At 40.9% G+C, this 243,793-nt stretch overlaps 1 protein-coding gene and 1 non-coding gene across 3 annotated transcripts; one reads left to right on the top strand and one right to left on the bottom strand.

Moving 5' to 3' along the window:
- The first annotated feature begins 4,080 nt into the window (after positions 1-4,080).
- nfat5b (nuclear factor of activated T cells 5b) lies at positions 4,081-204,119 on the top strand. Of its 2 annotated transcripts, none has more exons than XM_041190961.1 (14): positions 4,081-4,497; positions 74,731-74,853; positions 83,766-84,309; positions 90,355-90,544; positions 95,207-95,397; positions 106,016-106,188; positions 110,915-111,049; positions 114,534-114,589; positions 115,715-115,847; positions 137,103-137,174; positions 155,009-155,160; positions 155,714-158,237; positions 171,092-171,360; positions 199,527-204,119. In XM_041190961.1, the coding sequence occupies exons 1-13, from the start codon at positions 4,425-4,427 to the stop codon at positions 171,358-171,360; spliced, it is 4,635 nt and encodes a 1,544-aa protein (XP_041046895.1). In that variant the 5' UTR covers positions 4,081-4,424; the 3' UTR covers positions 199,527-204,119. The 2 variants fall into 2 exon arrangements, with proteins under 2 accessions (XP_041046895.1, XP_041046896.1); XM_041190962.1 differs by lacking the exon at positions 4,081-4,497 and adding an exon at positions 4,883-4,993.
- LOC121280606 lies at positions 128,972-129,106 on the bottom strand. The gene has a single exon (XR_005943658.1). It is a non-coding gene; the product is annotated as a U11 spliceosomal RNA (small nuclear RNA).
- Positions 204,120-243,793: the final 39,674 nt, after the last annotated feature.

Raw genomic sequence — 243,793 nt, 5'->3', positions numbered from 1 at the left:
AATGCAGTAGACTAAATGGAGGGAAGTGCAAGTGAAATGCTGCTTCACTTGAACGGAGTGTTTGAGCCCTTGGACGGTGAGGAGGGGGGAATATTCCAGACTGAATATTGAGTTCAACAACTTTAGATCATGAACTCTCCCCTTAAACCAACTTATATTTCACCTCTTTTCTACTTTTCCTTAGTTCTGATGAAGAGTCATTCGGACTTGAAACATTAACTGTATTCCTCTCTGCTGTCAGATCTGCTGAGTTTTTCCAGGTATTTTTGTTTCTGTTCTGGATTTCCAGCATCCGTAGTATTTTGCTTTTAAGTTATAGATTACCTTTATAAAATACTGGTTAGGCCCCAGCTGAAGTATTGTGCCCAATTCTGGACACCATATTTTGGGAAAGATGTGAAAGTACGAGAGAGGGTGCGGATAAGATTTACGAGAATGGATCCAGGGTCGCAGTACTTCGGTTACTTGGATAGAATGGTGAAGTTGGGGCTGTTCTCCTTAGAGAAAAAATTGAGAGTAGATTTGATATTTTGCTCTGATTTGTTCAAAATCATGAACAGTCTGGACAAAGTAAATTAGGAGAAACTGTTCCCATTGGCAAAAGGGTCAAGAACCAGAGGAGCTGAATGGCAAAAGAACCAAAGGCAACATGAGGAAAAGCTTTTTATGCAGCAAGTATTGTAACCATTCTATCTGCCCATTTGGCTATCTGATATTATGATGGCATTCATTCAAGATGTTAAGGTGCATGCAGATGTATCTGAATATGCCATTCTAACACTGATCAACATTGTGCAGGTGGCAACTAGCAGTGCATTGCACACATGATAATCTGTAGCCCTCTGTTGTGCCACTGACACAACTCATTTTCCCACCTGGAGAGTTTTAGGATGGTCTTTAGAGTTGGAGATGGAAACAGAGAGTAGGTGGGGCTAGGCTATAATGGCACTTCAGCACAAGTATGAGTACGTTAAATTTGAGGCACTGCTGATGGTAGCCAATGTGGAGCAGCCAGGACAGGAGTGACGGGTGAGTGTGACAGTGCAAAATAGGATACCAGCAGCAGAACTTTGGATGACCTAAATTTTACAGAGGGTGAAGGATGGGAGGCTAAGAGAGTCGAAAGCATTGGAATAGTTGAATTGGGGTATGGAAAAGGCCTAGATGAGGGCTTAGCAGTAGATGGGCTGATGTAGGGGTGGAGACGGACTATGTTATGGAGGTGGAAGCAGGCAGTCTTTGAGATGGAGAGAACGTTAGGAAGTTCAGTTTGCAGTTGAATAAGTGCTTGAAGTTGTAGTTTGTTTCAGCCTGAGACAATGACCAGGGAGGTGTATGAATTGATCAAAAGAGTACAGTTTGTGGTGGGGCTGAGAATGATGACTTTGGTTGTTCCATTATTGAACTAGAGGAAACTAATGTCTGATGAGCAGACCAATAATACAAAGACAGCGGAGAGAGGTGTTGGAAAAATTAGGCTGGGTGTTATCAGCATGCATGTGGAAGTTGACCTTTCATCTATGTATTATGTTGCCAATGGGCAACATCTAGATGAGGAAGGGCGGAAGGTGTCAAGATAAAGCCTTGGGGAAATCTGGAGTTAATGATGCAGGGATGGCAGGGAAAGCTATTGTTGGAGATTTTGTGGTTCACTGTTCCAGTTCCTGGGCTCCAGCCCCCGTTGCTCGCAGCCTCGATTCCTGGGGCTCTGGCTCCTGCTGCTCACAGCCTTGATTCTTAGGCTCTGGCTCCTGCTGCTCCCTGGCCATGGTTCCCAGGTTCTGGGCATCACTGCTCCTCAGCCTTTGTTTCCAGGCTCCTGTTCTCGCTGCTCCCTGCCTTCAGTCATTGGGCTCTGGCTCTCACTGCTCTCCAGCCTAGGTCACTGGGTTCCAGTCTCATATCAATAGCTCTTGATGACAACAGGTGTAAGGATTGGGAATGGGATGGGTATGGCAATGGGGGAGGGAGGGGAATGGCATGAGGAGGGCATGGCCTGGAAGGGGCAGGGGGGATGGCATGGGAGGAGGGGTTAGGATGTAGGGGAGGAATGCCTGGGAAGAAGGGGATGGCATGGGACAGGGAGTGGATCGTATGCAAGAGTCAGGGTATTGCATGGGAGGGTGGGAGAATGGGGAGGATAGAAATATCAGTGTGAGGCCACTGGAAGCTCTGTGTCATGCTTGCGGACTGAACAGAGGTGCAATTGGTGTTTGATCTCCCCAACGTAGAGGAGACCACATTTTGAGACATGACGACAGTACACTAGATTGAAAAAAGTACCAGTTAATCACTGCTTCACCTGTACGGAATGTCTGGAGACTTGGATAGCAAGGAGAAAGGAGGTAAAAGGGCGGGTTTACATCTTTGTGTTTGCATGGAAAGGTACTATGAGAAGGGGACAGGATGTTGGGGGTCACTGAGGAGTGGGCCAATATACCACAGAGGGAATGGTCCCTTCGGAATGCCGAAAGAGGAGGGGAGGGGAAGATGTGTTTGGTGGTGGCATCACACTGGAGGTGGTGAAAATGGCAGAATATAATCTGTTGAACACAGAGTCTGGTGGGGTGGTTCTGGGAAAGAGGGAAAGGGGTGAGAGCAGGATATGTGGCAGACATGGTCAAGGGACCTGTCAAACACAGTGGGGCAGTAATGTTGGGGGGAATCCTTGATTGAGGAAAAAAGACATCTTACGGAATGTTGTATCATCAGAACAGGTGCAACGTAGAGTAACTGCAACAGTGGAATGAAATCCTTACAGGGTGTAGGGTGCAAGGAAGTGTAGTCAAGATAGCTGTGGGAGTCAGTTGGCATTTTAGTTGATAGCCTATTGCCAGTAATGGAGACAGAGAAGTCAAGGGAAGGGAAGATTCAGAGACAGACCATGTGAAACTGAGAAGGTTGGAAATTGGAAACAAAGTTAATCAAGTTTTGCAATTCATGGTGAGAGCAGGACATGGTACCAACACAGTCACCAAAGTACCGGAAAAAGAGTTGAGGGAAGGGACCCCAAGTAAGACTGGAACAAGAAATATTTGACATATCCTACAAAAAGGCAGACTTAACTAGGACTCATGCTGTTAACCATAGCAACACCTTTTATTTGGAGGAAGTAAGACAAGTTCAAGGAGAAGTTCTTTAGTGAGAGAACATGTTCAGTCAGGCGGAGGAAGGCAGTGGTCAATGGAAACTCTTCAAGGAAGCACTGGTGGGGGATGGAGGTGTAGACAAATTAAATGTCCATGCTAAAGGATTGGTTAGGGCCAGGAAATTGGAAACTTTTAAAGTGATGGGGGGAATCAGAAGTGTCACGATGTAGTCAGGGAGAGACTGGACAAGGGAGAAAAAAGTAAGAGTCATGGTAGGAAGAGATCAGTTCAGTGAGGCAGGAACAGGCTGAACTGATAGGTTGACCTATGTAGTTTTGTTTATGAATCTTGCGAAGGAGATCGAATTGAGCTGTATGGGGTTAGAGAACTATGAGGTAGGCATCTGTCCAGGGAAGATCACTAAGACATGAGTTCAGCGATTGTTCTGGAATCAATGGCTTGATGCTTGTTGGTGGGATCATGGTCCAGGGGGAGTTAAGAGTTGTTGGAGATGGCATTCAGCCTCTGCAAGGTCAGTTTACAGACATACAACACCCTATCATGGACCTTCTCTTTGTTATTGTCCCAGCCACCCCTTACTCAAAACCTATTACCTCTTTAACTTTTCCCAGTTCTGATGAAAGGTCACAGACCTGAAACGTAGACTGTTTCTCTCCACAGATGCTGTCAATAGCCTGCTGAGTATTTCCAGCACTTAGTTTTTTTAATAATTGAAAGAAGCACAAAACACACGACTAGAATTAAACTATTCAGAATAAGAAATGAGAAGGATCACCATTCCAACTGCTAACCTACTTCTCCTTCTGGCGCTGCGCAATTACCTTACCCACTCGAGTCCCACCCCCTGAGATCGGTGCGCGTGCGCCAATGGAGGGACATACGTGTGTGATGACGTTTAGGAAGTGGGCGGGGCCTGGCGCGAGGGTGGAGGTTGCGAAACAACGTTCGTTGAATTCAACGATTAAAGCGAGCGGAGCTTGTGATCTGCCAGCAGTTTGTATGGAGAGATTATACAGAGCAGAATTCCACACTCTCACTTCATTGGAGGCCAAATATACCCATTTTAGCTAGAAACACGCCCTTCATTCGCACCTCTGTCTTTTAATTTTTTTCTGTATTTCCATATATATTTCCCCATTCCCGCCCCTTAATAGAAGAAGAAGAGGAGGAGGAGGAGGGGGGCGGCAGCAGGACAATCTGAACGAGGGCGAGGTCTTCTTCACTTAAACCGGAATTAAAAATAATAGCGAAGGATAATTTAAGAAGAATCAATTCCGCTGGAGGGGTCCTGACTCTTCCTCCCCCTTCCAGGTGATGCCCTCTGATTTCATCTCGCTCCTCAGCGCGGATCTGGATCTTAATTCGCCCAAGAGTTTGTATTCCAAAGGTAAGGGAGCGTTCGATCGCCTCTTTTCTTAATTTACTTTCTTTTGTGTGTGTGTTCAGTTGTAAAATAACGCACCACGTTTTCCGTGATAATTTTCGAGGTTTTCCCACCTTTATTGTAGGCCGTAACTGAAAGATAATTGACAGCCTCGCATTGATTGTGTGGTGTAGGATTTTAACAAAATTAAAGAGGAAGGCAAATAATTAATTCTGATTTGGGTTAAGTGTCCCTTTCTGCGGGCAACCTAACTTGATGGGGGATAATGTTTGATTGACGTTCCCGTCCACCTGTCAGGGACGTGTCTTTGACCCAGGGTAAATTGGAAGGTTGTTCTCGCACAGCCATCAACGTAGGCGGTCTTGTTATTTACAAATAACGTTGGGTTGACGAGGGTTGCGTTTATTGAGGAAATAACCCAGAGCTACAAAACTCTCGTATTTCTATTTGGAAATAGTGATTCTGTTGGGTCAAACTTTTAACTCGAACACAGACTTGGGTAATGTTACCTCCTACTGTCGATTCATGTAGGCTAGACAGTAGCTTGGGGTAAAATATGTATGCTTTTTAACTCGATGGTTTAACTGCTATTGTAATACAAAAGCAGAAAATGCTGTAAACTCACAGCAGGCCAGCAACATTAGTGGAGAGAACGACAGACGAGGACCTATCTATCATAAGTCCGCTTGATTAAGGTTGTGGATAATTCTTGCGATTTTGTGTTTATTTGCACTTTTGCAAGCTTTTCAGAATATCACCAACTCAAACACAGGAATTGTGTTTACCAGCATTACGATCATAGAGGACCCTGTACATTAATATTTTCTCACAATTTAGTGGATAATGATGAGAATGACAACTCTGCACTTGTAGGGTTCAGTTATACATTTAATGCTGATTTGTACTGTACTTGAGAATTTTTTCCCCAGGACCGTGTGCGTTCTGAAAATCTGATCAGAATTGAAATGGCAAAGTGCCATGTGAAGCCAGGTGCTTCCTTACAGTGGGTTGTGGGGGCGGGGGGGGGGGGCGGGGGGGGAAGAAATCCAGAGGAAGCCTATTTTGAATCACTGCCACACGTCTCCTGGCATCTGGCTACAGAATGGTATTGTTGATGAGTTTTGAACAGGCTGTTTGTCCTCAACAGGAGTCATGTGGGAGAATAAGAATAGAGAAAAAGCCTTTTTTGATTGTTGTCTTCATTTTTTTCATTACTTTTGAAGACACTGGTCTTTTTGGGACATGATTCCATGATATCTTAAACAGATGGAGCATGATCTTGTCCTCATTTGAAGTCACTTTTCAATGGGTGCTGAAAAGCAACTATGGGTGGAAAACCTAGCTGAATCCTTCCCAAACCAAGGAAGGTGAAAGCCAATTGACCCCACAGTGTAATCCCGTTCCCGTTAACACAGACCCTAAATCAGACCTGTGACCTTCTGGTTTGTATGCCTCTATTGTCCTGTGCCTTTACTAGTACAGCTATCAATTGAGTTTAGATTTTTTTTTTAAATGGGGAGTCTCTACCTCGATAATTCTTGATGGAAAAATGAGAAACATTACTTAAATTAGGGTGGTGATTATTACCTCTTTCACTTACCTTTGTTCTTTTAAACATGTGTCCTGACTATAGCGTCATTGGCAAGTAGCTTTCTTATTGCAAGTGGTCACAGATATTGTGCAACTTTTCATAGATCTTGTCAGTAAGATGATTACTTGCAAATGGTGAGAAAAACTGATTTGTCCTGTTCTTAGTCAAAATTGATTAAATTCCAGTCATAGATTTCAGCAATATGGTAAGCCAATCTGTGTCAATAATGTGCAAAATGATTTGGAATTAGTTGAGTTGAAAATAATTTCTTAAATCTGCAAATGTGTAACAATATTATTTTAAATCAGTTTTGGTCCATCTGCAAGCTGGGAAGGGTGTTGTAGAAAGCGTTCCTATCAACTTATTCCATGTGCCACCTAGGTTTTTGCCTCATGAATGTATTTTTTAATATAAATGTTCCATGCAAAGAAGAGGCTAAAATATTTTGAAAACTTGGCTTTCTGAAAGTCTCAAACACTTAAACTGCGATGGAGCATTGTTCCGTGGAGGGTGATGCTGATCTGAGACCTGGATTTTTCTTCAACCTCAAGTTAGATTTTAAGTCAGTTGTAATGTGGATATAATTAAAATGTAAAAATAGAATCTGCATTATTATCATCATCTGTTAAATGAGAAGTGGCTGGTCATATGAATTGTGTAACATCAATTCAAGCCTCATACTGTGTAATTCTGTATTTTATAGGCTTTGCATCCATTGTCCGTAAATACAGGGAAAATATTTGATTGAACCATTAAGTAGCAAACAGTGACTACCCAGGAGTTATTGAAAGGTAATAATGTCATGAGAGTTCAGATGATGGTTTACAGTGAGTGGAGCCCTTTTCAGTTTACAATAAAGAAATTCCTCTTTGTTCTGTGGAGTTAATTGGGAGTGTGTGCTTATTCTGGTTTGGATAATTTATCACTACTCATGGGAATTATTGTGGACATTGGCCAATGCATATTCAAAATTTAATGCTTGACCAATTCCTACATTGAAGAGTAATTGCAGCATAATCATTGAAAATGTATTCAGCGACAATCCAGTTAATTTATTGGGATGTATTTATGCTATAATTTTTGAAAGAAAAATCTCTATGTTAACATGAAGCCAGTACATATTATGATACTTTTTTTTAAACTTGTTCACCATTTCCCAGAGAAATTATACCATTTATTTTGTCTTTGAAATTGGATGATATGGGATGAAAGTTGGATGAGCAGAATTTATTGATTAAAAACAACACTGAGTTTGGTGCTGTCTTGCAGCAAAGATAGCGTGCATGGGTTGCCAAAATGCTGTAATGCTAAGAAAACTGTGTATAATGCCATCCTTATACTGTGATGTTTAGACATCCCATAATATTGTCACATGAATGATGTCACAAATGACAGTGAGCAATTCAAACAATAGTTTAATTGCAACTTGTTTCCTCACAGCCCATTATAGACCAACTGTCAGTAATGGTCTATACTGCAGTTAACTGTCGGTTTTAGAGGCTTCTTCATGGTCTGTTGAAAATCTGATTGCATGGGAAATTCACAGCATTCTCACTGAGATTTAATTGTAGCTTCTGTTTGAGAGTCTAGTATTCTGATGGTTATTCCATTTTTAAAATATTTCGTATTGATACATAAAATCATTAATTGTTGGTTGCAGCCAGTACAATCCCTATCGTTTAGAGACATGAATGATTGGAATTTATGTAATTGCTATACTGCTTTGTACATCGCATTTCTTTATTCTAGAGAAATTCAGTTTATGACTTTGTAATTTTTACCCTTTAGCATGGTGTCATGGTTCCTCTAAATGGACTGATACTGGAAGTGGCATTGGTCGCAACATTTGAGAGAGAAAATTTACCAGTCACTTGGAATAAAGGGGAAAGGGTTGGTTGCTAGGGAACTAGATTAAGCAAGTGTATTGATCTAGGCTTTAAAAATAGCTACAGTATGAGATTTTGCTAGTTGTCATTTTGCTCATAGTGATGAAACTATAGTATCTAATTTCCAGGATTGTTTTGTAATGTGCTGTACATGGATAGCTGTCCACTTGTCATGCTATCCATTCGTTATATTCTTTTATAATTTGTCCACTTTTTAATAGACAATATTGATATTTACTTTATTTCTAGCTAAGAAGTATACATACTTCAGTAAGCAGTAAGTATGCATGCTCTTTGAATCTAATGTCATATGGAGCACTTGTTATAGTATATGTTTCACATTCCTTCCTTGTAAATGCATTGTGAGTCAAATAGCATTATACAATTCATTACATTAGGGTGAGGTGTGCTCAGTGATGGAGCCAGATCATTCATGGTTGGGGAATGTTGAAGGCTTGCAAGGTTGAGATTCTATCATAGGTTACAGCAACAGGTACCCTGAGGCATTGTGCACTGTAGTGCTTATGTCCTCATCAGGTAGACATATGTAGAAAAATGTCAAATGAAAATTAAAAACAACAATTCATGAATGCATGATTTGGGGTAAACTCTAGGAATGAATAAACAATTGGCTTAAGGTTGGAAAACTCCTTGTTTGAAGAGTTATATTGGAATGGGGGGAAATACTGAGTGGGTGCCTTGGGTCTTGGTGTTGAGATCATTACAATCAATGACCTGGATTCAGAAACTCAATGTTAAGTGGACAAACGTACAAATGTTACCAAATTCGGAGGATGAGGCATAAAAGCAAGCTACACTAGACCTGGTATTGAACAATGAGATAGGATTAATTGATAACCTCATAGTGAAAGTACTCTTGAGTAGCAGCGGTCATAATATGATTGAATTTTGCATTCGTTTTGAGGGAGCAACGAGTGCATCCAAGACTAGCATTTTAAACTTGAATAAAGGCAATTATGAGGGCATGAAAGCAGAGCTTGCTAAAGGGAACTGGTAAATGAGGTTAAGGGATAGATCAATAGAGGTTCAGTGGCAGACATTCAAAGGGATATTTCAGAATACATAGAACAGACACGTTCCAATGAGAGAGAAAATTCCAAGGGGAGCGCCCGCCATCCGTGGTTAACTAAAAAAGTTAAAGACAGTATCAAACTTAAAGAAAAGGCATATAATTACTCAAAGATGGCAGGTCAGAAGATTGGAAAGAATATAAAGGACAGCAGAGAATGACAAAAGGCTGAATAAGTAGGGAAAAATTAGAGTATGAGAGAAAACTAGCTAGTAATATAAAGACGGATAGCAAGAGTTTCTATAGATATTTAAATAAGAAAAGAATTAACAAAGTGAGCATTGGTCCTGTGGAAAGTACGTCTGGGGAATTGATAATGGAAAGTAGGGAGATGGCAGATGAATTAGACAGCTATTTTGCTTCAGCCTTCATTATAGAGGACACAAGTAATATCCCAGAAATAACTGTAAATCAGGAAATGGAAGGGAGGGAGGAACTTGGGAAAATTACAATCACCAGGGAAATGGTATTGAGCAAATTGTTGGGACAGCGGGCTGACAAATCCAGATGGACTTCACCCGAAGGTCTTGAAGGAAGTGGTTAGTGAGATAGTTGATGTAAAGGCGAAATACTGTGGATGCTGGAAACCTGAAACAAAGGCAAAAATGCTGGAAAAGCTCAGCAGGCCTGACAATCCTGTCTTTCTCTCCACAGATGCTAACATTTTGAGTCCGTATGTTTCTATTTCTTCTATAGTTGATGTACCGGTTTTAATTTTAATTCCCTTGAATCAGGGAAGGTTCCGTTTGATTGGAAAATAGCAAATATAACTCCTTTATTCAAAAAGGGAGGGAGACAGAAAGCAGGAAACTACAGGCCAATTAGCCTAACATCTGTTATAGGGAAAATAGTTAGAAGCTACTATTAAAGATGTTATAGCTAGGCACTTAGAAAAATTCAAGGCAATTGGGCAGAGCCAACGTGGTTTTGTGAAAGGGAAATCATGTTTAATCAATTTATTGGAGTTATTTGAAGGAGTCGTGTGCTGTGGATAAAGGGGAGTGGTGTATGTACTGTACTTAGATTTCAATAAGGCATTTGATAAAGTGCTACAAGTGCAATTGCGGAAAATAAAATCTCATGGTATGGGGTAGCATATTGTCATGGATAGAAGATTGACTCGCTAACAGAAAGCAGAGAATTGGCATAAATAGGTCTTTTTCTAATTGGCAGGATGTGATGAGTGGTGTGCCACAGGGATCAGTGCTGGAGCCTCAACTTTTTACAATTTATATAAATGACTTGAATGAAGGGACTGAAGGAGTGGTTGCCAAATTTGCTGATGACACAAAGATAGATAGGAAAGTAAATTGTGAAGAGGATGTAAGGAGGCTACAAAGTGACATAGATAGGTTAAGTGAGTGGGCAAAGATCTGGCAAATGGAGTATAATGTGGGCAAATGTGAAATTGTCCATTTTGGCAGGAAAAATAAAAGAAGCTTATTGTCTAAATGGTGAGAGATTTCAGAGCTCAGATTCAGAGGGATCTGGGTATCCTAGTGCATGAATCACAAAAGGCTTGTTTGTAGGTACAGCAAGTAATTAGGAAAGCTAGTAAACTGTTATCATTTATTGTGAGGGGCTTTGATTACAAAAGTAGAGAGGTAATGCTTCAGTTGTACAGGGCACTGGTGAGACCACATCTGGAGTTCTGTGTACAGTACTGATCTCCTTATTTAAAGAAAGATGTAAATGCATTAGAAGCAGTTCAGAGAAGGTTAACTCGACTAATACCAGGAATAGGTGGGGTGTCTTATGAGGAAAGATTGGACAGGTTAGACTTGTATCCGCTGGAGTTTAGAAGAGTAAGAGGTGACTTGATTGAAACCTTTAAGATCCTGAGGAGTCTTGACAGGGTGGGTATGGAGAAGATGTTTCTTCTTGTAGGAGATTCTAGAACTAGGGGTCATGGTTTAAAAATAAGGGGATGCTTATTTAAAATAGAGATTAGGAGAAATTTTTTCTCTCGGGGCTGAGTCTTTGGAACTCTTCCTCAAAAGGTGGTAGAAGCAGTCTTTGAATATTTTTCAGGCAGTGCTAGGTTAAGTGAAAGGTTATTGGGGTATGCAGGAATGTGGGGTTGATGTTACAATCAGATCAGCCATGATCTTTTTGAATGGTGGAACAGACTTGAGGAGCCTAGTGGCCTGCTCTTGCTCCTAATTCGTATGTTCATATGTAAATACAGAATGAGTTGAGTAAAAATATTGTTGATGAAATTTATGGAACACGTGACATAGATAGGAAAGCAAGTATTTTGTGAGAGATAGCTTAGGATGGTGCTAAAACAGAGATCTCGGCACCTCTGTGCACTCTGATGCTTTCCATTGATTAGCCACGTTGAGCAATCAGCAATGATAGCACAACACTGACCTGCATGGCTGAAGCAGTAGAATGCAAGTTAAACTGTGTATGACTCTGGCCAAACTGCACCTTGAATACTGTGTCCAGCTCTGAGAGGCTGCATGTAGCAGAATGCAGGCAGGTAGCTTGGATTTAGCAGTAATGGAATTTAATGGCAGTTATTTTTTATTCAGTCATGGGATGTGGGTGTTGCTAGCTAGGCCAGCATTTATTGCCTATCCCTAATTGCCTTAAGGATATTTAAGAGTCAACCACATTGCTGTGGGTGTGGAGTCCATGTAGGCCAGATTTCCTTCCTTAAAGGATGTTAGTGAACCAGATGGGTCTTTACGGCAATCAGCAATGGTTTCGTGGTCATCATCAGATTTTAATTCCAGATTTTTATTGGATTCAAACTTCACCATCTGCCATGGTGGGATTCAAACCCAGGTGCTCAGAGCATTACCCTGGGTCTCTGGAATACTAGTCCAGTGACAATATCTATATGTCGTTGCCTCCCCCCCCCATTACTGTGGTTTAGTATTTTGGGTTCTGGACTGTAGCATTTCTCAAGATCCTGCAGCTTGAGTGAGGTAATTGTAGGAGAATATCTTTGGATCTAAGGTTATTGAAGTAGTTGTGGGTATGAGATGACATGAGGGTAGGGGCTGGTGGGGGAGGGAGAGTGCAGAGAATGTCACCTGTTCTGACCTTGGATTCAGACCTCAAGATGAAAACTTTTTTAGGCACAAAATCTATTGTTACCATATTTGCTGGCTGGGTATCAGTGTACAAACAAGGATAATTGGTCTTGATGCTTCAGAGCTGGGGGAGTAGGACATTGCTTGTAGCTACCATGCTTGCTAGATTTGTATGTGGGATAAGAACAGGAGTGACCTTGGCTATGATTTCAAAATGTAATCACTTCATCCTTTTAGTGATAAGTAGTCTTGACAATTAGTTTGGATCCTGATCGGATATCGTTTATTAATCTTGAATTTATATAAAATCTGAGAACGATCAAATGTAAAACCCTACTCTTATGCAACTTGGTTTTATATGGAATGACATTGGTGTTGTGAGCACTATGGCTGCACACAGTGGGGTAGATTCTGAGCAAATCTAGCAGCTCAAAACTGGGCATCCTTGAGGCATTGTAGGCCATTAGCAGCAGAATTGTATTTCACCACAATCTGGAACCATTCTGGCTGGGTTTATCCTTCACTCTACCATTACCATCAAGCAAGGCACCCAACCCTGGATCAATGAAGAGTGTGGGAAATGAGGTAAGATGTAGCTTAACATCAAAGCAGCATTTGACTGAGTGGCATAAGAACACAAGAAATAGGAGCAGGAGTAAGCAATATGGCCCATCAAGCCTGCCCCGCCATTCATTATGACCATGGCTCACATTGGGCTTCAACTCCATTTTCCCACCTGCTTCCCATGTCCCTTAATTCCTTGAGAGACCAAAAATCTGTCTATCCCAGCCTCGAATGTATTCAACAACATAGCATCCACAATCCTCTGGGATAGAGAATTCCAAAGATTCACAACCCTCTGACTGAAGTAATGTCTTTTCACCTCAGTCTGAAATTATTGGCCCTTGTCTTGAGATGGTCAGTCTCCAACCAGCAGAAACAATCTCTCGGCGTCTACCCTATCATGCCCCCTCAGGTTTTAATGAGATCGCCTCTCATTCTTCTAAACTCCACAGAATATAAGCCCAATTTACTTAGCACCTTGTCATAAGATAGCCCCCTCATCTCAGGGACCATCAAGGAGCCCTGGTAAAATTGAAGCCAAGAGGAATTGGCGGACATCTTTCCATTGGCTGGAAGATAGCGCAAAGGAAGATAGTTGAGATTATTTGAGGCCAGTTATCTCAGCCCCAGGACATTGTGCAGGAATTCCTCAGGTCAGTGTCCTAGGCTCAACCATCTTCAGCTGCTTCATCAGTGACCTTCCCTCTGTTAAAAGGTCAGAAGTGTGGATATTTGCTGATGATTGCACAGTGTTCAGTTCCATTTGTAGCTCCTCCAGATAATCAGATAGTCTATGCCTGCAAACAGCAAGACCTGGACAATATTCAGACTTGGGCTGCTAAGTGGCAAATAACATTCATGCCAGGCATCAACCATCTTCAACAAAGACAGTGGTTTCCTGACTGCCAAAATCCTGCTTGCACCAATCTGTGGTGTAATTCTTCTTGCTGTGTTTGGTGAGGGCCTGATGTTAAACCTTGTAGAGGCTGTATTGGTTTTGCCTGTCTCAGCTCCTGACTACACCAAAGCTGGCCTTTAAAATGACCCAACATTCCCTGAACTTCCGTGGCTTCTTGGCATTTAGTTAATTGTGGACGATTATTTTATGTTCATTGGTAACTTCTTATCCGGTACTTCAGCTGGATTATTAAGTTTTTTTTTCCTGAAATGGAGAGTTCTGGTTAAATGTGGAATTAAAAAATGAAATTCAACACTACTAATTAAATATAACAATATTTATAGTTATTGGTCACTTAAAAGTTTTTGCTCAGTTGGGCAAGTTGGGGGCATACCAAATCTGTTTTTGATTTTTGTGGTAAGCTTTGAATACTTGACAGTTTTGAAGCTGCAAAAGTGCCTAGATTTGTTTGCTTTTTCTATGGACTCCTAAAGCTTCCGTTGAAAAGTTTACTTTGTAGAAAGACTCCCAGAATGTTGCACAGACTGTGGTGCCTGAATGCAGATTCCTCAAATGTTTTACAATAAGCCATTGAACTCTGAATGGAAATTGCTGAAGCACAGCCAAAGAGCTGTTTTAGTCTTGGCAGTGTTCCAGAAATAGTATACCACCACTACCACCACCACATGCTGTTGTCAATTGATTTAAATTCCAGTTTCAGGAGGATTAACGTTTACTCATTACCTGAAGGCTTAACTTAGTAACTTTAGTGACTTTGGTTCTTCAAATATGGTTCATAATTACCAAGTATTTACAGCACAAACGGGTCACTGTCATGTTGGGCCACTATTTATACTCCACACAAGCCTCCTCCTCCTTCCTTTCTTCATCTAACCCTATCAGCATATCCTTCTGTTCCTTTCTCATTTATGTGCTTATCTAGCTTCTCCTTAAATGCATCTACATCCTGAAATACAAAACATTGTGTTAGATATATTTAATAAGTTCTTTTAATTAAATTTGCTTTCTGCTGGACATAACAGGCTTGGCACCTAGGTGAATACAATTTTTGTAGGTCCCACTACAGATTTTTTTTTAAGAACAGAATTTAAAAACATGGAGGACAATTTTGTTTTCATGAGACAGTTGCCTCTGTTTATCAAGTGCAGGTTGAAAACAGTGAAATGTTTTTATTGCCCTGCTTCATTATTATCATTATAAATGACAAACTGAGTTTCATTTGAGCATGAATTAGCTTTTGTCTGAAGTTATTTTATAATAAAATCGTTACACTTGGATTTTCCACCAGCATAAGGGAGTCAGGTAACTCAAAATAAACACTGACAAGTGACTTGCATGCTCTGGTCTCTTGGAGTGAGAGCAGCGCCAATACAAAAGCAGCTAACAACTGGTAGTGGAATTTAAATCTTGGTGAAGGCTTGAACATTTATCTCCAGTTGAAGATGACAGAGTTAGTAGAGAATTTCTCTTCAGAAAGAAGCAATTAAGTGGGATTTGATCACAAAAGTGTACCAATAAATGATAGTCATGAGCAGAATCATGACACGTATAAGTTACTTTGGGTGAAAGCTGACATCTTGTCAAATGAGCGTTTGTAAGCAAGCAGGGACTTAAAAATAGAGGATAAGGATCAGTTCACATTAACACTAACAGTTGTGGATCTGGTGCTGATGCTTAAATAGTTGCTGAGGAAAAATCTATGGCATGTGTGTGCACTTGATAGATTTGTGCACATGATACATGAATATTTTCCAAATATTTAAAATAGCATATAAGAGAGAAGGCAATAGGAATTACAATAATAGATTTGGATGAGGAAAGATGGGAGGAGGCTCAATGGAGCATAAATGACAGCAAGGACTGGTTGAGCCAAAAGGCCTGTTCTTTGCTGTATAATTCTATGTAGTATGTATATAAAACTTGTTTAAGTGACACTTGAGATTGACCGTGGCTGAATGGTAAGTAAAAAATCCAGTAAACTGCCAATTGAATTTGTTGTCACAACAATAACAAAAACAACTTGCATTTATATGGTAACTTACAGGACTCTATGGGGCTAGAGTGGGGAAACAGGACTGACTACTTTGCTGTACAGAGAACTGGCATGGACTTAATGTGCCGAAAAGCCTCTTTTTATGCCACAATGACTCCCTGACTTACTTTTAACGTAGTAAAACATCCCAGGGTGCTTTACTGGAGTGCAATCAGAAATCATTGACATTGAGCCACATTAGGTGATATCAGGATAGTTGATCTGAAGCTTGATCAAGGTGTTAGGTTTTTAAGGAGTATCTTCAAGGAGTGGGGGAGAGGATTAAGGAGGGAATCCCAGAGCTTCAAGGCTTTGGCAGCTCAAGGCACAACAGCCAATGCTGGAGTAATGAAATCGGTGATACAAAGAAGAGGCTTGATGTGGAAGTGTGGAGAAATCTTTAGAGAGTTGTAGGACTGGAGGAGGTGACAGATGGGGAAGGGGAAGCCCACGGAGAAATAAGGATGAAAATTTAAAAATTGACTTAAAAGGGTTAATGTGTAAGATTTTTTTTCACTTGGCAAGAGGGCATAGGCTCAGGATTGTCACCAGAAGAACCCATGCCTGTGAATGATGTCACCAAGGTCAGCCTTTTCCTTGCACAAGTTTATTGGAGCATAGAGTGAATTGCCACATGAGACTTAAAGCACCATTAGAAAAGTATCTGAAAAGGAAGAATATAGAAGAGAATGGTCAGTGAAATGGGCCTAAATTAGAGATTCCCAGTTGAATTGTTAGTGTAAATATAATGGACCAAAGACCCTCATTCTGTGCTGTGGATGTTATGTTTCTGCAAAGTTGTGAATGTTAAATATGAATCTGTGCTTAAATAACTTCTTATCTGTACAATTGGAGAAACCATTGTTACGCTTATTAGCTCTTGATGTCTTTACCTTGAGCTCTTTGGTGTTATTTGGTCTGCACCTTAAGTCTAAGCTGCAGGGCTATGGGCTGGGTGCAGGAAGGTGGAATTAGAAAGGGCACCAGGGTGTCCTTGGGCTGGCATGGACAAGATGGGCTGAATGGCCTTCTCTGCTGTAACTTTTCAATGGTTTGTTGAGAGCCGCCTTTATCATTTCATGCACTCTGGAACTATATAAAATATAGTACAAGAAACCTTGTACAAAGGATTAATATAGCTTAAGTAATTGTAGGATTGGATGTTATTTTTAGAAAATATAGCCATTAGTCCTCTTCATTGTTTAGCTTTTATACAAGCCCTATATTCCTTGAGAGAGTGGGATGTACTTATCTGGGGGACATAGTGTGTAAGAATTAATTATAACAATATTTATTAAATATTAACTTAAGTTCATTATTTAATAATAAAAGATGTGTCAGCTTTACAATTGAAGGTTGGATAAAACTGGGGAGGGGGGCAGGGGGGAAAGTCCAGCGTTGGTAGAATTAAGTTTTTATTTAAAAACCTTACCCGGGGCTAAAATTTAGGTGAGTACTTTGTGTTAACATTACAATCTACCGAAACATCAAGATCAGCTCCTTGAAATCTTAATATTCAGTGCATAAATTAGAAAAAATGTTAATCCAGGGAGCAGGTGATTTCCTTGAATCTGCAGGTTATTGATGGGCTACATCTGTGTTGCAAAGATACTTCTCTGTTTTGTGTTGGGAAAGCTGATGTTTAGGAATCTGAGCATGTTGGATTATGTTTCTGTAAATATTCTTGGTTGGAACATTGAACTCTCATTCTTGTAAATCTTGATTTGTATTTTTCACGAGACTTGACTAAGGGTTTTTCTCTCATCAGGTTTCCATTTTTGTATTGGGCAAAGTGTACTGTATATTTTGTATGTTTGACCTGTGCCCATGTAACCTGAAGATCTCCATTTATCTCATTAAATTGAATTAATTAATATGGTTGGTGCCACTTATATGTGATAGTATTAAATTAATTCTCTGTGAAGCTAAATTTACGTCATGGAAGAATATGTGGAATGTTAATTTTTTTAAAATAAAAAAGCACCAAATAAATAGACCAATTTCATTTTTCTGTGCTCGTTTAATAAGATTTAGTATTCACAAAGTTCTCCCAGTCAGTGAACTTCAATGTTGTCTTATATGTGAGATGTTGAACTGAGGCCTTATATGCCTGTGAGGTGAATGTAAAATATATTGTGGCATATTTTCTCAAGAAGTGTAGGGAATTCTCCCAATTTCCTAACAAACATTATTCCTCATTATTGCATTAATTATTGCTCAGCCAAAACCACTTTCACTTTGTGAAAAACTGCTACTTGATTTCACCTTTAAGTGGCCTAGCTTTAATTTTAAGCTTGTACTATCTTGTCCTGGATTCCCATAATTTCTCTATATCAACCCCATTGAAACATTTTAAATTCTTAGATTAGATCACCCCTCTACCATATAAACTCGAGAGAATGGAAGACAAGTTAATGCAACCCATCCTCATAATTTAATCCTTAAAGTCATTGTATCGTTCTCATGAAGCTGTGCTGCACCCCGCCTAAGGCCGATATATCATTCCGGAGGTTTGATGTCCAAAACAGAATGCAACGTTTCAGATTAGGTCTGACCAAAGTTTTGTACAACCGAATTCCATCTGAATTCCAACCCACAAAGGCCATTATTCCATTAGCCTTTTTGATTGATTTTTGTACCTGTACACTAGCCTTTGCTCATTTATGTATGAAATCTAAACCTCTTTGTTTCTCTGTAGCTCCTAATTTCTTTTTATTAAGAAAATATTCTGAATTGTCTTCCTTCAATCCAATGTGGATAATCTTGCACTTCTGCATATAGAACTCCCATCTGCCATAGCTTTTCTCACTCACTGACTGTCCTTTGGAACTTTTGTACTGTGCTTCCTAATGTACTGTCATTTGCAAACGTGGATATTTATCTCTTTATATTATTTGCTTTAATGAAGGAATAAATAGCAAAAAACAGTACAGATCTCTCATTTCTCTGCATAAAACTCCATCTACCACTCAATGTCTGTCCATTTGTAACTCCTTTAATCCACATAATATATAGTGCTTTCTAACTTACTATCATCTGCAAACTTGGAGATACAAATTCTTCATCCAAGTCATTAATATATATGGTGATAGGGAGATGGTTAGATTCTCCCTTGTTGGCAATCGTCATTGCTTGGCACTTGTGTGGTGCAAATGTTACTTACCACAGATCATCCCAAGCCTGAATGTTGTCCAAGTCTTGCTGCATGTAGATACGGACTGCTTCAGTATCTGAAGAGTTGTGAATGATGCAGAATATGTCATCACCAAACATCCCCACTTCTGACCTTATGATGGAGGGAAGATCATTGATGAAGCAGCTGAAGATGGTTGGGCCTGGGACACTGCTGCAGGAGTTCCTCACGGCAATGTCCTGGGGCTGAGATGATTGACCTCCATCAACCACAACCATCTTGTTTTGTGTTAGGTATGATGCCAACCAGTGGTGATGTTTTCCTCCTGATTCCCACTGACTTCAATTTTGCCAGGGTTCCTTGATGCCACAGTCAAATGCTGATTTGGTGTCAAGGGTAGTCACTCTTGCCTCCCCTTGAGTTCAGCTCTTCACTCCATGTTTGGACCAAGGCTGTAATGAGGTCAGGGCCGAATGGCCCTAGCGGAACCTAAAGTGAGTGTCGGTGAGCAGGTTATTGCTGAGTAAGTGCTGCTTGATAGTATTGTAGATGGCATCTTCCATTGCTTTGCTGATGATGGAGAGTAAGCAGAAATGGGCTAGATTGGATTTGTTCAGCTTTTTGTGTTTAGGGCATACTTCCACAGTTTTCCACATTGTTAGGTAGATGCCAGTGTTGTAGTGTTACTTATAGCTTGGCTAGGGGCACGGTTATTTCTGGAGCAACAGTCTTCAGCATTATTGCTGGAATGTTGTCAGGGTCCATTGCCCTTTGCAATATCCAGTGTCTTCAGCTGTTTCTTGATATCACGTGGAGGGAATTGAATTGTCTGAAGATTAGCATTTGTGACCCTGGGGACCTCCAGAGGAGGTCGAGGTGGGTCATCTACTCAGCACTTCCTACTGAACATGGTTGCAAATGCTTCAGCCTTATCTTTTGCACTGTTGTGTCGAATGTGGATATATATCATCGTTGAGGATGGGGATAATGGTGGAGGCCCCCCCCCCCCAAGTTGGCTGATTAATTGTCCACCACCATCCACAACTGGGTGTGGCAGGACTGCAGAGCTTTGATCTGGTAGTTGTGGGATGACTGTTGCATGGTACTTCTGCTGTTTGGCATGCAAGCAGTACTGTGTTGTAGCTTCAGCAGGTTGACGGCTCATTTTTCGGTATGCCTGGTGCTGCTCATGTCATGCCTTCCTGCATTCACTGAGCCAGAGTTGAATTCCTTTGGTTGATAGTAATGGTAGAGTGAGTGATATTCCGGGCCATGATGTTACATTTAAGACAGATGAGAAATTTTTTCACTTGAGGGTCATGAGTCTTTGGAACTCTTCCTCAAATGCCAATGGAAGCAGAATCTTTGAAGGCAGAGATAGATTCTTGATAAGCAAGGGGGTGAAAGGTTATCAGGGGCAGGCAGGTGTGTGGAGTTGAGGTTATTGAAGTGCCGAGTGGCCAACGCTTGCTCCTAACTCATATATTTGTAATTCTGCTGTTGCTAATGGCCTACAGTCCCTAATGGATGCCTAGTTTTGAGCTACAAGACCTCCTCTGGGTCTACCCACATTGGTAGTGCCACACAATACAATGGAGACTATTCTGAGATGGGACTTTGCCTTCACAAGGACTTTGAGTTATCACGTCTACCTATACTATCATTGGCAGTTGTGTCAGATAAGTAGATTGGTGAGGACAAGCAAGCTCCAGCAGATTTTTTTTCCTTTTTTTTTTCCTTTGGTTCCTTCACCACCTGCTGTAGGCTCAGTCTGGCAGATATGACCATTAGGACTCTGCCCAGTCTGACAGTAGTGGTGTCACCAAGCCACTCCTGGTGACAGGTATTGAAGCCCCCCACCCAGAGTACATTCTGTGCCCATGCTACCCTTGGTGGTTCCTCCAAATGTTGCTTAATATGGAATATTGATTCATCAACTGAGGGAGGGTGGTTGGTGGTAATCAGTAGGATGTTTCCTTACCCCTTTTTGGCCTGATACTATGAGACTTTGTGTGGTTCAGATTCAATGCAGAGAACTCCCAGGACAACTCCTTCCTGACTGTATACCACTGTGCTGCTGCCTCTGCTGGATCTTTTTGCCAGTGGGACAGGACAGACCCAAGGATGGTGATGGTGGTGGCTGGAAGGTATGATTCTGAGAGAATGACTGTGTCAGGCTGTTGCTTGACTAGTCTGTGGATTAGCTCTCCCAATTTTGGCACAAATGATACTAAAGAGGATTTTGTAGGGCTGACGGGCTAGGCGTGCCTTTGTTTCCCGTGCTTAAGTTTACGCCGGGGTGATCTGTCCAATTTTATTTCTTTTTGATTTTTTTAATAGTGGGTTGGTACAACTGAGTGGCTTGCTAGGCCATTGTAGAGGGCAGTTAAGAGTCAATGACATTGCTGTGGGTCTGGAGTCCCTTGTTGGCCAGACCAGGTAAGGATAACAGATATCCTTTCTTAAAGGACATTAGTGAACCATTTGGGTTTTTACAACAATCAATAGTTTCATGGCACCATGACTGAGACTAGCTTTCAATTCCAGATTTTTATTAATCAATTAAATTAATGAATTGAATTTCAGTTCCACCAGCCCCTGTGATGGGAATACATGTCCCAGTGGCATTAGCCTGGGCTACTGGATTCTAATCCAGCGACATTACCATTATGTCGTCATCATCTCTTGTTCTAATTAATTTGCTTATGTCTCAAGTTGATAGTACCAACTGATCTGTTCTAAGTGTTGTAATTTAGGACTGATTCACCAGTACTAAATCAGTCCTTACAAAACCTCATGACTTATTAAGTTCAAATATACAAAAGAAACACAAAAAAAAATTGTAAATAGGATTGAGTTGCTGAACTGAGATCGTCAGAGCTTTGAGGTTGCACATTGTTATATACTGTAGTTTGGATATCTCTGCATTGTAATGATTATTTGCTTGTAGCTTTTTGTCTAGCATGTTACCATAGATAACGACCGTCAGCTGAAACTCGTCTCTTAAACCTCAATAAAGGCCATTACAAAGGTATGAGGCTTAGCCTAAATAGCCAAGTGGTTATGGTACTGGGTTTGTAACCCCAAGAACAAGAGTTAAAATCTCACAATGGCAAACTATGTAACTCCATCTGAAACAGATGGAAATGGGTTTGTACTCGAAAGAGTTACAAAGGAAGAAGACATAGTTGGCTAAAGTAGACTGGGAAAATAGGTTAAAAGGTAAGGCAGTACATAAGCATTGGCAGACATTTAGGGAGATATTTCATAACTTTCAATGTAGATATCTTCCATTGAGAAAGAAGGACTCTGAGAAGGATGCACCATCCTTGGCTAACTAAGGAAGTTAAGGATTGTATCAAATTGATAGGAAAGGCATATAATGCTGCCAAGATTATTGGGAGGCCATAAGATTGGGAAAACTTTAGAAACCAGCAAAGGATGACTTTAAAAAAAAAACAAGAAATTAGAATGGGGGTAAACTAGCAAGAAATATAAAAGCAGACAGTCAGAGCTTCTACAAGTATATAAAAAAGGCAGAGAGTAGCTAAAGTAAGCATTGATCCCATTAGAGGATAAGGTTGGGGAATTACTAATAGGAAACGAGTAAATGGCAGACTTTGAGCAAGTATTTCGTATCTGTTTTCACAGTAGGAGACACCAAAAGAAGTAGTGTCCCAAGAATAGTAGAAAATGAAGGGTCAAAAAGGAAGGAAGAACTTAAAGCAGTCACTGTTACTGGGGTGGGGGCGCGAAGAAAACTAATGAGATTAAAGACTGACAGTCCCCTGGATCTGATGGCTTGCATTTATTTCTTATTTATGAACTGTAGCCTAACATCTCTCATTGGGAAAATGCTGGAATCCAGTAAGGTAGTAGTAGCAGGACATGCAGAAAACCATAATACAATCAGGCAGAGATTACATGGTTTTATTTAAGAGAAATATTGCTTGACATCATTATGGTCCTTTGAGGACAAGCAGGGTGGAAAAAAGGGGACCAATAGATGTAGATGTAATAGGTTTTCAAAAGGCATTTGATAAGATGCCACATAAAAGATTATAGCACTAGATAAAAGTTCATAGTGTTAAGAAATAATATGTTATCATGCATTAGAGCATTGGGTAAGTAATAGAAAATGGAGAGTTGGATAAATGGTTTTTCTGGTTGGCAAATTGTAACTAGTCAGGTGCCACAGGCTTCTGTGCTGAGGCCTCACGTTACTTATAATCTATATTAATGACTTGGATGATTTAGCCAAATTTGCTGATGACAGAAAGGTGAGTAGGAAAATAAGTTACGAGGAGGAGATAGAGTCTGCGAAATGATTATGGATAGGTCAATGAGTTGGCTAGAATTTGGCAGATGTGGGGAAAATGTGAGGTTGTCCACTTTGGTAGGAAGAATTGATTGCCAGAGTGGCATAGAAATTAGATGCAGGAGTGGCCCTCGAACCTGCATTGCCATTGAGTAAGATCATGGCTGATCTGATTTATAACCTGCTTACACCCCCCGTCAAAATGTTAGCATGCAGTTAACTGCAAGTAATTAAGAAAGCAAATGGAATATTGACCTTTATTAAAATGGGGGTGGCGTATGAAAGTAGGGAAGTCTTACTCCAACTGTACAGTGCATTGCTGAGACCACACCGAAAATACTGCATACAGTTTAGGTTCCTTATTTAGGGAGGGATATGCTTGCTTTGGAAGCAGTTGAAAGTTCACTAGGTTGATTCTTGAGATGGAGGGATTGTCTCCTGAGGATAGGTTGGGCCTGTGCTCATTGGAGTTTAGAAGAATGAGAGATCATTTTATTGAAGCACATAAGATTCTAAGGGGGCTCAACAGGGTAGATGCTGAGAGGGTGCTTCCCCTCTAGGAGGAATCTAGAACTAGGCACAATTTCAGAATTAGGTCTCTTCTATTTAAGATGGAGATGAGGAGGAATGTTTTCTGAGGGCTGTTAATCTTGGAATTCTCTACCCCAGAGATGGGTGGAGGCTGGGTAACTGAATATATTCAAAGTTGGGTTAGACAGATTTGTGATCTAAAAGGGAGTCAAAGGTTATGTGGGTGTGGGTGTGGGTGTGGGGGGGGGGGGTGGGGGGGGAGGGGGGGTGGTGGTGGGTGGAGGCAGGCAGGCAGGAAGGAAAGTGGAGTTGAAGTTATGAACTTATTAAATGACATAGCAGGTTCATTGGGCTGAATGGCCCATTACTGTTCCTATTTCTTATGCTCTTGTGAGAATTTTCTGATTTGACAAGATTGGGATTTATTTCCCTGAATGATGCGGGGGAGTTTATTATTAGTTCTATGAGTACGTGGTCAAAAACAATCAAAGATGTAAGACCTAGGGATTCAGAATGTGTCCTATGCTGCCAAAGAAAACAAAGTTGAGTGTCTGCCAAAATAGAGAGATGCATTGGAGCACATGGGGTGTAATTTTATATAGAAGAAAAGATTTCTTACCTTTTTAGTTTACTATTTGGTTATGATTTTTGGGGATATTATGGCAGGCAGTGTGGGATGGTTAGTTTCTAATTATGTGCTTTAAAAATCAGGCCAGAAATTGGGTAAAATTACCATGGCTTTTCCATATTGCGAATCAATTATTTTAGAACTTAGCTATCTTGAATCCTTTTTGGTAAATTGCAGTTAGTATAACCCAATGTATCCAGTAGTGGGCAAAGAAGCGTGAGCTTGTGATGTGATGTTGGTTTGCAGCAATGACTTGGTAGTTTTATTTGTAGCATTCAGGAAGACACTTAGTTGAAATTAGGGAAGAAAAATTAGAATTAAATCACCTACAGATACAATGAAGCACCTTCCAGATGACATCCTAACTTTTTCAACATAAAAGCCTAGGGGGTGAAATTCTTCCAGGTAATTTTATAGCAACAGTTTACACTTATATAGTATTACTCATATGCAGGAAAACTTCTTCCATTTCTTTACAATGGGGAGGAAGGAATGGTAGACACCAAGCTTGGGGCAAGTTTAAAGGAAAATAAGACCATTATGGATAATAGTATAATTTGAAAGGGGCCACAAGAGCAGAAGACAGCAGAGATGCTTTAGGAATTACCTCAAAGCATCCCTGCAGAGGTCAAACATCCCCACTGACACATGGGAGTCCCTGGTTTGTGATAGACCAAAATGCAAAAGGTTTATTTGGGAATGCACCAAACACATTCAGAGACTGCTCCAGGGGAGCACATAGGTGAAGTTGAGGCATCAGAGTGAGAACACAAACCTCCAAACATCTCATCTGTCCAACGCTTCAAGTGTGCCTGCCCCATATGTGGCGGGGTCTACAGATCACACTTTGGACTCATTGGCCATCTCAGAACCCCCAAACTGGCGTGGAAGTAAGTCATCCTCGATCCCAAGTACTGCCTAAGAAGAAGAAGACGACAAAAGTGGTGGTATCTGTTGTTATGATCCCAGCTGATGTTACAGCTGGACAAGCCTGATTCCAGGGTGGAACCCAGCTTGATAGATCCTAATTTTTATTGGTTTGTTTAGATACGTGGAGAGTGGTTACTGAACAGAGTCACCGTAGTCAGCTGATGAATTTTTAACAAAAGCATAAAACGTTTATTAAACAAGAAGAGATGAACTATATTATAATACTCCACCCACAGCTATACCTTTACGGATAAATACAGATTTGTAAGGATAACACAAATTACAAAAGTTATCTTATACTCTAATGTCCACAGTAAGTACAGTCCTTATAAACCAATTGGCAACCTGTGGTCAGACGCACCGCACTCTGAAACCAAGTGACAGATGCCACCCCAGACAGATGCTATGGTTTCCTCTTCAACTCCCCTTAGACGCTTGTTACATCGTGAGCCAAATGGTTTCACTGCACTCTGTCTCTCACATAAGGGTTCCAAACTCCGCTCCAAGAACTCGCCTTGGAATTTTCTCCCAAACCAACACTTTCTCTCAGCTGCCTTCCACATGGGTTTACCTACAGAGTTTCGAACTCTCCTTCTGATGTTCCTCTTCCTGGGTCACCACATGCGTTCACACTTTCTTCCACGCACTCACTCTCACTGACTCAGCTGTCAACAGCACACCACTGCTTCACATGCCCATAGCAAAGAGTTACAGACCTTTCGTTGCCTCTATGGATCTTCTGACTTCTTGCAAATCTTCATATCGATTTGACTCTGCCTCCTGCAGCTTTTTAGGGACTTTCTTCTTTAGCTTGGGACTGGTTATTTGTCCCCTTTGCTCCATTCTCTCCCTGGCAGCTACTTTCAACCAACTTTAGCTTGCCACTGGCTATCTGTCCCTTCTAGGCTGCTTCTCCCTGGCAGCTCTCTTCAAAACCAACTGAACTCAAACAGCTTCCAAATCAAACTGCTGTTTCAAGTTTCTTCTGTGTGTGTGGCTGTGGGAGGGGCCTGACTCTCTGGACCCCTGTTGCTTGGCAACAGCCCAGTTTTTCTTACTGTGTTTGCTTAATACATTATAGGAAGGACATAATTATATAATTGCTCTGGAGAGAGTACAGAGGAGATTTACAAGAACGTTGCCAGGGCTTGAAAATTGCAGCTATGAGGAAAGATTGGATAGGCTGGGTTTGTTTTCCTTGTAACTGAGGAAGCTGAGGGGTGTCTGATTGAGGTGTACAAGATTATGAGGGGTCTAGATAGAGTTGACAGGGATACCCTGTTTCCCTTAGCAGAGGGGTCAATTACCAGTGGGCACAGACTTGAGGTAATTGGTAGAAGGATTAGAGGGGACATGAGGAAAAGCTTCTTCACCCAGAGGGTGGTGTGTGTTTGGAACTCACTGCCTGGTTTGGTGGTGGAGGCAGAAACCCTCAACTCATTTAAAAAGCACCTAGATCTGTACCTAAAGTGCTGTAACCTGCAAGGCTACAGGCCAGGTGCAGGAAGGTGGGATTAAAATGGGCAGCTAGTTTTTTTTCTTCCCTTTCAGCTGACAGAGACACGGTGGGCTGAATGGCCTATTTCTGTGCTGTAACATTTCTATGATTCTAACTTCCCCAACGGTCATAAACTCTCATTAGAAATGCAGACACCTTTTTTAGTGAAACTAAAACTCGACCGTTTCTTAACACACAGGTACAGAAATATAAATCAAACTCAAACATTAAAGCTAAACTCATTCCTAACACTCTCAAATACCAATATAACTTACTTAAACGATCTCTATTTCCTAACACTACACAAATGTTTGAAGGTGGCAGACAGGTTAACAAAGCAGGTACTAAAGCACATGGAATCCTGGACTTTATAAATGGAGACATAGGAGCACAAAAGCCAGGAAGTTATACTGAACCTTTATAAAGCACTAATTTGGTCTCAGTTGGTGTACTGTGTTCAATTTTAAGCACCACACTTTATGAAGGATGTGAACGTTTTGGAGAGGGTACAGAGGAGATTTACTAGAATGGACTCAGGAATAGCAATTACACTTATCTGGATAGATTGAGAAACTAGGGTAGTTTTTCTCTTCTGAGCAGAGGAGGATAAAAGGAGATTCGATAAAATCATGATGGTTTAGACAGGATAAATAGAGAAATTGTTTCCAGTGGTCGAAGGGTCAATAACCAGAGGACACAGAATTAAAGCAAAAGAACCAGAGGCAACATGAAAACATTTTTGCTCGAAGAGTGGAAAAGATTTGGACTGCACCGCCTGCTGAGATTCCATAATAGCTTTCAAAAGGGAATTGTAAAAAATACTTGAGTAAAAATTCCTGTAATGTGGGGAAAGAATGGGGTAATGGGACTAACTGGATTGCTCTTAAAGCTAACACATGCTTCTATGCTGTCATATTCCAGGAATCCATGGATAACTGAAAGGCATTGCCCAAGAAGAGAGTTTCAGAATGTTTCTGAAACTGGACAGTGCATTTTGATAGGATTGTGGCTGAATAGACTGTTCCCATTGTTGAGGTGGAGCAAGAAAGGACTAGAGAGAAGCCCAGAATCTGAGGGTACATGTATCAACATGAGACAGCACAAGTCAAAGCTTATGGAGAGATTGACTCGCTGTAAGGTGTTTAAGGAGTGATTCCTTCACAAACTTCAGCCCGGGTTTTAGCAGTGGAAGGGGAAGATTCTGGAATATGTTATATTCCGCCACTTAAGTAGACGAGTTTATTTGATAAAATCTCACTTCTTTTTGACTTTATGAAATTCATACCAGAAACAGCAATGCAGAAAATTGAGTGCGCTAACAAGTTAAGATATAAAATCATAAGTGTAAACAGAACCATGTAATTGGCTTTAATGTAATTAGTAATTTGGCTTGTTTAAAAAAAAAAAGCTCATCTTGAAATCTAATTGTTTGATATTCAATAATACAAATAATATTAGTGTTCTAATTCTGAAGCTAAGCCCTCCGAGAGCAGATTGTTTATGCTGATGCTGTTGATTGAAGTAGCACAGTTTTGACTCGTAATATTTCTTGTCAAAATGAAGTGCAGTCCTTGGCTAATGTTTGTAGTAGGGGTCAGAGGTGAGATTGTGCAAGAGAAAGTTAATTTTTTATTTTTTTTTGTTCTGTGTTTAGCAACAACAGGGCATGCATTTCTGCTACTGTTAACTTAGTGTAGAGAAGGAGTTTGAGCATTGGATTTGTTGGTATCCTGTGGTAAACAAATTAAATTTTGCAGTTTAATCAAAATATTTGAGATGGTAACTTTTAATTTAACAATTGCTTACTTTGTTTTTGAACCAAAGATTTTTTTTTTGGTTTATGTGTCTTTAAACTCATTAATTGTCAAAGTCAGTTTTCCTACCCCTTGGATGTGAAGTGCACTTATGATATTGTGCAACTGAATACAGAATGAAAAGCTCATATTGGAAATAGTGATCATGAAACTATCAAGTTTAAAACCTCAAATGATTTGCTGATACCCTCTAGAGAAGAAAAACTGTCACCCTTACCCAGTCTGGTCTATATATGCCTCCAGATGATGTGGTTGACTCTTAAATGCCCTCAAGCCATTAGATGTAGGAGTAAAAGGAGGCCATTCGGCCCATCCTGTCTGCACTGTCATTCGATGAAATCATGGCTGATCTGGTAATCCTCAATTCCACTTCCCTGCCTTTTCCCTGTAACCCTTGAATCGCCTGCTGATTAAAAATCTGTCTGTATCAGCCTTGTATATGGTTAACAACCCAGCCTCTGCGGTTAAGAATTCCACAGATTCACTACCTTCTGAGAGAAGAAATTCCTCCTCATCTTTGTCTTAACTGGGTGACCTCTTACTCTAGGATTATGCCCTCTGGTCCTCGACTCTCCCACAAGGGGAAACAACTTCTCAGCATCTACCCTGTCAAGTCCCCTAAAAATCTTATATTTCGATAAGGTCACCTCTCATTTTTCTAAACTTCAGTGAGTACTCAACATCATCTCATAAGAAAATCCTTCTGACCTGGGATCAACCTAATGAACTTTCTCTGGACTGCCTCCAATGCCAGTATATCTTTCCTTAGATAAGGGGACCAAAACTGTTCACAGTATTCTAGGTGTGGTCTAACTGGTGTCTTGTATAGTCTTAGCAAGACTTCCCTATTTTTATACTCTATTCCCTTTGGAAATAAAGGCCAACATTCCATTTGCCTTCCCTTTCACCTGCTGAACTTTGTATGCTAGCTTTTTGATATTTATGCATGAGGACCCCCAAATCCCTTTGTGCTGCAGTTTTCTGTAGTCTTTCTCCACTTAAAATATTCAGCTCCTCTATTCTTCCTCCCAATGTACATAACCTTGTGTTTTCCCACATTACGTTCCATCTGCCAAGTTTTTGCCCACTCACTTGTCTTTATCCCTCAGTAGACTCTCTGTCATCTTCACCACTTGTCATCCACAAACTTGGCGATAGTACATTCACTTCCCTCATCCAAGTCATTAATATATATTGTAAATTATTGTGGCCCCAGCACGGATCCCTGTGGCACTCCACTAGTTACAGGTTGCCATCCTGAAAATGCCCCCCTTATCCCTGCTCAGTCTTCTATTAGTTAGCTAATCCTCTATCCATGCTAATATCCTATCCCCAACGCCATGGGCTCTTAGCTTATTAAGTAGCCTTATGTGCGGTGCCTTATCGAACGCCTTTTGTAAATCCAAATATATTACATCTACTGGTTCCCCTTTTATCTATCATGCTTGTTACCTCAAAGAATTCTAATAAATTTTGTCAGGTATGATTTACCCTTCATGAAGCCATGCTGACTCTGCTTGATTATATTATGCATTTCTAAATACTCTGCTATTATCTCCTTTTATAATAGACTCTAACATTTTCCCAGTGACGGATGCTAAGCTAACTGGCCTATAGTTAGCTGTTTTTTTGTTTCCCTCCCTTTTTCAATAAGGGCGTTACATTGGCAGTTTTCCAATCTTCTGGGACTTTTCCAGAATCTAAGGACTTTTGGAAGATTGCTACCAGTGCATGCACTATCTTTGTAGCTACTTCCATTAATATCCTAAGATGCAACCCATCAAGTCCAGTGGACTTATCGGCCTTTAGCCCCATTAGTTTCCCTAGTACTTTTTCTCTAGTGACAGTTATTGTATATATTTCCTACCCATCTTTTGCCCCTTGATTATTTAGTATTTTTGGAATGCTATTCATGCCTTCTATCGTGAAGACTGATGCAAAGTTTTTATCCAACTTCTTTGCCATTTCCTGGTTCCCCATTATTATTTCCCTAGCCTCCATCTCTAAGGGACCAATGTTCATTTTGGCCTCTCTCTTCCTATTTATATATTTAAAGAAGCTCTTACTGTCTGTTTTGATATTATTTGTTAGTGTACCCTCAAAGTTTATTTTCTCCCTCTTTTTATATTTTTTGGTCATTTTTTTAAAACTTTCCCAATCCTCTGGCTTACCACCAACCTTTGCCATATTGTATGATTTTTCTTTTAATTTGGTACTATCTTTAACTTCCTTGCTTAACCATAGTTGGTTTATCCCCTTCCTAGAATCCCCCTCCCTCACTGGGATATATCTTTGTTGTGAGTCATGAACTATTTTCTTAAACGTATGCCATTGTTCATCAACTGTCTTTTCTGCTAACCTCCTTTCCCAGACCACTCCAGCCAGCTCTTCCCTCATTCCTTTGTAATTAACCTTATTTAAGTTTAGCACAGCTGTTTCCGACCCAAGTTTCTCACTCAAACTGACTGCTAAATTCTACCATGTTATGGTCACTGTTTCCTAGGGTATCTTTTACTGAGATCATTTATTAAACCTGCCTCATTACACATTACCAGATCCAAAATAGCCTAATCCCTGATTGGATCTGCAACATATTATTCTAGGACACTGTCCAAATACATTCTGTGAATTCTTGCTCGTGGCTACCTCTGCCAATTTGACATTCTCAATCTACATGAAGATTAAGGTCACCCATCATTTAATGTACTATCTTTTTTACATGTCCTCATTTTCTCCTGATTTATTCCCTGCCCTACAGTATAGCTAGTGTTAAGAGGCCTATAGACTACTCCCACCAGTGTTGTCTTCCTCTTTTTGGTTACCTCCACACATATGGATTCTACATCTTCCGATCCAAGATCATTTCTTGCTATCGCAATTAGTCCATCTTGTACTAAAAAAGCTACCCCACCATTCTTTCCTTCGTCCATCCTTTCAAAAAGTCACATACCCCTGAATATTTAGTTCCCAGTTTTGATCTCCTTATAGCTATGTCTCCGTAATGGCTATAAGATCATACCCATTAACCTCTATTTGTGCCGATAATTGATTTGTTTTGTTCTGAGTAATATTTCAGTAAAGAACCATTAATTTTGCCTTTTTGCCATTTTTCCCCCTTTGACCCTATTTGCTGCTGTTTTTTAATGTTTGTACACTCTCCCTTCCTGTCACACCCTGGGTAACATTGCCTAAATTGCTGCCCTACAATGCTGCCATACCCTTATGCTTTGTAAGCCTACGTATTCCGTCTCCAGAGCCCTCGCCTCCTTTATTTATTTTAAAGCCCTCTCTATAGCTCTAGTCATTCAATTCATCTGGATGCTGGTCCCTGCATGGTTCAACTGAAACCCATCCCACCAGAACAGCTCCCTTCTAACCCAGGACTGGTGCCAGTGTGCCATGAGCTGAAACCCATTCCTCCCACACCACTCTTTGAGCCACGCATTTAACTCCTTGAGTTTATTTACCCTATGTGGTTCAGGTAGTAATCCTGAGATTATTACCTTGGAGGTTCTGCTCTTTACTTTAGCTTCTAACTGTTCAAATTCTTTCAGCAGAACCTGCTTTCTAGTCCTACCAATGTCATTGGTACCAACGTGGACGACGACAACTGGAATCCCCTCCCACTCCCAAGTTTCTCGCCAGCCCTGAGGAAATATCCTTAATCATGGCACCAAGCAGGCAACACAGCTCATGGCTGCAGAGAACAGTATCCCCCTAATTATACTGTCCTCTACCACTACTATGTTCCTATTTCCTCCCCCTACTTGAATGGCTGCCTGTACCACAGTGCCATGGTCAGTTTGCTCATCCACCCTGCAGTCCTTGCTCTTGTGCACACAAGAACGTTATAACTATTGGACACTTGCAAATACCGAGGCTACTCAAATGCTCCCTTGGGTCCCCATCCTTGCCTCACCTGCAGTCACACTCTCCTGTCCCTGATCATGGACCAAATTTGAATTACCTGAACTGAAGGGTGTGACTGCCTCCTGGAGCAAAGTGTCCAGGTAACTTTCCCCCTCCCTGATGTGGCGCAATGTCTGCAGCTCAGATTCCAGCTCCTCAACTTGGATGCGAAGTTCCTGGAGCTGCAAACGCTTGCTATAGATGTGTTAGCTCTAGATCACCTTGGTGTCTAGCAGCTACCACATGCTGCAGCAGCAACACGTCACCCCACCACCCCCCCCCGCCCCAACACCATCACTATCATATTTCATTTAATTTATTAATTAATTACTCTAGTATCCCTGCTCCTTACACTTGAAGAATCCCCAGCTCTTTACGCTTTATTGTAATTAGTATTTTTACACCAGTATCGACCTTTACTTAAGCTATTTTCAAGAAAAAGAGAAAAAAATACTAGAGACCTAAACATGAACAAAAGACCTTACTTTTACTTTAAACACCAGAAATACTCTCCAATCCTACTAACCAATCAGCTGCTTTTCCTGCACTCGCATCACATTGCGGTTCATGACGTCATTCTGCTGCTGGTCTCACTGCAGGTAGGCCTCTCGATCTGTGCATTTTGTTCTCCCTGCTTGCCTCTCGCTCAAAATATACTATTTTGAGCCTGAGGAATAGAATAAACCTTAATCACTTAGCAGATACTCACCAATTAACCAGTTTCTTCTGCAGAGCAAGAATCAATTCCTGGAGGCTGGAAAAATTTAGGTAAAAGGAACCAAACACCTTTTTCCCTTCCTCCGCTTAACTCCCTGAAGCATTCAACTTTGGCACTTTGTTGTAAATCGCACTAAATTGGCTACTTATATATGTTCCTAACACACAAGGCCTATCTGAGTCACGTAATGAGGATCCAGTTTCAGCTGGTTCTTAATCGAGCTGCTATTTCACTGGAACCCCTGAAAAAACCCTGCTTAAGGTTGGTAATTACAAAATTTAAACTGTAAATTTCAGTTTCATGCCAACAACAAACAAAATAAAAATTTAGTCTTTCTTACCCAACAATTGCATGCACTTAGCCCTGGCTACTCAATTATTTCAAACAGCCACAAAAAATTACAAGAAGAATAAAAACGGGCAGAGCATTCAACATTGACCTCGGCATCTGATTTGGAAACATCAAAGACATGCAGCTTAGTCGACTCTGGAAAGTCCTCCTCAATAACTTCGGAGAACTTTTGCCAAAATTGAAATAGCTGTTCCACAGATTAGTAAAGCAGTAGCCTTACATAGGTGTAATCTAACATTGGCTGATTGTCAAAATCACAGAATTACATCTATGTCCCACACCCCCAATCACCACCCCTGGGTATGTCTTGTTGCGCTGGTAGAGATGGTGGCACAAAGGTATACAGTTTCAAATTCCTGAATATTGACTCCAGATCACATGAAGCCTTGTGGTACAAGGTTAAACTTAGGGCAAGGAAACCATCCTTCAGCTGAAGTTTCCTTCAGCTGATGAATGAGTGCTCCTCATGTTGAACACTGCTTGGAAGTAGCAAAGGCAAGGAATGTACTCTGGGTGGGGACTTCAATGTCAATCACCGAGTGGTTTGGTAGCACCACTACTGATCAAACTGGCCAGGTCCTGAAGAATGTAGTTCTAGACTGGACTTCTGGCCAGTGTTGAGGTAACCAGCATGAGAAAAGAATCTATTTGACTTTGTCCTTGCCCATCTGCCTCTCACAGATTATGTCTGTCCATGACAGTATTGGTGGGAGTGACCTTATCAAGAAAAAGACCCATGTTCACACTGAGGCCACCTCCATCATATGATGCATTTCGACCTCCTTGTGAAGTCCCTACCATTGTAGATGGCAACCAATTTGAGTCATTCTTTGATATCAAGAAACAGCTGAACTTGCTGAATACAAAACTAGCCACACCCTTTGGCAAGCTGTGCCAGTACAGCTACAACACTTGCATTTCTTTGACACTGTAGAAAGCTTCATAGCTATGTCCTGTTGATATACCTAATTGGGCCAATTCCTGCCCTGTTCATCATCTATTCTCAATCATCAGAGTGATAGAAAGGATGGATCACGGTGCTATCAAGTATTATTTACTCATCAATAACCTGCTCACTTGATGCTCAGTTTGAGTTTTGCTAAGACCACTCAGCTCCTGACATTATTACAGCCTTGATCCAAACATGAACAAAAGAGCTGAATTCCAGAGCTGAGATAAAAGTGACTGCCCTTGACATGAAGGCAGCATTTGACAGAATGTGGCACCAAGAAACCCTAGTAAAATTGAAGTCTGTGTAGAACAAGAAAGCCCTCCATTGGCTTAAGTTGTTCATGGCACAAAGGAAATAGTTGTGATTGTTAGTGGCCAATCATCTTCCATGGACGTTGCTGAATGAGTTCCTCAGGATAGTGTCCTTGGCCAAACCACCTTTAGCTGCTTCATCAGGGACCTTCCTTCCGTCATAAGCTCAGAAGTGGTGAGGTTTGCTGATGATTCCACAACGGTCAGCACCATTCGTCATTCCTCCGATACTGCAGCAGTAAGTGCCCATATGCAGCAAGACCTGGACGACATTCAGGCTTGGGCTGATATGTGGCAAGGAACATTTGTGCCACACAAGTGCCCAGCAATGACCATCTCCTAACAAGGGAGAGTCTGACTATCTCCAGCGACAGTCATTACCATTGTTCAATTCCCCCCCCACCAACAACATCCTGGAGTTCACCATTGACCACAAACTTAACTAGACCTGCTGTATAAATACTATGGCTTTAAGAGAGGTCAGAGGCTGGATATTGGTGAGTGACTCAATTTCCAACTTCCTACAGCCTTGCCACAACCTACAAGGCACAAGTCAAGAGTGTGATAGAATAATCCACACTTGCCTGGATAAAGGCAGATCCAGCAACACTCGAAGCTCCATACCATCCAAGGAAAAGCAATCTGCTTGATCAACACCCCATCTACTACCTTAAGCATTCATTTCCTTCACCAGTGCACCATGGTTGCAGTGTTCTCTTTATAAGATGCACAGCAGCAACTTGCCAAGGCTTCTTCAGCAGCACCCCTCAACCCGTGACCTCTACCACTTAGAAGAAAAAAGGCAGCAGGCATATGGGAGCACTACACTTGGATACTCCCCTTCAAGGCACCCACCTCCTGACTTGGAATTATTTTGCTGTTCCTTGCTCGCCACTGTGTCAAAATCCTGGAACCCCCTCATTAACAGTGCTTTTAGTGTACCTGCAGCACTTGGACTACAGCGGTTCAAGAAGGCAATTCACTACTGCCTCTTTGAGGACAATTACAGTTGGGGAATTAATGCTGGCCTTGTTAGCAATGCCCAAATTATGTGAATGAACTTAAAAATCTATTCCTGTGAGTTTTCTTCAATTTGTTTCAAGTTTACTTACTTGAATATGGAGTTACTCTTAGTGCTTTGGTTTGTGTCAGTGATTCTGAACTGTGATAATATTTTTGGCTTACACTGTTGAATCATAGAGCTAAATTATTTGACTTGTCTGTGTTTATTGTTTTGGTTAATGCAGTTTGTGAATTGCACTCACTAAGAAAGCTGGTTATGGTGAAATGCTGTACTGAGCTCACGTTCTAATGAATGAACCAGGGAAACCAGTTTACGAGTAACTGGATGGCAGACGTTGTACTTTTGTAATCATTTCGCATAAAAAGATATCAGTTTTAACATTGTCATTTCTTGAGTCAGATGGCCATTGGTTCAAGCCCCACACTGAACTTGAGCAAAAAAATCTAGGCTGACAATTCAGTATAATACTGAGGGAGTATATTACCATTAGTGGTGCTGGGTTTTTTTTTGGGTTGAAAAGTGAAACCTAGGCCTGTCTATTGTCTTCATTGGATGTAAAAGATCCCGTGATACTATTTGAAGAGTGCTATTGATGATCTGACCCAATTTATCCTTCAAACACCACCAACAGGTTATTTGATCAATTTCTCTCATTGCTGTTTGTGAGAGGTTGCTGTGTGCAACTTGGTGTGTACGTTTCCCTACATTACAACAGTGACTAAATTTCAAAAGTACTTAATCATGACATCCTGAAGTTATGAAAGATGCTATTTAAATATAAGATCTTTCTTCCTGAAATTTAAAAACCACAATAAAATGTTCACAAACTTAGTAAGGACCAGACATAAAATATATCGGTTCGTTATGCTACTCATTCTAAAATCTGTAAATCTGTGTCATCCTTTTTGAGAACTGTTTGATCTGGAAAGCTGAAAGAGCTCTATTTATTGCGGTATAAAGTACTCTGTTTCACTCCCTGTTATGATGGTAACTTTCACTTGTATAACACTTCACATAAGACATGTCTATGTGCTTCATAAGGAAGCCAATTGATACCACAGTAGAATTAATACAAAACACTTGTGTTGCAACATTATGACATTTCAATAGATTGTGAACCATTTGAATTACTGAAAGGATTGATCCACTACAATCTCCACTTTCCAAAATAAAACCTATTTGGAATTATAGTTATGTCTTAAGACCAATGACAGATTTAAAAAAAAAAAGACCCATTGGATCACCTAGCCTGTCTCTCACAATTGCAATGCCTCATGCAACACAATATGTACACTCTCCACCCTACATGGAAAGTCCCGTAATTGTGTAGAAGAGGTGGTAAACCCAGGTCAATTAGGGAAAAATTCTGAGAAATTCCTCTCCGATCCCCTTCAGAAATCAGAAACAGTCCAAGAGACCACCCTGGTTCTGATTAATGTTAAACAGTACCTGCCAGAAACGGCTTGTGCTTGAAAGAATTAAGCAAATCAGTATTCAATGCCTCTGTTAGCTGCCTGTTCCATTGGTCGACTGTTGCAGGGGAAAAAAACTGGCTCAAAACATCTAATCTAGTTATACCTTTACATAACTTGAGATGTGAACTCTGGTCCTCCTGAACCTATTTAGTTGAAACAAATTGTCTATTCAATTGCAATCTAATTCCAGCATCATCTTAGAAATTTTGATCAAATCACCCTGAATACATGCTTCTGAAGTCCCTGCCCTTGTTATGTTCGTTCATGGGATATGGGATGTGAGCTTTGTGAGCAATGCCTGCATTTATTGCCCATCCCTAATTGCCCCAGCTGCTGATGAGCTGTCATCTTAAATTGCTGCAGCCCATGCCTACCCATACACCTACAATGCTATTGGGGAACCAGTAACAGTGAAGGAACACCGATTAAAGTTCAAAGTCTAGATAGTGTGTGACTTCGAGGGGAACCAGCAAGTAGTGTGTCTGATGTCCTTATTCTTGGCCATAAAGGCCATGGATTTGAAAACTGCTATAAAAGGAACCTTGGCGAGCTCCAGCATGCATCTTGTAGGTGGTGCGTACTGCTGTCATATTGTGCCAAAGGTGCACGTAGTGAACGTTTAACGTGTTGGCTAGGATGTCAGTCAAGCGCACTGCGTTGTCTTGAATGGTGTCAAGCTTATTGAGCATTGTTGGAGCTGCACTCATCCAGGCAAGTGGAGAATATTCCATCACACTCTGACTTGTGCCTTGTAGATGGTAGGCAGTCTTTCAGCAGGCAGGAGATGAGTTACTTGCTGCCGAATTCCAGCCTTCTGAGCTGCTTTTGTAGCGCAGTATTTATATGGCTGGTCCAGTTTAGTTTCTGGTCACTGGTAACTCCCAGGATACTGAAAATTGGGAAAATTCAGCAATGGTAATGCTGTTGAATGTCAAGTGAAAGTGGTTAGATTCTTTGGGGATGGTCATTGCCTAGAACTTGTGTGGTGTGAATGTTAGTTGCTATTTATCAGTCCAAGCCTCTTGCAGTGTTTTTCACACACCGGCGGTTTTAATATCTGAGGAGTTGAGTGGAACTGAACACTGTAATCATCAGGGAATGTCCCCACTTCTGACCTGATGATGTATAGGGAAGGTTATTAATGAAGCAGATTAAGATGGTTGCATGTAGGACACTGCCCTGAGAATTTGCAGTGATGTACTGGGGATGAGACAATTGGCTTCCAACAACCACAACCATCTTGCTTTATGCTAGGTATGACTCCAACCAGTGCAGAGTTTCTCCTGATTCCCATTGAAGTCAGTTTTGTTAGGGCTCCTTGGTGTTGCACTCTGCTCTTGACTTCAAGGCAGCATTTGACAGTGACTTCCATATCATCCCTGGAATTCAGTTCTTTCATCCATGTTTGGATCAAGCCTGCCACGAGGCCTGGAACAGAGGTGGAACTCAAACTAAGTATTGGTGAGCAGTTGTTGGTGGGCAAGCGCTGTTTCACAGCATTTTTGACAACACCTTCCATCACTTTGTTCATTTGAGTAGACTGATGGGGTGGTAATTGGACAGGTTTATTTCATCCTGATTTTTGTGGGCAGGCCATACCTAGATAATTTTATGTATTGTTGGGTGGATGCCAGTGTTGGAACTGTAATGGAACAACTTGGTTAGGGGCACAACTAGTTCTGGAGCCCAAGTCATCAGCACTGCATTTAGGATGTTGTCTTTGAGCCTATCTGGAATACTGAGATGCTTTAAACTGGGAAATAATCTGGTTGCTTTCATTTGCACCCTTAGTAAAACTGCAATGTCACACACGCCATGTGAGAAGACAAAAACTGGACACCGTATTCTAACCAAGGTCTTGTACAAGGTCAAAATGGTATATTTTGTCCTCTAGTGAATTGTCCTCTAAATATGTCAACACCCTATTCGCTTGAGCTCTTGCTCCACTACGTTGGTCATGTATTTTTAGAGATGTGTGCCCAGATTTCTTTCTCCATCAACTTTAGCATTTTTCCCTGAAAGGTGTGTGAATGTTCAGCATTCAGTCTGCTCACATGCATAACTTGCACTTTTCTAAGTTAAACATCCTTTGCCAGTCATGGGCCCAATTCCCCAGTACATAATTTTGTATCATCTGCAGACTTCTTGGTGTCAGGGAACAATCTACACCTAGCTAAGTATAGTGTTTTACTCTATTGCCAACTAAGGGTTTAAAGTATGTCACGAATTGCAGCCCGGAATATATTCAAATAGCTTCATATTTTTATACAATGGATGAGTTATTTTATGCTCAGTATTTATAGTGTGTTAAAGTCGATTATAGATGTGGAATTCCTTACTGTATCTGTAAATGCTATGACAAAAATGTGTGCAGTTTTTAGGATGTGAGCATCGCAGTCAAGGCCAGCATTTGTTGCCCATACCTAAAAAGGTGATGGTGAGCCACCGCCTTGAATTGCTGCAGTCCCTGTGGAGTGTATGTACATCCACAACATTTTTGGAAGGAAGTCCCCAGGCTTTTGGCCCAGTTGAACAATGTGACTTGATGCTGTTGTTATTTTGTTCTTTGGATTGTGTTAGTGTCTCAGCAGGAAGGACCTTGATGCATTAAGATTTGACTGGTGTGGTATGTAATGAATACTTTGACAACTGCAAAATATTAGTGTATATTTCAAGACATTTTTCATATTTTTGTGCTTTTTTTGGTAGCTTATTGATTTGGGGCAAACAAACTGTTCAGATATTGCTCATCTTCTCCTGGTCTCTTTGTAAGGGCCAAGTCCAAAGATCCTGTGTATGATGTTTTGACTAATGCAGAAATAAAAAGACTGCTCAGCTGTTTTCCTAAACTCTGTAGTTGTACAGATTTTTTTTGAGGCATACCTGCTTGATGGAAATCAAGGTGAAGCATGTTGGTAACATGTAAAAAATAGGAGGAGATTGATAAAAACTGGGCAAAAATGTGAAGAAATTATGAACATCAAGAATGGGGGGGAGCGGGTGTGTGCAAATAACAATGCAGTAAATAGCCTGCCAGAATTGGGAGAAAATGGATGGAAAAGCACAATGAGAAGGACAGAAAAAGATGGCAGAAGGGGAAAATCTCTTCCGATACATAACTGCATGTCTCTTTCAATTATTTCAAATACATGTACAAAAGTTAAAAGTAAAATACTGCGGATGCTGGAAATCTGAAAGGAAAACAGAAAATGCTGGAAAAACTCAGCAGGTCTGACAGCATCTGCGGAGAGAGAAACAGAGTTGACTTTTTGAGTCTGTCTGACCCTTCAGAGCAGAAGGCTCTGAAGAAAAAAATTCCTTCGTTTCTCAGTTTTAAATGAATGTCCCCTTATTCTGTAACTATTTTCCCTAGTTTGAGATTCCCCCACTAGTGGAAACATCTTCTCAACATCTACCCTGTCAAGCCCCTCTAGAAACTTGTACATTTCAATAAGATCACCCCTCACCATTCTTCTAAACTCTAATGAATAAAGGCCTAACATGTTTAGCCATTCTTGATAAGTCGACCCCTTTATCCCAGGAATCAGCCTAGTAAATCTCCTTTTGAACAGCCTCCAGTGCCAGTATATCCTTTCTTAAATACGGTGACCAAAACTGTACACGATACTCCAGGTGCAGCTACACCAACACCCTGTACAGTTTTAAAAAGATTTTCCCATTTTTAAACTCCAACCCCTAGCAATACAGGCCAAAATTCCATTTGCCTTCTTAATTACTTGCTGCACCTGCATGCTAACCTTTTGTGTTTCATGCACAAGAACACCCAGATCCCTCTGTGCTGCACTTTTTGGAGTCTCTCTCCATTTATCAATTCTGCTTGTTATATCCTCAAAGAACTCTTAGCAAATTTGTCAAACATGATTTCCTTTTCACAAAACCATGTTGACTGTTTGATTGCGTTAAGCTCTTCTAAATGTCCTGCTATTTCTTCCTTAATAATGAACTCTAGCGTTTTCCCAATGACAGATGTTGGGCTGACTGGCCTATAGTCTCCTGCTTTTTGTCTCCCTCCCTTCTAGAATAGGGGCGTCACATTAGCGGTTTTCCAATCCGCTGGGACCCTCCCAGAATCCAGTGAGTTCTGGAATATTTCGACCATTGCCTCCACTATCTCTGCAGCCACTTTTTAAAACTCTTGGATGCTGGCCATCAGGTCCTGGTGACTTGTCTGCCTTTAGTCCCATTAGTTTCTCAAATACTTTGCCACTCGTGATAGAGACGGTTACGAGATCTTTCCTCCCATTAGTTCCTTGCTTATCTGATATCTTTGGGATGTTTATAGTAAAGAAGTTCTACACTTCTCTCGGACGGAATTTCTGCACTTGCTTGAAACCTATTACAACTCTGATTTGTTCCAATTCTGATGAAGGGTCGTTGACCTGAAACGTTAACTTTGTTTCTCTGTGCACAGATGCTGTTTGACCTGCTGAGAGCTTCTACGGAGCCTTTTCTGTTTTTATTTCAAACTTGCTGTAGATGGTCCTCGCCAGAGCTCAAATTTAGCTGTAATGCACCTGTGAGGATAAAATTGCAATACAAAAGATTTGAACTTTTGTCTGGAGACTATTCAACTTGACATTGGAATGATGTAGCAAAATAGATTCTTCTACAGTAGGTCCTTGTTTAATGTCCCCCCATTTAGCATTTAAAGTCCCTTTAACTGAGTTGATGAGGCCTATAATCTTGTTGAGCATTTGAACTTGTTGAGATTAATTTTAATGTTGTTCCCATGTGACGCCATTAGCACTATTTTGGAGTGGCTTCTTTTTCCACCCAACCTGCCTGAGTTGTGGCCTCTTCACCCCCACCCCCGACCCTTCCTCTTGTCGCTTTCCTCTCCTGGACCTGTGTTCCCATTCAAGATCCAGATCCGATCTGAATGCAGAGCTCTGTTGTGGTAGAAGTGCGAGTTCCGATGGTTTAGAAGTGCCAAGCTGGGGTTGCTATAATCTGTGTTTTTCTTGTAAATGACTCTCGAAGCTGCTGCTGCCTCGCTGCTCTTCACCCAAGCCCTCGCTCACACCAAGGATTCAGGAGAAGGAAGCAATGAGTGGGAGCAATTGGGAAAAAAAAAACATGGATTGTAGCAGCCTCAGTTTGGCACTTATGCACCATTGGGACTCACGCTGCCACAACATCGGAGCTCCGACTTTGGACTGGATCTGGATCTTGAATGGGAATGCAAGTTCAAGAGATGGAAGTGGGGAGAGGCTGCAAATTGGACAGTCAGGGAGCACAGGATCTGCAGTGACCATGGGGTGGGAGGTTTGGGAACCAGGATCTGCGGTGAGCAGGTAAATAGATACTTTTCTTTCGTACTTTTAAACTGATTGTAAAATTTATTTAGTGAGCCAAGGTGGAATTTAGCAACGTAAAATATTTCAACTTGGAGGGTATCATGTTTTAATATTTTTTTTCTCTCATGCGGATGGTCCTATAGAAGCTAGCTACAGTTTTAACATTGAAACATTGGTCCCCATAGGAATCATTGAAAAGTCATAATTTCAGGACTCAGCTGCAACGTTACGTGAGGTCTTACTATAGTTTATTTCTGTAATGGATGTTACTATCAAGGTGGATAAATGTTTGATATTTCTAACTGACTCAGTGTGCAAATTGCTTTATTCAGTGCAAATGTGACAGTTTCTTTGGTTATGTGGCTGAGAATTCTTGTCAGACTCTTAAGTACATAATATTGGTACAGCACAAATTGATGATGAAGGTGTCACTGTCATCAGCTGACAACTCAAAAAGATGTTGCCATCATACTCTACAGTGAACTTTATTAATGATTTGTGGGATGTATGCATCCTTGAAGGCACTGTGCAAAATACTGAACTATTTTACTTGTAACCCTTGACCTCTTGAACACTTTAGGGCAAGAGGGCACTGTTTCAACAAGAAGTTGATTTTAGGGAGGGCTTTAATTCACTCCAAGTTGTTCTGCTCTCGACCACCCACTCATTTAAAGAGAGTAGATTCAAGACAGTGGAACCTACACAGGTAAAAAGATATAGCTGCCAGTCATGGGATGAAAGTAGAGGATTGAGCAAGAGGCTGGAGTGTAAGGAACAAAGTGTGTGATTGCAGGGATGGAAGGGGTTACAGGTGGGGTGGGGCTTTAAACACAAGAGTGAGAACTTAAATTTTGAGACGTTCAGGAACAGGGAGCTTAAAGGTCAGTGAGAATTGGAGTGACAGTCAAGTAGGATTTGGTGTGGAATAGAATACAGCAGCAAAGTTTTAAATGCACATAAGTTTATGGTGAGGGGTGGTAGGCTGGCCTGTGTAATTAATTTGTGTAATTAAATCTGAAGTTGACAATAGATGGTTTCAGAGCTGAGGGAAAGGTAGAGGTATGCTCCATCAGAGAAAGTAAACAGTCTTTGTGATGAAGAGGAAATGAGGTCTGAAGCACAATGGAAGGCGGGATATGATGTTGAGGTTGCAGATAACCTGTGCAGCCTAAGATGGTGGTCAAGGAATCTGGGTGGAGTTGGTGTGTGTGCAGGGTCCAAAAATGATAACTTTGGTTTTCCCAGTGTTTAGCTGGAGGAAGTTCCAGCTCATCCAAACCAGCACCCTGGCACCACAGAAACAGTGGAAGAAAGATTGAGAGAGGTGAATTGATTGAGACATGGAACATAACAACAACAACTTGCATTTATATAGTGTCTTTAACATAGTAACACAGGCTTGTCCAACCTTTTTTGCATGGGGTCCACATTTCCAATTTTTTTTCACTCAAGGGGCTGAGGAGATGATTTCAGAAAGATGCATCAATTTCAAAGAATGTTGTGTTAAGAAAATAAACCAATTGCTCAGCAAAAATAAAGCAATGCCGAAACAATAAATTGATAACATTTAAAAAAAAAAGTAATTAATAAGAATGACCATTGGAGTGTGTGTATCCAGCTCACTCCCAGACTTATTCACTTGGTCACTTATTCACCCACACCCACTGTGAGAGTGACTGAGAGCATGTGTTGGTTTGTGCGTATGAGGGTGACTGAGAATCCGGAGAATGGGAGAGAGTCCCATACCTTCTCTGTCTTTTTTCTCTCTTTTTCTCTCTCTCTTTTTCTCTCTCTCTTTTTCTCTCTCTCTTTTTCTCTCTCTCTTTTTCTCTCTCTTTTTCTCTCTCTCTTTTTCTCTCTCTCTTTTTCTCTCTCTCTTTTTTCTCTCTCTCTCTCTTTTTTCTCTCTTTTTTCTCTCTCTTTTTTCTCTCTTTCTCTTTTTTTCTCTCTTCTCTCCTTTTTTCTCTCCTTTTTTCTCTCTTTCTCTATGCCCCCCCCATCTGCACCTGTCTGACTTTCTTTGTCACTCTGTCTGCTGGTCGCACTCTCTCACTGGCTGGCACAAGCTCTTGCTCTGTCTGTCTCTCTCTCTTTCCCTCTCCCTCTCTGTTGCTCTGTCCTGCTCACTCGCTCCCTACCTTGCTCTCCCCCCTGCCTTGCCCCCCAGCCTATGTCCTTCTTCCTTTCCCCCTGGCTTCTGTCCATCGCCCCTTCCTGCCTGCCTCTTTCTGCCTTTTTCTCTGCTCCTGTGCCTGGTTGAGTAATGGCCTGTGGTTGGATGAGCAGCCCTTCACAGAACCTTCAACTTGATCTACTCATCTGCACTTTCAGTAGTGCCTCTGTGGACCACATGGAATGGCTTCCCGGGCTGCAACCAGGTCCACAGATTGGACAAACCTGTAGTAACACATCCAAGGTGCTTCAGGAGTGTTATCAAATGAAATTCAGCACTGAGCAACAGGATAGGTGACCAAAACATGGTCAAAAAGATAGGTTTTAAGGAGCATCCTGAAGGAGGAGAGAGAGATAAAGAGGCATTGGGTGGGAATTCTGGAGATTAGATCCAGACAGCTGAAGGTGCTGCTTTAAGTGATGGATGGATTAAAATCGAAGATGTGTAAGGGACCAAAATTGGAGGAGGTCAGATATTGGTGAATTGTAGGGCTGTTGCAGGTTAGAGGTAGGGAGGAATGAGGCCATGGAGGGTCTTGAAAACACGGATGTGAATTTTTAAATCGAGATGTTGAATGTGTAAAAGGTGACCTTATGACTTTAACATGAAAACTAAGTCCTGGAAGTATTCAGATCTGGCAGCCTCTGTGGAGAAAGAAACAAAGTTAACCTTTTGTGTCAAATATGATTCTTCTAAATTGAATGAAGATAGAAATGTGATGTGCTTTATGCCATTGAGGAGTGGGAGAAAGAACAAAAAGGAAGGTCTGAGATGTGTTAGAAGATGGGAGAGATTAAATGACAAAAATGACATGAACAAAAGGCAAAGGGAGTGGTTGTATAAAAGAAACAAGCATTTGTTCAGAGTGAGTGTGAATGGCAGAATAATGAACAGCCCTGCCTGAAAGCAAAAACATGAAAAACAAAATTCAAACTGCAAAAAAAAAATTAAAATGGAGGATAGAGTTCATGGTCTGAAACTGTTGAACTAAATGTTGAGACCCAAAGGCTGTAAAATGCCAAGATGAAAGATGAGGTTCTGTTCCTTGAGCTTGCATTAAGCTTCACTGGAACACTGCATCAGGCCAAGGACAGAAATGTAAGTATGAGAGCAAGGTGGTGAATGAAGATACCAAACACTTGGCAGTTTGGGTCATGCCTGTGGACCGAGTGGAGATGTTCTGCAAAGCAGTCACCAAATCTGCATTTGGTCTCTCCAGCGTAGTGAAGACTGCATTGTTAGCAGCGAATGCAATATACTAAATTGAAAGAAGTACAATAAATCATTGCTTCACTTGCAAGAAATGTTTGGAACCTTGGATGGTGAGGAGAGAGGAGGTAAAAGTGGTAGGTGGTATACCTTTTGCGATTGCATGAGAAGGTACAGTGAGGCGGTGGTGGTGGCGGTGGCTGCGAGGTGTTTTGGGGAGCGGGCCAGGATGTCACAGAGGGAATGATCCCTTTGGAATGCTGACCGGGGAAGGGAGGATATGTTTGGTGGTGGCATCATGCCGGAGGTGGGGTAAATGGTGGAGAATGACCCTTTGAAACTGGAGGCTGGTGGGGTGGTAATTGAGGACAAAGAGAACCTTATTGTGGTTCTTGGAAGTAGGAGAAGGGGTGAGAGAAAATGTGTGGGAAATGGGTAGGACATGGTTGAGAGCCTTGTCAGCCACTGGGGAAAATCCTCACTTTATAAAAGAAACGATATATCAGAAGCACTGTTGTCAAAGGTTGCATAATCAGAACAGATGTGACTGAGACTTAGAAACTGGGAGAATGAAATGGAGTCGTTACAGGAAGCAGAGTGTGAGGAAGTGTGGTTGGGCGTAGCTGTGGGCTTGTAATAAGTATGAGTGGACAATCTATCCCCAGAATTGGAGACAGAGAAATTGAGGAACGGAAGGGAAGTGGTTGGAGATGGACCATGTGAAGGTGAGGGAAGAGTGGAAATTGGAAGCAAAGTTGATGGTTTTCCAGTTCCGGGCAAGAGTAGAAAACTGCACCAATGCAGTCATCAATGTACTGGAAAAAGAGTTGGAGAGCGGGCCTGTGTTGAACTGGGACAAAGAATGTTCCACATAGCGCACAAAAATTCCAGCATAGCCAGGACCCATGCGGATACCCATTGCAGCACCATTTTATTTGGAGGAAGTGAGACAAGTTAAGGAGGAATTGATCAATGAGAGAACATGTTCAGCTGGGCAGAGGAGAGTGATCATGGATGGGGACTGGTTGGGCCTCTGTTCAAGGAAGAAATGGAGAATCCTCAGACCGTCCTGGTGGGGGATGGAGGTGTAGAGAGATCGACGTACACAGCAAAGAGAAGGAAGTTTGGGCCAGGAAACTGTAAATTATTGAAATGACATGAGGTGCCAGAAGCGTAATGGACTTGGTGGGATAAGAGTGGACAAGCCCAGATAAAATGGTGTCAAGGTAAGAAGATATGAGTTCAGGTGGGGCAGGAACAGGCTGAAACGATGGGTCCACCAGGTCTGTCCCCTTTTGTGGATTTTGGGAAGGATGTAGAAGTGGTGTGTTTGGGGTTTGGGGACTCTTAATGTTAGAATCTGTGGAGGGAAGATCTCCAGGGCAGATGAAGTCATTGATCTGGAAACAATGGCTTGATGTTTGATGATGAGGTCATGGTTTGGGGATAGTAGGAAGAAGTGTCTGAGTGGATGCTTGGCCTCCTGCAAGATAGAGGTCAGCACGCCAGATAATAGCACCACCCTTGCCAGCAGGTTTAGTAACAATGTTGGGGTTAGACTTTAGAGAATAGAGTGCAGCAAGGTAAGAGGGATGCAGATTAGAGTGAGCGAGGGGAGCAGAGAAATTAAAACGGCTGATATCAGGGTGACTGTTCCCAGTGAAAAGATCAGGAGTGGCTAAGAGGCTGGCGGATAGGTCCAGGTGGAGGGAGAATACTGGAGGCATGTGATTGGGTGCACTGGTCAGGGGGAGGACTCCTGGCTAAAGAAGTGAACATGGAGGTGAAGATAATGGAAGGAGAGCTGAATGTCGTGCCGTGCTCAATTCATTGAGGTAGAGTGTAAGGAGATAAAGCTGAGTCCTTTGCTAAGTACAGATCCTTCAGTTTCAGAAAGGGAAAGATCAGAAGTCAGTATGTCTGATCAGAAGAAGGGATGGGGTCGGAGGGAAGAGATGGGGAAGAGAGACCTTGAGGGGCATTGATATTCATGAGTTGTTGGAGCTTGAGTTCCTTAGCACTTGAAAGAGAGAGAAAATGACTTTGTTAAAACGAGGATCAGACAAAGGATGAAATTAAACTCTGGACCAGGACAACTTTGAAATCAGGTGAGTCAGTCCTGCTGGAGAGAGGTCGAGTCTATACATGTGGCAGCCACTTTGATGACAAACATGCCTTTGCTGCTAACAGACCAGATCTAGATCAGGAAGGGTCCATCAATGGATATTTTGGAGATGCAAGAGGTAATTGCCTGCGGTTGGAGAGAAACCATTACCAGAAATACTCTGGCTATGATTAGATAAGTAAGAGTGGAATCAATGACAACCACTTGCAACAAAGCTAGTCCCGCAGAACTGAACAACATAAAGGTAGTGAAGGAAAATAGTATGATCAACTGTGCTGAAAGATGTATGGGGGTTAAGTACAAGGAGGGAAACCTAATTAGAGGGGCTCAGGCGGGATGTTCTGCTAGAACAGAACAGAGATGTTATTTCTACGGGTTTCCTGAAGGTGTTGATAAAGTCCATCATAAGACTGTTAGCTAAAATTGAAGCCCATGGAATTGAAAGTAAATTATTGGCTAGGTTGTGAAATTGGTCGAATGGCAAGAGACAGTGGGTAGGAATTATAGACAGGCACTCTAATTGGTAGAATATGACTGCTGATGCCCTGCAAGGATTGATGTTAGGTCTGAATTATTCATTATTTGGAGCTGAAAGTAACAGTCTTTGGCCTGTTCGTGAGTTTGCACGATAAACGGTGTGAAATTATCTGATCAGAGTAACCATTATCCCACAGGATGTCTTTGATGCACCCTATTTCAGCAAGACTTGGGTTTTAAAAAGTGCCCAGTCTATCTCAAATTACCCTGAAAGGGTAAGGTATCTCAAAAATTTGAACAACAGGTGAAGCTAGCTGTTTCATGCTGCTACAATGCAGTAGCAACATGAGTAGTATTCGCTACTTACAGGATGCTGCTGTGAAGCCAAAAAGACATTCTGCCTATCTCAAATAAGTAATCCAGTATAAGAATTTTAGTGCTAGTGTGATGCTAGCTATGTAGGCTGTACAGCTGGCGATCGTATCAAATGGCATGTCTTTTCCGCTGTTCGCAATAGGCAAGGTACAGACCGTACCTAACCAGGTGGTGCTTGCAAAACTCAAAACAGTGTCCAACGTTAGATATGAGTACATGATTGGACAACATTTGTTAAATAACCGTCAGTGCGCTAAGAATTACGCTGACAGCCAATTTAAGATTCAGTTGGGCTTGCAGTGTGGGCACACTTGTGTACTGGAAGCTACATATATTAATACATATGGCCCTGTCCTTTTCAGACAGAAAGAGCATGTACACAAATTGCACCTGATTTATTTTCAGCAAGACACAAAAATATATGCTCTAGTAAGTCAATCTTGACATTCATTGTAAGAATCAATAATTTGCAGAACACCTGCGGTCTGTCCGCAAGAATGACCCAAACCTCCCTGTCGCTTGCCATTTTAACACTCCACCCTGCTCTCTTGCCCACATGTCTGTCCTTGGCTTGCTGCATTGTTCCAGTGAAGCCCAACGCAAACTGGAGGAACAACACCTCATCTTCCGACTAGGGACTTTACAGCCTTCCGGACTGAATATTGAATTCAACAACTTTAGGTCGTGAGTCCCCTCCCCCATCCCCACCCCCTTTCTGTTTCCCCCTTCTCTTTTTTTTTTCCCAATAAATTATAAAGATTTTCCTTTTCCCACCTATTTCCATTATATAAAATAAAAAAAAAAACCCACTAGAGCTATACCTTGAGTGCCCTACCATCCATTCTTAATTAGCACATTCGTTTAGATAATATCACCAACTTTATCTTTAACACCTATGTGTTCTATTGTACTATTGTTGTTGACATCTTTTGATATTCTGCTTCTATCACTGCTTGTTTGTCGCTACAACCACACCAACCCCCTCCACCTCTCTGTCTCTCTATCTCTCCGCCCCCCACACACACACCTTAAACCAGCTTATATTTCAGCTCTTTCCTGGACTCGAACTCAAGTTCTGTCGAAGGGTCATGAGGACTCGAAACGTCAACTCTTTTCTTCTCCGCCGATGCTGCCAGACCTGCTGAGTTTTTCCAGGTAATTCTGTTTTTGTTTTGGATTTCCAGCATCCGCAGTTTTTTTGTTTTTATCTCTGTGTTTAATTGACTGCCACTGCTCTTCAAGAAATGCCTACCTCCTTGAAGAAGTTCTGTTCCTCTCTGCGACAAGATTTCCGGATTTCTCTGTTGCCTTGTTCACCTTCATTGCTTTCCATTTCTCTCCTAGTGTTTGACAAGGTGTTTACTAAAACCCGCTTTCACAGCCATATCTCCTTTCTCAGTGACTGTCTCCGTCTCCGACTTACCCCACATGGATTTCAACTGAAATTCCACCCCTCATGTTTCGAACCCACCCAGGATTACAGGTATCTCCGGGACATAAAACGTTTCTCGGACTGCTGTTCCCGTCACATTCTGAAATCCACTCTCAGTGCCATGCGCCGCCATATGAACACACTCGACCTCTCCCTCCAGCAGCACCGCCGTACCCTTTTTCAAAGCTGCGCGTGCCCCCAGTTTCATTTTATCCTTCGGCTCATCCGACGCCTCAACAAGAAACTTTTTCTCTTTCTCTCAAGTGCTAAGGAACGCAAGCTCCAACAACTCATCGACACCAACACCCATCTAGGACCCTCCACCCCTGCCTGTCCCTCCGTCCCCACCCCATCTTCCAATCCCAACCCCAGCCGTGTATTCACTATACCCCCTGACCTTCCCCTCTCCGATGCTGAACGTTCAGTGCTCAGCAAAGGACTTAGTTTCATACCCTTACGCCCTCACCTCAATGAATTTCGGGCTCGGCATGATACTGAACTCTTCTTCCGCCGTCTTCGTCTCCGGGCTCACTTCTTTGGGCAGGAGTCCTCTCCCAGTTCAACGGATCCTTTTACCCATCTTCAATATTCTCCCTCCACCTGGACCCCTCCCTCTGGATTCTTACCTTCTCTCGATCTTTTCATTGAGAACTGTCGGCGCGACATTAGTCGTCTCAATTTCTCTGCTCCTCTCACCCATTCTAACCTGTCTCTCTCTGAACTTACTGCACTCCATTCTCTCAGGTCCAACCCTGACATTGTCATCAAACCCGCTGACAAGGGTGGTGCTGTTGTTGTCTGGCGCACTGACCTCTACCACGCGGAGGCTGAGCGTCAACTCGCAGACACTTCCTCCTACCTCTCCCTGGACCATGACCCCACCACTGAACATCAAGCCATTGTTTCCAGGACTGTCACTGACCTCATCTCCTCTGGGGATCTCCCTCCCACAGCTTCCAACCTGATAGTTGCCCAACCTCGGACGGCCCGCTTCTATCTCCTACCCAAAATCCACAAACAGAACTGCCCCGGTAGACCGATCGTCTCAGCTTGCTCCTGCCCCACAGAACTCATTTCTCGTTATCTTGACTCCCTTCTCTCTCCCCTTGTCCAGTCCCTTCCCACCTACATCCGTGATTCCTCTGACACCTTACGTCACATCAACAATTTCCAGTTCCCTGGCCCCTACCGCTTCCTCTTCACCATGGACGTCCAATCCCTCTACACCTCCATCCCCCACCAGGATGGTCTGAGGGCCCTTAGCTTCTTCCTCGAACAGAGGCCCGAACAATCCCCATCCACCACTACTCTCCTCCGTCTGGCTGAACTTGTTCTCACGCTGAACAATTTCTCCTTCAACTCCTCTCACTTCCTCCAAATAAAAGGTGTGGCTATGGGTACCCGCATGGGCCCCAGCTATGCCTGTCTCTTTATGGGGTATGTGGAACATTCCTTGTTGCAGTCCTACTCCGGCCCCCTTCCACAACTCTTTCTCCGGTACATCGATGATTATTTCGGTGCTGCTTCATGCTCTCGTCAGGACTTGGAAAAATTTATTAATTTTGCTTCCAATCTCCACCCCTCCATCATTTTCACGTGGTCCATCTCTGACACTTCCCTTCCCTTCCTTGACCTCTCTGTCTCAATCTCTGGTGATAGACTGTCCACCAATATCCATTACAAACCCACCGACACCCACAGCTATCTCGACTACAGCTCCTCACACCCCACTTCCTGTAAGGACTCCATCCCATTCTCTCAGTTCCTTCGCCTCCGTCGCATCTGTTCCGATGATGCTACATTCAAAAACAGTTCCTCTGACATGTCCTCCTTCTTCCTTAACCGAGGTTTTCCACCCACGGTCGTTGACAGGGCCCTCAACCGTGTCCGGCCCATCTCCCGCGCATCCGCCCTCACTCCTTCTCCTCCCTCCCAGAAACATGATAGGGTCCCCCTTGTCCTCACTTATCACCCCACCAGCCTCCGCATTCAAAGGATCATCCTCCGCCATTTCCGCCAACTCCAGCATGATGCCACTACCAAACACATCTTCCCTTCACCCCCCTTATCGGCATTCCGTAGGGATCGCTCCCTCCGGGACACCCTGGTCCACTCCTCCATCACCCCCTACTCCTCAACCCCCTCCTATGGCACAACCCCTTGCCCACGCAAAAGATGCAACACCTGCCCCTTCACTTCCTCTCTCCTCACCGTCCAAGGACCCAAACACTCCTTTCAAGTGAAGCAGCATTTCACTTGCATTTCCCCCAACTTAGTCTACTGCATTCGTTGCTCCCAATGTGGTCTCCTCTACATTGGAGAGACCAAACGTAAACTGGGCGACCGCTTTGCAGAACACCTGCGGTCTGTCCGCAAGAATGACCCAAACCTCCCTGTCGCTTGCCATTTTAACACTCCACCCTGCTCTCTTGCCCACATGTCTGTCCTTGGCTTGCTGCATTGTTCCAGTGAAGCCCAACGCAAACTGGAGGAACAACACCTCATCTTCCGACTAGGGACTTTACAGCCTTCCGGACTGAATATTGAATTCAACAACTTTAGGTCGTGAGTCCCCTCCCCCATCCCCACCCCCTTTCTGTTTCCCCCTTCTCTTTTTTTTTTTCCCAATAAATTATAAAGATTTTCCTTTTCCCACCTATTTCCATTATATAAAATAAAAAAAACCCACTAGAGCTATACCTTGAGTGCCCTACCATCCATTCTTAATTAGCACATTCGTTTAGATAATATCACCAACTTTATCTTTAACACCTATGTGTTCTATTGTACTATTGTTGTTGACATCTTTTGATATTCTGCTTCTATCACTGCTTGTTTGTCGCTACAACCACACCAACCCCCTCCACCTCTCTGTCTCTCTATCTCTCCGCCCCCCACACACACACCTTAAACCAGCTTATATTTCAGCTCTTTCCTGGACTCGAACTCAAGTTCTGTCGAAGGGTCATGAGGACTCGAAACGTCAACTCTTTTCTTCTCCGCCGATGCTGCCAGACCTGCTGAGTTTTTCCAGGTAATTCTGTTTTTGTTTTGGATTTCCAGCATCCGCAGTTTTTTTGTTTTTATAACATTTCAAAGTTTGTTTTATTCTTTGGAATTGAAGTCAGCCCAACAACACAACCTTGTTCCTCCTACTTCAGTTTGTGGCTTTTAACCTTACATATCTGATTCTGATATCTAATTGACGTAAGCAAACGGGTATCAGAGTTCAGATGTTAGTCTATTTATTTTTGTGAAGTGTCCATGTATTAATTCCTAATTATAGTTCAATATTGAACAGATTTCAAGAAGGTTGCATCATGTCAAATTTTGCCATTTTAATAAAATTAGTTTTTAAATAAAGGTTTGTTTGATTTCAGCTTCTACCTTAATCCCAGGTAAATCTCAATCATGTATTTCAGCCTCTGTAAAATGTAATTGAAAATGAAGGATAGTTACAGAATCTTAGTTCTGGTTTGCTGTCTGTGAGAATACTTCATTATGATTGACTGCTTTCTCTGCTTGATGCTATCACGATTGTTGGCCCTTTGCGATCTCATAGGTTTGGCACCAGATTCAAACTGATGTCAGGAAATGGGAAATCTACACCACAAGAGATTTCTGCATCTTTGTGGGAAGCTTTCTTTAAGTTCAGCAGTGAGCACCATTGCACCTCTGACTACAAAACCTGGACCATTGAACTGAAGGCTCTTCAGGCAGGTATAAAAGGTTCCATCGCACTATTCTGAAGAAGAGCAGGGGAGTTCTCTGGTATCCCAGTCAATATTTATCCCTCGCGTAACAGCACTAAAATAGACAATTTGATAATCACATTACTGTTTTTGGGATCTTGGTCTATGCAAATTGGCTACTTCATTTCCAATATTATAACAATTGCTACACTGCAACTGTAGTACTATAGTCCAGAAAGGCACTATATAAATGCAACGTGAAAGATATGTGGCAGAATTTTATGGTCCCCCTCCTGTGGTTTTCCAGGCTGGCCAACTGGCCCACCCATGACCCAATTGAAGCATTTGAGTGGGCAGTTCATGACCACGAGGGCCATTTCATGCCTGGCATCAATTTTGAAGCTGGTGAGAGGAGTTCAGGTGCGGGGGGTATGCCTGGCAGCTCACCCTGCTTGGGCCTTGGATGGAATGGGATGGGATGGAGGAAGGTGTGCCTCCTGCAATGGCCTCCTTTCCACATTGGGCACAAGGTCTGTCCCCTGAGTTTGCTTCTCCCCTGACCTTTCTATCAAGACCCCCACTCCTTGCTCCCCACCTCCCCAGGCCTCACTGCCCCACCCTGCCATGGGACCACACCTACTTCCCTGGTCCTGGATTTTGAATTTGGGGAGGACTTGTAGTACTGGCCACTGCTGCTACTTGCATTGAGGTGCAGGCCAATCAGACTCGTTAAGGCAGAGTTTACTCCTGAGTGAGGGGCAGATGTCCTGTCTCTAGCTCGTTGATGTTTAATTGGTTCTGGGGCAGTCGGTATTGGCAAGGATACATTGCTGTTGACATTTCAGGTGGCGGGGCAGGAAACATTGCCATTCGAAAAATCCTGCCCATGGTGAAATTTACTTGGCTACAAATGCTTAAGTATAAATCATATTTATGCTTGAACAGTTCTGACTCCGGTGGTTAATTGTGACTGATGGTTCACTACATTCTGTATAAAATGGCAATGGTTTGTACCAGCAGCTCCTCTCAATCAGAGGTTCAGAGCAAACTATTGAACAGCCAGTGTTTTTCACAAGGTGTGTGGAAAAGTGATACTGCTTTTATACCAGCAATATTGTGGTTTGGTTTGTTGGAAACTTGTAGCTGTGAGATGAGCAGTTGTGTTTAAGCTACCATCGCCCATGTCTCAGCAGCAATATATAAACCCACAAGTAATTACACCTGGCAATTTGTTGCTGTGACAATGGAGTTGGCTAACCAGTATAAATGCCAGTAGCTGGCTTAGAGACATTGGTCTCCTGGAATCCGACCTAAAACAGCACCTGTAGAAAAATGGCTTTCGAATGAGCAAAGGCTTTTCTTGTATACGTCAGTGTTGTTATCATTTGCAATTTTGGGAGCTCTATTTTAATGCACTTTTTTTAGTGGAATGGAAGTGAGAGGATAATATTTCATCCCTCCTCCTCCTCCAAGGAATTGCTGCATTTAAATCAGTATTTTAAAATCAATATAGTATATTGTTAACTAATCCATGTTATACTTCATCAGGTGCTCATCCAGCTATGCAATATTGCTTGGAATCTCAGAGGAGGTAACATTTTGTCAAAAAGGTGCATACATTAGTCTACAGCAGGCTTGTGCAACCTTTACAGTTGGGTGGCCACAGTTCCGTTTTCATCTCGTTCAAGGGGCCGATGAGCAAATTTCAGAAAGATGAAGTTTGGCACAATGTTAAATATGAATTTAAAAATAAAGTTCAGGTATGAAGAAAAGAAACAACTTGCTGAGCAAAGATAAAGTAATGTCAAAGGAATAAATTGATAATTAAAAAATGAATCAAGTTCACTATTAGGTTGAGTGGGACAGAGTCTGTTTGTCTGGCTTACTCCCAATCCCTTGAGTGGGTGTAGTTGGGTGAGGGTGAGTGGGAATCTTGATACTGCGCCTGAGCCAGATGCACAAACACACCCACACTCAGTCACTACCTCTCCCTCCCCGCGCCTGCGCCCCTCTCCCACCCCTGAGCAGCGAGTTTTTTCATCCTCAAGTTTGAGGTTGTTGATAATTCTTTTCTCGGTTATGAAATACTGAGCTTCCTTTTGAATAGTGCAAAATTTACACACACATTCTTCTACAGTCCCAATGAATTTGCCAAAAGGCAGTGGAACTTAAATAATGTCTTAAGCTGTACCTCATGTATCACGAATGGTATAATCATGCAGAAAGTCACGTGATTTATGTTTATTCAAGCAACTGCTCAAGAACACTAACAGCATTCATTTGCAATCACTGAGAAGTTTTAGGGGTTGTCATTCCTTATTTTTATCTGCATTTTGGAGCTTGATCTTCATAAATATGTATCACTGTATGATTGTAGTGTCTCTAGCAATACGGTAGAATTGGTGATTCTGGTACTGGATGAGCAATGAACTCAAATTCCGCTGTGGCAAGTTGTGAAACTCAATTGAATAAATTACAAATTTGGCAGTTTGTTGCCAGCACCAGTTCAAAAAAGACCTGAAGCTGCTGAATTATTGTAAAACTACAAGTGGTTTACGATTGTCGTTCAGGAATGGAAGCTGCCGCATCTACCTGGCCTGGCTTAAATGTGACTCCAGTTTGATCCTCCATGTCTTCAGAGCAGGAAGGGATGGGCAGTAACTGCTTAATTGCCATTGTTCATCTGATCATCATTGATCAATGACATTCTAAAAATCGAAACCTGCTGTGGCAGTTTCCTACCAACTTCACCTTGGGTTTCTAGCACTGATTGTGGTGAACAGACCAAACAAATGTGTTGAAAAACAAATCCCTGACCACTCAACCAACATAATCCCTCTAACCACTGTACCACCTGCTCATTTTCTTCCTCGTACCTTGGGTGCAGCAAACCTGCTTTCTGCTCATTCAGTCCCTTGCAATTCTATTTTCATTTTGTATTAAGTGACCTGCACTGTCACCTGAAACTCTGGCTGCTGTGTTTTTCAAATTTGGACCAAAGTGAAAGATCCTCTTATTCACATTTAAACCATTTTAATTTAGAATAGAAAATTCTCCAGGCCTGTACCATGCAAAAGAACTTCGGTCATATTGCTTGCTTCAGGTGCTTTCTTACATGAGATTAATAACTGAACTGTGTTTGCCATTATTTGGTTTGAATCCAAAGACTAGAACTCTTGTATTGCTACACCTTAGTACAGTACTCCAGAAAGCTGCATTGCTGTCACCTCTCCAGGCATTGCATTTTAAACCTGCATGTCACAAAATAGGGTTGTAGAGATGGTGGATCTGAGTGGGAATTTGGAACAAATTAGTTTACAGCTTCTGCTCTTCATTTGATCTCAGAAATTGGATATATCTTATCAAATTTTGCAGATGGTGCCAAGTTGGAGAGTATAATTGGATCATAATTCAGGAGGACATTGTTATGATCAAGTGAAGAGGGGTTGAATGGTTCCCTACTTTTCCCTTTACTTGTTTGATTACAGCAGTTTTTTTTTGATTAAAAAGGATACCCTTGCCGATTCGGTGAGTACTTAACTGTCTATGTGCTGTGATCATAAAATAACCAATTGGATAGGTTTTCTTGAATTTAACAAAGGGGTTAACTTTATTATAATTAAACTGATTTAAGTAAAATAATATAAATGTGCACACACAGAGCAATAAGATTACAGAGTGGGAGGTATAAGTTGGTCAAGTTAGAGTCCATAAAAAATAAAAGGAATACATAGTCTGTGGTTTGATGAATTGGCTGACTTCAGGCTGATTTCTGAGGCCCTGTGACTACTTCAGTGATCTTGATACTTCCAATTTAAAGATGTAGATGGCTGATTTGGTTGTTCTTCTGGAGATGGTAGTGCTGGGTTAAATTTTTTTTAGTCTTTATCTGCAACAGGGATGACTCTGGGTGGTCTCAGTCAGCAAACAAGGGTTGGAGATAGAGGTGAGAGGGACCTCCCTTGGGTCTTCTCTCTCTGTCTCAGCTGCTTGTCCTCAGTTTTGCAGAGAAACGAGTACTTAAACATACAAAAGGCTGGTTTGTCACATCTTGCCCAGGGGATCCAAATAAGGTCATTGCCAGTGTATTTCAAAGGTAACTTGATTAGCTCATGTCTGGGAAGCTCCCCTTGCTAGGGCCTCATTCTTCAAGTAATTAGGCTTATTGGTTTGTCTCCAACAGTTGAATACCTCAGGTGATTGCCTTAATCCCTTGTTAATGGGACAAGAAATGTGGGTCCTTCACGTTTCCTTGAAGTCATCATCTTTGGGTTTTGCAGACATGCTGCCTCCATTTGAAGAGATTGGAATGTACAATAATGCAAATTAGGATAGCCATCTTGGTTGTGCACTCAAGTTACCTTTAGTCTCCGTGTTTAAAGAGATCTCTGTTTTTAAAAGTTCAATTCAGGTTTCCAGATAGATTAAAAATTGTTATTTGGAATAAAACACATTTTCATGATAACAAAAATAGACTTGCAAAGTGAACATTAATGGAATATTAACTTTAACAGTGGGACATAGGAGTTGGTTGATGGTAGGAAAAATAAGGCCACTTGTTCTTTGGTAGGTAAAATATTAAATTGGTAAAGTAGCAAAAAGATTTAGGAATACAGGTAAATCACTAAAAGTAGCAGTGCATTGCTAAAGCCATAAAGAGTGCAGACTAATAGAAAAAAGTTAACACCTGAGCCTAGATTTTCTGACTTGCAGGTATTCAGAGACTGGATGTGCTCCCCCACCCCCATCTGCCAAGATGCATTGTGGGACCCCCTCTGAAGTCTCAACATGAAGACTCCTGGAAATTACCTGAAAAGTTTGAATTTCCAATGGGCAATTCCCCTGCTTCCCAGGACCCTCCAAAAAAGTCTGCAACTCTGAGTAAGAGTCAGACATTTCAGACAGTTCCAACTTATTTACCTGGATCGTTACTCAGGAAGTGTTAAACAGAAAAATCCCAGTCTAACTCTGGGCAACTATACAACTGACCTCCCCCTGGACACACTTTCCTTGCACTCTCTCCCTCACCCCCCCCCCCAACCAAACCCCATACCCTGTCTATCCTCCCAAGGTAAGCTACTTGAGACTGTACTTTGTTAAAATCATTACTCTTTCTTTTATTTACAGCTACCATCTACATATTGGGAGCATTGCATGAGGTTGGAACTTCTCCTCCTTCCAGATCCCTGTTGCATCATATGTTTCTGATGTTAACCTCTTTCTCTACATCTACATCTTTATCCCTATCATATTTATATCTCCTATACTGCCCTCACTGCCTACAGCATTGTATAAGTAATGCAACGACTGCAATTGACTTATAAAACATCCCATAGAGCTTCACAGGAGTGTTAATCAACAGAACCTAACAGACAAAGCAACACTAAGCTGTATGAAATTCTATTAGGATGGGTGATCAAAAGCTTAGTCAAACGGATAGATTTTAAGGAGCAACTTGAGGAGAGGGAGGTTTAGGGAAAGAAGTCCAGAGCTTTGTCAGCTGAAGACATGGACACCAATGTTGGACCAAAGAAGATGGAGGATGCACAATAGATCAGCTAAGAGATAAGGAGGTATAAGGCTATGAGGGAAATTTAACAAACCAGGATAAGAATGTTAAATTTGTATTTTGTGGGATTGGAAGAGAACATGTACCACATTTGTCCTTGGTGATGTATATACGTGAATTGTTGTGTAATATGATACGGGAAACCAAGTTGGATGAACTGAAGATGATGGTGGTTGGTAGATGGAATACTAATCAGAACATTGAAGAAATCAAATCTGAAATTGACAGTGAGGTTTTCAATGGCAAATGGGTTGAGAAAGGAATAGAGATGGAACTAAGCAGTCTTCATGATGGAGGGGATGTGAGATGAGAAATGCAGCCTGGTTGCAAACAATCCAACCAGTGGCAAGAGAGGTAACGACTTTGTTCAGAATACTTTGACCAGTACTGTGTACGTCACTGATGGCTTTCTATTTATTACAGTTAATCTAAGAACTTTTTTTTAAAAAAAAGACAAATTAATGTAAAAAAATTTAGTTAGACTTGGCACACGGAAAATTTGTTTTTTAGAGGAAAAACAATTATTTAGCCTCCATTTACGTCAGTGAACTCAACTGCAACTGGGTTTATTAAACTCAACCCCATTATGAAGCAAGCCAGTTAAAATCTAAATTACTTCTGAGTTGGGATAGTTTAATATGAATTTTTTATGAATAGTTAAGAAATTTCTCTCTCAGCTCATAATTTGAAGTATTCCTGGTACACTGTTCATGCATTCTGATGTTATCAGCCCGTTTCAATGTTTCCTCAAGCAGTTAGCAGTAGGTCGTTTTTTGTGTTTGCCTTTGAATGACCTTTGGCTGGATTGGTCTAAGTGTACTTTGAGAGAGCTCCATTTTAGGTGTTTTTAGAAGGGGAGAGGACGAGAGAGAGAGGGGAAGGGGATAACTGCTGAGTTTGTACATCATGAAGGAATGTTTTCAAACAAAAAGCACTGTTATGTGAGCAAAGAATAATTCCTTTCTAAGATAATACTAACCGTGGCATTTATTTATGTTTGCATAGCCTCTGGCAAACTGCCATCCAGTCTTTGCATTCTCTAAATATTTCACTGATCTGAGAGTTGGAGTGACAATGCGAATGATGTTTGTAGGATGTGAATAACTTTAGTTTTCTAAACATCTGCATTTATATTAAAAAATTCAAGTCTTATGGCATTGTTGAGCTCCAAACATGAAGTTGTATGTCAGTTGGCTTAGCACTTAAGATAGAGGAAAATTCTACTTGCTTATGGTTGGGAAAAAGCAAATAACATGATATTGAAGTTGTATTATTGCATTTGGTGGCTTACAAACCACTCCTCCTATTTGCTGTCCTCTCCTGAAGGCACTGATTTGTGCAGGATATGGCACCCCCGGTAACTTCCTCAAGTGGACGTTATTCATGTGAGTCTTGGTATAATGAACATGGCTTGACTACATCTGTCAATAGTATCATGATGAACCCAGTACTGCTAACATTTCATATATGCATGCATGCATGCCTTTTCCAGAAATTATTTGATAATGTTTACATCCATCTGAAACCTTAAATCTTGAATTGTCTTAAAGCACATTGCACAATTTTTGACTTTTGAAATGCAATGACAATTGTTATGGAGGATGGTGATAGAGTTTGTAGAATCTTATTCAATTTTTACTTGCTTAGGTGAAATTGTTTTGGGTAAAACAACTATTTACAATCCACCATGATTCTTCAAACAGCCTTTTTTTTAACCTCTAATATTTTAAGGTAATGTAAAGGTGCTAAATTAATTTTTGATGTACCTTCTATAGTTTAACAGCACTCTACAAATTCAGTGGCATTGAAGAGGACTTTGGATCAAGCCCAGCAGCTGCTGCCTTTAAATGACATGGAATAACAACAACTTAGAATTTATATGGTATCTTTTCACATACGCAGGATATCCCAAAGTGCTTTACAGCCAATTATATTTTTAAGTAGTCTGTGCACACAGTAAATTAGTTGAGGGAGAAAGGTTGACCATTACATATGGAGAATTCCCTGCTTTTATATGAATTGTGCAGTGAAATCTTTTATGTATGCTTGAACAGCCAGAATGAGGCCCTGTTGTAATGCCTTATCCAGAAGGCAGCATATCCTCATTACTGCACTTTTAGTAGAATCCTGTGTATGTACTCAAGTCTTGCAGGAAGGCATGACTTCACAATCTTTTTACTTGGAAATGAAAATGCTCCCAAGTATTAAATTATTTTTTTATATACCTTATTTAGTTTTTATGGTGACATTTGCAATTAACACAAGTATAATAAGTTTACATATAGATTATTATCTTTTTGTAATTGCTTGCAAATTTTCACTTTATTTATGTATTCATGGGATGTAGGCATCACTGTTAAGGCCAGCTTTTATTGCTCATCCCTAATTCATCTTGGAATGGTGAGCTTCCTTCTTGTATACATCCAAGTGGTTTGCTATGGTCCACCATATTCATTGCTGTGGGTCTGGAGTCACATGTAGACCAGACCAGGTAAGGATGGCAGATTTCCTTCACTAAAGGACGTTAGTGAACCACATGTATTTTTTAATAATCCGGTAATTACATGGTTACCTTTACTGATACTAGTTTTTTTATTCCCGATTTATTTAATTAATTGAATTAAAACTTTGCAGCTGCTTTGGTAGAATTTGTACTCCCTTCTCTACATTATTAGGCCAGACATCTGGATTAGTAGTTCAGTAAAATAACCACAATGCTACCGTACCTGTACTTGCCGTGGTTACAACACAGCTGTTTACTCTTTTTTGATAATTCCATTGCTTTAATTATGGGGAGACTCTATTATAGTGGTAATGTCACTGCACTAGTAATCCAGAGGCCCAGGCTAATGCCTGGGTTCAAATCCCACCATGGCAGCTGGTGGAATTTGAATTCAATCATTAAATCTGGAATTGAAAGCTAGTCTCAGTAATGGTGCCCATGACAGCTATCATCAATTGTTATAAAACCTATTTGGTTCACTTATGCCTTTTAGGGAAAGAAAGCTGTCATCCTTACCCGGCCTGGCCTACATGTGACTCCAGATCCACAGTAATGTAGTTGACTCTTAACTGTCCTCAGAAATGGCCAAGCCAGCCGCTCAGTTCAAGGGCAGTTAGGGATGAGCAACAAATGTTGGCGTTGCCCTCAATGCCCGCATCCCGTGAAAGAATCAAGAAACAAACAAAACCAGAATGCTCTGGTTGACAGAACCAACCCATAGTACAACCTAGGTTTCCTACATGCCTAAGCACAGGTTTGTCAATGTCTCCATGATCAGGTGGTTGTAGTGAATTACAAGAACACAGAACAACTCCTCAATGCTAGTAACTATTTGCTTGAACAAACATTTTCTGAAGCATGAAATAACCAATTGTTACATATTTTATCTACAGAGTCAACAAATTGTAAAGATTTCCTGGTAAATTTGTTGTAATCGTTACATTGGGCTGCCTTAGGTAATTTTGAAATGTAGGCATTAAATGTAATGGGGCATTCTAAAATTGCCGAGATATCTAAACACGTATAGTTTATAAACTAAAAAGCAGCTGGATCCCCAAAGATAATTAAAGGTGTGAATTAAATTGTGTGCTGGCATCTTCGCATTTTAAAATAACTAATGTCTTTAGGCCTTGCGTTTTAATTTATTGGAGCAGATAGTGAAACGACAATTTCACTTTGATTTCCACTTGAATCATTTCATTTCACTTTCCCTTGAAACCCGAAATACTCATTTGCAATTAATCTTTGTTCGAAAACATGGCACAATGTGTAAACAATTTTGGGAGCACAAATAGAAAGGAAACTCAGTTTAACAGCAACTCCAAGCAAATTGAACTTACATTGGTCTCTAGGACAGTCCTGCCAATAGGGTCTTGTGACCAAGTATCTTGTGGGAGCTCGTTAGCCTATGTCCGAATGTAAAAACTGGTGTAGAAAGGCAAATGCAGCCAGGTGCTCTGAGACTGACAGCACTTGATGAAAATCACAAACTCCAGAATTCTCAGTTATACAAATTTTATGTTGACTTTGGGCTGTCCTGTGCTAAAATTTTGGATGTAAATTTATGTATGAGCTGGCCTTTTGCATGGGAGGTAAAACTATGGAAAAATGTGGCAGAGGGTTTTGGCAAACATAAATTGAGGAAATGCAAACGTAACCATGTTTTGGGTTGTAAACCAGTTGCCTATGAATTTTCTCTGGCTTGACCAACATTTTTGAATTTTTTGAGAAGGTAATCGAGGGAATAGGCAATGGTAATGCAGTGGATGTAATTTATCTCCATTGTTTAAAATGCTCCGTAATAGACTAATGAATAAGGTCAGAGGATGTGGAGTTGGGGATAAGTGGCAGAATGGATTGCTAACTGGCTTCAACACATAGAGCAAAGAGTGGGAGTAAAGGGTAACTATTCAGAGCGGCAGAAAGTGGGAAGTGCTGTTCCATAAGGATCATTGCAGGGACCATTGCTGTTCGCAATTTACATTAACGATTTGGACCTTGGAATCAAAAACTCATTTTTAAAATTTGTGTTTGACACCAAATTGGGGCGGATAGTCAGCACTGAGAAGGAGCGTAACAGATTACAGGAGAAAATATAAATTTGCAGAATGGGCAAATAATTGGCCAATGAAGTTCAACATAAATAAATGTGATGTAATTCGTTTTGGCAGGAAGAATAGGGACGTCACTTATTACATGGAAGGTACAAGCCTAGGTAGGGTAGAGGAACAAAGGGATCTCTGAGTACAAATATAACAATCATTAAAAGTTGCGCCACAGGTTAGCAAGGCCATTTTAAAAAAAAGTAAACCAATCACGGCTTTTTTTTTTACAAAGAGGATAGAATTGAAAAGTAGGCAAGTTATGCTGGACCTGTATCAAATGTTGGTTAGACCACACTTATTTGAGTACTGATTGCAGTTCTGGTTGCCATGTTATTAAAAGGATATAGAGTTAATGGAGAGGGTGCAGAGATTTACAAAGATGATACCAGAAATGCGTGGGTATACATATCAGGAAAGGATTGACAGGTTGATCTCTTTCTTTCTCCGAAAAGAAGGTGGCAGAAGAATGACCTAATTGAAGTATTTTAAATTTTGAAAGGTTTTGATAGAGTGGATACAGAGCGAATATTTCCTCTTGTAGGGGAAAAGCAAAACTAGAGATCATCAATATAATGGTTACCAAAAAACCCAATAGGGAATTCAGAAGAAACTTCTTCACCCAAAGTGAAAATAATGAACTCACTACCACGAGAGTGATACATTTAACAAGAAGCTAGTCAAGCATTTAAAGAAGGAAATAGAAGGTTACAATGATAGACTTAGATGAGGAAAGATGCAAGGAGCCCCGAGTGGAGCATAAACATCAGCATGGACTGATTGGACCGAATTACTTGTTTCTCTGTGATCCTGTGTAAAAAAAAAGGCTAACTCTTGCGATTTAGTTACTCTAAAATATTCCTGGATATTCTAGGCCAAAAGTTTAAGAATAGAATCCTAAAATATAATATTTTGTGTGTGCAGTGAGGAGCTAACGCAGCCAAAGATCTGGTTGGTATACCAGAGAAAATAAGAGTTTTCTGTTACTGACTTGTCTGGAATAACTCAAAATTGGTTGGCTCTGGTGTTCCTTTTTGTGCAAAGCTCCACTCACTTTCTTTTGAATGCTGCTTATATTTGAATGGTAGGAGTATATCCAGTTTCTCCCCTAGAATTAAAAACTACCAGGTGCTCCAAAGGACAGCCTGGGAACTTTAAACTTGGCTTCAGAATGAATGCAGGGTAGTAAGAAACTCACGCAGTGTGAAGTTACTTTGTAGAGGTGGTCTAATACCTATTGCTTTAGTGTGGTTTGGGTGATTTTGAAGCTGAGTAATACTATGTAATTTGCATTGATGCACAGGCATTGCCACATCAAAAAATGTGTACTATGATGACCTGTAGATGGTTGATCTACTAAAGTATTCTGGCATTTACACTAATAAATTATTTCTCAGCCACATACAAGCAGAATACTTTGTCTCTTGGAAAGTCTAAAGGGATATTTTTTCCTTTCCGAAATGCACCTTGAGCAGTGAGGCAAATTTTCTTCCTAATCTTTTGCAACATTTCCTTCTACTTTGACGTATTATACTTTGTCTGAACCTGAAAGTTAACTACAGCCAGTATTGCTGGGTCATGAAATAGGACTTCAAGCTGATTTCTTAGCGGAGGTCAGGAATTACAAGAGTTGCTGGCGCATGCGCAAATCTGGAATGGGCTGCGTAGATGCAGTTCAATGTTGAAATCTTCAGGTCGGGGACAAGTGCCGAGGGCGCCTGCGTTGGGGGGCTAAAAGGATTGAAAACCCGATCACAGGATCTAAGGTGTGGTGTCATAACACAGAAGTCCTGGGAGAGGGGATAGGGAGAGGTCCCAGAGAGGGGGAGAGAGGGGAATGAGGAAGGAGCCATTGAGAGGAGACCACTGGGGAGAGGAGCAAAGTAGTGAAAGTACTATGGTTGACAGGCTCCAAGTAGTGACCGCTTGGGAAAAGCCCTGGAGAGCTGAAACGGCAGTGGAAGGTTGGTGACTCCATGTTGCATGCTGTTGAGGAAAAGGTAACCCTTGGAGCAGTGGTGTTTTGCTCAGCATAGCTGAAGAGTTGGAGTTGTGCCTGTGAGTTGGTGCTGGAATGCAGACTTGGAAATCCAGGGGAATTCAGTTTAAGTAGTCGCCTTTGAAAGAACTTACATATTTTTAACTACACTTTTAAGCCCACAGTTGTCAAAGCAATCTTTCCATTAACTGCTTGATCTGGAGCCCCCCAAAAAAACTGCAGTATTGCTTTATGTGGAACCTTAATAAATAAAAAATAAGTGTGTACACACTACCTATCAAGCATACTAATCTTCACAACAGAACCAATAATTTTTTTCACACTTAAAGCTTCTTGCTGGAGAGAAATCTCCAAAGCCTAAAGACATTATTCAGCACAGGTGTCAAACATTGATATTATTTCTGTTTGATTGTGGTTCTGTATTGGCACAAAGTGCTTCACAGCCAATTATTTTTAGTTCCTGTCATATAGATAAATCTGGCAGTCAATTTGTGCACAGCAAGTACCTACAAACAAAAATGAGATACGTGACTAGTTAATCTGATTTTTGGTGCTGGTGTTGAAAATAGTGTTTTTGACTACGATAGTGGGACTACGTGTTCTTTCAGTGGTGCCTCAGGATATTTTATGTCCATACAAATAGCTAGATGGGTCCTTGGTTTAATGTGAGATCTGAAACTCTACACCTCTGACAATGCAGCACTCCTGTAATGCTGCACGCTAGTGTTAGAAAATAGACTGAGCTGTGGAAACAACATTAGTAGAAATCGAAAGAAAAAACTGGATGCTGGAAATCTAAAATAAAAATGGGAAATGCAGGAAAATCTCAGGTCTGGCAGCATCTGGGGGGAGAGAAACAGAGTGAATGTTTCAAGCCCATGTGACTCTTCAGAGCCATTTTTTCTTGAGATTTGAATGACAAAAGATGTCATGGACACAAGATATAAAGAGTGGTAATGATCGTATTAAAACCTAAGGCAGGTGCTAATAGTGGCATAAAAGTCAGATAGCAGAATGTGTTAATAGCAGAACAAGGGTCAGCACTTTCTGAAAGCAAAAACATGAGAACAAGTTACAGACTGTCCTTTGAGGGTTGGGCTGGGGGGGATAAAATGAAAATGAGGACTAAGTTCATGGTCTGAAGTTGTTGAACTCGATGTTAAGTTCAGAAAGCTATGAAGTGCCTAATCGGAAGGTGACGTTGTTCCTCCGATTTGCGTTGGGCTTCTCTCGAACAGTGTAACAGGCCGAAGACAAATGTGAGCATGAGAGCAAGATGATGAATTGAAATGGCAAGTGACAGTCTGCGTTTAGTCTCCACAATGTAGAGGAGACTGCGTTGTGAGCAGTGAATGCAGTGGACTAAATTGAAATAAGTACAAGTGAATTGCTGCTTTATCTGGAAGGAGTGTTTGGGACCTTCTACGGTGAGGAGGGAAGAAGTAAAGAGGCAGGTGTTACACCTTCTGTGATTGTATGGGAAGAGGATGAGATGTTGGAGATGATAGAGGAGTAGACCAGGGTGTCACAGAGGGAAAGGTCCCTTTGGAATGCTGAAAAGGGAGGTGATGGGAAGAAGTGTTTGGTAGTGACATCATGCTAGAGTTGACGGAAATGGCGGAGGATGATCCTTTGAATACAGAGGTTGAAAGTGAGGACAGGAGGAACCCTATCCTTCTGGAAAGGAGGAGAAGGATGAGGGCAGAAGTGCAGAAAATGGGTGAGACATGGTTGAGGGCCCGGACAACCACATTGTGGGGGGGAACCAGGACTCAGGAAAAAGGAAGACGTCAGAAGTGCCATTGTGTAAGATAGCATTATTGAAACAGATTTGACGGAGACTGAGAAACTGGGAGAATGGGATGGAATCCTTACAGGAAGCTGGATGTATGGAAAAGTTGTTGGGGTAGCTGTGGGAGTTGGTGGGCTTGTAGTGAATTTTGGTCGACAGTCTATCACCAGAAATGGAGACAAAGAAGTCAAGGGAAGAGAAGTGTTGGAGATGGACCATGTGAAGATGAGAGAGGGGTGGAAGTTGGAAACAAAATTGATGCATTTTTCCAGGTTCAGATGAAAGCACAAAGCAGCACCAATACAGCATCGATGTACTGGAAAAAGAGTTGTGGGAGGGGGACCGCAAAGCACTGGAACAAGGAATTCTCCACATTCCCCAGAAAAAGACGGGCATAACTGGAGCCCCTGCCGGTACCCATAGCCAGCCCTTTTATTTGGAGGACTTGGAGTACTTAACTCTTCCTAGCAACTATTGATTGAAATTTTCAAAGAGCAGAAAAAATACACCCAATATGTAAGACTTTTGTTCGAATATATCTGTAAGGCCTATTTTTTCTAGGTCAGTGTACTTACCTATACACTGATGTCAATTTTCTAGAACAAATTGGCAAGAGCCTTTGGTGAAGAAAAACTGAAGATCTTTAGTTTACTATTAGTGCCTTGCACTGCTGTACCAGAGAATATCATTTTATGGTGCAAATTCACCATTAATCTAAAGAACACACATACTATGGAGAGTTGCTTGCACAGTTTAGAAGCTAAACCAGAAAAAGCACCGTCACGCATTGGACTGGATTTTACAGGGTGCCGTATTCCCTGCAGCACCTGACTAAAATGTCTTGGCGTGGCTGTCCACCAAAATGGTGGCTGTCCTGCAGCGTTAATTGCCTAAGGTCAAGACTTCCACCCCTATCAGAGAGCTGACAGTCAATCCGATTGTCCAGCAGCTTTGTAGTTCCAGCTGTGCCAGGTTCGAGCGGTGGCCGCAGCTGGGACTTCAGGCAGTACCTGAACGAGAGGAAGTGATGGAGCCAGACTTCAAGGTAAGCCTAGGGTATTGGCTGGGCCTGGCTGGTAGACCCTGGTGAGGGGGGAGGGTTAAAGGTGGAGTGAGGTTTAAAATTTGGAAATGCGCAGCTAATCAGGACAGTGGTCCCCCAAAGGAATTCCCCACCCCCCAACTTACTGGACAGCAACCCACGCAGAAAAGTTTCTGGGCTACCCGCCTGGCCTGGGCTTGCCCCTGCTGTGTGTGTAGAATAGCAGTAGAATGAGTCACTTGAGTGGCCATTAAGTGGTCACTTAATATCCTTGGTGGGCCCAAGGGTAAGCAGGCTGCTGTAAAATGGAAGACAGCTCGGGGTCAGGAAGCTGATGGGAAGGCCACACACTGTAATTTTACGAGCCTCCTACCTTCACATACTATGGCAGGGGGTTCCATAAAATCCAGCCCATTGTTTCAATAGCTGGTGATCCCTGCTTTCAGAACTGAACCTTGGTCTGAAAACAGGAGGGGAGATGAGAAATGTATTACATACTAAGCATCCTGAATGAGTTTTAACTGAAGTGAACCAGCAATCAGGTATAAATAAGTAAACTGATCTGGTGGAGAAACCCTACCTATAAATCAGGGGGAAAGCATGTGGATTGAGAGTATTTTATTTCTCTGTTCTCTTTTGCAATCTTCAGTAAGTAGTTTCTAAGAAGAATTAGGTATATGAATCATGAGTAACAATGGTTGCTGTTGCTTTCTTAGCATTTTCCAACTTGGCTTAGATAATTCACTAAGCAGATTCCTCATAATTTTGAATACCTGTTAAACTTCCTCTCAACCTTCCCTTCTCCCAAGAAATCTGTTCCAACTTCTCCAGTCAATTCTTGGTAACTGAAGTTCCTTATCCCTGGAACCATTCTCATGAATCTTTTCACTTGCTGCTCATGCTGCTTTCTTAGAGTAGTATAAGGCACTAATGGTATTCTGAAGACTATCAATTTTTCTTCACCAAAGGCTCATACCAGTTCATTCTAGAAAATTGACATCAGTGTATAGATAAGTACACTGACCTAGGGAAAAAAAGGGCCTTACAGATATATTTAAACAAAAATCTTATAGATTGGGTGTAATTTTTCTGCTCTTTGAAAATTTCAGTCGATAGTAGCTAGGAAGAGTTAAGTAGTGATTGCAGGTAGCAATGGCTTTGTAAATTTATAGAATGGCAAATGGATCTCCTGTGTCATTGCATTTAAGTAGTCTTGTGTCTAGAGCATGGTTGTGGTGATTAGTTGCTAGCCTACATGTGCTTTTAAGGCTACAGGCCAGACATATCCAGGTAATTGTAGCTATATGTAAATTGCTGAGGTGCATGCGAATTCAAGGCTTTTTCTCAGTCACTCGCTTTTTTCTCTAAAGGCTGTTTTGCATCAAAGTGAAGTGTGATGTCTGGTGTATACCTAATACTGGAACAAGACAAAATATATATTTGTTGAGTGTTTCTTTTGTGAGCAAATAATAGATGTGGTACCTGAATTGCCATGTTGCTTGTAAATACATTAGCCATCATACAAACCTAAACCTCCAGACCTGCTGAGTTTTTCCACGTAATTCTGTTTTTGTTTTGGATTTCCAGCATCCGCAGTTTTTTTGTTTTTAAACCTCCAGTAACCTACCCTTGGAGGGAGCATTTCATTGTGGCATTTCTTCTTTTCTCTTTGTTCTGGTTTGCAGTTAAGTCAAGAGGGGACTAGTATCATCCCAATTCCCTGTCAACTTGTGTGCAGTTTGTATCAAATTCATGGATCTTTGCCTTAACAGCATCAATTCCTTTGAATTAAAGCTTCTCGCTAGCATAGTTTGTGACATCAGCCTGACCCAAGACTGTCACAGAATCACACAAAAGGAGGCCCACCATGTCTGCACTGACTCTCCGAATGAGCAGTTCACCTTCTAGCATTCCCCTGCCCCCTCCCTGTAACCCTGCACATTCTTCCTTTTTCAGATAACAATCTAATTCCCGTTTGAATGCCTCAATTGAACCTGCCTCTACAACACTGAGCACTGCATTCCAGATCCTAACCACTCGATGCGTGAAAATGTTTTTCCTCATGTCACCATTGCTTCTTTTGCCAATTACCCTAAATTTGCACCCTCTTTTCACAAGTTGGCATAGTTTTTTCCCTATCTACTCTGCACAGGATTTTGAATACCTTTATCAAACCTCCTTTCAACCTTCTCTACTCCCAGGAAAAGAGTCTCATTTTCTCTGCTCTATCCACGTAACTGAAGTTCCTCATCCCTGGAACCATTCTTGTGGATTTTTTCTGCATGCACTCCATTGCCTTTCCTAAAGTGTGGTTCTTGGAACTGGACACACTATTCAAGCTAAGGCAACTGAGAACTTACACAAGCTCAACATAACTCTTTGCTTAAGTGCTCTATGACCTTATTAAAAAAGCATAGGATATTGTATGCTTTATTAACCACACACAACTTGTCCTGCCACCTTTAATGACTTATGCACAGAAACACCCAGGTTCATTATCTTCAAAATGTAGTAGCAGACTATACTTGCCTCATGTCAAAAGGATTATACAGGGCACAGGGGCAGCTGAAGTTTCTGCAAAGTTGGCATCAACTGTTGTACTGCTGTTTGAATTGGAGCATACGTTCCTCTGTGGTGAAGCACTCTGGTCACCATAGAGAGCCTCAGTGCTCCCATGCTTCATGAGGGTTTACTTTATTTTCTTTCAACCCTCCCCAACTTGAGTAGATCCTACAGCATCCTAGCATACCCTGCACACGTGTTGTTAATTCATTGTCCTGCCCAACTCAGTTCCTTTCTCTCTTAGTTGCTGATGCTACAACTTACTGGTATCCCTTTTTCCTTTTGCTGTCCATTCAGAGAAAACAGGGAATGATATAGTAAATTAGGCTATTCAAAGCTTTGCAGCACAAGTGCATAGATTCTATTAATGCTGTTGTTCCTTTAGAGTGAATAAAACTCATATATTTTTCTACAAGGCTGAGAGTATTTATCTTACCAAATAATGGCACGAATCTTCCAGGCAGCAACAATGATAAGCTGATTGCTACTGTGCTTGAAGATCCCCATCCCCCTCCCCTTTAAACACTGCTGTGTATGTTTTCTGGGATGTTCAGATCCTGGCTGTTAAAGAAATGTGCAAAACAGTGTTCCTCGGGGAGGAGTAGAGTTGGGGAAGACAGGGCAGGTGCCCTTTTTACAGCAGTAGCTGCTGTATGGTAAGTTTGAAGGTCCATTCTTTGAATCTGAATGGATGAGTGAGTGGGTGAATAAGTGAATGGGAGTTGGGTAGGTGGGTGAGTCGGTAGTCATTCTGGGGCAGTAGGCGCGACCAGTTGGGGGATGGTCAGATTGGTTCGGGAGGTAGTTAGAGGGGGTTGGTAGTTGGGTTGGGTCAACGGGGGGATTGGGTTACGGTGTCGGTGAGGGATGATTGGGGGGGGGGATCAGTTGTGGAGTTACCCAGGTGTTCGACTACGTTTTAATTTGTCTAATGTTTTCTGAGTAACTATACAGTAAGTACTGTGGAACTGTCCAAAGTCTCCAACTCTACCTCTGAGTCGGAGACATTCGCAAAGGGTCCCAGGGAGCAGTGGAATTACCCATCAGAAGTTTAAATTTTCTAGGCACTTCTCACTAAGGTCTGTGTGTCAGGACTTCCACAGGGTCCTGGCATGCATCTTCTGTCGTACGTATGGTCTCTGATGATCTGGAGCCTGGAAGATTTGGCCCCCCCCTCATTGGAAGGGGAAGATGGAACACTGAATCCTGGTAGCTATGTAGGCCAAGGAATCATGATTTCCTGCCATTTTCTGACTTATGCTCACAGTTTTGTCATTCTAAATTATTGGCAGATATGAACTGTCCTAATGGCACTGATGTGATTAGCAAAGTTTCTGTCTCATTTGGAGGCAGAACATTGGGTTAAATAAGTAGAAAAGGAAATGAAAGAACTTGCAATTATATAGTCCCTTTCACAACTGTAGGATTTCCTAAAGCAGTTGACATTCAGTACTTTCGAACTGTTGTAATGTAGGGAAGGAAGCTCAACAGCTAATTTGTGCACAGCAAGTTCACACAAATATTAAAGAGATAAATGATCAAATAATCTAGTTTTTAGTGAAGTTCATCGAGGGATAAATATTGGCCAAGATATTAGCCAAGCTCCCCTGTTATTCTTCAAAATAGTGTGATGGGATTGCTTCTGTCCACCTGAGAGGGTAGATGGGGTAGAAACTTCAATCTGAAAGATGGCATTTCTGACCGTGCAGCACTCACTTTGTATTGTACTTATGTGTCATCTTGTATTTTGTGCTGCAGCCTCTGAAGCTGGACCTGAACCCATGAATTTCTGACTCTGAAATGAGAGTGCTGCCACTGACTCAAGGCTAACACTTGATCAAACAATGACTAGCTGCCTGATAAATTATATACGTTGCTATTACTTGTTATGGGATAATTTTTCCAGTACATTTTAAAAGCCATTATGATTGGTTTGTAAGCAGAACATGTGAAACATGGACCTCTTGTGCCATGATGTGAAACGCGCGTAGTAAGTTCATAACACAATGAATATCTTCTTTGAGCTGGGTTATAAATAATGCATGCAGTTGGCAGGGCGGTATTAATCTCTGCTGAAGCTCCTAATCTGCCTCTTTCAGAAGTATCCTATGGGAGGTTGATTCATGGTATGTGAAAGAAAACTAATGAAAAGGTTGACATTTGATTTTGACACTGGGTACCAATAATATTAAAATGTTCTCGTATTTTCTGTCAGCAATATCCCTCTGTGTGTTGAGCACAAAGTTAACCAGATATAACTACTTTTCAAAACATCACTTCTAATTAGAAAATCTCCAAAACCCATTTCCCACTCCGTTATTTTTTTATCTGGACATTTTACATCAAAATGAGGGCTCGATATTATAGTGAAGAAAGTTGCATGTTGAAGCAGTAATTTTTGTGCACCTTTTATGTTTCTGCCCATCTTGCTTTGACATCACTCATTATTTGCTCCCTGTCATTCTTTTTTTGCACATTCTATGCTATATTGTGAATAAAATTAGAATAATTTTGTTGAAGTATGCTGAACTATAAATTTTAAGACTGAAAAAGGCTTAGTATTATTCAATGGTAAGAATGTTATGTGACAAGTGAATGAATTAATGTGTGAACATGAATTAAGCAACCAATGAAAACATTATGCATGTACTGTATTCAGCTTAAAATGTATTTCTCATATTACAGCTAAAAAGATAACCCATGCAAAATCTTGAAACTTAAAACAATTGTAGTACAACACAGGTAGCCAAGCTATACTTTGTGTGCTAATGAAAGATAGTTTGACATAAAACTTTATAAGTCCATAACCATTGTGTTTCCAAAAACAAAAAATGTTGAAAAACTCAGCAGGTCTGACAGCGTCTGAAGAATCAGAGAAGAATCAGAGTCTGAAGAAGAGTCATATGGACTTGAAATGTTAACTCTTTTTCTCTCCACAGATGCTGTCAGACCTGAGTTTTTTCCAGCAGTTTTTGTTTTTGTTTCAGATTTCCAGCAGCCACAGTATTTTGCCTTTACCATTGTGTTTCGGGTTTCTCATTACATGGGTATCATGTGCATCCCTGCTACTGTAGTTATTACATTTAGTAGTGAAGATTGGAAAAACATTAGGTTAACATTTTCAATTAATAGTTTTTTTTCTTTGTAGAATCTGTGTATGACCTCCTGCCAAAAGAGCTGCAGCTTCCAACAAGTGAGACAAGTATTGCATCAATGAGTCAGAAAAGTGGTGGTGAGGCAACATCTCCTCCTTCAGCTGCAGTTGCTCCTGGTATGCAGTTCCATTTAGTTTCCCTCTTTCCTTTTTAAATTCAGATATGATTGCTGACAACTGTGTGTAACTCTTTCGAGTACAAACACGTTTCCATCTGTTCCTATTCAGGTGAAGTTACGTTGTTTCATAGTTTGCCATTGTGAGATTTGAACTCTTGATCTTGGGGTTACAAGCCCAGTACCATAACCACTTGGCTATTTAGGCCAAGCCAACAACTCTGTGTACTGGCAGTAGTTCAAGGCACAATTGAACTGCTCTAATTCTCAGTGAATCACACAATTTAATCAGTGAATGTTCTAATCAGCAACATTACCTGTGTGGGAAAAGAGGAGTGTGGATACAGTGTGCTAGAAGTATGGCTTTAAGTTACCTTGGTCCCTAAAACATGCATTTTTTTTAATGAGTACTTAACTGTGCAGTTATATAATACGTATTTTTCAAACTTGCGAATCTTGTTTATGTGGTATAGCTGTTTTTTAAACTTAATTTGAAATACCAATTAATGTTACATCAGAAATATCCATAAACTATTTGATGGAGGTAAATGACATAAGATACAATTTATAGATATCATTGAGATACTCTTGGGAAATATCTTTGCATTACATATCGATTGTTTTTGTCTTTTTTTTTACTCCATCTTGCAATGACACCATCTTTAAATAACAGAGTGAAACTAAATAATTCACAATTTTAAAAAAAAGTACCATGTTTTTGTATTTCTGGTCCTGAATTCTAATCCATATTTTCAATTTGTAAATCTGCCTTAGTCTGAATTTTGAAGCTATTCTGTCAACTAACCTAATTTATTTTCCCCTCAAATATAGACGCTTTTAATAAACTAAAATTCAAAGCTAAGATTAAGCAACATATTGCTGAATGAACTATCCATTTGTAAGGGAATATGATTTTTTTGGCAAATAAGCAGCAATTTTTATTTATTTTATGGTTTCATCTCTTTTTCTCTCAACATTATACTTTGCTCCTTTCCACTCCTCCTCTTACCTTTGCTAAATCATCCTTCCTTTTTATTCTGCTTTGTCTTGCAGTTTTTCTGTCAGTATCTTTATGAAACCTTGTTACAGTATGTGTTTGTCTTTATCTCTCCTTGTCCTCCTTTCTGTAAGTCTTCTACTGCATGCCTCTCAAAATCCCCCCCTTGCCTTTCTCACTCTTTCTTTGTCTTCCACACCCTTTTCGCTCTTTCATTACATCCTTCAATATATTTCTTCTTTTCCCATCATCGCCCTTGGAGACTTGAAGGCAGATTCATAGTTCTGATCCTAAGGTGCCTGCAGAATTTGTTGCATTTCTCCAATGGAAACCACAGATGATCTCTTCTGCATCATTGTAATCCTAAATTTAATTTCATAAGACCTAACCGCGGATGCACTTGGAGAAAATTGAGAGAATGATTCCACTTTCCAAGGAGGCATCTTCCAGTTCTGCCTCCTTTTACCATCTGCAGGAGATTGATCTGTTTTAAAAACTTTTTTTTCCTGCAAAGCAGGAAAAAACAGGTTAGCGAGAACAAGTATCCATCCTGGTCTGTTGTCTTCTAATTTGAATCATTCCAAGGCATTTTGTAACAACAGACAAACAGTATCAATGTCTTTCACCATCCTGCTGCAACATTTTCAAATTAGTGGAAAAACCTTAGGAAGGTGACACCAGAAAGAAGCAGATGGCTCAGGCTGGCATGCAAAGGTAGGAGGGAATCCCAGGAGACAGATTTCAAGAAGGGATAGTCAGACAGGACCTAGGAGTGGACTGTTATCTTGGAAGTAGAGTGGAGTTGGGTGTTTAGGCAGACTTGGGGCAAGTTGCAAGGTCTGGGGTGACTTGAAGGGGAAAAGGGACCACTCTTGGGAGTGGGCTAAAAGGCAGCCTGTATTTTGTCAGTTGATTCGGTGCTGCTGTTAGGACACCTTGATTTAATGAAGCATTTCTGATGTTTTCTAAGCTTTAATTTCCCCACAAATTCTTGGCGAACAGCCGTCACAGAACTGGTTTTGGCTTCATATTGGCGCAAACTGTTTAACTTGGTTTGAGAGCAAAATCACTTGAATCGAAACTCGGCAAAATTTCATTTCACAAAGCACAGCGCTTGTAACTACTTCCATGTGATTGAAGCTTGACATGAATTGAGCTTTTAAAAGTTCCCAATTTGCTTTGTCGACTGTTTTCCAACTTTCAAATGAAAACAAAGTTGTGGATCTATTGAACAACAGAAGCTGGAAACATAACCCAAGATTGGTAACGCCCATAATACATGTTGCAAGTCTGAGACCAACAGATGTCCTAAATCTTGTTTATTTGATAAAACGTGTTCAAGAACAAATTCTGCAATTCTGTACTTTGAGCTGATGGCAATTGAGGGCAGGAGTGGTATTTCCTATTGATAAGTAAACATTGTTTTTAAAATTGAAATACATAAAAATAATTTGATAACTTCCAGTTCATAGAAGCAATTTTTGAAAACATTGATAGTTAATATCATTTGAAGAAACAAAAATTCTAAACCCATTTTTTGTTAAAATTTAATTTGAGAATTGTTTTCATCATGGCAAAGGACCTGTCAATATTTTCATATTTTAATCTGAAGAGCAAGTTCGTACAGCACTATTGTGGCACTTCATTTAGTTTTCTACCACTAGATGCTGCAAATGAGCCATGGAAATTTTAGGGAAAAATATGCACTCAGTGTTTCCATTATATCTTAATCCCTGTTATTTGAAGAAAGAGAGATCTTCAAAGTTAGCAGTTGGGTTTTGGGGTTTTCATATTCATGAACAAACTGCATGCATCTTAGGATTTAACTGTTAGAATAACTTCATATGACATATATTCAGTTTATGTTTTTGATGTTAAGAAAAGAAGATGTGTATATGTGTGTATGGAGGACCTCTTCTGTGAAAACAGACATTTCCATTTCCCCTTTAGAAAGGTTTTCCACATGGTAACATAAGTACAGTAGTAAACACATTCCTTATGAAGAAGAATTCACTGGAAACTGATAACTTGGTAAGAAGCAAATCAAATAGAATGCTTTCATGTTATTCGTACAACATTGCATTGACGAGTCCAGACGGACTTACCCACTAGCTCGATGGTATAATTTGGGGAGGGGGAAGAAGAGAAGTGAGTTGACAAATGGCTGTATATTTAATGTCATCTGGGAAGTGGAAAGGAAACTGCACCCTTTGAGGGGTGCACATCCTATTCAAGAATGCTTAGAATTCAGACTGAATTGTTTGTTTTTGTTGTTTTCATAAGAACAAGAGGAAAAATTATCTGCAGTGTACATGAGAGTCAAGAACTCTGCAGAACAGCTGAATCAAAATTTAGGCCCTAAATTGTAGATGTCTATGCTTTCCAAGTAACTCTGATCACCAGTTTTGTTTGTATGCCCACCAAAGACAGTAGTATTTGGAGTGTGGTTATGAATTGGTTGCGACTCTACAAATTAATTTTTGTAGTACTGTTACAACAGCAGAGAGAGAAGACTATTATATTATCCACTATGATTTGTATCAATTTAAAATCCATAACCTAGAAATGTAAGTGATGTGTGTTAATCCATTGCACTGACCAGCCTTTGATTAGTTTTTTTTTCTAATTACTATACATGAAAGTGTGGTTGTGCCATTGTCGTAGTTGTATCTGCGTCATAAATAAAAGTCAGTTCTATGTCAGTGATGCTTAACCTAACATTCCTTATCCAGAAAATAAATTGGTTATGCTTTCATTCTTCACATAAATGGTCTTTGTGTTTCTCTGATAACTTCTTTCTGTATTCTATGATTGATTTTGCAAAGGTTTGAGAACAAGTGTTCATTTTGTTAGGATCCTGAAATTTAATATATTCCCATTTTACGCATAAAATGAGGAAGAACAATAGCCTTTATGTTCAAATTTATTTTCTCTTTGCTATTTTTAGTAAAAAAGTAGACGCAAAGCTAACTTTCTACTAAAAAATAGCGAATGGAGAGGAATATACCCCATAATATTGATTTGCAGCCACTTTTTAAAATTTCCTTCCTTGAAAATCTTTAATCAGAACTGGTACTCAATTTTTCTGTTAACCTTAGTTTCCAAGGTTATCTCAGTACTAGTTGGTGTTATCCATAAGCTTAAGTATTAAAAGTAATCTATTCACCTCTAATCACTTTTATTTTGTTTGTCTCGATATCAGTTTGTTTTTCTTCCATGTTTGTTTTGCGATTGAATTTTTACTCAGTGTAACTATACTTTTATGATTTTTTTTCTATGGATCTGTCGTTGCAAAATTACTTTTAATATTTATATTTAACAAGCCGTGCATGTATTTAAAAATTATGGACTTCTTAGCAGCATAAATTGTAATTAAATCCTAAGTTTTTTTAAAGGAATCAACGTCTAATATTTAAAGGGAAAGAGTGAGTGGCAGAGCATAGGTATATGTGTGGCTCAGAGGGAAGGAGGAGGTGACCAGCAAAGTCTGAGGTCGGGTATTAGGAAGCCCAAAGTTGAGAGCAGCAGATCATTTTGAGGGAGAGTGACAGGAGGGTGGAACAGGTATGGGGAGCTGGGGTTTAGTTGTGTAGGTTCAACCATTAAGTATCGGGGAAGGGTGTACCTACAGTCAAAGGTGTTCAGGAGGACTGGTGGATTATGTTACACCAAGTATGGGAGCTCTGAAAGTTAGGGTAGCCCGTGGTGGTGATGAGGAATGCTGCTGAAGTGATTGAAAGATGTTTGAATTTTTTTGAGTCAATGACCATTTTTTATCATAAGTTTAACTATAATTGCTCAGAGGTCTTCAACATCTTAGTGGATAAATGCACTCTGGTATGTCCATAAAGACCAGATGGTATCAGCTTTGATTCCTTGTTTGCATGTTTGATGAACTATAATGAGCTGCAACAGTGCCTTTTGGTTTGGATAGAAAATCAGCCACGGTTTACAGTCCTTACGATTGCAAAAAGATTGACTGAGTAAAATGCACATGTATTGATGTTGGGAAAGGACTGGATCACACTTTGCTACGGTGCCCTCCATTGTCAAGTAGGCTACTGGGACTGGGTGAACCATACCTTGATAAGAGTGAACAATCCATGAGAGGAGGGGAGAAAATTGGAAGAAATACGCACATTGGTATAGAATAATTGCAGTGAGGTCACCTCTTAATTCAAAAGTTTTTTTTCATTCAAATAATTATATAATTCAATATTTTAGTGTTGAAGTTCCATTTTGATATCAACATTATTTAATCCAAATCATGGGTTAATTTAACTTTGGGAAAGGGAAAACTGACTTTGAATTATATTTTCATTGCTCACTGTTGAATTTGTATAAACCAAAAATGCTTTGTTTCATCTCAAAATTAATCATGTTAAAACTGTAATAAAATTACTTAATTTCCCTAAGGGTGGTGTCAAGCTTCTGAAATGAATCAGAGTTCTTGCCAAGTGCTGCTGCTTGTATGCTCAAGTTCTTTTCCTCAGTATATTGCTGTATCCTGAATTTGTTTCTCATGTACAGTATTGCCATGTTACCATTTTATTTTCTGCTTCATTATCAGCATTAGAAAATACAAAAATAAAACACTGTGCATGCTGGAAACCTGAAATTAAAACAGAAAATGTTAGGAATACTCAACAGATTAGGCATATCTGTGGAGAAAGAAGATTTAATGGTTCTGGTCAATCACCTTTTAACAGCTTGGAAAAAGTTAAGAGTTGTTAAAAGTCACAAATTTTAAGCAGAGTTGTTAAAAGTTATAATTTTTAAGCAAGTAGAGGCAAAGAAAGGTGGGGGAAGAACAAAAGGGAAGGTCTGATAGGGTGGAACACAGGAGAGATTAAATGGCTAAAGGTATGATGGTGCACACAAAAGATGGTAATAGGACAAGTAAGGGAACAAAAGATAGTTTTAGAGGAATTGTAAGTGAGAATGGCAGAATCGACACCAGCTGCTGTCTGAGAAAGTAGGGACAGAGGTTGTGATCTGAAATTGTTGAACTCTGTGTTCAGTCCAGAAGGCTGTAAAAGCACCTAACCAAAAAATGAGATGCTGTTCCTCAAGTTTACGTTGAGGTTCATCGGGTAAGTGTAGGAGACCAAGGACTGAATGGGACAGAGAAATAAAATGACAGGCAACTGGAAGCTTGGGAACAAGCTGGCTGACTGCAGGTATTCTGCAAAGCTGTCACCCAATTGGTGTTTGATTTCCCAATTTCAAGAAGGCCACATCATGAGCAGTGAATATAGTATACTAAGTTGAAAGAAATAAAAGTAAGTTGCTGTTTCGCCTGGAAGGAGTGTTTGGAGCCCTGGTCAGTGGGAGTGAAGGAGGTAAAGGGGCATCTTCTGTCCTTCCATGGGAAGGTGCTGTGGGAAAGACAAAGGGTATTGGGGGAGAGTCTTCAGTGTCATGGTGGGTTGGTTCCTTTCAAATGTTGAAAGGGGATGGGAGACAAAGTTTATTGTTTTTAATGATGAGATCATGCTGAAAATGGGAGAAATGCCAAAGGATGACGTGGAATGTGGAGAAAATACATAGTGCAGTTAACTAAATGAAGTTTAATAATTTTAGGAATATGCTCGAGTTTGGCTGATTTTTAAAGAAATTGTGGCAAAGTGGTGCCTGTGCTTCTAATAAATGAGGGAAAAGTATTCCCAAGCTTTTTAACTTGAACTTATATCGAATTCTTTATTTCAAAAAATAATGCAGTGGAATCCAGTTAATTTAGTGGTTTTGAAAAAAGGCAGTGGATACCTTTGTGAAATCTGAAATAACAGTACAATTTGGGTTCAGAAAATATCCTAAAGTACAAGCGCAACTCCAGTGGTTTATCTGTCCACCTTAAGTAGATTATTGTTTTAAATTCATTGAGAGCTGTCTATTTTGGATAATACATATGTAAAAACAATTATTAATCAGCTGCTAAGTCCAGTGTCTTTTGTGGAACTGAGCCATAAATACCAGAAATTTAAAATTTCTGTTGAAAATTAAGTGTGTAGACTTAAATTGATGATGGGAGCAAACCTACGAATTCTCACCACCACCCCATCAGTATAATAGTCTGTCAACATTCACTGTATAGGCTTAGAGGTGAAGAATGACCATTTAAGTGAGGTACCAGCAGAAGATCATTTATTTTTCTCATCATTGTGGTACCAACTTTCCATTGGCATTTTGTAATACTGAAAACATTTATTTTTTAGTTTAGAGCTTACTGCATTTTTTTGCTGTAACAATCAGTTGAACATTTCATTGGTGTTCCAATACCACTCACGTGGTAATTAAATAGATTGCAAGAATATTCTTTACAAATGGAATAAGTGGGGTATTCCATTGTTTTAAATTGTGAATTTTGTCTTTTTAAACTTCCAAAACTACTGTACATTTTGATTGCTTTATATTTTGATTACGTTACTTGGGCTTGTGCTGGGAGAAAGTGGATTTTAGGGGTGAAGTAGTTTGTTCAGTTGGAAAGATGGGGTCCTGCCTTCTACTGATCCTTTTGATTTAGAGTTGCTGGCATGACTGAGTGGCTTCTTTTTCGGTGTCTCTTATTTACCCTTCTGTGCTGAGCCGATGTCTACTCCTGGGAGTATCGAGTGGCTTTCCAAGAACAGGCCACAAACTGCTTAGTATTTTGCCAGTTCCAGTTAGATGTTGAAAATCACTTGTTGGTTTGGTACATCCCATATGCTCTTCAAACATGTGAAGGCTATACCTTGCTGTAATAGTGGAATGCAACTTCTTGCGGTTATTGGTGAGAGTTTGCTAGCCTGTTTGCTAAGAGGAGGTCCTTGTTTAGTAGTTGTCAATGGTGTTAGTACTTCGAGAAGGACCAGAGAGAAAGAGAGGGATGAAAACTAGCAAAAAGAAAGTTTAGAAAATGAACTCTACTTACAACAAAGCATTTAACAGTCTTACCTAATAAAGTGGCTGCAAATAAAAAATTTGTTAAACAAATGCAGAAGTTTGAAAATACTATGTATTGAGAGGGAACTTTTAAGATTATATATGAAAAAATGTAATTGAAGTCATTATTAAAATTTTAAGGAAACTAAGACTTTGTCAGGTTTTAATTTGTTTTCAGGGTCTGTTAAAAGTCTAGCATTTGAGGAGTTTGGAATAGGGTAAGAATAAATTTGGTGTCTGTTTCATGCATCTAATGTCCTTTAGATATTATGCTGTTAACATTAAAACTGTCCATTACCTGTTATGCAACGAATCTGAGGATCCCACCTACATTGCACCTACTTTGGAGTCTACTTCAAATTCAGATGAAATATCGCCTTCCCTTTTCTACTTCTTGTTCAAATCGCTTGTTCAATTAGCTTTTTCCTGACCTGCTGTGCCAAATACTGTTATAGATCAAGAGTATTGAGCGTATCAAAGGAATTTTTTTTTCTCAGAGGACTATGTCTTGAAGGTGAGAAGTGTATGCAACACTGGTCCCATTTTGCTTTTCATATACACATTCATTAGATTAATATTTATGTATATTTCTTGTAATTACTTTTAAGAATGGACAATAGTTATAATTTTAAGTTTAGCTTAATTGTTTTTTCATTAGTTCCAGGAATTTGCCTGTCAAGCAGCAATTCTTTACTCTGTAGGTCAGAAGATTATTTTTTGTTATTTGACTATAAGCAACCCCATCTGATTTATAATGTATCAGCGTTTATCGTTTTTGCCCTGAATATGATTGGTATCCTAGAGAGTACTATACCCTCTCTCCCAGTTTTAAAAAAAATAACCTTCCAGTGTTAATTGATAACTATTCACGTTTTGGAACTTGTATAAATTGTTGAGTTAAAGCTTTGTGAACAATTAAACAGAGCACATTTGGACAATGCTAGCTAACTCACGTTGAAATGTGTATATTTACATTTGGATTGTACATACCACAGATGTCTCCTCCAGCGGTGGTCAAAGCAGCACCTTCACCCCATCTTCCAATCCTAGCATGCATTCTACCTCAATAACTGACAACACATCTATGCAAGTAGATAGCTGCACTCCAGAACAGGGGGTAAGTGGCCATGGGGTAAGTGAATTACTGAGCTATGAAAATCAGTTAAGTAATGCCCCACAGCTGCAGTCCACACCCAAAAGGAGGACAGTACTCAACATCTCTCCACCACCCGAAGACTTGCTCGATGACAGCAGGATGTCTTGTCAGGATGATGCAGGTGACTCGGAACAGAGCAGCAATATTTGGATGGATGAATCAGGCTCCAACTTCAGCATCATGAGTTCCAGTTCATACAATGACAACACAACAGTGCCACGGAAGTCACGGAAACGTTCACCTAAACAACGACCAGGCTTTGTGCGTGTGGATGATGAAGAGTCGAATATGGATGTCTTTGATGCAGACAGTGCAAAAGGACCCCATTATGTACTTTCTCAACTCACCTCAGAAGGCAAAAACAGCTCAAAGGGGAGCAATGGGTTGGTATAGCTTTTTTAAAATTTTACCTGAGCTTTTTAGGTAGTATTCAAATAAACCCACACAGAATATAACTGAAATTTACACTTTTTCCTTTCAAAAATTAAAGGGATAATCTTGATCAGACTTCTTTCTTTTCTATCTCATCTATTATATCATCTGCACTCATGGGCAGCAACATGCCCTCTTAAAGATAGAGACTAAAATTATCTGACATTTAGAAGAATAAAATTGAGGATTTCTCACCTGCATTATGGAAGCTCCCTAGTGTAACAAATGTTTGCAAGTTTTTAAAACAGATTTCCTTAAACAAATGTTCCCCTTATACCTCGTATACAATTATATTAATTATATGGAATTTTCCTCCACATTATTGTGCCTCCTGTTAGCTAGAGGCACACAGCTTCTGTTGATGCAAATGTTATCTTCATAAATAATACACAAGCTTAGATGAGGAATTCCACCCCCCCCCCCCACAAAAAAAAAAGATGGTACCATGTACATTAATGTAGCTTAGGAGACCATACTTTGGGTACGTTTCCATGACAGCTAGCTGCTCTGTGGTACTTCATTTAAGCCAGGATTCTTAAAGTGAGATGATCCGAGATAGTCAGTATTAACAGGCTTTTTGATCGTGTGATGGTCGGGAGGAGATCATAGCTGAGTTCAATTCTTCCTCGCCCTGTGCCTTCCATGCACTTTGCAGCAGGGATCACTGTATAATGTTGAGGAGGTGAAACCCTGACTCATTTTTCACAATTCATTTACCTACTTATTTCCTTTCTCTACCTAAAGGGCAGTAAGGCCAACAGTGACACTCTTACTGCTGCCTAACTAAGATCTCCTATCTCAGTAAAAACTAGGGATTGAATTGCTGATCCACCTGTCTTGTGTGGTTCAGTGTGTTTAGCCACAGAGTAAGATCCAGAGATTTTCTAGTGTTGACTTTGAGTGTACATTAAAAACCACCCATCATGGAGGTGGTAAATTTAGCTTTATAGATAGCCTAAGTAATTGATTTAACAATTGACTAATAGTCAATGTATATTTTTATATCATTCATAAGATTAGCGATGCTATTCATTGGGGGTAAACAGTCTGATACAATTTGTTTATTTAGAATTCCAGGTAATGGATTGTACTGAATTTTAGTTAAATTTCAAAAATAAATTTGCTGTATTATAGAGGAAGTGCCTTCACTCTAATGGTCCTTGAACTTTATGTCCCACATCTGGATTTTTAAAAAATTGCACTCTGTATTTGTCAAATAATCTGAATTGAAAGGCATTAATGTAGCTTGGGAGATCTAGATAAATTGTCCGGGATGATGTATACCAGACTTAAATTCCCTAGATTCATGGCATTATGTTGATATATAAAACGTTGCTATATGTGAAGGGGGTGAAAAACACCATCACACCTAATTCTGATACGATTAGTGCAATCTTAAATAATCATCAACCCCAATCATTAGTAATGATAGACCCTGGGGAAAGGCAAAAAAAAGGGAAAAAAAAATGACGTTTCAGGAAAAACTCCCAAAGTCACTAAATTGCTCTCCAACTTCCTAAGGCGATCAAGTGAACTTCAGGAGACATTGTTTATTTGTGATGTTTTACTCGTTGCACTTGATTAACCTACTTAGCCTCCCCACAACAATGTCCAATTGTGCTGAAAGCTATTAGGACTTGTTAGGACTGGGAAGGACAATTTTCATTCATTGAGCTGGTAGCAAAGCTCACAGACCTCGCTTTTCTTTTTTGACAAAGCTTTTATTCCATCATTAAAATTTAGAATATTTTCCATTTCCACTGCGTCTTAGACACACATCCACCAAGAGCTCTATGAATAAAGTCTGCTTGTCACCTTTTCTGATCTAAGCTTGAATGACCCTTGTTCCCATGGCAGCCTTCCATCTCATAAGATGATTCGTGCCATGGTGATCCTTGTCCCAAGGCTTATGTTCTTCATTTCAAATCTTAAATATTTAAATAATATCACATCTAAGCCACATATTTTTGCCAATTTAAGTATCCAAGTATCCATAGCGTTCTCAAGTGCAGGTACTTAAATTAAGTTTGACTTTAATTCAAGGTTGGGAGAGATCAATACTTGGTGTAATCTAGTTTTAGTGTGCCTTGTGCTTTATCTCCTGAACTTCAAATCCTAAGAACCCATTGCCTTTTGCAGTAGTACTGCACATTTTCACCGAAACTCCAGATTCCTTTACAGTGCAGGAGGAGGCCATTCAGCCCATCAAGTCTGCATTGATTCTCTGAAAGAACATTCCACCTAGTCCCTCTCCCTGCCTTATCCTCATAACCTTGTACATTCTTTCTTTACAGATAGCAATCCAATTCCCTTTTGAATACCTTGATCGAACCTGCCGTCACCACCCTTTCGGGAAGTTTGTTCTAAACTCCAACCGCCCTATGGGTGAAAAAGATTTTCCTCATCACATTTACTCCTTTTGTCATTCCCCTTAGTCTCTTTCCATTTATCTTACATTCACAATTTTTCCTGATGTGCTTCACAAGCTTACACTCCTTGACATTAAATTATGTCCACCAGTGATTGGTTCACCATCCAATCCTGCCTAGATCCCCCTCTAGCAGGTTCACTTGGTCATACAATTTATGAGCCCCTCAATTTGGATGTTGAACTTTGTAACTGTCCCTCCAAATAATGAATATGCATCTGTAATACAAACTGATGGCTACAGAACTCACTAATTTCCTCTTCAGCATTGATGCTGCCCTTCTAAAAACCTCCTTTTGCATCCTCAGACTCAATTAGCTTGTTATTTGCTAGTTATCCACCTTCTTGCTATTTTGTGTCTTTCTACCTTGTAATCTTCTGTGTTGTTGATATGGATAGGCACCTGGAGTAAGACCAGCTACTTCCTAACAATTCAATTATTCTGGTAATAACTTACTTAACGTCACATACCTATTTATATTCCTGTCTCTTTATGTTCCTGTCTCTTAATTTTATATGGTTGTGTTGATCAGTTATATTTTCTTTTATGTATATGCAATAATAAAATTAAACTATTAAGGAATTAGAAAATAACTGATAAGTTTAAATTAAAGAAATGCAGACTTTTAAGACTGCTAATGTGAATATCATCAGAAAGGATTTCTGTGCTGGGTTTATATTTTGACTAAAGTGAAAAGCTTCATTTTTGTAATATATAGCTCGTGCATTGTTTGAATTTGCACTGACCAATTAAATTGAAATCCAAAGAGTAATCTCGTAAACTGAAAATGTATACAAGTCTGAAAAATGCCATGTGCAAAGCTAACAAATCATTTGTGAAAAGTTTAAGGGTACTTCAGTTACATTTATGATGATGGGAATTCCATTACAGCAAGATTTTCGAAAAATGTTAATCGAAACATTTTGGTCTTTAGAAAAGCTGGAGAAAATAGTAATAATGCTTTAGTCTTTGGTCTACCATAAAGACCTTTTAAATGAGAAAGTATTGTTGGAATCTTTACCATTTGCATTCACACAATCCAGTTTTTTCAAAATCTTTTTATTTAAATGCAAGTTGTGATTCTTAAATGGATTTGGCAAAGCTTCTTGAATAACTTTGAATCCAGTTTTAAAGGGGCGGCTATGGCAATACTAAGGAGTGATCAGGTCAGAAAAATAAGCTATTGTGAACATAGATTGTTCAGGCTAAATGATTCAGATCCTCTTTGGTGATTGGACATTGACAGGTGGGCCAAAGAGAGGTTTAAGTGAACAACTACAATTAGAAAAGTATGGATGTTTGGCACTTGCCATGTAATTTTAACTTCATTGTAGGTATGTGGCGGCTGTTGCTTTGAATTTATTGGCATAGATGGAACTGATAAGGATTTGCTCAGCAGCAGTAGGTAATTCAAAAGTGCATTTTCTAATGCGATCTGCAATTTAAATTTTAAGCTAACTTCTTAATAGCAATTTGAAGCTTAGAATTAAATAGATGCCTGGGAGATAATAAATAAGAGAAATTTAATTGGTAATTGTAAAGAAAAAGATGCCATGTTTTGCTATTAGCATGCATAAAATTAGTTCAGAATTTTTATTTCTATTTTCATTTTTGAAGGATCTCAATATTTTTAAAGGTATTTTTGTTGTGTGCTTATACTGCAGCTCTGTGACTTCATAAGTATATGGAAGTAAGATATTTCCCTCTATCGCCAAGTAAATTAATTCCTAATAATATTACCAGCTCAATAATCATGAAGTGCAAATCACTTATTGCTTTATCTTGAGGTCAGCAAGTGGGTTTCAGCTGTCCAATTGTTATTACATTGGGGTGAGGGTGTGAGGAAATTAACTGAGCAAAGTTTGCAAAGTCATTTCAATTTGTATTAAAGTCTTATAATAAATTCCAAACTCTTTGGTCCTGTGTGCAATTTCCCTGTAACATTCAGTGAAATAAACCCAATGGGTGGAGCTTTCACGAAAGGTCGGTGTGGAAAACAAGCGGCCCTTACACACCTCTCCTGACATGAATCACAGAGAAATGCGAGTGATCTCTTATGGTTGGCTAGTCTGCTACCACCCTTTTTGTGCTCTTGTTAAAGTCTTGTTAAACTACTACATTAGTAGGTTATAGAGATTAACACTGGTTGAAATATGTTTCAAGGTCTTGGGTTTCAGACAATGTTATATAACTGTTTGAACTTTGTTGATATCCGTATTATTACATTGCTGCACCCCATAATGTGTTATTACCTAGTATTCCATATTTAACACTTTACAGTCTTTTCAATTTTGTGTTACAAGCAGCATGACATTGGGCTGATTTACTGACGACTGTGTGTACTAGCTAGTAATTTTAGTCATCCTAAATTTGGCTATTACCCCATTTATACTGCCAGCATGATTCCATGCTAAAGCCATATATGTTGTTGCAAATCTAAATGCAAATTCAAAATAATGATCTAAAATTGCCAACTGATTCTTCGATTTTGTAAATGTGTTTTGTAAATAGAGCTGAGGTTGAGTTAATTTCTATTGTGTATATATTAAAATGGGCAGCCTAAATTATTAATGGAGCTAACTGATTTGCATGATTCAAGATGGCCATTTTTTCTACTTTGTATAAATAGATATTTACAATATATTGTAACAATTTTTGCTGTGAAATTACCAAACCAGTCTAGACACACAGCATAAAGAGGTTCACAGAATGGTATGAAACCAGGTAGTGTTTGGTTGTGTAATTGGAATAAGCTATAAAACAAGTGCTCACTACAGAATGATGAAATGCAAGCTACTGCTCAGAAGGCAATTTCCCAATCTTGGCTGTGTTATCAAGAACGGGTATTGAGTCAAGATGAGGGGCTGGATAATAAGGTAAATTGGAGGATGAAACATCCTGATGAAACATTCATCTTTATGAATTTCCTAGTGGATGGATCAGAGGGGGAATTGAGAGAGTTCAAGGAGCAGGTTGATTGTTTCGTGCAAGGGGGAGACAAGGCAGGGACAAAAATAACCTTCAAATTCAATTTCATTTTATAAAATTGATTTATTTTTGCAACTTGCACATGCAAAATAATTGGTTGGATCCATGTTAAAGGGTGGTTAAATTTCTACGCTAAAAGGCAGGAGGAAATGAAATGCTCCCAGGTCTTTTCTCATTCTAAGACCTAACCTCTTAGATGATCAGGCATGAGACCTGCTCCACCGTCTGCCTTCCTGCAGCATAGACGGAATCATAGCTCACTGAAGTGATATTTAAAATTATTTCAATCTGTTCTCTATTGTGCTGCATCACTACTTTTGGTAGATAAATCACTCAGCATTTAAACAACAGAATTGAAAATTAAGAGTAATTGAACATTTTATACTTTCTTTCCTGGAGGGGCATAATGTCAGAAATCAGGTGAGGTATTTTCGGAAAATAAAAGATAATTTAATTAAAGATGAGAAAAAAACAGTTTAAAAGACAGTGCTATGATAATGAAGTATGGCAACTGAAATCAAAAGATGTATTATATATCACTAAAGTAATTTCATTGATAAATATTTTTAACATTTCTCAGAACAACGGAACCACCGAAAACTACTTTAAAAAAGGGCCCAGCACTAACTGGTCACTATCCTGGTAAAAGTGAGGGCAAAGAACTCAAGGTACTGGTTCAACCTGAGACACAGCACAGGGCACGGTACTTGACGGAGGGTAGCCGTGGCTCTGTGAAAGATCGGACGCAACAGGGTTTTCCAACAGTAAAGGTAATTGTTTTCCCTGCTTTTGAAAAGAATTACTGTAAGTAAACTAAAACCTTTGGTTCAGAACAAGAGGCCATCATTTTAGAATTTAAGTTAGACCACATAAAAAGAAAATACAGAAAAAAAATTAACCAGACCAAGTGGGGCTGCGAGCAAGCCAAAGACACAGTCTGAGGCGTTTAGATATTGTGATGTAAGAGTATTGAAATTAATGGAGAAAATGAAGGGAATTCCAAATTGCTATGATTTGTGCTGCCTACCATACTATACACGAGTTATATGTTCAAGTTTACAGATGACACGAAGCTGTGAGATCAAATAAGAGTGTGCATAGGAGTAGAAGTTGCAGTTGGAAAAACTATAGCATATGGAGTTCGAGTGGGGAAGTGTCAGGTTGTCCATTTGGATGAGACACGAATTGGAAATACTTTCTTAATTCTCAGACTAGGAACTCTGGAGGAGCAAAAAGATTTGTGTTCATGCATACAAGTCATTAAAAGCTAGTGCACAGATATCAAAAGTAATTAGAACTGCTAATGGAACGTTGACCTTTATCTCAAGGGGTTGGAATGTAAAAGTGAGGGAATGATGATGCTTCAGTTGCATAGAGCATAGGTCTGATCCCATTTGGAGTGTTTGTTCAGATTAGGCACTGACCTTCAGGAAAGATAAAGGTATTGAAGGGCATAGCACATGTTCATCAGAATAATATCGGGGCTTGAAGAGTTAAATTATGAGATTGCACAAACTTGTACTTTTAAGTGGAGAAGATTGAGAGTTGATCTAATCAAGATACTTAAGATAAAGGAATTTGCTAGGGTAGTTACAAAGCAGCTGTTCTCTGCTGGGAGAATTCAGAATAAGAGAGGTGTAGTTTTAAAATTAGAGCTAAGCCATTAAAATGAGGAAGCACTTTTTCACTCGGGGATGGAAATCTGAAATTCTCCCAAACGGCTGTGGATGCCTGAGTCCATTGAAATTTTCAAGTCTGAGTTTGATAAAACTTTTGTTAGGCAGAGGTAACCAGGGATATGGAGAATGGATGGGCAAATGCAGGTGAGGTACAGATCTGTCATGATCTAATTGAATGACAGAACAGGTTTGAAGGTGGAATGCCTTAAACTCCTGTTCATGTATGCACATGTGCTGAACACAAATATCAACTTCTATCAGCAAAAACATGCTTACCGCACACTGACTTTTTACCTTATGTGCACATTATCTAGAAAATAGTGCACCCAATAAGTGTGATGTTTCACATTAGGCATACACACTGAAAACAATATAACTCCTAACCTATAAATTTAGCAAAATATAACATGCTGACAGATCATATGGTTCAGACTAGATACTACTTTTTAGTGTTCAGTGTTAATAAAGCAGTGGATCAATTAGCAGAGTGAATACAGTGATAGACTGATTCTTCATCAGAACTTGATAAAAATTCCAAAATAACAAGAGTTCTGAATTCCTCCATTTCTCTGCAATGCCTTTCATAACAATGATCAGTTGTATACGATGGGAAACTTAAATGTGGGAGCCCCTAGATAAATTTTAGCTCATACGGGTTATGGCAAAAAATGAATTGAAGATCTATCTCTCTTCCTTTAAACTAGGCTAGTACAAGAAAGAAGTTATTCACAGTTGATCAAAATGATCCAAATGGATGCCAAAGTCGCTAGCGATTGACTGGAGTTGGATAATGTGGTATCAGTGTTAAATAATTCTGTCATTCTAATGTGCTTTGCACTTTCTAATACTTGCTGAACAATATTGCTCCTTGGCACTAAACAAACACATATCTCAAAGCTGAGAGATGAAATATCTGACATAGAAACATAGACTTGTGCAAGTAGCTTATTTTTTAAAAAAATTAAGCTTGTTCTGATATGCTGTTGGAAATCAGGCTTGGGCTGATAAGATACTTGCATCTCACAAACACCAGGCAGACAATTACCATCTCCAACAAGAGTGTGTTCAATCACTTCCTCTTGACATTCAATGGCATTACCATCCTTGAATCTTTCACCAACATTTTGGGGGTCAGCACTGCCCAAAAACTCAACTGGACCAGCCACATAAATGCTGTGACTACTAAAGCAGATCAGAGGCTGGGTATTCTTCCACTGCTGACTTATCTCCTCTCTCCCCAAAGTGTCTTCACCACCAAAAAAACACAAACCATAAATGTGATAGAATATTGTTCAGTTGCCTGATGAGGTACAGCTGTATTCAAGAAGCTCAATAGCATTCAGAACAAAGCAGTCTGTTTGATTGACACCCCATCCACTGGCTTATTCATCCACTCCCTCCACTCTATCTGTTGTGTGTGCTACCCAGAAAATGCACCACCAAATTCCAAGTTTTCTTTTTGCCAAACCTCTGACCTCTGCCTCCGACAAAGATAGTGAGCATATGGGAATGCCATAATTTTCAAGTTGCCCAGCATATCACATGCCTTTCCAAGAATGAATTTATGGAATAAAAATGTGCAGTTTTTGTTTTGATTTTCTGAAAGATTAATTTTCTAAGGAAAACAGTTGATTTCAAATTTATGAGAATGCTTCACAATTCAGAAAAAACCCATTCAGCACATCATGCCTGTGCCAATCTTTGCTATCTCATTAATTCCATCCCCCTGTACTTTCCCCAAAGCCTTGCAGATTTTTTTCCTCCAAATATGAACTCACTTCCCTTTAAGTTATTATTGAATCTGCTTCCACTGTTTTTCAAGCAGTGTATTTCAGATCATAACTTGCCTTGTAAATATTTTCCCCCTCATGCCACCTCTTGTTCTTTTGCCAATCATCTTAAATTTGTCTCCTTTGGTTACTGACCCTTCTGCCACTGGAAACAGTTTTTCCTCATTTATTCTATCAAATTCTCCATGATTTTTAACATCTCTATCAAATCTTCCCTTAAGTTCATAACCACCTTTGCTCTAAGGAGAATGATACCATTTTTCTAAGTCTTTCCGAGTAACTGATTCTGGTAAATCTTCCCAGTCTGGCAACCAGAATTGTCCACAGTACTCCAGCAAGAGCCTAACTTGTGTTTTATAAAGGTTCAGCATAACTTCCTTGCTTTTGAACTCTTGTGTCTCTACATATAAAGCCAAGGATTCTATTTGCCTTCTAAACAACCTTGTTAACTTGTCCTGTCCCCTTCATAGACTTCTTTACGAACACCTGCAGGTGTCCCTGTTTGTACATACTCTTAAAAATTTTTACCATTCATTTTCCATTGCCTCTCCTTGTTCTTCCTTCCAGAATTAATCACATCACACTTCTCTACATTAAATTCCACCTGCCATGTATCTGGCTAATTCAACCTATCTAGCCTTGTATATCCAAATCCATGTCATTAATATATATCAAAAAGAAGTGTATCTTATGTTAATTGTGTAAATTAGGGTTAAGTGTATACGGATAGAGGCACTCATTAGATAATCACTTGTGCAGATGTAAAGACCTTTAAGGAGCTTTCACTTTGTTAATTTGTCCATTTGTTTAATTGTTGTAATCTGATTAGCTCAGTCAGTAGAGCATAAAACTCTTAAACTCAGGATCCTGAGTTTGAGCCCCACGTTGTGAGTGTATTTAAATCAGTCCTGAGAATGACATTTTAATTTAATTTGCTAAGTTTCCATTGAAGTTTTTGTTTTTAGTTACAGTATTTCTTTAAGGGGCTGTTAATTTGTTAATTAGCTTATCTGTTTGCTCAAAAGAGAATAAAGAGACATCAATGACTGGCTATCTCAGTCAGCAGAGCATGAGACTCTTAATCTTAGAGTCCCTGATTCAACCCCCACATTTGGCGAGTTTATTTCAAGTATCAGACCCAGGAATGACATTTTAATTTAATTTGCTAAGTCTCAGTTGAAGTTTTTGCTTTTAGTTACAGTAGTTCTTTAAGGGGCTGTTAATTAGTTTGTTTGCTCCAAAGAGTATAAGGAGACACTAGGTGCCAGTCGTGGCTCAATTGATAGTGTTAGTCAGATTTGTTAGTCAGAAGGTTGAAGGTTTCAGTCCCACTCCAGGGCTTAAGCAAAAAAATCTAGGCTCACAATCCAAGCAATGATGAGCAGGTGCTGCATTGTCAAGAAGTGTTCTTTTTAGGTAGCCATTAACAGATCCAGGCAGTGGACAGTTGAGGGAGTCATTCGACCCAACTGTCTGCTCCTCTTCCGTGGTTATGTCCATGCCTGGGTGTCCCTGGAGAGGGAGCATGCAGCGTCCACTGGTACACTTGAGGCCTTCCATGACTATTAGGTGCCACAGGGGCTGCAGTCCATTATCTGTACCCAAAATGACATTTTAATTTAATTTGCTAAGTTTCCTTCAAAGTTTTATTTTTGTTACAGTGCTGCTTTTAAGGGGGAGTTCATCAGTTGACTAATTTATTTTGTTCATTTGGTATCCTCGAAAGATACTGGTGTAAGTTGTAGAGTTAGGAGTTATACATTAGTAAGGCCTCACTTTGTGAATAAATCTAAAACTGAGTAAAGATTGACTTCTGGTATCCTCTTTCACCAACTGGCCTTCAGAAATTTAACAGCTTGTACTTAAGTAAACATTAATTGTTTGTCAAAACTCTACTTTTAAAGTTTTGCTCGTGCATATCAAAACTTTTAAATAATAAGTTTCCCCAATTATTTTATTTTAGTTGGAAGGTTACAACGAGCCAGTAATCTTACAAGTTTTTGTTGGCAATGACTCTGGCCGAGTCAAACCTCATGGTTTTTACCAAGCTTGCAGAGTCACTGGGCGAAATACTACACCTTGCAAGGAGGTAGATATTGAAGGAACAACTGTGATTGAGGTCAGCCTGGATCCTGGAAATAACATGACACTAGCGTAAGTATTTATTGAGGTCTATTGATACTACAAATGGGTAGAACATATAGAGGGTACTCATTTTGGATGTTAAAATTGAGAGAGTATTGGATTTTAATTTTATATTCCCTCTACTATCTCAGTCGGTAAAGAAAATGCCCAAGTGGAATTGGAACTTCCCTTGTCTCATTGGTTCAAGTTCAATTTCTGATTTGTGCTGACAGCTGATTTCAGCTGCATTAGCAGTACAAACCAACAATGCCCCCAAAAAGGGGAGAGAAAATATTTTCCAGTATTGCTCCTGGTAACAATGTTGGATGAGAATGTAACTGCACTTCATCTTACTGTTAAGTAGTGCTGGCATTTACTGTCTAGGTGCACACATGAAGAATGGTCACTTGGGCAAAGTATTTAAACATAAACAACACTCTTGGAGCTACCATCTTTAAATTGTATAAAAATTGATTGGAATGCAGGACACAAACGACATTTATGATAATTTCAGGAGAGAAAAACTGCAATTCCCTCCATTCCATTTCAATTTCATCACATCACAGCCCTGTACATTTCATTCCAATTTAATCACTATGATTTTTACGTTGAGGCACAATTTTTTTTGCACTTTCTTTAAAATGCCTTAATGCACCTGGTGGCACGATAAGTTTGTTCAATTAGTAAGCATTTAGCAAATTAATTGCATTAATAATTATTTTGAAAAAACTACTTATGTCAATGCAAGCTGGACTGATAGAAAATGTTTGTATAGTGCTGTCTTGATTTGTTAGGCTATGGCAGCAATACTGAACTTGTAATTCAGTGGAGTTTGGTGAACCAGTTTCATATTAGGATCTGATTTTTGCCTGTTCTCTGGAATCTGTCGGATATTTCGCAATCAGAGTTCTCTGTTTTGCATTCTGTATTTAACTTCCAAGATTTAGCTTTCAAATTGCAGCAATGAGACTATTACTTTTGTATGTAAAGTTTCAAACGATTTAATTCCATAACGGAGACTGATGAGGAAATCAGTTCTTCGACTCAGCCACATAAAATTATATTTTAATCTGTAGTGCATATCTTTGTTTGTTTTTGAATTGTGTGATACCAGCAAGCCAAAAAATGACTGCCCATGCGATTGCCCCTGAGGGTATTAAGAGTCAACCACAAAGTGTGGGACTGAAGTCACATTTAAGGCCGACTGGGTGTGTATGGAGGTATCCTTCTCTGAAGAATATTACTGAGCTAGTTGGGTTTCTGTGGCTCATGATCTTTGCGTACTGTCCAGAATAGTCCAGAATAAATCATAACCAACAGTACATTGGCACTGCTGTTACACACACAGCCAACCTGAGATTGAACCATGTGATGAATTACATAAGAGAAAATGCATTCATGTACACAATGGTATCTTCATTAAGGTGAAGACATGTCCTTTTTCAACTCATTCACAGGATGTGGGTGTCTCTGACCAGGCTAGCATTTATTACCCATCCCTCACTGTTTTGCGAAGGTGTTTGTACTGCTGTGGTGTAGGTACACCCACACTGCTGTTTGGTAGGGAATTCAGGATTTTAATCCCACAAAAATGAAGGAACAATGATAGATTTACAATTTAGGATGGTGTATAAGTTGGGGGGATTCTTGAGGTCATGATGGTCCCATGTGCCTGCTGCCCTTAGTTTTCTAGGTGGTACATTTTGTAAAGGAAATATTTTTTCCTAATATTACTGTGGGATACTGTGAAGCAGGCTTGTGGGGGCTACGTGTGTATGACTAATTTAATTAAACTGAAGACAGTCAGACTGTATGGTTTAAATCATCAAAGGGATTAGGTGTAAAAACAGGTATTTTGACATAGAGATGGGTGAGCTAAGCTGAGGTCCCAGTAGATACAGTGTGAAGGGGAATTTGCATTAGGAGATAAGTGAGATGTGAATTGTTTGCTTGTTTGAATTTCAAAGTGACATCACCAGATGTTTTACAACTGGCAAAATCTTAGGTAAATAAGGCAAAGTTATTAAGTTTATTTTTCCCAAAAGTGCTTGCCATAAGGACAATGTGAAAGATGTTTATATTCTGGGAAAAGTAACTTCCAAAGCAAGGTTATGTTATAACCCAGCCCTAGGTGAGGTTTGCCGAAGTTGTTGATCCAGGTGAGATCCCTCAATTTGTCACTGTCTGGCTGGGACACCCCCAAGTTGTTATGCCCTGGGTGAGGAGGGATGAACTAGCTCCCTGTCTTTATTCAGCAGCCCCACCCCCCTACCCTTGTTGGTTGCAACAAGATTTAATCTAAAAAAGATCCCTTTTGTGGAGACCTTTTTTCCAGACCCAATCATTCTGGTTTTGAAGGAGCCAATTTGATCAGACTTTCTTGAGTTAAAAATAAGAGTAAGTTTATTAATTACTAAAGGAAAGAAAGGATAAAACGCATGCATATAAAATCTTGCAGGTTAAAAATAAGAATTTAGCTTTAGGTAGGTGTATATATGTATTAGACCATTTGGCCCCTCGAGCCTGCTCCGCCATTAAATAAGATCATGGCTAATGATCTTGTGTTTTGATTTCCACATTCCCATCTAACCCCGATAACCTTTGATTCCCTTGCCGAAAAAGAATCTACCTACCTCTGCCTCAAAAATATTCAATGACCCCCACCTCCACCACCTTCTGAGGCAGAGAGTTCCAAAGTCACACAACCCTCAGAGAAAATTTCTTCTCATCTCTGTCCTAAAAGGGCGACCCCTAATTTTAAAACAGTGCCCCCTAGTTCAGGACTCGCCCACAAGGAAACATCCTTTCAATTTCTACCTTGTCAATGCCGTTCAGGATCATGTATACTTCAATCAAATCACCCCTCACTCTTCTAAACTCCAGTGGAAACAAGCCCAATCTGTCCAACCTTTCTTCATAAGACAACCCACTCGTTCCAGGTATCAATCTAGTAAACCTCCTTTGAACCACCTCCAATATATTTACATCCTCCCTTAAATAAGGAGACCAAAACTGCACACAGTATTCGAGGTGCAGTCTCACCAATGCCCTGTATGGCTGAAGCATAACATCCTTACTTATGTTCAATCCCACTCATAATAAAGGATAACATTTCATTAGCTGCCTTAATTACTTGCTGTACGTGCATACTAACTTTTTGTGACTCAGATACTAGAACACCTCTGTACCTCAGAATTATGCAACCGTTCATCATTTAAGTAATACTCTGCTTTTTTGTTCTTCCTGCCAAAGTGAACAACTTTACATTTGCCCACATTAAACTCCATTTGCCAGATCTTTGCCCACTCACTCAACCTATCTATATCCATCTGCAATTTCTTCATGTCCTCTTCACAACACACTTTTCTACCTATCTTTGTGTCATCTGCAAATTTAACTACCATGTCTTCACTCCTCTCATCTAAATCACTGATGTAAATCATAAAAAGTTGAGGACCTAGTCCAGACCCCTATGGATTCCACTCGTCACATCCTGCCAATCAGAAAAAGACCCATTTATGCATACTCTCTGCTTTCTGCCGGCCAGCCAATCTTCTATGCGTGCTAATATGCTATCCCCTACACCATGTGCTTTTATTTTCCATAATAATCTTTGATGTGGCACCTGATCAAATGTCTTCTGGAAATCCAAGTACAGTATGTCTACAGGCTTTCCTTTATTCACTGTGCATGGTTATTCCTCCAAAAAATTCCAATAAATTGGTTAAACATGATTTTCCTTTCACAAAACCATGCTGACTCTTCCTAATTGCCTTGAGCTCTTCTAAGTGCCCAGCTATAACCTCCTTAATGATCGATTCTAATAATTTCCCCATGACAAACATCAAGCTAACTGACCTATAGTTTTCAGTTTTCTGCCTCCCTCCCTTCTTGAATAGAGGGATTATATTTGCTGCTTTCCAATTTGATGGAACCTTTCCATTCTGGAAAGTGAATTTTGGAAAATTAACACCAGTGCATCAACTACCTCAGTAGCCACCTCTTCTAGACCCTAGGATGTAGTCCATCGGGATCTGGAGATTGCCAGGCCGCAGCTCCATCAATTTGCTCAGTACCATTTCCCTAGTGATTTCAATTTCACCAAGTTCTTTTCTCCCATTCCCCACCTGATTTGCAGCTATTTCTGGAATGTTTTTTGTATCCTCTTATAGTGAACACAGAAGCAAATATTTGTTCATTTCTTCTGCCATTTCCTCATTATCTACTATTAACTCCCCATTGTCACCTTCTAGAGGATCAACACTCATTTTACTTACTCTTGTCCTTCTTAAATACCTATAGAAACTCTTGCTATCCGTTTTTACATTTCTAGCTAGCTTCCTCGTTTACTCCAATTTCTCTTTCCCGATTAACCTTTTAGCCATTCTCTGCTATTCTTTGTATTCTGTCCAATCATGTGTCCTGCCACTTATCTTTGCGGAGTTGTTTGATGCTTTCCTTAACTTCTTTAATTAAAAACGGATGGTGGATCCTCCCCTTAGAATTTTTCTTTATAGTAGGAATGTAGGTATTCTGAATACTCTAAAATATCCCCTTAAATGTCTACCACTGTTTCTCTATTGATCTATCCTCTAGCCTAGTTTCCCAGTTCACTTCAGCTAGCCCAGCTTTCATCCCCACATAGTTGCCCTTATTTAAGTTTAAGATACTAGTCTTAGACCCACTTTTCCTTTCAAACTGGATGTAAAATTCAATCATATTGTGGTCGCTGCTGCCTAGTGGTGCCTTTACTCTGAGGTCATTAATTAATCCTGTCAAGTTATACAATACCAAGTCTAATACAACCCGCTCTCTGGTTGGTTCCAGAACATGTTGCTCTAAGAAACTATCTCGAAAACATTATCCAGGCCCTACTATTGTCAATTTAATTTTTTCAGTTTGTGTAGATTAAAATCACCCATGATTATTTCTGTCCCTTTATCACAAGCATACAATATTTTCTATTGAATATTTTGTCCTATACTGTGGCTACTGTTAGGGGGCCTGTAGACCACCCACACTAATTACTTTTTCCCCCTACTATTCCTCATCTCCACCCAAACCGATTTTAAATCCTGATCTCCTGAACCAAGGTCATCTCTAACTATTGCTCCAATGCCCTCGTTGATTAACAGTGCTATCCCTCCACCTTTACCTAGCTTCCTGTTCTTCTTGAATGTCATGTAGCCCTCAATATTAATCTTTGTCGTCCTGTAGCCACATCTCCGTAATTGTTATCAGATCATATTTATTTACTTCATTGTGGGCCATCAATTTATTTACTTTGTTGTGGATGCTACGTGCATTTAGATACAACGCCTTCAGTTTTGTCTTTCTGTTACCTTTGTACCATCTAGTCTTGACTGTTGATGTATTCTTAGGTTTTTTTCTCTCTGTCCCTCCCTGCCATTTTCTAATCCTTATTTCTCATATTACTATTTTGTTCTCCTGTCTTGAATCTGCACCTTGAATTACCACATCTGCCCAAGCTTGATCCCTCACCCCTCTTGTTTAGTTTAAAGCCCTCTCTACATCCCTAGTTATGCGATTTGTGAGAACACTCGGTCCTGCGTGATTCAGGTGTAAACTGTCCCAACAGTACAGCCCCCACTTTCCCCAGTCCTGATGCTAGTACCCCACAAACTGGAACCTACTTCTCCTACTCCACTCTTTGAGCCACACGTTCGTCTCTCTAATCTTCTTTGCCCAATGCCAATTTGCACATGGCTCAGGCGATAATCCAGAGGTTATTACCTTTTGAGATCCTGCTTCTTAATTTAGTACCTAGCTCCTCATGTATATAAAAAAAGAGGTATACAGAAGAGTCCTTGACTCGTGGGGAGTAGGCAATTGAGTGCTGCGACTGCTGTGATTCGAGATTCCAGTAGAATTGACTCCGCTAGATGAATAGTCGGTTTCGAGGTTCCAGCAGAGTTGACTCCGGTAGACCAATAGCCTGTTTTGAGGTTCCGGTATCGTTAAGTTTGGCAGAGAGGGAGAGAGATTGGGACGCCTGCAAAATGGCGATTTGCAGGGGTAATGTGTGTGGTTGTTACTTCTGAGTCAAACTTCCAGCACTTGCACTCTCTCAGAACACCCACCAACAGATAGACCCCCACCAACAGATAGACCCCAGGGCAGCTTTTTCAGCTCACTTTTAACCCCTCTTTATATATTCCAAGTGGGAAGCAAATTCACAAACTTGTCTGGGCATTGGTCACAGCATTTCTTGATGAAATTATACTCATCTCCCATTATGTCTGATTGCCTCTACTGGAGGAAGCAATTAGTTTTTGGATGTCTTGGTAGAAGTACCTTGTCTGGCAACAGGGTGGGGTTCCATTACCACTTAGGGAGTCACCCTGAGCATTCCAGCCAGTGGCTTATGTGCATTTTTTAAAAACTCGGGTCTTATTTTTAAAGTCCAATATTTCCAGATGCAATTTGTTGTTTTTCCTTCATTATCATGATAATTAGAACAGTAGTTTTACAGATCAAAAAGGATAACATATTTATGGAAAGGTTGAAAGCTGTATGGTGTGAGTGGCCATGAGAGATCTTGGAGTGTATTGTGAAGTATCAGCTTCTAGCCACCCTAGAGAAGTGTTTGCTTGTTCTGGAAAGCAAAGTTTTGTTATGATCCTTGTCGAGGGAGAGAGAAGCTGTGAAATACCTCCCTTTATAGCAACAGCAGGTGCCTTGCGGTAATATTACTGTACGTTTTATGGATTAAGAATCTATTTGGACTGTTGCCTGGAAAAGGGTATTTACGTTGGGAGCTTAGTTAAGTAGAAATCTTCTAGGAAATGCTATAAGACTAAATTTAACTGTGTAACTGTAATCTTGTGTGTTTAAGTTTTCTTTTATTAATTGTTTTCATTTAATCTTTAAAATCTCAAAGTGGCAGTGGACTCTCCTTCTGACTTAGTACACATACCTTCTCATAATAAAAATACAAATTGCAAATTGTTGTGATAGCTTGGCCAAGTTTCCCTTCGAGATTTGGTCAGCCTGGCAATTATCACCTACCACATCCTAACAATATCATAGGTTTAGAAAGTGTTGTTTAAGCTTTGGTATGTCCTGCAGCGCATCTTGTAAATGGTACACACTGTAGCCACTGTGTGCCAGAGGTGGAAGCATTGAATCTTAAGGTGATGGATGGTGTTCCAATTAAATGGCTGCTTTGTTCTGGATGGTGCTGAGTTCTTGAGTTGTTGCATTCATTCAGGTGTGGCAATTATTCCATTGCACTCCACCCTGTAGATGGTGGAGAGGCTTTGGAGAGTCAGGAGATGAGTTATTCATTGCAGAATATCTAACGCTCTTGTAGCCACAGCATTTAAGTAACAGGCCCCTGGTGACACAGGATAATGATGACCATTGATTTAGCAATGGTCATGCTGTTGAAAGTCAAGGGGAGGTGGTTATACTCTCTCTCTCTGAAGATGCTCATTACCATGGTGCTATGTAGTATGATTGTTACTGGTGAGGAATAAATTACTTGCTGGCTGTTCTTTCACAACTAGTGTTTGAATCAAGTACCTCTGCGTGTAATGAAGGCTGGACTTACCGTAAACAAACAGATTTGCCAAATATACACTTTTGTCAGTAAACATTTTTGGGGTATATTTAAGTGTGTACATATAAATGGAAAGCAGCATTAATTGGATTGTTTTCTCTCCCCACCCCACCTCGCCCATTGCGCTGAGGGAGCTCCGATCCAAGTTTTGTGGCTGCCGTTGCAAGTGATCGTGTGCATAATGTGGTCAAAAATTTTCCTGACATCTGGACATCCCTCCACTATATGCAGCAGACTGAATCACAGCAGCAACTAAAGGACTTTGCAGGAGTTCTCGAGTGGTGATGGGAAAAAGATGGAAGGGAGGACAAATTGTGAGCAACTCTGGCGAGGAATGGGGCAGAAGGCCAGAATGATGTTTCGGGAGGGTGGACATGAGGAAAGGACCAAAGCGTGACTAATGATTAAAAAGGAGAAGTCAGATGCAGTGTATGATGAGAGCGAGAGGAAAGATGTTAGGAGATGCATCTTGGGGTGGGAGAAAGGGGAGAACTTGGGAGTGACATTGAAGGCTTGGAAGGAAGAAGGTTTACGGAGTGCCCCATCTCTAACTTGCCTTTCTTCTTTTAACATCCAAGATAATATTATCTAGTTTAAAATTTCTCTCTTCCGTTTTCCAACCTTATCTCTGCCCTAGCTAAATGGCTGTAACCAAGCTCTAAATTAAGTCCTTTGTGACTGTGGTGCATTTTCCCTTTATGTTTTCCTTGTTCTTTTCATAGCATTCAATATAGTCGACCTTGCCATTCTTCTCTGCTGCAGTGGACAGCACCACATGGCCTCCTTTGCATGGTTTAATTCCTAACTATTTGCAACTAATGCATCTCTAGTAATGGCTCCCCTTCTCTAGGAACATAGGAGTAGGCCATTTGGCCTGTTGAACCTGCTCCGCCATTCAAACAGATCATAGCTCATTATCTACCTCCACACCAATTATCCCCACTATCCCCTATCCCTTGATGTCATTAGTATCCAGAAATCTATTGATTTCCGTCTTGAACATGCTCAATGATTAAGCTTCCACTACCCTCTGGGATAGAGAATTCCAAAGATTCACCACCCTCTGAGTGATGAAATTTCTCCTCATCTCAGTTTTAAATGGCCTTATCCTGAGACAGTGTCTCCTAGTTCTGGACTCACCAGCCAGGGGAAACATCCCATCTACACCTACCCTGTCACGTCCTGTAAGAATCTTGTAAGTTTCAATGAGATCACCTCTCATTCTTTGAAACTCTAGAGAATACAGGCCCAGTTTCCTCAGTCTCTCCTGCTAAGACAATCCGGCCATCCCAGGGATTAGCCTGGTGAACTTCTGTTGCACTCCCTCTATTGGAACTAGATCCTTCCTTAGATAAGGAGACCAAAACTGTACACAATGCTCCAAATGCGGTCTCACTAATACTGTATACAGTTGCAGCAAGACATTTTTACCCCTGTACCTCAAATCCCCTTGCAATGAAGGCCAACATACCATTTGCCTTCCCAGTTGCTTGCTGCACCTGCATGTTAGCTTTTAGTCACTCATGAACAAGGATTCCCAGGTCCCTTTCACCATTTAGGAAATACTCTGCCTTTGTTTTTTCTACCAGAATGGATAACTTAACATTTATTCATATAATATTCCATCTGCCATGTTTTTGCCCTTGCGACATCCTCACAATTTACATTCCTACCTAGTTTTGTGTCATCAGCAAATTTTGAAATATATTTGGTCCCCACATCCAAATCATTGATATAGATTGTGAACAGTTGTTGCTCCAGCAATGATTCTTGTAGTACCCCACTAGTAATGTGTGCCATCCTGAGAATGACCTGTTTTTCCTAATCTGTTTTCTCTTTCCCCATGCTGTCATCCCCAGCAGTGGCTTCTGTTTCCTTCCCTGCAGTGCTATCTTTTGCAGATCCATCCTTCACTCTCTCCTCTTCCTTACCTGAATGCTGCTCCCTGGCGACATGGTCTGCAGCTATGAGGTCAGCTTTCAGGGTTAAGCTGAAGATACCCAGCTCCACCTCTTATGCACTCCTCTCAACCAATTGATTACCTCAATGTTGTCTAACTGTTTGCCAATACCAAGACTTGTATAAACCACAACTTTCAAAACTCAACATTAACAGAAACCATTGTTTTTGGCTCCTGCCACAAACTCCATTTGCATCCTACTTCCCTGCTGGTCTCTGAAGCTTCAATAGACCATTTACATTCTTAGCATTTTGATTCTAATTTGAGTTCCAAAGTCCACATTCTGTTCATTAGCAGGAATTGAATTGTTTTCTCCACTCCCCCCACACTGCATGGATGGGAAGCTATTTCTACTTTTGTACCCATTTTAGCTCCTCTGAAACCATTAAACATGTCTTTGTCATCTCCAGTCTTGACTAATCTAAAATACTTTGTTCTTCACACCGTGGACTGTAACTTCTCAAACTCTACTACATGTACCTTTCTCTGCTCTATTCTTCTTAGCCATCATTTCAATCGTTGCAGGTTTGCACTCGTTCCCCAGACCATAAATCATTAACTTCCTTAGTCTTGTCCATAAATTCCTCTATGGTCTAGTCTCACCTTATCTCCTTCAGCCCCAAATTCCCTCCAAACTGCTCCATCCCTCTCCCTCTGGCCTCTTGTGCTTCACCTCACCTCTTTGTGCCACCATACAAACATATGAATTAGGAGCAGGAGTAGGCCACATGGTCCCTCAAGCCTGCTCCACCATTCAATAAGATTATGGCTGATCTGGCAGAGCCTTCAGGCTCATTGGTCCAAGTCTCTATAACAATCATTCCCAAAACCTCTCATCTTTAACAGCATCTTTATAAACCTAGTACTATAACCAATCTGTCAGCCACCCCTTCTAAGCAGTAAGTGTTTAGTGCACAGTTTGTTTTTCTTACACCCATTTGTGAAGTGACATGGACCATTCTAAGTTAAAGGACCTACGTAACTGAAAGTTGCTGTTTAGAGTCAGGCGAGTAAGAGTGGCAGCTAGAATTGGAAACTGTTCTGTAATTATTCAGTTATAACACAAGTACTGCTTTAAATTATTTGCTGTATTTTTGTATTTGCAGGGTTGATTGTGTGGGAATTTTAAAACTCAGGAATGCTGATGTTGAAGCACGAATTGGAGTTGCAGGATCCAAGAAAAAAAGTACTCGTGCACGTTTGGTGTTCCGAGTGAATATTGTTCGTGCTGATGGGTCTACTTTAACTCTACAGACCCCTTCATCATCCATCCTATGTAGTAAGTAATATTTTCTTTCTTTATAGTTTTTTTTGGTTGGCCTGTTGTCCAGCAGAGGTGGAAACCATCACCATGCTTAAAAATCTCCGTACCAAGCTATTGAGAAATTCACACTCGGGCCGGAATTTAACGTGGGCAGTCGTGGCCTTGCGAGCTGGTGAAAGCCCCACGTCGCCTCCCTTCAAGAAAGCCTGCCAGATTAAGTGCCAATGAGGCACTTCCCTGGGATCAAGGACTCCGGGGGTGGAACTCCCACCAGCCAAGAGCTGCTAGCAAATCGGAGGCTGGCAGGTCTTCATTCCATAGCAGTACCATGGAAGCAGTGGCTGCTGCCAGTAATGCACCCACCCGAGGCCCAGGACCCAAGACCCAGGCCACAGGTGAGTGAGGGAGGGAGGTAGGCTGTCACTGGCATAACCCAAGCAGGGCTTACTTTTAGGACTTGCTGCATGGTGAGTCCCTTGCCTGCTACTGAGTGAAGGCCAGAGGTGGCAAGATGAGGCCCTTAAATGGGCATTAATTGCTCACCTTAAGGGCCTCAATTGGCGCTGGGGGATGAAGGCTGTTCACGAGCCTTCCTGCCATGGACTTAATCAGGGCAGAGGCGGGAAGGTGGTGGGGTCCCCACCTTATACCCTCCCTCAATTAAATGCCACTACCCCGCCTCCCTTCCACACAATTCTCCTCCCACCCCCACTCCCTCCCCCTCCACCAAACTCGGCTCAAGGGAGGGCATTAAATTCCAGCCACAGTTTCTGTTTGCTCACTGAAGTTTGCATGCTCTCGCCTCATGGTTCACCCATTTCCAAAGTTCAGAGAACTTGGATGTTGGTTGATAAGAGAAAAGGAATAGGTCTTCCAAACTTTGTGCAGGAATATTGTTGAATTTCACCAGTTAAAAATTTGCTGCTCACTAATAGACTTGTTCTTAAAATGATTGTACGGTGTTAAAGTTGCCATAGCACAGTTGTTGAATGACAATGGCACTGGAAAGGAGGAGAAAAAACACTCTTGAAATGGACAATTTGGAATCAGTTATTGGATAGCTCTTTAGTAGTGGTTGTAGAGTGAGAAAATCATTTTTCAGAACTTCTTTTCGAAGTAATTTAGCAGCACTCTTATGTTATGTATTTGGAAAGGGTTGCATGCTAGCCCATAATGGGCACAGTCTCTTAACGCCATATTTGTCCTTTTCTTGAGTCTCTACCCCAGAACTGCCATTCTGCATCCATTTTAAATTATTGTGGTTACTTGGAGTAGGGAGGACTGGATAAGGGGACCTGTGATAGTGAGAACTTGGGTCCGTGAATGAGGACAGTGAGTAGTTGTGAAAGTGTTTGGGTGGTGCATATGGGGGCAGTGGATCATTAGGATAGGACTGAGATTTCTGTATTGTTGTTATTGAGTATAGAGTTATTCTGCATACAACTCCTACCGCTGCACCAATCTCTCCTAATTCTTTGCAAATTTTGATTCCAGTTCCACACATTTCTAAACTCCCCTACTGCTGATTTCTCCCAAATCTCCACTGCGTTGCAAATGCCCCCTGGGTCACTACAGCACTTCAAATTCCAGTTCTGATGTCATCACCTGGAACATTAACTCTGCTTCTCTCTCCACAGATGCTGCCAGACCTACTGAGTATCTCCAGCATTTTCTGTCCCTCCAAATTTCTTGCTGCCCCTCACCCTCTCCTGAAATACTAATTAGTCCCTTCCCAACTACTCTCTGTTCCATCCTGCACACATCAAACCATGGCTGCTCACTTCTCCAGTCTCATGAAGTCATCCTATGCCCTTTGTCAATCCCCAAAATCTAGCATCCCCTTCTAAGCAACATTTCTAACCATTGCTACCATATATATCTGAAAAAACACAGTATTCCTTTAAGCAACCATTTTTAAATTTGTATGGGGGAATGGTGTGACGTATTTTGTAACAAAAATCAAAAGAAAATCATTTAAAGCATAGTAAGTAATAAAAACAAAAAAACTGCGGATGCTGGAAATCCAAAACAATAACAGAATTACCTGGAAAAACTCAGCAGGTCAACTCTTCCTAGGTAGGTCCTTCATTATGGCACTCCTGCTTCAATACTAAGTGATGTGCACCAAGTGTTGATTAGTCAACGTGATGATTAACAAATTCAATGGCACATTCAAATTCAAAGCTCTGATCCCCACAGCAAATAGATAAACAATGCTTAATAGTTTGAAAGATCAAACGTATTGTCATAATTGAACTTTTTTAAACTAAAAACAAATTGTTTCATTTATTCATTGACAACTTACCATGGCTATTTCTTTGGTGGATGTTGTCTTTCATGTTATAGAACAAAAAGCATAGACCTAGATTTTGCATCGAAGGTAAAAGTGAAATGGTGTAATGTTGTCTGTTAAATGTTAACTAGACAATAATTGTACTTTTGCATTGTACTTAGGACTAAAACATGCATGCCTGTGCAGGATAGTTAGTATAGTGATGCCTTCAGGCATTACGTTTTACTTTGAGGGGGAAAAAAAGAGCTTGTTTTCACTGTGGCAATTTGTGTTTGCTACTTGCAGCTGGTTATTCAAAATTGATACTGGAAATTGTATTAATCTACCCAAAGATGCAGAGTAACATAGTGTTTTATTTCTGTTAGATTATATGCCAACATGGCTTGTAATGAATCGCTTCTCTTGCGGTTTTTGAAACTGGCAGTACTATTGGGGAACTTAGCAATTTGACCTGTTTATACCTACAATGTTAGTCTGAAAGAAGGGCTTGCAACTACTTGCCTTTTCCTGTATTTATTATGTACTTTAAGGCTTGCATGACATTTCCTGCAGTGCATTATGAAAGTTGCCTAATATATAATATGAAAAGAACAGTAAACAATTTCTCACAAAGTGGAACTCTAGCTCAACAGAAGATACACTATCTGCACTGTTGGCCTAATTACACTATATATACACAGACTTACAACCACTTGTTTACATATTGACTCAATCTCTATTTACACATACCTACACAGAGCTGTACCTGTTAACTGTCAGGAAAATGTTCTTGATCAGTTCACTTAGAAAAAAAACGAGTTCAAAAAACTTGTCCACAATCTTGCTTGGGACATATTTTTGGCTCTTTCTCACCTGTTATTTTCATGTGAGCATGGTATATTATGCATTAATTTTTTTTGCTTAAGTGTGCCTTTTGGGTGAAGTCTAATTCTTCTTGATGTGATTAATCCATAAGCTTTCATTTTGTTTGTTTGTTTGTTCTGTTGGCAAAGTCCCTGGCTTGATTACTTGTAGTCCCGACCTTAAGTCTTATTATTCCCGTGTTCCTGTTTCCCCCATGGATCAGCCTTGAGCTCCACTGATCTATCGCTCTTCAGATTCCTTCCTGGAACCCAACATTAAATTTTGAAAAAAATTTTTACTTCCACCACATTTTTAAAAAATTGCACCTTATTCCAAATGTGTCAAAAGAGAGGTTTGAAAATTTTAGAGCTTTTGCAGATATAAAATAAATGACTGAATAATGACCCAGTATACTATTTTTGAGATCATGTTTGTGAGATAAATATTGGCTAATGCTAGGAGAATTCTTCTGCTCCACTTTGAATCATGTCATATAACTTTTTACGGTCACAGAGCAGATTTCATTTCAGCTTAATGCCTCAACTGAAAAGCTGCATCCCCAACAGTGAAGAACTCCCTCAGTACTGCACTGAAATATAAGTCTAGAGTATGGACTTTGGAGTGGGGCTTGTACCTTAGTTTCATTGAAAGGGATGCTAACACTGAATCGAGACTCGCATTGTCATTGTTAATTCTTAGGATCATGCAGCTAGGCAAGGCCAAATTACTGAAAGGATACAGTTTCCATGGTGGACAAGATTCTGCAGACTGCTGTGAAACCATTCAGATAGGAAAGGCTTTTTAAGAATCCAAAAATTGTAACACTGTTATAAACATCTGCTGTAGTTGATAGGAATATTGCATGGACGATCTGCCCCTAGGCCTTTTCCAGCACTGTAGTTGGCTATCTTCTAAGAGCTGTACAGGACTTCCAGTGAAGTTCCTTATTTCCTTTGGAGAGCTGTCTAGCCTTTATTCCATGTCATCCAGTACAGTGTAATTTAGATTGGGATCTTGGTAGAATAGGGAATCAAACTTGTTTTCATTATTATGTATGTTTCTTTTTTTTGTATTTCTTAACCATAATTTTTTGTCAGTAAAATCACTCTGAAACCTTATAAAGCAGTTTAACCTTTATTTCAACCAATTTAACCTATACATCTCATAAAGCAAATGCACTAACATGAATGCGATGGGCTTAAAATTGAAAGCCATTTTGATTTATACAACTTGATCCTTAATTAAAAACCAATCTCAGGAAGATTACCAAACTAACCATGTTAAAAGAGGTCACTATATATATTTTTAAAGTGATCCATACTGGTAAGATTTCTCTCCTATCATGGATTCCCTAGAACAGATTGTTCAAAGTTCAGCTTGACCTGCTCCGTGTACATGTAAGGTTAAAAATATAGTACAGGGTGGTTTGATTATTTATATCATTAGTTAGATTTCTGATACTGAGATAATGGATGATTTAAAACACCAAAAAAACTTGTTCCCATCCTTTACTGTCATATTGTAAATCCTTCAGGATTTTTGTACCGTAATCTTGAAATTACTGCGTAATTTTGGTGTATTATAAACTTGTTTTTCATTTTGAAGCTCAACCAGCAGGAGCACCAGAGATCTTGAAAAAAAGCTTGCATACTTGCACAGTGAAGGGAGGAGAAGAGTTGTTCCTGATTGGAAAAAACTTTTTGAAAGGCACAAAGGTTATTTTTCAAGAGAATAATTCAGGTGAGTTGATGCTCTGTAATTAAAATTAAACATTTTTAAGTTCTTGATTACTACGAGACTATTGTTATGTAACAGCTATCAACCTCATCTATGTAGTATGATGCACAGATGGGATTAACTGCTAGGTGCACCTCACTTCGATTCAATAACTGAGCAATACTAGCTGTCTCAAAGTCTTTTAGCCTTCATGTCTCCATTGGCTAACTGCAATACTCCCAACAGCTGCAGTTCAACTTATTATAACTTGCACCAATGTGCATTCAGTTTCCACATGAAAAGTGCTGTCACAAAAAATAATTCCAAATAATATCACAAATTATCAAATACAAAGAAGCTCTATAATGGGACATCACAGAAACTTAAATGACCAGTGAACCAAGCCCATATAAATATCTGGAAAAACTCAGCAGGTCTGGCAGCATCGGCGGAGAAGAAAAGAGTTGACGTTTCGAGTCCTCATGACCATTCAACAGAAACGTCAACTCTTTTCTTCTCCGCCGATGCTGCTAGACCTGCTGAGTTTTTCCAGGTAATTCTGTTTTTGTTTTGGATTTCCAGCATCCACAGTTTTTTGTTTTTAACCATATAAATATCTTCTGACTTATGAGCAACATGGTCAGCACTTGGTTTGTTTTGTGGGAAACCATAAATCCTGTTGCATAAACTTTGTCAAAGCTATTTTTTACTTAGAATGGCAAAGCAATAAAGCATACAGCTCTCCAGTTTCACATCTTGGAAGAATTATTCCTGGATAATTTTGTTACATTTTTTAAGATACATTCTTGCTACCTTCTCTCCTTACTGAAGCAACCCATTCCTGCTGTCCACGCCAGTTAAAAAGGTAGACTACCACGTAGCCCATGGTGAGGGTTTAAAAAACAATAAAAAATGCAAAATCAATTGAAAACAAGCCTGGCCATTAGTACTATTACTCTATATTTAGTGTAAGTGAATGAAGATTGGGATTTTTTTTTCACAGGAGTGAGTCACTTATGAATCCAGTCTACAATTTATTGCTCCTTAATCCACATCACTGATGTTACTGGTATATTTTTTCCATGAACTACCAATCCTTAGCAAGTGTTTCACACACTATGGTATGAAGAGGGTTTAATAATTGATTAACTGGGAGAAGAGTTGATCTTCAGTTATATAATACTTTCTATGTATCTGGTCAATCAGGTTAAAGATGTTTCTTGTTTTGAAAAAAAACTTGATTTCTGTTTTCAAAGGCATTTGTGTACCAGCTCCATGTTAAGTAGACAAACTAAAATTGTAACTTTTAAAGTATGGGTAAAAGTATTGAATACTGTAGTTAACTAACTGATCCTTTCCAGAAAAAATGCTTATATTATGCTTTTAATATTTACATAACTTATCACATTGTAACATCTTATTGCATGCAGAACATTGTTTCTAAGGTACAGGGACTGCATGGGCAAACACAGAAACCTGTCATGGCTTGAAACATCTCATGAACAGGAATGAATAGTTAATCTGCTTTTTGTGGTATTGGTTGAAGAAGGAACAATTGGCTAAGAAAACGAAACAACCTTTTTTTTTCCAAATAGTATCATGGTCTAGAAAAACTGGAACAGGGAGACAGAGCCTCAATTTGATGTTTTATTTGAAGGATGGCATCTCTAACAATTTAATACTCATTTGCTACTGAATCACTAGCCTTAAAATATGAACTGCTTTGGGGCTCAAATCCACAACCTCTGAATAAGAAGTGCTATGAATGAAGTCAACCTGATACAGAAGGCAGAATTTTTAAGGGCCTGTGGAGGTGGCCAGGAAGGCAGGTGGACTCAAACAGGAAGGAAATCCCATTGGGCTAGCTCCATGACGCGTTCCTGCTTCCTTAAGATTCTGCAGGAGATGGGTGATGGTGGTTCTCGTTACCCAACTTTGAGGGCTTAATTAAGGTAAATCCAGGTGGCATCAGTGTGTACAGAGTACTCACCGAGTCAGGAGGGCATTCTTGAAATGGTGGTAGTTGCCTAGTGGTTTTTTGGTAACCATCAGGCTCCATTCAATAGGGAAGGTACTGTGCTAATTAATAGCTGCAGCTGTAGAGGTGTTCATTACAGTGGGGCACTTTCCCCCTCCTGTCCAAAGGCCCTTTACCCCTCGTTTGTGGCCGGCAACTGGGAATGGAGACACCCTTGCACTTCACTACACAATTTAGCAACTGCCACCTCTGAAAGTGGGGGTGATGATCTTGCAATAACACAAAAGTAAAATACTGCAGATGCTCGAAATTTGAAATAAAAATCAAGTGCTGGAAATACTCGACAGATGTGGCATCATCTGTGGAGATATGACCTTTCATCAGAACTGGGAAAAGTTAGATATGTGACAACTTTTAAAGAGTTGAAATGGAGAAGGGTGGAAAAACAGCAAAAGGGGAAATATCTATGATAGGATGGACAATGGGAGACATTAAAAGATAAGAGTTGGTGGGAATAGTGGTAATGGGGCAAGTAAAGAAACAAAAGATGGGTCCAGAGAAGGTGTAAATGGCAGAATAATGAACAGTTGATATCAGAAAGCAAAAACAAGACAGACAAAATTAAGACAAATTTGTGAAGAGAATGAGACAAAATAGAGGTAAAGAGATTATAGTCTGGAATTGTTGAACTCTATGATCTGGACTCAAAAGATAATCAAGAGCTAAGCTCACATGGAAACAAATCTGAACATTATTCATGTTAAATTTGAGACTTTTAAAAGTCCTAGTAGTTGAAATAATTGTATTTCTAATGTGTCTTCTCTACTTAAAATTATTTTCTCTCCAATTTTTCTTAAGCAGTTTTATTCTCTCTCTCAAATCTTGGTCGAATCAATATATTCATGTATGAACCTTGACTTGGAACATCAAGAAGCTATTTAAATGTGTGATGCTGAGCTCAGTCCTGTTTGTCATCTGACATCTATACATGCACAATTCCTATAAAGCTCACTGGAGAGCAAACATGAGCAGGAGTAGGCCATTTGGCCCTTCAAGCCTGTTCCACAGTTCAGTGGGATCTAATTGTAACCTCAACTCCGCATTCCTGCCTACCCCCGATAAGCTCATCTAGTTATCCACTCTCTAAACTATTGCTATTCCAACTGAGATAAATTAGCTTGGGGAGACCAGACCTACACAGCCAGTAACGCAAAGCTATTCATTGGGCAGTGAGTAAACTTGCCACAGCCATTAGGGCAGATTGGTATTTCTTATTTTAACTTGAAAATAGTATTGGATATGTTGTATTCTGTGGGCATGGGCAGTAATTCACTTGCCCAAGAATAAGACTGCTGTTAAGCTCTACCTCATTGTGTTTGCATTATAATCCATCTTTAGGCACGGTAATTTTTAAGAAGATTTCTCCGATCTGTTTCTAATGAACACTTATGTCACACAAGCAGCATGTCTGAAAACCTAACCATTGGTAGATTGTTTATTAATTTTTAATTTTTTTTTAATTTTAACTAGATGAGAATAGTCCTTGGAAAGCAGAAGCTGAAATTGACATGGAACTTTTCCACCAGGTGAGTTTAGGCACTCGGAGCATTTTTCATGAAGGCTAAGGAATGTTTATGTTCAACTTTACGCTCTCTCTTCTGTAGTGTCACTCTTTTATTTCCCGTAATACTTTCCTGTCATGCCCATTTCCATCCTGTCTTTTCCATTATGTTGTTTCTCTTATGCCTAACTGTCATGTCACAGTATATCTATATTTATATATATCTTTGATTTATTCCTTCAAGATACCATCTTGGGTTCTCCCAGCAGTCACTTCCAAGGCAGTCACTTCAGTCCAAATAGGACATTGCCTGTAGCTCCCCTGTCATGACTTTCGGTCATGAGGGAGTGTAGGGAATTGTCATTTTTTATTTAACCAACCTAAATGATCACTATTGGAATGTGGAGTTCTCCTGCTAACATGGCAAATGTTTGATTTTTTTTTTTACAGTATACCACCTCTACATGAAGTACAACCACCAAAATCCTCTTCCACTGATAACCCTTGGATCTGGCCAAATTCATTCCCTAAAACTTTGCTTTCTCTTATTGAGCTTGTTAGATACTGAATAAAAATCTTCTCCTGAATGCATTTTAAGAATTCTGCCCCTCTACACTTATGTTGATTTTACCCATGTTAATATTAGGATAATATAAGGATGAAGTTCTCTACTTTTACTATCCTATTGTTTTTGCATATTTCAGAAATTTGTCTACATATTTTCTTTTTTTCAGTGTGCCTCTCTTTCTCTCTCTCTCACTCACGCCCACTTGTTCACACCTGCCCACCCTGCTCTCTCGCACCCTCTCGCAATTTCCCAGCAGTGTGATTGCCTCTTTGCTGTTCTTCAGTTCAACCCATGTGGCCTAATTGGATGACCATTCTAATGTATCACCTTTCCTCACAGCTGTGATGGTTCCTTCAACCAATATTGCGATCCACTTTTTTCATCCCTTTTTGAAACTGTCTGAAAATCCTTTCAACAGGAAGGTTGAGATGTAATTCTTGTCTTTCTTTAAGCCACGTCTTTTGCGTTATTTTATCATTAAACAGGCAAATGCATTTTTTTTTTTACACATTGTTAAAAAGGATGAGATTATTAATAGTATCTGTATTCATGTGATTTTATTTTTCTATTTTCTTTTCACAGAATCATCTTATTGTTAAAGTTCCTCCATATCACAATCCACATATAACGTCACCAGTTTCAGTTGGAATATATGTCGTAACCAATGCTGGAAGGTCACATGAAGTGCAGCCTTTTACTTTCACACCTGATCTAGGTTAGTGAAGCTCAATACAATGTTTTTGCATCATTGCCTATTTAAATTTTTGAACTTGGAGAGCAAAATCCCTGACAAATCTTAACCAGGAGGAATATATTTAATGTTTGTTAATCAAGTAGTTTTGCTGAAAGCTGTTGTTAAGGGCTAGCCTCTGGTCAGTCATTGATACGCTGCCAGTTGGAAAAAAGGTGATAGCAGTTTGTTGGCATCACCAGATCATAGCAACATTTGACTAAGTTAATTTACAAATTTTACATGGGAATCAACATTCTCCTTGATAAACCTTCCTTAGCTATTAAATTAATGTATTCTGGATTTCACCTGTAACCCCATTAGCAATATTTTGCTTTATGTTTTATGCCAGGAATGTCCAAATTTAGCCAGACATTCAACTCATCTGTCATGAAACCCAGGCAATTCAGTTTTACAGGGTAGAGGGAGCCCCCAGCACCTCCCCAATCCAAAAATTGCCTTTTAGGAAAAGGCAGCACACAACAGGAGGGGTATGCCAAGGTCCGCAATTCAGTTTTATTTGGACTAGGACGTTATTATATATTAATTGTGTTTAATTGTATGCAGGTGATGGACATTAACTGGCAGGTCACTTGTGCTGTTATCAATCAACATAGAATGAAACTGTGGTTGTTGGGTTAGGTGGGGCACGCTAAATAAATGCTTATAAAAGTATATAAAGATTGAGGTCATTCTATCCTTCACCAACTGGCTTTCTGGATTATAAAACGGTAGCAGAGAATGGTTGCTTCAAGGTCAAAGTTGGAAAATAAGAGAAAAAAATTCAGACAGGGAACAGCAATCCTCGTGGCCATTGTGGGAAATGGCAGAAAGCCAGTGGATATTTTTGGGGAATGATATCCTCAATATTCTTGAAGAATAAACCATATGACCAATGGGAAGAATTAGTGAAAATGTGGACACTAATTACGTCCCTTCCAAAGAAGAATCAAGATATGGCCTTGGTTTTGCTGTTTTTTACATGAAGTAAAATCAAAATTGAAGTATTTTGTGAGATGGATGCCTCTCAGTTGGATGGTCATGAAGATTTAGACCTTCTATTAGAGTTATTGGATGAAATTTACAAGAATGATGATCTGTTAAATGCCTGTGAGGCTTGGTTGGATTTGTATACATTTTGGAAAACATATGGTCATCCCATGAAAGAATGGACTTTAATAGATTGAATCTTGTCAATATTTCATAAAAATTGAGGATCCCTGGATTACTACCAGCATTTAAATTGCTGGATTTTGTTAAGAATACTCATATGGACAGGCTACTGATTTACTGGCACAGTGATAGGTACCAAAAACTACTGGGCTAATCACTAACTTAGCCGATCTACTTTCTCCATTAGCCTGGCCCCAACCAGCAGAGGCAATAAAAGTAATTCAGCAAGAAAATTAACATCAGTGGCATCAAAAATCCCACCAAGGCAGTCTTTCTCTGTCAGCACCTCAGTGCCAACCTCCAGCCACCAGGAGTTAAATGTGGCCATAGTGCCTGGTCAACCGTAAAATCCACCAAAACAAACATCTGCAATGAGGTCCTTGGTGTCTCTACAAGGCAATGTCATGACTGGCTTGATGAAAGCAACCAAGAAATATAGAACCTGATAAGCACAATTTAATTGACTAGAAATTTTATGACTTGAGAAAAGCAGGAGCCCTATAGGTGGTGGTCGGCAGCAGTACAGCATAAAACCCACGACATAAAGAATAAATTCTGGGTAGAAAAAGTGGCGGGAGATCCAACAACTTGTAATCACCAACAACATGCATAGTTTCTTTGACGTTGTCAAGATGATCTATGGTCCAAGCATTTGAGGGCCTACCCTTCTGAGAGCAAAGCATGAAGGGAAGCTCATCAAGGACAGAGAGGCAGTCTGTGCTTGCTGGCGAGAACATTTTTTGAAGAACTTGTCAACTGCGATTCTTGTCTTTAACTCCAATGTCCTTGACTGTTTGCTCAATACCTTCTCTGACTCGGTCTCAGCGTTCCCCTGGTTCAAAGTGAAGTTGGAAAAAGCCGTTCAACAGCTGAAAAACACCAAAGCCCTTGGGGCAGATGGAATCCCAGGTGAAATTCTGAAACATAGTGGAGATACACCCCTGGCACGGCTGCACAGCCTCCTCCCTCCATCTGGGAAGAGGAGCACATGCTTGGGGAATCTCGACAATATTCAAGAAGGGAGACCAGTCTGATTGCCATAACTACAGAAGAGTGTCTCTGTTGTCTACCACAGGGAAGATCATTGCAAGGATCCTACTCAGCCACCACCTCTCAATGGCCAATAAACTTTTTCCAGAGTCTCAGTGCAGTTTTCACCCATCACAGACATGATCTTCATTGTGCGGCAAATGCAACAGAAGTGCAAGGAACAGCACTGACAGCAAGATATGGCCTTTTTGACCTCAAAAGCCTTTGACACCAATTGCAAAACGTTATGGAGTATCCTCCTCACATTTGGCTACCCTCAGAAATTGTCACCATCCTCCACCCTACTCCATGATGACATGCGTGCCATGATCCTTGCCAGTGAAACCACCACAAAACATATCTCATTGAAAACTGGAGTCAAACAATGCTGTGTCATTGCACTAACCCTCTTCTTCTTTTTCCATGCCCCACACAGCACCTTACCTCCAACAAGTTACCCACAATCTACAAAACATGGGAAACTGTCCAGCCTACGCTGCCTTCAATTCAAAACCAAAACTACTCCAATCTCAGTCGTAAGCATCATCTGTACGCTGAAACTGTGTGCATGCTCATTTAGAAACTGAGCTCCAGGTTTTTGTTGACTCCTTCTCCAGAATATATGAGAAAATGGACCTCTCACTAAACACTTGGAAAACTAAGGACCTCTTCAAAACCAGCTTCCATAACTAATATTGCTCCCCCTCCCACCCCACGCCGATGATTTAGATCAATGACAAGATCCTGGAAAAAGTAGACCATTTTTGTATTTCAGGAGCCTCCTTTTGACGAAGACTGACAGATGATGAAATTCATCATTGCGTCCAGTGTGCCAGATCAGCCTTCAGCCGACTGATGAAAAGGCTATTTGAGGACTAGGATCTCAAACCCAAGACTAGGGTCATGGTTTGCTAGGTAGTACTGATCTCCAAGCTCCTATGTGCTTTGGAGACTTGGATGATCTACTGCAGACACCTCAAAACACTCAAGTAGTACCAGCGGTGTCTTCGCAACGTCATACTCCAAATCCAGTGGCAAGATAAGCTACTGCAAAGACTATGGGCCCTGACACTATTCTGGCAATAATACTGAAGACTTGTGATCTAGAACTTCCACACCCCGAGCCAATCTGTTCCAACAATGGCATCTACCCGCCAATGTGGTAAGTTGCCCAGTTATGTCCTGTCTGCAAAAAACAGGACCCGGCCAATTACCACCCCATCAGTCTATTCTTGACCTTCATGCAAAGTGATGGAAGGTGTCGTCAACAGTGCTGTCAAGTGGCACTTCCACAACAATAACTTGCTCGCTGCACTGTTTGTGTTCCAAGGGCCACTCAGCTCCTGACCTCATTACAGCTTTGGTCCAAACGTGGGGAAAGAGCTGAACTTGTGGGGAGGTGAGAGTGATTGCCCTTGACATGAAGGCAGCATGTGACTGAGTGAGTGTGGCATCAAGGACCCTTAACAAAATTGAAGTCAATGGGGAGAAAAGGAAAACTCTCCACTGGTTGGAGTCATATCTAGCACAAAGGAAGATGGTTTGTAGTTGTTGGAGGTCGGTCATCTGAGTCCTAGGACATGATTGCAAAAGGTCCTCAGGTTAGTGTCCTTGATCCAACCATCTGCAGTTACTTCATCAATGACCTTCCCTCCATCATAAAGTCAGAAGTAGGGATGTTCGTTTGCACAATGTTCACCATTCGCGATGACTCAGATACTGAAACGGTCCATCCCCTTTTGCAGCAAGTCTTGGACAACATTCAGGCTTGACTGATAAGTGGCAAGTAACATTCACACCACACAAGTGCCAGGCAATGACCATCTCCAACAGGAGAGAATCTAACCAACCTCCCACCCCTTGACATTCAATGGCATTACTATCACCGAATCCCCCGCTATCAACATTCCGGGGATTACCACTGACCATCAACTGAACTGGGCTAGCCATATAAATGCTTGGCTACAAGAGCAGGTCAGAAGCTAAGAATTCTGTGCCAAGTAACTCGCCTCCTATCCACCATCTACAAACATTTGACCATACGAACAAGGAGCAGGAGTAGGCCATTCGGCCCTTGAGTATGCTCTGCCATTTAATAAGATCAAGACTGATCTGATAGTAACCTCAAATCTGCACCCCACCTACCCCCGATAGTGCTTCACTCCTTTGCTTACCAAGAATCTATCCACTTCTCCCTTCAAAACATTCAAATAGTCTGCTTCCACCGCCTTTTGAGGAAGAGTGTTCCGGAGACACTCGACCGTCAGAGAACAAATTTCGCCTCAACTCCGCTTTTAAATGGGTGACCCCTTATTTTTAAACAGCAACTCTTAGTTCTAGATTCTCCCACAAGAGAAACATCCTCTCCACATCCACCCTGTCAAGACACCTCAGGATGTTATGTTTCAAACAAATCAAAGGGAGGTAATGGCATAGTGGTATTGTTGCTAGAGTAGTATTCCAGAGACTTAGGGTAATGCTCTGGACAACTGGGTTCTAATCCCACAATGGCAGATGGTGGAATTTGAATTCAATAGCAATCTGGAATTAAACATCTGGTTGTCATACAACCTATCTGGTTCACTAATGTGGAAGGAAACCTGCCATCCGTACCTGGTCTGGCCTACACGTGACTCTTGACACCATCCAGGACAAAGCAGTCCACTTGATTGGCATCCCTTGCATCACATTCAACAGAATCTGTCACAGAATCTCACAGTGCAGAAGAGGCCCTTCGGTGCATCGAGTCTGCATCGACATATGAGAAACACCTGACCTATCTACCCAATCCCATTTACCAGCACTTGGCCCATAGCCTTGACTGTTATGACATGCCAAGTGCTCATCCAGGTACTTTTTAAAGAATGTGAGGCAACCCTCCCAGGCAGTGCATTCCAGGCCGTCACCACCCTCTGGGTAAAAAGGTTTTTCCTCACATCCCCACCAAACCTCCTGCCCCTCATCTTGAACTTATGCCCCCTTGTGACTGACCCTTCAACTGGGGAACAGCTGCTCCCTATCCACCCTGTCCATGCCCCTCATAATCTTATACACCTCGATCAGGTCGCCCATCAGTCGTCTTTGCTCCAACGAAAACAACCCAAGTCTATCCAACCTTTCTTCATGACTTAAAGGTTTCATCCCAGGTATCATCCTGATGAATCTCCTCTGCACCCCCTCCAGTGCAATCACATCCTTCCTATAATGTGGCAACCAGAACTGCACACAGTACTCCAGCTGTGGTCTCACCAAGGTTCTATACAACTCCAACATGACCTCCCTACTTTTATAATCTATGCCTCGATTGATAAAGGTAAGTGTCCCATATGCCTTTTTCACCACCTCGCTAACATGCCCCTCCGCCTTCAGAGATCTATGGACACACATGCCAAGGTCCCTTTGTTCCTCATAACTTCATGGTGTCATACCGGTCATTGAGTATTTCCTTGTCAAATTACTCCTTCCAAGTGTATCACCTCTCACTTTTCAGGGTTAAATTCCATCTGCCCATCCCATCCACATCTTCCTGTAGCCCAAGACACTCAACCTCACTGTTAACCACCCAGCCAATCATTGTGTCATCTGCAAACTTACTAATCCTACCCCCCCACATAGTCATCTATGTCATTTATATAAATAACGAATAATAGGGGAGCCAGCACAGATCCCTGTGATACGCCACTAGACACTGGCTTCCAGTCACTAAAGCAGCTTTCTGTCATCACCCTCTGTCTCCTACAACTAAGCCAATTTTGAATCCACCTTATCAAATTACCCTGTATCCCATGTGGGACCCTGTCAAAGGCTTTGCTGAAATCCATATAAACTACATCAGCTGCACTACCCTCATCTACACACCTGGTCAGCTCCTCAAAAAATTCAATCAAATTTGTTAGGCATGACCTCCCTCTGACAAAGCCATGCTGACTATCCCTGATCAAACTTTGCCTCTCCAAGTAGAGATAGATTCTCTCCTTCAAAATTTTCTCCAATAGTTTCTGTACAATTGATGTGAGACTCACTGGCCTGTAGTTCCCTGGCTTATCTATACAACCCTTCTTAAATAGTGGAACCATATTACTGTCCTTCGGAAATTCTTTGAAGGCAGCAGGCATCTGATAAAACAGGGCCTCCTTCTCTAAGAACCAAATACCTTCTTAGAAGGTTGATGACGGGTGCTTAGGCAGCCCCTCAGGATCGGGGATGACTAGCTTCTAGTCCCGTTCAATGGGTATTCTGCAGACTCTGACACATTCTGGGCAGGTGTTGTTTGAAGCATTGGTCTACACAATGCACTGCAGTAACTCACCATCCTATTACAGCACCTCCCAAACCAGAGGAAATTAAAAGTTCAGTGACCTAAAAGGTCAAGGGCAGTAGACATATGGGAACGCCACCACCTGCAAGTTCGCTTCCAAAGCGCACACCACCCTGACTTGGAACTATATCACTGTTCCTTCAATGTCACTGGGTCAAAATCCTGGAACTTCCTCCAACAGCACTGTGGATGTGCCTACACCACATGGACTGCAGTGGTTCAAGAAGGCAGCTCACCATAACCTTCAAGGGCAATCAGGGTTGGGTAATAAATGCTCTTCTAGCCAGCAATGCCCACATCCCATGAATGAATAAATTTTAAAAAAGGCAGTCCAACATCAGCATCCTCACCCTAGGCAATTTGTCCAGCATCAGGGTATTAATCATTCAAAAGCAATTCCACTGGATGGGACATGTTCGTATGCCTGATACTAGACTCCTGAAGCATTTGCTCTACTTGGAACTCGATCATGCAACAGGACAGCAGAAACACTTCAGGGATGTCCTTGAAGAGGTCAAACATACCTGCTGACCGATGTGAAGCTGCAGCTTGTGACCTACCAAAATGGAGAGGGAAACATTTGGGAATGCACTGAACAAATCAAGAGACTTCATTGGAAGTATTAATGGCAGGCAAAATGAAAATGAAAGCACCTTTATTAGTAAATCTGGCAATTACAAAAGACAGAATTGGAATGGAATAGGTGTATGAATCCCAGGAATGCCAAAGGAACAGTTAGTAGGTGTTTAAATGATTCTTCGAATCGCACCTTAGAGTCATAGAGTTTTACAGCACGGAGAGAAGCCTTTTGGGCCATCGTGTCTATGTCGGTCATCAAGCCCCTATTGACTCTAATCCCATGTTCCAGCACTTGGCCCGTAGCCTTGTATGCTATGGCATTTCACGTGTTCATCTAAATAATTAAATTTTGTGAGGGTTCCTGCCTCTATCACGCTTTCAGGCAGTGAGTTCCTGATACACACACACACATCCACCACCACACCCCAACCTCTGGGTGAAAAAATCTTTTCTCTAAACCTCCTGCCCCTTAACTTAAATTAATGCTCCCTGGTTATTGACCCCTCCACTAAAGGGGGAAAGTTTCTTCCTATCTACCCCATCTATACCTTGCATTTATGCAATGAACTGCCCAAGCAGAGAGGCAGAGTCCTCGATGACACATGAAAAGAATTCTGAGGAAGAAAATGAAGGTAATGATGAATCTGAACAAATTATACTATACACAAGGAGTTTAGTCCTTTGAACATATTAGTCGCTGACTACTTAAACTGTTCCAGATAGCACTTGCACTTCAACAATCTGTTATCTTGATTCACTAAGTACTAAGGATTGACATAAGGTTAAGGAATATAAAAATACTACTTTTGGTTTGGTGATGACAACACATCAAGGTCACTAAAGATTGTTGATATTTTATGTAAAGTAAAGGGAGTAAGTCATCTTATAAGTACTGACAATCTCAAGTGAAATATCTATGCTGCTGAGTAAACCTTCAATGCAAAAGGCACAAATGAAGGGTTAATCTCAAGTGTAGTTTTTGCTTAAGTTTAATAATCAAAAATTACTCTTTGTTAAGAGCTAAGTTTTTTTTCTGGTCTTAAACTGGAATATACAAACTCAGAGCAACGGTAACTAGTTAATTAGGAAGCTAACATAAATGGAGCTTTAGCAGAGCTGACTCATCATTGTTTTTCAGAGAGTATAAAAACGGGTCTGAGTGCTGCTTGAGTACACTGTGTGTGAAGCAGGAAGTTTGGTGAAGAGGGGATCTATAAATTAAGAAAAATAAATTTAATTAACACAAAGATGGCAGGACAGGTGGTGTGTCATGGTTGCAGCATGTGGGAGCTCTTGGATGCCACTGCAATCCATGGCAAATACATCTGTAGTAAGCTTCAGCTCAGTTAATGAGTTGGAGGCTGAGCTGCAGATTTTGCAAAGCATCATTGGGGGGGGGGGGTTGATGGGTACCTGGACACTTTGTGCCAGAAAGCAGTAACACCCCTTAGGTTAGCATCATCTGATTTGGTCAGGGACAGGGGGGTCGAGGAGCCTCCATCCTTGCAATTGAGCAACAAGTTCGAGATTCCTGCAGCCTGTATGGACAAAAGGTATGGCTGTAGTATGGGTGAGCAGACTAATCATGGTATAGGAAGCCATTCAAGTGGGAGGAGTTAAAAGGAACGTAGTGGTCGTAGGCGTCAGTATAGTCAGGGAGATGGGCACTGTTCTCGGCATCCAAGAGCGAGAATCCAGAAGGCTGTGTTGCCTGCCTGCTGCCAGGATTTGATATCTTTTCAGGGCTGGAACTTGCAGTGGGAGGGGCAGGATCCAGTTTTTGTGGTCCATTTAGGTACAGTGACGTAGGTAAGACTGGTAAAGAGGTTCTGCCTGTTGAGTGTGAGGAGCTAGGCACTAAATTAGAAAGCAGAACCTCAAAGCTGCTAATCTCTGGATTATCACCTAAACCATATGTGAATTGGCATGGGGTAAATAAGATTAGAGAGACGAATGCATGGATCAAAGACTGGTGTGGGAGAAGTGGGTTCTGGTTCGTGGGGCACTAGCACGAATACTGAGCAAAGTGGGGCCTGTACCGTTGGGACAGACTTTACCCGAACCTTGCTGGGTCCAGTGTGCTAGCGAGATGTATAATTGGGGAAATAAAGAGCTTTAAACTAAATAGTGGTGGGGAAAGGATTGTGTCGGGGGATTGAATGAATACAAGGGAAATGATCAAGGTAGCAATAAAAGTAATGATCATAAGAGTTATGGCATGAAGCAACAGTGATTGCAAACTGACTGTCGACAGGTAAGACCAGATTTTACAAACAATAGAAAAAAAAAATTAAGGGCCCTGTATCTGAATTCCTGTAGCATTCACAACAAAACAGATGAATTGTCAGCGCAAATAGAAATTCATATGTATGACCTGATGGCCATTGCAGAGAAGTGACTACAAGAAAACCGAAGAAAGCACCTTAATATCCAAGGGTACCTGACCTTCAGGAAGGAAAGGAAGTTGGGAAAAAGGTGGTGGGGTAGCTCTGTTAATTAAAGAGGGCATGAGAACCACGGTGAGAGATGACCTTAGTTCTAAAGATTAAGAAATAGTTCCACCCATACTGATTTTAAGAAACAGCAAGGGGCAGAAAACATTGGTATTTGTTTGTAGACCACCAAACAGTGGTGGTAATGTAAATCACAGTACAAATCAAGAAATTAGAGGTGCATGTAACAAGGGCAATACAGTAATTTCAGGGGGATTTCAATCTACATACAGATTGCGTAAACCTAATTAGTACCAATGTTGTGGAGGACAAATTCTTGGAACGTATGTGAGATGGTTTCCTAGAGCAGTACATTGAGGAACCAACTAGCGAATGGGATATTTTAGATCGAGTGTTGTGCAATGATAAAGGGCTAATTAATAATCCTGTTGTAAAGGAGCCTTTAAGAAAGAATTTTACATTAAGTTCGAAAGTGATGTAGTTCACTCAGAACCTAGGGTCTTAAATCTAAATGAAGGAAACTGTGAAGTATGTAAAACAAATTGGTTGTGGTAGATTGGGGAACTACATTAAAAGGTACAATGGTAGGCAGGCAATTGATAACATTTAAAGAACCAAGACATTGTTTGCAACAAAAATACATTCCTTTAATACACAAAAAACCCAGAAGGAGAGTGTTCCAACCATGGCAAATGAAAGAAATCAAGGATTGTATTAGATCAAAAAAAGTGCATAAAGTTACCAAAAAAAAGATAAGCTTGAGAATCGGGAGCATTTTCAAATTCTGCAAAGGAAAATAGAATATGAGAGTAAACTAGCAAGAAACATAAAAACCAAATGTTTCTATAGGTATGTAAAAAGGAAAAGATTAGCAAAAACAAATGTGGATCATTATAAGCAGAGTCAGGATAATTTATAATGGGGAATAAGGAAATGGCAGAGAAACTGAACAAATACTCTGCCTGTCTTCATGCAGGAAAATATTAACCTCCCAAAAATAATGGAGAAACAAGGGACTAGTGTAAAGGAGGAACTGAAAGCTATTAATAATAGTAAAAAATAGTTCTAAAGAAATTAATGAGACTTGAAGTAAATCAATCCCCTGGACCTAAAGATCTACATCTCAGAGTGTTGAAAAAGGTGGCTGTAGAGATGGTCGATGCATTAATGGTCATCTTTCAAAATTCTGTGGACTTTGGAATGGTGCTTGCAGGTTGGAAGGTGGCAAATGTAACCCCACTATTTAAAAAGGGAGGAAGAGAGAAAACTGGGAACTACAGACCTGTTAGTCTGATGTCAATAGTCGGGAAAATGCTAGATTCTATAATAAAGGATGTGATAACAGGACACTTAGAAAATAGGTAGAATTGTGCAGCATCAGCGTGGATTTATGAAAGAGAAATCGTGTTTAACAAAGCTGTTGGAGTTTTTTGCCGATGGAACTAGCAGAATAGATAAGGGGGAACCAGTGGATGTGGTTTGTTTAGATTTTCAGAAAGCTTATGATAAGATCCCACACAAGAGGTTAGTAAACAAAATTAGAGCACACAGGATTGGGGGGAATATACTGGCATAGATTGAGAACTGGTTAACAGACAGAAAACAGAGTAGGAATAAATGTCATTTTCAGGTTGGCAGGCTGTGTCTCGTGGGGTACCACAAGAATCAGTGCTTGGGCTCCAGCTATTCACAATCTATATCAATAATTTGGACATGGGTATTAAATGTAATATTTCCAATTTTGCAGAGGACACAAAACTAGTGGAAGTGTGAATTATGAAGAGGATGCAAAGACGCTTCAAGGGGATTTGGAGGGGCTAAGTGAGTGATCAAAAATATGACAAATGGAGTACGATGTGGAGAAATGTGAGGTTATCCACTTTTGTAGGAAAAACAGAAATACAGAGTATTCCTTAAATGGTGAGGGGCTGGCAAGTGTTGATCTTTAAGGGACTAGGGTGTCTTTGTTCATGAATCACTGAAAGCTAACATGCAGGTACAGCAAGCAATTAAGAAGGAAAATGATATTTTGGCCTTTATTACAAGAATGTGATTGCATTGGAGGGGGTGCAGATGAGATTCACCAGGATATTGCCTGGGATGAAACATTTAAGTTATGAGCAGAGACTGGATAGACTTGGGTTGTTTTCGTTGGAGCAGAGAAGACTATGGGGTGACCTGATCGAGGTGTACAAGATTGAGGGGCATGGGCAGAATGGATAGGGAGCAGCTGTTCCCCTTAGTTGAAGGGCCAGTCACAAGGGGGCATAAGTTCAAGGTGGGGGGATGTGAAGAAAAACTTTTTTACCCAAAGGGTGGTGACAGACTGGAGTGTGCTGCCTAGGAGGGTGGTGGAGGCAGGTTGCCTCACATCCTTTTTAAAAAGTACCTGGATGAGCACTTGGCACGTCATAACATTCAAGGCTATGAGCCAAGTGCTGGTAAATGTGCTTAGGTAGGTAGGTCAGGTGTTTCTCATGTGTCGGTGCAGACTCGATGGGCTGTGATATGATTTTGAAGACTTGAGTATAGGAGTAAAGATTTCTTGCTACAATTATACAGAGCCTTGGTGAGACCACACCTGGAGTAGTGTTTAGTTTTGGTCTCCTTACTTAATGAAAGATATACTTGTCAAAGAGAGAGAGTGTAATGAAAGTTCACCAAACTAATTCCTGGGATGGAGGGGCTGTCCTATGAGGAAGGACTAAATAGTCTGGGCATTTATTCTCTAGGGTTTATAAGAATGAGAGGTGATCTCAGCCAAACATATAAAATTCTTACAGGATTTGACAGGGTAAATGCAGGAAGGATGTTTCCCCAGCTGAGGAGTCTAGAACCAGTCTCAGATTAAGGGATAAAAACAAAAAAACAAAAAACTGCAGATGCTGGAAATCCAAAACAAAAACAGAATTACCTGGAAAAACTCAGCAGGTCTGGCAGCATCGGCAGAGAAGAAAGGGCAAGCCATTTAGGACTGAGAAGAGGAAGAATTTCTTCACTTGGTGGTGAACCTTGCAATTCTCTATCCCCAGAGGGCTGTGGAGGCACAGCCGTTGAGTATGCCTAAGACCGATACAGGGTTAGTGCAGGAAAATGGTGTTGAAGTAGAAGATCAATCACAATCTCATTGAATGACAGAGTGGGGACTTAAAGGACTGAATAACTTACTCATCCACCTATTTCTTAAGTTCTTATGAAACTTGACGTGGAACATAATTATTTTTGGAAAGTCAGTGAATCTGTAATTTACCCAGTCAGGACATTATTGTATTCCCTTAATAAAACCTGGTTTTTCTTATCAGTGTTAGACAAGTAGCATCAGGTGATAAGTATCAGAGAGAGAAAAAACAAATTATCTTAAAGTTGCATAGATAATTTGTTCATCCTACTTGTCAGAAGTTAAAAGAGTATACAGGGAGAATAGAAGAGATTAGTGAGAAGTCTGAAATCTGTTTAGAAAAAAAGTATTGGAGGAAGCTGCCGTGTCTTTTTGTAATTAGTGACTTTAATGAGGTAGTCACCATGGATCTAAAGGTATGGGGCAAAGAAATATTTTTTGGAGTGCCAAGACAAACGATCAACAGCAGCTTCAAGAAACAAAAATTGTGCTTCCGAAATCTCTTGATATCGATTCCACACAGATAAAGCACAAGCTCCTCGTCCATGTGCTATTCACAGCAGAAACCCTATTGAAAGCTTACTTTTTGTAGCCTTTCTACAATAATGCTTAGTAATGTCAAAAGAGTTATTCTAGACAAAGTAATTGAGCAATGGATAGGGACTGGACTTGGTGCGCCAGCGAAGCTTCTAATTGATAAAGGAGTGGAATTTACCAATAATGAGTTCAGGCATGTGTAAAAACATGAATTTCATGGTCATGAATATTGCAGCTAAAAGTCCTTTCAACTGTGGATTCTGTGAAAAGAATCATGTTGTGATAGATGAAAAGCTGCATAAATTTTTAGCCGACCAACCTGATTGCAGGTTGACAATCACATTGATACAGGCGGTTCATATGACTAATTCACCTCAGATAGTTCAGGGATACAGCCCCTATCGAATTACTCGAGTGAAGTCCCAGCTTGCTTTCTGTCATTTGTGACCAACCTCTTGTTCTAGAAGATACGACATTTTGTTCAACTTTTCCTGCACACCTGAATGATTTACATGCAAGCAGAATAGCTTTCATCAAGGCTGACATCAAGAGAAATTTCAGAGAGCACCGAGGCATCGTATAAGATCATTTGAAACCAGAATTTAATTTGAGAGATTTGACGTATTAAGACATGACTACAGTGCATGATACCCTTGGTAAGGTAATAGATAGTGATGGTAAGACACTACTTATCAAACATTGGAATCACAGAATCTCACAGTGCAGAAGAGGCCCTTCGGCCCATCAAGTCTGCACCAACACGTGAGAAACATCTGACCTACCTACCGAATCCCATTTACCAGCACTTGGCCCATAACCTTGAATGTTATGACGTGCCAAGTGCTCATCCAGGTACTTTTTAAAGGACGTGAGGCAACCTGCCTCCAACACATTCCCAGGCAGTGCATTCCAGACCGTCACCTCCCTCTGGGTAAAAATGTTTTTCTTCACAGCCCCCCTAAACCCCCTGCCCCTCACCTTGAACTTATGTCCACTTGTGACTGACCCTTCAACTAATGGGAACAGCTGCTCCCTGTCCATGCCCCTCATAAACTCGTACACCTCGATCAGGTCGCCCATCAGTCTTCTCTGCTCCAGCGAAAACAACCCAAGTCTATCCAACTTCTCTTCATAACTTAAATGTTTCATCCCAGGCAACATCCTGGTGAATCTCCTCTGCACCTCCTCCAGTGCAATCACATCTTTCCTATAATGTGGCGACCAGAACTGCACACAGTACTCCAGCTGTGGCCTCACCAAGGTTCTATACAACTCCAACATGACCTTCCTACTTTTGTAATCTGTGCCTTGATTGATAAAGGCAAATGTCCCATATGCCTTTTTCACCACCCCACTAACATGCCCCTCCGCCTTCAGAGATTTATGGACACACATGCCAAGGCCCTTTTGTTCCTCATAACTTCTTGGTGTCATACCGTTCATTGAATATTTCCTTGTCAAATTACTTCTTCCAAAGTGTATCACCTCTCACTCTTCAGGGTTAAATTCCATCTGCAACTTATCTGCCCATTTGACCATCAAACTGTTGAGGATCATTCCTCACAATTAATTGAAATTAACTACAAAATGTCAGACTCTGAGCAGCTGACAGAAGTAAACAAGGCACCTTGTACCTCAAATGCTCATGTGTTTTGTGTTGAGGGCCCTGAGGAGCATGATATGGCAGAGCAAGGGCTAGATATTGTCACTAAGTAATGATGTCACACAAGAGACCACAAGCAATCACATCCAAAGATTGAGAATTCAGGTAATATATATTCAAGGGGTCTTGTGAAAAGGGATGAGACAATTGTGGGACATACAGGAAAACAGTTCTATATATTGGTTGAATGTTCAGGATGATGTCCAAGAACTGAGATTGATGAATTGGAAGAATGGAGTGAAAGGGTGGAAAGTAAGAAAGCACAGTGCAGGTACTGGTAGTCTGGAAATTATTCTTGCATCAGAAAATGATCACATACTGGAGAAAGAGCTTTCAATCATGCAAGAGGAGATCTCTCAGTAGTAGTCTGGGCATAGAAGCAAGAGTAGAGGTTGTAACTTGAACAGATTACACAATGAAATAAAGGTTAACAGAATTGTCAGAACATAAGAAGCAGAAGTCCTCTAGTTTTGTTGGCTGCCAATAAACTTAAGGATAAACCAGTAAGAGAAGCAAAACAAAAGGGAATTAGAGAGTTTGAAGTTTATTCTGCGGTACAAGATAAGGGACGACGAGCTTTGTCAAATATGGATTTGTACTGAAAAAAGTCTTTGCAGATGGAATTTAGAAATCTAAAGCAAGGCTAGTTGCTAGAGATTTTGATAACTGTCTGGATGATCCTATTACGAAAATCTAATTTTATGATTCATATGTTTTGGAGTTTAACTTTTAGTTTTGGAATAAATGTAAGATAAATAAAACAAATGGTTTGTGAAGTTGGTAAACAAACCTAGAATAATTGCAAATCAAAATGTGGTCTTTATTTAACAAGGTCAGAGTTGAAAGTGAGAAAACACTAAACAATGGGTCGCCCCTCTTTGGACTGTGTGACGGAGACAGACTCTGCAGTTGCCTCAGTTAGGGGTTTAGATTATTCATATGGGTCCCAAGAACAAAGGGATGGTGTGGAGTTGGGGATAATTAGTTTAAATCTCCATCTGGGACATCCTAGGTCTGCCATGTTTGCATGGGGAAAGATTGGAGGGAGGTATTTTATTTGGGTTTTATCTGAGTGATTTTTGATAGAGGGATTTGAAGTCTGGGTCTGGGGCAGTTTGGAGAAGGCAGAGAGAGAATCTGCCAGGAACTGGAGCCAGGAGCAGAGGGCTAGCAGAAATCAATGGTGTTCTCTGTTCAAAATCACTAAGTAAAAATGCTGTGAGGCTCGTGCTTGAGCTGGGGAGACTGCAATTGTGAGGTGTTGAAAGAAAGTTGGAGGGTTCGCCTTGCCAAATGCTAATGGAAGGACCTCCAAGAAATCTCATACCTCAGAATAACTGGAATACTAAGCAGAATCAAGCTGTGGCACACCTTGGTTTAGTCTCAGGAGAAGTGAATGAGCCCTGAAGATCCTGTAAAGTATTGGGGAACTGTTAGATGGAAGTGAAAGTAGGACGGGGTTCAAAGTGTTTATAAAAGGCTACGTTTGCTGCCAATGCAGTGCATGTTCAATTATACTGCTTTACTCTATGACGTCATTGCAAGTGATGGAGATCAGAACTCTACTTATTCCCCCAGTCTCAGTGTATTACTTATCTTCTCTATTTAGTTTCTCGTTTATTGTTAGGATTTTGGAACCAGAAAGGGCTATTCTGTTCAGAACAAAATGCAATAGCCATTTTCACCTAGGTAATTTCCTTTTAGCTTTATCATTTTCCTTGGCGTGCACCCATTTCAAACAAGCAAGCATGTACATGGCAGCTGGAGACTTCAGACTGCCTTGAAAATGCAATAGAGCATATTTCCATGTTCCTCCTTCTGAAGCTACTGAAACGCCTGGACACAACCACAAATAAGGGTTGGGAAATTGGCTGGCTCCCTTATGGGTATGTGATGATCCTCACCTGATTTTTCTCGCTGCTCTGTACCTGGATAATCCATTTTGCCTAAGTTAGGAAAACAAAAAATCTGCACCAATTTTTTAAAAATTTCCAACATAGTAATATATAGATCATATTTTACCTAACCTCAAATTCGGAGTGGCAATTAAATTTGTGCATCTGCTTTCCATTGTTGGCAAGATTCAGCTTTCGGTTTTCTGCACATGTGCAGATGGGTGTCAGTGATCATCTTGCATTGACAGCAGATGGTGTTTAACTGGGAGTTCAAATTTCTTTTTTTAAAAGTTACTGGTTCCTACCAAGATTATAATAAAATAGATGTTAGAGTGGATTCTCCCACGGCTGAATAAGTAATTTTAAATCATTTTGGCCATATGTTCATGGGAGTGTGGACCAATCAACATAAAGGCTGTGTTTCTGCATGGCGATACTTTTCAGAGAAGTGTTTCTGAAACTGCCCAAGGAGGTAACAGATACAGAAGGAAAACAATGGAAACTAAATAGATGCATCTGTGGCCTGAATGATGCTTCCAGGGTGTGGTATTTTTCAGTGAGATATGTTTTCCTGAAAGTCGTGTTCAACTCAAAATAGATCCTGCTATGTTTTATTAGATCATAATAAAAGGAAATTTTCAGGCACTTTTGCGATGCATGTTGGTGATTTCTTATGGGATGGTGTTGTGGAATTTGAGAAATGTGTTATTAATAAAATTAAAGTAGAATTTCAAATTGGGAAGTCAGATTTGTGAGGCTTTTAAATATATTGGTTTAACAATTAAATGAAGAATTCTGGAATAACTTTAAGTCAACATTCCTATTTAGCCCTGGTTAATAGTTCTAGGACATCACAGAAAGTTGATGTTATGCCTAAAGAATCAACAAAACAGTTGTGAAGCTTGATTGGTCAGTTGAGTGGCTGGGCGCTCAAAATAATAGCTAACATAAAAGAGAATTCCAAAGTCTTCTAAAGGCTAAATAGTAGAAAGATTGAGAATTGCTTGACAGTTTGGGAACAGAGAATGGGAGTAAATGAGTCTTTCTCCAGGTGGTAGGCGGTGACAATTGGTGTACCGCAGGGATCAGTGCTTGGGTCCCAGCTATTCACGATACATATAAATGACTTGGATGAGGGAACCAAAATACAATATTTCCAAGTTTGCTGATGACACAAAACTGGGTGGGATTGTGAGGAGGCTTCAGGGCGATTTAGACAAGTTGTGTGGGCAAACACATGGCAGATGCAGTATAACGTGGATAAATGTGAAGTTATACGCTTCGGTGTGAAAAACAGAAAGGCAGAGTATTATTTAAATGGTGATATTTTGGGAAATGTGGAAGTACAAAGGGATCTGGGTGTCCTTGTACACCAGTCAATGAAAGTAAACAGACAGGTGCAGCAAGCAATTAGGAAGGCAAATGGTATGTTGGCCTTCATTGCAAGAGGATTTGACTTCAGAAGTAGGGATGCCTTACTGCAGTTCTAGGAGGCCTTGGTGAGACCACACCCTGGAGTATTGTGTGCAGTTTTAGTCTCCCTACCTAAGAAAGAATATACTTGCCATAGAGGGAGTGCAGCGAAGGTTCACTAGGCTGATACTGGGGATGGCAGTACTATCATATAAGGAGAGATTGGTTCAACTGGGCCTGTATTCACCAGAGTTTAGAAGAATGAGAGGGGATCTGATTGAAATGTATAAAATTCTAACAGGGCTAGACAGACTAGATGCAGGGAGGATGTTTCCCCTGATTGGGGAGACTAGAACCAGGGGACACACTCTCAGAATATGGGGCAGGCCATTTAGGACTGAGATGAGAAAAAATTTCTTCACTCAGGGTAGTCAACTTGTGGAATGCTCTACCACAGAAGGCTGTGGAGACCAGGTCACTTTGTATATTCAAGAAAGAAATTGATAAATCTTTGGATATTAGGGGCATCAAGGGGTATGGAGAGAAAACAGGAATATGGCGTTAAAGATAGAGGATCAGCCATGATCATATTGAATGGTGGAGCAGGCTCGAATGGCCTATCCTGCTGCTAGTTTCTGTTTAAAAGGAGTAGGGCTGATTAGGGACCAAAAAAGGGATTTATGCATGGAAGCAGGGGGCATAGTTGAAGTATTAAATGAGAATGAAGTTGCTACCCAGGATACATTGCTGAAAAAATTCACAAGAATGGTTCCAGGGATGAAAAATTTCAGTTACGAAGACAGATTGGAGAAGAGAATGCTGAGAGGATGTTTGAATAAGGTATTCAAAATCATGAAAGGCCGAGACAGAGTAGGTAGGGAGACACTTCCCACTCGTGAAACGATTGAGAAAGAAAGGGCATAGTTTTAAAATAATTGGCAAAAGAAGTAAAGCGACATGAGGAAAAAATGTTTTTTATGCAGTGAGTGGTTAAGGTCTGGAATGCACTACCTGAGTGTAGTGGAGGCAGGTTCCACCAACACATTCAAAATGAAATTAGATTGTTATCTGCAAAGAAAGAATGTGCAGGGTTGGGGGGGAGAAAGCAGGGAAATGGCACTTGGTAAATTGCTCATTTGGACAGCTGGTGCAGACGTGGTGGGCCGCATGGCTGCCTCCTGCATTGTAACAATTCTGAGATTCTGTGAAATAGATCAGATTCTAGTTTTGATGTGTTATGATGAAACACCCTAAAGTTAAGAATGTTTTAAGGGCAAATAAATGTTTTTTAAAATTAAGAGCAAAAATCTGCAGATGCTAGAAATCTGAAATAAAGACCGAAAATGTTACATTTTCTGGATAAATGTGTACTTAAATTCTCATCCTTAGGTGAACCATAGAGAATGAAATTCATAATTTTTAGCAATGCTTTACAAGCTAATCTTCCCAATGAACAATTAATGCAGCTAGTTTCACAGTATTCCTTATGGTGAAAATGAGAAATGTTGACCTTTAGCTTGGGAAGCTAAGATCATTTTTTACAAAGTTGTTAAAAGTACTTTGGCTGTTGAAACAATGGGTGTCTTGGAGGCAGTGATATCGTTCTATTTGTCAAAAATTTAAGGTGGGCACACTGAAGATGGTATACCCATGAAATGTCAAGTAGATAATTGTTCCTTGTGGGATAATATACATGATATGAAAAGTGAGTGAGAGGGGTTACGGATTGACCTTAATGCTGGAGAGAATGTAAATGTTTAAACTCAAATTGGTAGATGCAAGTTATCAATTACCTGATTTCTGTGCACATGCGTTTCTTTTTGTTAAGCACTTTTTTTCTTTATTCTGTCCTGGAACGTGGGCATCATGGGCAAGGCTAGCATTTGTTGCCTATCCCTAATTGCCCTTGAATAGCTTGCTAGGCCATGTCAGAGGGTAGTTAAAAGGCAACAACGTTGCTGTGGTCTGGAGTCACATGTAGGCCAGACTGGTAAGAAGGGCAGATTTCCTTCCCTAAAGGACATTAGTGAACCAGATGGATTTTGATAATTGATGGTTTCAAGGTCACCATTACTGAGACTAGCATTCAGTTCCAGATTTGTTTAAAAATTGAATTTATATTCCACCAGCTGCCGTGGTGGTATATGAACCTATGTCTCCAGGGCATTAGCCTGGGTTCTCTGCATTACTAGTCCTGTGACCACTATGCCACCATCTCCTCCTATTGTTACTGGCTCTGGAGGAGGGGCACCTTGCATTCCAAATATTTTGTATAGAATTCGAAGGTTCTGGGTTTATTTGTTCTAATATTTTAGTTGTACATCCAAATTCTATTTATTTAAAGAGAAGGAATCTGTTACTTGTATATTAATTGTGTTTAATTGTATGTGGGTGGTGAACTTTAAGTTGGGATCCACTTCATACTCCTATTAATATATACAGACTGAAACTGTGGTTGTTGGGTTAGGAGATGCATGCTTATAACATGTAACTCTGTAAATAAATGTTTTGAGAAGTGCGTAAAGATTGTCTCCAGTTATATCCTTCACCAACTGGCTTTCTGGATTGTAAGAGACGATTCTTATTTTTTGGTTTGTCTTATTATTTTTTGGACCTTGGAATTTTTACAAAGGCCTATTTTTAGTGTTATTGCCTCATTGGTGAATAAGCCCTAAATCAGGAAACTAGGATCCATTAAAAGCCAGAGCTTAAGATATATGCAAATTAAAGGGAGTATTGACTTTATATGTCACCTGTGAGGTTCCATGAATCTTACCAAGCCACAAGCCAAAAAGCTTCGACTCTCCCATGGTATTAGATACAATTTATAATCTTGGAAAACATTATTTTAGTTTTAAGGGCCACATCTGAATACAAATATTTTTTGAAAAGTTTTTTTTAATAATGCCTTACTGGATTATCATGATTCTTGCTTCTGCTGTTTTCCCAGAGAACTAAATGAGGAATGTATATAGATGAATGGTTAAAATGTTTGACAGAGGGGAAACTGGACAAAATGTTGCGTTTTGAAAATTTTAGTGTGTATTCTATTTGTGCTTCAGCAAACTCCTCAGATGTCAGTGTGAAGAAAGAAATTCCTGTACAGCCATGTTCCTTTGAAGAAGCAATGAAAGGTAATATGGTACTTATTTATACGTAATAGAGACAAAGTAATATTGGGGCTCTGGTTTCCCAAGCACAGTATATTAGATAGCTTAATTGAGTGGTCAAATTCAGAAACACATCTGAAGGTTAGGGACTCAGAAATATAAAGGAGTAACTTTTTTTGCGAAGTAGAAATGTATACAAGTTAGTGTATATAAGTTAGCTATAGAACAGCATTGGATAAGCTGATGGCCCCTGTGACTCTTCTGTGTTGATGGTAAATCTGCTGGTTTTCCACCTGCACACTTCACCATCACCTTCACCAGGTAGGCATAGAGTTGTACTCTTGGAGATTTGGGAAAAAAATTGTCTGCTGTCATTCTCCAATTCTTTTAGTCAGAATCCAGAAGCGTCCCCTGAGCTTAAGGAAAGAAAACAGGAAAAAATGTTTAATTAAAAAATTGCAAACAGCGCAAGGTTTCTCTTTTTTTTACCTGAGTGGAGGATGGGGAAAAGTTTGCTTATTACTGACCGTACGAAAGGTTTGTCCAAGAGTATTAGCGTGTTAATAGTATGGATGTAAATGGTATCATTATAGCTACTGCTTTTGAAGTGAATTGAGTTGCAGGTGAAAGTCGGACCTTATGTTTTGCCTGCTTGATGTGTACTCATAGGTTTAACGTTTAAAGCTCAGTGGTCATGTTTGTATCAATTCTTCATCATCCTGTTGCTCACGTCCATGACCTGCATATAATGCAGTCTTAACATTTACGTATTTCAGAAGGTTACTATTTCATGTTAATACAAGAATAATTTTCTAAGTGCTGCTCAGTATACCTGAATTGTATATATGATCATTTCAGATCAACCCACTGATCGAGTTTTCTGTGATCATACCAAACTGCTTACTGTACAAAGGGGAGGCCCACGGAGCTCGACACAGATGTTTTATATCATGCCACACACATGAAATGCCAGAATGTTCATTTTGATATCAACCATTCTGCACTTAATAGATGTGAAATTAAAGTCAGCCAGCATGGTTAAGTGATTTGAAATTTTAACTATTTAGTCCTGATCAGCTAAGAGCTCTGTACAAGTGGTTATTTCTGTGAGCATTATGTTCAGCTTTAGTTACTCATCTAGTTCTACCTGTTTTTTTAAAAAAAAGGCTTAAATTCAAATGGTAAGATAGAAGAGTTTGCCTTAGCATCAGCAAAATTGTAGTAAAAAGGAATTAGGGGAAAACTGTCCACTGGTTGGAGCCATTACTAGCACAAAAGGTGGCTGTGCTTGTTGCAGGCCAGTTGTCACAGTTCCAGGACATCACTGCAGGAGTTCAAGGCTGCATCCAAGACTCAGTCTTCAGCTGCTTCATCAATGCCCTTTCCTCCATAATTAGGTCAATCCATAACCCCCCCTCACTCACTTTTCATATCGTGTCACTGCATGAACTGACAAAAAACATTTAGCTAATTTGGAAGAAGTGCTGAAATGCTTCTCACAAGCAGGGTGCGCTTGAAGTGAGAAAAAATTTATTTTCCAAGCCAAAGAGGTAGTTTACTTGGGCCGTACGGTTGACGTGCAGGGCTTGCATATTATGGAAGAAAAGGTCAAGGCTATTCGTGAGGCACTTGCACCAAGGAACACTACAGAATTAAAGGCCGCCTTTGGCATGATACACTACTATGGGCGATTTCTCCCAAATCTATCAACCGTACTGGCTCTGTTATGTACATTGCTTAAGAAAATCCATAAATTGATTTGGTATGCTCCACACCAGGATGCATTTCTGAAGGTAAAGTGGACCTACTGGTACACTTTGACCCAAAGAAAGAATTGACTTTAACTTGTGACGCATGCCCTTATGTAATAGGGGCTATACTTTCACATCGGATGGCAGGTGGCTCCGAACAACCCATTGGTTAAACATCTTGTGCACTCAGTGCTGCAAACTGTATTCTTAAATTGAGAAGGAGGACTTGTCTGTTGTGCTTGGTGTTCGTAAGTTCCATCAATACTTCCACGGTATATCCAACCACAAGCCTCTGCTGGGATTGCATCAGTGTGCATCCAGAGGTGGGCACTGATATTGGCTGCTTACGAATACATGGAAACTAGGAGGAAGAGTAGGCCATTCAGACCTTTGAACCTGCTTCCCCCATTCATTATGATCATGGCTGATCATCCAACTCAATAGCCTGCCCCCGCTTTCTCCCCATATCCTTTGATCCCTATCGCCCCAAGACCAAATCTAACTCCTTCTTGAAAACATGCAATGTTTTGGCCTCAACTACTTTCTGTGGTAACGAATTCCACAAGCTCACCACTCTCTGGGTGAAGAGATTTCTCATCTCAGTCCTAAATGGTCTACCCCATATCGTCAGACTGTGAACCCTGGTTCTGGACTTCTCCACCATCGGGAACATCCTTCCTGCATCTACCCTGTCTAATCCTGTTAGAATTTTATAGGTTTCTATGAGATCCCCCCTCATTCTTCTGAACTCCAGCGAATATAATTCTAATCGACTCAATCTCTCCTCATATGTCAGTCCTGCCATCCCAGGAATCAGTTGGGTAAACCTTTGCTGTACTCCCTATTCCAGATGTGGTCTCACCAAGGCCCTGTATAATTGCAGCAAGACATCCCTTGAATCCTCTGGCTATTTATTCTTTTATACTTAAGGGTTCTGCCATTTACTGTATAATTCCTACCTGTATTAGACCTTCCAAAATGCATTACCTCACATTTGTCCGGATTAAACTCCATCTGCCATTTCTCCACCCAGGTCTAAAACCGATCTATATCCCGTTGTATCCTTTGACAATCCTCTTCACTATCTGCAACTCCTCCAACCTTAGTGTCGTCTGCAAACTTACTAATTAGCCCAGTTACATTTTCCTCCAAATCATTCAGGTATACTACAAACAGCAAAGGTTCCAGCACTGATCCCTGTGGAACACCACTAGTCACAGCTCTCCATTCAGAAAAGCACCCTTCCACTGCTATCCTCTGTTTTCTATGACCAAGCCTATTCTGTATCCATCTTGCCAGCTCACCTCTAATCCCTTGTGACTTTACATTCTGTACCAGTCTGCCATGTAGGACCTTGTCAAATGCCTTACTGAAACCCATGTAGATAACCTCCACTGCCCTTCCATCATCGATCATCTTTGTCACTTCCTCGAAAAATTCGATCAAGTTAGTGAGACATGACCTCCCCTTCACAAAACCATACTGCCTCTCGCTAATATGCCCATTTGCTTCCAAATGGTAGTAAATCCTGTCACAAAGAATCTTTTCCAATAATTTCCCTACCACTGACGTAAGGCTCACCGGCCTGTAATTTCCTGGATTATCCCTGCTACCCTTCTTAAACAATGGAACAACATTGGCCATTCTCCAGTCCTCTGGGACCTCACCTGTAACCAGTGAGAATATAAAAATTTCTGCCAAGCCCCCAGCAATCTCCTCCCTTGCCTCCCTCAATACCCTGGGGTAGATCCCATCTGGCCCTGGGGACTTATCCACCTTAATATTTTTCAAGACGCCTAATACCTCTTTTTTGATCTCAACATGATCCAGGCTATCTACACACTCTTCCCTAGACAAATCGACTGCTAAGTCCTTCTCTTTGGTGAATACTGATGAGAAGTACTCATTTAGTATATCTCCCATTTCTTCTGGCTCCACACACACATTCCCACCTCTGTCCCTGAGTGGGCCTACCCTTTCCCTGGCTACCCTCTTGCTTTTTACATATGTATAAAAGGCCTTGGGATTTTCTTTAACCCTGGTTGCCAATGACTTTTCATGACTCCTTTTAGCCCTCCTGACTCCTTGCTTAAGTTTCTTCCTATTTTCTTTAAATTCTCCATGGGCTTCATCTATTCCCAGCCTTCTAAGCCTTACGAATGCTACCCTTTTCTTTTTGACTAATCTCACAATATCCTTCGTTATCCAAGGTTCCTGAAACTTGCCATATTTATCCTTCATCCTAGCAGGAACATGCTGGTCCTGAATTCTTATCGACTGATGTTTGAAAGTCCCCCACATGTTAGTTGTTGATTTGCCCTCAAACATCCGCCTCCAGTCTAGATTCTTCAGTTCCTGCCTAATATTGTTATAATTAGCTTTCCCCCAATTAAGCACCTTAACCCGAGGACTCCTGTTATCCTTATCCACCAGTACCTTGAAACTTACTGAATTATGGTCACTTTTCCCGAAATGCTCCGCTACTGAAACTTCGACCACCTGGCCGGGTTCATTCCCTAATACCAGATCCAGTATTGCCCCTTGGACTATCAACATATTGTCTCAGGAAGCCCTCCTGGATGCACCTTACAAATTCTGCACCATCCAAACCCCTAGCACTAAGTGATTCCCAGTCAATATAGGGAAAGTTAAAATCACCCACCACAACAACCCTATTTCTTTTATATCTTTCCAAAATCTGCCTACGTAACTGTTCCTCAATCTTCTGCCAGCAATGGGAGGCCTATAGCAAACCCCCAACATTGTGACTGCACCCTTCCTATTCTGGAGCTCCACCCATATTGCTTCGCTGCATGAGCCCACCGAGGTACAGCTGTGATATTCTCCTTAACCAGCAGTGCAACTCCCCCACCTCTTCTGCATCCCTCTCTATCCTGCTTGAAACATCTAAATCCTGGAACATTTATCTGCCAATCCTGTCCATCCTTCAACCAAGTCTCTGTAATAGCAATAACATAATAGTCCCAAGTACTAATCCAAGCTCTAAGCTCAAGTGCCTTGCCTGTTATACTTCTCGCATTGAAACAGATGTATTTCAGACCAGTCCCACTGTATTCAGTAATTTCTCCCTGCCTGCTCTTCCTTACAGTCCTACTGGCCATATTCACTAGTTCCCAGTCATTTATTTCACCTGCTGACCTATCGCTCTGGTTCCCACCCCCGTGTCATACTATTTTAAACCCTCCTGAGTGACACCAGCAAACCTTGCAGCCAGGATATTGGTGCCCCCCCAATATGCAACCTGTCCTTCTTGTACAGGTCCCACCTGCCCCAGAAGAGATCCCAATGATCCAGATATCGGAAACCCTCCCTCCTACACCATCTGTTCAGCCACGTGTTTAGCTGCACTATCTTCCTATTTCTAGCCTCACTGGTTCGTGGCACAGGGAGTAATCCTAAGATTACAACCCTAGAGGTCCTGGTTTTTTAACTTTCTGCCTAACTTCCTGAACTCCCACTGCAGGACCTTGTCATTCTTCCTGCCTGTGTCATTAGTACCAATGTGTACCACGACCTCTGGCTGTTCTCCCTCCTCAGAGACATCTTGGACCCTGGCACCAGGGAGGCAACATACCATCTGGTGTCTCTTTCACGACCACAGAAGCGCCTATCTGAGCCCCTGACTATAGAGTACACATTGCTCTATGACAATTGCTCTTCTGTGCTTTGACCCCCCCCCCCCCCCCCCCCCCCCGCTGAACAACAGAGCCAGCTGTGGTGCCACTGCTCTGGCTACAGCTGTTGTTTTCCCCTGATAGGCCATCTCCCCCGCAACAGTATCCAAAATGGTATACCTGTTAGAGAGGGAGACAACCACAGGGAATTTCTGCACTGACTGCCTGCCCCTTCTAGCGGTCACCCATTTATCTGTCTGTACCTTGGGTGTGACCACGTCTGCAAAACTCCTGTCTATGACGCATTCCGCCACCTGAATGCTCCTAAATGCATCTAACTGCTGCTCCAACCGATCCATGCAATTTGTGAGGAGCTGCAATTGGGTACACTTCCTGCAGATTTAGTTGTCCGCACACTTGAAGCGTCACAGATTTCCCACATCCCACAGGTGAAGCACTTCACCCTAGCAACTGTCATTGTAACTACCTTGAGCTTGCCACATGAACCTAAAGCTTAATAAGAAGCAACAGTAGATGACATCAAGTACATTGGTCATGTACTGGGAGTGAAAGGAGTTTTCCCTGATTAGATGAGAGCTGTTGCAGAGATGTAGCAACTAACAGATGTGAAGGTGTAACGATTTGTTGGATTTGTGAACTACCAAGCTAACGTCTTGCCCAATTTGTCATCAAGAGTGTGAACCTTTCTGCAAGCTCACTGCAACAGTATATTGGGACACAGAATAAGAAGTGGCTTTCACTCGCATCAACAGCTTGATGACAATGTCAGTGCTGAGGTAGTAAGATATTGACGGTGAGGTCACCCTGCAGTATGATGCCAGCAAGACAGAGCTTGGAGCAACCCTTGTGCAGCAAGGACACTAGTAGAGTTTGCATCCAGAGCATGAACGCAAACTGAATGATGCCATGCACAAATTGAGAAAGAGTGCCTGGCTATGGACTTTGCTTGTAAGCATTTTAATCAGTGCCTGTTTGGGTGAGACAAAGTTATGGCAAAATCTGACCACAAGCCACTTCAAAGCATGTTTTTCAAACCACTTCATCTGCTCCAAAGCGTATTACTTTGTTTGCAGAGATATCATTTGAAAGTGAAGTACAAGTGGGGAAGTGGATACACATTGCTGACATACTGTCAAGAGCGTTCTTCCTTTGAAGAATGTTGCTGATGTTAGTACAGAGTGTGAAATTTTCCAGATGCAACGAGCAGCAACAGTACGACATGCTCTGGAAGTCAGCAACCTAGCGGAAATATTGAATCTGACAAACGAGCATCTTGCTAATATCAAGCAAACTACATGAGATGTATTTCTCCAAGTTTTTTTTTATTCACACACAGGATGTAGGCTTCGCTGGCTGGGCAAGCATTTATTGCCCACCCCTAGTTGCCCTTGAGAAGGTGGTGGTGAGCTGCTGCCTTGAACTGCTGCAGTCCATGTGGTATAGGTACGCCCATAGTGCTGTTGGGCAGGGAGTTCCAGGATTTGAACCCAGTGACAGTGAAGGAAGGGCGATATATTTCCAAGTCAAGACGGTGAGTGTCTTGGAGGGGAACTTCCAAGTGGTGGTGTTCCCAAGTATCTGCTGCCCTTGTCCTTCTAGATGATAGTGGTCGTGGGTTTGGAAGATTCTGTCGAAGGAGCCTTGGTGGATTCCTGCAGTGCATTTAGTAGATGGTACACTACTGCTACTTTGTGTCAGTGGTGGAGGGAGTGAATGTTTGTGGATGTGATGCCAGTCAAGTGGGCTGCTTTGTCTGGTCAGTGTTAAGTTTCCTGAGTGCTGTTGGAGCTGCACTCATCCAGGCAAGTGGAGAGTGTTCCATCATACCCCTGACTTGTGCCTTGTAGATTGTGGACAGGCTTTGGGGAGTTGGGAGGTGAGTTAGGAGGTGGCGGATTTGGTGATGGTATTGCCATTGAACGTAAAGGGGCGATGGTTAGATTATCTCTTCCTGGAGATGGTCATTGCCTGGCACTAGTGTGGCACGAATGTTACTTGCCCCTTGTCAGCCCAAGCCTGGATATTGTCCTGTTCTTGCTGCATTTGGACATGGACTGCTTCGAGGAGTCGCAAATAGTACTGAACATTGTGCAATCATCAGCGAACATCCCCACTTCTGACCTTATGATGGAAGGAACGCCCTTAATGAAGCAGCTGAAGATGGTTGGATCGAGAACACTACCCTGAGGAAAAGGAGTTTGATACAACTGAGTGGCTTGCTAGGCCGTTTCAGCGAACATTTAAGAGTCACGTGTTGGCCAGACCAGGTAAGGGTAGCAGATTTCCTTCCCTGAAGGACATTTGTGAACCAGATGGGTTTTTACAACAATCGACAATGGCTTCACGGTCATCATTAGACTTTTAATTCCAGATTTTCATTGAGTTCAAATTCCACCATTTGCCATGACGGGATTCGAACACTGGACCCCAGATCATAACCTTGGGTCTCTGGATTACTAGTCCAGCGACAATACTACTATGCCATCGCCCTCCCATTGTGCTGCAAGAAGTAGTGATAAAAGGATGGCTGGAAACCATCAAGGATGCACCTATTATTACAAAAGAGTATTGGGCACACAGGGATGTGATTTCCCAAGATGGCATCTTGTACAAAAGAACTAGTGTCACCATCCCTAAGGAGATGAAGAAACAGATGCTGAAGAGCATCCATGCAAGCCATCATGGAATCCAGCCTAGCCTGAGGAAGAGAAGTGCTCTATTAGCCAAACCTGAGCAATGAGATCAAGGACCATATCAATCAGTGCAGTGTTTGTCGTGAACATCAAGCTCAGCAAGGTAAAGAGTCACTCATGACATCCCAGACAGACCATGGATGAAGGTTGGAGTAGACCTCTTCACTCTCTTTGGAACTAACACATCACAGTTGACTGCTATTCAGACTAGAGGGAACTGGACAAGCTGACATCAACAACCGCCAGTGAGATTGTAGAATGCCTGAATACACACTTCAGTCATTATGACATTTCTGAAGTTGTGATGAGTGACAGTTGCCCTCAGTTGATAGTGAAGAATTCAGGCGCTTTGTAAATGATTGGGAAATTCAGCACTACACATCATATCTGCATTATTCCCATTCAAATGAAAAGATTGAGGCAGCATTGAAAATTACCAAAGGGATCATCAGAAAGTTGAGTAGATCCAACATCAATGCGTATAAGGCAATCCTAAAGTGGTGAAACACACCTCCTGAGGGCATGGAAAGTAGTCCAGTTCAGCAACTAATGTCATGCCACACTAAAACTAATCTTCCAATAGCTAAAATATGACTGAAGCCAGAAGTGTTAACAGGCATGAGTGACAAAGTCAAAGTGAAACAACAGCCAAATTTCACTTCAATAAAGTTGCTTTTAATTACTAGAGCTAAGAATTGGAGAGCCAGTCAGAGTGCAAACATTCAACGTTCTCAACAAAAGTCAGCCCACTTAGCAATTTGGGACCTTTGTTGTCACCTCGTTCGTACACGGTGAAAATTAACATCCAAATATATCATCGAAACCGCAGTTGTCTGCATACAACTGGAGAAGCTGTTCCTTCACAGCAGACACCTGAGAAAAATGTGGACTCACTAACTGCACAAGGAGCTGAAGAACCGTCAGTTCTAGAGTTCAACCGTTCTCCGACAAAGGCAACAGACAGCAGCAACACTTATCACAGCAGCAAAATTGTCCAGAGAGCTAACATCACGCCAGGAACGAGCCGACACCAGATGAACGGCCACTAACAACCCTCTGAGAGTCATGCTTAACCAAGGAAGTTAAGGATAGTATCAAATTGAAAGAAAAAACATACAATGTGGCAAAGATTAGTGGTAAGCCAGAGGATTGGGAAAGTTTTTTAAAAACCAACAAAAGGTGACCCAAAAAAAAATGGAGAAAATAAAGTTTGAGGGTAAACTATCAAGTAATATAAAAACGGACAGTAAGAGCTTCTTTAAATATATAAGAAGGAAGAGAAAGGCCAAAGTGAACATAGGCCCCTTACAGAATGAGGCTGGGGAACCAGGAAATGGCTGAGAAGCTGAATAAATACTTTGCATCAGTCTTCATGGTAGAAGACACTAATAGCATTCCAACAATACTAAATAATCAAGGGGCAAAAAGGGGGTGGGGGGGGAGGAAATAAATACAATAACTATCACTAGAGAAAAAGTACTAGGGAAACTAAAGGTTAATAAATCCCCTGGACCTGGTCCAAGGATATTAAAGGAAGTAGCTGCAGAGATAGTGAGTGCACTAGTAGTAATCTCCCAAGAATCCTTGGATTCTGGAAAAGTCCCAGAGGATTGGAAAACTGCCAATGTAACACACTTAATGAAAAAGGGAGGGAAACAAAAAAAAAAACAGCTAACTATAGGCCAGTTAGTTTAAGATCTGTCATTGGGAAAATATTAGAGTCTATTCTAAAAGGATGTAATAACAGAGCATTTAGAAATACATAATATAATCAAGCAGAGTCAGCATGGCTTCATTTAGAGGAAATCATGCCTGACAAATTTATTAGATTTCTTTGAGGAGGTAACAAGCAGGATAGATAAAGGGGAACCGGTAGATGTAATATTTTTGGATTTTCAAAAGGCGTTCGAAAAGGTACCGCGTGTAAGGCTACTTAAGAGCCCATGGTGTTGGGGTAGCATATTAACATGGATAGAGGATTGGCTAACTGATAGAGGACAGAGTTGGGGTAAAGGGGACATTTTCAGGATGGCAACCTATAACTGGTGGAGTGCCACAGAGATCAATGTTGAGGCCACAATTATTGACAATATATATTAATGACTTGGATGAGAGAAACGAATGTACTATCACCAAGTTTGCGGATGACACTAAAATAGGTGGGAAGGCAAGTGGTGAGGATGACACAAAGTCTACAGAGAGATATAGACAGGTTAAGTGGGTGGGCAAAAACTTGGCAGATGGAATATAATGCGGGAAAGTGTGAGGTTATGCACTTTTGCAGGAAGAATAGAGGAGCTGAATATTATTTAAATGGAGAAAGACTGCAGAAAGCTGCAGCACAGAGATTTGGGTGCCCCATGAATCCCAAAAAACTAGCATACAAGTTCAGGTTAAAGGGAAGGCAAATGGAATGTTAGCCTTTATTTCAAAGGGAATGGAGTATAAAACTAGAGAAGTCTTGCTAAAACTATACAAGGCACTAGTTAGACCACACCTAGAATACTGTGAACCATTTTTGTTCCCTTATCTAAGGAAAGATGTACTGGCATTGGAGGCATCCAGAGATTTACTAGGTTGGTCCCGGGCATGAAGGGATTTTATGAGGAGAGGTTGAGTAGGTTGGGCCTTTATTTATTGGAGTTTAGAAGAATGAGAGGCGACCTTATTGAAACAAGATTCTTAGGGGATTTGACAGGGTAGATGCTGAGAGATTATTTCCCCTTTTGGGAGAGTCTGGGACCAGAGGGCATAATCTCAGTAACAGATTGCCCATTTAAGACGGATGAAGAATTTTTTTCTCAGAGGATAATGAATCTGTGGAATAATATACCATTGAAGGCTGTAGAAGTTGGGTCGTTAAGTATATTCAAGGCTGAGATAGACAGATTTTTAATCAGTAAGGGAATCAAGGGTTATGAGGAAAAGGCCAAAAGTAAAGTTGAGGATTATCAGATCAGTCATGATCTCATTGAATGGCAGGGCAGACTCGATGGCCCGAAGCCTTATGGTTTCATGGTCTTATTAGACTGCAGCGGCTCAAGAAAGCAGCTCACCACCACCTTCTGAAGGGCAATTGGGGATGGTCAATAAATGTTGGCCTAGCCAACAACACTCACATCCCATGAATGAATTTTTAAAAAAATAAAGACCTGAATGCTTTAAAGATCACATGCCAAAGCAGACCACTTCAATTTTTTGTACTTGTGCGATGATTTTCATTGTAGACCACGTATGTGCCTGACTTGCAACTTCAAATGATAGTGTATGTAGGTAGTGTTTTTTAACTCTTTGGATTAGTGCCTTTGTACAATGTAGCCGTAGGCTTGCCATAGTCATGTGACCTCTGATGCTATCCTTGCTGTATAAAGATTTGAGAGCAGAAGCCATTTCATCCAATTGTACAAGAATCACAAAAAATTAGTGTTCCAAGGACACCCAGATCCCTCTGTATTGCAGCATTCTGCAGTCTCTCTTTATTTAAATAATATTTTACTTTTTTATTCTTCTGCCAAAGCAGACAACCTCATATTTTCCCCCATTATACTCTATCTGCCAAATTTTTCCTACTCATTTAACCTATCTATATCCCTTCATGGACTCTTTGTATCCTCCTCGTAACTTGCTTACCTACCTATCTTCGTATCTTAAGCAAATTTGGCTACAATATAGTCAGGCGCTTCATCCAAGTCCATATAAATCATAAATAGATGCCCCATCACTGATCCCTGTGGCACTCCACTGGTTATGGTTTGCCAACCTGAAAATGACCCATTTATCCAAACTTCCAGTTACCTATTAGCCAATCCCCTATCCATGCTAATCCATCACCCCAACACCACGAGCTCTTAACTTGTACAGCAGCCTTTTACGTGGCACCTTATTGAATGCCTTTTGGAATCCAAATACACTACATCTGCTGGTTCCCCTTTATCCTCGCTACATGTTGCATTCTCAAAGAGCTCTAATAAATTTGTCAAACACTATTTCCCTTTCATAAAACCATGTTGACTCTTCCTGATTGTATTTTGATTTTCAAACTGTCTTGCTACTGCCTCCTCAATAGGTTCTAGCATTTTCCTGATGTTCTGTTCATATAAACAACTTCAGATGTATGCTAATTAAATAGGAACATGGGTTTTAACTCTACATTTAGCCCTCAATGTTTTGTAGTACACAGCAAGAAGACAAAGGATTGGACAGTCTCTGCTTTAAATCATCTTCACTGTCAGTAAATATTAATATTTTTGTTCTGGCATATTTCAATCTGTGAATAAGAGTTTGTTGGTCAAAAGGATAGTTCCCTTGGTTTGTTTCAGGGTTGAACTATTTGAGACATTAATCTTAACTGAAAAATCATACTACTTATTGTTATTCCCTTGAGCTATAGTACCATCTGTGATTTATCTGAAAAGCCATGGTAGGTATAGAAACTAATTGCCTGCTGATGAAAGTCAGCTGTCTGAGAAAATTATATAATCAACAGGAAATAGGTTAGAAATAGCCTGTAGGTTGATAGCCCTCTAGCATTGTCCTGGAGTCTAAGAATTAACAAGTAATCTTCAGGACACTACTGTGAGCAATCCAAGAGAAAAATCATAGGAGCATTAAAAATATTTTATGATTATCATATCTTCAAATGCTTACACGTCATGTATGTAATTTCCTAAATCTCCTTTACAACATTGTCAACTTGACCCAATTGATATGAACATCCATTCATTAATTTCCTTGCAGACCTTTTCCAGATTAATTGCATACTCATTTCAGCAAACTAATACACATGGTGCTTAAGGAGTCCCATGCTTGGATCTGTTCAACCTTGGAGCAGTGGAAAGAGTTAGGATATAAGTAGCAGAGTTTAGATGAGCCCAAATGTACAGAGGCTGGCCAGCAGGAAGATTCCAATAGTCTAGAGGTAACTCAGGCATGAATTAGGGTTTCAACAACAGATGGGCTGAGGTGGGGCAGAGACCGGTGGTAATGTTAGAGGTGGAACTAGATGGTCTTGCTGATGGAAAGGATACGAGGTCAGAATTTAGCTTTGGGTCACAGAGGATGCAGAGATTGCAAACAATCTGATTCAATCGGAATCAGTGACCAGGGAAGTGTCTAGGGAACAGAGTTGTGGTGGGAGCCATACAGAGGCTGAGGTCTTTCCACTGTTTAGTTGGAGAAAATTTTGACTCATCTGTAACTAAAGCCAAACTCATCTTGTGTACCAAATTTTATCTGACTTTTGTTATGCTTCCTGTAGAAACCAGTAACTTTTTTAAAAGAATAGAAATTTGAAAACCCAGGTAGTTACTGAAAAAAATGAAATCGCTAGATTTCATAGTTTAAAACAAATGAATTTTACTACATAAGAATCAATAAAAGCAAGCACTATTAGCCAAACATATCTTAGGTAATTATTTATACTTTAAAATCAAAAAGCATAAATGAATCACAATCACATATACTTTAAAACTGAACTGAATCTTCCCTTCTCCACTCTAATCACCCCCCCACCGTCCGAATGTTTTTGCTACTTATCCAGCCTTGAATTTTCCATATCTGCTTGTAAGGTTTGGGATTTCAACTCAAGCCCTCTGCTCCTGGTCCACAGCTGCTGTGCAGCTCCTAGCAAACCCTTTCTTTCCCTTTTGAATCCAGAGCTCACAAACACCAAATTCGATGCTTCCAGAGCTCCACCCCAAAACTTTCTAGAAGAATCCCACAACCTCCTCCCAGAATTCCAACCAAGGTCCCAACCTGAATCACTATCTCTATGGTAACATAATAGCTGGGATGTTGGATGGATACTTACATTAACGTTTAGCTTCAAAACAAAAACTTTAACCCTGAGGTCTGCATGAATAATTCATATCTCTAACAAAGATAGGGCAATCCTCCTTTCACTCAGTCTCTAGTTCTGCAGCTACATGAGCCCAACTGCTGTTTTATGGCTCTCTTCATTCTAACTCTGCCTTTGAGTACAGTAAGAATCTTTTGATATGTAAATTTCTTGGGTGGTCTGGCAACTTCTGAGGTCCAGAATTTTGATTACATTTACAAATTTAAGTTCATCAAAACTGAAATTTCTCTCTAAAATAGTAATATAAACCATGTAACTAGATTGTAATACTTGAATAATTCAACTTTTTTTTTCTAAGAACTAGTTATTTTAATCAATTATTCCAGTTTTCATGACCTGTACCAAATCCAATCACCCTGTATAATTGGATTAAAACGTCATTTACTAGCTGAGATCTTAGGAGCCTGTCACTATTTTTAAAGTCACTGGTCCTCAGGTTTCCTGATAAATAAAAATTCAGTTTTAACTTGATTTAATTTCTAGGTACTTTGGGGGAATTTTAACCCCAAAAATTGGATGAAGGGGTCAAAGTGTTAAGTATGAATCCCAACCCAAAACTGCCTCCAACATGCCCACTCCCAGTTTTAAGGGTTGGGCTTGGGGGAAGGTGGGGGTGGGAGCTGGTGGGGGTGGAAAGAGAATGAGGTGGTGGGCAAGCAACCAGCTCTGAGGAGGAGGATTGGCATTTTTAAATATTATATTGAGACTGTGTGCTTAGTTTATATTAAATATTTGAAAATATTTTATTTGCCCTTGGGAAGCAAGCATCGCTGGCAAGACCAACATTTATTGTCTGTCCTTAATTGCCTATGAGAAGGTGGCTGTCTTGAAGTACACTGCCAATCCAGTTCGGGAGGAAGTTCTGGGATTTAGGCACAGCGACAGTGAAGGATGTAGTTCCAAGTCAGGGTGATATGTTTCTTGGAAGGGAACTTGCAGTTTCTAGTGTTTCCATGAGGCTGTTGTCCTTGTCTTTCAGAGGTCATGGGTTTTAAAGGTGCTGTCGACGGAGCCTTGGTTAGGTGTCGTAGCGCATCTTGTAGATGGTACACACTGCTGCCACTATTCTCAGTGGAGGAGGGAGTGAATGTTTAAGGTGGTGCATGGGGTGCAAATTAAGTGGCTACTTTGTCTTGGATTGTGTCATGCTTCTGGAATATGAGAGCTGTCATCATCTGGGGAAGTGGAGAGTATTCCATCACATTCCTGACTTGTGTCTTGTAGATGCTGGACAGGCTTTGGGGAGTCGAGAGGTGAATTCCTCTGACCTGCTCTTGTAGCTACAATATTTATATGGCTGCTCCAGTTAAGTTCCTGGAGAGTCATTAGCCTCAAGATATTAATGGTGGAGGAAACAGTGATGGTAATGACGTATAAATATCAAGGGAAGATGGTTAGGCGTTCTCTTGTTGGAGATGGTCATTGCCAGGCATTTGTATGGCACAAATGCTTCTTGTCACTTCACCCAAATCTAAGATGTTATCCAGGTCTTGCTGCATGTGGGCATGGACTGTTTCAATATCTGAGGAATTTCCAATGATACTGAACACTGCAATCATCAGATCATATCCCTACTTCTGACCTTACGATGGAGGGAATGTCACTAATGAAGCAGCTGAAAATAGTTGGGGCTAGGACACTGAGGAATTTCTGCAGCTATGCCATGGGCCTGAGATGATTGGCCTCTAATAACATTTGTGCACGGTATGATTCCAACTAGTGAAGAGTCTTCCCCTGAATCACATTGACTTCAGTTTTTCTGAGGCTCCTTGATGCTGCACGTGGTCAAATGCTGCCTTGATGTCAAGGGAAGTCAGAGTTCAGCTCTCTTGTCTACATTTGGACCAGGCTGTAATGAGTTTGGAACTGAGTGGCCCTGGCAGAACCCAGACTGAGCATCTAAAGCAAGTTATTGGTGAATAAGTGGTGCTTGATAGCTCTGTCAACACCTGATGTGTGAGAGCAGGTTGATGGGTCAGTAATTGGCCGAATTGGATTTGACTTACTTTTGTGAACAGAACTTAGCTGGACAATTTTCCACATTGTCAGGCAGATGCCAGTGCTGTAGCTATATTGAAACAGCTTGACTGGAGTCATGGCAGATTCCGGAACAAAAGTCTTCACTTCTACTGCCAGCATGTTGAAAGGGCAGTTAGCCTTTGCTGTATACAGTGCCTTCAGCCATTTCTTGATATCATGTGGAATGAATCAAGTTGCCTGAAAACCATCATGAAACTTAACACTGGGCTTCCTGACCCTCAAGAAACGTGTCTGTTAACCCATACGAGGGACTGCTGAATTAGCAGGTAAATGCTTTTCCACTTAATTACAGGATCCAGCATAACTATTTGGCCGTTCCCCACCTCCCCTGTGATCGGATGATCTGTCATCCAGGGCTTCTGACCCCACTCCTGAATCATTTATTCCAGCCTCTAACATTCCCCCTCCAGTTTCATAACCAAACATGGTTTTGCATAACCAAACAATGGTTTGGTCTTTTTGTTCCAGTAATTGCCTCTTCCTGATAATGTTCTCTTCAGCATACCATCTTTGTCACTTCCTCAGATTTATTCCTCTTGTTAACAATTTAGGAAGAGTGCTTTTCTTGACCAGCAATTCTCTCTTCCAATTTATGCTTATTTACGCGAGAGCAAAGACTTTGTGGGATACCAAAGTTCAAGCCTAAGAACCAGTAATAGAATGATACTAACTTATATTCAGTTTGGAGTTTACTTGGCAATTTAAACACCTGTGTCTGGGTTCAAAGACACTTATGAAGCACCATGGACCTGTTCAAGAGTCAGAGTATCAGTGTACCTGTTGTTAGATGGGTCATTAATGAGAATTAGGTCAGGAGACCTGTGTTGAACCAGCAGAGGCTGATCCAGTAAACGTGCATAGTGGTCTTGGGTGTTAGTAGAATGACCAGTGGATTCAGTGAACCAGCAGAGGGCCAAGGAGTAATGCAAGTGAAACCAAAAGACCAAGAACAGTGAAGTCCAGGGAGCCAGGGATGATGAAGTTTAAACCCACAGATTCATCATAGATAGTGGAGTTGATCTGAGGAATGGCTCTTGAGAGTTGAGGAGCACATAGGGACTGGAGAAGCAGTTGGAGAAGCCAGCCCAACCAAATACAATGGTTGACAGAAAAGCTCTGAAGGATCTATTGAGGCAGTGGCCACAGGAAGCAAATGGAAAACAGCAAAGAGGCATCATGAAGATGTAATCCATCCTGGCCTGTGCTCTCCTGGCCCTTCTCCCTCTGCTCCACAATCAGTGGCACAGCCTTCTGCCATCTCGACCTTACTATCTGGAACTCGCTCAAAACTCACCAACTTGCTACCTATTAGCTTGCAACCTGCACAAAATCTGTCTTTTTGGCTACACTTTGAAATACCTTTGCATGCTTTCTAATTAAAAGATGCCACATAAATGAAAGTTGTTTCAATTGGGATTTTCTAGCTATTGTAGCTGTCATATTTGACTTTAGAGTTAGGGCGTGATTCAGGGGAAGAATTAAGCTGGAGATGAGGTGGCTATAATGCTGAATGGAGTTTGCTTGAGTCCTGCTGAAAAATCACTAGATTTGGCTCATTGATGATCTTTACAAATGCGTTGAATGCACTAAACTGAAATCGGGTTAATCTCGATAGTGTTAGCCAAGATGGTGGTAGCATTACCACCATTTATAACTAACTGTAAATTGGTTTTGAAGGCATAAGTTGAAGTTCTATATTCAAAGTATGAATAGGAAATTAAGATGGTTTGGCATCAAAAAAAGTGGTACATGTTAGAAACACATTAGAGCATCCAACGTTCTTTTTGTGCATGTAATTTTTAATTTTGCTATGGAAGGAATTATCCGAGTTGAAGTATAACTTTTTTTCACTTCTTCCTAGCTTCAGGAATGAAAGTCACAGGCTGTAACTTGGATGAAGCGAATCTTCCCAGTGCCTTGTTATCACCCCTTCTGCCTTCTGTTGTGGTAAAGAAAGAGGCAATGACTCCAATGGATGTGGTATCGAATCAGGCACCATCTACAGTTTTTAAAGTATGATTTCCCACCCAATATGCAGAAGTGCATTTTTTCAATAAGGGGAAAAAAGCTACACAGTTCTTCTGTTTCCCTGTTCTATATAATGCCCTATTCTGGAAGCATACCGCTGTCCTCTCTTTTCCTCCATCATTAGTAGCAGCTTGAATGTTAATACTTTATTCACTGTTAATTTTGCCTTTTCATGTTTATTCCTCTTTGATAAATTTTCAGTAACTCTTCTGTGATCTTAAAATTAAGCTTTTGCTATTTGTGTAGTGAGTTTCAGATTTTGGAAATGTTGAATTTTTGAATCAAGATTTGTCAGTGTGATTTAATTTGCTCAACTAGTCTTTTATTATTAACATTTGTTAATTTGGTTTTGCATGTATGCATTTGCCTTCTGACACTACACAACTACCACCAGTTGCAGTATGTTCCAAACTATCAAACCCATTCGACACTGCAAGGATGTAATATAAGATCTTTCAATTATTTTTTTAATTAGTAAAAAGTAAGGATGTTTATAATAATTTTGCTTTGAGTTAATTTTATGTTTTATTTTGTTCAGACTCAAGAGATGGGGGCAGGACAGCAACCTTTGGAAATCTCTTCAAATGTCAAGGCAGGGGTCCCATTCTCTGCATCTGCCTCTCATCAAGGGGGAGACAGTGAACAGCGCCAGCAAATTCAACCAAATATGTTTCCAAGTACAGATCCCTTGACTACTGTACAGAAACAAGATATTTCTCAGCCATGTACTTTTCAAGCATCAAAATGTTCCAGCCAGCTCCAGAATAATGAAGGTTTGCTTCAGCAAACAACCCAGTTTCACAATGCTCACATATTGCTAGATTCAAGGGAGGTACAACCAAGAGAAATTTTGCAGTCTGGTGCAGCCAAATTATCTTTATCCCAATTGCCTGAGTCTGCACTGCAGCAAAAGCAACATCAGCAGAAACAACAACAACAATCACAGACACAGGCACTGCAGGAGCATTCACCCAACGTATTTCAACCAAGCGGCAACATGTCACAGTTGCAGAATGCTTTGCATTCTATGCAACCAGGAAACTTTCAAACAAATGCCGACAATGGCAGAAGTGACAATGTTAGTCTTGTTCAACAGGCTTTGGATGCTACTCAGCAACAGTTGACCTCTGTGTTATTTACTGGATCTGGCCCATCCGAGTCAATGCAACAGCCTGTGGAACAGTTGCAAGACCAGATGAATGCAGATCTGTTCCATCAAGTAAATGCTATGCAGAGCAACCTCACTCAAGGTCTGTTCTCGAGTTCAGACAACTCATCGCTCCCTAGGTCCGACGGTGTTCTCTCTGGACCTGAGAATTCATTGTCAAATCAACAAGTGTTAGAGTCCTCAACAGGCATGTTGATGGAAATGCAACAGAACATTTGCCCTGGCTCAGGACAACTCCAGTCTGACATGTACCAGTCCTCTAAAGTAATGAGTGTCCAAGGTTCTTTAAATGGAAACCTCCAACAAGCTGATATTTTTCAGCAGACCACTCATGTTATGTCTGGTTTGCAGTCCAATGATGAAAACCAGCATCAAATATCCCATGGTGGATTGTTTTCACCCACTACAACCGTTGCAGGAAATGAAAACAAAGGGAACCCTCAGCAGCAAACTTCTTCCTCAAATGTCTTTCAGTGTTCTAACTCTATGGTTACTGTGGAGGAGGCCTCAGTGCAGGCAAGTCAAAGACAAACAAATATGTTTGAGTCTATTGTGCAGATGCAGCAGAGTGGAGACAGTCAGCCTCAAGTAACTTTGTTTTCTAATTCTGATGGGATGATGCATGTCAAAACCGGTGGCTCTTCGCAGCAATCTGGGATTTTTCAGCAGGGTGGGGAAATGATGTCGATGCAACCTGGAAACTTTTTGCAGCAATCTCATCCATCATCTGAACTGTTCCATCCACAAAATTCCCTAAATCAAGTTCAAAGTGCAGCCCGTTCACAAGAATCACAGTCTGGACTTTTTCATTGCTCGAGCACTGTCCTACAACATCAGAACACTGCTGCTTCCCAGGATCAAGTACAATCAGCATTGTTTCATTCTCAAAACTCACTGGCAGTTCTTCATGGCTCCTCAATTGGCCAAGACCAGCAACAAAGCACTCTTTTTCTTTCTCCAAACTCATTGCCTTCACTTCAAGATAGCAACATGTCACAAGAAAAGCAACAGATAAGTTTTTATTCACCACAGAGCTCGATTGGAACACTCCAGAGTTCAGGAAATCCTGAGCAGCAATCTGTGAATGTCTTTCAGACCCAGACACAAATGCCTCAGATTCAGAGCACCATGATTCCTCAAGAGCAGCAACATCAACAACAGCAGCAGAGCCTTTTCCAACATCAGGTCACTTTGTCCTCTTCCCAGACTAACACTTCTCCACAAAATCAGCAAGCATCAATCTTTCAGACCCAACACACAATAGCTACACTTCACAATAGCACTTCGTCTCAAGACCAACCTCAGAATGTTATTTTTAACTCTCAAAATACAATTTCTCCAATAAATAGCAACATGACTTCCCGGGAACAACAACAGAATGTGCTTTTCAATTCTCAGAATACCATGCCTCCGATGAATACAAATTTGGCTTCCCAAGAGCAGCAGAACCAAACTCTCTTTCATACTCGGCCTAATATGGTATCAGTTAATCAAGAACAGCAACCATCCATGCAATTCCAAAATCAGACTTCAGTTTCTTCACTTCAAAATAGTGGGACACCTCAGGGAGATGAGCAACAGTCATCAGTTTTTCATGGCCAACCTCAAATGCAATTGGTTCAAAGTTCAGGAGATTCCCAAGATCAACAGGTCACATTGTTCATTTCCCAAACTTCAATGTCTGCATTACAAAATGATATGAATCAACAAGAGATACAACAGTCCACTATTTTTAATCCTCAAAATAATGTGCCTGTCCTTCAGACCAACGCGTCTGTAACGGGTCAGCAACAGAGTACACTTTTTCACCCACAAAGAACTATGAATCAGCTTCAAAGTACACCTGCATCAGCTCAACAACCGACTGGCTTGTATTTGTTTGGAATTCAAAATGGTAAGTGTAACTTAAGGATAAGCAACTTTACTGATTGAGTGAAAGCTGTTTGCCTGCCTAATTTACATTTTTTAAAAGTGTATTTTTGCCCCAAATCCATGTTATTTTTATTGGACGCTAATATTTTGCTAACTTTTACCTCTGAATCATAAGGTTCCGGGTTCAAGTCCCACTCCAGGGATTGAGCACAAAAATCAAAGCTGACTCTCTAGTGCAGAACTGAGGGAGTACTGCATGTTTATTCAAGTACCAAGACTCTAGGCAGTCACGAAGGTGAGGGCCAGTCCCCAGTGGACAATTTGTGCAGATCCGGCAGACTCTACAATGCAGAGGCAGTACTGCACGGTTGAGGCGCAGTCTTTCAGATCAGATGTTAAACTGATGCCCCATCTGCCTGCTTGGGTAGATCTAAAAGATCCCATGGCACTATTTTGAAGAAGAGCAGGAGAGTTATCCTGGTGTTCCGGCCAATATTTATTCCTCAGTCAACATAACAAAACAAATTATTTGGTCACTATCACATTGCTGTTTGTGAGAGTTTGCTGTGCACAAATTGGCTGCTACACTTGCTACATCACAAAAGTACTTCATTGGCTGAAAAGTGCTTTATGATGTCCTGTAGTCATTAACATTAGTAATATACAAATCTTTCATTTTTTAACATAGAATTCCTCAATAGGCATATAAATAGTTAAAGGGTGATAAAAGGAATAGGGGCGATGATTAGGAACCAAAAAGGAGATTTATGTATAGAGACAGAGGGTATGGTTCGGGTACTAAACGACTACTTTGGCACCTTCTTCCTTGGTAGTGAAAGAGGTAGTAGTTGAGACATTGGCAGAGCTAAAAAATGAGGAGGAGGGCGTATGAGAAAGGTTGTGTTTAAAGTTGATAAGTCACCAGGAGCAGTTGGGATACACCCAAGGCTTTTGAGGAAAGTAGAAGTGGAAATTGCAAAGAAATTGGCTATAATCTCCCTCCTTTGGTACAAGGATGGTGCCAGAGGACTGGAGAATTACAAATGTTACTCCGTTGTTCAAAGAAGTGCGCATAGATAAACCCAGTAACTACAGGCCAGTTAATTTATCCTTGGTGGTGCAAAGGGTATTAGAAACTATAATCCTGGATAAAATGAACATTCACTTGGACAAGGGTGAGTTAATTAAGGAAAGTCAGCATGGATTTATTCAGGACATATTCTATTTAACTAACTTAATTGAGTCTTTTGGTGAAAGGAAATAATGGCAGCATGGTTATGAGCTCAGTTGAATGATCGGAACTATAGAGCAGGAGTGAACGGTTGTTTATTGGACTGGAGGATGGCATGTAGTCGGGTTTTCCGGCTTTTTTTTCCTTCATGGGATGTGTGGATATCGCTGGGTAGGCCAATATTTGTTGCCCATCCATAACTACCCTTGAAGGTGGTGGTGAGATGCCTTCTTGAACCGTTGCAGTCCATGTGCAGGTACACCCACAATACTGTTGGGAATGGAGTTCCAGGATTTTGACCCAAGAACAGTGAAGGAATGACGATATATTCCCAAGTCAGGATGGTGTGTGGCTTGGAAGGGAACTTGCAGGTGGTGTCCCTGTGCATCTGCTGCTCTTGTCCTTCTAGGTGACAGAGGTCCTTGGTTTGGATGGTTCTGTTAAACGAGCTTTAGTGAGTTGCTGCAGTACATTTTGTAGACAGTACACACTGCTACCACTCTGCATTGGTGGTGGAGGGAGTGAATATTGAAGGTGGTGGATGGGGTGCCAATCAAACAGGCTGCTTTGTCCTTCTTGAGTTGCACTCATCCAGCCAAGTGGAAAGTATTTCATCACACTCCTGACTTGTGCCATGTAGATGGTGGACAGGCTTTGGGGAGTCAAGAGGTGAGTTACACACCACATAATTACCAGCCACTGACCTGCTCTTGTAGCCACGGTATTTATAAGTCTGGTCCAGTTCGGTTTCTGTTCACTGGTTACTCCCAGGATGGTAGCGGGGGGTTCAGTGATGGTAATATCATTGAATGTCATTGGGAGATGGTTGTGTTCTCTCTTGTTGGTCATTGCCTGGCAACTTGTATGGTGCGAATGTTACTTGCCACTTTTCAGTCCAAGCCTGAATATTGTCCAGGTCATGCTGCATATGGGCATGGATTGCTATCTGAGAAATCAAAAATGGTGCTAAGCATTGTGCAATCATCAGCACATCCCCAATTCAGATCTTAGGATGGAGGGAAGGTCACTTGTTATGATCCCAGCTGACATTACAACTGGACAAGCCTGATCCCAGAGTGGAACCCGGTTTAATTGATCCTAACTTTTATTTGTTTGTTTAGATGCATGGAGAGTAGCTACTGAACAGAGTTACCGGAGTCAGCTGATGAACTTTTAACAAAAGAATAAAACATTTATTAAACAAGAAAAGATTAACTATCTTAGAACATGCCTTCATCCACAACTATACCTTTTACAGATATATACAGATTAGTAAGGATAACACAAGTTACAAAAGCTGTCTTATACTCTAATGTTCACAGTAAGTACAGTCCATGTAAACTAATTGGTGTCCTGTGGTCAGGCACACCACACTCTGAAACCAAGTGACAGATGCCACTCCAAATAGATGTTATGGATCTCTCTTCAACTCCCCCCAGACGCTTGTCACACCATGAGCCAGCTGGTCTCCCTGAACTCCATCTTTCACATGAGGGTTTCCACTCTCCAAGAACTCGATTTGGAATAGTCTCCCAAACTGATTCTTTCCCACAGACGCCTTCTGCAAGGGTCCACCTCAGGGGTTTTGAACTCTCCTTGCGATGTTCCTCTCCCCGAGTCACCACATGCATGCAAGCTTTCTTCTGCACACTCACTCTCACTGACTTCAGCTGTCAACAACACACTACTTCACATGCCCATAGCGAAGGGTTACAGACCTTCAGCTGTCTCTTGGACTTTCAGACTTCTCACAAGCCATTTTTGTTTTAAATCTGCTTCCTGCAGCTTTTCTCTTAAAGCATGAAGTTTGGAGCCTTCCTCTGCACCTCACTATTACCTTCACTTAATAGGACCTTTCCATCATTGGGCTAGAAGGTGGTCTTGGGACTTTCTCCTGTTTCACTCACCTGGACTTGGACTTCGTTCTTTGGGTAAACCTGCTTCTGCTGGCAACTGTTTCTAACTGAACTCAAACTGCTTCTAGTTTTCTGTCTGTGTGTGTGTGTGTATGTGTATGGACCCTGCCTCTTTGGGCCCCTGTTGCTAGGCAACAGCACAGTGTTTTTTTTCTACTCTTGTGTTTGCTTTAACTTCTCCCCAAGAGTCGTAAAACTCATTAGGAATGCAGGTATACAAACCGCCTTAGACCTACTGTCACCCTCAAAAATGAAACTAAATCCCAGGTTTCATTTTTTAACCCACAAATAGAAAAAATAAATTAAACTTCGACTTAAAGGTATACCTTATTCTTAGCATACCAAAATACAGATATAACTTATTTAAACTATCTCTATTTCCTAACACATTGATGAAGCAACTGAAGATGATTTAGCCTAGGACAGTACCTTGAGGTAACTGAGGAACTACCACAACCACCTTCCTTTGTGCGAGTTATGGAGAGGTGTCGTGTGTTCTCTCCCACCCTCCCTCCCCACAACTGCACAATGTCAAGTGTAGTCACTCTCTCTCTCTTCATCCATGGGGTTCAGCTCTTTTGTCCATGTTTGAACCAAGGCTGTAAATGAGGTCAGGAGCTGAGTGGTCCTGGCAGAACCCAAAGTAAGCATCAGTGAGCAGGTTACTACTCAGTAAATGCCGCTTGATAGCACTGTTGATCACCTCTTCCCTCACTTTGCTGATGATCATGAGGATGGGAAGGTAATTGGTGGGGGTTTGATTTAGCATGCTTTTTCTGGACAGGATATATCTGGGCAATTTTCCATATGCCAGGTAGATGCCAGTGTTGTAACTGCACTGGAGCAGTTTGGTTAGAGGAGTGGCTAGTCCTGGAGCACAGGTATTCAGTACTACTGCAGAAATGTTGTCAGGACCCATAGCCTTTGCAGTATCTAGTGCCTTCAGCCATTTCTTGATATCACGTGGAGTAAATTGAATTGACTGAAGATTGGCATCTGTGGGGGAGCTGAGGAGGCTGAGATAGATCATCCACTCAGCACTTTTGACTGAAGATGGTTGCAAATGCTTCAACCTTGTCTTTCACACTGCTGTGCTGAGCTCCTCCATCATTGAGGAGGGATATTTGTGGAGCCGCCTCCAGTGAGTTGTTTAATTATCCACCATCATTCACGACTGGATGTGGCAAGACTGCAGAGCTGAAATCTGATCCATTGATTTTAGGATCACTTAGCTCTGTCTGTCCCATGCTGCTTCTTCTGTTTAGCACGTAAGTAGTCCTGTGTTGTAGCTTCTCCAGGTTGGCACCTCATTTTTTTGGTATGCCTGGTGCTGCTCCTGGCGTATCCTCCTGCACCCTTCATTGAACCAGAATTGATCCACTGGCTTGATGGTAATGGTAGAGGTGAGGGATATACCGGACCATGAGGTTACAAATTGGTTGTTTTAGGACCACTGCTTCTTGATCTATATTAATAACTGAGACTTGGGTGTGCAGGATACAGTTTCAAAGTTTGCAGAAGACACAAAACTTAATATACTTCAAGAGGATACGGATAGACTGGTGGAAATGTTAAGCAGAGAAGCATGAAGTGGTACACTTTGGAAGGTGGCAGACGTGGTACATTTTGTAATGCAGAACAAGGAGAGGCAATGTAATATAAAGGATGCAATGCTAAGGGAGGTGCAGGAACAGAGGCTCCTCGGTGGGATATGTGTGTATAAATCATTGAAGGTGGCATGACAGGTTGAGGAAGCAGTTAATAAGGCATATGGGATCCTTGGCTTTATAAATAGATGTGTAGTACAAAAGCAAAAAGTTACGGAAACCTTTATAGAACGCTGGCTTGGTCTCGACTGGAATATTGTGTCCAATTCTGAGCACCACATTTTTTGAAGGATATGAAGACCATAGAGGATTCAAGAAAAATTTAAGAATGAGAAACTTCAATTACATGAATAGATTGGAGAAGCTTGGTGCTCTTTTCCTTCAAGAAGATTTGATAGAGATGTTCATAATCATGTGGGGTCTGGACAGAGTGGATAGGAAGAAACTGTTCCATTGGCAAAAGAGTTGAGAAGCAGAGGGCACCGATTTAAGGTGATTGGCAAAAGAACCAAAGGCTACATTAGGTAAAACTTCTTTACGCAACAGATGGCTAGTATCTGGAATGCTCTGCCTGTATGTGCGGTGGGGGTAGATTTAATTGTGGTTTCAAAAGGGATTGGAATAATTAAAGAGAAAAAAAACTTGCAGGTGTGTGGGAAAAGGCTGGGCAATAGGATTTGCTGACATGGACTTGACAGGCTAAATGGCTTCTGCTGTGAGATCGGTAAGATGTGCTAAAGCCAGATATTGGGGGTCCCCCCCAAAGACCGGCTTCCAGTCAGGTGGGGAACAGAATGCTGGAGGCCACAGGACAAATTAAATGCGTTCCACCATCCCTAATGGGCTAGGGGGAGCAGTCCCAGAATGGGGAGAAATCAGACTTATTTTTGGGGGAAGTCTGGGGTGGGAGAATTGGGGGAGGTCTGGGGTGGGAGGGGTTTGGAACCTGAAGCAGCGTGGTGGGGTTGGGGTCGTTGAGAGTGCAGTTGGAATCAGCTGGGGCTGGGGAAGGAGGGTTAGAATTGGAGACAGGGAGGTTGTGGAATTGAAGGCCTCACTGAATTGGGGATGAGACCACCTTGTGGTTTTTAGAATTGGAGGCTTGAGTGGTTCGGGGTGGTGTGGTTACAATCAAAGACCTTGAGGGTAGGTGGAAATCAAAGATTGGGAGGGAAAGATCAGAGGCCTCATATGGAAGGTTATGGGGTTGTTGCCTGACAACAGGGTTTGCCCAAGCAGGCACACATGCTAGATCCAGCAGGGGAATGTAAAGGCACTCACTTCCTGCATCTGGTAGCCCCCACCCTGGTATAGCTGCTGGGTTTCCTGAGCAACCCAGTTCCCTCCAACTAAATTTGAAAATTTTGCAGCCTCATTGTAATATTTTAATATGCCAACCCTCCTCCTTGGAGCAGGTTGGTTAACTGCCCATCTCCCCTCCTCTATTAAAACCAAAAGTAGGCAGGTTGGTGTCAAGATTCTGATTAAGACGTCAGCACCCTGCCACCCCTGCCCCAACGCAAACCCACTTGCTTTTTGTGGTTAAATTTCCCCCTAATGTGCTGGTGGAACAATTACCAATGAGTGGAGTACCCCTATTGGGACAGTGGGATTTGCAGATGCTGACTTATACAGATTTATCATTTTCTATTTGTTTGCAATTCATTTTTCGATGCTTTTTTTCATGTGCAATCCTACATACACAGCCCAGAAATATTCCATAAAAGTGTGATAAATGTGAAGATACTATTTAGACATGTAGCATCCCAAAGATTATTTAACTAGGAATAAATTCCCAAGACCCCAACTGGACATTGGCTGATTTGACATAATTATGAGCTGTAGTTTGCTACAAAATGTTTGAAAGACAGATTTGCCTATGCAACACCACCAACTTCTGGTTTTAACAAAGTTTGGAAGGTGTACACCTTTGATGTAATAAAAAATCCAGAGGCCCTTGACAGAATCTTTATGAAATGAAATTTGATATCTAATCACATAGGAGATACTAAGGCATATTGGTCAGAGATTGGTTTTAAGAAGCATCTTAAAGGAATAAAGTGAGGTGGAGGTGGAGAAGTTTAGGGAGAGAATCCCAAAATTTGGGGCCTTGGCAGCTAAAGGTATGGCCACCAGTGGTGAAATGATTAAAATCAGGAATGCTCAAGAGGCAGATATTTCAAATGTTAATGGGGCTGAAGGAGATTTACAGAGCCAGGAAGGGGCGAAACCGTGAAAGGATTTAAAAACAAGAGTGAAAATTTTAAAATAGAAGCATTGCTTAACTGGGAGCTAATCCTAGGCAATATTCCCTTTCAAGTTTAAAAAAAACTCAATAAAAACAATGGTTTTTCACTTCCGTGTATTGGGCACCATATCACATTATCCAGGTGGATACCAGTTAGATATTTCCTCTGGATGCAAAGTAAGTGGCAAGGGGTTATCAATTCAGAATGAGGAAGAGATTTTAAAAGGAATTCCTTTTAAAAGGGAATGGAATACTTTACCAATGGAGTGGTTGTGGTGGAAAACTTCACAGCTGTTAAGGGAAAAATTTGATAAATACTTGAAGCAGAGGAACATCAAGGGCAGTGAGATTAGATGTAGGAAAAGGGAGATTGGTGACTGGCTGTGTTTGAGCTACATGGAACAAAAAGAATAGGAACACAGGAGTTCATCGAGCTTGCTCCGCCATTCAATTGGATCATGGTTGATCTACCTCAATGCTACTTTCCCGCTATATTCCTATATCCCTTGATGTCATTAGTAACCAGAAATCTGTCGATTTCTGTCATGAACGTGCTCAGTGATTGGCTTCCATGGCCCTTTGGGGTAGAGAATTCCAAAGATTCACCAACCTGTAAGTGAAAAAAATTCCTCCTCGTCACGATCTTAAACGGCCTGCCCCTTATCCTGGGATATGTCCCCTGGTACTAGACCCACCCACCACCAGTCAGGGGAAACATCCTATCTACACCTAAACTGTAACGCCCTATAGGAATCTTGTAAGTTTCAATAAGATCTCCTCTTATTCTTCGAAACTGTGGAAAATACAGGCCCACCTTCCTCAGTCTCTCCTGGTAAGACAGTCCCACCATCCCAGGGATTAGTCTGATGAACCTTGTCGCACACCCCCTATGGCAAGTGTATCCTTCCTTAGATAAGGAGACCAAATTGCACACACTACTCCAGGTACAGTCCCACCAAGACTATATACAATTGCAGCAAGACATCTTTACTCCTATACTCAAACCCCCTTGTGATGAAGGCCAACATACAATTTGCCTTCCTAATTGCTTGCTGCACCTGCATACCAGCTTTTAGTGACTCATAAACAAGGACACCCAGGTTCCTTTGGACATGAACACTTCCCAACCTTTCACCATTTAAGAAATATCCTGCCTCTGTTTTCTTCTACCAAAGTTCTGGTTACCACATTATAGGAAGGATGTGATTGCACTGGAGGGGGTGCAGAGGAGATTCACTAGGATGTTGCCTGGGATGAAACCTTTAAGTTATGAAGAGAGGTTGGATAGACTTGGGTTGTTTTCATTGAAGCAGAGAAGACTGAGGGGCGACCTGATCGAGGTGTAAATGATTATGAGGGGCAGGGACAGGGTGGAGAGGGAGCAGCTGTTCCCCTTAGTTGAAGGGTCAGTCACAAGAGGACATAAGTTCAAGATGAGGGGCAGGAGGTTTGGAGGGGATGTGAGGAAAAACTTTTTTACCCAGAGGGTGGTGATGGACTGGAATGTGCTGCCTGGGAGGGTGGTGGAGGCGGGTTGCCTCACATCATTTTAAAAAGTACCTGGATGAGCACTTGGCATGTCATAACATTCAAGGCTATGGGCCAAGTGCTGGTAAATGGGATTAGGTAGTTAGGTAGGTCAGGTGTTTCTCACATTTCGGTGCAGATTTGATGGGCCACAGGGCTTCTTCTGCACTGTGAGATTCTGTGAAAGTGGATAACTTCAGACTTATTGACATTATATTCCATCTGACATGTTCTTGCCCATTCACATAGCCTGTCCAAGTCCCCTTGAAGCCTTCTTGCATCCTCCTAACAACTTATATTCCCACCTAGTTTTGTATGAAATTTGGAAATATTACATTTGGTCCCCACATCCAAATCATTGATCTAGATTGTGAACAGCTGTGGCCCAGCAATGAACCTTCCAGTACCCAACAATGAACAGCCTGCCACCCTGAGAATGGTCCATTTATTCCTACTCTTTGTCTGTTAACCAATTCTCAATTGATAGCAGTACATTACCCCCAATCCTATGTTCTCTAATTTTGTTTACTAACCTGTGTGGGACCTTATCAAAAGCTTTCTGAAACTCCCAAGTACATCATCTCCACTGGTTCTCCTTTATCTATGCTACAAATAGCATCCTCAAAAAGCTCCAGTTGGTTTGTCAAACATGATTTCCCTTTCATAAATCCTTGTTGACTCTGCCCAATCATATCATTATTTTTCAACTGTCTAGTTATCACATTCTTTATAATAGATTCTAGCAATTTCCCTATAACGGACATCAAACTAACAGGCCAGTAGTTTTCCGTTTTCTCTCTCTCTTCTTAAATAGTGGGGTTACATTTCTACGGTTGATTCGCCTTTCCTGTTGAGTTTGTGTGTCTTAGAGGAGTGTATATTTGTTGTAGACCATGTAATACTACTATAAATACTATCAATTGTCTATCTACCATAAAAATTTTTTAGTGTATTTTCCCAATCCACCATTGCGACCTTGCCCGTCATATCTTCATAGCTCCCATTGTTCAGATTTAAGACCCTCGTTTTAGAATGAACTATATCACTTTCAAACTTAAATGTAAGATTCTATCATACTATTGTCACTATTTCCCAAAGGCTCCTTTACAGCAAAGTTATTAATTAGCCCTTTGTCATTATATAATACTAAATCTAAAATAGCTCAATCCCTAGTTGATTCTTCAACGTACTGTTCCAGAAACCATCTCATATATACTCCAGGAATTCGAACTCCACAGCACTAGTTCTAATTAGATTTACTCAATCTAAATATAAACTGAAGTCGCCCATTATTATTGTATTATCCATGTTACATGCAGCGCTAATTTCCTGATGTATACTGTGCCCAACGTTACCAATACAGTTTGGTGGCCTATAAACAGCTCCCACCAATGCTTGCTGTCCTTTCCTGTTTCTTAGCTCCATCCAAACTGATGCTACATCTTAGATCAAAGCATTAAGATCCTCTCTCACAAATGTACTGATCTCGCCTCTTATTAACAGTACTACCCTACTTCCTTTTTGCCTATCCATCCTAAATGATGAATATCCTTGAATATTTAGTTCCCAGTCTCAGTCCCCCGTAACCAAGTCTCTGTAATGGCAATTACATCACACCCATTCACCTCTATTTGTGCCTTCAAATCATCTATCTTGTTGCAAATGTTGCATGCAATCAGAGCGCCCTTTGCTTTGTCTTTAACATTATTCCACTTTCTGATCCTATTTGATGCTTGCCTTTACTACTTCTGCCTTCTAGTTTCGCTTACTACTTTTCTATTCCCTGTTACCAGTTTTGCTTCCCTCCAATCTGAGCTCCCTCTCAGGTTCCCATCCTTCTGCCAATCTAGTTCAAACCCTCCCCAACAGCACTGGCTCACTCCCTGTGAGGATGTTAGCCTTAGTCCTGCTAAGGTGCAACCCGTCCATCTTGTACAGGTCCCACCTGTCTCAGAAATCTGATGCCTTCCCTCTTGTACTGATTTTCCAGTCACGTGTTCAATCGCTCGTACCTCCTATTCCTATGCTAACTAGCACATGGCACTGAGAGTAATCCTCAGATTACTGCTTTTAAGGTCCTGTCTTTTCACTTCTTTCTTAATTCCCAAAAATCTGCTTTCCGGACTTCATCCATCCTCCTACCTATGTCTTTGGTACTAATGTGGACCTCAACCTCTGGCTGTTCACCCTCTCCCAGAAGAATGGCCTGCAGCTACTGTGTGACATTTTTGACCCTAGCAGCAGAGAGGCAATATGCCACCCGAGTCACATTTATGGCTGCAGAAACACTGGTCTGTTCCCCTAACTAATGAACCCCCTATCACTATTGCTGTTCCACACTCCTTCCCTCCTATGCAGCTGAGCTATTTATGGTGCCATAGACTTGGCCGTTGCTGCACTGCTGTGGCAGTCACCGATTCTCTCTCTGCCTGCATGCTCCTAACCTACAATATGACCATCTCCCTAAACATGCTATCCTCATAGTTCTCTCCCTCGCTGATGCACCACAGTGACTCCAGCTGCTGTTCAAGTTCTGAAATGCAGAGCTTGAGCTTCTACAGCCAGTGACATTTCCTTCAGATGTTTGTCTAGAACAAATGGTTCATCCATGACTTCCCACTTACCAGAGGATGCACATTCCACCCAGCTGAGTGCACACCTTGACACTATCTATTATAAGTAGAATAATTAGCAGTTACTCACCAATACAGCTTCTTCTCCTGTACCAAAGTAAGAACCAAATACTGGAGGCTGTAAAGGTAGAAAAAGAAAGCAGAACCTCCTTCCTCACTCTCCAAACTCCCAGCTGCTCTCACTGTCAAGTCTCAGAGACCCCTGTATTTTTACTAGCTGAGGCTCAGATGAGTCAGCTCTGCTATACCTACAGAAACCAGATTAAGCTAGTTACCTAATTAAATACAACTGCTGTTTAGTAGAGAGCTTGTTTATTCCTGTTTAAGACTGGCACAATTTAAACTTAAACAAGGTGTACTGATGAATTCAAGCCTCACTTGGATAAATAAGATTGGGTATATTGATATAATCAAAGTATCCAGTTTGGTAAACTTGTTAAGAATTTATGATAACCATTCTAATGTCATTGTTTGATGTAATCTCTTTCCCTTCCCCTCCCCTCTTTCTTTAAAAAAAGGATATTTTCTTATATGTCCTTAGACCCTGAATTACTGCTGGCTGAAAGGTCAGGCTGGCAACCTATTTCTAAGTCTGTGCCCTTGGAAAACCTGCTAGAAAGTGCACAATTAGTGTACTTGTTGGCTACTTATTTTTAATCATTAAATAAAAATCCTCTCCTGTTTGGAAAAGCTCTTATTCTACACTGATAGCATCTTCCATTGCATGTATGAAGTGGTACATTAGCTTTAGTTTGTTTGCTGCAAGCACATTTTGTTGTCTAGTACTGAGAACTGACAAAGTAAATAAATTAATTCATTGCTTGGACCAGTTTCACATCAACTAAATTTTTTGATATGTCTACTGTGGCTGAGCGCCTTACATACAGAGGGATAAAGCATTGGAAGTTGTTTACGATAATGTTTATTCCAATTCTGAAGGAGATGTGTGTAACTCATTTGAGGCTTGGGTATTCAAAAAGTAATTACAATTGAATTGAGGTTTCCTTAATGAGTGGAACAAAACCTCACTTTAAAGCTTCCTCAGCAGTGAAACAATTTTATGTTTTGCTTTTTTAAAAACTTTAAACTTTTCAGTGTTGATGTTTTGGTCTATCATTGTGCAGTTTATTCCTTTGCAGAGCAGAGTACAAGGTAAAGTACAGATGATGCTTGCTTGTGCTAGTGCAAAGTCCTTGGAATTATTTCAACTACCCATGGTTTACAGAGAAATAATTTACAGTCAGGTTATTTAACATGTGAATAAATTCCATATTTCATCTTTGAGTTGGCCACCTTGGAAATGGGCTTTTCTGAGCTGTGTCCAAACCTTTGCCGATATCACTCTTGAAGTTTCTTCAGAATTGTCTGCTTCTTCTAAATGTAGAGAAGCACCTTACCTGTGTTCATTTTTTTTTTACTGACATTGCATTCAAGACGAGGAATGGTTTGTTAGAAATAAAAACAGAAAATGCTACAAAGTGTCAGTGGCTCAGGTAACGTCTGTAGTAAGAGGAACCAAGTTAATGACCTTTCATCGGAACTGGAAGAAGCGATGTAACAGGTTTTTAATAAGTTACTGAGGCAGGGAAAGGAGGATGAGGGGCTGGGAGGGGATTGCCAGTAAGAACAAAAGAAAAGATTTATTCACCTTAAGGTAAGGATTAGAATACTACTTTGTTATGGTGGAAACATATATAAAATCTTATTTACACAGATTGTGGACAGTTAATGAGCATAACGAATGTACCCCAGCCATGCCCTACTGGACCATCTACTTTGTCTGATCAACTCCTCGTGATAAGCCAGCCAGGGCAGGCACAGACTGAAGGACAAGCCGTTTCTACACTTCTCCCACAGCAGATGACTGACACAAGGCAACTATCGTCTACCATTACTGCTGAACAGAACATGGAGAAGATTGATGACATCCTCGTGACTTTACAGAACCAGGGAAGCAACATCAGCCGAACTTTTAATCCATAGGTAGGATGAATTTGGATACTGTGTACAAAGGCATTTTTCTACCTATGTAATGTATAAATAATATCGGCATGCTACATTTATGCTCAGGTCTTAACTTTCAATAGTAATTATGTGCATGTTAAACATGTAATTTTTCTGATTCCTGTTTACTGATAATGAATGTAGCATGCAAAAATACAGGATCCAAAAAATCCACAGGATGAACTCCCTAATGAAATTTTCAGGATCTGCAAATGCTACCTAATTAACTTGGGACCAGTGGGCCACCTTCCCACCCCTTCAACCCTATCCCCATGGAAACTTTGACTTGGATTCTGTGTGTGTGGTTGTCCAGCATTGTTCCCCTTAGTTTGCTGAGCAAGGGGACCAATCTGCACCTTCCTTTTGGTGGGGGGGGGGGAATCCTCTTCAAGGGTCCAGCCCTCCACTTAAATGGCATACCAGCCATCAGAAAAAAGCCCCTACAGAATCAGAAATAGAAATTCCTGCTATAAAAATTCCCACCTTGGCTTGATCCCTACCTGTCTTTTAACTTATAAAAATCAACAGAGGTTTTGTTCTTTTCAAGGTAGCCTGAAAATGGTCAAGAATTGGCAATCCTGGATTTCTGCTCTCTTTCTGGGATTTCGGCTGGTTTCCAGCCAGAGTTTCAGCAGAAAACCAGCAGAATGCACATGAAATTTTGGGATTTCAGGCCATGTTTTGTTATGTCTTCAAAAATCAAATTGTGGTAGATAGGGATTATATTTTGAACGGCTAATTCAGCAGGAGATAACAGATCTTAGTCAGAAACTGACAAAAGTATTACTTGCACTTATTGATTAATAATGACAACACTGTATACACCAGGAATTTTCTTTTTTTATAAAATGCTCTTTGTATTTACTCAATGTTCTTTGCATTTCCTCAATTTTATTGATGCAACCATGTGCAAGCACACGTGAAGCCTAATTTTGATTCAGGCTTAGTAAATAATGGCGTATTTGTTTGAAAAAACTTGCATTTTTATAGCATCTTTTATGCCATCAAGGCATCCCAAAGCACTTCACAGCTAATCATAGAATGGTTACAGCACAGAAAGAGGCTATTCGGCTCATCACATAGGTGCAGGCTCTGAGAGAGGAACTCGGCTAGTACCACTTATTGTCTTTTTCCTGTTGCCCTGCAAATCTTTTCTCTTCAGATAATTAGCCAATCCCCTTTTGAAAGTCACGATTGACTTTGCCTCCAGCGCACCCTCAGACAGTGCATTCCAGATCCTAACTACTCATTGTGTGAAATGTTTTCTTCATGTCACCTTTCGTTCTTTTGCGAATCACTTTAAATCGCTGTCCTCTGACTCATGACCCTTTCGCCAATGGGAACAGTTTCTCCCTATCTATTCTGTACAAACCCCTCATGATTTTGAACACCCCTCAATCTTCTATATAGAGAACAACCCCAGCTTCTCCAGTCTGTCCTCGTAACCAAAGCCCCTCATCCTTGGAACCATAAGTTCTTTCTGCACCCTTTCTAATGTCCTCACATCCTTCCTAAAGTATGGTATCTCTGTTATCATCGTTGTGGGTCTTAAATTAGGTTAGCTTTGGTAAGGATCAATAGAGACTGTTGAATGCAAGTCTGTTCTAAACTTTACCTTTTATTGAACATTCTAATTACTGTATATGAAGTACAAGGCTTAGCATGAGTCTTCACATAGAATTATCTCTCAGCATACTCTGTCATGTGATCTTGCATTACTAATGTTGACTGCCTATTTAACATTAACCCTTTACACCACATCTACCCCCAAGTCTCTGATCCTATTAAATACATTATTTATATTATCCTACATCTTTCCCTGAAGCCTCTGCCTTCATCCCCAGTTCACAGAGATAGGCGTTATGGTGGTTTCATCAATCTCCCAACCTTGTTTTCAGCTCTCTGAGGATGTACAGGATTCACATTTTCCATGTTCTCTCTTGAACTCAGTTGAGTAGTATGTAAACCATCAGAGACTACCTGTTCAGGTTGTCTTCCTGATCATGGTAGTCGGTCCATTACACTGCAAGTGGTCGTCTTGTAGATATGATTGTGTTTCAATTTCTTCTCACTATTCCATTTACTGTCTCTACAAGAAAAGGTTTGAGATGTGTTTTCCAAAACCTGGCCTTCACAATTCAGGTCATGGTTCTGCTGTCTGGAGTTCTGGTAAATCATGAACACTTTTGTGTTGATTATAGTTTCTGGTTTGATGTGCTTGATACTCATACTCCTTCTCCATTACTTCCTCTATATCTGCTTCTTTGAGACATGGCAAAAGCGTGTGCGGAAGAACAAAATGTTGAGTCCCCGGTCATCTTCCCATTAAAAGTTCAAACGGAGTCAGACCATTTTGGAGTGGTGTGGAACAGTAGCTCAACAAAGCCACGTTGATATTGTCATTTTTGTTCAACAAAGCCTTGACTGTCCTAACTCTTTGTTTGGCCTCCCCATTAGCTTGCGGGTATCTGGGTGAGGTAGTTGTGTAAACAAATCCATAGGCTTCTGTGGACTGCTTAAAATATTCGTTGGCAAACTGTGGGCTGTTGTCTGAAATAACTACATTTGGAATGCCATGCGTGGCAAAAATTTCTTTTAGTAACGTAATGACAGCTTCCAAGGTGGGACCATGAAGACATTTAGCTTCAATTCACTTGGGGCAGTAGTCAACAATTATGAGGAATGTCTTGCCTTTGAGCTCAAAGATCCCTTCCCGAGATGTTCCCACGATCTGGACAGAAATCAGGATACCATCAGTGATTTTCTTTGCTTTCGCTTCTGGTGATCGATTGCACAGGTGATGCAGTTTGAAATAATTTCTAATAATGATTTTGCATCCCTGACCACCAAATGTAATTTCATGCTCTAACATGGCAAATGCCCAGATGTTCCTGGTGTATTCTCTGAAGGTTCTCGAGTCTGAGGACTCTGGGTATGACCAGTCTCTTATCATAAGTCAGCAAGCCATCCACGACAGTGAAATGTCTTCAATGCTCAAAGTATTGCTCAGGATGAGATTATTTGGAACACGTTCTGGCCATCCTTTGATGCAGTATTCCAAAATTTTAGAAAATTCTTCATCTGCTTTCTATGCCTTTCAAATTCCATTTAGCCTCTGTTGCTGGTAGAAATTTTGTAGTCAATGAGGTACAGGGCTCCACACCTTTGAGAAAATTTATGTCCTTTTGTTCAGGCTTTTCAACAGGAATGCACGACAATGTGTCCGCCATACTTTGTTCTTTTCCTTGCTCATATTTGTTCATCTGTTTCATGCTTGATGCAAGCTGCCCTTCCAGGTAATTAATTTCTGGTTCCTTCGCCTGCAGTTCATGGGAATCTTCTGCCTGGTTTTCTCTTGGTTTTCCCATGGTTCTATTAGGTTCTGCTGCTCTCGCTTTAGAAGACTTGTTTCGGTCTTCTCAAGACCTCTAAATAAGTTAGGAAATTTTGTCCTGAATTCTTTTGGTTTGTCTTGGCTTCCTGATTCTGCTACTTTATACCTGAGTTGTAAATCTGTGCAAGCTTTTCTGCTTAACAGTGAATCTTTTTGTTTTGGATTTCTCTTCCTGTGATCTGAAGTGCTACAGTCAACGGTCCCTTGACCTTCATTTCAATGCCTCCTATACTCTGGAGTCGTATGGTCGATGGTTGGAGGAAGTCTTACTCTAGCCAGTGTTCAGTGCCTGAAAACTTAAACTCCTGATCCAGTGTGAAGTTTGTTTTATGTCCATTGACCATAATGTCTGTGGCAGGCCTGAGCGGGGCGACACAAATGAGGGAAACAAAGATAGGAATGAAAGACAAAAGCAGAAAACAAAAGTGGAAGGCAAAGGAAACAAGGGCTAGCAGCAAATAGGGCAATAATACAAAAAAAAGTATTAAAAAGACAAATCTAAAGGCACTGTATCTGAATGCACAGAGCATTTGCAATAAGGTAGATGAATTAACAGCGCAAACAGATGTACATGGGTACAATATGATTGCGATCGCAGAGACATGGCAGAAGGGTGACCAGGGCTGGGAATTGAATATCCAAGGGTTCTTGATATTTGGGAAGGACAAGCAACAAGGAAGAGGAGGTGGGGTGACATTGTTAGTTAAGGATGAAATCAGTGCAATAGTGAGAGAGGATATTGGTTCAAAATCTAAATGTAGAATCAGTCAGGGTAGAGCTAATAAGCAACAAGGGACAGAAAACATTAATGGGATTTGCCTACAGGCCTCCAATAGTGGTAATGTGGGGGATGACATTAAACAGGAAATTGGAGATGCATGCACAAGGGTGCTACAGTAATCATGGGTGACTTTACTCTACATATAGACTGAGTAAACCAAATTAGCAATAATACTGTGGCGGATGAATTCCTGAAGTGTGTATCAGTTGGGTTTTTTAGACCAGTATGTCGAGGAGCCAATGAGGGAGCAGGCTATCCTAGATTTGGTATTGTGCATTGAGAAGGGGTTAATTAATAATCTTGTGTGCAAGCTCCTTTAGGGAACAGTGACCATAAGATGTGTTATGATGCAGCAGATGATGCATGCCAGGCAGATCAAATCTATGAGGGAAACTTAATCATGCGGTCACAATGGTTTTGCAATTTGTATTTTATTTCAAGATGCCTGCCCTGAATTCAGAAGTAATAAGTCCACCAAGACTCTAGAGGTTTCTTAGAAAATTAAATTAAACCTTTATTAACAAAACTAAAGTTTTCAAGCACATACATAGGTCTACAAATTGCTTTTATAATAACTCCTAAAACTCCTAATTAATTTGGCTTCCAGTTACACCCCCATTAAGGCAACAGTAAAAACAAATAGATTTAAACAGATCCAGGCAAGTCAACACAATACCCTGGACAATAGAATTCAAAGTGGTCTTTCCCACCTTCAATTTCCGTAGACAGCAGGCTTAATGCACTAATACTGGAGGCTTCTCATACTTGTGTTAGATCTTACAATGCCTTCCCTGACACATCACTCATTCTCCTTCATACATGTTTCTCCCTTTTAATGTAAATCCCATTGTTCCCATACATCTTTGGAACTTTACCTTTCTCATAATATAAATCTATTCATTGTGCTAATATTGTCAGTAACCTTTGGAAAAAATAAACACACCACTTGGTCTAGCTTCTCTGGCTAAGTGTAACATCCTATCATCTCTTTGAAATTCAAACTGATTTATCCGAAAATGCAAATTTACCTCACCTCACATTCTAAGACTTCAGCCATGTTTAAGTGTTTAGTATTTGAAACTTAGCTTCTTCTGATGAGTCAAAGCCTCCAGACCAGCTGTCTCCAATTCAATTAAATACACACACACACAATCCAACCGCCCCCCCCCCCCCCCCCACACACACACACACACACACACACACACACACTATCCAAACCCCACTATTAACCTACTTTTACAATAAATCACCATAATATTAAGAGAATTATTATACTTTCGTGACACCACCTCCTTCTGGGAAAATGAACCATCATAATTTAAAAAGACGGCTTCATTTTCTTAATCCGTCTTACACTACTTCCTATACTTATCTATATACTCATACTATTACATTACCAGGTGCATGCATTAACATAACAATATATAAATAAATCCTTCATATCAACAGAAAACATTCCAGCCCAGTGTCCAGGCTCTCAATGTCCATTTTTCCCTTTGAGCTTTAAACTCTCGACAATACATCTGCAATAAGATTTTCTTGTCCAGCCACATATATAAACGGTAGATTAAATGGTTGCAGCAATAAACTCCATCTGAATAGCCTTGCACTTCAGTCTTGAAATTTGTCCGGAAACCTGAAAGGATTATGGTCTGTATAAACAATTGCTTCTGACGAATTGTGTGCAACGTAAGTCTCGAAATGCTGCAACGTTAACGCTAGAACCAGAGTCTCCTTCGATTGTTGAATATCTTCTCTGCTGTACATTTAACATACATGGAACATACCCGATTGGTTTCTCAATTCCAGTTTCTTCATATTGCAACAGTACGGCCCGAATGCCTATATTACTACTGTCAATGGCCAACTTAAATTGCTTGGCACAATTGGGTACTGCCAAAACTGGTGTCATAGTCAACACAGTTTTCAAACTTATTGTTTTTAATAGTTCAGTCAATAGAACAACCACACTGCTAAAATTCGGTACAAATTTCCGAAAAAGTAAAATCCACTCATGCCCAGAAATCTCAAAACTTTTCTTTTTGTTGTAGGCATGGGAAAATCCATGATAGCTTTGACTTTCACATCTCTCTGAGCCACCTTACCATGTCCAATAATCTGGCCTAGATATGTAACTTGCACTTTTGCAAATTCACTTTTAACCAAGTTGATCACCAAGTTAGCTCCTTGTAGTCGATTAAATAATTCTTCCAGATATTGTAAATGCTCCTCCCATGTTTGACTGAAAACTATCAAGTCGTCAATATAAACATCATAATTGCTCAGCCCTGCAATTACTTTTTTTGTCAGTCTTTGAAATGTTGCAGGTTCATTTTTCATACCGAATGGCATGACTTTAAATTAATGTAGTCCATCTGGCATCACAAAAGCCGATATCTCCTTTGCTCTCTCTGATAACTTGCCAATATCCTCTCAGCAAGTCAACCTTTGTGATAAACTTTGATTGTCCCACGTTCTCAATGCAATCTTCCAACGATGGTGTATGATATGAATCTGTTTTTACCACTGCATTCACCTTTTGATAGTCCACACACAGTCTATGTGTTCCATCTGGTTTCGATACCATCACAGTAGGCAAACTCCAGTTACAGCAACTAGACTTAATGATGTAATTTTGAAGCATGAATTCAATTTCTTCCTGTACTTGTGATAACTTTGCCAGATTTAATCTATAAGGATGTTGCTTTATCAAAGATGAAACTTCTACACACTCATTATGTGTAGCTAAATTTGTCCTCCCCAGCATATTCCCACAAATAGCTTTGTGACTGCAGCAGCTTCTCCAAATCACTTTGACAGTTGTCTGGAAGGTAACTCAATATTACATTTAAGTTTTCAAGAATCCCTCATTTCTGCTTCTTTCTCCTTATCTACCACCATTAATATCTCCTTTTGGCCCTCTTCCCTGTCAAAGTACTTTTTAAGCATATTTACATGACACACCCTCTGCTTCTTTCTTCTTTCTGAAGTATTTATTAAATAATTTACTTCACTCAGTTTCTTTTCAATCCTGTAAGGCCCATTAAACCTTGCCTTTAACGAGTACTGGTAACAGAACTAGCACTTTTTCCCCAGCAGCAAAACTACAAGCTGTAGCTTTCCTATCTGCCTTCACTTTCATCACTTGTTGCAATATCCTTAAATGTATCCTAGCTAACTCACATGCTCTGTCCAATCTTTCTCTGAAGTTTGATACATAATCCAGGAAAGCAGTTTCTGAATTTTGACCCACCAATTTCTCATGAATCAATGTCAGTGGCTCCCTTATCTCATGACCATAGACTAATTCAAAATGACTAAATCCAGTCAATGCATTAGGAACATACCTAATAGTAAATAACAAGAATGGAATTCCCTTAACCCAATCCTGTGGATAGTCCTGACTATATGCCCTCATCATAGTTTTTAAAGTTTGATGCCGTCTTTCCAAAGCCCCTGGTGATTCAGGATGGTAATTTGTTGACTTAAACTGTTTTATCCCCAAACTGTCCGTTACTTCCTTAGACAGGTGTGACATGAAATTTGAATCCTGATCTGATTGTATTTCTTTTGATCATGTCTTGAAAAAAATGTAATCAACTCTTCCACAATTCTCTTATTATCACCTGTTCCTGCAATACTTCCTCTGAACAACAAATATCACTATTCCACAACATTAAGGATTGACTAGCTGCCGTGTCCCTTAAAACTTTAATATCTATCTATTCCACCCTGTACATACAGAAAGTCTTCCCCATCACATACAAAACCTTTAAACGTTTCTGAAACCTGCTCCTCAGAACCCCCTTGGGTAATATTTCTCAAAGGTATCACTGCAGGAAACCTTGTAGACACATCCATTATTGTCGGTAAGTATACTGATTGCTACTTTTAGCCTTAGGGAGGGGTCCTTCACAATTAATCATGACCCTAGTAAAAGATTCTACAAATGCTGTAATTGCAATTAAAGATGCTGGCTTAGTCACTGCTTGCGGTTTCCTTATCATGTTCTACAGAATTTGACTATATCTCTAAAAATCCAAGCCCATAAAAATGTTTTTGTATTTTCACCTGTGCCTTTCTAATTCCTAAATGTCCTCCCATTGGAATTTCATGAGCTTTTCTCATGATCTCATTTCTATATCCAAATGATAGAACAATTTGACACGTTACCTTTAAGGTAATAACATTCTGAAATACAATCTGCCTCTATTTTTGAGTAAGCTGTCTGATATAACTGTTTTGTTTGTGGATCCTTTTTCTGTAACTCTACATTGAGATAAATACCTCAGTTGTATTATCTTTCATTTTTTCTTCCTGAGCAATCTTATCAAAGACAGAGATAAAAACAAAAAACTGCGGAAGCTGGAAATCCAAAACAAAAACAGAATTACCTGGTCATGACCCTTCAACAGAACTAGGTGAATCCAAGGAAGGGGTGAAATATAAGCTGGTTTAAGGTGTGTGTGGGAGTGGTGGGGCGGGGCGGGGGTGGGTGGGTGGTGTGGTTGTAGGGACAAGCAAGCAGTGATAGAAGCAGATCATCAAAAGATGTCACAGAAAACAGAACAAAAGAACACATAGGTGTTGAAGTTGGTGATATTATCTAAACGAATGTGCTAATTAAGAATGGATGGTAGGGCACTCAAGGTATAGCTCTAGTGGGGGTGAGGGGAGCATAAAAGATTTAAAAAAATTTTAAAATAATGGAAATAGGTGGGAAAAGAAAAGTCTATATAATTTATTGGAAAAAACAAAAGGAAGTGGGAAGAAACAGAAAGGGGGTGGGGATGGAGGAGGGAGTTCAAGACCTAAAGTTGTTGAATTCAATATTCAGTCCGGAAGGCTGTAAAGTGCCTAGTCAGAAGATGAGGTGTTGTTCCTTCAGTTTGCGTTAGGCTTCACTGGAACAATGCAGCAAGCCAAGGACAGACATGTGGGCAAGAGAGCAGGATGGAGTGTTAAAATGGCAAGCGACAGGGAGGTTTGGGTCATTCTTGCGGACAGACCGCAGGTATTCTGCAAAGGGCAGGAGTCCTCTCTCCGTTCAACGGATCCTTTCACCCACCTCCAATATTCTCCCTCCACCTGGACCCCTCCCTCTGGATTCTTACCTTCTCTTGATCTTTTCAATGAGAACTGTCGGCGCGACATTAGTCGTCTCAATTTCTCTGCTCCTCTCACCCATTCTAATCTCTCTTTCTCTGAACTTACTGCACTCCATTCTCTCAGGTCCAACCCTGACATTGTCATCAAACCCGCTGACAAGGGTGGTGCTGTTGTTGTCTGGCGCACTGACCTCTACCTCGCGGAGGCTGAGCGTCAACTCGCAGACACTTCCTCCTACCTCTCCCTGGACCATGACCCCACCACTGAACATCAAGCCATTGTTTCCAGGACTGTCACTGCCCTCATCTCCTCTGGGGATCTTCCTCCCACAGCTTCCAACCTGATAGTCGCCCAACCTCTGACGGCCTGCTTCTACCTCCTACCCAAAATCCACAAGCAGAACTGTCCCGGTAGACCGATCGTGTCAGCTTGTTCCTCCCCCACAGAACTCATTTCTCGTTATCTTGACTCCCTTCTCTCTCCCCTTGTCCAGTCCCTTCCCACCTACATCCGTGATTCCTCTGACACCTTACGTCACATCAACAATTTCCAGTTCCCTGGCCCCAACCACTTCCTCTTCACCATGCACGTCCAATCCCTCTACACCTCCATCCCCTACCAGGATGGTCTGAGGGCCCTTAGCTTCTTCCTCGAACAGAGGCCCGAACAATCCCCATCCACCACTACTCTCCTCCATCTGGCTGAACTTGTTCTCACACTGAACAATTTCTCCTTCAACTCCTCTCACTTCCTCCAAATAAAAGATGTGGCTATGGGTACCCACATGGGCCCCAGCTATGCCTGTCTCTTTATGGGGTATGTGGAACATTCCTTGTTCCAGTCCTACTCCGGCCTCCTTCCACAACTCTTTCTCCGGTACATCGATGATTACTTCGGTGCTGCTTCGTGCTCTCATCGGGACTTGGAAAAATTTATTAATTTTGCTTCCAATCTCCACCCCTCCATCATTTTCACATGGTCCATCTCTGACACTTCCCTTTCCTTCCTTGACCTCTCAGTCTCAATGTCTGGTGGTAGACTGTCCACCAATATCCATTACAAGCCTACCGACTCCCACAGCTACCTTGACTATAGCTCCTCACACTCCGCTTCCTGTAAGGACTCCATCCCATTCTCTCAGTTCCTTCGCCTCCGTCGCATCTATTCCGATGATGCTACCTTCAAAAACAGTTCTTCTGACATGTCATCCTTCTTCCTTAACTGAGGATTTCCACCCACGATCATTGACAGGGCCCTCAACCGTGTCCGGTCTATCTCCCGCGCATCCGCCCTCACACCTTCTCCTCCCTCCCAGAAACATGATAGGGTTCCCCTTGTCCTCACTTATCACCCCACCATTCAAAGGATCATCCTCTGCCATATCCGCCAACTCCAGCATGATGCCACCACCAAACACATCTTCCCTTCACCCCCCCCGTCGGCATTCTGTAGGGATCGTTCCCTCCGGGACACCCTAGTCCACTCCTCCATCACCCCCTACTCCTCAACCCCCACCTATGGCACCACCCCATGCCCACACAAAAGATGTAACACCTGCCCCTTCACTTCCTCTCTCCTCACCGTCCAAGGGCCTAAACACTCCTTTCAAGTGCAGAAGCATTTCACTTGTATTTCCCCCAACTTAATCTACTGTATTCGTTGCTCCCAATGCGGTCTCCTCTACATTGGAGAGACCAAACGTAAACTGAACGACCGCTTTGCAGAACACCTGCGGTCTGTCCGCAAGAATGTCCCAAACTTCCCTGTCGCTTGCCATTTCAACACTGCACCCTGCTCTCTTGCCCACATGTCTGTCCTTGGCTTGCTGCATTGTTCCAGTGAAGCCCAACGCAAACTGGAGGAAAAACACCTCATCTTCCGACTAGGCACTTTACAGCCTTCCGGACTGAATATTGAATTCAACAACTTTAGGTCTTGAACTCCCTCCTCCATCCCCACCCCCTTTCTGTTTCTTTCCACTTCCTTTTTTTTTCCAATAAATTATATAGATTTTTCTTTTCCCACCTATTTCCATTATTTTTAAATATTTTTAAATCTTTTATGCTCCCCCCTACCCCCACTAGAGCTATCCCTTGAGTGCCCTACCATCCATTCTTAATTAGTACATTCGTTTAGATAATATCACCAACTTCAACACCTATGTGTTCTTTTGTTCTGTTGTCTGTGACATCTTTTGATGATCTGCTTCTATCACTGCTTGCTTGTCCCTACAACCACACCACCCCCTCCACTTCTCTCCCCCCACCCAACCACCCCCCCTCCCACACACACCTTAAACCAGCTTATATTTCACCCCTTCCTTGGATTCATCTAGTTCTGTTGAAGGGTCATGAGGACTCGAAATGTCAACTCTTTTCTTCTCCGCCGATGCTGCCAAACCTGCTGAGTTTTTCCAGGTAATTCTGTTTTTGTTTTGTTATCAAAGACAGTGTCAGCTAATTGAACTTCAACACCTTTCTCCTGCCTTTTAGCTTCCTGTTCTTCCTGTTTCAACCTGTGAGCTTGTGATCTTGTTATCAACAATCTGGAAACAATCCAGGAGGCTTTCTGCAACACTTCTGTTGAAAACACTTCTACAGGTTGCTCAACTACAAAAGGTACCACCCACATCTGTGAGCCAGGTATATCACTACCTAAAATAAATTGTACCTCTGCAATGGACAATTTTTCCACTACTCCAACAGTCACCTCACCTGTTTTCCACTTACTCTTTAAATTTACCTTCCACAATGGAATAAGTTTAGCATCTCCATGACCCCACTTATTATCACCTGTTCCTGCAATACTTCCTCTGAACAACAAATATCACTATCTCACAACATTAAGGATTGACTAGCTGCCGTGTCCCTTAAAATTTTAATATCTATCTACTCCACCCTGTACATACAGAAAGTCTTCCCCATCACATACAAAACCTTTAAACATTTCTGGAACCTGCTCCTCAGAACCCCCTTGGGTAAATTGTGAACACATTCCAACCTCTTTACTTACCGTTGATTCTTCCTGTTTGACATGTACACAAACCACTGGTTTTTCCTATGTCTGAACCTTGGAACCCACAGTACTTTTACTTCCAGAACTTTTCTGCATTCCAATAATTCCAACAGATTTTCCCTGTAATTTCTAACACTGACTTTGTGTGCCCAACTTTATTACAATGAAAACACCTCAATTTATGAGTGTCACTTCTACTCTCAGCACCTTTTTTAGTCTGAGAGAAAACTTCCTGGGAATTTCCACCTACTCCTCCTCTTCCCTGACTATCCACCTTCCCTTCAGCTTCCCACTTTCTATCCTTCTCTGATTTAAAAGGGTGATGAGAAAAAGGCTTGGATCTATGAACTAACTTATAATAATCTATCTCCGCTGCTTGTCTTACCATTTTAATCCTCTCACTACTGAAGGAATTGAACCTTTAAATTCTTCCAAAAGAATTACTTCTCTAAGAGCTGTATATGTTGTCTCTATCTTTAATGTCTGTATCCACCAGTCAAAATTACTTTGTTTTACTCTCTCATACTCAATATAAGTTTGCCCAGGCTGTTTTCTTATATTCCTAAATTTCTGCCTGTATGCCTCAGAAACCAACTCATATCCACTCAAAATAACCTTTTTTAACCATATCATAGTCCACTGACATTTCTTCCTACAGTGAAGCATAAACCTCATGTGCTCTACCCATTAACCTAGATTGTAACAACAATGGCCAGTTTTCTTGTGGCCATTTCATGTGTTTAGCTATCTTAAATGAAATAAAGAACACCTCCATATCTCTTTCTTCAAACTTCAGAAGAGCTTGCACAAATTTAAACAACTCCCACGGGGTTTTAGGTTAACAATTTTTTCACCATCAGAACTTTCCTGAGCATCTGATGTCTCTTTTTTAAAGTCCAGTTTTTGAAGTCAGTACTCTCTGTCCCTTTCCTTCTCTCTCTCTCTCCCCTTCATTGTGAACTTTTCCCCTGGAGATCAAGTTTTTGCATTTCCGTTTCTTTTTGAAATAATCTTTTTCTTTTGCCCCCAATTCAAGTTTTTTTGGTTCATTTGCTTGTTCAAATTCAAACATCTTCCTTTCTAACTGAAGTCTCACTATCTCCACCTGTGGCTCACTGGTGTCAGGTATCACTTCCAACTTTAAATGCTGTTCTATCACTTCAACTATGTCTGCATTCTTTGCCGCTACAGGTAAGCTCAACTGCAATTTATCCGGCAACTGTTAACTTACCCTTAGATACTTTTTATAACCCAATCAGAGTTATATCTTCTACTTCCAAAAAGGTTTTAGCCATGAATACAGCCATTTTTGCAGTCTCAGCATTTCAAAAATCCCTCACACCAACTGCTGAATTCAAAGTGCTTCTTGTGCACGTACCCTTAAGACACACCAACTCCAAACCAATCAAGGAATTTTAAAAATCCCGCAAGGAGCACCTAGTTTGTTATGACGCGGCAGATGGTGCATGCCAGGTGGATCAAATCCACGGGGTAAACTTGATCACGTGGTCACAACGGCTTTGCAGTTTATATTTTATTTTAAGATGCCTGCCCTGAATTCAGTAGTAATAAGTCCACCAAGACTCTAGAGATTTTTTTTTTAGTAAACTAAATTAACATTTATTAAAAAAATAAAAGATTTCAAGCACATACATAGCACATAAAAGCACATAAAAATTACAACAATATTAAGTCCTAATTAATCTGGCTTCCAGATACACCCCCATTAAGGCAACATTAAAAACAAAAAGATTTAAACAGATTCAGGTAAGTCAACACAATACATTGGGCAATAGAATTCAAAGTGGCCTTTTCCAGTTTTGGTTTCCGTACTCAGCAGGCTTAATGCACAAATACCGGAGGCTTCACATACTTGTGTTAGATCTTACAATACCTTACCTGACACATCACTCATTCTCCTTTTATACATGTTTCTCCCTTTTAATGTAAATCCCATTGTACGCATATGTCTTTGGAACTTTACCTTTCTCATAATATAAATCTATTCATGTTGCTAATATTGTCAGTAACCTTTAGGCAAAATAAACACACTGCTTGGCCGAGCTTCTCTGGCTAAGTGTAACATCCTATCTTCATTTTGAAATTCTAACTACCCTGATTTATCTAAAACTGCGAATTCACCTCACCTCACAAACCTATCAGCTTTTGATGAGTCAAAGCCTCCAGACCAGCTGCCTCCAATTCAATTAAACCACACACACACGCAAAAACACACACACGCACGCAAACGCGCACACGCAAACGCACGCTATCCAAACCCCTCTATTAACTTACTTTTACAATAAATTACAATAATATTATGAGAATTATTATACTTTTGTGGCAGATGATAGAATTCTCCATTAGGATGGAAAGTGAAGCAGTCTGATCTGAAACTAGGGTCCTAAGTCTAAACAAAAGAAACTACCAAGGTATGAGGTGTGAGTTGGCTAAGTTGGGTTGGGGAACTTTATTAAAAGGTATAATGGTGGACAGGCAATGGCTACTATTGGAACAGTTATACATTCCTTTCTAATGCAAAAACACAACTGGAAAAGTGGCCCAACCATGGCTAACAAAAGAAGTTAGAAGATAGTATTAGATCCAAAGAAGAGTCATATAACATTGCTAGAAAAAGTAGCAAGGCTGAGAATTGGGAGCAATTTAGAACTCAACAAAGGTGGGCGCCAGGAGATTGATTAACAGGGGTAGAAATAGAGTATGAGAGTAATCTTGCAAGGACATAAAAGAGGACTGTAAAAGCTTCTATAGGTATGTAAGAAGGAAAAGATTAGTGAAGACAAATGTAGGTCCCTTACAGCTGAAACAGGAGAATTTATAATTAAGAACAAGGAAGTGGCAGGGCAGTTGAACAACTGCTTTAGTTCTGTCTTCATTGAGGAAGACGCAAATAACTTCCCAGAAATGCTAGCGAACCAAGTGTCTCGTGAGAAGTAGGAACTGAAGGAAATGACGATTCGTAAAAAATAGTGCTGAAGAAATAAATGGGACTGAAAGCCGATAAATCTCCAGGGCCTGATAATCTATATCCCATGGTACTCACGAAGGTAGCCATGGAAATAGTAGATGCATTGGTTGTCATCTTAGATCCTAGAACAATCCCAGTAGATTGAAGGGTAGCAAATGTAACCCCACTATTTAAAAGAGGGAGGGAGAAAACAGGAAATTACAGACCAATTAGCCTTACATCAGTAGTAGTGAAATTGCTCGAGTCTATTATAAAGGAAGTGATAAAGGAACACTTGGTAAATATCACTGGGATTAGACAAAGCCAACATGGATTTATGAAAGAGAAATCATGGTTGACAAACCTACTGGAGTTTTTTTTTGAGGATGTAACTAGCAGAAAAGATAAGGGAGAACCAGTAGATGTGGTGTATTTGGATTTTCAGAACTTTTGATAAAGTCCCATATAAGAGGGTAGTGTACAAGATTAAAGCACGTGGGATTGGGGTAATATATTGATGTGGATTGAAAATTGGTTAACAGACAGAAAAAAGGGAGTAGGAATAAATAGGTATTTTTTTTTTAGAGTGGCAGGCTGTGACTAGTGGGGTACTGCAGGGATCAGTGCTTGGGCCCCAGATATTCATAATATATATCAATGATTTGGATGAGGGAACCAAATGTAATTTTTCCAAGTTTGCTGATGACACAAAACTTGGTGGGAATGTGAGTGGGGAGAAGAATGTTAAGAGGCTTCAGGGTGATTTAGACTTGTTGAATGATAGGGCAAATACATGGCAGATGCAGTATAACGTGGATAAGTGTAAAGTTATCCATTTTGGTAGGAAAAGCAGAATGGCAGAATATTTAAATGGTGATAGATTGAGAAATGTTAATGCATGAAGGGACCTGGGTGTCCTTTTATACCAATCACTGAAAGCGAGCATGTAAGTGCAGCTAGCAGTTAAGAAGGCAAATGGTATGTTGACCTTCACTGCAAGAGGACTTGAGTATCGGAGCAAGGATGTCTTACTGCAACTGTACAAGGCCTTGGTGAGAGCACATCTGGAATATTGTGTGCAGTTTTGGTCTCTTTACCTAAGAAAGGATATACTTGCCACAGAGGGAGTGCAGCAAAGGTTCACCAGACTGATTCCTGGGATGGCAGGATTGTTGTATGAGGAGAGATTGGGTTGACAAGGCCTGTATTTATTGGAGTTCAGAAGAATGAGAGGGGATCTCATTGAAACATATAAAATTCTGACAGGGCTGGACAGACTGGATGCAGCCATGATGTTTCCTCTGGTTGTGGTTGGGGGGTTAGGGAGGCAGAACAAAGGGACACTGTCTCAGGATATGGGGTAGACCATTTAGGACTGAGATGAAGGGAAAATTCTTCACTCAGAGGGTCGTGAGCGTGTGGAATCCTCTACCACAGAAGGCTGTGGAGGCCAAGTCACTGAATATATTTAAGAAGGAAATAGATTTGTAGACTCTAAAGACATCAAGGGGTATGAGGAGAGAGCAGGAGTATGGCATTGAGATAATGGACCAACCATGATCATATTGAACATCGGAGCAGGCTCAAAGGGCAGAATGACCTACACCTACTCCTATTTTCTGTTTCTATGCTGTTATTTCTCCCATTGTCTTTTGCATCTTGAATGCTGTTTGTTTTAATTGGTTTGTCTTTAAACTTCTGTCTTAGGAGCTTCTGGCTGCGGCATACAGATTTAAAATGTCCTCTCTTACAGAAATGGCACTCCGCATTTTTTTGGGACAGTCTTTGCATCATTGCAGCCTTTCCCCGCCACAGTGAGAATACTGAGTAATGGTGGCTACTGTGCTCTCTTTGCTCTTTTCCTGTCTTTGAGTAGGTGTGCTGCTGCTTCTGTGTCCTACAAACCGCTTTGTGTTAGTTGTTTATTCTCCATGAAATCTCCCTGCCATTTTACACGGAGAGGCGGTGACGTAGTGGCAATGTCACTGGACTAGTAATCCAGAGGCACAGGCTAGTGCTGTGGTGACTTGGGTTCAAATCCCACCACAGCAGCTGATGGAATTTAAATTCAATTAATAAATCTGGAATTAAAAGCTAGCCTAACAGTGACCACAAAACCATTGTTGATTGTTGTAAAACCCATTTTGTTCACTAATGTCCTTAAAAGGAAATCTGGCATCCTTATCTGGTCTGGCCTACATATGACTCCTGACCCACAGCAATGTGGTTGACTCTTAAATGCCCTCTGCAATGGCCTAGCAAGCCACTCAGTTGTATCAGATCATTACGAAGCCTAAAAGGAACGAAACCAAACCAGCATCGATTTAGGCACTGGAAATAACAACACACCCAGCCCTGTTGGCCCGAGAAAGTTGTCCTTACTAACATCTGGGGGCTTGTGCCAAACTTGGGAGAGCTGTCCTACAGACTAAAGCAACAGCCTGATATAGTCATACTAATGTAATTGTATCTTACAATGTCCCAGACACCACCATCACCATTCCTGGCTTCCTGGGTATATCCTACCTGACAGGATGGGTCCCACCGATTGGTGGGACAGGACATACCCTGCAGAAGTGGTGGCACAGTGGCAGGAGGCCTGGGAGTCCTCGATGTTGTCTCTGGACACCATGAAGTCTCATGGCATCAGGTCAAACACAGGCAAGGAAACCACCTGCTGGTTACCACATACTGATGAATCAATATTCCTCCATGTTGAACACCATTTGGAGGAAGCTCTGAGAGTGGCGGGGTGCAGAATGTACTCTGGGTGGGGACTTCAAAGCCCATCACCAAGAGTGGCTCGGTAGCACCACTACTGACTGAGGTAGTCAAGTTCTAAAAGACATAGCTGCTCAATTGGGTCTTCGGCAAGTGGCGAGGGAACCAACAAGGAAAAATCCTACTTGACCTTATCCTCCCCAGTCTGCCTGTGGCAGACACACTTGCCCGTGACAGTATTGGAAAGAGTGACCTCGTGGAGACTGCCCTGTCTTCACATTGAGGATATTTTCCATTGTTTTGTGTGGCACTACCACTGTGCTAAATGGGATAGATTTCAAACCGATCTATCAACTCAAAACTGGGCATCCATGAGGCACTGTGGTCAGCAGACTTGTAAACAGCCACAATCTGTAGCCTCCTAGCCTGGCATATCCCCCACTCCACTCTTACCATCAAGCCAGGGGATCAACCCTGGTTCAGGGAAGAGTGAAGGAGGAAATGCCAGGAGCAACAGCAGGTATACCTAAAAATGAGGTGTCAACCTGATGAAGCTACAACACAGGACTATTTGAGTGCCAAACAGCAGAAGCTGCATGCGATAGACAGAGCTAAGTGACCTCACAACCAATGGATCAGATCTAAGCTCTGCAGTCCTGCCACATCCAGTTGTGAATGGTGGAGGACAATTAAACAACTCATTGGAGGAGGACACTGCACAAATATCCCCATCAGTGATAAGGGAGCCCAGCATATCAGTGCAAAAGATCAGGCTGAAGCATAAGCAACGTTCTTCAGCCAGAATTGCCGAGTGGATGATCCATCTCTGCCTCCTCCTGAGGTCCCCAGCATCACAGATACCAGTCTTCAGCCAGTTCGATTCACTCCATCTGATATAAATAAATGGCTGAAGGCACTGGATACAGCAAAGGTTATAGGCCCTGAAAGGGTTCCAACAATACTATTGAATCAGAACTAGCTTCACCCCAGTCATGCTGTTCCAGTACAGCTACAACACTGGCATCTACCTGGCAATGTGGATAATTGTCCCGGTGTGTCCTATGCACAAAAAGCAAAACAAATCTAACCCCACTAATTGCTACACATCAATCTACTCTCAGTCATCAGCAAAGTGATGGAAGATGTCGGTAACAGTGCTGTCAAACAGCACTTACTCACCCATAACCTGCTCACTTGACGCTCAGCTTGGGTTCCGCCAGGGCCACTCATTACAGCCTTGGGCCAGAGGTGGACAAAAGAGCTGAACTTTGGGATGGCGAGAGTTACTGCCCTTGACATCAAAGCAGCATTTGACCAAGCGTGGCATCAAGGAGCCCTAGTAAAACTGAAATCAATGCAATCTGGGGAAAACGTTCCACTTGTTGGAGTCATATCTAGCACAAAGGAAGATGGTTGTGGCTGTTGGAGGTCAATCATCTCAGACCCAGGACATCGTTGCAGGAGTTCTTCAGGATAGTGTCCTCGACTCAACCATCTTCAGCTGTTTTGTCAATGACCTTCCCTCCAACATAAGGTCAGAAGTGGGGATGTTCACTTACAACTGCACAATGTTCAGCACCATTCATGACGACTCAAATACTGAAGCAGTCTGTGTCCATATGAAGCAAGGCCCGGACAATATTCAGGCTTGGGTTCACAGAATGACAGAATTTTTATGGCACAGAAGGAGGCCATTCAGCCCATCATGTCTGCACCGACTCTCCAAATGAGCATTATGACCTAGTGCCATTGCCCTGTCTTTTCCCCATACCCCTGCATTGTTTCTATTCAAATAATCATCTAATGCCCTCTTAAGTGCCTTAATTGAACCTGCCTCCACCACACTTCCAGGCAGTGCATTCCAGACCCAAGCCATGTTGTGTGAAAAAGCTTTTTCTCACATCACATTTGTTTCTTTTGCAAATCACTTTAAATCTGACCCCCCCCCGATCCTTTTACGAGTGGGAACGCCTTCTCCCTAACTACGCTGCCCAGGCCCTCATGATCTTGAACATCTCTATTAATTCTCCTCTTGGCCACCTTCTCTCCAAAGAGAATACCCCCAACCTCTCCAATCTATCATCATAACTCAAGTTTCTCATCCTGGAACCATTCTTGTAAGCCTCTTCTACACTTCCTCCACTGTGTTCACATCCTTCCCATAAAGTGGCACCCAGAACGGTACACAATACTCTAGCTGAGGTCTAACGAGTGTTTTATATGAATGCAGCATAACCTCCTTGCTCTTGTACTCTATGCCTCTAGTAATAAAGCCCTGAATTCTATATGCTTTATTAACTTTATTAACCTGTCCTGCCACCTTCAATGATCTATGCACATATACACTAGGTCCTTCTGCTCCGGCACCCCCTTCAAAATTTCACCCCTTATTTTATATTGTCTGTCCATGTTCTTCCTATGAAAATGTATCACCTCACACTTCTCCGCATTGAACTTCATCTGCCACCTATCTGCCCACTCCTCCAACTTGTCTATGTCCTCTTGAAGTTCCACACCATCCTCCTCACAGTTCATAACACTGCCAAGCTTTGTATCATCTGCAAGCTTTGAAATTGTCCCCTGCACACCAAGATCCTAAATTATTAATATATATCAGGAAAAGCAAGGGTCCCAATACCGACCCCTGGGGAACTCCGCTACAAACCTTCCTCCAGCCTGAAAAATATCCATTGACCATTCCTATCTGCTTCCTATTTTTCAGCCAATTTTGTATCCACGTTGCTACTGTCCCTTTTATCCCATGAGCAATAACTTTTCTCTCAAGTCTGTTGTGTGGCACTGTATCAAATGCCTTTGAAAGTCCGTATACATCACATCAACAACATTACCCTCATCAACCTTTTCTGTTACCTCTTCTAAAAGCTCCAGCGAGTTAGTTAAGCACAACTTCCCCTTTAGAAATCCATGCTGGCTCTTATCAACCCATAGTTTTCCATTTGACTACAAATTCTATCTGGAATAATTGTTTCTAGAATCTTGCCCACCACTGAGAGCTGGCTCAAGGAAAGGCAGAACTAGGTGTTAAATATTCTTGGGTACAAGGCGTTCAGAAAAGATAAAAGGGTGGTGGTATTGGTTAAGGAGAGAATTGCAGTGCTGGAGAAAGAGGATGTCCCAGAGGGTTCAAGGACAGAATCAATTTGGCTAGAGCTAAGGAACAAGGGTGCAATTACATTGCTCAGAGTAATCTATAGACTGCCCACTGGTGAGAAGGATGTAAAATAAATCTACAGGGCAATTGCAGAGAGATGCAAGCATTATGGAGTAGTTATAATGGGGGACTTTAATTATCCAAATGTAAACTGGGGCAGTGGTAGTGTAAAGGGGCAAAAGTTCCTAGACTATGTTCAGGAAAATTTTCTACAACAGTAGGTGGCCAATCCAACAAGAAAAGACTCATTGTTGGACCTGGTTCTTGGAAATGAGGTGGGCCAAGCAGATTAAGTGTCAGTGGTGAAACATTTAGGAGACAGTGATCATTGTATTGTACGTTTTAAGGTGATGATAGTAAAGGGCGATGGGCAATCCAGAGCAAGAATAATTAACTGGACAAGAGTTGACTTCAATGGGGCAAGAATGGAGCTGGGCCAGATGGACTGGAAAGAAAGATTGGTGGGAAAAACTGTAGCTGAACAATGGGCTACCTTCAAAAAAAGAATTGGTTTGGGCACATTGGTTCGGTCAAGGTATATTCCACCCAAAGGGAAAGGCAGGGCAAACAAATATAGAGCTCCCTGGATGAAAAAGAAATTAGAAATTAAGATAAAGAAGAAAGAGTGTGCTTATGACAGGTGTCAGGTAGGAACTTTTGCCCCTTTACACTACCACTGCTCCAGTTTACATTTGGATAATTAAAGTCCCCCATTATAACTACTCCATAATGCTTGCATCTCTCTGCAATTGCCCTGTAGATTTATTTTACATCCTTCTCACCAGTGGGCAGTCTATAGATTACTCTGAGCAATGTAATTGCACCCTTGTTCCTTAGCTCTAGCCAAATTGATTCTGTCCTTGAACCCTCTGGGACATCCTCTTTATCCAGCACTGCAATTCTCTCCTTAACCAATATCACCACCCTTTTATCTTTTCTGAACGCCTTGTACCCAAGAATATTTAACACCTAGTTCTGCCTTTCCTTGAGCCAGCTCTGTTATCGCCACAACATCATATTTCCACATGGCAATCTGAACCTGTAACTCTTATTTACTAATCTTCATGCATTCACATACATGCGTGGTAACCCTGATTTAGATTTTGTTACTTTCTCCTTTACAGCAGCAAGTAACATTTGCACCACACAAGTGCCAGGTAATGACCATCCCCAACAAGAGAAAATCTAATCATCTCCCCTTGACGTTCAATTGCATTACCATTGCTGAATCCCTCACTATCAGCATTTTGGGGATTACCATTAACCAGAAACTGAACTGGACCAGCCATATGAATACTGTGGCTACAAGAGCACGTCAGAGGCTAAGAATCCTATGGCGAGTAACTCACCTCCTGACTCGCCAAACTCTGTCCACCATCTACAAGTCAGGAGTGTAGCGGAATACTTTCCACTTGTCTGGGTGAGTGCAGCTCCAACAACATTCAAAGCTTGACACCATCCAGGACAAAGCAGCCCGCTTGATTGGCACCCCATCCACTTCATTAAAAATTCACTCCCTCCATCACCAATGCATAATGGCAGCAGTGTGTACATCTACACGATGCACTGCAGCAGCACACCAAGGCTCCTCTGACCTCACCTTCCAAACCTGTGACCTCTATCACCTAGAAGGACAAGGGCAGCAAATGCATGGGAACCTCTAAGTTTGGAAATCTAAATGTACCACATTTACTGGTTCTCCTTTATTACATCCTCAAAGAACTCTAATAAATAAGTAAAACATGATTTCTGTTTCACATAATGCCTGACATATTATGATTTTCTACATTTCCTGCTACTACCTCTAATGGATTCTAGCATTTTCCTAATGACAGATATTCGGTTGACTGGCTTATAGATTACTGCCTTCTGTCTCCCTCCTTTCTTGAACAGAGGTATTACATTGGCAGTTTTCCAATCCACTGGGACCTTTCCAGAAATCGAGAGAATTTTAGAAGATCGCAACTAATGCGTTCGCTATCTCTGTAGCCACTTCTTTTAAGACCCTAGGATGCAGGCCATCAGGTCCAGGAGATTTGTCAGCCTTAAGTTCCATTAGTTTTCTCATTACTTTTTCTTTAGTGATAGTGATTGTTTTAAGTACCCCTCGCTTACCACTATTTATGGGACACTTTTTGTGTTTGCTACTGTGAAGACAGATATGAAATACTTGTTCAAAATCTTTGCTTTTCCTTGTTTCTGTTATTAATTCCCGAGTTTCACCCTCTTAAGTGACCAATGCTCACTTTAGCTACTTTTCCCTTTCACTTACTTTTACTGTTTTTTTTATTTTCTTGCTAGTTTTCTCTTGTACACCAATTTCTGCCCCTTTTTAGTCATCCTTTTCTGGTTTCCCAATCTTCTGCCCTACTAATCTTCACGGCATTGTATGTCTTTTCTTTCAATTTGCTACTATCTTTAATTTCGTAAGTTAGCCCCGGTAGTGCATCCTTCTAGCCCTTCTTCCTCAATGGAATGTATCTTTGTTGAGAGTTGGGAAATATCTCCTTAAATGTCTGCCATTGCTCATCCACCATGTTCCCTTTTAACCTTTTTCCCAGTCCCCTTTAACCAATTCTGTCTTCATACCCTTGCAATTGCTTTTATTTAGGTTTAAGTTACGGACCCATTTTTCTCACAATTTGGTTTATCATGCTATGATCTCTCTTGCCATAGGACCCTTTACTACACAAGCTACAAGAACCTTGAACCTGTTGGACAATTGCAAAGGCTGAGGTTCCTCCAGTCTACCTTCTCATTTCCACATACCTGCATCACTTGCAGTCACAGCTGCAGACCAAATTCAAAGTACCTTGTCTAAGGAGTGTGACTGCCTCCTAGAACAAAGTCTAGGTAACTTCCTCCCTCCCTGGTGCATCGCAGTGTCCGAAGTTCAGACTCCAGCTCATTAATTCTGAGCCGAAGTTCCTGAAGCTGCAGTCACTTAGTGCAGATGTGGCTGCTGTGGGTCACAAATGCGTCCAACAATCTCTCATGCTACAGCTGCAACACATCACTGGCCCTGCCCTTATGTTTTATTTAACAGATTAAGTTTGGAAATATCACTCAACGATTATCTGTAGTTAGATACATACGAACATATAAATTAGGAGCAGGAGTAGGCCAAGCTTGCTCAGCCATTAAATAAGATCATGGCTGGTCTGATTGTAACCTCAACCCCACATTCCTGCCGCCCCCCCACCACCCCGCCCCCACCCCCGTTAATCAAGAATCCAGCTAGCTCTGCCTTAAAAATATTCAAAGACTCTGCTTCCACCACCTTTTGAGGAAGAGAGTTTCAAAGACACTCGACCCTCTGAGAGAAATAAATTCTCCTCATCTCTGTCTTAAATGAGCATCCCTTTATTTTTAAACCTTGATCCCCAGTTCTGAAGAGGAAACATCCTCTCCACCTCCATCTGTCAAGACCCCGCAGGATCTTAAAGGTTTCAATCAAGTCGATTCTTCTAAACTCCATTGGATACAAGCCTAACCTGTCCAACCTTATTTCATAAGACAACCTACCCATTCCTGGTATTAGTCTAGTAAACCTCCTCTGAACGGCTTCTAACGCACTTACATCTTTCCTTAAATAAGGACAACAATACTGTACACAGTATTCCAAATATGGTCTCACCAGTGCCCTGTACAACTGGAGCATAACCTCTCTACTTTTGTAATCAATTCCTCTCACAATAAACGATAACATTCTATTAACTTTCTTAATTACTTGCAGTACCTGCATACTAACCTTTTGTGATTCATGCACTAGAACATCCAGATCCCTCTGAATCTCAGAGCTCTGCACTCTCTCACCATTTAGATAATACGCTCCCTTTTTATTCTTCCTGCCAAAATAGACCATTTCACATTTGCCCCCATTATACTCCATTTGCCAGATCTTTGCCTACTCACTTAACCTATCGATGTCCCTTTGTAGGCTCCTTATGTCCTCTTCACAATTTATTTTCCTAACTATCTTTGTGTTGTCAGCATATTTCGCGACCATATGTTCGGTTCCTTCATCCAAATCATTTGTGTAAATTGTAATAAGTTGAGGTCCCAGCACTGTTCCCTGTGCCACACCACTTGTAACACCTGCCAACCAGAAAAAGACTCATTTATGCCGATACTGCTTCCTGTTAGCTCGCCAATCTTCTATCCATGCCAATTTGTATCTCCCTACACATGAGCTTTTATTTTCCATAATAACTTTTGATGTGGCACCTTATCAAATGCCTTCTGGAAATCGAAGTACAGTACATCCACAAGTTCCCCTTCATCCACAGCACGAAGAACTCCAATAAATTAGTTGAGCATGATGTCCCTTTCACAAAACCATGTTGACTCTGCCTGATCGCCTTGAATTTTTCTAAGTGCACTGCTATAAAATCTTTAATTAAAGCTTCTAATATTTTCCATATGACAGACGTTGGGCTAACTGGCCTCTAGTTTCCTGCTTTCTGTCTCTTTTCCCTTTTTGAATAAAGGAGTTACATTTGCTATTTTTGAATCTAGGGAATTTAGGAAAATTAAAACCAATGCATCAACTATCTCACTAGCCACTTCTTTCGAGACCTTTCCATCCGGCCCCAGGGATTTGTCAGCCTGCAGCTCAATACCACTTCCCTGATTGTAATTTTTCTGAGTTCCTCCCTCCCTTCCATTTCCTGATTTAGAGCTATTTCAGGGATGTTACTTGTATCCTCTATAGTGAAGACCAATGCAAAATACCTGTTCAATTCAACCACCATCTTGCTACTTTCCATTATCAATTCCCAGACGCACTCAGACCAACACTCACTTTGTGAATTCTTTTATTTAAATATGAGAAACTCTTACTATCCATCTTTATATTTCTAACTATCTTTCTCTCGTACTCCAATTTTCTGCCTCCACATTAATCGTTTTGTCATTCCTTACTGTTCTTTATAATCTGTCTAATCTTCTGACCTATCACCCTTCTTTGTGCAATTATATGCTTTTCCATTAATTTTGATACAGTCTTTAACTATTTTAGTTAACCACGGATGGTAGGCCCTCCCCTTGGAATTTTTCTTTCCCATCTCATCTATTCTGTGTATTCTGAAATATCGCTCTAAATGCCTGCCACTGCATCTTTATTGACCTATTTCTTAACCTCATTTGCTAGTTCACTTTAGCTAGTTCTGCTTTCATGCCATCATAATTGCCTTTGTTTAAGTTTAACGTACTAAAACATAAGAAATAGGAATGGGAGTACACCATTCAGCCCCTCGAGAGCCTGCTCCGCCATTCAATAAGATCATGGCTGATCTGCTTGTGTCTCGATTTTCACATTCCCATCTACAGCGTGCATCCCCCCCACCCGGATAACCTTTGATTCCCTTGCCTAACAAGAATCTATCTAACTCTGCCTTTAAGATATTCAATGACCCTGCCTCCACTACCATCTGAGGCAGAGAATTCCAAAATGTCTCAGCCCCCTGAGAAAAAAATTCTTATCTCTGTCCAAAAAGGGCGACCCCTAATTTTAAAACAGTGCCCCCCTAGTCCTGGACTCACCCACAAGAGGAAACATCCTTTTGATGCCCACCTTGTCAAGGCCATTCAGGATCTTGTATACTTCAATCAAATCACCCCTCACTCTTCTAATCTCCAGTGGAAACAAGCCCAGTCTGTCCAGCCTTTCCTCATAAGACAACCCACTCATTCCAGGTATCTGTACTAGTCTTGGGTGCACTTGTTTCTCCCTCAAATTGCTACTTAGTGGTGCTTTCACTATGAGATTATCAATTAATCCTATCTTGTTGTACAATACCAGGTCTCGTATAGCCTGCTCTCTGGTTGGCTCCAGAATGTGCTGTTCTAAGAAACTATCCCAAAAACATTCTATGAATTCCTCATCTACGCTACTTTTGCCCATCTGATTTTTCAGTGGTTTCCAGATCAAGTGGCTTCATTAGTTAAGCTATAAATTCAATGCAATACTTATCTCCCCAATACCAGTTTAAACTACTATCCCCTTTCAGCTGATGAACTGTTGCTAACTATGATTTCCCATGTAGATGGGTGCAGAGAAACATGAGTGGGCCATACAGCTCAAAAGCTTGCTTTACTATTTTCGTTAACAGTGACGGTTCTGTCATTAATTCCAATTCTGTATTTTCTTTGTATCCCTTGCTTGTGAAATAAACGTATTATCCAATTTCCTGTAAACATTTAATTGATAGTTCAGAGTCCCACATTACCATTGAAAGAAAACTACAAAAAGCATTTCCTTTTGGAAAGAGAAAACAAACTATCCGACCTGATCTTAATGCAAACTTGCCTGTCACTTTGAGTTGAAATCATTAAAACATTGAAAAACCTTGCTGTAACAAAAACTGAAAATGCTGGAAAAACTCAGCAGGTCTAACAGCATCTATAGAGAGAGAAACAGAGTTGACGTTTCGAGTCTGTATGACCCTTCTTCAGAGGTCATACAGACTCAAAACATCAACTATGTTTCCTTCACCACAGATGCTGTTAGACCTGCTGAGTTTTTCCAGCATTTTCAGTTTTTGTTTCAGATTTCCAGTATCCACAGTAGTTTGCTTTTATCAAAGACCTTGCTGTGTTGTTTTACTAAAAATTGCTTAATTTAATCTGTTGGGTAATTTCAATATTGAAGTATTAATATTTTGATTTTATGATTGAGAGAAGGAAGTAAGATTGGTAGAAGTCAGTGTAAGTTTTACTCCTAAATGTCATGATGTAAGCTGTGTTAATAGTGTTTCTATGGATGTGGATCACTTGACAAAATGACGAAGGGAAGAAATTACTGTTGGCAATGTCGAAACGGTAGAGCAAGCAATTTGATATAATTGCATTAAATGCTCATTTGATAGCATCACTGATTTCAACTTGTGTTTCTGTTATACCATTAACATGCAGTGTTTTTAAAGATGGAATGACAAGTAATGATTCATTGAAATTGATTAACTTATTTCTTTTTCATCTTTAGAGTATTTATACAATGCAAGTTTAAGAAGATATGAAGAAACATCGAACTTTGTGAAACTAGAATGCTATCATATGAAGGGAAAGCAGATTATATAATTGTGCTATGAAGGAAAAGTTAAAGCATTGATATTGCTTATATCCATTTCAGCTTTTAAGCCAGTCATTGTCCTCCATTTGTAAATCATTACACTTCATGAAACTTCATTATCCAGTGCACTTTTGAGCGCATAAATGCAAATTTTTAATAACTTGATTTCTTAGCATTTCACCCTAGAAGGTAAGCTATCTAATAGAGTGCAAATCGACAATTAATCAACTTTCTATATCTTAAAATGCTTTGCCATAATTGCAATTAGGCAACATCTATTATGATAGTCAGTAAACCCATGATAATTGAAGGTCAGCTAAGAAATTTTAAGAATACTGACAACAAATTAAGGAAATTTGTTATTTCAGCCAGAAAAATACTCCATCAGCACCACCCACCAAAGCATTCAAATCCATGGCATAATAAAAGACAGTGCACCCTGGCAACACAGCTGCAAGATGTAGCACAGGCCAGGAGATACACAAGTCTACTCATCTGGGATAGGATCCAGTTGAGCAATAATGGAGACACTCTGCAAATAGATACAAGGATTTAATTCTTTGTCTATCCTGAATTTTCTTTTACATCTGTAACCCCAGTGAATGTATACAAAGGATGTCGGAAGGTTAGCAATCTCTCTTTTCCTCCCCTTTAGGCCTACAGAACTTTGTTCTACTGGTGTATTGTAAGCTCAGGAATGAATCTTGAGTTGACTTTCTCATAGTCTGTTTTAACTGGTAAGCTTAAGAACAAAAGAGAACTTACCGCATGTTCCTGTCAGGGAACACCACTCTTAAATTGAGCAGCTCTTGAAAGGGCAGAGCTCACTAAGTCCATCAATAGGTGACTGCAGCTTAGTCTACCTGTGAATATGGAAAGAAGTGGCTTCCTTGACATGAGAGGTGACATTGCAGTTTTGCTGCATGTCACTGTATTATAACATACAGAGTTTCTGGAGCACTATGTCAGGTTTAGCTGCATTTGATCATTTTGGTTAACTCCTCCCTGTGTTGCTTCCAATCCTGTCCTCGAACAGAGCTCTCTTCCAGTTACTTTCATAGAGTGTGTGTGAGATGCATTCATTAGTCCATAAAGGGAAAATAATTTTTTTGATCTCTTTACCTTGAGCCTGTTAATTTTAAACCAAAGTCCTCTATACCTGTGCTCGTTGTCTGTAGCCTATTCCATCTGCATTGTACGGTTATCTTCTCAACAGCAATCAAATAGATGACCTTTCCACTCATTAACAGAGGATAGTCTATCTGGCAGCAATTAAGTAATCCGTTATCTCGGTTGAGTACGTCTATAGTGTCACTTGTTTAGTAAAGGACCTGTAAATTCCTCCTCTTGTTTGCTAGTTAATCTGAATTTTCGGGCCATCCGTCCACCAGATGTGTCACTTAAGAATCAGGAGGCAAAGTTTAAAACTTTTAACAACACAACACCCTAGTTACTGATTAGTCTACATTCACTTTTACAGGATTACAAGACTAGAAGAGATCACTGTTTATGTAAGCAGTCTCATAGAGACCCACTAGCTGGGTCGCCTGCTGAGAAAGTACATGCTTGGATGGTTACACCTGTGTCCACTTGCAGGGATTGCCATCTTTCCTGCTTCTGGATGCCGAGATTAAATATATGTCAGTGTTGCTTAGCAAACAAACATGGCATAATATCCTTGATTTGCACTGAATCACCAGGATTGACATTGAGGAATGGGATGCATGGTGATCTGTATTCATCTCAATAGCAATCAGAGTTAAACCTGGTGCATATGTAATTTGAACAACCAGGAGATCCAACATGGTGCCCTCCATGTCCTCCCTAAATTTAGAATGGTGTAATTTACAATAGTGAATGCAGTGATTAATGGAGGGCTCCCTTCAAATAATTCTAGTAACCATCAAGTAATTCAAGAGTGCACTTTCTTCATTTGGAACCTCTCTCCCTGATATAAATAGTAGGTGCCTTATTTTACAGCTGTCTGAGTGCCATTCTCCTTGTCTGTAAAGTTGAAAAATGGAGGGCAAAAGCATGAGGTGTATTCGGGTTAGAGGACTGTGCTGGCAGCACCATTTGTTTATTTCATGTGCCTCCTACAGGGCTCGGATCTAACCATCCACTCTATCTATTGAAGAAAATTTTATTTTTTGTTTCTCTGACACAGTGGGATTCCCAGTATTTTGATACTCTTGTGAAATAGTACTACTTATGGAGTTGTACTTCAACCCACTCAATTACTTTCTTCCTCTGAATTTTTTTATTGAAGTGTTAGGGGGTTGCATGCAACTTTTCTTTTGCACAGTCTATACAAGATGTGGTTCTTGATTTTAGTAACTGATTATAGCTTGGTATAGAGGCCAAATGATTAATTATACATTTATGTGTCTGAAAAGATGACATTCTGAAACTAAATGCAACATCTGCAGTGATGAAAGGTAAAAGCACTTTGTGTATATATTATATATGTATATCCGATTATTGTCTGGAAATGTGACTGACTTAGAGGCTCAATTTATAGATCTTTATGAACTTTTTAATCCCGTAAATTTAATGTCAGATTTTGTTTGCTGTTATATAATAGCAACAGTTAGCATTCTCTGTTAGAATGCAAATTAAAATTGGATTTGGATACAGTATTAATCTTGTAATGTTAATATATACCAAAGTATAGATGTATTCCATAGCTTTATACTTTTCTAGTTTTAAGTATACTTGCAATAGCTACTTAAGTATTGCACAAATCTAATGTAAATATTGCATTTTTGCTACAGTTAAATATTGGCTTAACATCATGTTGCCAGTCAGTATTAAGTTACAGGTGGCAAGGCAGGTTCCTTTGTTACAAGGTACTTTTACAGAAATCTGGGAAGAAGTGGCAAAATGTCTCATTGAGGATACTTGGCCATTAAATCTACCCTCCCCCAATTAAAAAAAACACAACTTACTGCAAAATTTAACTACCATGATGTCACTTTTTAGCAGAAATTATTGACAGTTATTAGACCCTAACACAAAATGAATGCTTATTGATCTAGACCCAATAATAGATCTTTATTGAGAGTGGACGTGGGGTACATTGTACATAAAGGACAAACATATCTGAGTGAAGCAGAAATGGATGTAAGACAATACTTGAGAGGACTGTATATTAACCAACAAACAGCCTTGCTTTTCATTTTTTGCTGCACTCTATTAGCACTTCTACTGAGATGAGCTGGATAATGTATGCGAAACAGCTATTTTTCCTTTGGAAATATAAAGCTTTTGGTCAAAATCTTGGCAAATGTTCTCCAACAGTGGAGTTTCCAGGACTTTAGTCAGCAAATATTGTGACCGGTAATTCCCCTTAATGTTTAAGTAATGTTTTTTTCTATCAAATGTCCACAGTACTTCTTGAAGTATTTATGTTTATAAAAAATTAGTTAATTATATAATTATTCTTTCTGTTTACTGTAAATATTTAAACTATTTTCTTACTGTGCATATTTTGAGCCGTGCAAAAAAAATTGTAAGCAGCTACTTCCCTTCACTGAAGAGGTTTTCGGTAGTACAAGCTTTACTTGTTATGAAGGGAGCTTCAGTTGCCTGACCGGCTTTTAGGTCAGTCATTTTAAATACAGAATTTCTATTCAGATTTGGATGGTTTATATCTAATGTATGTTTCATTTTTTTGGAAAGTTGCATTTTTTATATATATGTGTACATGTATATACACACAAATATATATGAAATGGTATAATATTTTGTTATATGTACTGAGTGAGTACAATCAAATTATAAACTTTACCACGTGTTTCTGTGGTGGCTTTGTGAGACTGTCAAAATTAGTTCAGAATGGCACTTTTGCTACCGTTTTTAAAATGATTTAAATACGTGTTTTAAAAGGAAATCAAATATTTATGGGGCATACTGTGAAATAGTAAGGCTAAATATTTTTTTTAAATATCTTTGCGTGAGAATCTATATAATGCTAAATGAGAATGTATGTTTATTGTTTGGATTAGAGTTCACCAGTGTTTGTTCTACCAGGAGACAAAGCTGAAATCTAAAACACGTTAAAAATCTATATAAATTGATATCTTTTGAGTTCACTATTTACACTAATTCCATTATTTTGTCTTGTACCATTTTGATTCCATTACTGCCTTTGATAATGCTGACCGCATAGTAGCAGCCTGAATATAAAAAATAGTAAATTTATATTGCAGAGCAAAACCCTGAATTTATTGTGCATTGTAACACTTCACATCCATCAGAACTCCTCTTTGATTGCCTGTAATCTTATTTTTATTTAACAATATCACATCCAGTTCACCTTGATTATTGTAGATGCCTAGGTGCAATAATGTTAATTAAGATTACATATTTGCATTTCTTACTGTGCACATCAAATTGGTGTTAATTTTGTTTTTTATTGAACATGTTTAACTCAATTTAATTGAGAAGTAAGATGAGCCAATTACAGACATTAATTTTATTTTATTAAATTAATATCCTACAGTGTTGGGTTTTATTTGATGAGTTTTTCTTAAGTTTTAGCCACCTGATATTTTTAAGGTACTTTTATTTTCTTTTGGGTCCTTCAAAACTACACATTAAGAGACTTTTGTTGGAGTGGTCAGCTTTCTCCATATCTGTGCTCGGTTCTTCCACTTAAATATGTATGTTTCATTCATCCATACCCACTGTTGGCTGCATCTTTTGCTAATTAAAGCAGCATTATCAGACTTGTAGAACAAACTGTAATTTGACTAACATACTTCCTCTTGCATGAGTCTTAAATTAAAAGCGAATGGATAGGAAAGATGGGATACAAATAATTTTAGCATTCAAGTTATCTGGCAGCCTATGGTAACATAATTTTTGCTCACACACTTTCCATCTTTACTGGTAGAATTATACCTTGAAATGCCCTGATTAGTAATTAAAGATATGCACAGCTGCTCATCTGACATTATCTGGACGCTTTTTGTACTGTGCTGAAAGGAATTGGAATAACAAGAATCACTCTTGTTTCTGTACAATGGCTGGTAGTAAATTTATTTAGTCATGAACTGAAAGAAAAATGGAATTCAATTTACACATGAATGAGTAGTATTTGGGACTATCATAAAAGTGATAGGCATCTTGTATGACAAGATGAAGAGTATTAACAGTTTCCATGCCTGGAATATTTTTTCATTTAAATGGAATAAAGTTTCATTACTAAAACAGTTCAATTTTTAAGAAGATACTATTTTTGTGGAAGATGCTGATATAGGAAATTATTGCAACTCACGAATAGACAATAATTGAATGAGTTATTAAACTTTGCACGAATTATCCAGTCTGCCTCTTTCAAGAAAATGAGAATTTTAACAACTATTTATAAACTATTTTCCATGCTTTCTTCCTACTGTCATGTTCATTGAATCTTATTTTTATATTAAGTAGATTTTTTTTTAAAATTTGCAACACATTTTCATAACATTTGAGATTTTATACTATTGATTGTAAGGGTGGTTCAATTGAAAAGTACACATGCTAAGTTCAGTAATTCCACATTTCCAATGTGGGGCACAATGCTTGCAGATCATAAAATCAGCTCAACCATCTGCTTCCTTCGAGGTCAGCCCTCCACTTGGTGTATGAATATTCCTGATAATGACCCTTTTTAATAATGCTAACATTCTGCACATCAAAATTAAGTGTAGAAGTACAAGAATTGCTTGTGATTTTATATTGATCTTGACATGAATTCTTGTAACAATTAAACTAGAACTTTTTACACTTTTTTTCAAAAAGTATTTGTGTTGGTTTATTTCCATTTTTAATTTTCTCCTATAGGTTACTTGCTACATAGCTTCTCCCACCTGACAGTGCATGGATGGTCCACAGCCTGTGACATGATAAACCATGAGCAGACATTATTTGAGAGAGTAACACTGGACAGCATCTTGTTTACCTCGACCCAAATCAATCTTATGGTTTTGCTGAGATTAGGCAAAATTCACCAATTATAGGCAACTATCGGACTCCAATGGCAAAATGTTCAACCATTTGGTCAGGACTCGAATTGTCCTCCTAGCTCTTAATTTTAATGATTACACTTTTAATTTTTGGAGATAGTTTAATGATATATTTCTCTCACAAAATAAACTATAGCTTATACAATTCAATTTGGGACATAAATCAGCCTGATAAATATAAGCCATTCTGGCTTTTGACTAAACTAGAAACGATTAGTGGAAAAAAGATTGGTGCAAAATCCCAACAGTTAAACAGGCTTTTATATATATCCCACTTCTGATTCACCTTCAGCAGTTTCTTATAAACAAAATACCTATGTATTGCTAAGCAGCAAATACTTTTTGTTAATTGATAATTGAGGGAAATGGATATTAACCTTTTCATCTCATCACCATTGTAGGAATAGTGCAAGCGGAATGTCTACTCAGTTATTGCTTCCAGGATTTCTATCCAAAGGTAGTAATAGGAAAAAATAAAGTCTACAATTTTTGTAACAGTTATCCTAAATTAGTGCACATTTTTTAAAAATTGCACAAATATTTAAAAGATTTTGCCAGTAATAGATGTAGTTTGTATATTTTCGTGATTTCTACAGATGTTTAAATGTGGTAGAACATTGCATAAAAAAATATATAAGGAATGCTCTTGCAGTAGATTTCATATGGTTGTTTACAAATAGTGTGTTGCACTGTTGGATCAGTAAGTCTTTGGTGTTCTAACCGAGCATAGCAGCAGTATCCAATACTCTCAATTATTCCATGTATAATGAACAGCCATGAAAAAAGATGCAATTTGCGGACTATATGTCCAAAGCTGATTTAGCAAAAAAGCAAGAAATGCTTGTCAGCACAGCTAACTTGGCCTGCTATACTTCTGAGTTATGTCCCCTGACATCATTCAGGAGTTGATTTTCCTTGAATCAAGAAATGTTCTCTCTTTTCCTTCATGCTTTCGTAACTCTTTAATTAGCAAGGCAGAATTTTGTGTTGTATTCTTTGCCAACCCCTGAATAGTCTCGAAATGAAGACTGAGACAATATATATTCACTTCTTGTATGTACAGCAGCGTGTATATGAAATGCCTCATTCATGTTTGATTTCATTTTAAATTTTTAAAGGAATGGTTCAGTGGTTATTTGTGCTTGAAGTGTTTTAGAATTGTTTCATATTTAGATGAAGTTTGTAAAAGTTATAAAAGCAGAAGTAATGCAGATGCTAAAAAACAGGCAGTGCTAGAGTACTCAGCAGGTCTGTAGAGAAAGAAACAGTTAATGAATATTTCGAGTCGAATATGACTCTCATCATTTTGAAACATTCGTTAACTCTTTCTCTTTCCACAGATGCTGCCAGACCTGCTGAGTATTTCCAGCATTTTGTTTTTATTTTTTAAAATCTATGTATTTAAATTTAAAAACTCGTGTCCAAATTTTAGTCAACATATGTACTTTAGAATAGTTAGGAAATTTTCAAAATTCAAATTAATTTCATAGCCCTTTTATAGGATTGTATTTCTGCCTTCTGCAAGTTAAAACAGACCTATTTTCTTCCCCTTCCACCAGAAGTGCAGCTTTGAGTGTGCATAGTGTGTATTTATAATCAGCTGAGTTAGGCAACAGGAGCATTCTTTTTCTTTCCAAACGCAACCAATTAAACTTATACAAGTGCAAGATTTGCATAGACAAGTAAGCTGCTCTGGGATATATATCCACAATCAATTAATTGAAAACCAGTTTGTGCCACCAAGACTTGTGGGAGAGCTCTCAAGATCAGGAATTTGTTATTTTTAAGTGAGATATTTAAATTTTTAAATAATGTAAACTTAATACAAAAGGCTTTAGACAAGTCATTGTTATAGCAAAGTTCTTATTGTTACAAAGGTTATATGGAAGTGAGATTTATACTATCATTAATTCTGCCTGTCTTCATTGTAGCAATTTAAACTGTTTCAAACAATTAACATAAAGGCACTAACTCTCTCCTTCTGTTGTGATACAAAGGTTAATATACCCAAAGCCATGTGTATGTTATTAATGGGAACATTAGTAGCATTGTAAACAATTATTGAGACATTATGGTACAGAAGGAGACCATTCAGTCTGTGCTGGCTCTCTGTAGACCAATCTCCTGCTTTGTCCCTGTGGCCCTGTCAATTTATTTCTCTCAAGTGCCCATCCAATTTCCTTTTGAAATCAATTATTGTCTCTGCTTCCACCCACCTTTGTAGGAAGCAAGTTCCAGGTCATTACCACTTGCTACAAAACAAGTTCTACACATTTCTGCTCTCCCCACCCTCCCACCATGCATCTCTTTCCCAAAACCATAAATCTGTGCCCCCTATTTCTTGTACAATCAGCTAATGGGAATGGCTTTTCTTTGTCTATCTTAGCTAAACCTATCATAATCTTGTACACCTCTATCAAATCTCCCTTAAATTTCCTTGTAGCTAAAATCTCTCAATCCTAGAACCATTCTATTTCATCTCCTCTGCATCCTGTCAAGGACCCTCACATCCTTCAGCATAATGACCCTGCTTTTGTACTCAATACCTTCTTGAAGCTCAAAAACCCATATGCTTAGCTAATTACTCTCTCAATATGCCACCTCCAAAGATCTGTGCATATGAACATCTAGGTCCCTCTTATGCCTGCACACTCTTTAGAACTGTGCCATTAAGTCTATAATGCCTCTCCCTATCCTTTCTGCCACAATGCATTACCTCATACTTTGCATTCAATTCCATCTGCCACTTGTCAGCCCATTTTGCTGGCTTATGTATGTCTTGTTGTGATTGATTGGAATCATCCTCACAGTGTGCCCCCCCCCCCTCCAAATTTGGTATCATAGGCAAATGTTGAAATTTCACTTGGTGTTCCAATATCTAACTCATATATCAAAAAAAGCACTGGTCTTGGCAATGACCCTTGGGAACATCACTATCTGAAAAACAACCATTTACCACAACTTGCTGTTTTCTGTCTTGAAGCCACTTTTTTATTCAAGCTGACAAACCCTCTGTTTCTGTGAGCCTCAATTTTGTTAACCACTCTTTTCTGTGTTTTCTTAAAAACTATACATCCATTTCATTTTCTTCATCAGCTTCCTTTGTCACTTCATCAAAAATTCAATTAGATTAGTCAAGTATGATCTGCCTTTTACAAATCTGTGCTGGCTCTCTTAATTGGCTCAAACCTCTCCAAGTGCCTGTTGATTTTTTTTCTCTCAGATTTGTTTCTAAAACTATACCAACACTAATGTCAAACTGACCAGTGTGCAGTTACTAAGAATGTCCTAACACTCCTCCTTGAATAAGCCAGTTGCCGCTCTCCAAACTTCTCACCTCCCCAGTATCAACCGAAGATTGGAAGATTTATGGCAGGATCGTCAGCCATCTTCATCTCCATTTCCTTTAGCAACCTAGGATGCAAACCATCTGGACCAACTTAGCTACTCTAATCATAGCCAGCCTTTCCAGGACCTCCTGTCTATCAGTTTTCACCCCATCCATTTCCTCTACAATCTCCACTTCTACTGATATTTTGTCAGCCTCTTCTTCCTTCATAAACGCTGATTTAAAAAAAGTGCTCTAAATATTCCAGCCTGTCCTGAGCCTCTAAGCATGTATCACTCTCGTTGTCCCAAAAGGAGCAGCTATTCACTATTACTATTCACATGTTAAAAGAAGATTTATTTGTTCTCATTAATGTTAAGTGCCATTCTGTTTTTCTTTGCCAGTCTTATTTTCTTCCTCACTTTCCCCCTCAACTTATTGTATCTGGCCTGGTTCTTGCTTGAAGGGTTCACCTGACGTGCATCATATATCCTTTTTTTTGTTTCATCATATTCCCTATCTCCATTGTTATCCAAGGAGCCCTGACTTTAGTTCACCTACCTTTCACTCTATTGGAATGTGCCTTGTCTGTACCTGAAACATCTCTTCCTTAAAGATCCCCCATCGTTCAGTTACAGTTTTCCCGATCAGTCTTTTGATTTCATTTTACCCTGAATCAATCCCCTCTTATCCCATTGAACTTAACCCTCTTCCAATTTAGAAGTTCTACTTTAAGTTGTTCCTTGCTCTTCTCCATTACTAATCTAAACCTTATGATACAATGATCACCCTTATCCAAGTGTTAACCCACAGACACTTGGTCCTCTTGGCACACCTTATTCCCCAGCACCAGATCTAAAAAATGCTTCCTTCTTAGGTGGACCAAGAACATCAAGGAAGTTCTCCTGAGTACATTTCAGAAATTACTTCCCCTGCCCCCATCCCCCAACCTATTCTTTTCCCTTTACTCTAACATCCCAAATGGTTTTTGGGTAATTCAAGTCCCCAAATATCACCACTCTTTGCTGCTGGTTCACCTTTATGATTTCCTTGCAAATTTGTTCCTCTATCCCCCTCTCACCATTTGGAGGCCTGTAGAATACAACCGGGGGTGAATTTTTAGCTTGGCGGGCAGGCTTGCGCTTGACAGAGCGTAAAATAACGCAAGATGACATTGGGCGAGCGTCCCGACGTCATCGTGCACTTGCACGATGTTTTGATCGGCGGGCGCACACCAGAGTCAGCAGCGTGCCCGCTGACAGTTAAAAAACCTATTAAGGCCATTAAAAAGTTAATTGGGAGAAACTTTTTGCTGCCTTACGGTTGGTGGGCAAGTGAAAAGGCCAAGCAGCCTTTGCATTTTTTAGGAAACCTCATCCACAGGCGGGATGAGGTTTCCAACACCAAATAAAAATAAAATCAAAATTTTAAAATTTAATTAATAACATGTTCCTGCTCATGTGACAGAGCCACACAAGGGGACATGTTTTATAACATTTTTTAATTTTTTTTTTTATTTTGAAAGATGTTCATCTCCCTGAGACAGCTTTGTGCCTCAGGGAGATTTTCAAGTGTGCACCCACAAGCATGCGCAAAGTTTGCACTCACCCTTCTCCTCCTCTCTGCCCCCCCCCCCCCCCCCCCCCCCCCCCCCCGCCTCAACCCCCACACAGCATTGCCGCTTGCGTTTCATGCTGGGCGGTTCTTAATTGGCCCACCAGCGTGAAATCATGGTCCGGCCCCGATTTGCAGGTGGCGGTTGGCTTCATGGCTGAGCCCACCCAACAAGGGAAAAACCCTCCCCCTGTAGTGCGGTGATCATACTTTTCTTGCTTCTCAACTCTAATCAAATGAATTCAGTTCTCTTTCCTTCCGCGCGCCACCCCCCCCCCCCAACTTAAGGACATCCTCTCATTCCAACACTACATGTCTTCCCTGATCCGTGCTGCCTACCCACCTCCCCTTTTTCCCTTTCCTATCATTTCTGGACACTTTGTACCCCAGGCTCTTCACTATATGAAAATGTGGTTGGTCCATGTTGAACCTGAAATGTAAAATTACTGACCTGAAGAAATACCAATGCTTACTGTGTATTTTAAAGGCATAACTTTGGCCGATACTTGAGAAATATGGTTGGAACACCATGCAGCCTTGGCTGGCATTCGCATCTGGTATCATTTCACCCCACCATCATACCGAACAGTGTGTTCCAGATCGCTGCTAAATTGTTAAATGCAGAGCTGAACAGGAGGGAATTTCCCAAATAAAAACAGAATTATCTGGAAAAGCTCAGCAGGCCTGGCAGCATCGGCGGAGAAGAAAAGAGTTGACGTTTCAAGTCCTCATGACCCTTCAACAGAACTATGCGAATCCAAGGAGAGAGGTGAAATATAAGCTGGTTTGGTGGGGTTGGGTGGGGGGAGAGAAGTGGAGGGGGTGGTGTGGTTGTAGGGAAAAGCAAGCAGTGATAGGAGCAGATCATCAAAAGATGTCACAGACAAAAGAACACAGAGGTGTTGAAGTTGGTGATATTATCTAAACGAATGTGCTAATTAAGAATGGATGGTAGAGCACTCAAGATATAGCTCTAGTGGGGTTGGGGGGAGCATAAAAGATTTAAAAATAATGGAAATAGGTGGGAAAAGAAAAATCTATATAAATTATTGGGAAAAACAAAAGGAAGGGGGAAGAAACAGAAAGGGGGTGGGGATAGAGGAGGGAGTTCAAGACCTAAAGTTGTTGAATTCAATATTCAGTCCGGAAGGCTGTAAAGTGCCTAGTCAGAAGATGAGGTGCTGTTCCTCCAGTTTGCATTGGGCTTCAACAGTGCAGCAGGCCAAGGACAGACATGTGGGCAAGAGAGCAGGGTGGAGTGTTAAAATGGCAAGCGACAGGGAGGTTTGGGTCATTCTTGCGGACAGACTGCAAGAATTTCCCAGCTGGAAGAACAATAAAAGTTATTGTTTCCAATTAGTATCAGAGATGTTAACTGGCCTTTTCTCTTTGCAATTGATGACAGACCAGCTGTATGTTGCCAGATATGTGTTTGAATTACAGCTAATAGGACTGAAGACATGTCAGCATAGTTTCCATCCAAGGTCATGTTTCAGTGTCTCTTTATGGGTGACTAGAAAGTATCTTTGGCAGAGTTTGGAAAAGTCTTTGGCCTCCTGCTGGTCCTTGTCATTGCACTGAAAGCTGACACCTTTCAAGCGATATCACTGTTGATCAAAACTAACATTGTCCTCACTCACCCAGAGGCAAATTGCCAGAAAGATTTTTTTAGTGTACAGCGGGTATGGCATTATTTCATTAATTTACTTGCTTTATAATTGAAACAACTGGTTACTTGATGCAAACTCAACCACTGAACCTCCTTTTAAAATTTCCTACTGTGATGTGAAAACAGCACCAAATTATGTTACTGATATGCTTCAGTAGTAGTTACTAACAGCACTGATGTGGGTGGTTTGGGAGACATTATTTGCATAGGTGTTTTAACTGTTGAACTAAAACTGTATTTTGCTTTTGTTGGGATATTTGTATACTCGGGCAATTATATTTCTGTAAATTGATATCTAGACAAATAAAAAGTTGAACTTTAAAGTCTCTTGGTTTTTATCCACATGCAGAGTTTGATGCAAATCCTTCTACATTAGATTTATAAACACCTCTTTCATTAGTAAAGCGTATCAGACAAAATATGGACATCCCAATTTTATGGAATTTCCAGTGATCAGCCTTTTCTCTAGCTCTTCAACAGCAACTGTTAATGTTTAATATTTCCACATGATTTATAGATCATTGTGAGATATTTGAAACTTGTTTGTTCTTTTACCACTACCAAAAAAACTTATTTTCCTTTGAAATAGAATTAAACCAAACTAAATGAGCTATTTACGTTTTACCTAGAGAACTATAGAACATTTAAGCACTGTAGTGACAACTCCATTTAGGTAAGCAGTTGAGCCTATGTCCTGACTGCCAATTTTGCCAGATGATATCACAATATAAACTGAAAAGAGTAAGCCTTAATCTTTGTCTTTGATAAATATACTACTTGAAATTCCAGTCATCACTGCCCATGGACTCAAGTAAATGTACTGCATCTCATTTGCACACACCTTCAAAAGCTGGCTCAAGCTACCTCATTGTGATTTCAGAAATGGAATAGTGAGACTCCAATTAAATAACTGGAATTTGAATATCAGTCGAGCAATATCCAAATGCTTTCCATCGTTGATTTCTATGCATTACAGCTGTGTTCAAGGGGAAAGGTCTCAGTGGCAAAAATATAAACCTAATAATGTTTTAAGGCTGAAAATGTCCCATCAAAAATAATTAAGATGAGTAATTGCTAAAGTTCCTCTGACGTGACATTCAAAGAGGAAGAGGGAGTTCTGAAGTAGGATTTTCCCACCGGGGAGGGAAACAAACATCAAGAAAGTTTATGGGTACTCAATCCACATCCAGAGGCATAACAGTCACTGGCCCTGATTTTCACAGTGGTGCACCCTTAATTGGTCTTGAGATGGCTCACTGTTTAATTAAGGACAGAAAGTGAGCTCTTGAAGACAATCAGAGACTCAATCAGACTTTCCAGCTTGAAAGGAACAGCAGCCTGCAATAGAGGGTGTGTAAGGGAAAGGGTGATTCAAAATGGAGACCGCCTCCAACCTTTTTAAAATCAAAAATTGAATCTTGCAGCTGGACCATCACATGGGAGGGGAACCCTCCTACATCCAGGCAAGCAATGAAGGCCCCCAAGGCCTACCTGGAACACTGGCTCCATAGTCTGCCAACTTCAGGCACCTAAACTGGCCCCCACTGCCTGCGGAGACCTAAAGGCCGACTGGAAAATCCCAGTCAGCCTCCTTTAATTGTCCTCGATAAATTCTGAATGAATGCATGTGGACTAGTAGCCCTGTCACCCATCTCGCCTCCATAGAAATTACCTGGAGGCAGGACCATTTTTATATCCTGCTGCTCAGACCCTGACCCTGGCTGGGGTTCAAATTCCTGCCCTTGGTATCCTGCTGAACCAGCACAACAAAAAAAATGATTAACAGGACAACATTCACATTGCAATTTGGGAATTTGCTGAGTGCAAAGTAATTGCCACATTTATCTACATAACTAATTCTGCATGGAGATCTTTGGGAAGATTATTAGCTTATTCTGTTTCTGGCTAGGCCAGCATTTATTGCCCATACCTAATTGCCCTTGAGAAGGTGATGGTGAGCTACTTTCTTGAACTGCTGCAGTTTGTTGTGTAAGAACACAAACAGTGCTCTTACGAAAGGAGTTCCAGGATTTTGACCCAACAGTGAAAGAACGGTGATATAGTTCCAAGTCAGGATGGTGTGTGTCTAGGAGGGGAACTTGCAGGTGGTGGTATTGACCTGCTGTCCTTGTCTTCCTTGGTGGTAGAAATCAATGGGTTTGGAAGGTGCTGTTGAATCTTGGTGAGTTCCTGCAATGCGTTTTGTAGATGGTATGCACCACTGTCACTGTGTGTCGGTGCTGGAGGGAATGGATGTTGGAGGTGGTTGATGGGACGCCAGTCAAGCTGACTGCTTTTGTCCTGAATGGTGTCAAGCTTGTTAAGTGTTGTTGGAGCTGCACTCATCCAGGCAAGTGGAGAGTATTCCATCACACTCCTGACTGCCTTGTAGATGATGGACAGGCTTTGGGGAGTCAGAAGGTGAGTTACTCTCTGCAGAATTCCCAGCCTCTGACCTGCTCTTTAGCCACAGAATCTATGTGGCTAGTCCAGTTCAGTTTCTAGTTAATGGTAAGCCCCCAGGATGTTGATAGAGGGTGATTCAGTGATGACAATGTCATTGAATATCAAGGGTAGATGATAGGATTCTCTTGTTGGAGATGGTCATTGACAGCACTTGTGTGGCATGAATGTTACTTGCCACTTGTCAGCCCAACCCTGAATATTGTCCAGGTCTTGCTGCATGTGGACAGGGAATGCTTCAGTATCTGAGGAGTCGTGAATGATGCTGAACATTGTGCAATTAACAGCGAATATCCCCATTTCTCACCTTATGAAGGAGCGAAGGTCATTGAAGAAACAGCTGAAGATGGTTGGGCCTAGGACACTATCCCGAGGAGCTCCTGCAGTGGTGTCTTGGGACTGAGATGACTGACCTCCAACAACCACAACCATCTTCCTTTGTGCTAGGCATGGCTCCAACCAGTGGAGAGTTCTCCCCCTGATTCCCATTGACTCCAGTTTTCCTAGGGCTCCTTGATACCATATTCAGTCAAATACTGCCTTGAAGTCAAAGACAGTCACTCTCACCTCACCTCTTACTTTAGTCAATAGATGTGATTGGAAGTGTGAATCATCATTCTCCTGTTCTCTGAAGTGGAAAATTATTTTAAAAGACCAATCTCATTTCGAGAGGTGAAAATCGGCAATACTAATGGTGAGCAGATGGTTACTAATCTATAGTGTGAACATGCTTACTCTATTAGATCCATGGGCCCAATTTCAGCCTTTTAATTGCCACTTATAGTGCAGCAACACATCATACACATTGCACAGATTCATTAAGTGTTTTGTGACTTCATTACCTAATTGAATATCTGGATTTTCTATGGTAACAGCCAGTGACCCAGAAGTGATTGCTTGTAGTCATGGAAATTCTGGCAAGTCATTCTGAAAACTTGCTAATAACACACATTTATGGTCTGTAGAGTGCATCTCCCTGTGTGTTATATCATCTTACTGTTAGTTTTAATTTGTAGCAACAAGCTACTAAAATGATGCTGGGTTCCTGTTGCCATCTTTATTTTTGGCCAGTTTAAAATTTTACTGAGGGTTTAATCCTAGTTTGATATAATCTCTCCAAACTATAAGGCAATTATTTTCCTTCTCTAATTCTGTAAACATTTGAAACAAAGTCTCGATCTTTGGAGCTTGAATACAGTTGCCAGCCTGAAATTTGTTGATTTTTTTAAAAATCATTTTGAATGATATTTACTGAAATTTAGATAGGTTTAAGATTCTGTTGAGTACTTTGGAAAAGGTGACTGAAAATAGTTAATAAATGGTATTCTAATTAATTTGTAGCAGCTCTTTCATCAGAAACTTTTTGTAAACTGGGAGAGAGGAAAACAAACAAAAATGCACAGATAAAAGCAAAATACTGCGGATGCTGGAAATCTGAAACAAAAACAGAAAATGCTGGAAAAGCTCAGCAGGCCTGACAGCATCTGTGGAGAGAAAGACAGAGTTAACGTTTCGAGTTCGTATGACTCCTCTTCAGAGCTGAAGAGAAATAAAAATGTGATGAAATTTATACTGTTTAAAGGGGATGAAGCTGGATAGAAGGCCAGCGATAGGTGGAGGTCAAGGGGAGATTGGCAAAGATGTCATGGACAAAGGGGTATTAATGATAATGTTACTGGCTAAATGAGGTGCTGATGGTGGTATTAAGGTCAGAAAGAAGAATGTGGTAATAACAGGACAAGGGTAAGCACTCTGGAAAGAATAACATGAACAAGTGACAGATGGCCTGGGTGGGGGGTGGGGAAGGACGTGGGAAAAAAGATAGAAAATAGGTTAAAGGTGGGGATAAAACTAATTTTTTTAAATGAATAAATAAAAATAAGTGGACAAAAAATTAAAATGAATATTGAAAAAAGAGAATAAAATGGTGAGGATGGAGGAGAGAGTTCATGGTCTGAAGTTGTTGAATTCAATGTTAAGTCCAGAAGGCTTTAAACTGCCTAATCGGAACAGACCAAAGGTGTTCCGCAAAGCAGTCACCCAGTCTGCGTTTGGTGTCTCCCGTGTAGAGGAGACCGCATTGGGAGCAGTTGACCAAATTGAAGGAGGTGCAAGTGAAGTGCTGCTTCACCTGAAAGGACTGTTTGGGCCCTTCGATGGTGAGGAGGTAAAGGGGCAGGTGTTGCACTTTCTGCGATTGCGTGGGAAGGTGCCGTGGGAAGGGGAATGAGATGTTGGGGATCATGGAGGAGTGGACTAGGCTGTCCTGGAGGGAATGGTCCCTACCAAGGAGGGGTGAAGGGTAGATGTGTTTGGTGGCGGCATCATGCTGGAATTGATGGAAATGGTGGAGGATGATCCTTTGAATGCGGAGGCTGGTGGGTTGAAAAGTGAGGACTAGGGGGACCTGAACATGGTTCTGGGAGTGAGAGAAAGGTGTGAGGGCAGAGGCGCAGGAAATGAGTCGGACGCAGTTAAGGGCCCTGTTGGACTGGAACAAGGAATGCTCCACATAACCCGTAAAGCGACAGGCATAACTAGGGCCCATGCGGGTACCCATAGCTACACCTCTTATTTGGAGGAAGTGAGATGAGTTTAAGGAGAAATTGTTCAATGAGAGAACAAATTCAGCCAGACAGAGGAGAGTGGTGGTGGATGTTCAAGGAATAAGTGGAGAGCCCTTAGACCATCCTGGTAGAGGATGGAGGTGTAAAGGGATTGGACTTCCATGGTGAAGAGGAGGTGGTTGGGGCCAGGGAACTGGAAATTGTTGATATGATGTAGGGCATCAGAGGATTGCAGATGTAGGTGGGAAGAGACTGGACAAGGGGAGAGAGAACTGAGTCAAGATAGGAAGAAATGAGTTCCGTGGGGTGGGAACTGGCTGGCACAATTGGTCTACCAGGACAGTCCTATTTGAGGATTTTGGAGAGGAGGTAGAAGCGGGCTGTCCGGGGTTGGGAGACTGAGGTTGGAAGCTGTGGAGGGAAGATCTCCAGAGGAGATGAGGTCAGTGACAGTCCTGGAAACAATGACTTGATATTTGGTGGTGGGATCATGGTCCGGGGGAGGTAGGAGGAAGTGTCTGAGAGTTGGCCCTCAGCCTGTGCAAGGTAGAGGTCAGTAGACCAGAAAATAACAGCACTACCCTTGTGGTTTGATAACGAAGTCAGGGTCAGACCTGAGAGAACGGAGTGTGGCAAAATCAGAAGGAGACAGATTAGAGTGGGTGAGAGGAGCAGAGAAATTGAGACAGCCAATGTCACACCGACAGTTCTCAGTGAAATGATCAAGAGCAGGTAAGAGACCAGAGGGAGGGCTCCAGGTGGAGGCAGAATACTGGAAGTGGAATAAGAATCCATTGAACGACTCCTGCCCAACGAAGTGAGCATGGAGACAAAGGCAGCAAAAGAAGAGTTCAGCATCGTGGCGAGCCTGGAATTCATTGAGGTGAGGGTGTAAGGGTATAAAACTGAGTCCTTTGCTGAGTACTGAACGTTCAGCATCAGAGAGGGGGAGGTCAGGGGGCATGGTGAATACATGGCAAGGGCTGGGATTAGAAGACGGGATGGGGCCAAAGAAATAGGAAGGGGTGGAGGGTCCTGGATGGGTGTTGGTATCATTGAGTTGTTGGAGCTTGCATTCCTTAGCACTGAAAGGAAGAGACAAAGCTGCTTGTTCATGCCTACCCATGCAATTGCAGCAGATGCAACACCTGCCCCATTACCTCTGCCCTCCTCACCGTCCAAGGGTCCAAACACTCCCTTAAATTTGACCTACTGCATTCGTTGCTCCCAATGCGGTTTTCTCTACATTGGGGAGACCAAACGCAGACTGGGTGACCACTTGGCAGAACACAAACAGAATTACCTGGAAAAACTCAGCAGGTCTGGCAGCATCGGCGGAGAAGAAAAGAGTTGACGTCTCGAGTCCTCATGACCCTTCGACAGAACTAGGTGAATCCCAGGAAGGGTTGAAATATAAGCTGGTTTAAGGTTGGGTGGGGGGAGAGAAGTGGAGGGGGGTGGTGTGGTTGTAGGCAAAAGCAGTGATAGAAGCAGATCATCAAAAGATGTCACAGACGGCAGAACAAAAGAACACATAGGTGTCGAAGTTGGTGATATTATCTAAATGAATGTGCTAATTAAGAATGGTTGGTAGGGCACTCAAGGTATAGCTCTAGTGGGGCTGGGGGGAGCATAAAAGATTTAAAAATATTTAAAAATAATGGAAATAGGAGGGAAAAAGAAAAATCTATATAATTTATTGGAAAAAAACAAAAGGAAGGGGGAAGAAAGGAAGGGGGGTGGGGATGGAGGAGGGAGGTCAAGACCTAAAGTTGTTGAATTCAATATTCAGTCCGGAAGGCTGTAAAGTGCCTAGTCGGAAGATGAGGTGTTGTTCCTCCAGTTTGCGTTGGGCTTCACTGGAACAATGCAGCAAGCCAAGGACAGACATGTGGGCAAGAGAGCAGGTTGGAGTGTTGAAATGGCAAGCAACAGGGAGGTTTGGGTCATTCTTGCGGACAGACCGCAGGTGTTCTGCAAAGCGGTCGCTCAGTTTACGTTTGGTCTCTCCAATGTAGAGGAGACCATATTGGGAGCAACGAATGCAGTAGACTAAGTTGGGGGAAATGCAAGTGAAATGTTGCTTCACTTGAAAGGAGTGTTTGGGCCCTTGGACGGTGAGGAGAGAGGAAGTGAAGGGGCAGGTGTTACATCTTTTGCGTGGGCATGGGGTGGTGCCATAGGTGGGGGTTGGGGAGTAGGGGGTGATGGAGGAGTGGACCAGGGTGTCCCGGAGGGAACGATCCCTACGGAATGCCGACAGTGGGGGTGAAGGGAAGATGTGTTTGGTAGTGGCATCATGCTGGAGTTGGCGGAAATGGTGAAGGATGATCCTTGGAATGCGGAGGCTGGTGGGGTGATAAGTGAGGACAAGGGGGACCCTATCATGTTTCTGGGAGGGAGGAGAAGGCGTGAGGGCGGATGCGCAGGAGATGGGCCGGACACGGTTGAGGGCCCTGTCAACGACCGTGGGTGGAAAACCTCGGTTAAGGAAGAAGGAGGACATGTCAGAGGAACTGTTTTTGAATGTAGCATCATCGGAACAGATGCGACGGAGGCAAAGGAACTGAGAGAATGGGATGGAGTCCTTACAGGAAGCGGGGTGTGAGGAGCTATAGTCAAGGTAGCTGTGGGAGTCGGTAGGCTTGTAATGGATATTGGTAGACAGTCTATCACCAGAGATTGAGACAGCGAGGTCAAGGAAGGGAAGGGAAGTGTCAGAGATGGACCACGTGAAAATGATGGAGGGGTGGAGATTGGAAGTAAAATTAATAAATTTTTCCAAGTCCCGACGAGAGCACGAAGCAGCACCAAAGTAATCATCGATGTACCGGAGAGTTGTGGAAGGGGGCCGGAGTAGGACTGGAGCAAGGAATGTTCCACATACCCCATAAAGAGACATGCATAGCTGGGGCCCATGCGGGTACCCATCGCCACACCTTTTATTTGGAGGAAGTGAGAGGAGTTGAAGGAGAAATTGTTCAGTGTGAGAACGCTCAGCCAGACGGAGGAGAGTAGTGGTGGATGGGGATTGTTCAGGCCTCTGTTCGAGGAAGAAGCTAAGGGCCCTCAGACCATCCTGGTGGGGGATGGAGGTGTAGAGGGATTGGACGTCCATGGTGAAGAGGAAGCGGTTGGGGCCAGGGAATTGGAAATTGTTGATGTGACATAAGGTGTCAGAGGAATCACGGATGTAGGTGGGAAGGGACTGGACAAGGGGAGAGAGAAGGGAGTCAAGATAACGAGAGATGAGTTCTGTGGTGGCAGAACACCTTCGGTCTGTCCGCAAGCATAACCCAGACCTTCCTGTCACTTGCCATTTCGACACACCATCCTGCTCTCATTCCCACATGTCCGTCCTTGGCTTGCTGCAATGTTCCAGTGAAGCCCAACACAAACTGGAGGAACAGCACCTCATCTTCCGACTAGGCACTTTATAACCTGCCGGACTTAACATTGATTTCAACAACTTCAGACCATGAACTCTATCCTCCGTGCTCACACCTTTTTTATACCCTTTTTTCAATATTCATTTTAATTTTAATTCACTTATTTTTACCTTTATTTCATTTTTATTCATTGTTTTATCCCTACCTTTTATCCTATTTTCTATATTTTTTACCACTGTCCCCTCCCTCCACCCCACCCCTAACAAGAGCCATCTGTCACTTGTTCATGTTGTTCTTTCCAGGGTGCTTACCCTTGTCTTGCTATTACCACATTCTGCTTTCTGACCTTAATGCCACGATGAGCATCTCCTTTAGCCAGTAACACTACCATTAACACCCCTTTGTCCTTTTGTTCATGACATCTTTGCCAATCTCTCCTGTGCCTCCACCTATCGCTGGCCTTCTATCCAGCTTCACCTGCTCCGCCCTCCTTAAACAGTATAAACTTAATCACATTTTTACTTCTTTAGTTCTAAAGAAGGGTCATATGGACTCAAAACGCTAACTCTGTCTTTCTCTCCACAGATGTTGTTAGACCTGCTGAGTTTTTCCAGCATTTTCTGTTTTTGAAACGAAAATGCATGTTGGACATTGCATCATACCCAGACACGGCAGTAGAGGTATAAGGTGCACAGAAACCTAGAATTTATATCTTCTTAGGGAACATTGCAAAAAGATTACTGCTAGACTAGATGAGTCTACTGGCAGTTTATTAACACAGTGACTTTAGTAATTCAACAGACTTTCTGAAGTGTGTGTATAAACAGCACAGAACAAATGCAGCCGATTTGTAGAACCAGCATGTGGAGCTACTGTTTTGTAGTGAATGTCTTGTTTAGCTTGCTGTACTTTGCAAGCTAGAGCATTATGGGATTGTAAATCCATGTTGTTTTGTTAGTTCCATTACTGCAGTAGAATAAACGAGAGCTGCAATGTTCAATCATTTGCACACGTCCGTGAGTGTTGATTAGTCTTTAAAAAATTAATGCTGTACCAGTATTAAAACATAAATTGTTGATGGGGACAATGAACCTTTACAGTAAAAGTGAAACAGCTAGTAAAAGGAAATTGCTAGTGAAAAAAACTGCACACCTACTCTCCTGGAGTGCTCCCGAAGTTCAGACAAAAGAGAATCACAGGGATCCCAAGAATGTGCGGTAAAAATACAGTGATTGTTATCTCCGAAGTTCCAAATATAGAGGACATGCTGGGTTAAAAAAGAAGATACAGAGAGAACGCACTGCAGTTTTTAAAAAGTTTTAAAACTTATAGAAAGGGAAGGTCAACGATCACTGCAGAGCTCGCCAGAAACTCAAAGCGCAGGAAAAATCACAGAGACATAACGGCAGCTGCTGACAGCCCAAGTTTAAAGAAAAGTTGCTGTCTTAAAGCAGTAACAGCATTTAAAGTGGTAACTACAAAAAAAAGGAAATGACAGTAAACAAAAAGTAACTGACGAAGAAAAGAAAATAAAAAGGCAGAAAATGACCACACTTACTAGACCCATGGGATATTTCGATGAGTGTTGGACAGTGGAGATCCTATACTGAACGCTTTTGAGGTTTTTTTTGTCCTTGCAAATGGAATTGAAATTGATAGAAAGCTGTCAACTTAAGTGTGATGGGAGCGAAAACTTTTGGCTTATTAACAAGCTTGGTGCAGCCTGACAAATCTGGCACAAAATCACATGAGGACATTGTAAAAGTCCTGGAGATGCATTTTTCCTCTAAGCCACTTGTTATAGAAGAAAGATTTGGGTTTCACAAAAGAAATCATGAGGGGGAAACAATTGTGCATTATGTTACAGAACTTTGAATTCACAATGTTCAGTGAACCTTTTAAGAAGTATTGAACGATACCCTCTGTGACAGGTTGGTCTGTGGCCTTCATACTGAAGCAATTCAGAAACACCACCAGATGGCGGCTAACCTCACTTTGCAGAAAGCCATAAAGGTTGCAGTCTCCATGGAGCTGGCTGCAAAAAAGTACAGCAGCTGAGTGCATCAACTCAAGTGCATGACGTGACGGTTGAGTATGCACACAAGGTGGCAAGCAGTCGAGAATGTTACCATTGTGGAAAACCTGGTCAGCATCCATCTGAATGTTGGTACAGAGACCTTGAATGCCATCAGTGTGGCAAGAAAGGACACATTGAGCGGGCCTGTAAAAATAAAAACGTAGCAGTGGCTACTTAGAAAGGCAAACCAGAGAAAAAGGAATCCGCCGTTTGTTGTAACAAGAAGAAAAATCTACATGTCATACAGCAGGAACAGGCGGACCAGAGTGACACTGAGTCCAAAGTAGAAGGGCCCCTCCACATCTTGTCAGTGGCAGGTGTTTCACAGGGCTACTGGGTAACACTGCTGCTGGAGGGCCAACCAATATGCATGGAACTGGATATAGGGGCAGCAGTTTCTCTGATCCCAGATGCTGTGTATAAGAAGAAGCTTAAACATCTTCCATGGACACCTGCAAAAACCATTCAGAAAACATACGCAGGGGAATCTGTGCCTATGATGGGCAGAACAGGAGTTAAAGTGGAACAAAATGGACAGACTAAATGAAAGGCAACTACCCAGTTTTAGTTGGACAACCATGGCTTGAGAAGATCTGGTTAAACTGGGCAAAAGTACACAGCATTGTAAAAGATATAACTGGTCTGACAACTGTTATATAAAAAAAAATGCTGTTGCTTTCAAAGGAGATTTGGGAAGCATGAAGGGAATTGCCATAAAATTGAATATCAAAGCTGACTCTCAATCAAAATTTCTGAAGGCCAGAACCGTGCCTTATGCCACACAACCAAAAGTTGAAGTTGACCTTGAACGTCTGGTCAAGATAGGAGTCTTGGTACCTGTCTCCCATAGCAAATGGACAACATCCATTGTTCTAGTTCTCAAGTAAGAGGGCTCCATACTCATCTGTAGATTTCAAGGTTGTTGTTAACCCCTTTTTGTGCGCTGAACAAGATCCACTTCCCCATATTGAGGACTTTTTTGCTGGCCTGTCTGGTGGACAGAAATTCAGCAAAACAGATCTACACCAGGCCTATTTACAAATGCATGTTGATGAGAAGTCACACGAATATCTTACCATCACAGCACACAAGGGACTGTACCAATATTGCCATTTGCCTTTTGGAATAACATCAGCTCCAGCTTTGTTTCAGGGGGCTGTGGACCAGAGCCTGGAGTTCAGTGCTACTTTGATGTCTTGGTAACGAGCAGGATTGATCTCTCAAGAACTTGGTTGCCACCCTACAAAGGCTGGAGGATTATGGCCTATGGGTTCACAAAGACAAATGCGAGTTTTTTCAGCCCTCTGGAATATTTGGCATATGTGATTGATGCTGCTAGGCTTCACAAAGTACCTTCCAAGGTCAAGGATATTGCGTTCCTCAGAATACCAGCCAGCTTCACTCGTTATTAGGACTGCTGAATTACTACATGAGATTTATTCCAAAGCTGGCAACCCTGATGAAACCCCTCCATGAGCTTCTATGTTAGAACAAAGCCTGGAAATAGACAGAAGCTTGTGACGCTGCATTCAAGAAGGCTAAAGCAGCGCTGATGGATTCCAAGTTACTGACACACCTTGACCCCTCCTTACCTCTGCAACTTGCATATGATGCAAGTTGGGGCCATTGTTTCACTCATAATGCCCTCAGGTATGGAGAGGCCCATAGCATTCGTTTCACGGACTTTAAGTGAAGCAGAGAGCTAATATGCTCAAGTCAAAAGCGACGCACTGGGGATCATTTTTGGAATCAGGAAATTCCACTAGGACCTGTTTGGACAGAAATTCATGCTGCTAACTGATCATCGACCACTCAACTCAATATTCAGTCCACAATCAGGCATCCCTTCTTTAGCTGCAAGCAGAATGCAGCATTGGGCATTGATGTTGAGTGCTCACACGTCTGACATCAAATATCGAAAATCTACCTTGCATGGCAATGCAGATGGTCTTCTGAGGCTGCACTACCAGTCAGCCATGTGAACATTGCTCAGAAAGATATTTTCTACTTTGCACACATGGAGAACACACCCGTCACTTCAGTCCAAATCAAGAAGACAACTCCACACTCATCTGTAGATTTCAAGGTTGTTGTTAACCCCATGTTGTGTGCTGAACTTCCCCATATTGAGGACTTTTTTGCTGGCCTGGCTGGTGGACAGAAGTTCAGCAAAACAGATCCATACCAGGCCTACTTACAAATGCATGTTGATGAGAAGTCGCAAGAATATCTTACCAACACAACACTCAAGTGGACCCAACATTGTCCAAAATCATGGACCTTGTGATGTATTGCAGCTCTTCCCTGAAATACCAGCCTCACCTGACCTTTATCGTTATGTTCTAGGAGGATAGAGTTATCAGTTACTTCAGGATGATTGCTTTGGGTCATACGAGTTATTATTCCACCAACATTGAGGAAACCAGTGTTGGACACTGTGGAATAGTTTGCTTGAAAGAGATTGAAAGAAGCTACTTTTGGTGGCCTGGCCTGGACAAAGACATTGAAGCCAAGGCAAGATCTTGTCCTTCATGTCAGAGTGTGAGAAACATGCCTCAGTTGGCACCCCTCCAACCATGGGATTGGCCAGAAAAACCTTGGCCGCACATCCATATTGATATCGCTGGACCATTTGAAGGAACAATGTTAATGGTGGTTGTGGATGCTGACTCCAAATACCCAGAAGTTTCAGTGATATCATCTTCTACAGCTGAGAGTACAATTCAAAGGCTAAGAGAAATGTTCAGTTACGGGTTACCAGAACAACTTGTGACCGACAATGGACCTTAGTTTGTCTCACAGGAGTTTGAAAATTTTTTGAGGAGTAACGAAATTCATCACATCATCTCAGCACCATACCACCCATCCACCAATGGATTAGCTGAGAGGTTGGTTCAAACCATGAAACTCGCTTTAAGTTCAGCACGAGGACATTCCTCCATTCAAAAGCATCTGGACACAATTCTGTTGACATATCGGAACATGCCACATGCTACAACTAAAGCATCCCCAGCATTCCTACTAATGCAATGGCAACTGCACACTTGCTTTTATCTGCTGAGATCAAAAAGTACACAAGTGCAAGCAACAGCATGACCAAGTGGAGAAAAAAGCACAAAGATCAAAGCCAAGAATTTTTTGTTCCGGACAAGAAATTCTAGCTCATAATTATGCTACCAGAGCTAAGTGGGTTCCTTGTTTCGTACACAGTCCAAACTGCGAAAGGTCTCAGCTGGTGGAGACATGTTGACCAACTATTGCCAAATCAAGCACCATCTAAGGATACATCTTATGGAAGAGCCATCTCCAAGTCAAGGAATGCTGACTCCAGTCTCACCTCCTCAGTCTAGCTCGACTGAAGTTGAAGTCGGCCTGCCTTCACTTGCATTAGGCACAACTTCAGATTCTGCCACAAATCCTATATTGCCATCAGTTTCTGATGAACATTAACCTATAAAAGCACCAGAAGTCCGCCGTAACCCACACCGGGAGAGAAGAATTTATAAAGTCAGAGACTTGAAATGGGTTCAGTGGAAATAGAGGCAGCCTACCTTCTTTCCATAGTTAGGAAAATATTTTGTTAAACTGACATTTCCAGTAAGCGGGGAGGAATATGTTATGTATTGAATGTCTTATTTAGCTTGCTGCACTTTGCAAGCCAGTGCATTATGGGATCACAGAATCCATGTTGTTTTGTTAGTCCTGTTTCTGCAGTAGAATAAACAAGAGCTGCAATGTTCAATTACCTCCATGCCTCTGTGACTATTGATTAGTCTTTAAGAAGTTATTGGCTGTACCAATATTAAAACATAACAGTTGCTATAAAGAAATCGAGGACAGACAGGTAGGTGTATTTTGAGTGCAGTTGTTGCTCATGCAAATGCAGTGAAGTGGAGGCCCTTTCAAAGAAACATTATTGCAAACAATATTTATCTAATGCAGATTTTAAAAAAGAGTCGGTGAATCAAATAAATGTTATAGTTAACAAGATGCCAAGGAAGTCATTATACTGCAGACTCTAGTTTGAGATTGATATCAGCTTGGAGTGATTCAGATCTCAAAAATTTGGGTCGCACTGCTGTCATCACTTGCTAACAAGGGAAATTATTGAATTATCTGTATCGAAATGTAAAAATTTGCATTTATATAACTAGGGTTTGCTGTTTGAATTGACTGATCTTACGTTGGCAGAATAGCTACCAGGACCAAAGTATCTAATTCTGACAAAGGGTCATTGACCTGAAACATTAACTCTGTTTTTTCTCCACAGATGCTGCCAGACCTGCTGAGTACTTGCAACATTTTCTGTTTTTGTGTGAGGAATATATTGCCTGTAGCACTGTACCACACCGCGAATCCCGTCTTCAGAAGAGGTAATTTAAAAAAAAATAAAGAACATTAAAGCCACTGTAATGCAACATAATTTATGTTGTTTCTATGTAAGCATGTGTTAGTCATAAATTGAATGGCTGGTAGAAAATTTTACATGTAATTTAACCCTTCCTGCCCAGTGGGAACCAGGTGTGTGGGCAGTTACAATTGCCTGTGGGATTTACCTGCCAAAGGTGTACTCACTTCCCTCCCAGTTTCTAATATAAACCCCCTCCCTAGGCCAGTGGAAGCCCAAAGGGGTCCTTTGAATTATGCAGATTGGATCCTGTTTACATCATCAGAGCCCCTACTTTGATCGCAAAACCACCCTGAACACACTCCTCATGATGTACTCGTATGCCACAGGCTGTTCCTCCTGCAGCCTCCCCCTGCTGCTGCTTCCTGCCAGTTCTAGGCAGGAGAGTACTGATTCTATGTGATGAGGTCTGGGAGTTAACATGTCTCACCCTGAGATAAAATCAGGACTCATGTTTGTGGACAATAGTAGAGTCTGGTTCTGGAAAATCTTATAATTAAGAAAGATGTAATTTTTGCTATACCTGGTAATGCAGTGTAAGGTGATCGTTATGGGATTTTTGCTGTATTATCTGAAACAGGCCACATAATTCTTTGGTTTAAAAAGTAGAAGGATGAATCAAGCAAACTTTCAACGATGAAAACTGTGTTTTGTGTTTTTTGCTTGTCTGGGAAGTCTCATTATAAACATGATTTTTTTATAGGTTTATGTAAATTTATAAAGATAGAAATTCTGTGAACCTATTTGAAGACTTCAAATTTAAAGTAGGACCTGTTATAAACCGGTTAGTGTAATAGAGAAACAAATTATGATTGACTGTATTTATGAAGAATTTTAAATAAGCAGCACTTATTATAAATGTATGTATAACAGTTTTTGATTACATTAAATTGCTAAATGAATAAATCACTATTACATAGTATTTACAGCACAGAAACAGGCTATTTGGCTTAGGTCAATGTGGTGTTTATGATCCACAGGAGCTTTCTCCCATCCTCCATCTAATCCCATCAACATATCCTTGTATTTCTCTCTCCCTCGTGTTCATCTAGCTTCCTCTTCAGCGTGCCTATACTATTTGCTTTAACTGTTTAACTGCTTCCTGCAGTGGCATGTTCCACATCCTAGCCAACCTGTGAGGAAAGAAGTTTCCCCTGAATTCCCTATTTGGAATTATTAGTGAGTATTTTCACATTTTTTGTGGGCCTGAGTTTTGGTCTTGCCCACACGTGAAAACATCTCTATTTCAATCCTATCAAACCCTTTCATAATCTTCAAGACCTCTTTCAGGTCACCCCTCAGCCTTCTCTTTTTTAAAGAAAAGAGCACCAACCTGCTCAATCTTTCCTGATAGTTATAGTATCTCAGCTTTGGTTTTTTTTGTACTTTCTTGAGTGCCTCTATATCCCTTCAATAATATGGAAACCAGTACTGTTTTACTTCAAGTGTGGTCTAGCAAAGATTCTATACTAGTTTAACTTAACTTCTCTGCTTTTCAATTCTGTACCTCTGAAAGTGAACACCTGTGCTTTGTTAATCTTTAATGGCTTTATTAACCTGTGTTGCTACTTTGTGATTTGTATTTCTGTACCGCCAGATTCCCCTGCTACTCTGTTTATATACTTACTTTCCAAGAAGAATGTGACCTCCTTATTCTTCAAACCAAAAAGTACCACCTCATACCTATCTCTATTGAAGTTAATTCACCAATGGCAAGCCCATTCTGCAAGTTTATTAATGTCTTCCTGTATTTTGTTTACTGTCCTCCTCTGTATTAATTGTAACCCCCAATTTACTGATGTCTGTAAAATTTTGAAATTGTGGGCTGTTAACTTCAGAGCACCACGGCAATGTATCTAGGGGGGTACTCCAAAGAGGCTCTGGGGAACAACCCCAAAGCCCCACCCCACCCACCACCCCCCCCGCCCCACCCACCCACCCACCCGCTCACTTACCCAATTGTTCCCAGGTAAGGTTTGCATGGCAATTGCCTGGCAAGTGCAAACTTCTGATGAGCAATTGCCCTGCACTGGGAACCATCTGAAAATGCGATTTTAATTGCAAATTTCAGGTAGTTCCAACTGTCTTAGATCAATAGTTGCCCAGAAAAAGTTGGAGAACTAAATCCACTTCCACCTTATGGGTAACTATTGTACAGGCCCATACTGACCCCTCCCCCAATGGGACATCCCCCACTCCCCGAACCTCCAGGGGACTTCCCCCAAGCACCCCCCACCATGGGACTCCCCCAACCCTGACTGTCCAGCCACCTGCCCCCCCCCCACTCCGCCAATGACTACCTGACCCCTTCCCCCACAAACTATTAGCCCCTCCCAACTGTCGAGACCCCTTCCCTGACGGTCTGACTCTTTCCTCCCCAACCACCCCCACCCCACCAGCTTTCCTGAGTCCCCAATCTCAGGAAAGATTTCAAGGTAAAAAAGGAGGAGCAAAGTTCAGGCCCAGTATTTCCAATACCTGAGTGCAAGTTATTAATGTAAATGGTGAGCTAAAATGACCCAACTCCCCACCTTTTGCCAGTCTGAGTAACTACCTTTCATCACTTTGTTTTGTAACCAGTTACAACTCCACATGTTCTGACACTGTGGCCGCGATTTCCATAAAGACCAATAACAGTTTAAAGAGAAATTCGCGCTTCCAGTTATTAGCTGAAAAGACAACATCAAGATTTCACGTTTTAAAAGAACTATTACTGTATCAATTACTAAAGACAAAACACAATGAATTAAACACTTTGGCCAGGATTTTTCAGTTGGTGTGTGGGGGAGGGCCCGACAGGCCGGCGTGCGTCCCGACTTCATCGCGATGTTTCATTTGGCAGGCACTTGCCGGAGTCGGCTGCGTGCCTGCCGATATTTAAAAGGCCTATTAAGGCCATTAAGGAAGTAATTAAGGTCAACTTTACCCTGCCCATCCAACGTTATGATTGGCAGGCCGGCGAAAAGGCCAAGCGGCCTTTACGTTTTTTAGCAAACCTCATCCACGAGCAGGATAGGGTTTCCTAAAGCCTTTATGAATTAAATTTAAAAAATTGCTGAGGTATAAAAACACGTCCCATTTCATGTGACACAGTCACATGAAATGGGACATGTTTCATTAAATTTTTATTGTTTTTATTTATTTCAAAAGTGCCTCAGTCTTCTTGAGGCAGCTCCGTGCCTCCAGGGAGATTGAAGTGGTCTTTCCAGCGCATGCGTGAAAGAGCGCTGGCCCCGACTCTTCACCCACCTGCACAGGTGGCGCTGAACGCTACCACTTGCATCTTATGCTGGGCGGGTCTTGATTGACCCACCCATGTAAAATGGCGGCTCTGCGACCACCACCCGAGCCTGCCCGACGTGGGAAAAATTCAGGCCAATATTATTTTTGTGTGCAACTTATACTTTAAACTATTGAACAGAATTTGCCCCTTTCTGCTTTTAATGACAACCAAAAACCCCAATTCTGTTAAGTTACTTGGTCTCTTAAGTAGACATTCAATCTCCTAGAACCAATCCAAGGTGTTTCGCAGCTCCCAAGTCTTATTTCTGTTTTATCCCTTTCCCGATACTATCTTCCACCATCAGAGTTTTTCTGGGGATTTTCCCTCTAGTTTCAGCTAGGTGAACCCTCCAGCCTGATTCTAACTCCTCACAAACTTGGTCTTCACACTGGCTGTGAGCTCCCTCCTGCATTCTGCATGGTGAATGATGAAGTCAGCATTTTTTCTGCTTAGAAAAAGCCGAGCTGGCTAATATCTATATATCTTTGTTCCCCAACTCCCAGATGGCTGCAGGTCACCCAAGACCAAACTGCAACTGCTCTTCAGTCTGTGATATCTTAGGATTTATAGGGAAGCCTGCAAGATCTCAAAATGGCATCCACTACCCTCCCCTCTATGGCAACAGGAAACACAGCCTTATATCCAAGTAGGAATGTTAATCAGCTATCTCTGATCTACAGCTTGATATTGATAACTCCTTTTTGGGTCTTAGCAGAATTAGGGTCTCCACATTGTGGACTTTGAAACAGCTGTCATTGTCCCCAGGTGTAGACATTTGGCACCTCCCTTGCAATAACACAATTTGAGTAATTGCTAAATTACTTTAAAAGAACAAAGGAAATAAACAGCCAAATAAAGCATTTTTATAATAGGGTGTAAAAAGTAACAATTTACAACCTCTATGTTAAAATTAAATTCCAGTTATATTTCTCTAACAATCTGATGCAATGTTTAAGCCAATAAGAAAATAGTTGTGTTAACAAAGCATTTCATGTCATGCAATAGTCACTGTAGAAGTGAAGACTGATAATAAACCAGCAAAGCAACTTCAAAAGCTGAAAACCAGAGAAATAAGTGGAACAACTACTTATTCAGATTTTTTTTTTAAAAAAGGCATATGAAGATACTCATAATAGCACTCTAACCCTAATTCCAGTAAACTACATATTCTCACAAAGTTAAAGGTTTATTGTCAGCCAGACTCTGGCATAGGTCACACAACATCTTTCATTTACGTGAAATTTAAAGAAACAGTCTCAAACTATAACACTATTATAAGCCAAAAGATATACTGTAATCCTAAAACATCATAATCCTATAAACCTCACACTAGTCATGGTCTACCATGTGGCACCTTAATAAAGGACTTTGAAAATACAAATATTATGTCTATTATATTTCCTTTATCTGTCTTCTGCTGCTTCTTTGAAGAATTCAGTAAGGTTGATCGGCCTTCCTTTTTGATATTCATGCTGACTATTCATGATTTTATTTCCAGTTTCTAGATTTTTCTATTACATCTTTAAAGATTCCATTATCTTACCTACTACCAACTTTAAAGTAATTGGTCTAAAGTTCCCTTGGCTGGTCCCCATCTTCCTTTTTAAAAATAGGGAGCACAATATATGCCCACCAGTCCCTGGCACTCTTCCTTTTTCTAATATATTTTTCTTTACGCCTCTGGTAAAAAGATATACAAATTTATTATTTTCAGCTAGTTTGTAAAAGCCTGATTTAAGTGTAATGCTGAACCTATCAGAACACATGTTGGTAAATGACAACAAGGCATTAACTGTGTGACCCTGTAACTGACACTGATTAATGGATGCAGTTTGATGAAGTCTCTCCCCGCACCCCCCACCCTCACCCCCACCTCCCAAAAAATGTGAAAGTCCTTGGATCGTAAAGGTGCATCTTTCATACCATTCAGATTAACTCATCAGCTTTTACTAGTGACATAGTTTTTGGTAATAAAAGCAAAATACTGCAGATGCTAGAAATTTGAAATAAAAACAAAGTGCTGGAAATACTCAGCAGGTCTGGCAGCATCTGTGGAAAGAGAAACGGAATTAACGTTGAGTTAAATGTGACTTCTTCAGAACTGGGATTGTTTGATAACCCCGACTCGCTAGTCATCTCTGTAAATCATTTTTAACTAAACAAATTGTAAATTAGGTGAGGATCATCTCTGAATGTGCCCTTTTTTAAAACACTGGAATGTAATGCAGGTGTTGGGAGCAGCCTGTAATATAAACTTAGGTTGGTGACCTGCAAAGTTTATTTACTTGTTATTAAAACCTCTTTAAATTTGTTATGTGATATTCCAGACACAAGTCCTTCCCAAAGTGAAGAAAGTCCTTACAATTAGAACATACATCAGCTTTTGCTTTAGAATGAAGGGTGATGTTAACATGAATCAAGGTCAACTCCTACAAACACACATTAGCTTTGAACAATGCAAAAACAAAAATACCTGGAAAAACTCAGCAGGTCTGACAGCATCTGCGGAGAGGAACACAGTTAACGTTTCGAGTCCGTATGACTCTTCAACAGAACTAAGGAAAAATAGAAAAGAGGTGAAATATAAGCTGGTTTAAGGGGCGGGGTGGGGGGTGACATGTAGAGCTGGATAGAGGGTCAGTGATAGGTGGAGATAACCAAAAGATGTCACAGACAAAAGGACAAAGAGGTGTTGAAGGTGGTAATATTATCTAAGGAATGTGATAATAGGTGACATTAAGGGTAGAAAGGATGAGCAAGGTACAGATAGCCCTAGTGGGGGTGGGGTGGGGGGAAGGGATCAAAATAGGCTAAAAGGTAGAGATAAAACAAAGGATGGAAATACATTTAAAAATAAAGGAAATAGGTGGGAAAAGAAAAATCTTTATAAATTATTGGAAAAAAGGGGATCAGAAAGGGGGTGGGGATGAAGGAGAGAGTTCATGATCTAAAATTGTTGAACTCAATATTCAGTCCGGAAGGCTGTAAAGTGCCTAGTCGGAATCTAAGGTGCTGTTTGCGTTGAGCTTCACTGGAACAATGCAGCAGGCCAAGGATGGACATGTGGGCATGAGAGCAGAATGGACTATTGAAATGGCTGGTGATAGGGAGGTTTGGATCATGCTTGCAGACAGACTGAATGTGTTCTGCAAAGCGGTCACCCAGTCTGCGTTTGGTCTCTCCAATGTAGAGGAAACTGCATTGGGAGCAGTGAATGCAATAGACTAAATTAAGGAAAGTGCAAGTGCTTCACTTGAAAGGAGTGTTTGGGTCCTTGGACGGTGAGGAGAGGGGAAGTAAAGGGGCAGGTGTTGCACCTTCTGCGGTTGCATGGGAAGGTGCCGTGGGAGGGGGGTTGAGGTGTAGGGGGTGATGGAGGAGTGGACCAGGGTGTTCCGGAGGGAACGATCCCTGTGGAATGCCACCGGGTGGGGGGTGGGTGGGGGGGGGGGGAGTTTGTTAAGGGAATATGTGTTTGGTGGTGGCATCATGCTGGAGTTGGCAGAAATGGCAGAGGATGATCCTTTGAATGCGGAGGCTGGTGAGGTGATAAGTGAGGACAAAGGGGACCCTATCATGGTTCTGGGAGGGAGAGGAAGGAGTGATGGCAGATGCACGGGAGATGGGCTGGACACGATTGAGGGCCCTGTCAACCACTGCGGATGGAAAATCTTGGTTAAGGAAGAAGGAAGACATGTCAGAGGAACTGTTTTTGAAAGTGGCATCATCAGAACAGATGTGACGGAGGCAAAGGAACTGAGAGAATGGGATGGAGTCCTTACAGGAAGCGGAGTGTGAGGAGCTGTCGTCGAGGTAGCTGTGGGAGTCGGTAGGCATGTAATTGATATTGGTGGACAGTCTATCACCAGAAATTGAGACAGAGAGGTCAAGGAAGGGAAGGGAAGTGTCAGAGATGGACCATGTGAAAATGATGGAAGGGTGGAAATTGAAAGCAAAATTAATAAATTTTTCCAGGTCCAGACGAGAGCATGAGGCAGCACCGAAGCTGGTCTGAGGGCTCTCCGCTTTTTCCTCGAACAAAGGCCTGAACAATCCCCATCTATTACTACTCTCCTCCGTCTGGCTGAACTTGTTCTCTCACTGAACAATTTCTCCTTAAACTCCCCTCACTTCCTCCAAATAAAAGGTGTGGCTATGGGTACCCGCATGGGCCCCAGCTATGCCTGTCTCTTTATGGGGTATGTGGAACATTCCTTGTTCCAGTCCTACTCCGGCCCCCTCCCACAACTCTTTCTCCTGTACATCGATGATTGCTTCGGTGTTATTTCAATTCCTTTACCCCACCCTCACTAGGGATATCTGTACCTTGCTTGTCCTGCTTTCTACCCTTAATTAGCACATTCCTTAGATAATATCACCACCTTCAACACCTCTTTGTCATTTTGTCTATGACATTTTTTGGTTATCTCCACCTATCACTGGCCTTCTTTTCAGCTCTACCCCCCCCCCCCCCGCACCCAAACCCCCTCCCCCACACCCCCCACCTCTTAAACCAGCTTATATTTCACCTCTTTTCTATTTTTACTTAGTTCTGTTGAAGAGTCATACGGACTCGAAAAGTTAACTGTGTTCCTCTCCCTTCACCACCGCCCACCCCACCCGGCGGCATTCCACAGGGATAGTTCCCTCTGGGACACCCTGGTCCACTTCTCCATCACCCCCTGCACCTCAACCCCCTCCCATGGCACCTTCCCATGCAACTTCAGAAGGTACAACACCTGCCCCTTTACTTCCCCTCTCCTCACTGTCCAAGGACCCAAACACTCCTTTCAAGTGAAGCAGCATTTCACTTGCACTTTCTTCAATTTAGTCTATTGCATTCACTGCTCCCAATGCAGTTTCCTCTACATTGGAGAGACCAAATGCAGACTGGGTGACCGCTTTGCAGAACATCTTCGGTCTGTCCGCAAGCATTACCTAGACCTCCCTGTCGCTTGCCATTTCAACAGTCCATCCTGCTCTCATGCCCACATGTCCGTCCTTGGCCTGTTGCATTGTTCCAGTAAAGTTCAACTCAAACTGGAGGAACAGCACCTCAACTTCCAACTAGGCACTTTACAGCCTTCCGGACTGAATATTGAGTTCAACAACTTTAGATCATGAACTCTCTCCTTCATCCCCACCCCCTTTCTGATCCCTTTTTTTCCAATAATTTATAAAGATTTTTCTTTTCCCGCCTATTTCCATTATTTTTAAATGTATTTCCATCCATTGTTTTATTTCTTCCTTTTAGCCTATTTCGATCCCTTCCCCCCCAGCCCACCTCCTCTGGGGCTATCTGTACCTTGCTTGTCTTGTTTTCTACCCTTAATTAGCACATTCCTTAGATAATATCACCACCGCCAACACCTCTTTGTTCTTTTGTCTATGGCATCTTTTGGTTATCTCCACCTATCACTGGCCCTCTATCCAGCTCTACCTGTCCCACATCCCCTTAAACCAGCTTATTTTTCACCTCTTTACTACTTTTCCTTAGTTCTGTTGAAGAGTCATACGGACTCAAAACGTTAACTGTGTTCCTCTCCGCAGATGCTGTCAGACCTGCTGAGTTTTTCCAGGTATTTTTGTTTTTGTTTTGGATTTCCAGCATTTGCAGTTTTTTGCTTTTAGATCTGAACAATAGCTCTGGACAAAGCATGAGATAGCATGAAAAATGCTGGACCACTCAGGCAACAGCTGTGAGGAAAGAAACAGGATTAACTTTGCAGATCAATAATTTTTTGCCAGCTACATTTCTGTTTTTATTTCAGATTTGCAGTATCTGCAATATTTTGTTTTTCACTAGTTAGTATATCTGACTAGTAATTAATCTTTGTTCTAAACTGGCTTTCAGTTGTATCTTAAAAGGAATTGCAAGCACAAGGTTTCATTGCATAATTGTAAGTTACTGCCTCAGACAGGGATCCGAGCAACTAAACGACCCAGACTTTGCCTAACCTAACTAGAGCAGATTGTATCAATGCTGCAGGGCATGTTTACCAGCTAAACACTGTCATTGATTTACAGCCTTGGTTGAATGAAAGGTAGCCTGCAGCATTAATCAAAACATTTCAGCAAATGGGAATCTATTTCTATACCAAATCCAAATCATAAAACACGCGATTGTCAGCTTCAAATCTGAGATGAATTTCAAAATGTATGATACTCGATAAGGACGATCTTTTTTCAACATTGGATGCAGCCCGAGATCCCTTAAGAAGTAGGTCACTTCACACCATTGAGGATAGAGTGAAGTGGTTGAACATCATACTTTTTTTGAAAAGTCATTGGTTGCAAAATTGGACTTTGTGGTGTCCACTATTTGGGCACTTTGGGTGCGATTCAGAAACCAAAATAATGTCTACTGCACGTTTTTTTTAATATCCATTTATGGGATGTGGGCGTCGCTGGCTACGCCAGCATTTATTGCCCATCCTTAATTGCCCTTGAGAAGTGTATATCTGCGATGAATCAAGCCAATGCCATAATGGTGTTGGACAAGCTAAGGTCTGCAGAGCAGGCAGATCATGACATCATGCTGATCTGATGGTACAAACTTGGACCTCCATGTTCCAGCTGACTACATCTTATTCCCTCACACAGCTGAACATGGGTAAAGTAGCTGGAGGGGACCTCTATGAGTGCTATTTAAAAGAGGTCATCAACTGTTTGATCAGTAAGTTCACAGATGACACGAAAATTGGAGGTGTTGTAAATAGTGAGGAGGAAAGCCTTAGATTACAGGATGATATAGATGGGCTGGTAAGATGGGCAGAGCAGTGGCAAATGAAATTTAATCTTGAGACGTGTGAGGCGATGCATTTTGAGAGGACTAACACGGCAAGAGAATACACAATGAATGGTAGGACCCTAGGAAATACAGAGGATCAGAGGGACCTTGGTGTATATGTCCATAGATCCCTGAAGGCAGCAGCACAGGTAGATAAGATGGTTAAGAAGGCATATGGGATACTTGGCTTTATTAGCTGAGACATAGAATATAAGAGCAGGGAGGTTATGCTGGAGCTGTATAAAATGCTAGTTAGGCCATAGCTGGAGTACTATGTGCAGTCCTGGTTGCCACGCTATCGGAAGGATGTGATTGCACTGGAAAGGGTGCAGAGGAGATTCACCAGGATATTGCCTGGGCTCAGCTTTGAAGAAAGACTGGGTAGGCTAGCGTTGTTTTCCTTAGAGCAGAGAAGGCTGAGGGAGGAATCTGATAGAGGTATAAAAAAATTGTGAGGGGCATAGATAGGGTAGATAGGAAGAAACTTTTCCTCTTAGTGGTGGTGTCAATGACATGGGGACATAGATTTAAGGTAAGAGGCAGGAGGTTTGGAGGGGATTTGAGGAGGGATTTTTTTCACCCAGAGGGTGGTTGGAATCTGGAACACACTGCCTGAGGCAGTGTAGAGGCAGAAACTCTCAACATTTAAGAAGTATTTAGATGAGTACTTGAAACGCCATAGCATACAGGCCTATCAGCCAAGTGCTGGAAAATGAGATTAGAATAGATGGGTGCTTAATGGCTGGCACAGACACGATGGGCGGAAGGGCCTGTTTCTGTGCTGTATAACTCTATCACTCTATGACTATTTATAGATTAGATGCTGGATGATTTCTTCTGGCTGATGGTACCATTTTACATGTGTTTGATGCTTTTCATAGTAATTTCAAGTTGCAAAAGTCTACAATGGCAGGATTTCTTCCTGACTTCAAAGGTTTCTGCACAAACCAGTTTCTCCCAGATATGGATGCACTATTTGTCGCTCCCCTTGGAATACAACATGACTGGAAGAAAGACCAGAGGCCTTGCAAGGCAGAACAAGCTGCTGGAAGAGTAAATGGGAGAAGAGCCCTCAGCAGGAGGCTATATCTGCCCAGGGTATTCAGGGAGCAATTCTCCTATCTGAACCTCAGTGAGGAACAATGTGGAGATGTCTGTGCTTCAAAAGGAGATCCTCATTGAAATCTACCTACTGCCTGTAGCCATAACTGCAACCTCAGAACAGGGAAAGGACCACATTACCAGTGGCTGTGAAGATGACTGTGACGATAAACTTTTAAGCATCCGGCTACTTCCTGGGCTGCTGATATCAGCAACATCTCACAGTTTGCTGTCCACTAGAGGTCACTGGAGGCTCTCTATTCAAAGAACTGAATATTTTTCATTCTCTCCTTCCAAAGACAAGTAGGTGGAGTGCGCACAAGGGTTTGCTAGGATTCAGGCTTCACTGTCGTGCAGGGTGCCTTTGACAGCACACACATCACCTTTTGGGCTGTGCATATCATCATGACACACTGCCTGCATGATGGTATTATATATCTTTACAGACATATTTTTAAAGACTACGTTTTAAATTAAATTAAACTGGAATTTAAGATGATTCCTCAGAGCTCAGGGAGGCCATTTGGCCTGTTGTGTCTGTGCTGGCTCTCTGAGAAATTTAGTTCGACCCACACTCCAGCCCTTTCCCCATACCCCTGCAATTTTATTCCCTATAGGTACTTATCCAAGTCCCTTTTGAAGCCAGGATTAAATTTGCCTCGTCCAACCTTTCAGGCACTGCATTCCAGATCGTAACCACTCACTGAGTAAAGGTATTTTGTCACCTTTGGTTCTTTTACCACTCACTTTAAAACCATGTTCGCTGGTTCTTGACCCTTCTGCCAATGAGGTTAGTTTCTTTCCACCGACTCTGACTAGACTCCTTGTGATTTTAAACACCTCTATCAAATCTCCTCTCAAATTTTCAAATGAGAACAACCCCAGCTTCTCCAAACTATCCATGTGACTGAAATTTCTCATCCCTGGAACCATTCTTGTAAATTTTTTCTGCACCACTTCTAAAGCTGTCATATGTTTCCTATAGTTCAGTACCTGGGATTAGACACAATGGGTAGAATTTAACGTGCCCCCAGGCAAGTTCAGGGTATGGGCATGATCTGGTGGGAGGTTTTCGGGGGGAAATCCAGCAAGCTTCCCCCTCCCTCAGATCAAGCCCAGGGCAGGAAGGTTTGTGGACAGCCCTCCCACCCAGAAGCCGATTAAGGCCTTTAAGTGGCGACAAGGGCCACTTAAGGGACTCGTCCCTCTGCCGTTGGTATTCAACCAGAGGCAGGTGGAGGACTGTAAACCCAGGGAGACCGCTCAGCAAACCCTGTTGGGTTTGTCCGTGGCCTCCTGCAGGGATGGCCTTTGCTCATGAGCACTCTGTGCCTGATCAAGGAACACAGCATCGGAAATGGGAGGGCTCCGCAGAAAGCTGCTCCTCTGCCCTTGCTTCTGATCCTCCCTTCCATTTCCACCTCAAGGCAACTCCCTCCCCGTGACCACCATCCCACCCACACTCCTCCAGCTGGGGATCTATCAACGATAGGCCCCACTGTAGTACCACTGCTCCTGGTCCAGGAGAAATACCAGGCTCTGATTGGCTGGAAGCTCTTGTGGTGGGATTTCCTGCCTGCTTGGGACTTAATCAGAAGTGCCGCCTGATGCTGCCCAAGTTAAGTGCCTGATTGGAATGAAATAACCCCGGCGTCCTGGAGAAAAAGGACACAGAGCTCCCATCAGTTCTCCAGCTGGTGGATGAGACCCCCATCACTCATATCAAATCCCCAGCAATACTCCAGTTGAGGCCAAGCCAGTGTCCATAAAAATTCATCATAACTTCCATGCTTTTATACTCTTTGCTTTTATTTATATGGTTCAGGATCCTGTATGCCTTTTCAACCATTTTCTCAATGTGTATTTGCCACTTCAATGATTTGTGTACATGTACCCCAGGTCCCTCTGCTCGTGCACACTCTTTAGGAATGTACACTTTAGCTTATATTGTCTCTTCTCAATCTTCCTACCAAAAGGCTTTCCTATCACTTCACACTTTGTTAAATTACATTTGCTAAGTGCTTGCCCATGTCCTCTCAAAGTCTATCACTTTTTTCTCCAAATTTCATGTCACCTGCAAATTTTGAATTTGTGCCCGTAAACCCAAGTCTAACTTGTTAATATATTTCAAGAAAAACAGTAGCCCTAATACTGACCCTGGGAAACAGCTCTGTATGCCTTCCTGCAGTCCAAAAAACAACCGTTTATGACTATCTCTCTCTCCTGTCACCCTCAGTGAACCTAATTTACATACTGCTACTTTTATTCCATGGCCTTCAACTTTGCTGACAAGACTATTATGTGGCACATTATCAATGCTTTTGGAAGTCCTTATTAGGATCTTCCTTTTTGGTAATACTCATCGTCTGGCATTGTGTGGCATGAATATTATTTGCCACTTATCAGCCCAAGGTTGGATGTTGTCCAAGTCTTGTTGCACATAAGAATGGACTGCTTCATCTATCCAGGTTTTGCAGTAGATGGCCAGCACTCCTTGTGTGTTAGGATATGCAGGCAGACCAATCCTCCTCTGGTTAATTCCTGCAGCCTAAGGTTTTGCACCACCTTATATTGTAAGAGAGAGAGGAAAGTGTCTCAGTGTTGTGTAATCTATTTGGGTAATGTAGGTGTCATGGTGGAATAGCTTTGTGTGCAGGCTATGAGATGTGGGTGTGAAGCTTGCAACGGTATTAAGTGTGTGAGGTATAAGTCCTGATTGATAGAGATGGTTGATAAGTGAGTGATGGGGCTATGATAAATTGAGGAGTGGTTGAGGTCACCAGTGCAGTTGGTGGGATATGGCATTTCAAGGTGCATTCACTGGACCTTGACCGCTTGTATGAGGTCATTGAACTTCTTGCAACACCTAAGTCCTTGTCCTCGAGGCTGGCATTAACCTCCACAGCTATCTGCTCTCCACATTGCCTTTTGACTATGTCTCTGGAGGGTCTGAAGATAAAAGACATCTCTCCTCCTCTCCACCTCCTTCACCAGAACTCCAGCATAACATCTGAACTTCTTGGAGCCCGCTCTCTCCCATGTGCCAATCTTCACTGTTTCCCAGGTCAGATACACTTCCTGCAGGACTTCCATCATCTCTTTCAGCCACAATGTATCTCTCCTTTAAGTGCAAGCTAGCTTTATGCTAGAAAGTTACAACTTTGGACCCCCTGCTGATGCATGCAAGCAATGAACAGTGAGATTAGTGCTGGCTCGATGCAGAAATTATGCTCATGAACAATCTACACGAGGATCACATGCTGCCTGCATTTCAGCCAGGTTAACTGCAAATAATGATCTTTGTTCCTGTTTTCAGAGGCTATCCAATTTAGCCTCCATCAAATCTAGCAAAATTTGCCAAATGTTATTTCAAAGTGAGGTGTCCTGATCAGCATAATCAAAATCAGGCTCAAGAAAATTAAAATAATCTCTTTCATAAGTGTCATTCTGAAAAAAATACTGGCCCTCATGACTCGATCTTCAGTGATCTATTTGGTGAATTAATTGAAATTCTGGCTAGTCTAATCATGACAGCCTGCTATTTGGTCAGCGATTTAGATTCAAAATAATCAGTGATAATCACACTTTGTGGTCCAATTTGGCATAAATTTGGAGCCGTATCTCCTGACACGTCTAGTCTTCAACAGAGCATTGGATCCTATCCTTGTTGAGAAGTTAGACTCTTATCAAATTCAAGAGACTTGCTCAGAGAATGCAATCATCAGGCCAAATAAAGGGGTGTTTTTTTTCTTGATGTACGTTATATTACAGGTGCCCTTTGGGGAAATATGCATGGCATTTTTTTTTTACATAATGCTTTTTATAAGAAACACTGTTCATATGGTGATTGACAGGTACTCATCAGAGTGAGGGCTTTCCAATCTGCAAGGTAATTGAAATCACTGCTGGTCCACCTGTACACAGAATTGTACTGTAACTGGACAAATGTGTTTTCTGAAGTGTTGAGAAAACCAAATCAATGGCACTGTTAAGAAGAATGAACAATTCCTGTTACAGTCAGTTGCTTGGCTTGGTAAGCATACATGATCTGTGCTACAACAAAAATGTTTGGGAATGCTAGTGACGCATATCACTTTAAGCAACTATTATACCCCAAAAAAATCTGTTCAATGATAGAATGTTGTAATCTTGTTAGGTTGCAAAAAACAAATCTCTCTTGTCTGGACTCAGGATGTAGAGTAGATTACTCAATGCTAGTTCATTCCCAGAAGGAAAAATCAGTTAAAATTGGGAAATAAGAGTACTGGTCCAAGCTGGTCTTATATATCTTAAAACGGAACACCAGTAAAAACTGGGAAATAAGAGTACTGGTCTGAACTGGTCTTGTATATCTTAAAATGGAACACCGGTAAAAACTGGGAAATAAGAGTACTGGTCTGAACTGGTCTTGTATATCTTAAAATGGAACACCGGTAAAAACTGGGAAATAAGAGTACTGGTCCAAACTGTTTTTTCCTTCTGGGTTCTCAACAAGATTAGAGAAATGTGGACAAATTCCCAATCATGTACAAGATTATCACCAGAGTATATCACAATAGTTACTTGTGCATACAACTTACAATTGTATTCCTGTAGTAAATAAAGGTATCTGTATCTTGGTAAAAATGCACTAAGAATTTTCTTAACTGCACCCTCAAAATGGAGCCAGGCACTGGTAGCAAATGTTTTGTTTATATAAATCTGCGTGGTTTTATTTGCATTTGCCCTTTCCTTTCTCAACATTTATGTACAAACATATGAAAATTTTCTACCAGTGACTGGAAAAAACCTGGCGACTGGAGGTCCTAGGTGATTTGGAGGGCATCCAGCCTGGTTATATTGACACCAAAAGGGTTGAACTCTTTGAACACATGTATCACAGATTGCTACTTTTGAAATTAAGGATTATATAAAATGGTGTTTTTTGACTGTAAAGTTCTGAGTTTGTTCTAGTTCTTTTAGTAGTTCTTGTAGTATTTGTAGTAGGAGTTATGGAATTTAAGACCGCTACTAGCACAGAAGGGGCTTAGGATCTGGGAAGAATGGGGCTGGAGGTTCACTGCTGACATCGCAGAAGGCTAATGCCATCCTCCCAGAGGAAGACGAGGCAATCAGTTTGTCCACGCCTGTGCATTAAACATGATTGTATAAGTTCAGGAAATATTGCTAACTACAAGCGTACATACTTTGACCTACTCAGTTGACTGGCTATTTTTTGTTGCTGCTTGTGGGATCTCATCGTGCATTATTAAATTCAAGGCAGAGACTGGATGCTAAACCCCAGATGTTTTCTTGCTGAGGAGCTACAGTGAAATGCCTATGATGACGAAACTTAGCAGGCATGGATCCCATTATTCTGACACAGTATAGATGTTATCTGTATGAATCTCCCTTTGAAGCACCTTGTGATGTTTGATTATGTTAAAGGTGCTATATAAATACAAGTTATTTGTAATATCTAATAGATCAAGTACAAATGC

This window comes from Carcharodon carcharias, chromosome 7 (assembly GCF_017639515.1).
Source record: "Carcharodon carcharias isolate sCarCar2 chromosome 7, sCarCar2.pri, whole genome shotgun sequence".
NCBI lineage: Eukaryota > Metazoa > Chordata > Chondrichthyes > Lamniformes > Lamnidae > Carcharodon > Carcharodon carcharias.
This window is presented reverse-complemented; position numbering and strand designations above follow the sequence as displayed.

What these genes read in the sequence shown, in the direction of transcription:
- nfat5b (XM_041190961.1), top strand. Translation starts at nt 4,425, where the DNA reads ATGCCCTCTGATTTCATCTCGCTCCTCAGCGCGGATCTGGATCTTAAT. An exon ending in GGAAATAACATGACACTAGC is followed by an intron (nt 95,398 to 106,015) that starts GTAAGTATTTAT and finishes TTGTATTTGCAG; the next exon opens with GGTTGATTGTGTGGGAATTT. An exon ending in CTTTGAAGAAGCAATGAAAG is followed by an intron (nt 137,175 to 155,008) that starts GTAATATGGTAC and finishes ACTTCTTCCTAG; the next exon opens with CTTCAGGAATGAAAGTCACA.